Source organism: Amblyomma maculatum, chromosome 1 (assembly GCF_055883805.1).
Source record: "Amblyomma maculatum isolate TAMU_Amacu chromosome 1, ASM5588380v1, whole genome shotgun sequence".
NCBI lineage: Eukaryota > Metazoa > Arthropoda > Arachnida > Ixodida > Ixodidae > Amblyomma > Amblyomma maculatum.
Window position 1 is genome coordinate 299,586,118 of NC_139344.1, and position 288,358 is coordinate 299,874,475.

Here is a 288,358-nt window from a genome sequence, read left to right on the forward strand (position 1 = left end):
CTGCGTGATGACGTAATCCAGCCATCGAACAGCCCCTGGGCGGCACCAGTCGTTTTGGTCAAGAAGAAAGACAGCACACTTCGCTTCTGCGTTGATTATCGCCGCTTGAATAGCATAACGAAGAAGGATGTCTACCCGCTTCCCCGCATCGACGACACTCTCGACCGGCTCTGCAATGCAAGGTACTTCTCATCGATGGACCTGAAGAGCGGATATTGGCAAATTGAGGTCGACGAAAGAGATCGCGAAAAGACCGCATTCATCACACCGGACGGCCTTTACGAGTTCAAGGTGATGCCATTTGGGCTCTGCTCCGCACCAGCCACGTTTCAACGAGTAATGGACACAGTCCTGGCAGGCTTGAAGTGGCAAATTTGTTTGGTGTATTTGGACGACGTTGTTGTCTTCTCGTCAAACTTTGAAGACCACCTAAAACGACTACAGACAGTGCTGGAAGCCATCAAGTCATTGGGACTAACGCTAAAAGCAGAGAAGTGTCACTTCGCCTACGAAGAACTCCGGTTCCTAGGTCACATCGTTAGCAAGGACGGTATTCGCCCAGACCCGGAGAAAACAGCTGCAATCGCACAATTCCCACCGCCTGCCGACAAGAAAGCTGTGCGCCGATTCCTTGGGCTGTGCGCTTATTATCGACGATTTGTCAGAAACTTTTCGCGGATCGCCGAACCGTTGACGCAGCTTACAAAGGCTGACGTACCTTTTAAATGGGAAGCGCCGCAAGGAGAAGCCTTCAACGAACTTAAGCGCCGCCTGCAATGCCCTCCTGTACTTGGCCACTTTGATGAAAACGCCGAGACCGAAATTCACACCGACGCGAGCAGTGTAGGCCTAGGAGCCATTCTCGTCCAGAAGACTGCCGGACAGGAAAAAGTAATCGCCTACGCTAGCAGGTCTCTCACAAAAGCCGAAGTCAATTACTCGACGACCGAGAAGGAGTGCCTTGCGATCATCTGGGCTACTTCTAAGTTTCGTCCATACCTATACGGCCGACCATTCAAGGTGGTAAGCGACCATCACGCGCTCTGCTGGCTGGCTAATTTGAAAAATCCTTCCGGCCGCCTTGCCAGATGGAGCCTACGACTTCAAGAATTTGACATGACTGTAGTCTATAAGTCGGGCAGGAAGCATTCCGACGCAGACTGCTTATCCCGCGCTCCCGTCGATTCTCCCCCGAAGGACGATGACGCCTTTTTGGGACCGGTAAGCGCCAACAGTTTCGCAGAACAACAGCGATCAGACCCTGAGCTGATAAGCGCTAGCCGATTACTTGGAAGGAAAGACCGCTTCCCCTCCTGGTGTGTTCAGACGACATTTATCATCCTTCACGTTAAGCAATGGCCTCCTCGTGAAGAAGAACTTCGCACCTAACAAGACCGCGCAGCTTCTCGTAGTGCCTAAAACCCTTCGGCAAGAAATTCTGCAGGCGTTGCACGATGAGCCAACAGCAGGCCACCTCGGATTTGCGCGCACGGTGCGTCGAATCCAGGAGAAGTATTACTGGCCGCGACTGCCTGCCGAAGTTGCCCACTACGTGAAGACGTGTCGTGAGTGCCAACGACGCAAGACGCCGCCGAACAGACCAGCAGGACTACTAAACCCGATACCGCCCCCAATCCTGCCCTTTCAACAAATTGGGATGGATCTCCTCGGCCCCTTTCCATCTTCGTCTATGGGTAACAAGTGGATCATCGTGGCCACTGACTACCTTACCCGTTACGCCGAAGCAAGAGCACTACCAAATGGTACCGCGGCAGAAGTCGCCAAATTTTTTGTCGAACAAATTCTCTTGCGACACGGCGCCCCAGAAGTGCTCATCACGGACAGGGGAACGGCGTTTACGGCAGAGTTGACGCAAGCCATCCTGGAATACAGTCACACAAGCCATCGACGAACAACTGCGTACCATCCCCAGACCAATGGCCTTACGGAGCGCCTGAACAAAACGATCGCGGACATGATCGCTATGTACGTCGACGCTGAACACAAGACCTGGGACGCCATCTTGCCGTACGTGATCTTCGCGTATAACACGGCAGTCCAGGAGACGACCAGAGCGACCCCGTTTAAGCTTGTGTACGGCAGGGAGCCCACGACGACGCTCGACTCAATGCTGCCGCACGTAACCAGCGAGGACAACCTTGACGTCGCCGCCTACCTGCAGCGTGTAGAGGAAGCCCGACGACTCGCACGGCTGCGTATTAAAGACCAACAGCGCACCGACAGCCGACGATACAATTTACGACGACGCCACGCAGAGTACAATCCAGGAGACCACGCCCAGAAATTGTACATGTTGTACGACTGAAGCCATATTACGCGCGTTAAAGAATCTGTGGTGTTTATACTTTGCAGTGTTTATGTTTAAGTTTCTTTGTTTTGAAACATCGAGGCGATGTTTTTTTAAGGGGGGAGTAATGCCGCGAAACCTGCAAAACAGTATTTGTTGTTTTTTAACAGCCGCCGGCATACAGGCTTATCACTCTGATTCTGGACCGCGTATCAGTTCTGTAATCTTTGTTTGTTACTGCTCGATGTCGCGAGTCACACCTTTATCAGTTTTGTCGTAGCGCAAGACGCACCGAGATCTGTCTGGAAGGTTCCGGCCACTCGGGTGTCTTTCCACAATGTTCCAGCCCGTGCTGGTAGCTGTTTGCGACGTTATCTAGATTGTTCTGTGCAGCCTTTAAATTGAGCGTTGCCGAGTGTGACGAGCATTCTTTGTTCGACGATCGACGAGCACGTTTGTTTCTATCGCCGCCGCCGAGTTGCTTAGTTCTTTTGCGGGCGCAAGTCAGCCCAAATAAAGAGTTCCTTTAGTGCAATTATCGACCCCTTCATTTGTGTCGTTGACCTCGTCACCACTACGTGACACTATTATATCTTCTAGTGCTTTCACGTACTGCTAGAGCACGGCCTGATTTCGCAACGGCTGCATGACCGCCGAGGTCTCTACTGAGTCAAACGGTAACCAATGAATGCAATGTTTAAAGGATAATTATATGCCTAGCATTTTTCTATCACCTGGTTGATGGTATATATGTGATCGATAGTAAAGTACCCTTTTCGAAAACCTGCTTAATCTTTTTCCCGATTGCAGACTATGGCTGTCCTGATTCTATTAGCAATTACCAGAGTAAATACCTTATACGTAACGGACAGTATGCTGATTGGTGTGTAATTTTCAGACTCTTAGCGTCCCCTTTCTTATGAATTAAGGCAATGTTTGCGTTCTTCCATGGTTCCGGTACCGTCGATGACACCAGGTACCGCGTGTATATGGTGGCCAGTTTTCCTAGCACGATATCCCCCCTCCCCCCCCCCCTCCATCCTTCAACAAATCTACAGTTACCCCATTCTCTCTAGCTGATTTCCCCATTTTCATAGATTCTAATGCTTTCTTGACCTCGTCCTTCATCACTGCTGGAACGTCTGACTTTTTCCCTACCGCCAATCTCCTTACGGTCCTGACTTTGGCTACTGTAGAGATCTGTATAGAACTCCTCGGCTACTTTGACTATATGTCCATATTCATGATGACGTTGCCCGTATTGTCCTTTAGCGCATATATCTGATTTTTGCCTATGCCCAACTTCTTCTTCACCGCTTTAAGGCTTAGCCCCTTTCTTTACAGCATGCTCAATTTTCTCCATGTTATACTTCCTTATATCGGCCACCTTGCGCTTATTGATTAGCTTTGATATCTCGGCCAATTCTATCTGGTCTGTTGGATTGGAAGCTTTCATACTTTGGCGTTTCTTAATCATACCTTTCGTCTCCTTAGTCAGCTTACCGGTATCCTCTTTAACTATCCTACCGCCTACTTCTGCAGCACACTCAGTAATGATATCTCTGAAATTATTGTTCATTGCTTCTAGGCTAATGGCTTCATCCTCGGTTGGAGCTGAATATCTATTCTGTAGCGAGATCCTGAACTCTTTTGCCCTCCCTGTCAGCACTAATTCGTTGATGGACTTCTTTTTTACTAATCTGTTTCGTTCCCTCTCAAGATTTAGACTAATTCGAGACCTTACCAACCTGTGGTCATTGCACCGCACTTTCCCGATTACCTCGACATCTCGCATAATGGCGGGGTTAGAACACAGTATGAAGTCAATTTCATTTTTAGGCTCCCCATTAGCACTTTTTTATGTCCACTTTCGCTTATTCTATTTGCTGAAGAAGGTATTCGTGATTCTTAAAGTTATTGCGCTCTGCAAACTCAACTAGTAACCCGCCCCTGCTATTCTCAGAAGCAATTCTGTAGTCACCACTGCCTGGTCTCCTGCCTGCTTTTTCCCTACCTTGGGATTCAAGTCACCCATTAGTACCGTATACTGCGTATTTCCTTTTCGCATTATTGATTCTAAATCCTCATGCATTGCTATTACATAAATTATGCCGCTGTGTACACCCTACAATAGTGGATTAGATTAGCAATTGCTTGCCTGGGCTAACGCAGCATGTTTTGATAAACAGCGCTAAATGAACACATGCCACCATAACCTCTTATGTGCCCCAATGGTCTGTTCTGGGGCCTTTGTTATTTATAATCTTTATAAATGATATTATGCAAAATATAGAATGCAAAGTGAGGTTATATGTTGATGATTTTGTCATATACAGGAATGCAGAAAATGATTCTGATGTTAGCAGCTTGCAGAATGATCTCAAAAAACTTCATACTTTGTGCACTAAGTGGGGCATGTCATTGAACAGTGCTAAGTGTCAACTTGTGTTATTTACCTGCAAACGCTTTCCTGTGAGATCAGCTTATAATTTGAACGAACTACTTCTTGAAAAGGTGCTACATTACAAATATCTCGGGGTCTACTTTTCAGAAAATTTAACTAGGAACAGACTACCCCTTAGTCATCTCGTATGCTAAACCTCGTTCGACAAACATTTTATAAAATCCCACAGAGAGTAAAAGAACTGCTTTACATAAGACATGTTCGTCCGGTACTCGAACACACTTGCGCGGTATGGGACTCTCAGAGCTCTGGTCTAATAGAAAAGCTTAAACGCGTCTACAACCGTGCAGCAAGATTTGTTTCTAGTAATTATAACTTGCGTAGCAGTGTTACATTAAGTAAAAAAAATCCTGGTTGGAAAACACTAGCACACCGCCGATTAACCGCAAAATAATAACTTTCTCTCCGAATTTTCTGTGGTCCCATAAGAATAAATAACTAGTACAATTTGTCTCCCCACTTCATCTCTAAACAATATTGATCACGAGCAGAAAGTTCTTGAAATGCGCTGTCGAACTAACGTCTACCATAATTCATTTTTTCCGCATACTTCCGCACATTGGAATAGGCTTCCCAAGAGCATTGGGCAGTGTAAGAAGTGGTTAGAGTTCCAGTCTTTATTGTCACAGTCGGCCGTAGATTCATATCATCCCGTTAACTTCCTATATTTTGGTTAGCATTGCGCTTCGTGACATAGGGTAGCTTTTCCATTTACTATGTTGTGAAGTTTGCACCGTGGTGTCCTGAAGACCGTTTGCCGCCGAGATGACTTATCGATGTTATGTATTTTGTTACTTTCTTAGTTTTCCAACTGTGCTTAGCTGTTTTAATGTTTTTGTCACATGCTCATTAAGACATGTTTTCTTCCAATTGTCCCCTACCCCCCTGCAGTAATGCCGTTGAGGTGCTGCAGGTAGTTGTATAAATAAATAAAAATAAAAAATAAACAAACACCAATAAGAGTATTTATGATCAGCACTGATTACGCAACACTCGTAATGCAAGAGGGTGCTAGCAAAAAGCCTGCGATGGCTTGACAAAGGCTAGCACCTCGCTTACAGAGCAATACAGCAGTGGACAAAAATGCAACAAAACAAAGAAAACCTGTTATAAACATACCGATGGCTATACATATATACAAAAGTACATTTCAATGATTATTGGGTGGTACAGAAAACGATATTTTGATAATTATGCATATATAGTTTGACTTGCTAACGAAGGAATTCTTGGGGTATCATGTACCGTCGTGCACAAAAGTGGTGGTGGTGCTGCATGCCATCTAGCGACGAAATAGAGCACCATCACAATTGTCCCAGATAGCTCTTCCTAGATGGCGTTGAAATGCTGTTTTTCCAAGCTCTGCCACAAGCTGCGTGTTGTAGACCACTTTTGGTCACCACTGTACATTATCATTTGGCGGCCATAGTTGGACGGGTATAAGGAATCTTCCGAACCTGACGTGTGCCGTACGTTTTTTCAACTGGAGGCAGGTTCACAAGTATTTCAAGGAAAGGGCCATTATTTATGGGATATGCACGATAACATTTTAACAGAACTGCGTTGAACAGGTTCGGTAATGGGTTTAATCTAAGTTCATCAAATATAGGTTCTGCGTGCGCGTCATTGGGTTCATTAGAAAAGATTCTTACAGCGTTTTTCGGCAGTCGATAGATTTTGGACAGGTTTATATGTAAGTCGTTGTTCCCCATTTTGCACGTTATCATGGGTGCAAAAAGGGAGTAGTATAAAATTACTGTAATGTGCTTTGGCAGAAAGTAACGAAAGCGTGCAAGAATACCTACTATTCGCGAAAGTTTGGAGTTAACAAGGTCAGTATGCGCGCTCCATTGCATATTCTCTTGAAAAAGAACGCCTATCAATTTTATTACTGGTACGAACTTTATGACCGAAAGACCAAGTTGAAGGGCAAAAATTGAATTAACTGGCTTAATTATTTTTAGGTCGAAAAAGAACTGATTTTGTCTTCTGGACGTTTATAGTTAAAGAATTAATTTCACACTCTAAGTATCAATGCATCAAGCACCTCATTCGTTTTTTTACAAGCAGGGGTAAACTGTGATGTGAGAAAAATAAGTTTGTGTCGCCGGCATAAAAAGCAAAGTGAAATGTTTAAATCTATCTTAACAAGGTGGTCATTATATAGATTGAAAAGCAGCGGCCCGAGAATTCTTCCTTGCTGAACGCCGTGTAGCTGGTTTGAAGCTGGAGTATCAGTTATATGTACTCTATGCTGTCGGTATTGTAGGTAGCATTTAATAACAGACAGGAAACAGCCTCTGAAACCATAATATTAATTTTTTTAATAGTGTGGTCTGATTATTTGGTCGCATAAATGCTTTTGAATAGTGTATGAATACTCCAAGTGTATAGAATTCAAGCTCAAAATCATTCAGAATGATTTCTTTTTGACAAGCAAAGCGCTTTCTGTACAGCTTATTTTTCTTGTAAACCCAAACTGATAAGGTTTAATGACGTGTTGCTTGGTTAAGAATGAGCTCATTCGAACGTATATATAGTTTTTCAGCGACATTGGGGAAAACAAGGAGTATTGAAATGGGCCTGCAGTTAGATATGTTATATTCCTCACCACCTTTAAATATGGTAGTAACTTTAGCCACTTGGAACAGGCGAGGAAATTGACCGTATGAAAATATTCCATTATTGATATACTCTAAAACAGGAGCTATAATAGCAGTAACATAATTAAAGGTAAGCTGAAATGTTTTTCTCCAGAAATGAGTTCTGTGCGGCATTTTATAGCTTTTGTCCTATGAATAATACTATAATACTTAAAAATGGCAGAAATGAACGCAAATGGCCGTTTTTACAAGAAAATCAGCACCAGCGGCTCCGCCAACCGAACAAACGCCGCTGTTGTCCATAATTGGCTGTGCCCATCATGACGTCATGCTCGATGTGCCAGGCTGGCGTCGGTGGTGTTGCTGCGTGTTGTTTAAGGTCAATTGACAGCTCAATTTAAAATATTATTGAGTATTTGAACAATGTAAAGCACCTTGGACACTTACCTTACACGTTCAAAGAACCAGCAGTTCCATAAAACGACGCTACAAAAGACGCCGTCGATTTCAAAAAGCGCATGAGCTGGTCCGCTTTAACAACTGGCCTTTCCACATTAAATTACGTTTCAATAGCAACAAATGGAATAAGCATTGTATAGGGTCCACGGCGCGTGTGTAGCAAAACGGCGCAACGACAAACGCACGCTTACTGCAGCTGCCGTCTTTTCAGCTTAGTTTGCGCTGTTCAACGTATAACACCGCAGATGGTCCGGCTTTAGCCGCATCATAAAATGAGACAAGTTCACAGCACCTGCAGCGCCAGATGAAGCGAGCCTACCGGAACGGTACCGGCAGCGAGCGCGGCGGACGAGCGGACGGGCGCACTCCCTGGTCGTCACTAGGCCCATATTATTTTGCGCCGGCGCCACAGCATACGACGCTTGGGCGTTGAACTATTGAACAGCGCTGTAGTAAACAAGCTACTCATAGAACTGCCTACTGTATATCACAACGAAATGAAGATATCATAATTACAGCGCCGCCTTAGCGAAGGAGCTTATGTATAAAAGATCAGATGAGCCGCGACGCACCGGCGACTGCGGCTACACATGTGGAACTTGCTTGTGTCCCAGTTATCCTACCATCATCTCGCTACCATCAATAAGGGTTCATTTTTGACATTCCGTTATCCTTCGGCTTCATATTTAAAATAATAAGCATGCTTGAGCATGCTTTCTTGCCACTAGCGCCTCCACGGACAGCTTGCGGGAGGAGTGGCATGTGGAGGCATGTGCTGCCTTCGGACGATGCTTGAGCGCGTTGTTGCAGCGCAAGAAGCACGGCACTCAAGACACTGCGTTATAAATGACTATTGCAATGGCTCTTCGTTCTACCGATCATGCATTTCGTTTGCTGTACCTAATTGGTAATTGTTGACGTAGCCGAAAACGGTGGCGAGCTGTGTAAAAACAGTGACCCGCAAATCGCGTTTCAAATTCGGTATCCTCAGTTAAGCGTAACGATGGTGAAGCCAGCCTTGCAACAACGGTATTAACCTAATTAGATGCAGGAACAATGACAGAGCGGCGCTGATTTAATTGGAATCCCAAGTGGCCGCAATCGTTGCTAAGATTCGATTATCGTCATGGACACGAAAATCATTGCTGCAAAACTCAACTCATTGCAAAGGCACTTTTTTTTTCGTTTTCATGGCACAGACCATTGCGCCGCAAATTTCTTATCCACTGGGAATTACATGTCTCCTGGACCACCGATGTTCGCACAGCGAAAAGCCGTGCTGATAGCCACTAGTCGCTTCACGCACTCACAAGAATGTTTGTTAATGACAAGAGAAAAAAAGATTTGCGACGATTACGTTATTTTCTAATGCGAAATTCAGCGCAGCTCATCAGCTGTTTCATCTTTACGATAGACTGAGGCAAAGATTTCGAGCAAGACATGTATTCACAATTGCAGACTTTTTTTTCACACATATTCCTTCAAGAAACACTACACTAACAGTTCTTGACTGTCATGAAGGAAGCTTTGTGGTCGGAGAAATGAAGAGATCAATTAAGTTATTGGGAGGTTCGGGAGGCAGCGGGTGGGCCCATAGGAACGTTGCGCGGCGAAGACATAGCAGCGACTGACTAATGCTGCTGACGCCGCTAGCAAGTCAAGAAAACGTGGCTCTGCGTTTCGGCTGCGTTTCGGCTGATAGCAACCCAGCGCTTCGGCAACCGGAGAACTCGGAGAACCCCGCCGCTGCCACGAAGAGGGGGGGGGGGGAGGGGCGGTCACGTATCGGTGAACGGTGGTGGCAGGAGCGCACGGAGAAAGAGGGAGGGGAGAAGGGGCGCGCGCTGCCCCAGCTTCGGAGCTGGTTACGAGGGACAACGCCGACGGCGACGCCGACGACGATGCGAAACGCAGCAACGGGCGTCAAAGAGCTGCGCTCTAAAATAATTTTCGAACGTCGAACGACGTTTCTTTTACAACTGAGCAAAAGAGGTTCACTAGGCGGAGGGCGTCGAAGCGCGCGGCGCGCCACTCCGCAACTACTGCGTATCTGCTGGTTGACCTCGTCGAATCTTTGAACTCGCAGAACCTTCAAAACAGAACGTTAAAACAGAAGAAAACAAACAGCAGCAGCCGTAGATTGCACCGATCCGTCGATCACCAATGGGCGGGATGGACCGAAGCAAGCGTGCAAAACGCGCGGCGGCCTAGCCGGCCGGCCGGCATTCCAAGACTAACGTCACATCCGCCTGTTGCCCGATTTTGGGCGCCACGCTCCCGCTGCTCCCGATAGCGACGAGGGCTTGACCGCGGCGCATTTTTAATAAATGATTTCTGTTTTTTTTTGTCTTATGGGAACAATTAAGAAAAAAATTGACTCACATGATTAACAAAACGCCTTCTTTCCAATAACCGTATTTCATGCAATTTTAAAACCATTGCAGCCTCCCTTTAAATGGCGGAATCTGTAAACCATCTATATCAGTACAAATAGTATTGTTTAGGGACATGATTGTAGAAACGACTTGGTCTGAAGTTACCGGAGATAAAAATTCAGTCTCTTCTGTTCGTTGGTGCATAAAATCCGTACTGCTTGGGTCATGTTTTCTACTGATGTGAAAAAATTATTAAAAGCTACAGCTAAATTTTCTCCAGCAAGAGTGGTACCATTTACAGTTGTCTCGTAGGGGTTATCATTTCCACCAGGGTGGCGGTTTAGGAGCATATTTAATTTTTTCCAACTGATTTCTGGAGCTTGCTTCGTGTCCTGGGTGAAATGGTTTTCAAAGTACTGTTTTTTTTAGTTTTCCGTAAAAGGCTGTTCGTCCTGTTTCTGTGCTTTTTGAATTCAAATAAATCGTTTTTGATTCTGTACTTTAAAAAACTTTTGATAAAGAGCACTTTTCAGCTTTATAGTTTTGATACATTCTGCAGTAGTCCAAGGTTTGCTTGCTCTGCGTTTCTGTTTGTGGGTTGTGAAGGAAAAACAATCATTATGAACATTTATAAATTTGTGTATGAAGACGTTGTAAGCCTTCTCTGCATCAGTTCTTGAAATAACACTCTCCCAGGTTATCTTAGAAGGTAAATTAAAAAACATGCAGGTGGGGGGGTGCTTTCATTTATCTGCCGATATGTATTAACAGTCCGCGGCGGGTCCTTTAATTGGAACCTTTTATGACTAAACACAAATTATATAGGCAAATGGTCACTGGTATCCCCGGCAGCACATGACAGTGGGCCAATATTGGCAATGCGTTGGCAAACAGTGGTCCTACAGAGGCCCAACTTTGCCGCTACCAGACCCATGCCCAGCTTTCTGGATCGATGGATGGATGGATGGATGGATATATGGATGGAATATAGGAGAGTCCCCTTTGAAACGGGGTAGTAGCAGTAGCAATCATGCTCATTTTTCTACCTATATCTTAATCATTGATTTCGATTGGTTAACTAAACCATCATTCTATTTATTAAATTTTTGTTTCTACATTACTAACATTATGTCACTTCTCTGCTTTTAAGCCACCAATCTTCCAGTCGTTTTTGGCTAGTTTCCACCACCGGTTTATTCACCCGGCCACTGGTATCTCTAAACCCCACAGATTCAGGAACAGTGACTGCGCCTGCATCAACTTCCGGATGGATACCATTACATTCGAGTATATTATGGTCAATTGTTTCACTGGAGTTACCACATACAGCACATGCGTCATCTCCATTGTTAAATTTTTTTGGTAGCTGCGTGTTCTAAGGCACCCTGATCTAGCTTCAAAAAGTAGGGCACTGCCTCTTGAGTTATCAATGAAATCTTCCTTCCTGATCTGCATTTTCCACTTTCGGTATAATTCCACGCTCTGTTTCTTTTCCATTGAATTTATCCAATTTTTACCTTCTGTCTTTTTCACCTGTTGCTTAATGCTCTTTATTTCTCCGTCCTTGTGACTGGCATACTTATTAGTTAGTTTTCTAGTTCTTTTTCTCCATTGTGAGTCAGCGCTTTTTAAGTACAGGTATTTAAATACTTTAGCTGCCCATCTGTTACTGTCCAATTTCCTCAGGCGTTCCTCATATAATATTTTACTCTGAGCTTCCTGTACTTCGAAAGATGCCCAGCCCATATCTCCCTGTACCGCCTCATTTGTGGTTTTGCCTAGGGCACCTAGTGCTAATTATCCAATGGATCTCTGATTTATTTCTAATGTCTACTGTACCTCTGATTTTAGGCACAAAACCGCATTTCCGAAAGTAAGTCCGGGCACCATGATTCCTTTCCAGATACCCCTCAAAACCTCATACCTATTGTATCCCCACAATGCCCTATGCTTCATTATACCGGCATTCCTTCGCCCTTTGGCCTTAAGTGATTGCTCATGCTTTCCAATATATGCCAATCCTTCGTTTACCCATACCCCCAGATATTTATATTCTGCTACTCTGGGTGTTTCATGGCCTTGTAGTTTAAGACCCTGATCAGTTGTGCCGTTGAAAATCATCAGACCCGACTTAACTGCGCTAAAACTGAAGCCTAGAGCGTCCCCTTCGCCTCCGCAATACTTAACCAGAGTTTGCAATTCTTCCACACTCAGCTAGCAGCACAATATCGTCTGCATACATCAAACCGAGAAGGCGCCGCTCTACCGCCTTTTCACCTAATCTATATGACAGGTTAAAACCTAGGTTACTGTCTTGTATCCCCTGTTCCATGGGACATGTACTACTCACACCTAATACCGGCACGGGAACGGGTACAAAAAAATACGTAAAACGTGAATAAAAGCCCGTACGAAAAATGATGCCGGGATTTATATAATATACAGTTAGCCGAAGATTGTGCCGAAGTTTCAGCTCTGTGCTATTAATACACGAGCTTCCCAGCGCGTCTGAATATTATACATTGCTTCTTATGGCAATGCACCAAAAGTTCCCTCTTTTTCAGACTTTAAAACTGTATAGCGTCGTAACGCGGATAGATATCGAAAATGATTCCCGGTTTTAGGTACCCTAACATATGCTGATTAAAATGGTTTGTGTAGATCTGGTATAGATTTATTCATGCAGCTTCCTGGGGCCGTTTTATGTGTAACCTGATGTCGCCTCACATATGAAACACGGCGCCTGCAGTGGGCAGTTACACAGAAGAGATGGTGGGTTATTTCACATAAGATGGATGAAAGTGTGGCTGGTCGAAATGTTTATGTGATGTTTCCTGATGTTTAAATAAAATAAGAACTGCAGCTGGTTTTAATCCATTTTGGTTTTCTATAAGCACCGGGTATAATTAATGGCCAAGAGGTCTAGCGCAGCGATTCAATGCTCTGCTGTTTGCCTAAGTTGAATGAATGACACAAAATGTGAAAGTTATGTAAATGAAAACCGTCCGACTACATATCGAAATGTTTCTATTTCCGCTCAGTTATTTTTATTTTTGTTTCTTTATAGCGAAATTTTTAACAAAACGTGAGCCCAAGGAAACGTCTTTTTTTGCTATTGTGCGTATCTGAATAAAAAAATGGTTAGAACAAAACAGCAGTAATGCGCATTATGTTCCATGGAAACTTATCAAACTGCCAGCACTCCTATTTATCGTTTCCGATTAAGCTTTTATGATCGGGCTAACTTCAACAAACGCTGCGCAATGGAAAATTCGGACAACAATGACAAATACTTTATATTTCTTAAACTTTGTCCACATATTCTCCTCTACATCAGCTTTCATAATCACTAAAAACTTATTGCCTAATTTCATTGCACTAATAGCTACGACTCCTTTAATGAAGTCCCTGCGCAAGGCTCAGCGCGCAGTGCGGGTTGTAGTGTCTATGGGGTCATCCCAAGCTTACTCATCTAGACTTTGCACTCGACCATCTTCGAGAGGCCTTCGCCTTGCAGTGGGTGTAATCAGGCTGATGACGACGATGATGATGATGATCTTCGATTTCTTTGAAAAAATTATGGCCTGTTTTATTAATATGATGAATATTATCCTGGCCTTGTTTTAGCGGAAAAACATTTTCCAACGTGGCCGCCGTTTCGCAAACGAAGCAAAACCTAGCCGCACAATCAAATTTGTAAACATTAAAGTTCTTGACGCACAACTTTTAAAGTTTTCATGCAAATAAAACAAACATAATTAGAATGAGTGCACATATAGATTATTTATTATAAATAAAACGCTCATAATAATGATTTACAAACATTTCAAGCTCTGAAAGTTACATTTGGTTCTATTGTATACCCTTTACAGGAGGTACTCGAAGCAGTGGAATAGGTCTCTGTCCATACCGTCGCACTCAACCGCATCGCCCCTGTTACGCTAGCTGCAGCTTTACTAAAAAAAGGCAGTTCGTTTTGAAAAAGGCAATATGGTGCGAACATAAAATATTTTATTACACACTGTCGTACGCGACATTCAGAAACAAAATTTGTGCAGTCAGAATCACCGCGTCATTACAATGTATTGCTGTTACATATACAACCTGAACTGTCCACTACAGATGTCAATATAATATGAATGTAGCTAAAAACATTTCACAACAGACAGGACACATGAAACAAGCAATGCTTTAAGAAAAAAAAAGGAAGGCAAACTTCTCGTCGGTTAGCAAAGAAAATCAGTCCGCAAAGGTTGACGTAATTTGAATATTGTGAGACAGCACTTGCACAAAACGTCTGTTCTATTCCAGAGCCAGCTGGCACACAGCGCGCGACGCTCCGAGCAGCAGTCAGCGATGATGATGATAATGATGATGGATCTATACAGATGAAAGAGGTGAAAGTTCACGCGTTGCGCTCACACAAATCCCCCCGACAAAAGAGCGGCCACCCTGGTCGCTGATTACAGGGATGAGGGACGACGGGCATAGGGCTTCATGCGCGAGGCGTGGACGATCTCTTCGGAGCGACGACGTCGATCTGCGACGGTGTGCGAGGGAATAACGCGATAGTTCACCGGAGACGTTTGTTGGAGTACTGTATAAGGGCCAATGTAACGATGGAGAAACTTCTCACATAGGCCAGGAATGCGGATTGGTGTCCACAGGAGAACTTCATCACCGGGGTAAAAGCAGGGAGTTCGATGGCGTTGATCATACAGGGCTTTGCGTTCCTGTTGAGCATCTTCAGTGTTCAAACGGGCAAGTTGGCGACACTGGGCCATACGAGTGGCAAACTCTTCGCCCAGAGATTCAGACGTAGAGGGAGCAGAGAAGAAAGTAGTGTCCAGTACTGTCGATGGTTGACGGCCATAAACTAAAAAGAAAGGGCTATAACCAGTAGTGCGCTGAACAGCGGAATTGTAGGCGTAGGTGACGAAAGGTAAAACGTTGTCCCAGTTCCGGTGATCAGGAGCGATATACATGGATATCATGTCGGACAAAGTGCGATGAAACCGCTCGATGAGTCCGTTGGTCTGAGGGTGGTAGCTAGAAGAAGTCTTATGGACGGTGTTGGCTGCGCGCAGTACTTCCTCAAGGACTTGAGAAAGAAATGTCTTTCCACGGTCGCTAATGAGAATACGAGGAGCACCATGACGCAAAACTATCGCACGCAGGAAAAAATCGGCGACTTCAGAGGCGGCACCGGAGCGAAGAGGTGCGGTTTCAGCGTACCGCGTTAGATGGTCGATGGCAGTGACAACAAAACGGTTGCCGTCTGACGTCAAAGGGAGAGGACCAAATAAGTCAATGGCGACCGTGTCAAAAGGCACAGATGGGCAAGGTAGAGGTTGCAGTAGGCCAGCAGGAGGGGATGTTGAACGCTTGCGATGCTGGCAAGACGGACATGATGAAATGTATTTGGCGACGCTGGCAGAAAGCCCAGGCCAGAAGTAGCGGCTCTTGATACGGTCGTAAGTTTTAAAGTGGCCTAAATGTCCAGCAGTGGGGTCGTCGTGGTAAGCCTCCATAATTTTAAAACGAAGGGAGCGAGGGGCAACGGGTACCCAGCGTTGACCCGTAGGGTGATAAACGTCGCGGTAAAGTGTTCCATGGTGAAATCGGAACCGACGAAGCTGACGGCGCAAGCGACTGTTTGGGACAACTGATTCTCCACGGAGGCGAGCGATGATTGTGCGGCAGTAAGGGTCAGTCAGCTGCAGGGACGAGAAATCAGCATTGTTGTCGAGTGGAGCTATAGTGATGGGTGCAACATTCAGGTGGCCAGAAGAAGGCTGACTCGGATGGCAGCAGGGAGAGGAGACCGTATGTGGGGCCGCGTCAGTAGGTAGCAATGGGCAGCGGGAGAGGGCGTCAGCGTCGAGGTGTTTTCGCCCAGATTTATAAGTGATGGTGAAGGTGTATTCTTGAAGACGTAGTACCCAGCGACCCAGTCGACCCGATAAGTTCTTCAGCGATGACAGCCAACAGAGTGCGTGATGGTCTGTGACAATGGTGAAGTGGCGGCCATACAAATAAGGTCGAAATTTTTGAACCGACCAAACAACAGCGAGGCACTCTTGCTCGGTAATAGTATAATTACGCTCAGCTGCAGTAAGCGTACGACTGGCGTATGCGACGACTTGCTCTTCAGACACTGCGTTGCGTTGCAAGAGAACCGCGCCAATACCGTGGCCACTGGCGTCTGTGTGAAGTATGGTGGGCGCGTCAGCGTCAAAATGGCGAAGCACAGGGGTGGAAGTGAGTGCCTGCTTGAGAGCTTTGAAGGCGTCTTCACATTCAGTGGACCAGGTGTAAACCACTTGGGAAGACACGAGCTTGTGTAGCGGGGCAGCAATTGTTGCAAAGTTCCGAATAAAACGGCGGAAGTAGGAGGCTAAGCCAAGGAAGCTGCGAAGATCTTTCTGACGTTGGGGCCGAGGAAAATTAACGACAGCCGTAATTTTTTCGGGATCAGGCTGGATTCCTGCCTTACTGACGACATGGCCGAGTACTTTGATGGTCTTACTGGCAAAGTGGCACTTCTTGGTATTCAGCTGAAGCCCCGCCTGGGCAAGGGACGTGAGGACATCAGTGAGACGCTGCAAGTGCTGAGTGAAGTTTGACGAGAAGACAATGATGTCGTCGAGATAACATAGGCATGTTTTCCATTTCATGCCGCGAAGCACGGTATCAATCATGCGCTCAAAGGTGGCCGGCGCATTGCAGAGTCCGAAAGGCATCACGTTAAATTCGTAGAGACCGTCGGGGGTAGAAAAGGCAGTCTTGTCCTTGTCTGCATCGTGCATAGGAATTTGCCAGTATCCCGAGCGGAGATCGAGACTGGAGAAATACTCAGCGCCTTGAAGACAGTCTAATGCGTCATCAATACGAGGCAAAGGGTAAACATCCTTGCGCGTGATCTTGTTAAGTGCCCGGTAATCCACGCAGAAGCGGACTGAGCCATCTTTTTTGCGAACGAGGACCACAGGTGAGGACCAAGAGCTCGTGGATGGTCGGATGACATTTCGAGCAAGCATGTCAGCAACTTGCTCCTCAATGATTTTGCGTTCTGCTGCTGAAACGCGATACGGCCTTCGTCGAACAATAGCAGAGCCGTCCGTCTCTATGCGATGAGAGGTGACGGAGGTCTTCCCCAACGCTGAGGCGCACACATCAAAAGACTCTCGGTGCCGCAGGAGGACGTCTAGCAGAGCTGTGGACTGCTCGGATGTAAGGTCAGGGCTGATGGCGGCTGCGAGCGCAGAGGATGTCGGAAATTGAGGCTTGGCAGGAGGCGGTGGTGCGCTGGAAAGTGTGTTGAGGGGAACGGGATCGCAGTCAAAAATAAACCCAACTGTGGCTCCTCTGGGCAGTAAGAACGGCTGGAGAGTTGTATTAAGGGCCGCAACGACCGCGCAACCGCGGGTGAAGGAGGTGAGGCACGAGGCAAGAGCTAGGCCGTCGGAGGTCCACCGAGGAGCGGGCATAACGAAGGCTTCGCCATCGAGAGGGTAGTCCAATGCCACGATGATCAGCTGCTCGCGTCCTGGGGGCAAAACGAAATCAACTGCTGCGAACACGTGTGGTGGTGAACAATCAGAAGTCGGTAATGTATCGGGGTCCGCAAGATGAATAAGGCGCTCACGGCAAGAGATGAGGGCGGACGCCGACGATAAGAAATCCCACCCCAAGATCATGAGATGAACGCACGTGGGGAGCACAATAAATTCGATATGATGCCGCTGGTTATCAATGAGGACACGTGCTGTGCATTGGCCGGTGGGTTTCATAAGAGTTCCATTAGCTCCACGAAGTGGCGGACCGATGTATGGCGTTATAACTTTGCGCAGATGAGAACACAGAGAGAAATGCATGACGGAATAAGCGGCGCCGGTGTCGATGAGGGCCTCAACGTACAATCCTTCAACAATCACTACTAACATATTCGACGGTCGCCCAGGAGGAATTGTAGATTTCGAACTCGAAGCAGCTTTCCCTCCAAAAACTGCTTCGGTTAGTTTTCCGTTATAGGTTGGAAGGGTTGCGAGGCAGGACGAAGCGGTGACGTGCGGCGAAAAGGCGAAGGGGATCGGCGTCGGGAAGGACGCGAGGGCCGTGAAACATTGGTGGAATTCGGAGGAGAGGAAGAACGCCGGTAAAAGTCTGAGTAGGGCAGTGCAGAATCATCAGGCTGGCGCACGCGGGCACGTTCAAAGGGAGCATAACCCCGTTGCTCGTCTTGTTGGCGGCGGCGACAGACACGGGCAATGTGGCCACGTATCCCACAATAGTAGCACACAGGGCGGGAGGGGCGCCAGGCTGTAACAGGACGATGCACTGTAGGATATGGTGCCATTGCCGCGACGTGACCGCACACGGGTGCCGAACAAGTCGGGGAAGGCGGAGTGGGTTGCCGTGAAGTAATCTCGGCATAGGTTGGCAAGGAATGTTGGGGGGCGTTGGGAGGCGGCGAGGGAGGTTGGGAGGCAATGGGAGGTGGGGCAGGTGCCACAGTGCAGTTGAAATTCGTCAGTTCATCTTTGATGATGCTGCGCAAATTCACCGTTGCTGGCGGAAGAGTTGGAGATACTGCAGAGGGGTTGGTGAGGCCGTAGAGCTCCTCCCGGATCATGGTGCGGATTAGGGACCGCAAATTTCCATCTATGAGGGAGCCACCATCACTGGGGTCTTGCACGAGGCGGCAGGATTGTAGCTGGTCCAGACGTTGACATGTGGATGTGATGTCAGATACGGACGACGGGTTTTTAAACACGAAGGCATTGATAGCAGCAGTGTTGATGCCCTTAATTAAGTGGCGAACACGCTCAGATTCAGGCATAGTAGCGTCGACACGGCGACAAAGGGCCAGAACGTCCTCGATGTACGACGTATAGGACTCGCCGGGCTGCTGGAGACGAGCTTCAAGTTTTTTCTTTGCCTGCTCTGAGCGACCAGCCGGAGTGCCGAAAATTTTCTTTAGCTGGTCCGTGAATGTAGGCCAGTCAGCGATGTCATCCTCGTGATTGAGGAACCAGGTTTTGGCGACGTCAGCCAAGTAGAAGACGACGTTTAGCAGTTTATGAGCGTCATCCCAGCGGTTAAATGCACTGACCCTGTTGTAGTTGTCGAGCCAGTCGTCGACATCTTCACCGCGAAGGCCAGCAAAGATTTGGGGATCGCGCTGGCGGCTGGTGACAGTCCAGGCAGGGGCAGCCGCAGTAGGAGGAGGAGACGCCGGGGGTGAGCGAGCACCGTTGCCCTCTTCCATAGCACAGGACCGTGGACGCAAGCGAAGGCCTGAACGGAGCTCCAGGGAGAACGGTAGGCGGGTCTAAAGCGAGAGGTGGGGAATACGAATCGCACCTCCGCCACTTGTGAGACAGCACTTGCACAAAACGTCTGTTCTATTCCAGAGCCAGCTGGCACACAGCGCGCGACGCTCCGAGCAGCAGTCAGCGATGATGATGATAATGATGATGGATCTATACAGATGAAAGAGGTGAAAGTTCACGCGTTGCGCTCACAATATAAATATGCTCACTGTTTATACAGCCAATGCAGCTTATGCCAGGCAATGGAGCAATATCTTTGAGAATTTCAGATGTTGTGGCTCGAGCTCCCAGATGGTGCAGAAACAACGGCACAGAACGGCAGACACTATCACATGCAGGAATAAGCGGACAAAGACGTCAGGCCCTCTTCATACATGGCAAAATTACTTTTGAAAAGGAATTAAATTACCTTACTAATTACTTTGCTGAAGATCGCAGAAAAGTAATTAAATTACATTACTCATTACTGCTCCCCCAAAAGTAATAAAATTACATTACAATTACTTCTACTGAGTAATTCAATTACTTTTAAATTATTTTCAGTTTACATAATTGCAAAAACTAAGTAAAGCTATTAAACAAAACAACTTGTTCTCCAGAGTATTCTAGTGCTGCTGAATTCTGTCTCCTTTTGCCAATCCGTTACGCTGGCTTCGGATTGCAGCACGTCGTTCCTGCTTTCGCGCACTCTACTTTGTTGTGTACTGAAGGAGCGATGGCGCACTTTAATAAAAGTAATTTAGAGAGGAATTAATTACTTTGCTGCGAAATTACTACCAAACAGTAATTCACTACATTACTAAATTACCAAACTGGAAAAGTAAATCATTACATTACAAATTACTGAGAAAAGAAATTAAATTACAGTAATTTCATTACTGTAATTCAATTACTGCCATGCCTGGCCCTCTTAAATAACCTCGGGCGTAGTTTTGGCGCCCTTTTTGCCGGACAGGAGTGCTTTCTTCTATCTTCAGTCCTGCTGTACCGGATTGGTGTATTTTCCCTTGCCGGAGACGTCTTCGCAGTCTCCCTGACTTTAGATATTTACCTTTCGGCATCGCATGTGTGTGTGTCGCGCGGCCCTGGAGCCTAATATATGTATATGTTTATTTATCCACTGCACAGACGAGAGAGAGTTTTCTTCTTGGTCTCAAATTTAGTGCGCCACCTGTGCTACGCTATGAGCAAGGAGGGCAGGCGTGTATAGCTTAGAATGCTTCTTTAGAGGACCAAAATATACACACTGCACGTTCGCTGCTCCCAAAAGCACGATTCAGCCCCATGTCCCATTTCGTTTCTCCGTATGTGTACATGAAGCGCCCCTCTCCACCCATAAAAACTGGGCAGTAAATCGTGCCTACTTAAAGCACTCGAATGCTGCACCCTTCGTTCTCTTCGCGCATCTGTTCTGACTCTTGGTGTCATAAATCAGTATGTCATCGGGAAGGCCAAGTCAGGCAGCCATGTCAGTCACATAGAACTGACAAAACGAATGGCGATGCAGGGAATAAAAAAGCGACAGTATGGTGCTCTTTGTTCTGGTGCCTGTGACGGACGTAGCTGGGTTTTAAAGCGAAAAAAAGAGTAAACCAAGACCCGAGGATGAGCCCCTTTACCATGCGTTCAGCAGGGAATCTCAGAATGTGCGAATACGCTTCCAAGAAAAAAGCGATTCCCCTGCCCGCAGTGGCCCAAGTATTCGAACCCCACTTTGCGGAGACAGACATCTCCGTTTTTTTTGTCTTTTTTTTTTTAATATAGCCTTCGTGAAGTTAAGGAAATAAACGCGACCTCTTTCTGCAGCTGGTCGCGTGCTCGAATTCTTGGTAGCTGCAAGGGAGGAAGTTTGTACACCAGCTCTGTAGCTTCAGGTCAAGCGCAGACGTTTCGGCCCCACATTCTTTACTTGGGCTTTCGATGTTTCAAGTTCGTCAGGCGAGCAATAAGCTGGGCTTTAAATCAAGAGATGTCAGTTTTATTGCCTGTCTGGGCTGCAAATGCTTTCTTCCTTTGTAGGATACACGAAGGGCGCAGGCCAGCGGAAAGAAGTCAGTGGCGAAAGCCTGGCCCCGCACAGAGCCAACGGGCACAAAAAATACAGGCAGCGAAGCTTCTTTAGTAAGAAGACTCCCCATTTCTTTCCCTTTCTGTACCCCTCTTCACACTCAGCGGGCGACTGGGGCCCCACAAGAGCAAAGAATAGTCCGGCAGAAAGAGGGTAAGACCGCTTGGAGAGAGCGGCTGGCCTGCATCGTGGCTCTAGTGCTGAACAATGGGAGAATCTGTTTGTTCAGTAGCAGTCGCGACAATCTAAAGAGGACCGGTTCAAAAGTTCGCTTTTTACAAGCGGAAAGCAAGTACATTTTCAGTGGAAAGCTTTGCTTAGAACAGGAGCTTAATTGGTGACTGACAGTCATTGCGCCGGCAATTCACTCACGGCACTGAAAGCCTCAGGAACCGCTACAGGTTCTGAAGCGGCTGTTACACAGAAGGATAAACACGAAAAGAAAACGTGTTTGTCGACCGTAGAAGCTGCTGTTTTACTCCGTAAGCACCTGAGCTGCGGTCAATGGTAAATAAAAAGGACTGAAGAGGTTAGTAGGAGAATACCACGGAGAAAAGGAAGCGCAGAACTATATGCACTAATTACATTAGTCAAAACTATGTGCAAGAAACAAGAACAAGCGAAGAATGCCACCCGCACACTGTGTTCGCATCCCTGTTCCACGCGGATGGGGATTTCCGAGCACTGGATTACCCGAAAGCCAGAACCCGGCCCGCATCTTCAGGTAACAGCGCAAAAAACATGGATGGGACACAAGAGCAAGACCACACAACAGCGCTGTTACCTGATTCTATAGCAAGTACAATATGTTTTGGCTGTAAGAACTTTCGCCTTGAGTGGAGTGCGTGAATGTTGTTGGACGCTATCAGAGCAGATATGGAATCTGTGCGACGATAGACAGAGTGCATAAATGTCGATTTTCCAATAATTCGTTCAATTTCTACTTCGAACGTGAAATTCTGAGCTCACTAAGAGCTTATTCATGCCCTTAAAGAATGAGCTTAAGCGTCCCCAATAATGTAGCACCTTAGACTTACAGATCGTGATAGGCGAATAATGTAGCTGGCAAAAGAAGCTTCCGCCGTTGCTCTCGCAAATCAACTAGGGCTAACTAGAGCTAAACCGCAATTTTTTTTCATTGAAGCTTACTATTAGGGCGTACCGTAGATATTGTGTCCGCTAGTTAGAAGAAAGAATACAGCGGGAATTGTCAATTGCGTTGCATTTTAGTATAAACTATAATCTATCCGGTAAATGCGAAGAAAGCGATCAGCTGGTGCTGCTGACGTAAATAAACCATTGTGACTAGAAAGCAAGACATATCCAAGCCAAGAGGCCCCGCCGGGGTGGTGCAACGGTAAGACGGCCGACTACTGTCCGGAGCTCCCGGGTTCGAACCCGACCTCGGCGGCTGCGTTTCGTTGGAGGCGAAACGAGGAGGCGTCCGTGTGCTGTGCGATGTCAGCGCACGTTAAAGATCCCCAGGTGGTCGAAATTACTCCGTCTCTCTCTTTCCACTTTCACTCCCACCTTCATCCCTGCCCTTACGGCGCGGTTCAGGTGTCCACATAGCAAGTGTGATAGATACTGCGCCTTTCCCTTTCTGTGAACCAATTAAAAAAAAAAAAAGCCAAGACCAAAACAAACAACATTAGAGAAGTGGTTCTGTTCTAGCCGAAAGAAATAAACTGCTCTGATGGTATACAACCATGGTTTCAATTCCACTGAGAAATGCCTTGTTGGCTTTTTATTTATTTTTCGTCTCAGTGGCAACATTCACAAGTTTGTTACTCAAAGCCGATGTTACCTTTTGACGAAAATGCAAAACTTCCTGAGTGATTTTTCTGCTGGTGATGCTTTATAGTTCTGGCTGCTTCTAGCACCTTGGTGGTAAGTTGGCTACATTCACAATATCGTGGCGCTTTTTATTTTTTTTTTTTACTTGAGTTTGTGTAGTCTTACGAGACACAACTTTTTCCGGAGTTGGGAATCGCTAGCTCCGGTGCCACATCACATCGCTATGGCACTTTGCAATCGCTGCAAACGCAGTTTGCAAATAATATCAGAAAGTTGCGAAGCGTGTTCAGTGTGTGGTGGTCCACCAAGGAAATGCAGTATGTAAATGAAAGCGATAATAGCACTTATGCTGAAGGATATACATTTCCTTTTGGCGCATTTTACCCGTAGGATGCCTAGGTCGAAATAAGGTCTGGTTAGAAAATGAGATTGTATACCCTGCTTATAAGGGACCTCTGATATTGGAGATAAAAAAAAACTGCTCCCCAGTGCACGAATCTTACGACTACAGTTGGACCCTTTTACAAAAAGGGTTCAACTGAAGTCGTAAGATTTGCAAAAGGAGTCTCCAGATGTTTGAGAAGTGATGCACCTCGGGAAAGAAGGGCGCAGTAACACATAGTGTGCCATGTTTCTCCACGTGGGGCCGCATATTTTCGTTGTGTAGTACCAATTAGCCCAAAATGCCACCTTAGCAAACTCAGATATACACCCGTGATCAGAAGCGAAATTAAAGTTTCTAAAAAATTTACGCAGTCAATGATGCTGAAAGCCGGGATACCAGGTGTTTGGAGAAGCATCTTTGGGTGAAGGTAATGTGGAAGTCTAACGGATCAATCTCAAAAATCATTCAAGGGAGCTGCCGCTAAGATTTTATAATTGCTTTCGCCTGCCTTTGCTGCGACTGACTGACCCAGCTGTTTTATCGACGTAATGGTAGTACGTGTTTCGTGTCCGCAACGTAACTTTTCTGATATGAACCAACCATCACGCATAGTCGGCTCGTCGCGAATTTTGTGACGGGAGTGAGACACTCCGGTACAAGCTGAGGAAACAACGTTTTGTTAGACGACGTCTCTCGCTTTGTGCACGCTGACAGTTCGTGAAATGAGCTGCCAGCAGTGAGAAAAAACACTCTCGAAGGTTTTCGGAAACTTTGGCTTTAGCGAACTGTGGTAGAAACACGATCTTCCAGTTTATGTGCACAGGTCGCGGAACTGCCGACAGACCAGAGTAAGGATAATCCCCCCATAGACACCACGACCATCGCTCTCGCAAAAAGCTGCACAGAGCACGAGTAGGATTATTCCTTGGTTCTTTTACATAGTTGTCAAACAGATGCATGTACCCTTGCTTGCGTTCGATTATTCAATTTCAACGCGACAGCGTTAAGGAGCTCGTGTCGCAGAAAAGCCGGTGTCGTCGACGTTGGCGGCGTTGGCCGTGAGCGATAAATCCCGGCATGCACTTCATAAATAAAAAGCAACTTCCAAGATGGGCTGGGTGGGAATCGAACCACGGTCTCCGGAGTGTGAGAGAAGACGCTACCACTCAGCCACGAGTTCGATGCTTGAAAGCGGTACAAAAGCGCTTCTAGTGAATGCGGTGTTGCCTTAGAAACGTGCCGTAGAAAGTTATACTGCGGTGTATATCGGTAATTATGAGCACGTTACTTACAGAAGTCGCAGTTACACGAGTAGCGAAGTACGTTTCCGCTACATTTCTTCTGCGCTCTGCGCACATGCAGAGCCATCTTGCGGCAAACAGAGAAGAACCCCTCCTCGCAATGTGCGGCGCTGCCCCGACACGTGGCGCGCCACTCGCCCCTGACGCATAAGCTTCGCCTTCAAGAGTGGAACGCGATATCGTTATTGCACCTCGTTCGCACCGCCCACTCATTCGCTCGGTATGCTCGGTGCGAACGAGGTGCAATAACGCTATCGCGTTCCACTCTTGAAGGCGAAGCTTAAGCGTCCTCCAAATTTTAATTTAACGGTTCCAACGACAACACAAGCATGTAAACTTAATTCAGTATTCCCCTACGACATTGCGTTATTACTATGTTCTACTGAATCAAAGCATGTTGCGTGTATAAATGTAGGCCGCCCTTTTCATGACTGCAGTGGTATGTAGTCCTAAATTTACAATAGAAGGTTACTGTGAAGTTAACCCAAAAGCTGCGTGAGGCTAGAAGTAATTTTCCCTGTCTTCAAGCGTCGTCCGGGGGTCCCTTGTTTCTGGGAAAAGTAGGGGGAGCTACTGGGGTAAGAGTACAAAGCCCCTTCCTTGCGAGCGCTTTGTTCCTGCCGGGTCGGCCTACGGATGCTTTGTGCGCGAGAGGCATCCCTCAGAGTTGGCGAAACCTGCGAGCAGCGTTTCGGAATATGCGCTTGCTGGGAAGGGAACGCTTGTTTTCAAGCTACTGTTGGGCGTAATCCTGGTGGGCGAGGGTTGGTGTTCTCGTTATTTTACTTTTGTTCTTTTTTGTAGAGTATTGCTCTTCAGCGGGCGCACAGTAGGCGGTCAGTTGGCTGCTACTTGCAATATCTAGAGTACTGTTCGAATTTTGTTTGTTATGGCTGTCGCTGGTCTCACCTTCTTGCCCCAGGGCTTGCGCACATGCTCTTTGCATGGTGTGCAGTGCGTGCTGGATGAGGTTGGTACAATGGCTGTACTGCGTGGCCGAGAGCGATTCCGTCAGATATATAACGTAGCCCCGACGGACTTTTCTTCAAGTTGGACGCTGGTCGGCTTTCATGAGCTTCTGGTCGTGCGCGAGTCCGACACTGTCAAAGCTTGACTTCGGCTTTGCATGTAGAGTTAGAATGTTTAGTTCTCGTTTTCGATCCACGGGGTTCTATTTTGAATAATCACCTCATGTTATCAACATGTTGGCAGCTTTGTACGGCCTGAGGTGCTGGTTACGTTCAGTTCAGTTCAGTCGTGCAGTCGTGTCCGACTCTTCGTGACCCTATGGACCATATCCCGCCACGCTTTCCGGTCTCTCACTATCTTCCGAACATCACATAACTTCATCTGCAGCGCCTCGAGGATGCCATCTAACTATCGAGTTCGCTGCCTACCCCTTCTCCGGTGACCCTCAACCTTTCCCAACATCAAATCTTTCTTCAGCGACTCCTCTCTTTTCATCAGATGACCAAAGTAGCTGAGCTTTAACTTTAGAATTTGACCCTTAATGCGCAGTCAGGGTTTATGGTCGACAATATCGACTGATTTGATCTTCAGGCCGTCCAAGGAACTCTCAAGAGTCTCCGCCAGCACCACAATTCAAACGCATCAATTCTTCGGCGGTCAACCTTCTTCACAGTCCAACTCTCGCATCCATACATCACAACTGAAAATACCATAGCACGAGTTATACGGATCTTGGTTATACGGAGCTGGTTTCGTAGTGTTTTGTAAATGTTAGCACTAAGTCGAAATAAGTGTCAAGAGGGTGTTATTGAGAACGGGTAATAGGCAAGGCGGCAAGGCTCATTGCTGAATCCATGTGCAGCGACTGCAGCGAGTGTTTTGCTATCTTTAATGATCGTCGCTGTGTTTTCTAACTTGCCGAGAATTTAAAACGTGGAACATTGTCCGCTTGATTGAGAGCTTAAGTGCGCGGAGAATTGTGTGTGCCTTGAGCATGCTCCTCCCCGAAACTGCGTAAAAAGCACACCTGCGAGGCGCTCATCATCAACATCGAGCCGCTGTATTCTTAACGTATTTTGTTCTTGACCAGTGAGGTTCATGCAGTCAGAAAGTGGCGGATGGCCGTGCTACTTTCAAGAAACGGAAAAAATAATGTCGAGAAAAGGAAGAAGCAAACTTTTTAGTTCGGTGTGATGGGCAGTCGGGCCGCACAGAAAAGGCCAACTGAGCACTGCATGCCGACCTATCTTTGGCATCCAAGTGGATGTTGGCTCTCCTCGTGGATTTGTTGGCGCCCAGAGACCTCTTCAGCGGGAAGCTTTGTTTCATTTTGTTTTTCATCATTACTCGCAGCTAACCCTGCGTGACTCGCTAAAACGGTGGCCCAGCGCGTCATTTCTAAACGTTGTCTTTCCTGACAATTACCACAATGAAAAACCACGCCATATTCAAGCGTAAGCAACGTAAGCTGAAAACAAATGCCTTCATAATACAACTCATCAGAGTACTATTATTATTTACTGAGCTCTACCGATCTATACAATCTAGAAAGCATCACCAATGACGCATCACGGAGAAATGGACGCTCAATTGAAATGAATGCAAATATACTCCACTGACCAAAAAACGTAATCCTAGAAGCTCGGCATACTGTTTAAATTCCGATTTTTTTGAAAAATCTTCCGCATTTAAATGCCCTGGAGTATATATTAGAGAGGACATTTCATGGAGAACTCATATAGAATATGCAGCTAGTAAACCATACATGGTATTGAATATCTTGACGAAAATTTCACACAGCCTCACATGTAAAGTAACTGCTGCACCTAACACGTATTACATCGATTCTTGAATATGTTAGCGCCGGGTGGGGTTGACGTATGGCTACATTATCAGATATCTTAGAATGCGTAAACCGCGTAACCCGCTTTGTTCTACAATTTTCAGCAAAGCGTTTCAGAAGTTTGGCTGGGAGTTTTTTAGTAGTGCTAGTAGCAGCCTACACAGCTTTATCAATCCCAGTTTTATCAAAACAGAGCAGAGCCGCCTACTAATAGCAGTACGATAAAATTCCCAGCCAAAAAATTCCATCACTGCTGAAACGTTGTGTTTAAAATGGTAGTCATTAACAAAAAAAAAAACGGCCACACAGTTCTCTGTGCGTTCTAAGAGTCTGATAATGTTACCATACGTGGATCCTGCACTGTGCTGACATTATTAAGAATTGTGTAATAAGTGGGAGGTACAGCAGCTCTTTTACATCTCCGGCTGTGTGAAATGTTTTGCCGAGAAATTCAATATCTTGTATGCTTTGCTAGTTAAATATTCGACATGAGTTCTTCATGAAATGTTCTTTTTTAGTATGCACGCCCACTAATTTAGATTCGGAAGCTTTTTTTCAAAGGATTGGAATTTAAGTCGTATGCCGAGCTCCTTGATATATGTTTTCTAGTCACTTGAGTATATTTGCATTTATTTCAATTGGCGTCCATTTTCTCGTGACGCGTCAATTGGTGGAAGCTGTCAAGAACGTTTACTGCAAAGCGCAAATGTTGTATTCGTTGAGTTTCGGGCTGTACATGATGCAGTCTTGTGCGTACAAGCGGAATTTGCGTGAAACTTTATGAACAATAGTGTTGCTATGTATTAATAACAATAAAGATGCCAGAAGAGACCCCTGAGGTAGACTGTATCTAGCATCTTTTAAGGCGTAATGAGATATACTAGACCGGTAGAGCTCACAAGTAATAGCAGCACTCTAACGAGCTATGATCACGCAGTCAGAAGAAAATTGTTAAATTGTTTCATAAAATAGTTCTTCAGTTGATAGTAAATAAAAGTTTTCTTTTGTACGACATGCTTACCGTGCTCTATTTCATGTGATACAGTGCTCTGTGCATGACTTTTACAATGAAGTGACCTGTATTGTGAATGATTTTCGAGGTCGAAACCACTTCATTACAAAGGCACTTGATTGCACTAGCATTGCATTTACCCGAATGCATGACTACAGACATTTTTAGTTCTGGCTGCTTTTAGTAACATAACATATAAATAAGTTTATCTCTGCACTTTCATAAAGTTTTCAGCAAGATTTCAATAAAGTGACGTCCTGGCGCGGTTGCTCCGTGGTTAAAACACTCGACTGCTGAATCAGAGGACCCAGAATCAAATCCTGGCCGCTGAAGCCGCTTTTCGGCGGTGGCAATAAGCAAGGCACCCTTGTGCTGTGCGATTTCAGTGTGCGGAAAAGAACCTTAGGTGGCTGAAATTTCCAGACCCCTCAACTGTGGCGTCTCTCACAGCCAGAGTCGACATTAAACCCCACAATTGAGACTAACCAATAAAGTGATACTCATCCAGCTTGTGAATCGTACTATGAATGCTATGCATCTTTAAGAACGGTGGAACCATTCAGTCCAGACTTGAGCAGCTACTTGCAGTGTTTGTCGATCTAAAACTGCCCTTTCAATCTGCGTAGCTGGGACAGCTATTCGAAAGGGTGATTGTAGTGAGCCTTCACTTGGCACTCTCTCATGCCTGTATACTTCGTAACTGCATATGCAGATTAGAGCGTGCCATAGTAGGATGCAACTTAACAGCGGTTGTTAACTATGCTGCAACTGCTGGCGCATGTGTGAGCCATGATGATGGTGTTTTGTAGAGTAGTGTATATCATACAACACGTGGCACCCAAGGTGTTTTTTTTAAAGATTTTGGTGCCGGCTTGGCCCAAATTGCTCAAATTTCATAATGTGGCTGCATGGGGCAAGGTAAGCTTTGTGACTCAGTTTAGCATAGCACTCGCATCACTGCAGTCGACTTTCTAACATGTTGTGCAGAGCATTCGTGATTCTTAGAAAAAGTGGCTTCAGTCCAGCTGGCACCTCCATTTATCGGAGCCTGTACGGAGTCTGCACCTTTCTACCATTTGTTGAGCATTTAGATTTTCGCATTAGTATGGTCTTGGTACATCCGCCTAAAAATGTCATGTTCACTAATTTCAAATGGCTTGGAACAATATGAATTGTATTTCTTTTTTTACTGTAGTGCAGACCCCTTTTTGTTATGTTGTGCACTTGATGCATATCATTCCTTAATGACTTGGGCCATTTCCTTGAATAAATTCATGTCAAACCATGCATTTGCTAGTTTTGGTAATTACTATACTTGTACACAGCTGGTCTCGAGGGAGAGCGGATGCTCTTTCCTGTGGTCTTCTCAATCGCAGCAAAATCAATGGGAGCGGTTCTCTTTTAATTATGCTCTCAGCCGCTGTAAGTTGTGCCACCAGCTCACCGTTCGCTTTGCACCTGTTGCAGCAGCAGCGGGTGGTTTTTCCCTGCTTTCACGTTGTCATTCACTGGTTTCGTAGAATGCGCAATACCGTAGTTGCTTTAGCTGCACGTCTACGGCCACGCCCGCAGCGAGGATCTCTCCGAGATGGCACGTGCCGATGCGTCGATCGAATTGCTGAAAAATTTTAGCGGCTGCAGTTGGTTTTAAGCGTGTCCGCTGCTGCTGCCAATGTGTCAGGAATAGGGCTGCACGTCCACAGGAAAACAGCGCGCAGGGCGTTGCTCACGGTGCAACGTTGACGGCCACGACCGCAGCGAGGATCTCTCCGAGATGGCGCGTGCCGATGCGTCGATCGAATTGCTGAAAAATGATAGCGGCATCAAATGGGTCTTATCGTGTCCGCTGCTGGTGCCAAAGTGTGAGGAATAGGCTGAGCGTCCACAGGAAAACAACGGGCCAGGCTTTGCTCACGGTGCAAGGTTGTCGGCCACGCCCGTAGTGAGGATCTCTCCGAGATGGCACGTGCCGATGCGTCGATCCATTTGCCGCAAAATGATAGCGGCTTCAGTTGGTTCTAAGTGTGTCCGCTGCTGCTGCCAAACTGTCAGGAATAGGCTGCGCGTCCACGTGAAAACAACGGGCCAGGCATTGTTCACGGTGCAAGTTTGACGGCCCCGCCTGTAGCGAGGATCTCTCCGAGATGGCACGTGCCGATGCGTCGATCCAAATGCTGAAAAGTGATAGAGGCTTCAGTTGGGTCTAAGCGTGTCCGCTGCTGTTGAAAAGTGTCAGGAATAAGCTGCGCGTCCACAGGAAAACAACTGACCAGGCGTTGCTCACGGTGCAAGGTTGACGGCCACGTCCGTAGCGAGGATCTCTACGAGATGGCACGTGCCGATGCGTCGATCCAATTGCTGAAAAACGATAGCGGCTTCAGTTGGTTCCAAGCGTGTCCACTGCTGCTGCCAAAGTGTCAGGAATAGGGCTGCGTGTCCACATAAAAACCGCGGGCCATGCTTTGCTCACGGTGCAAGGTTGACGGCCACGTCCGTAGCGAGGATCTCGCCGAGATGGCACGTGCTGATGCGTCGATCGACTTGCTGAAAAATGATAGCGGCTTCAGTTGGTTCTAATCGTGTCCGCTGCTGCTGCCAAAGTGTCAGGAATAGGCTGCGCGTCCACAGGAAAACAACGGGCCAGGCGTTGCTCACGGTGCAAGATTACGGCCAAGCCTGTAGCGAGGATCTCCCCGAGCTGGCACGTGCCGATGCGTCGATCCAATTGCTGAAAAATGATAGCGGCTTCAGTTGGGTCTAAGCGTGTCCGGTGCTGCTGCCAAAGTGTCAGGATTAAGCTGCGCGTCCACAGGAAAACAACTGGCCAGGCGTTGCGCACGGTGCAAGGTTGACGGCCACGTCCGTAGCGAGGATCTCTACGAGATGGCACTTGCCGATGCGTCGATCCAATTGCTGAAAAAAGATAGTGGCTTCAGTTGGGTCTACTCGTGTCCGCTGCTGCTGCCAAAGTGTCAGGAATAGGCTGCGCGTCCACAGGAAAACAACGGGCCAGGCGTTGTTCACGGTGCAAGGTTGACGGCCAAGCCTGTAGCGAGGATCTCTCCGAGCTGGCACGTGCCGATGCGTCGATCCAATTGCTGAAAAATGATAGCGGCTTCAGTTGGGTCTAAGCGTGTACGGTGCTGCTGCCAAAGTGTCAGGATTAAGCTGCGCGTCCACAGGAAAACAACTGGCCAGGCGTTGCGCACGGTGCTAGGTTGACGGCCACGTCCGTAGCGAGGATCTCTCCGAGATGGCACGTGCCGATGCGTCGATCCAATTGCTGCAAAATGATAGCGGCTTCAGTTGGTTCTAAGCGTGTTCGCTGCTGCCAAAGTGTCAGGAATAGGCTGCGCGTCCACAGGAAAACAACGGGCCAGGCGTTGTTCACGGCGCAAGGTTGACGGCCACGCCTGTAGCGAGGATCTCTCCGAGATGGCACGTGCCGATGGGTCGATCCAAATGCTGAAAAATGATAGCGGCTTCAGTTGGTTCTAAGGGTGTCCGCTGCTGCTGCCAAAGTGTCAGGAATAGGCTGCGCGTCCACAGGAAAACAACTGGCCAGGCGTTGCTCACGGTACAAGGTTGACGGCCACGTCCGTAGCGAGGATCTCTACGAGATGGCACGTGGCGATGCGTCGATCCAATTGCTGAAAAATGATGTCCGCTGCTGCTGCCAAAGTGTAGCAATAGGGGTGCGCGTCCACAGGAAAACAGCGGGCGAGGCGTTGCTCACGGTGCAAGGTTGACGGCCACGTCAGTAGCGAGCATCTCTCCGATATGGCATGTGCAGATGCGTCGATCGATTTGCTGAAAAATGATAGCGGCTTCAGTTTGTTCTGCGCGTGTCCGCTGCTGCTGCCAAAGTGTCAGGAATAGGGCGGTGCGTCCACAGAAAAACCGCGGGCCAGGCGTTGCTCACGGTGCAAGGTTGACGGCCACGTCTGTAGCGAGGATCTCTCCGAGATGGCACGTGCCGATGCGTCGACCGAATTGCCGAAATATGATAGCGGCTTCAGTGGGTTCTAAACGTGTCCGCTGCTGCTGCCAAAGTGTCAAGGATAGGGCTGCGCGTCCACAGCGGACCAGGCGTTGCGCACGGTGCTAGGTTGACGGCCACATCCGTAGCGAGGATCTCTCCGAGATGGCACGTGCCGATGCGTCGATCCAATTGCTGCAAAATGATAGCGGCTTCAGTTGGTTCTAAGCGTGTTCGCTGCTGCTGCCAAAGTGTCAGGAATAGGCTGCGCGTCCACAGGAAAACAACGGGCCAGGCGTTGTTCACGGCGCAAGGTTGACGGCCACGCCTGTAGCGAGGATCTCTCCGAGATGGCACGTGCCGATGGGTCGATCCAAATGCTGAAAAAGGATAGCGGCTTCAGTTGGTTCTAAGGGTGTCCGCTGCTGGTGCCAAAGTGTCAGGAATAGGCTGCGCGTCCACAGGAAAACAACTGGCCAGGCGTTGCTCACGGTACAAGGTTGACGGCCACGTCCGTAGCGAGGATCTCTACGAGATGGCACGTGCCGATGCGTCGATCCAATTGCTGAAAAATGATAGCGGCTTCAGTTGGGTCTAAGCGTGTCCGGTGCTGCTGCCAAAGTGTCAGGATTAAGCTGCGCGTCCACAGGAAAACAACTGGCCAGGCGTTGCGCACGGTGCAAGGTTGACGGCCACGTCCGTAGCGAGGATCTCTACGAGATGGCACTTGCCGATGCGTCGATCCAATTGCTGAAATAAGATAGTGGCTTCAGTTGGGTCTACTCGTGTCCGCTGCTGCTGCCAAAGTGTCAGGAATAGGCTGCGCGTCCACAGGAAAACAACGGGCCAGGCGTTGTTCACGGTGCAAGGTTGACGGCCAAGCCTGTAGCGAGGATCTCTCCGAGCTGGCACGTGCCGATGCGTCGATCCAATTGCTGAAAAATGATAGCGGCTTCAGTTGGGTCTAAGCGTGTACGGTGCTGCTGCCAAAGTGTCAGGATTAAGCTGCGCGTCCACAGGAAAACAACTGGCCAGGCGTTGCGCACGGTGCTAGGTTGACGGCCACGTCCGTAGCGAGGATCTCTCCGAGATGGCACGTGCCGATGCGTCGATCCAATTGCTGCAAAATGATAGCGGCTTCAGTTGGTTCTAAGCGTGTTCGCTGCTGCCAAAGTGTCAGGAATAGGCTGCGCGTCCACAGGAAAACAACGGGCCAGGCGTTGTTCACGGCGCAAGGTTGACGGCCACGCCTGTAGCGAGGATCTCTCCGAGATGGCACGTGCCGATGGGTCGATCCAAATGCTGAAAAATGATAGCGGCTTCAGTTGGTTCTAAGGGTGTCCGCTGCTGCTGCCAAAGTGTCAGGAATAGGCTGCGCGTCCACAGGAAAACAACTGGCCAGGCGTTGCTCACGGTACAAGGTTGACGGCCACGTCCGTAGCGAGGATCTCTACGAGATGGCACGTGCCGATGCGTCGATCCAATTGCTGAAAAATGATGTCCGCTGCTGCTGCCAAAGTGTAGCAATAGGGGTGCGCGTCCACAGGAAAACAGCGGGCGAGGCGTTGCTCACGGTGCAAGGTTGACGGGCACGTCAGTAGCGAGCATCTCTCCGATATGGCATGTGCAGATGCGTCGATCGATTTGCTGAAAAATGATAGCAGCTTCAGTTTGTTCTGCGCGTGTCCGCTGCTGCTGCCAAAGTGTCAGGAATAGGGCTGTGCGTCCACAGAAAAACCGCGGGCCAGGCGTTGCTCACGGTGCAAGGTTGACGGCCACGTCTGTAGCGAGGATCTCTCCGAGATGGCACGTGCCGATGCGTCGACCGAATTGCCGAAATATGATAGCGGCTTCAGTGGGTTCTAAACGTGTCCGCTGCTGCTGCCAAAGTGTCAAGGATAGGGCTGCGCGTCCACAGCGGACCAGGCGTTGCGCACGGTGCTAGGTTGACGGCCACGTCCGTAGCGAGGATCTCTCCGAGATGGCACGTGCCGATGCGTCGATCCAATTGCTGCAAAATGATAGCGGCTTCAGTTGGTTATAAGCGTGTTCGCTGCTGCTGCCAAAGTGTCAGGAATAGGCTGCGCGTCCACAGGAAAACAACGGGCCAGGCGTTGTTCACGGCGCAAGGTTGACGGCCACGCCTGTAGCGAGGATCTCTCCGAGATGGCACGTGCCGATGGGTCGATCCAAATGCTGAAAAAGGATAGCGGCTTCAGTTGGTTCTAAGGGTGTCCGCTGCTGCTGCCAAAGTGTCAGGAATAGGCTGCGCGTCCACAGGAAAACAACTGGCCAGGCGTTGCTCACGGTACAAGGTTGACGGCCACGTCCGTAGCGAGGATCTCTACGAGATGGCACGTGCCGATGCGTCGATCCAATTGCTGAAAAATGATAGCGGCTTCAATTGGTGCTAAGCGTGTCCGCTGCTGCTGCCAAAGTGTAGCAATAGGGGTGCGCGTCCACAGGAAAACAGCGGGCGAGGCGTTGCTCACGGTGCAAGGTTGACGGCCACGTCAGTAGCGAGCATCTCTCCGATATGGCATGTGCAGATGCGTCGATCGATTTGCTGAAAAATGATAGCGGCTTCAGTTTGTTCTGCGCGTGTCCGCTGCTGCTGCCAAAGTGTCAGGAATAGGGCGGTGCGTCCACAGAAAAACCGCGGGCCAGGCGTTGCTCACGGTGCAAGGTTGACGGCCACGTCTGTAGCGAGGATCTCTCCGAGATGGCACGTGCCGATGCGTCGACCGAATTGCCGAAATATGATAGCGGCTTCAGTGGGTTCTAAACGTGTCCGCTGCTGCTGCCAAAGTGTCAAGGATAGGGCTGCGCGTCCACAGCGGACCAGGCGTTGCTCACGGTGGAAGGTTGACGGCAACGTTCGTAGCGAGGATCTCTCCGAGATGGCACGTGCCGATGCGTCGATCGAATTGCTGAAAAATGACAGCGGCTTCAGTTGGTTCTTAGCATGTCCGCTGCTGCTGCCAAAGTGTCAGGAATAGGGCTGCGCGTCCACAGGAAAAGAGCGGGCTAGGCGTTGCTCACGGTGCAAGGTTGACGGCCACGTCCGTAGTGAGGATCTCTCCGAGATGGCACGTGCCGATCCGTCGATCCAATTGCTGAAAAATAATAGCGGCTTCAGTTGGTTCTAAGCGTGTCCTCTGCTACTGCCAAAGTGTCGGGAATAGGGCTGCGCGTCCACAGGAAAACAGCGGGCCAGGCGTTGCTCACGGTGCAAGGTTGACGGCCACGTTCGTAGCGAGGATCTCTCCGATATGGCACGTGGCGATGCGTCGATCGAATTGCTGAAAAATGATAGCGGCTTCAGATGGTTCTAAGCATGTCCGCTGCTGCTGCCGATGTGTCAGGAATAGGCTGCGCGTCCACAGGAAAACAGCGGGCCAGGCGTTGCTCACGGTGCAAGGTTGACGCCCACGCCCGTAGCGAGGATCTCTCCGAGATGGCAGGTGCCGATGCGTCGATCCAATTGCTGAAAAATGATAGCGGCTTCAGTTGATTCTAAGCGTGTCCGCTGCTGCTGCCAAAGTGTCAAGGATAGGGCTGCGCGTCCACTGGAAAACAGCGGGCCAGGCGTTGTTCACGGTGCAAGGTTGACGGCCAAGCCTGTAGCGAGGATCTCTCCGAGCTGGCACGTGCCGATGCGTCGATCCAATTGCTGAAAAATGATAGCGGCTTCAGTTGGGTCTAAGCGTGTACGGTGCTGCTGCCAAAGTGTCAGGATTAAGCTGCGCGTCCACAGGAAAACAACTGGCCAGGCGTTGTTCACGGTGCAAGGTTGACGGCCAAGCCTGTAGCGAGGATCTCTCCGAGCTGGCACGTGCCGATGCGTCGATCCAATTGCTGAAAAATGATAGCGGCTTCAGTTGGGTCTAAGGGTGTCCGCTGCTGGTGCCAAAGTGTCAGGAATAGGCTGCGCGTCCACAGGAAAACAACTGGCCAGGCGTTGCTCACGGTACAAGGTTGACGGCCACGTCCGTAGCGAGGATCTCTCCGAGATGGCAGGTGCCGATGCGTCGGTCCAATTGCTGAAAAATGATAGCGGCTTCAGTTGATTCTAAGCGTGTCCGCTGCTGCTGCCAAAGTGTCAAGGATAGGGCTGCGCGTCCACTGGAAAACAGCGGGCCAGGCGTTGCGCACGGTGCAAGGTTGACGGCCACGTCCGTAGCGAGGATCTCTACGAGATGGCACTTGCCGATGCGTCGATCCAATTGCTGAAATAAGATAGTGGCTTCAGTTGGGTCTACTCGTGTCCGCTGCTGCTGCCAAAGTGTCAGGAATAGGCTGCGCGTCCACAGGAAAACAACGGGCCAGGCGTTGTTCACGGTGCAAGGTTGACGGCCAAGCCTGTAGCGAGGATCTCTCCGAGCTGGCACGTGCCGATGCGTCGATCCAATTGCTGAAAAATGATAGCGGCTTCAGTTGGGTCTAAGCGTGTACGGTGCTGCTGCCAAAGTGTCAGGATTAAGCTGCGCGTCCACAGGAAAACAACTGGCCAGGCGTTGCGCACGGTGCTAGGTTGACGGCCACGTCCGTAGCGAGGATCTCTCCGAGATGGCACGTGCCGATGCGTCGATCCAATTGCTGCAAAATGATAGCGGCTTCAGTTGGTTCTAAGCGTGTTCGCTGCTGCCAAAGTGTCAGGAATAGGCTGCGCGTCCACAGGAAAACAACGGGCCAGGCGTTGTTCACGGCGCAAGGTTGACGGCCACGCCTGTAGCGAGGATCTCTCCGAGATGGCACGTGCCGATGGGTCGATCCAAATGCTGAAAAATGATAGCGGCTTCAGTTGGTTCTAAGGGTGTCCGCTGCTGCTGCCAAAGTGTCAGGAATAGGCTGCGCGTCCACAGGAAAACAACTGGCCAGGCGTTGCTCACGGTACAAGGTTGACGGCCACGTCCGTAGCGAGGATCTCTACGAGATGGCACGTGCCGATGCGTCGATCCAATTGCTGAAAAATGATGTCCGCTGCTGCTGCCAAAGTGTAGCAATAGGGGTGCGCGTCCACAGGAAAACAGCGGGCGAGGCGTTGCTCACGGTGCAAGGTTGACGGCCACGTCAGTAGCGAGCATCTCTCCGATATGGCATGTGCAGATGCGTCGATCGATTTGCTGAAAAATGATAGCGGCTTCAGTTTGTTCTGCGCGTGTCCGCTGCTGCTGCCAAAGTGTCAGGAATAGGGCGGTGCGTCCACAGAAAAACCGCGGGCCAGGCGTTGCTCACGGTGCAAGGTTGACGGCCACGTCTGTAGCGAGGATCTCTCCGAGATGGCACGTGCCGATGCGTCGACCGAATTGCCGAAATATGATAGCGGCTTCAGTGGGTTCTAAACGTGTCCGCTGCTGCTGCCAAAGTGTCAAGGATAGGGCTGCGCGTCCACAGCGGACCAGGCGTTGCGCACGGTGCTAGGTTGACGGCCACGTCCGTAGCGAGGATCTCTCCGAGATGGCACGTGCCGATGCGTCGATCCAATTGCTGCAAAATGATAGCGGCTTCAGTTGGTTCTAAGCGTGTTCGCTGCTGCTGCCAAAGTGTCAGGAATAGGCTGCGCGTCCACAGGAAAACAACGGGCCAGGCGTTGTTCACGGCGCAAGGTTGACGGCCACGCCTGTAGCGAGGATCTCTCCGAGATGGCACGTGCCGATGGGTCGATCCAAATGCTGAAAAATTATAGCGGCTTCAGTTGGTTCTAAGGGTGTCCGCTGCTGCTGCCAAAGTGTCAGGAATAGGCTGCGCGTCCACAGGAAAACAACTGGCCAGGCGTTGCTCACGGTACAAGGTTGACGGCCACGTCCGTAGCGAGGATCTCTACGAGATGGCACGTGCCGATGCGTCGATCCAATTGCTGAAAAATGATGTCCGCTGCTGCTGCCAAAGTGTAGCAATAGGGGTGCGCGTCCACAGGAAAACAGCGGGCGAGGCGTTGCTCACGGTGCAAGGTTGACGGCCACGTCAGTAGCGAGCATCTCTCCGATATGGCATGTGCAGATGCGTCGATCGATTTGCTGAAAAATGATAGCGGCTTCAGTTTGTTCTGCGCGTGTCCGCTGCTGCTGCCAAAGTGTCAGGAATAGGGCGGTGCGTCCACAGAAAAACCGCGGGCCAGGCGTTGCTCACGGTGCAAGGTTGACGGCCACGTCTGTAGCGAGGATCTCTCCGAGATGGCACGTGCCGATGCGTCGACCGAATTGCCGAAATATGATAGCGGCTTCAGTGGGTTCTAAACGTGTCCGCTGCTGCTGCCAAAGTGTCAAGGATAGGGCTGCGCGTCCACAGCGGACCAGGCGTTGCGCACGGTGCTAGGTTGACGGCCACGTCCGTAGCGAGGATCTCTCCGAGATGGCACGTGCCGATGCGTCGATCCAATTGCTGCAAAATGATAGCGGCTTCAGTTGGTTCTAAGCGTGTTCGCTGCTGCTGCCAAAGTGTCAGGAATAGGCTGCGCGTCCACAGGAAAACAACGGGCCAGGCGTTGTTCACGGCGCAAGGTTGACGGCCACGCCTGTAGCGAGGATCTCTCCGAGATGGCACGTGCCGATGGGTCGATCCAAATGCTGAAAAAGGATAGCGGCTTCAGTTGGTTCTAAGGGTGTCCGCTGCTGCTGCCAAAGTGTCAGGAATAGGCTGCGCGTCCACAGGAAAACAACTGGCCAGGCGTTGCTCACGGTACAAGGTTGACGGCCACGTCCGTAGCGAGGATCTCTACGAGATGGCACGTGCCGATGCGTCGATCCAATTGCTGAAAAATGATAGCGGCTTCAATTGGTGCTAAGCGTGTCCGCTGCTGCTGCCAAAGTGTAGCAATAGGGGTGCGCGTCCACAGGAAAACAGCGGGCGAGGCGTTGCTCACGGTGCAAGGTTGACGGCCACGTCAGTAGCGAGCATCTCTCCGATATGGCATGTGCAGATGCGTCGATCGATTTGCTGAAAAATGATAGCGGCTTCAGTTTGTTCTGCGCGTGTCCGCTGCTGCTGCCAAAGTGTCAGGAATAGGGCGGTGCGTCCACAGAAAAACCGCGGGCCAGGCGTTGCTCACGGTGCAAGGTTGACGGCCACGTCTGTAGCGAGGATCTCTCCGAGATGGCACGTGCCGATGCGTCGACCGAATTGCCGAAATATGATAGCGGCTTCAGTGGGTTCTAAACGTGTCCGCTGCTGCTGCCAAAGTGTCAAGGATAGGGCTGCGCGTCCACAGCGGACCAGGCGTTGCTCACGGTGGAAGGTTGACGGCAACGTTCGTAGCGAGGATCTCTCCGAGATGGCACGTGCCGATGCGTCGATCGAATTGCTGAAAAATGACAGCGGCTTCAGTTGGTTCTTAGCATGTCCGCTGCTGCTGCCAAAGTGTCAGGAATAGGGCTGCGCGTCCACAGGAAAAGAGCGGGCTAGGCGTTGCTCACGGTGCAAGGTTGACGGCCACGTCCGTAGTGAGGATCTCTCCGAGATGGCACGTGCCGATCCGTCGATCCAATTGCTGAAAAATAATAGCGGCTTCAGTTGGTTCTAAGCGTGTCCTCTGCTACTGCCAAAGTGTCGGGAATAGGGCTGCGCGTCCACAGGAAAACAGCGGGCCAGGCGTTGCTCACGGTGCAAGGTTGACGGCCACGTTCGTAGCGAGGATCTCTCCGATATGGCACGTGGCGATGCGTCGATCGAATTGCTGAAAAATGCTAGCGGCTTCAGATGGTTCTAAGCATGTCCGCTGCTGCTGCCAAAGTGTCAAGGATAGGGCTGCGCGTCCACTGGAAAACAGCGGGCCAGGCGTTGCTCACGGTGCGAGGTTGACGACCACGCCCGTAGCGAGGACCTCTCCGAGATGGCACGTGCCGATGCGTCGATCCAATTGCTGAAATATGATAGCGGCTTCAGTGGGTTCTAAACGTGCCCGCTGCTGCTGCCAAAGTGTCAAGGATAGGGCTACGCGTCCACAGCGGGCCAGGCGTTGCTCAAGGTGGAAGGTTGACGGCCACGTTCGTAGCGAGGATCTCTCCGAGATGGCACGTGCCGATGCGTCGATCGAATTGCTGAAAAATGATAGCGGCTTCAGTTGGTTCTAAGCGTGTCCGCTGCTGCTGCCAAAGTGTCAGGAATAGGGCTGAGCGTCCACAGGAAAACAGCGGGCCAGTAGTTGCTCACGGTGCAAGGTTAACGGCCACCCCCGTAGCAAGGATCTCTCCGAGATGGCACGTGCCGATGCGGCGATTCAGAATACGTAGCGATACATATGGAAATTTCTCACGGGTCGACACGCGTATATTCGAATTCAAGACACGGAACATGGACCCTATACTATCGGATCCCAGGGTACACCACAAGGCGCAGTGTTGTCTCCTCTCCTCTTCAGCCTTGCAATGAAAAACCTTCCAGCAAAATTAAGCTCTATGCCTTGCATCCGATATGTCATATATGCGGATGATATCTCTATCTGGGCAACCGAAGGTAATCTTGGACACGTAGAAACATGCCTACAACAGGCAGCGGAGGTGGTGGACGCTTATGCTGTGTACTGTGGTCTGAAATGTGCCCCCACCAAATCAGAATTTGTCCACATCCGTCCCTTCCCTCGGGACGACATATCAATTCACCTTACACTTCCTTCGGATCCGATTAGAGAGAACAAGGAGATCTACATTCTTGGTCTCTTTATTCATCAACAACGCAGACCGGACACAACACTTACAAAACTTCGCATGTATGGCGACCAGGTGGGCCGTATGGTCCGCCGTGTCTCCAATAAGCGTGGGGGGTTACGAAGTAAAGATGCCTTAAGGCTGGCACATGCATTCGTTACGATAAGAATTCTCTACTCAACCCCCTACCTCAACATGCGCAAACATGACGAGGACCAACTCGAGGTCATACATCGCAAAGTTATCAAATGGGCTCTTGACCTCCCCATTGCCATATCCAACCAGCGTTTGTTGGACCTTGGGATGGTCAACGCCTATCGGAAACTCCGAGAGGCTCATCTTTTCAGCCAATACACGCGCCTACTACAAACACCATCCGGACGCTACATTCTTGACCGACTGCACATCCAATGCAGCACCACCTTTGAGGAACGGGTACGAGCGCCAGAACCCTGGAGACGCGCCCTCAGCGTCAGACCCATTCCCGGCAACATGCCCCACACTGATCATAATGGCCGTCGCCAGGCGCGTGCGGAAGCACTGGAGCGGCATTATGGTAGACAACAACATCTATACTACGTGGACATTGGCGGTCCCTACCGTGAGAGGTGGTTCACCACGGCAGTGGTGCACAACACCAACACAGTGGCAGGACTCACGTTCCAGGCCCACAACACAACATACGCGGAAGAAATCGCGATAGCGCTCGCCCTCTCCCTCCCACAAGTAAAACACATCATTACAATTTACCGACTCCAAGGGGGCATGTCGGAATTATGGACTGGGTTGGATACCTCCTCTAGCCAAGTGCATCCATGGCCGGTCTCGAGGGAGAGAGCGCTTCTCTTCTCTTACGGCCTCTCCAATGGGGTCTGTTTCCACCGCCCGCCGCGCCTCGGTGGGGTCGCCACCGGCCGACTGCTGCTCCTCCCCTACAGCCGTTCACGCGCAAGGGAAACGCGCGCTCGCTTTTAGCTTCGACCGCGTCAGTTACAACCGGCAGGTCCTGACATTTCGCCCCTTATGGTTTATGCAAAGTCCGTAATCAACATCGTACATTTATCGTGTACGAGGAATAAAATACAGTCAACAATCCACTCACGCGCGCTCCTTCGTCAGTGCGGCCGTGCACGGTCGAATGGAGCTTCGGGTACACTTCAACATTTTATACCCCTAAGTTTTGTACAAAAATAAATTTACCAGGCTATGCAATGTGCCTTTCAATGTTTTAAGCAGGTGTAGATCTACCTGTCGTGAGTGTATGGTGAACTGTTGAATGGAGATTCTGTCAACCGCTACTGTTTTCGTTTAGATCAGAAGAGGCACCGGCAAAAATTCATGGCGCGTCTCAGATTCAGAGTAAAGAACAAAAATTTACTCATATAGTAAAAATTTCACTTGTCTAGTGGAGTGGGCTGTTCTAGCTTCGTTCAAAACATATCAGTCGGTTGAAAGACCGAAGATGCATATGTAGTCTCGCGACTACTTTTAATCAAGGAAATTGGCGTAAACAGTTAAGCAGAATCGAAAAGAGCGGCAAACAATAAAAAAATTGTCCTTCAAAGTTACACATTGCATTATAATTTCCTCAATTCATCAAAATGCGACTTGCGTCTAGAAAATTCAGTCTCAAAATCTTCCTGCACGGCTTGTGCACATAAGGAGTTGGCCTCTCGGTCTTCTCTGTCACTTTCCTGGTATAATTAATTGAGAAGAAGAATTCTGAGACATTTTTCAAATACCAAAGAAGCGGACCTAATAACATGGCTGTTGTCAATTCCTTTCGGGCAACTCAGTGTCGAATTCTGAAATGCTGACTGAATCAGGATCTTAAGTACTTCGAGAACATTTGTATGTAGTAGGTGCACGGCAGCTTTCTCGAAAAAAAAAAGCTTGTCCAATAGGGCAACAAGCTCTGGTTTCGGATAATGCAGTCCACTATGATATTGTCCTTGTGGAAGAGCGTACTACATGGGGCTGCTTCTTTCGCTAGTTTCAAGAAGAATAGCGCAAGCGTCACACCCGAAGATGATTAACTAAACGATATATCCAGCAACGTAAGGTAACCCGGAATATGTGACAGTGGGAAATGGAATGGTAGAAGATGCCATCGCTTCCCTCAGTGCCTTGATTTTGCTCTCAGATGAAACGTCCGTCTTGACAATGTAGTCATGTGCCGCTAGCTGTTACGCCCTTCGCATCTAGCATATGTCATTCCCTTCCGCACATTAACCTTACTTTCCCGAAGAGACTCTCAATGGGTCGCTATATAAGGCTTGAAATGAGTCTTCAGTGAGAGTGTTCTTCTTAAACGCTTTAGAAGTTTCTTGCATACTTTCGATATAGCAGGTGAACTCATTTGTAAGTCACTGCATTGAGTATCACCTTCATCATTTATTGGCCTCTTTTTACCACTTCGAGCACAATCTCTTGTCATGAATATCAAACCATTTTTATTGTTTTCATAATAAGCTTAATATCATGTAAAAATTTCATTAACACTGTTTATTTGCCAAATTAAAATAATGTTTATAATACCACCATTGGCTAATATATGAATTGTATTAACATTTAAAACTCAACCCTACAACGTTTACTTTGACTGTTATAGTAATACTTTATATCATGCAAGCATTTTGCAATTTACATTATATTTTTTGAAATTATTTTTATCTTCGGTGCTACATGGATGGTTTCGCACCTAGCGCTGAAAGACGGTTTTGCTGTTGCAGACGAGTTGCTGTCATGTTAGCCTTGAAGAAGCTTCGTTGTGATCACTGCTCATTCAGTTTTTTTTTGTTCCTATTCTTGTACAGGCTTGGGAAAAATTCGGATTATAATAAACAAAAGTAGCTACTATGCCGCAATGTATGCCATGCTTGTTGAACGCTTGCTGAACGACAGTGTTTTTTATATCCGTTCACGTGTGTAGTACCTTGACGACATGCCGCTGCAGCATCTACCTTCTGTGTTCTTTAATTTCGGGGCTGCACTCACCACGAAACTCGCGAGCGACAGCGCGACACCAGGCAAAAGCCACCCGTCGCCGCTGAAGCAGACGCGGAGCAAACAGTGAGCAGGTCGCGCCCCTTGCGGCGGCGGAGAGCGCAACTCAAGGAGAAACGTTCCCATTGTTCCCGCGGCGATTGAGAAGGCCGTAAGAAAGAGCGCGCGCTATCCATCGAGACCGGCCGTGACGCATCCTACAAAATTGCTGTCGGTCCAGCGACCCTCAAAATTGTAATCTCATCTGGGCTCCCGGCCATCAGGGACTTCTGGGCAATGAGTTAGCCAATCAGGCGGCCCGCGCGCTCTCTCCCCGGGCACTCAAACTTGCTCGGAAAGTCTTCTCCGAGCCCACTCAATGTCTTATTGCATTCAAGAAATTACCACATATTATAAGGACAGCTATCGCCGCTTTCCGGAACCTTGTAAATGTCTCCGGAGAGCGGACGAAAGGCTCCTTCTCAAAATGTTTACAAACACAATGTTGTACCCGGCAGTCTTGAAGCACTTCAATACAGATTTTGACGGGAGCTGCAGCCTGTATGGAACGACCTTCTCGGACGTTTTCCACATGGCCTGGGCCTGTCCATCCAATCCCCATCGTTCCCAATCCTTCATTACCCACCCATTACTTCTAGGGAGGCCTGGGAGGCGGCGCTGCTCAGCTGCCATGACCTACAGTCCCAGCGGACCTTGGTCGCCAGGGCGCGAGCGGCGTTAGACGCCATTGGGGCTCCGGAATAGGAGCTCCACCTAGATTTGTGAGGGCCTGGGCCACGGTCCAAACACCTCCTTGTACAAATAAATGTTTGTCACCACCACCACCTCCTCAGTGCTGAGCCGCGCGACGCCACCTTCTCTTTCTACACTTGAAGTTCACAAAAAGAGAGAGTGAATGGCTTCGGACAGACATCGGCGAAATCCGTGGTAGCGGCTAGTAGCCCTACGCACTAAACACTCAAGGAAAGGTTGCGAGTGTCAAACGTGAATGTTCGAGCTTTAGCCAGGGTGTGAGATCAAGGAGTTTTCCAAGACATGTGTTTTTCTTCTTCTCTTGAAGGATCGCTATGTTTAAACACGCCAGTTAAAGCATGCGAACGTGAATTCCTATGGTAATGCATTTACAGGAACCACCAATTCAGGACGAATAAGCACGGAACAAGGGTTGAGAGGGAGTCTCGATTCGCAATCCGAGTCAATGTTTCGGATGTTAGAATTGATGCTTGGGCGAGTTGGTATGCCATTTTCTGAAGAACAGCGCGACTTCGACAAGGACGGAAGGAAGACAACACGGACAGGCGCTGACTTGCAACTGAAGTTTATTGCTCGGAACGTGGTAATATATATATCAGGCTCCAAACAACAAGAGAAAACACAAGCGATACACATTTGATTAAACACTTGAAAACTCGTGTGATGCCACCACGTCACTTCCCTGTAGCTAGATATCGAAGCTCCTTTGCTGACAACGCCAAGGACGGGCTGCTGACACAGGCGTCATTTGACCATGCGATTTGTGCGGCCTCAATAATTTCACGGGTTATCTTGTCCCGATGCCTATTTAACACTCGTGCTATACAAATGCCTTAAACAAATCATGCCTTCATTCCTTAAAAGAAAGTTTCAACCGTCAAACCGATCGCCTTGTGAAGGCAGGATATCCCAAGCAACTGCTCGTGTTCGTTTCTGAATCGATGCTTGCGTGTTTAGGCAAAACCAAAAAGAAGGAAACGGCCGAATCCGCCAAAGAAAAACAAAAGACGACTGTCGTTCCCTACATCCACAAATTTTCCCACAGGCTAAAGAAGATAGGCCACCGAGCTAATGTCAGAGTTGTCTTCTCGGCTCCCGAAAAGCTTGGCAAATTGTGCAAGCTTGTTAACGCTGAATCTTTACGAGAAAAGTGCACTATAAAACATGAGAATCAATTTGTTGCATGCAAAGATGGTGTTATCTACTCCATCCCACTATCTTGCGGCAAGCTGTACGTCGGCCAGACGGGCAGATGCCTTAATGAGCGCCTAAGAGAACACAATAATAATGTTTTCAACTCCGTTAAAGGGCATCTCGGCATCCATTGCAGAGATTGCGAAAGTAACGACTGCCAACCTTATTTCCAAAAAACAAAAGTGTTAAATAGGCATCGGGACAAGATAACCCGTGAAATTATTGAGGCCGCACAAATCGCATGGTCAAATGACGCCTGTGTCAGCAGCCCGTCCTTGGCGTTGTCAGCAAAGGAGCTTAGATATCTAGCTACAGGGAAGTGACGTGGTGGCATCACACGAGTTTTCAAGTGTTTAATCAAATGTGTATCGCTTCTGTGTTTTCTCTTGTTGTTTGGAGCCTGATATATATATTACCACGTTCCGAGCAATAAACTTCAGTTGCAAGTCAGCGCCTGTCCGTGTTGTCTTCCTTCCGTCCTTGTCGAAGTCGCGCTGTTCTTCAGAAAATGTTTCGGAGCAAGGCGAGTCTCTCCTCTACTCTTGTTCAGTGCTCTTTCATACTGTGTAGCCATTTTTTTTGTCCTACCCTGGATCCTTTGCAGGATGAGGTGTTTGAAACTGGGCCTGTCTCCGAAAGGGAGCTGTGGGCCTGCCTTTTCCAAGTGCGAAATCTAGGAAAGCTGGGTGACCCGCTGGGCCGGGAGACGCTTGTGCCCATTTTTACGTACCGGTGGGTGACGAGTGGTGAATCCTGAGCGAAATCACCTCCCACCCGAAAAAAAAACAATTTAACTTTAGTTCAGGACAACGCAGTGAGCTAGGGAAAAGAAAATGGTAAGAGGGCCGAGTGACTAATGGAACAAATAGTTACTGACGTTCTAGTGGAAATAAAGGAGAAATGTGTGTAGTGCGAAAAGAGAGCAACTGATGGTCACTGAGAGTAACAAATGTGATTCCAAGGGACGAGTTAGGTGCGCGGATGAGGTAGATACACATGCAGATAGAGTTAATAAGAGTGCGGGAGTCAGGCTGGCCAAATTGTGGTGAGAAGGATTTCCCTCTCTATTTTGCCAAACGACGTACGTGGGGCGCGAAACTGTCAAGAGGAAACGGTCGGAGAGTTGTACGAGATGTAACCAATTACATCTGGAGGCCGAAATTTTTAAGGGCTATTCCGAAGCAGCGTTCCAGCTGTTCAAGGGAAGGGGTATTCTGTACATGGACCTCGAATTATTGACACAACAATGGTGACTGCGTGGGGCTGAGCACGCGGCTAGGGAACAAGCAACAGAGGAGGTATCAGCAGCACAGCCATACTAGATGCGGGCGCCCATTTTGCGCTCCAGACAGCGGACACTTTTGGCAGCGGCTTCACCTATGTGTACGGGTCTACACCACAGACAGAAAACACCGGCTAAGTAAAGCTTAGTTTGGTTTAAACTCTGCAAGAACAAAAGCCAACCGTACAGTCTGTCACCCGTGAGGATATGCGTTTGCCACTTGCGGTGCACGACCGGCTGGCAACGAACTCCAGCTGGCGCTCCTACCTCTCATGTTGCTCCAGGCATGAACGCGCACAAGAAATGTCTAAGCAAGCACACAGTATTTTGAGCTCACGCCTCATATATGGGAGGTGCGGTATGCGACCGCCGACGCCAAAGGATACCCATTGATTTTCTGCGATTTCTCCAGGTCAAATATTCGGCTCCTATATATGCTTGCTAAAATGGCCTCGGACATTACCTTTGCTTTAGTGGGCCAAGATTTGTCCCGCCGTCAAACAACATAAATCAGCCTTGTGTGCTAAAGCCTACTTCTGAGTTCATGTTCAAGCCCACACTGATGGAAGGTGATGACACATACTCCTTTTCCCGAGCCCTGGAAAACCGAGGCCTGGCAATGGCTTGTGGCCAATAAGATATCCTGACGATAGCCGGCCAAAGTTATTAGTGACTCCGGTCACACTTTTCTTGGCTAATTTCCTTAGGTTGATGTTGCTCCAGCTATGAAATATGCAACATTAATAAATTACTCGGCGTCTGGAATTCATAGGCGGAACATCACGCTCTCAGACAGCACTTTTGCCGCATAGAATTCGTTATATTTGATGCAAAACTACAATGCGTTGGCTGTCATACATTTTGTGAATTTGGGCGCTCACTACGTTCGCACAAATATTGGTGCCAACACAGTAAGAGAGTTTTAGTTCACCGTGATCCGCGATCTGTTGCCGTGATCCGCAACCGTGCGTTTCACTGCGCATGCCCAGGTTACCCTTGACGCCGATAGATGGCGTCACATACTGCATGTTGGCACATAGACCTACCGCGTCGGGACCAATCAGCTTGTGCGCCCCACCCACGCGCGGTAGAGGGTCACGGTGGCGGATCGCGGTACACGGTAAACTAATTCCCTCTAATGAGGGGAAACGTATGCCGCGCACATCTCAGGATCCTGCGCTGAGCTACTGGCATGTATCGTGGGACGGCAGCAATTCACGCGGCTTTCCGGCTTCTCTGGTCGTAAGGGGGACGCCGCTGCCACTGAGGCGTCGGAAATCAGGCTTTTTGGCACCTTGTGGGATACATCCCGACGATCGTCTTTCCAAACGTGGATTAAAAGCACCGAGGGTCAAGGATTCTTGTTTTTCGCCTTCATTGCAATTGCCTGTTATTGCAAACGCGCGCTACTGCAAAAGAGATCCATGGAGACATGCCGCTTATAAATCAACAGACCCGCCCTATGAGATGGATTATCACAGACTATGCCTGGCTTTGCCATTGTTTTCCGTGTTGCTCAGCATGTCTGAAGTTTTTTTTTTCTTTTGCTGACAAAATTCGAAGTGATAGCCTAGAGCATCCGCCTCGGGAAGTGCCACGTTCAGTTACCGCTACCGCCGCGTACCCACCAGTTTCCAATGGATACAAGATTTCCCCCGGAGTGGTTCTCGGCTCTTCTGGCGTGAAATGCTTGCGAAAGGGGCCATGGACGAAAACGTTGATATGCGTGTACAAGATCACAAGAGGTAGGACGCTAATTAGTAACAAGTATATTACAAGGCCGATTGACTGGTTGTATCGGTGGGTTGGTGAGCATGGTTGCGGGTCCAATTTCAGTCACAGCTTCTGCATTTTATGGAGACGCCCGCGTGCCGAGAAGACCGTAATGAACAATTGGTGGCTACTTTAACTGGGCCACAATGTCAGAAGCAGTAGCACTTGCACAACGTTGCGAATTCCCGGCTTGGTCGCAAGCGACAGCATGCACGGCACCATCCTGGTCTTATCTGCCCCAGCGGCCGCCTGTCGTTATCTCTCGCCGCAATCGCCTCGTGGTAAATTCCTTGCGGAAGCAAGAAATGTAGAAACACTAAGCACGCAGGAGACCATGCTTGCACCAGGTGGCAGCAAGCTGCAGAGTGAGCCTCGGATGTACGCCGCATAATTTAATGGGCTGTTTATGCGCGATATATTACAGGCAGGCAGTTTACAGCCACACCTAGTCGTAGCCATTTCTCCTGCACTGCATATCTTCAAGAAAGGTCCGCAATAGTGCTCTGTGGGTCATGAGGTCACCGGAAATGAATATCAAAACCTCTCGCGACAATCATTCGCCTTCTTGAATGACGTGATAGCTCATAACTCGTAGCTTCTTGTGTTCTACACCAGTGCCTCGTATCGTCAGCCAAAATTACCAGCGCGTCTTCCAGAACTCAGCGATCACAGATTTTTAAACGATGCTGATGTCAGATTTTCCGCAAAAATGCCATGCTTAATAAACGCGGGGAGCTTCTCCCCCCCCCCCCCCCCCCCCCCGTTTATTTACAATAACAGACTAGCCGGGCCGGCTCAGTGGTCGCTCGACTGCTAAACCCAAGGACGCGTTCTTTTCGATGAAGGCAAAGACCAGTGTGCCCCTGTAGTGTGCGATGTCAGTGCACATTACAGTACTCTGGGTGGTGTAAATTTCCTGAATCCTTCCACGATGGAAGGAATCACTTTTGGAAGTTGAACCCCCCAATAACTAAAATCGAATCCACAATATGTGCTCGGTTTTTTTTTTTTTTTTTGTGGGAATTTCGTGCGCACAAAGGTGCACCGCACAAGTGGCAACAGCGCTAAATAAGGAATTCATGTGCCGTGAAGACCTTTTCTAAGCAGTAGTATTTCGAACACAAGGCAAATAAGTTGAAAATAATGCACTTAGCGCTGCCAGCTCCTACTCTCACTACGTAATAAGCCGCATCGGCCAGGCGCTCAAATCAACATACCTTTCGTGACAAGTGGTCTGATGGAGGTAGTTCTCCAAAAACATATAGGGACACTTAAGCTGTATGCAGAAAGAGCAGCGCGAAACAACAGGATCAAGGAATACACGCAAACGCACGACGGGCCCTGTCCCGTGTTTGGGTGTCCTCCTTCGTCCTCTGTTTCCGTGTACTCCTACGTATCTATTTTTTCGCGCTGCTCTTTCGTCATTACGCCATGAACCAACTAGCTCCGGCAAAAGTCGATTTTAGCTACAACATGAAGAGTATGACACGACAGAGTTAATGACTCCCCTGGCGGATACTCGCGCGATACACGCATTACAGTATGAAATGTTTATTGATATCGAAAATAAATATTGGAGGTTAATCATTTATTCCTTAATTTGTACCGGTATTATTTCGTACATACTCGTCAGCATACAGTCGTGACCCGACCTAGACTTAACGAATGTCTATGCGTTGCCCACGAGTAGTGCCGGGTTCGATTCTGTCAGCTTTTACCATGTCAACTCGGCCGTCTCCTCACCTGCCAGAGAGAGCGATTTTTCCTCTCACGACAACGCTGGGGCCACATTTTCGGCAGAACGGGGCATTTAATACTATCACACCAAATGCAGCGCCCGCGACAAAAGGGTTAGGTCTAACCCCTGCGTCCAACGAACTCGCTGTTAGTTCGTTAGAAGCAGGTGCTCGTACAGTTAGCTTACGCACTGTTACCATCATCATCAGCCAGACTATACCCGCTGTAGGGCGAAGGCCACTCCCATTTTCCTCTAATTAACCCGGTCCTGTGCTAGCTGCATCCACTTGACCCCTGCGAATTTCTTAACCTCATCCGCCCATGTAATTTTCTTGCGCCCCCTGCTACACTTGCATTCAGTTCAAATTCATTTAGTTACTCTTAGAGACCATCGGCTGTCCTCTCTTCGCGCTACATGTCCTGCCCATGCCCATTTCTCCTTAATTTCGGCTAGAATTCGGTAACGTGAGGTATTTTTCTGACCCACTCTCCACGCTTTCTATCACTTAGAGTTACTCCTACCATTTTCTTTTGCATAGCCCTCCGCGTTGTCTTCAGCTTAAGAGAACCGTTTTCATTAACCTCCATGTTTCAACCCCATAGGCGAGTACCGGTCGGATGCAACTGTTATACACTTTCCTCTTGATTGATGCTGGTGGTAAGCTGTTAGTCATAATTTTCGAGCACCTTCTAAATGCGCTCCATCCCAATCTTATTTTCCTACTTATTTCCCCTTCGTGGTCCGGATCTGCGGTCGCTACCTATTTTAAACTGCTGTTCCTTTCCCAGGCTGTTGATCACTATCTTAGTCTTCTGCACAATCATTTTAGGCCGACCTTCCTGCTTCTCCTGACAAGATCGTTAAACATTAGTTGCGACTGGTCCCCTGAGTTACTTAACCAGGCAATGCCATGAGTGCATCGCAGATTACTGAGATATTCTCCATAGACCCAGATGCGTAACTGCTCCCATTCCATGTCTTTGAATACACCCTCTAAGTAAGCTGTAAATAACCCTGTGGAGATGGTGTCTCCTTGCCTAACACCCTTCTTAACTAGAATTTTGCATCTCTCTATATGCAGAACTATGGGTGCTGTGCAGCCACTATAATGCCTTCCAGTATTTTCACATATGGCTCACCTACAACCTGATCTCGCAATGCCTGCGTGACCACTTATGTTTCGACCAAGTGAAACGCTTTCTCGTATTCAGTGAATGCTATGTATAGGCTTTTCATATATTACAGTGCGTCTTCTGCATTAAATGGCATGATATTTAGGACCTACCTGCGGTTACTACCAGTCTATTTAGGACAGGAAGCAACCGCAGATCCGGACCATGAAAAGGAAATAACAAGAAGGATTGGGATGGAGCGCATTTGCAAGCACTCGCAGATTATGACTAGCAGCTTACCGGTATCGCTCAAGAGGAAAGTATACAACAGTTGCATCTTGCCTGTACTCACCTATGGGGCTGAAACGTGGAGGCTAACCAAAAGGGTTCTACTCAAGTTGAGGACAACGCAGAGGGCTATGGAACGAAAAATGGTAGGGGTAACATTAAGAGATAGAAAGCGTGCAGAGTGGGTCAGAGAAATAACTCAAGTTACCGACATTCTAGTAGAAATTAAGCAGAAGAAATGGACATGGGCAGGACATGTAGTGCGAAGAGAGGATAACCGATGGTCGCTTAGGGTAACAAACTGGATTCCAAGGGAAGGAAAGCGTAGCAGGGGGCGGCAGAAAGTTAGGTGGGTGGATGAGGTTAAGAAGTTCGCAGGGGTCAAGTGGATGCAGCTAGCACAGAACCGGGTTAATTTTATAAATATGGGAGAGGCCTTCGCCCTGCAGTGGGTATAGTCATACTGATGATGATGATGATTATGATGATTGTGTGATATGCTGGGGCCCGGTGGACAAAAAATCTCATAGGAAAACCGGGTCAGTGAGGAACGCCGTAGCTTAAGGCTGTGGATTAGGTTAGATCTGATAGGAGGTTCTTTAACGTCCACTGACATTCCACACACGCGCCATGTACGCACATTTCGCGTTCATTGGAACGCGGTCGCCGCGGCTTGGATCGAACTATCGTCCTGGCGCTTAGCTTTCGGGCGCACCAACCACTGAGCAACTGCGACAGGGCGACGAAAGAATAAAATATAAGTGACGGAAGACCTTCCCCAGCGTGGTTATCAGAGGCTTATAGAATAAGGCTGTAGAAACTGTGCCCTTCCTCTCCGTCGACGGCTGGGGGTGCGTGTTGACGTCGTCTCCCGCTTATCGCCGAGCAGCCGGCGAACAGAGACGATGGCGAACCTCAAGGCGCGGCTCCTGCTGCTCGTCGCATACGTGGTCAGCGTTGCCGTGGTGGTCAGCGTCGAGCGCTACTGGAACTCTTCGGGTACCTTCTTGTCGGCCTCTCCCGTAGCAAGCTAAGTGGCACTATCGTGTCGGTTTACGGGGACCGCATCCAAAGACTAGAACGCACACACGCCTGCGCAGGGTTTCACCGCGGCAAACTTATTTTTGTACAGCCTGTCCTGATGGCTGCATTGCAAACAGCTGTCTGTTGCCGCTTGTAGTGCCTGTAAACCTGCGCTGATACGTGTTCATCCACGCATTCGGACACACTTCCATTCAAATTTTACTAAAAGCGCTCTACTGGCGAATCACGAACGCTTCTGAAGTTTATCACCCGCCCAGAGAATCTGTGATCAACAAGTCCTCCGCTCTCTTTTGAATCAGCTGTAACGTAATCCAGTAGCGTGTCTGGTGTTTCCTGCTTATACTTGTCCAGTGGGTGAACCCTCACAGCAGTCGATTTTGATCTGTCACGCATCGACTGAAAAGGCGCATTTCTCGAAGGGGCAGCTCACTAAAAATTAATTATCTGGCTCTACATTCTCAACCCTGTCAGGTGGCACTTCTCCGCTGGTGCTACCGCTGCAGAAGGAGCCCACGCAATAGGCCGGCAGCTTGTCCTATCCAATCTAAATAACTATGTGTTGGATTGAATGCAAACATGCCCCGCCGCTCCATAGTAAGTCGTGACACCGAAAGATGCCGGCGAATGGTGCCCTGTGATGGAATATACAGTCCCCTAAGTTTAGTCCCAGCTAACGTACAATACAAGAGGTCACATGAGTGCGCACGAGGCAACCGCCAGAGGCACGCACTCGCAACACTGTGGAAATAATTTTTGCTCATAATGTTGGGGTAATGTAGCCCGTTGTGTTGCAAAATGGTGCGGGGCGGGCAATTTATTGTATACAGCCCAAAATAACTAATGTTGGGTAATGTGTTACGAATGGCAGGATTTAGGGACTCACTAAGGGCTACATTTGGGGAGTGCAGTATATATGGACATCGTAAAATATTCCTTCTAATTTTCTAGGCTAGTACAAGTGGAAATGTTCAAGTAGGTAGGTCTTCCATGCATGAAGCATCAGAAGGCTGCGCAAACCCGAGAAGTGGGGGTCTAGTTAGGAAACGCGTCTCACAGTTTTCAGCAAAATTGGTCGGCTGCTTGCCGACGCCTGGTCGGTGGCTGTTTGTCAGCGTTTTTCGTCGGCCACAGGAACTGAAAAAAAAAAAGCTCGGCGGAGCGTCAGATGCCAAGTAGCCGACAATTTCTGCTATTGTTTTCGCCGCCTGTATCTTGAATCCGCAAGAACTGCCGGACAGTATGAGGCCCCAGTCTGGGTTTGGGAGTGGACGCTGGCATGTATACTTGTGGCTTTGGTCTTTCGTTCTGCGAACAGATCACAGTTTGCTTGTAACCTTATTGCTCAGGCATCGCTTGAAACATTACCACAGCACAAAAGAAGAAATTAGCTGCTCACACATCCCTCGTACGCCCGTTACTTGAGTACGCAGATGTAGTTTGGGATCCACACAATAAAACAGAAACTAACCGCGAAGAACGTATTCAGAAAAAAAAAAAAGACGTTGTATTCACAATTCTCCCGTAGGTCTCCGTATCAGATTTTTACAAACTGTCTCTGCACACTCAACCACGGCGAAAGTTGCACTACCTCAAAATGATATTCAACATTGTTAAAAAAATAAATAAAACTAGGTTTTCAGACATACAGGCAATTTAACACGGCATGACCTACCCGGACGAAAAACGGCATCGCACAAAAGCGCACAAGGCTTCCTTTTTCCAAAAAACCATTGTTGAACGAGCTGCCGAATGAGGTGGTGAATCCTTTTGAGCAGCCGCTGTTCCATTTACTTGCGATCACTGAGCATCCTTTTTTTGAAAGTGCCAGTTTGCTAACAAGCGTTTAATGAAAGTTTTGTTGATTGTTAATTGCACAGTTTTGTTAGGGCTTTTATTTCATTTCTTTTTTGTCGTCCTATTACGACAGTGATTTGTAACAAACAGCCCTTTCGCTTTGAAATCACGGGTATGCTGCTGGGGTTGTGTGATGTCACAGCTTCAGATGGGATTGCGTTATGTCGGTCTGTCGTAGGTTACGACTGCAAGCGATCAGTGGGTAAATGAGTTGCAAAGGGCACTGTGTCGTGGAGGTTAGGGGAACTCCCCCTAACGTGATACTGATGAGGGCCACCAGAAAAGCCGAAGCGAGAGATCACGGCGAGCGATAACTGGCATTGACTGCATCTCGCGTTCCAGCCTCAGTCGGACATGCGACGCCGCCGCAATTTAACCACTTATACAAGAAATTGGTAAAAAGCGGACACTCCCATAGGGCCGGCCCCATTGACTGTCGCACACCAAGCGGCTGGCACTGAACAAGTTCCACTCTCGGTTTAAAGCGAGTCAATTTAATGCTAGCATGCGCCACTGCTGCTCCCACCGCCTGGTGACTACCTAGGCGTTTGAATGCACTACCTTCTAGCATTATTTGCCTTCTCATATTGTTCTGCACTGCACTGTTCATATAGTGCCTGCACAGCAACCATAGTTCTGCATAAAGAAAGTAACAAAATTCCCATAAAGAAAGGTGTTACGCAAGGAGACACAATCTCCCCAGTACTATTCATAGCTTGGTTAGAGGAAGTATTCAGAGACTTGGAATGGGAGCAGTTAGGGAGTTAGGGATAAGGGTAAATGGAGAATACTTCAGTAATCTGCGATTTGCTGATGACATTGCCTTGCTAAGCAACTCGGGGGATGAACTGCAAATAATGATTGATGATATTGACAGGAAAAGTAGAAAGGTAGGCTTAAAAATCAATATGCAGAAGACTAAGGTAACGTTTAACAGCCTCGGGAAGGGACAGCAGTTTACATTAGGTAGCGAAGTTCTGGAAGTAGTAGGCGAATATGTCTACTTAGGACAGGTAGTAACCGCAGATCCGGACTATGAAAAGGAAATAACAAGAATAAGATTGGGATGGAGCGCATTTGGCAAGCACTCACAGGTTATGACTATAGCAGCTTACCGGTATCACTAAAGAGGAAAGTATACAACAGTTGCATCTTACCTGTACTCACCTATGGGGCTGAAACGTGGAGGCTAACCAAGAGGGTTCTACTTAAGTTGAGGACAACCCAGATGGCTATGGAACGAAAAATGGTAGGGGTAACATTAGGAGATAGGAATAGTGCAGAGTGGGTCAGAGAAATAACTCAAGTTACCGACATTCTAGTGGAAATTAAGAAGACGAAATGGGCACGGGCAGGACATGTAGTGCGAAGAGAGGATAACCGATGGTCGCTTAGGGTAACAAACTGGATTCCAAGGGAAGGAAAGCGTAGCAGAGGGCGGCAGAAAGTTAGGTGGGCGGATGAGGTTAAGACGTTCGCAGGGGTCAAGTGCATGCAGCTAGAACAGAACGGGTTAATTGGACAAATAGGAGAGAAATTGGAGAAATATGCAGGGCCTTCGCCCTGCAGTGGGCATAGTGAGGCTGATGATGATGATTGTTCTGCAATTTATTTTCTGCGTTGTAAAATTAAAATGAAATTGTCATCTTGACCGGCAATCGGTGCAACTATATGATAGCCTTTGTCCGGAGAAAATTCCAGGTGCTTTGTAAAACACACATTTCTTTCGCTGAACTTAAATACAAAACCGATACAATTCTGTCACCATTTTGTGTATCATAAGCAAACAGGAAAATATAGACCAAATAAAAGATTCAAATGACAAAAATACCACTCAAAGCAAGAAAGATAGGCAGATGCAAATATATTCAAGGGCGCTATCACGATGGTCACCGACTTATTTGTGGCGCAAAACGCATGGAATGTGTCAACAGATTGAACACATGGATAGATATTGGTGTAAGTTTTGGGATCGGATTTAATAATTGAGACTAACGAAAGTAATGTTAATCCTCTCGCACTTATCATTTCCAAAGTGAGAAAACGTAACGTGCACGCGAGTTTTACCTCCTGTGTCGTTCGATCCAGAATCGACGGCGCACATCAGCAATTGTAGCGGCATACAATGACCTACTGTATACGGTGTGATCTGCTCTTTGACCCTGCACTGAAAGCAAATAATGGCGGCAAAATGTCACGAAAAAACTAGAATAAGCTCGTCGAATTAGAGATAGGGTGCGGGTGAAAACTTGCTTGGTTATGCTTCGGCGTCTTTCCACGGAGGTGCGCGTTCGTCGGCACTCGAGTGCACGAAAAGCGCACAAGCTGGTCCGCTTCAGCTTCATGCTCATTTGCACACCAAATAGCGACCGGACAGCTGAACGGGTGGCGCCGCCTCTCGGCGCATCGCTCAATCACCGGAATGCGCCGGCCCTGGCCGGCGCATTGCCAGCGCATTGGAGCGTAGTGTTTGTCTTTGGTTTGTGTAGAAATTGGAAATCCTAAGGTTTAGATGACGTTGTGCGTGAATATATCCTCAAGAGAACAGAAAGTTGCGCAAGTTGTGTGAATATGTCCAGTGAAATGAAGTCTGGCCAAACAAGGCTGGCGAATCGTGGTGCGTTGTTGGCTCCACTGGCAGCTACGCAAACTCGTCGGACGTTTTTAAGTCGATTCATTTCTACGGGTTTCCACATAAGCATGAGTGGCGGGTGACCTAAGCATGGTTCTTTGAAAGGCAAAGGCACGAATCTACGTATTTGGTTACTATGTGGTCATGGAAAGTGCCGAATTTTTTAAATTCCGTTTGCTACCGGATGCTCTGTGTCTTCTGTTCCCCAGGAGTGACGGCACGAGAGACTCGGAGTCGAAGCCGCACTCCTTCATCTGTAGTCACTTTATCGACAATTGGAAATCGCAGTAACCCAACAGCGTACGTTACAACGCTAGCATTTCCCCGCCTGTGTACAAGAAAACCCCAGCACGGAAAAAGAAAAGGCAACTCCACCATCGTCGTTCGGGCTGCATTACGATCTTCAGTGATGGGCAGAGACAATGTTTGTGCAGATACCTTCGCTGACATAGTCAAAGATAATTTACTTTTTTCTCTTAACAGAAAGACCAGATAGGAGACATGAACAATTCCTATTACCATGATCTTGTCATTTTTCCTCTTTTCGTTTGTCAACCAATGAAAATGCACTGAGAGCTCTGCGTTGATACTCTTAGAATTTGTTAACATTTGTTTGTGGCATGTCCATTTCGCCTATAAAACCACTCATTTCACAGCTCAATCAATACCGCATGGTCACAAAATCTGCTATCGGCTTCATATAAAAGTCGAACAACAAAAAAAAAATACAATTTAATTTGTGGAAACAAGCATAGACGTAGCATTTTTTTAATTTCGAAGGCCGTGCAGCAGTTTTTTTTTTTCGCATTCACGTTGCACCTGACACAGCTTTACGTATTTTCTCAGCAGCGCCCATTACCTGTCTGCCTAAATGCATGTGTTTCTCATCGGCGTTTTAGTGAACGTGAGATTTCCTGATTGTGGCTTAGTATGACAAGACCGTTTTACCTCTCTCAGAAATTGTTTCTATGGCCAATGTAAACATATTTAGCAGCAGTCCGGCAAGCTGCAGTGACAAAGTTGTAAAAGGAATGGCTTTCAGTTATCCGGATTCCTTTACGTGCAAATAGAAAACTACCTACATAGTCGTATCCCCTCACACTCATCAGGTATCGAGGTCAGCTAGGTATCGGCCCCGCAAGTTCGTGGTACGCTGAGAAAGTAGACCACCTTATCGAACGAGCCATCAGAGGTATTCATTTAACAATAGAACGCTCTCTTAGTTGTCGGTGCTTATCTTACACACATCACATTGTGTGTGTGTGTTTTTTTCGATTGTATTTAGCAGTTTGACTGTATTGGACTATTGCCTTCAGATGTTCAAGGCAGGTGCGGTCAATCGCATTGAACTTCCTGCGCTGAGAGAACGCTAGCAGGAAATTTATTTTTTTTTTTCTTTTCACAACCGCCGCAGCATGTCGGAAGAAAGGCATGTATAATATTTTCTAAGTCAATTATATGTAGCAGCTCCGACATGTTCAACAAGAGCATTGTCGTATATGTGAAAATGATGCTGAGGTGGTATTACTCATTTGGCTTATATTATGATTAAGTTTGATAGTCTCAAGGCCGGGCTCAGTGAGCTATTGTAGCGTAATTGTGCAGGAAGTCCTGGAAGTATATGTGTGTTTGCTATTCCAACCATAAATAGGATCCTACTTTTGTCTTGCTTGTTTATTTTTCTCCTTTTACAGGTCTCGTTGCAAGGTCGAAACTGGAATGTCATATGCTAATATTCTACTCTGAATCGTTTGAGCCTAGCTATTAGCAAAAAGACAGGTGCAGCATCTTTTTTCATTTTACATGAACGCTGACCATTACAACTACCCCTACTACAGCGCCACGGCTACACGGCTCGGCGGTATTTGATCTTCAGGCAGGTTTCGACTAGACCTAATATAAGATGGACGCGCAGTGCAGGCGCAATTCCCGTCTTTGAAGTCGCCTTAACAAATGCCTAACGAAGGTGTTCCTAGCGCATGGTGAAATCATGCGCGCGGCATTTTCGAGTATATAACAGAAATACCATGCGCCGGGCGGTTTCATAAAAAAAAAAAACACGCACGCCCTGCCGAGAACGGCCCATTTCTTTTTCAAGATTTCCCGGTCAAAAAATACTTCTTGCGATTACTCAAAGCAGCTGAAAGCTCTCAAAGCCACACCCCAAAACGACGGGTAGGGACAGGTTCAAAAACGCCTTGCAGAACGGAAACCACTGCGCCGCTCAGCTGCCTCGGCATTCCGCTGTTTCGGCACCCCGCCGCGGGCGGCGCTGTTCCACCGAGGCGACGGTGGCGCCATATAACGGGCGCCCGGTCCCTTGGCGACGCTTTTAGAACGCTTTCGATTGCGCCGGATGACGTAGCCACTGGGTACGTAGCCTCGTTCAGTTGCTTTTGAGCATCATTAGCTCGGCATATCACTGAGCGGAAGGTCGAAAATGTCCAGCCTCAGCTTTAGCATAAGAGACAAGCTTGCCGCAGCGGTACCCACACTCCTGTGAAATTCATGAACGGCGCTGCCTATGATACCAGCCGCAGTCGCGTCCTTGGTCAGGTACATGTAGCTACATGTTCCAAGTCGCCGTAGAACTCGCCGAGGATCTAGCGATGTCGGAGTGCAGAGAGTCTCGCTTCTATCAACAGGACGTCGCAGCGTTTAGGTCTAATAATAATATGAGTTTCCTCGCTACAAAATAGTTTGCTTGTCGAAAACATTTGCAAGTGCGACTACTGCCTACTGGCAGCGTCTGACAACACACGTGACTGTCTGGCCGTGCTACACTGCTTTTCGCACATCTCTAAGCGTCAATTATGTGCCACGGCATTGTGCTTCTGTCACACAAGGTTGTCATTCGGCGGACGTAAGCTCTTGCTGACGTACCAGCTGTTCAAGCGCTGACTAACTAGAGCTCCCTAATTTTGCTCTGAAGTTGTGCGTTTCGTTCGTTTTTGCTTGTCCGCCAGGTCCTCTCTCGATTACCGTAAAAAGCGGAGGAGAAACGCTCCTGCCGTGGAATGCGCCCTGCGCATAACAGGGACGGCGAAAGCTGTCGAGCCGTATGTCACCGACGGTGGAAGAAGTGGTGCCGCCATGGATGAAGCGGGTACATACAGTTTACCTTAATGAAGCACCCTAGCTAATTCTGGCGAAGCAGTGCTGGCACACCTACTTTCCTTCTGATTTCCCACGGGCAGTATTTTGTTCTCTACGTACGTTACGTACCAAGCAAGGTGATGACGTTGGCGATACCGCACCGTAATAGGGTAGGGGACACTGTACTAAAGTCACTTTGTTCTCTTCTGGCCTTGTAGATTGTGTTTTGCTTTAGTGTATTACTTGACCATTGCGCATCCAAAAAACGCTACAAATACCCCGCGTCCTGCAACTCTCGAGTTTTAGAACTGAGCACGGTGGAAGAAAGAGAGGTGCTCCGACAGCGCCGCGAGGAGCGGCCGCTTAGTGTGACTATTACGCATGACGCGGCCGCCAGGGGCAGCACCGGTACTGGGGGCCTATCTCGTCGCTCGTTTCGCTCGCGTTTCTATGGGCGCGCCTGGGACGGGCGCTTGATTTTGACACATAAGGGCATTTGCCGGCTTGAAACAATTTTTTTTTGGTTGAAGGTATGCACCTTTATATTTCTGCCAATTTGCTGGGTTACAATTCGACTCGGGGCAGCATGAATGATTGCTTTACTGATATATGCAGCTTTGTCGTTTACGACAAACACGAGTAATAAAATATTTCCTGAAAGCACTCCTGTGAGCGGCGTGTAAAAATCAGCCAAAGGAGTACAAGACGACCATGTGAGCCTTCACAGCTGCCAACATGTGCAAAATTTCAGGTACTGTCACACCGGAAAAAAAAAAAACGAAGGAAAACAGTTACGTTCGCGCACTCCGATGTTTGAATTTCTTCTCGCCGTTCTTTTTTCCGGTTGATAACAAAAAACGCTAATGTCCTGATTTATTGCATTACGGACAATTGTAATAAGCCTTTGCTGTGACCCGAATGCAAACATGACGCAAGAAATTTGAGAAAGAAGAAATGCCTTTGCTCGCATTTCTTTTTATTACCAGCAAATTTGAGGGAGTGCCCGGACGTTCGCCTTTGCTCCTTGACGATCGGCTAAGTATTGGGTTGCTGGTCCCGGTTTTGTCTTTCCACTGTGCTTCTTTTGTTCTCTGTTGACTAACGCACGCGGTGACATTGTCAATTTAAGGTAATGTCGACGCAGTCCCCCGGCCAAGGGCGCTCCCCTTGGTCGGCTTCCCTCCTGACCGATGATCTGCCCTTGGAAGCTTTTCAGAGCTCCGGTGTCCGCAACATCCCTGTGGCACTCGTACCTAAGGATGGGGGCACCATTAAAATGAACAACCCAGGAGCTGTTCGAGCTGCCCTTCAGGAAATCATTTCCTTCTACGAAGGAATAGCCGAGGTGCGCCAATTTGGTCGCGGCGGGATTCTTTGCCGTTCGCCAGAACTATCATGCATAAAGGACCTGCTAAAATGCTCCTCTGTCGCCTCTCATCAGGTAAGCAGTTTTATCCCTTCACACCTGGCTTGCACAAGAGGTCTAGTCCGAGGTGTAGATTCCTCATTAAGTCCACAAGAAACCCTTGACCTTCTTTCCGCGGCAGGCGTTGTTGCGGTCTATCGCTGTAGCCGGGAGGTAAATAATGTTCGTGTGCCGACAGAATCGGTTATTGCTACATTTGCAGGCACAGTCTGTCCATCGGAGATTAAAGCGTGGCCTTTAATATTCAGAGTACATCACCTACCATCAAAGCCTCTGCAGTGCAACAACTGTTGGCGTTATGGCCATACTGCAGGCGGTTGCAAATCCACTTTGCGGTGTTGCAAATGCGGTGAAGCACATACAACACACTTATGCTCTGATCAAATTGTCAAATGTTGTCTTTGCGGCGGACTTCACTCAGCAAATTCTTTGGAATGTCCCTCTAGAGCGCATGAAATGAAAATTCTGGAGATTATTGACCGCAAACGTTGCTCGAGGCGTGAGGCAATTCAGGAAATTAGACAGGGCTCATGGGTATGCAGGTGTGTCGGCCCGTTCAGGAGCTCCATTAGATTCCACGATGTCTAAAACCATAATAACTGCTATGGAAGCAACCATGACCAAAATGGTGGATAGGATTGTGACAATAGTCACAGAATGCATATCCAATGTTCTAGCAGCTCATAATTCTCAGACTGTGCAAACTGCTATGGTTTCTCCTACGGCACCTGGACATTCACTATCAGTGCAGCACTCATTAACTGCAATGTCTTGTTCGCAAAATGAGTCTCTTTCCGCATCACCTATGCAAAATTCCAACAAGTCAGACGAGGCTCACGATGCAGATATGGAAGAGACAGATACGCGAATTCTAAAACGCAGTGGATCCCCGTTGTCAAACCCGTCATCACCTCGCCCATAAGCAAAATCAAAAAAGCAACAGCTAGGCTCTAAACCAAAGGAAAACATTTTGGGGCAGGCTGTTGCTGCTGCCCGGATGACATAACTATAGGAAAGTTAAAAGTTCTTCAGTGGAACTGTAGATCTCTTCTTACAGCTACTACAGATTTAGTTTATCTTTCTTTAAAACATAATCCAGTAATAATCGTTTTACAAGAAACTTGGCTTACAACTGAAAAACATTTTCACTTACAAAATTATCGATCATTCCGACAAGATCGCCAGTCAAGAGGTGGTGGGTTACTAATTCTAGTTTCTTCAAAATTTTGTCATAGGGCTAAGATTTCTTTTCAATATTGTAGTTTAGATTCAGAAATATTGGCTCTAGATTTTGAAATTCCAGGGTTCAGTCCGTTTACATTAGCGAATGTTTATTTCCGTCATGGTGTTCAGGACACCAGATCTCTAGACCACCTACTAGTTAATTGTCAAAATTCGGTTATTTTGGCTGGAGATTTTAATTCGCACCATGTATCGTGGGGTTACAAGACGGATCCCTGCGGCAAGCGTCTGTGGGATTGGTTTTCAGACAATAAACTTCACTGCATGAATTCTGGCTTACCAACTTTTGTACGTGCTCACAGTCAATCTGTGATAGATTTAACTTTTTCCAGCACTAGTGTTTCTATACTAAATTGGTCGACAATTGATGGTGGCACCTCTAGCGACCATATACCTATTGTTTTTGAGGTTAACTGCCGCTTAACTCTGCCGACATCTCAGTTGAGATCATACGTAAATTATAACCAGTTTTGATTTCGTCTCTTGAGTAAGTGGTTGAGTCTACGGAAGAGTTAAAATCGCAAACATTATGCCAGGCTATTGCATCCTGTCGTAAGAAGTGTGAATTCTTAGTACGTGCATCTAAAGGCAATGCATCACCAAAATGGTGGAATGCAGATTGTTCGCGCGATTATAGAAGAAGAAAGGCTGCATGGAAGAAGCTCCTTCACAACCAGTGCCCCAAAAATTGGCATGATTATAAATTTTTTGCAGCTGCATTTAAACGCACAGTCGCACAAGGGAAAGATAATTATGATAATGAGTATTTCAATTACCTTTCACAATCTAATAACCGACGTGCACTTTTCAGGTTTTTAAAATCGCGGAAAAAGATTCCTGTCTCAGAAAATTTACCCTCATGTGTTTCGACTCCTAAAGAAGCTCTTAGAACAGTAGAAAACATCGCTAAAGGTTTAGAAAAGCGTTTTTTGTCAACACTTCCCAAATACCCTACGTTAGTAGGCCCAGTATATACGGTTAAGGATGTTCCTAAAATTACTTTTTCTCAGCTTTCTTCGATTATAATGACGTTGCCAACTGCTGCGCCTGGCCCTGACGAAGTAACGTCAAAAATGTTAAAAATCCTCTTTGAAGTGTCTCCAAATTCCTTGTTAGAATTGGTAAATTACTCAATTATTCATTCTTGGATACCTGGTGACTGGAAACTAGCCAAAGTGATTCCTTTACGGAAACACAATGGTGGTGGCTATACTTTGGAAAATATCAGACCAATATCTTTAACATCAGACTTGGTAAAATTAATTGAAAGGGTCGTACTCAAACGTGTTACCGAGTTTGTCGAACAAAAACATATTCTTAGTCCCTGTCAAATCGGATTTCGAGCAAAATTTTCAATATGGAATGCACATACCGACCTTGAGAGTCGAATTCTTTTTGCGCGGCGCAAAAAAATGCATGCAGCATTGGTGACTCTAGATATAGAGAAGGCTTATGATATTGTAGAGCTCCGAATTTTATTGCACAGATTAGAATCGCTATGTTTTCCACAATACTTAATTGATTGGATATCTACATTCCTACAAAACAGACAATATTACTGTTCGTTGAATGGAGTACATTCTGGCAAATATCAACAAACCAGAGGTGTCCCTCAAGGGGAGTTCTCTCGCCCGTGCTCTTTAACATTTTAATGAGTTCAATTCCCACTCATCAGGAGGTTCGCACGTATGTCTATGCGGATGACATCGCATTCTTTACGGCTGCACCTGACATTCAATCCCTCAACAGGCGCCTGCAATCGTACCTAAGCTCCCTTCAAAATTGGTTAGATGACTTAAGATTTAAATTAAATGTTAAAAAGTGCGCGTTCCTTGTTTTCCAAATTCAGGATCCGGTAACTCTTGCTCTAACATTTAAGCAGGAAATGATTCCTCAAGTTAAGTCTTTGAAATATCTAGGGGTGATTTACGATGACCATCTGGCATGGAGGGATCACATTGAACATGTTGCAGCGAAGGGGGCACGTGATGTGGGTATGTTGCGCAGGTTAAGCAGTCCAAGGTCTGGGATGCGGCGAGACGCACTTTTAATGATTTATGTTATGTATGTCCGCCCAATTATAGAATTTGGATCTGTGTTATTTTCTGGTTCACCTGCTTACAAAATTCGTCCGCTTGTTCTTTTAGAGCGGGAAGCGCTTAGATTATGCCTTGGGCTCCCCAAATTCGTGGCTAATAATGTATTATACCTTGAAGCCATAATACCACCGTTATTAACTAGATTACAATTCTTGACTGTCCAGACGTATCTGAAAATATATGAATCACAATTCCACCGCTCCATATCAATTTTTTGTTGCGAGCCAGACTCCTTTTTTTGAGTGGTATGGCCTCGGTTTCATACCCCGCAGGTAATTCTAGTGCAAAATCTGTTACAACCTTTGCACGTAGTCCTTTCTAACATCCTTCCAACAAAAGTAAGTGCATCGTCGGTTCAAATTATCTATGATGACATTGTCCCAAATAATGCGAAACACTTAGCACCTCACATTTTAAATGGATTATTAGAAGATCATTTACAAAGTCTTCTCGTTAGCATAACGATAGCAACGGATGCTTCTCAATTTAATGAAAAAGCCGGCGTTGGAATATACTGTCCGCTTTTAGACTGGGCTTTTTCAGTCCGTCTTCCGGATTTTACTCCAATTTTCCAGGCGGAGTTGCTGGCGGTGGTGCTTGCTCTGAGCAAACTAGACCCAACATACTCAACAGTGGCAGTAATTACAGACTCTTATTCTTTGTGCTTGTCGCTTTCTTCGAATATGGACTCGCAAATTTTAAACACTTTTCTTTCATTGCTCCCCTCACATTTGAGCCTCATACATATAGTGTGGGTACCAGGACACAGCAATGTGACAGCCAATGAGATTGCAGACAGACTAGCCAAAGATTCTCTGAACGGCCCTGTATTGCCCGTCCTCCCGGCAACAGCGTACATAACAGCAGCACGATTTCGGCGGCGTGCCTTATTAAGCACGCAGTCTGGATCTATTTTATCCTCGGATGACTACCTGCACCTCAAGTATTCCTGGAATAGGAAATCATGTCAATCAAGGCAGACTGAGGTCTCTCTAACAAGGCTACGCTGTCGTATTCCGCCCCTAAATTTCTATATGCACAGGTCTGGTTTGGCGCTTTCTCCTGTCTGCGCATTCTGCGGGGAACCGGAAACAATAGACCATTTCTTGATATTTTGCCGCCGTTTTACCATGATGAGAAAGCGGTACTTAGAGAAGCCGTTACAACAGCTGGGTCTTAATTTGAGCAGCCAAATTTTATTATCGTTCGGTGCCACCATGCTTGGGTACAGCCACAGGTATGTTTTCAACGCCATTCAAAACTTCTTAATAGAAACAAAACGTCTACCTGGCTAATATGCTTTGAAGTTTTAATCTGTACATATAAATCTTACTATTCTCTTACTGCGTGCGTTAGTATTTACTCTTATATATTCTGGTTTATCATATTTACATTTCCTTTTCTATTCCCTAGCATTTATTATTTTTTTTTTCCGATGTAGTTATACATCTCAAAATCTAATATCTCTGCACCTCAATTCTTGGCCGATCCCCCTGTGTGGGTATGTGCCATCACATTAGAGGAGAACAACAACAACAACCATGCCCATGTGCGTGTCGTGCATTACAGCGCGATTTGAAAGTACGATGCCATAGTGCGATTCCATGTAAGATCAAACGAAGGATGGTCAGCCGACCTTATAAATTGAGTTTAAAATTTGATATCTGAAATTTGTTTTGCTGCCAATGTTTTTTTTTTTTCGGGGCACAGGAATTGAATAATAATGAAGTGGAGTGACACGGTTGTTCTCTGCTGTTTTTGAGAACTTTCGTTATTGATTACAGAAAGTATAATAAAGTTAGGTAGCTGAAGATGGTTTAAAAATATGCAAGTTTTTGTTCGTATTCATTTTTTTTTGTGTGAAGTGTAGGTTCTTTTCATTTGCATGAACAATAAAGGAGAGGTTAGTGCCGCATAGGGGTTCCGGGTACTGCTTCCCACCAAATTTATAAGAAACACCTGGCCTGTTTTTATATTATATCTTAAAGTATAATAATTGGTTCACAGGAAAGGAAAGGCGCAGTATCTTTCATAAATGTTCTGTGGACACCTGACCCGCGCCTTAAGGGAAGGGAAGAAGGTGGGAGTGAAAGCGGAAAGAGAGAAAGGGCTGCCGTATTGGAGGGCTAAGGAGTAATTTCAACTACCGGGGGATCTTTAACGTGCACTGACATTGCACAGCACACGGATGCCTCTTTTTCTCGCGTCCATCGAAACGCAGCCGCCGGCGGTCGGTTTCGAACCCTGGTACTCCGGCACAGTAGTCGGGCATCTTAATCACTGCACCACCGCGGCGGGGCGAAATCGGCCCAGGAAATGAAATTTTGTCTATTTTGCAATCCTTTGTCTCAAAAAACGTTTGTGGTAGAGCGGCAATATTTCCACACTATGTTCTCAGCATATTTATCTATCAAGCTGCGAAAGCTTATATTTATATATCTTTTTAATAAGAACGTATGATCGCACTAATTTCAAGAAAACAGCGAACAATGAAAATTTCTGAAGACAATTCATTTGTTTTATATTTTAAACTTTGTCCACCTATTCTCCTTTACTTCAGCTTTCAAATTCATTGAAAGCATATTGCATAATTTCGTAACGCCCTTGCGCAAGTCTCAGCGCACGACGCAGGTTTCAAGATTCTACGACATTTGTGAATCGCACACTATTTTCCAACTGTTGCATAATATTGCATTTAGTCATTTATGCATCCACGTTGCAAATTATCTGGCAGACACCGTAGTGAATGATTCGGAAATTTGTACGTGTGGCGTTCCTGATGCGCTTGTGGCATCGGGCAGCACAGAGATGTTTTTCGAATTTTACCTTCACCAAAACACGGATTGCGCAAAAATACGATAAAGTTCAATGAGCAAGCAACGTATTCCAAATATTATTAGTGAAATGAAGAAATTGTGAAGGTCATGAAGAACTGCCTCATTAAAACAATGTTTCTTGGCTGCGATCGTTTATTTTTATCATTCTGATGACTCACATTACCTTCATTCCTGCGCACAGTTTCTTCGTTTCTTTTATGCAGTCCAGGCTATGCGTGCAGGCATAAAGTACGAACTGCAGATCGAACGCGCGGCAAAATACACAGTCTGACCGTGTGGATGCCGTCGTCTGAGATAGACACGCGCATCCGGCTACAGATACCTTTTTTTTTTCTTTCTGTTCGATACTGCGCTTTGCCACTGGAGCGCCACGTTCATCCTGATACCATCTGGCGCAGCGCAGTTTCTCATGTGGCAACGGCTGTCGCACCCGCGAGGGTGAAGTGGGCGCTCAAGCCTCTCCAACAGCGCTTTGATCTTGCTTCCTTCACCGCCGTGTTAAAGGCGTCTGGTTGCCGTGCTAACAAGGGGCGGATAGAATAGCGCAGCTCCATGTCACATGCGTTGAGCAGCTACCAAAGAGGCATTGGACCGATCATGAAGCTGCTCTTTAATTGGCCAGACGAGGCAACAATCCGCTAGCGTGCCCGGTGCCCGCTCCGGAGCGGCGAGCGCAGCGTGTAGTCTGCTCGAGCAGACGACGCGTCTCTGTTTGCTCGGAAATGGAGTTATTTGTTTAGTCAGCGTTACGCAAGCTTCTGCCTACTCAGAAGTCGGGGTGTATATAATGAAAAATAAATATCTAAGGGTTGGGGCCTTTTAATGCTGATTTGAGTGGGAAATTATCTGGGCGCGCGTCGGTGCTCCATAAGCACGCCAGCAGAACCGGCGGAGAGGATGGCCCCCAGAATACGTGCTGCCCCTGGTGGCTGCCCTCTCTTCCGGTCACACTAAGCGGCCGCGCGCTCTCTGCAGCGCGGCTAGGGTCCGCGCGGCCGCGCCGTCGGAGCACCTCTCTTTCTTCCACCGTGGAACTGAGAGTCTGTAAGCAGGGCTAGCTGAACACGACCGGAACGCAAAGCTAGACAACACAGGCTGTTCCTTCGGGGTGAACAAAATTACTGTCTCGCCCTGGCGACATTTTCAGCTTAGAAGTTACTTATTTTTTATACTGCACTCCGATAACGAGATTTCAGCAGGGTGGGGATCTAACAACTACAAAAAAATATATTACCGCGAAACTTTCAAAACTGTGTTTTTTTTAACAGCCACCGGCATGAGGGCTTATCACTCTGATTCTGGATCGCGTCTCATTTCTGTATTCTTTGTTTGTTAATGCTCGATGTCGCGAGACGCACCTTTATCAGTTTCGTTGTAGCGAAAGATGCACCGAGATCTGTCTCGAAGATTCCGGCCACTGGTGTGTCTTTCTACAATGTTCCAGCTTGTGCTTGTAGCAGTTGCGATGTTATCTAGATTGTTCTGAGCAGCCTTTAAATTGAGCGTTGACGAGTGTGACGGGCATTCTTTGTTCGACGATCGACGAGCACGTTTGTTGCTATTTCCGCCGCCGAGTTGCTTAGTTCTTCTGCGGGCGCGAGTCAGCCCAATAAAGAGTTTCTTCAGTGCAATCATCGACTCTTCATTTGTGTCATCGATCCTGTCACCACCACGTGACGTCTGGTGGAGGTGCTGTCCTTGATCCTTCAATCGAAGACCTCAGCCTTTTTCATTCGCCCTGGAAGACCAGCCTACAGGTCACCGAGCCAGCCGCCGACTCCGAGGCCTACAACCAGAACACGGTCTGCTGCCTGATCGCGTTCGACTCCGGAAAGCATTAACTTTCGAAATGTCCCAGTCAACAGCACCAGTCGTCTTCGTGCAGCCCAGGGAGCCCCCCATCTTCCAAGAATTGCCCAGTGAAGATGCGGAAGACTGGACGGACCTTTTTAACCGTGTGGCAGAATTCAACGGCTGGAACGACGCCGCGAAACTCCGGCAAGTCTACTTTGTTCTTCAAGGACATGCCCGAGTTTGGTTCGAAAATCATGAGGAAGCTATGAAGGATTGGGAGATTTTTAAGGAAGCGTTTTTGACTGCCTTTGCAAGTTCTGTCCGAAAGGAAAGAGCTGAGGCCCTCCTCCAATCAAGAGTTACACTCCCTAACGAGCCAATCCTGGCGTATGTTGTGGAGATGAAGCGCCTCTTTCGCCGCGCCGACCCTAACATGACCGAAGGTGAGAGAGTCAAATATTTTATGCGAGGTGTTAAAGAATCGCGTTTTGCGGGTAATGTCCGAAATCCGTCAAAAACCGTGGTGGAATTTGAAACAGAAGCGTCGACCATCGAGAAGACGTTGGACACCCGGATGCGCCACTACGAGCGACCACTTCAGCCGGACTACTCAAGCTACTACCCCAGCGCATCTGCAAGCGGAGAGAACCTTCGGGACCTCATCCGGGAGATCGTGCGAAATGAGCTCTGCCGATTGATGCCATCATCGCAACAACCCCAAGTGGCAACGCTCGCGGACGTCGTCCGTGAAGAAGTCCAGCAGGCGCTGGGCGTTCCTCAAGCGACGGCTGCGACTGTTCCAGCACAAGAGGCAACAGCGATGAACCACGCTGCTGCATTACGTCGCCCTGTGCCCCGACGTGATTACTTTCCGAGCCCTCGCCGCTACCGTCCTGTTCCTGACAACCGCCCCTTGGCCCCCGCCCGCCAAGCCTAGCAACGACCCCAAGCCCCAAGAAGTGCGACGCCTGGAGGGCAGCAAACAACAGGCCATTATGCTTCCACTGCGGTGAGGCCGGCCACAGTCTGCGCCACTGCCCGTATCGACGAATCAGTCTCCGCGGATTTGCAGTCGGCGCTCCACGACCACGCCCAGGTGAACGACCGCAAGAAATCGACAACTGTCTGCGTAGAGGTGAGATTGCACCACCAAGCCGTCGGTTCAGGTCTCCATCGCCGTACAGGGCCCGCTTTGCGTCGCCAGGCTATAACTGCGATGAGAGTGTGCGCGGAAGGTCTCCAAGCCCGCACAGGGGAAACTATATAGAGCTACCTTAGGAGGTGAGGTTGCTCAACGGCGAAAAGACAAACATCCTCCGCCCACCGACGATCACTAACGACGACACAGCCATTTCACCGCCGCTCCACACGACGACATCGACGACAACACGACCAAAGTGCAAGCCGACACCGCCGCCCAGCGAATTAACAACTGTGTGCCCCGGCCATGACCTGAAGAAACGACGGAGCTGAGATCGAACACCAAGGCCCATGTGCAATGCGAGGACGAGAACAAGTGACCTTGAAGTTGATGTCGACGGTCGCAGAGTCACTTCCTTAGTAGACACCGGAGCTGACTGTTTAGTCATCAGTGGATCGTTAGCCTCCCATCTCAGGAAAGTTACAACCGCTTGGGATGTCCTGCTGATTCGCACCGCAGGTGGCAACCTGATCACTCCATCGGGATGATGTACAGCAAGAATAACCGTAAATGGGCGTACTTACCCCACCAGCTTTGTAATCTTTCAGCAGTCCTCCCGCGACGTGATTTTAGGCATGGACTTCCTAAATGAACATAGGGCTATCATCGACCTGCGATCCAAGCTCATCAAGCTCTCTGCAGACAAAGCCATTCCTGCTACGACGACTTCGACGCAACACATCGCTCTAAACGTCCTCGATGCAGAATTGACCGTGCGCCCCGATCAAGCGTCGCAGTCTGCGTAGGTAGCGCAAACATCGAACCCGCTGAAGGCATCGTCGAAAGAAATATCCAATTGCTCTTGGAACGAGATGTCGGCATCGCAAGAGGCATCATGAAATTCCAGAGAGGTCAAGCTCAAGTGCTGGTAACAAACTTCACCGAAGAATACCGGCATCTCAACAAGGGCACGACGACCGCTTTTCTCGACGAATTAGCGGACCTCAAAGATGTATTCACCCTCCACGACCAAACACTGGAAGACGCACCGGACCAATTCAGTCAGCCCACATTTGACATCAACCCGGCATTGACCCACAGCAGGAAAGACCAGATTCTCAGTCTTTTTCGAAGCTACGGGGAGAGCTTCTCGTCATCATCGAAGGTACGACAAACACCACTGGCCAAGCACCGCATTATAACGGACGAACACGCCCGACCTCTGCGCCAAAGCCCCTATAGTGTATCGCCGCGAGAACGCCAGGCCATACGCGATCAAGTTGAAGAACTGCTGCGTGATGACGTGATCCAGCCATCGAAGAGCCCCTGGGCAGCACCAGTCGTTTTGGTGAAGAAGAAAGACGGCACACTTCGCTCCTGCGTTGATTACCGCCGCTTGAATAGCATACCTAAGAAAGATGTCTACCCGCTTCCCCGCATCGACGACACTCTCGACCGGCTCTGCAATGCAAGGTATTTCTCATCGATGGACCTGAAGAGCGAATATTGGCAAATTGAGGTCGACGAAACAGATCGCGAAAAGACCGCGTTCATCACACCGGACGGCCTTTTTGAGTTTAAGGTGACGCCATTTGGCATCTGCTCCGCACCAGCCACGTTTCAACGAGTAATGGACACAGTCCTGGCAGGCTTGAAGTGGCAAATTTGTTTGGTATATTTGGACGACGCTGTTGTCTTCTCGTCAAACTTTGAAGACTACCTAAAACGACGGCAGACAGTGCTGGAAGCCATGAAGGCATCGGGACTAACGCTAAAAGCAGAGAAGTGTCACTTCGCCTACGAAGAACTCCGGTTCCTAGGTCACATCGTTAGTAAAGATGGTGTTTTCCCAGACCCGGAGAAAACAGCTGCAATCACACAATTCTCACCGCCTGTCGACAAGAAAGCTGTGCGCCGGTTCCTTGGGTTGTGCGCTTATTATCGACGATTTGTCAGAAACGTTTCGCGGATCGCCGAACCGTTGACGCAGCTTACAAAGGCTAACGCACCTTTTAAATGGGGAGCGCCGCAAGAAGAAGCCTTCGACGAACTTACGCGCCGTCTGCAGTGCCCTCCGGTACTTGACCACTTTGATGAAAACGCCTAGACCGAAATTCATACTTACGCGAGCAGTGTGGGCCTAGGAGCCGTTCTCGTCCAAAAGAGTGCCGGACAGGAGAAAGTAATCGCCTACGCTAGCAGGTCTCACACAAAAGCCGAAGTAAATTACTCGACGACCGAGAAGGAGTGCCTCGCGATCATCTGGGCCACTTGTAAGTTTCGTCCATACCTATACGGCCGACCATTCAAGGTGGTAAACGACCATCGCGCGCTTTGCTGGCTGGCTAATTTGAAAGATCCCTCCGGCCGCCTTGCCAGATAGAGCCTACGACTTCAAGAATTTGACTTGAATGTAGTCTATAAGCCGGGCCGGAAGCATTCCGACGCAGACTGCTTATCACGTGCTCCCGTCGACGCTCCCCCGAAGGACGATGACGACGACGCCTTTTTGGGACCGGTAAGCGCCAGCAGTTTCGCAGAACAACAGCGATCAGACCCTGAGCTGAAAGCGCTAGCCGATTACTTAGAAGGAAAGACCGCTTCCCCTCCTGGTGTGTTCAGGCGACATTTATCTTCGTTCGCGTTAAGCAATGGACTCCTCGTGAAGAACTTCGCACCAAACAGGACTGCGCAACTTCTTGTAGTGCCTAAAAACCTCCGGCAGAAAATTTTGCAGGCGTTGCACGACGAGCCCACAGCACGCCTTCTTGGATTTGCGCGCACGTTGCGTCGAATCCAGAAGAAGTACTACTGGCCGCGACTGCCTGCCGAAGTTGCCCACTACGTGAAGACGTGTCGTGAGTGCCAATGACGCAAGACGCCGCCGATCAGACCAGCACGACTACTAAACCCGATTCTGCTTCCAATCCGGCCCTTTCAACAAATTGGGATGGATCTTCTCGGCCCCTTTCCAGCTTCGTCCATGGGTAACAAGTGGATCATTGTGGCCACTGACTGCCTTACCCGTTACGCTAAAGCAAAAGCACTGCCCATTGGTACCGCGGCAGAAGTCGCCAAATATTTGGTCGAACAAATTCTCTTGCGGCACGGTGCCCCAGAAGTGCTCATCACGGACAGGGGAACGGCGTTTACGGCAGAGTTGACGCAAGCCATCCTGGAATACAGTCCTAAAAGCCATCGTCGAACAACTGCGTACCATCCCCATACCAATGGCCTTACGGAGCGCCTGAACAAAACGATCGCGGACATGATCGCGATGTACGTCGACGCTGAACACAAGACCTGGGACGCCATCTTGCTGTACGTGATCTTCGCGTATAACACGGCACTCCAGGAGACGACCAGAGCGACCCCGTTCAATCTTGTGTACGGCAGGGTACCTACGAGAACGCTCGCCGCAATGCTGCCGCACGTAACCAACGAGGACAACATTGACGTCGCCGCCTACCTGCAGCGTGCAGAGGAAGCCCGACGACTCGCACGGCTGCGTATTAAAGACCAACAGCGCACCGACAGCCGACAATACAATTTACGACGACGTCACGCAGAGTACAATCCAGGAGACCAAATGTGGGTTTGGACACCAATTCGCCGTCGCGGATTAAGTGCAAAAATGTTGCGTCGATACTTTGGGCCGTACAAAATCATTCGCCTCGTCGGACCTGGACTATGCAGTCATTCCCGACGGAACGTCAGCATCACAACGGCGACGCGCAAACCCAGAAATTGTACATGTACTATCATGAGCAATATGAGCAAGAACACACGAACGCGTGGCAGATAGCCTCGAAACCCACTTGGGGTGATACGGTGCGGCCGCTGTGGGAAGCAGTGGAAAGGGAGCCGTTAACTGTTCTCACTCCCGCCTTACTAGCATTACTGCGAAACGGCAGCTTATTGCAAGACACCCTGTCGGAAGTGATGAGGCATTTTTACGTTCTTCGCAGATTTGAACGTTTGCGTGTGACTGGCCATATCATAGGCCATTAAAAAAACGTCGACCAGAAAAAGCTCATTGCAGCATGCTTGCCACACACCCAGAAAGAAAAAGTAAGAAACGAAAAGGTAAACAGCGGTATCTGGCGCAGAACTACAGATACCACGGTTCACAATCTGCGCTTCAAAACCACCTTATCATCGCTAGCGGCCGGTGCCTCGCAATCAGCTGCCGTTTCGCAGTAATGCTAGTAAGGCGGGAGTGACAACAATTAACGGGACCGCAGCGCCCTTTCCCTTTTGTTTCCCACAGCGGCCGCACCGTATCGCCCCAAGTGGGTTTCGAGGCTACCTGCCTCGCGCTCGTGTGTTCTTGCTCATATTGCTCATGATAGTACGACTTAAAGCCATATTACGCGCGTTACGAAATCTGTGGTGTTTAAGCTTTGCGTTTTTTAAGTTCCTTTGCTTTGGAACATCGAGGCGATGTTTTTTTAAGGGGGGCGTAATGCCGCGAAACCTTCAAAACTGTATTTGTTGTTTTTTGCCAGCCGCCGGCATGCGGCCTTATCACTCTGATTCTGGATCGCGTATCAGTTCTGTATTTTTTGTTTGTTAATGCTCGATGTCGCGAGACGCACCCTTATCAGTTTCGCTGTAGCGCAAGATGCACCGAGATCGGTCTCGAAGGTTCCGGCCACTCGTGTGTCTTTTTACAATGTTCCAGGTTGTGCTTGTAGCAGTTGCGACGTTATCTAGATTGTTCTGAGCAGCCTTTAAATTGAGCGTTGACGAGTGTGACGGGCATTCTTTGTTCGACGATCGACGAGCACGTTTGTTGCTATCGTCGCCGCCGAGTTGCTTAGTTCTTTTGCGGGCGCAAGCCAGCCCAATAAAGTTTCTTCAGTGCAATCATCGACTCTTCATTTGTGTCATCGACCTTGTTCACCACCACGTGACAATATTCATCACCACCATCATCATCATCAGCCGAAATATACCCACTGCAGGGCGAAGGCGTCTCCCATGTTCCTCCAATTAACCCGGTCCTGTGCTAGCTACATCCACTTGAGCACTGCGAACATCTAGACCTCATCCGTCCATCTAACTTTTTGCCACCCCCTGCTACGCTTTCCTTCCATTTGAATGCATTTTACTACCACAAACGACTATCGGTTGTCCTCTCTTCGCTCTACATGCCCTGTCCATGCCCATTTCTTATTCATGATTTCAAATATTGTACAAATGGAGGTAAAAGAAACAAAGCGACAACGTGCAGCAATATAGAGCTGAGAGAAAAAGCAGCACCACGCGAAACAGAACATAACATGCCAGAAACAGACAGATGTAAAGCAAAATGACATGAACACACTATTTACATTGTAATCTTGTTAAAAAGCACTCTGTAAAACGCAACCCACAAATTAGATTTGAAGTGCGTGAATAGATGTAACACTGCAGTATTTGTAACTTTCCTTTAAGCAGTAACAGTTGTAAAAAGAAAAAAAGAGAGCACTTAAAGGTTTTATTGTTCGTGCGAAAAAGGGGAATTGCCTGTTTGGGACGATTTCTTGAGGCATACCCGGAAGAAAACGATGTTCGCTGTATAATATCCGTTAATTACTCGCAGAAAACTTTCAGATGCAGTTCATGAGCTGTTTCAGCTTTTAGTCCTAAGCCAGCTCCAGTTAATGCGCTTAATGCGCGTTGCACAAATACATGCGCGCTGTAAAATGCTTCTCCCACCTAAACCACTGAATCATTACAGCTTAAATTTCACACAGATATGCCATTTGGCCAAAGTTTTTCAGTACCAAATTTTTTAGGGGTACTTATATGATTCTACCAGAAAGATTTGGATGTTCACATTTTTTTGCGGCAGCGGGGAAGCTAAAGAAGCCACTGTCCCGGCGATGGCACTAGTGGCGCCATCTGGTTCTTTTCGGCGAAGGAATTCTTTTTGGTGGGCGGAGTGGTTTTTGCGGAAGATTTCAAGAGGTTTATCAAATGGTTTAGACTAATAATCAGCATGCGTCCAGAACTGTACTTAATTTGATGAGTTTTTGTTTTGTGCATCGTGATAAATCCATGGTAGAAGAACAAATGGTAGCGTAACTCCCATAGAAGCCTGCGTGTCGACTCTGAGCGAGGCTTTAGTTTCCCAGTGCCCCCTGCGAACTGTGAGGCACAACAAACACGTGACGTTGCTTGTGACGTAACAGGGACGTACTTTTGGCGGGGAATTTGATCGCCTTTCTACTTATGAACGGAAAACAAGGCCAACAACGACGGAGGCAGAACGATGCTCGGATAAGGCAGAAAAATGGACACCGTAACTGTTCAGCCAACTTTACTTGACATGGATTTCTACTGTCAAGATTTACGTTAACTGAAATGTTACGGCATCTTTAACCACCTTATCATAGCATCGTTCTGCCTCCGTCGTCGTTAGCCTAGTCTTTCGTCGCGCGTCATGTAAACGCATTCTGGGGCTTATTTCTTCGGGCACGTTTGTGAACAAGGGCCTTCAAGTGAATTCGGCAAGCACATGGATAGAACCACATGGCTTGAGGCATTTCACTAAGGGCATAAATGAGTGAAGCTGTGTTTCATAGAAAGCCAGGATTTATTCATTCACGATTACTTACATAGACGCTTCACGACAATGAAATCTTTAAGTGTAGGAGAGCGACCACCGCTCATTCGTCACGGTCTTCATGAAATCCTCGTGATAAAATTTCCTGAGCGTAGGTCTCCAAACGGTGAGATTATAAAAGGGTAAAAGATCTTGCTAACAAACAAAGTACATATCAGCGTCAAAGAACAACAAAAACTAACGAACGGAATAACTAACGCTAGCGCTAGAACGCCAACCTGTAAGAGCTTAGGTAAGCAATTCAAATTGGGATTGCTAGTATTTAGAAGTTAATGCGTCTGAGAAGTGAAAATATCTAGATATAGCTTCGCTCCAATAAATCTCGCCCTGTTCATGACTCCCATATTTTACTCGCGCTTCATTTGCCACTAAAAGGAGTCAATGTGAGGTTACAAATTTACAACTTAAGCATTTGCCATGCTAAGCATCCCATTGACAATAGGAACATCACTGTAATAACAGCTAAAGCACGTTCAGCGAACGTTGATGCGGTAATACGACGCAGTAATCAAAACACGCAGCAAAGGGAGCGGAAGGCTTTGAGCAATGCGACACGCGTCTTGGGGGCAATAAAATCTCACCTTCACCGTTCAATTAAAACATGCAGCGATACGCCGCTCATTCAGACGTGTATCCGTAAAACAAGCCACCACTTTTGCGACGTGCCTGGGAGGCCGAGCCGAGCCGCCGAGCTGTGACGCAGCATTGTCCCATCGTCCGGAAATGCGCACATGCAGCGGCAATCAGTTTCTCATCGAGAACAGACAGTCTTCGCCTTGCTGTAAAGCTCTACCACAACTAGCAGAATGAAATACTGACTGTTTGTTAGAGATAACCCACTCTGTACGCAGCACGCAACGATGAACGTTGAACCGGGGCCGACGACGCACCCATTCCGCGGATGAAAAACGCTTTGGTCTGAGCCATATCTGAGCTTTGGGCAACCATAGAGAAAGAGATTGGTAAAGAGCGGACACTCCCATAGGGCCCAGCGGCCCATTTGACTGTAGTGCACCAAGCGGCCGGCGGCAACTACATCCGGTCTTGCTGAAGGGCGCGCGATTTGAATGCTAGCCATGCGCTGCGCCCTTCCCGGCCCTTTTGGCACATTATTTTGGTTTTAAATGGTCTGCTAGTGTTTTTATTTATTTTCAGCATGCATAACAACAGGAAAAATAGATTCCCAGTTCTCTAAACTGCCCATCAACGCAGCTGCGCCACAGCCTTTGCAATACAATATTGCAGAAAAGACGCCAAGTGCTTCGTGAAATGAATTTATTTTGCTGCATATAAAACACGAGATGCAACAGATGTAGACGGATGCATTGACAATACTTGACACACATTAGGCGATGTGCACAATACAGAAAAATAAAAATACACAAGGTGAGAAACAGCACTTAGGTAGAGACAAAAAATAGCATAAGTTATTTCCGAATTATTGCAAATGATATGTAACAAAACAGGCATTATACATAAACTACACAGTCCCAGTCGCGGCTACCTTAGCAAGGGTAACTTGTATTGTCCAGGGCAGAGAGGAGTACTGACGCTTGAGAAAAGGCCCCACCATTCACTCGTCGCATCTGCCGTGCTTCGGCTGCAGTCCGTAGGTCCATGCAGTGCTGTTGGAAAAGGAATGAACATGATGCAGAAGGTTGCAATGAAATGTAAGGCCACTGCACCGAGCGCACATCTGTGCATGTGGGTGGGTACTGAAAACTTTCTGAGCAGCAGTTACGGTCCAGAACAGAAAAGCTGTCATTAGTAAAATTGATACAAAAGCTACTCTTGCAACGTAGAGGTCAGGAAATGCAGGCTAACCGAACCTATCTGAAAATACATTTCTACAGAGCGTGAAATAGCAGCCACTAAACTAAGAATATTCTTCAAGAGCACTGAACAGCTGAAGCAATGAAGCTTGCCGCATAATAAAACATTTTTCACTTTAACGTTGTCCTGTTAAATGTAACGCGACACCACGCAAAACTAGCCGTTCGCAAAACCGCGGCCTGGCCTCACCGCGGCCGGCGAGCACGCCATGTTGGCTTGCCTTTCATACGCGACTTTGTGAAGCGCAGACCACCGCGCTGAGCTTAACAGCCCGAAATGCCTCGCAGTTTTACAAGAATGCAACATTTCTCACCTTGCGGTTGCCCTGTTAAACGCGACACCACGCAAAACTAGCCGTTCGCAAAACCTCGCGCCATGTCACATCTGCACAACTTTGCATGTCACATGTCATCGCGGCCGGCGAGCCATATTGGCGAGCGCTTGGTCATGCCTGTTGGCTGCCCTTCATGTGCGACTTTGTGAAGCGCAGACCGCCGTACTGAGCTAAACTGCCTGAAATACTGCGTAGTTTGACAAGAAAGTCAAGAATGAAACGTTTCTCACTTTACCGTTGCTCTGCTAAACGCGACACTTAGCAAAACTAGCCGTTCGGCAAACTGCGTCACCATGGCCGCACCGGCCGACGAACACGCCATTTTGGCGCAACGGCGTGCCTTGATGCCTTCACATGCCACTTTGTCAAGCGTTACGAGCTAAACTGTTCGAAATGAAGCTATTTCCCGAGAACACAACATATTACACCTCGCCGTGGTGGGAACCGCCAGAGTTACGGCGTAACGAACTGCGCCTGAACAGCTGGCGCGCCTGTTCACGAGCTGCGAAACTTATTGGCACCGGCCGGCATGGTCAGCGTAAACTGCTTGAAATGCAGCGTAGTTAAGCAAAAAACGTTGCTCACCTTGCCGTCGTTTCAAACCGCTGTCGTTCCGCGCAGCAGCCCACGAGAGGTCTGTGCCGCACAAGCGCGGCGAGTCACGAGCACACAGCTTCCTTCGACAACTTCTTGTCGTCTGCTAGTGCTCCGGCGGGCTGCCGCTGCAGCGACTGCCGTCGCGCGCGCGTCCGCGCATGCGCACAATTGGTGCCGCCATCCATCAACCGGCGGCAGCGCAAAAAGTCGCGCGTCATTTCCTGGGGCCGGTTTTCGCCGAGTGACCGCTCTTTACCAATCTCTTTCTCTATGGGGCAACTACGCAGCGGATAATAGGTGGCCGAGAGAGGCCGTTAGAAACAAGTTAAAATATTATTAAAAATGTGACACGTTTTTTCTTACGCTAGAAACAAAAACTGCATTCATTCTTGAGCGCGAATATTATGTTTACTTTCTAGTTCTTTGGAGTTCTGGCAGATCTTATTTTCTGTAAGCTAGTAATTTGCCTCACAGTTCGCAGGAGCCCTCATCATCGAGTTGATGCCGCTGGCAGTAGGCAGCTGCACGCGTTTTCTTCCAAGTTGCGCGACCAGTTGTACATTGACCTTGATAAATCTTTTCGAGCTAGGAACTCAACGAGGTGGCGCCACCAGAGCCATTACTGGGAAAGCGGCTTGTGCTTCGCCGCCGCCACAGGCCATGCAAACATCGACTTTTTCTGATCGAATTAGGTGCTTCCTCGAAACGAATTTGGTATAAAAAATACGGATGACCAAATGTTACTTCTCAAAATTTGATCTACAAGTGTTCTACGGCGCGCATGTATTTGCGCAAAACGCTGTATTTAGGTACTCATTCTGCATGTTATTTTAGAAATGCATTTTAGAGTTTCTTCAGGTCTGGAATAATGATTAATATCCACGTTTGCAAAAAGCTCTTTAGCTTCCCTGCTACAGCAAACAATGTGAACATCCAAATCTTTCTGGTATGCTCTGACGAGACATTCAGCCCCTGGTCATCTCCTGTCGTCTTGGTAAAAAAAAAAGGATGGGTCCGTGTGTTTTAGTGTTGATTACCGCGCACTTAACAAAGTCACTCGTAAAGATATTTATCTTATGCCGCGAATTTACTCCCTCGACTGTCTTCAGGGCGCCGTATATTTCTCCACTTTAGATTTGCGTTCTGGTTACTGGCAGATTCCGATGCACGAAACCGGCAAAGAAAAAACCGCATTCGCTACTCCCGATGGGCTTTACGAATACAATGTCATGCATTTTGGACTTTGTAATGCCCCCGCTAAGTTTGAGCACATGATTTACACTGTTCTTAGAGGACGTAAATGGAAAATGCGGGCACCGCTATTTCTGTCATACACTGACTTGTGTTCTCGCTTGCGAAAAGTGACAACGCCTTACGATGGACCTGAACTCTGTGGAGCTAATGGTGCAATCATTCGGCCTTCTGCTAAGTGTACTGTGCGAGTTTTTGTTTCCGGTGTACAATCATGTACAATTTGCCGTGATGTCAACGTGCGCTCACCCAATTATGCTACCTAGACGACATAGTTATCTTCTCTGCCACGTTTTCTGATCATTTATGCCGCCTTGATCAAGTATTAACGCGCCTGGCATTCGCCGGTCTCCAGCTGAACACAAAAAAGTGTAATTTCGTCAAGAAAGAAATCAAGATCTTGGGCCACCTCGTCAGTCGCGATGGCGTTCGACCCGACGCTGACAAGCTTGTCAGTTTTGATCTTAGCACGCCCTCAGCGGACTAAAGATCTACACAGTTTCCTTGGCCTATCTTCATAATTTCGCCGTTTCATTGGCAATATCGCTACCATTGCTGCACCACTACACCACCTTCTTACCGACCGTACTACTTTCAATTGGTCCGAAAAATGCGAGAGAGCTTTTCAAACCCTGAAGAATGCCCTCACTTCGGACCCTGTTCCCGCTCACTTCGACGACACTTCTGCCTCCATTCTCCACACCGATGCCAGCAGCCTTATTATCGGCGCCGTACTTCTTCAGCGTGATACCGCTTCTCGGGAAAAGGTAATTGCTTTGCCAGTCCAACTCTAACACCAGCGAAACGCAACTACACCATCACTGCGCCAGAGTGCCTCGCCGTCGTTTGGGCAGTTCAGAAATTTCGTCCCTACCTCTACGGCCGCCATTCACGATCGTTATCGATCACCACGCTCTTTGTTGGTTATCCATTCTCAAAAATTTGACTGGACGCCTGGGCCGTTGAACTCTCCGTTTGCAGGAGTACTCCTTCGATGTCACATACAGATCGGGTCGCAAATATCAAGACGCCGATGCTCTTTCCCGTTGCCCGCTACCAGAATCACCACCTAGTGCTTCCTCGCGCCTTTCTGCGTGCATCCTCGACGTCAAAATGTTGTCCAGGGCTCCAAACATCACGAGTGCTTCTCCTGCCGCTGCTCCAGATCGCTACGCCATTATTTCAAACTAGCGAGAAGATCCCTACTGCCGTTCTCTAATCAACCTTCTCACCGGTGCTTCTCACCCTCCTACCGCTAGGTTGCGCAGGTAACTTCAAAAGTTCAAACTTCACAATGGCGTTCTCTCCCGTTATATTTATTGCTCTGAAGGCACCCATTGGGTCCCCGTTCTCCCGAAAGCGCTTCGTACCCATATCCTGACGGCTCTCCAGGATGATGCTACAGCCGTTCACTTAGGCTTTCACAAAACTTACCACCGCATGAAAAGCCATTTCTTCTGGCCAGGCCTCGCGTCAAACGCGGCAAAATACGTCGCCTCTTTTCTGCCATGCCAGCGCCGCAAACGGTCGACTTCATCTCCTGGTGGCCTACTACAGCCTCGACCTTTCTCTGCTACTCCTTTCGCCGTTGTCGGCGTAGACTTATACGGGCCGCTTCCATTGTCCGCACGAGGTAATCGCTGGATCGTCACTGCCGTCGACAATCTAACACGCTACACTGAGACCGCTGCCCTGCCTAATGGCTCAGAACCTGAGGTCGCGACCTTCTTTTTGGAATCCCTGGTACTGCGCCATGGGGCTCCTCAAGTGCATCTCAGTGATCGCGGTCGGACATTTCTGTCGACGCTTGTAGCCGAAGTTCTTGAGGCCTCAACCACACATCACAAATTGACCTCCAGCTATCATCTGCAGACCAATGGGTTGACTGAGTGGTTCCACCCCACCATTTCTGATATGCTGTCTATGTACGTCGACCTGGATCGCCGAAACAGAGACGTAGTACTTCCTTTTGTTATGTTCGCCTACAATACGGCTGTACAGCTGACCACAGGTTACACCCCGTTTTTCCTCGTTTACGGCCGTTCTCCCGCTACCCTTCTTGATGCCTCTATCTTTTCTACACAGGCCAGTTCCTCATCATATCTTCATGACCAGTTCATTTCCCGAGTGGCCAGATCTCGCCGGCTTGCTCGCTTCAACACTGAAGCCAGCCGAGCCAGCCAGGAAGATCGTAAGTTCCGCTATGATGCGACCCACCGCCAAGTTTTGTTCCGTCCCGGCTACGAGGTGTAACTTTGGACTTCATTACACACTCCTGGCCTCTGTGACAAGTTCCAGCGTTGTTACATTCGTCCTTGCTCAGTTCTTGCAAAAACCTCTCCAGTCAACTATCGCATCTCCCCTATTTACCCTCCTCCGGACAGTCGTTACTGTGGCACTGAAGTTGTCCACGTTTCACGCGTGAAGCCTTTTATTCGGCGCAATGCTGCGGACTAATTGCGGCCAGGCTGGCTTCTTCAACTGCGCTGGCGAAACGGTGTGAGCACTGTATGGCGCTTCATCTTTCAAACTAGTGAACGTGCTGCTTCATCTTAATCCTGCTCCCTCTTGTAAATACCCATCGTCATCGCTGAGTGTGGTTCGCTACAGTGTGCGACCAGGGCTTCAGGTCTGCAATATACCTGATTCGCCAAGCCCGACCTTAATATATATATATATATATATATATATATATATATATATATATATATATACATATATATATATATATAAGATGAGGTAGGGGCGCACAAACGAAAACAAAGGTTTATTTCCGACGTTTCGGCCGGGGCCCGGCCTTCGTCAAGGAATGCGCAGAGCAGCCTATGCTTTCCGCTTAAATACATGCGCTATCGAAGGACATGTGACAAGTAGTGACACTGTAATGACAATAGAATAAAATGCGCGTAAAACCACAAATAATACATTGTCAAAGAGGCTATATCATTTCATAATGGCGCGTGTGGCGCTCATGCAGTACATGTTCGGCGTGGCATGCAGATACATAACAATTCGACACACAATGTCCGCTCACATGCGCACAAGGTAATGATTAATGCGTATTGCATCTTTTAAGATATTACCAGAAATCATACATAAGATATGTAATCATTTTTTGCACACAAAATAAATGCAAAATCCAACACACGAGGAGCAGTCGCTAGTGAAACATACAGAGAAAGATATTTTATATGCTGACATGTAGAAAGTTCAATTCAAGTTTACTGGAGCACTCTTTTGTATTAAAAGCAAATACATGTAAAAACGTAAACATAGCATGTCATGCACCTTCACTTCAATACTAATCACGCGTCTTGGGAAAAAAAGATATTTTCCCTAGGTTTTCATTGAGACCAGAAGTAACTGCATTGAATTTGTAGATTAAAAAGGATTCTCGGACCTCTCTTTCATGATGAGATATAAATCCAGATTCCAGTATTGTGGCTGTAATGTTGTCAAAAGAATGGCCCGAAATCGCGACATGTTTGGAAAGCGGAAGGTTAGGCAAGCTTTTAGCATGTGATCTGTGGTTGTTGAATCGTAACCGGAACGGCAGTTCCGTCTGTCCAATGTATTGGAGTCCGCACACAGAACACTGGAGCAGATAAATGACATTGCTACTGTCGCAAGTGAAATTACCCTTTATTTTACAGTAAAAGTCTGATGCTGTGCTTTTTACTACTGTAGTAGTGGTCATGTGATCGCACACCTTACAACGTGGCTTTTGGCAAGGACGGCAGCCAGTTGAAAGAGGGTTAGTCATTTTAGATGAAGTTAGCAAGTCGTGCAAATTTCGCGACCTTCGGTATGCGACACGAGGTGGTTGTGGGAAGATTTGGGTCAGGCGAGTGCTCTGCATAAGAATATTGTGATGTTTTCGGAGAATGCCGTTAACATTTGGGGCTGACGCGCAATGGGTTAGCACTAAAGTGGGGTTCGGTGATTGTCGAGTACGTTCATGTGAGCTAAGAAGATCTTTGCGGTCCATTACATCGGCGCGTTTTATTGCGTCGTCAATAATTTGCGTTGGATACCTTTGTCTTGTTAGGGCCTCACGCAGTTTCCCGCAGTTGTCAACGAAGTCGGAATCTTTTGAACAAATTTTTTTAAAACGAAGTGCTTGGCTGTATGGTATACTTGTCTTACAGTGCCTTGCATGGCTGCTCTGGAAATGGAGGTATTGATGCCTGTCAGTCGGTTTCCTATAAAGTTTAGTCACAAGTTTAGTGCCAGACAAGGACACTGTTACGTCCAAAAAATTTGTCGACAGCATAATCAACATCATTCCGCCCACATTTTCGTCATACCTAAAAGACACCAACCACTTCTTAACAGATATTATCGACCTTGACGTTCCTCATGACTCCCTACTGGTGACGATGGATGTAGCTTCTTTGTACACTAATATTCCCCATGTAGATGGTATCCGTGCGGTGCTCGACGCATACGACGATTTATCATTTACAAAACCGGTCGACTCCTCCACTCTTGCAGTCCTGCTCAAGCTCATTCTACAGTTTAATAATTTCGAATTCAATGGGGATCATTTTGTACAGGTGAGCGGTACCTCGATGGGAACCAAGATAGGCCCAAATTACGCCAACATTTTCATGGGACTACTTGAGGACAAATTCATTGGTAGATGTAGCTTAAAACCCTTTTATTACAAGCGCTACATAGATGATATTTTTTTCATCTGGCACCACGGTGAATCAGAACTTATGTCCTTTATAGCAGGATTCAACAGCGTGCACCCATCCATTTCTTTTACAGAATCATATTCGGCATCGTCGATAAATTTTTTGGACGTAACAGTGTCCTTGTCTGGCACTAAACTTGTGACTAAACTTTATAGGAAACCGACTGACAGGCATCAATACCTCCATTTCCAGAGCAGCCATGCAAGGCACTGTAAGACAAGTATACCATACAGCCAAGCACTTCGTTTTAAAAAAATTTGTTCAAAAGATTCCGACTTCGTTGACAACTGCGGGAAACTGCGTGAGGCCCTAACAAGACAAAGGTATCCAACGCAAATTATTGACGACGCAATAAAACGCGCCGATGTAATGGACCGCAAAGATCTTCTTAGCTCACATGAACGTACTCGACAATCACCGAACCCCACTTTAGTGCTAACCCATTGCGCGTCAGCCCCAAATGTTAACGGCATTCTCCGAAAACATCACAATATTCTTATGCAGAGCACTCGCCTGACCCAAATCTTCCCACAACCACCTCGTGTCGCATACCGAAGGTCGCGAAATTTGCACGACTTGCTAACTTCATCTAAAATGACTAACCCTCTTTCAACTGGCTGCCGTCCTTGCCAAAAGCCACGTTGTAAGGTGTGCGATCACATGACCACTACTACAGTAGTAAAAAGCACAGCATCAGACTTTTACTGTAAAATAAAGGGTAATTTCACTTGCGACAGTAGCAATGTCATTTATCTGCTCCAGTGTTCTGTGTGCGGACTCCAATACATTGGACAGACGGAACTGCCGTTCCGGTTACGATTCAACAACCACAGATCACATGCTAAAAGCTTGCCTAACCTTCCGCTTTCCAAACATGTCGCGATTTCGGGCCATTCTTTTGACAACATTACAGCCACAATACTGGAATCTGGATTTATATCTCATCATGAAAGAGAGGTCCGAGAATCCTTTTTAATCTACAAATTCAATGCAGTTACTTCTGGTCTCAATGAAAACCTAGGGAAAATATCTTTTTTTCCCAAGACGCGTGATTAGTATTGAAGTGAAGGTGCATGACATGCTATGTTTACGTTTTTACATGTATTTGCTTTTAATACAAAAGAGTGCTCCAGTAAACTTGAATTGAACTTTCTACATGTCAGCATATAAAATATCTTTCTCTGTATGTTTCACTAGCGACTGCTCCTCGTGTGTTGGATTTTGCATTTATTTTGTGTGCAAAAAATGATTACATATCTTATGTATGATTTCTGGTAATATCTTAAAAGATGCAATACGCATTAATCATTACCTTGTGCGCATGTGAGCGGACATTGTGTGTCGAATTGTTATGTATCTGCATGCCACGCCGAACATGTACTGCATGAGCGCCACACGCGCCATTATGAAATGATATAGCCTCTTTGACAATGTATTATTTGTGGTTTTACGCGCATTTTATTCTATTGTCATTACAGTGTCACTACTTGTCACATGTCCTTCGATAGCGCATGTATTTAAGCGGAAAGCATAGGCTGCTCTGCGCATTCCTTGACGAAGGCCGGGCCCCGGCCGAAACGTCGGAAATAAACCTTTGTTTTCGTTTGTGCGCCCCTACCTCATCTTATACATATTTCTGGATCCTGGAAGACTTTTATGAAACATATATATATATATATATATATATATTGTCACGCACTTCCCGCGGTCCTTATTGAAGGAAGATGAGGTTTGGCGGAATAAGGAGAAGAGGACGAGGAAGCTGGGTCTTTCCGCTGTGGTGTGCTAATCTCCAGCGTATCCTACCATCTGTGTAAATAAACGTCGTAACAAGTGTGGTGGAGTTTGCGGGCTACAGATCACAACGGAACCTCTCCTACTTCGCCGGAGCAGAAGAATTGCTGGGCTACCCCCCCTTCGGACGGAGATGGCGCAAGCAGATGGTTCAACGCAGCACACGCCAGCAGCTCATCCGACCACCGCACAGCCTTATCGGGAACCCCGGCACTTCTATGGCAAGCCCGGGGAAGACGTGGATGACTGGCTCACCCACTACAATCGGGTGAGCAAATACAACCGCTGGGATGCGACTACCAAGTTGGCGAATGCGGTATTTTTTCTTGAAGAAACTGCGCTAACATGGTTTGACAATCATGAAGCATCTCTTACCACCTGGGATTGCTTCATGGAAGAAATGAGAGCGGGATTTGGTGATGCCGATGCTCGAAATAAAAGCGCCGAGCAGACTCTGGCTCAACGAGCGCAAGTACCGGGGGAGACCTGCACAACTTACAGAGAAGAAGTCCTCAAGCTGTGCAGAATAGTTGATGTTCGGATGACTGAGGAAGACAGAGTGGGTCATCTCCTGAAAGGAATAGCGCAAGACGTGTACAACTTTCTTATCTGCAAGGACGATTTGAATACCACCGCTGATGTAAGACGACACTGCCGCACGTTTGAATCTTTGAAGCGACGCCGTATCATTCCGAAGTTTGGTCGGCTGCCTAATGTGACAACTGTCGCTAGTGTGAATGTGTCTGAAACGACAAGCCTGGCAGATACAATTCGCCAGATCGTCCGCGAAGAGCTTCGGAGGCATCAAGGTATTGGGGGCCACATCACACCCGTCTACAGGAGCACCTCTTCGTCTGACAGCCCATCTTCTACCTGTTATGATCCCTCTGCTACGTCTCCTTCGGACACCCGATGCTCTGCTGCTCATCGCCCGAACACCCAGCCTCTCAACATCAACGCCTACAACAGCGAGCACTCTCGTCCTCCTCGTTGACCACATCCAGAGCATGAAACGTTTAATACAAGCGACGACGAACCTTATTCATCGAATGAACGTGAGCCGCCAATGTGTTATGCCTGTGGGATGATCGGCCACATTTCCCGCTTTTGCCGCAACTGTCGTCCGTACCAGCAGTATCGCCGACAGTGGGTGAACTCCCGTACAAGGCTTCCTGCTGAAAATGATGATTCATATAGAAGAACACCTGGCCGGAATGAGTACAGATCAACAGCTAGCCGACAAGAACGCAGAATGGTGCTGAACCGAAACGAATCACCGGCCTCTGACCGTAGCCTGACACCACCATCTCGGCGCCTACGACAATCCCCTTCTCCCCGACGACGTTCGCCACCTCCGGGAAACTAGTGAGTGCGGCCGATGGAGGTGAGGTCGCAAATAATTCTAGCTTACCCATACCTCTGCCCGTTTCGATGTTAAAGAACCGAATTGAAGTGTTTGTGGACGGTGTACGTGCTATGGCGTTGTTGGACACAGGTGCAACTATTTCTATTATAAGTCTCGCTTTAAAAACTGCCTTGGTCGTAAAATTATGTTTGCTTGGGATAGTACGACAACATTATGTGGTGTTGGTGGCGAACCGCTTAACCCACTTGGAGTCTGTTTCGTGAATCTTGTTATCGCCGGCCACACATTCCGAACTGAATTCGGAGTACTTACTCGATCAACGCATGACGTAATTCTTGGACTCGATTTTCTGGAGCAATGTGGGGCCACTCTCGACTTTCGCAATGGAGACATTTCTGTGAGCACTCGAATTGAATCTGCTTTGCGTGAAAATTCGCGGACCCATCCTAGCACGCTTTCGGTTTCGGAAGACATAGTCATTCCTACAATGTCAGCAGAGTTTATACGAGTTGTTAGTTCCAGCTGTGCCAGTGATGCGTTCGACGCTGTGGTTGAACCACTCACCCTCAACTGCGCGAAGAAAAGTATTCTGATTCCCCGCTGCATCATCTCAGTCATGAATGGCCATTCTTCTTTGTGGACGACTAACTGCTCTAACGAACCTGTTGTATTACCACGTGGTCTAAAACTTGCCAACTTTGACGAAGACACTTTTAAATCAGTGGCCGTGCTCAGCACAGACAATTCCCAGCCTACCGCATGCTCAGAAGAAGATGAGACAAAATTTCTTGCCATGATTAACAAATCCCTGCCAACAAGTGACCGTCACAGTTTAGTGGAAGTTCTGGCGAAACATACTGCGGCTTTCGATTTCTCTCAGGACTCGCCACCACGGATTCCCATGTCCCGTACTCAGCACCGAATCAATACAGGAAATGCTGATCCAATCCTCCAGAAGCCTTATCGTGTATCCCCATCAGAGCGCCAAACAATCGAAGAACAAGTTCGTGACATGCTGCATAAGGGCATCATTCAGGAATCGTCTAGTCCGTGGGCTGCCCCTGTGATTCTAGTCAAAAAGAAAGATGGCACATGGCGATTTTGTGTTGATTATCGACGTTTGAATACTGTTACCAAGAAGGACGTGTATCCCCTGCCACGTATTGATGACGCCATTGATTGCTTACATTCCGCCTCCTATTTTTCCTCAGTTGACCTGCGATCAGGCTATTGGCAGATCCCCATGCACCCGGAAGATAAAGAAAAGACGGCATTCATCACCCCAGACGGGCTGTATGAATTTAATGTGATGCCGTTTGGATTATGTAACGCTCCAGCCACGTTCGAAAGATTCATGGATACAGTTTTGCGCGGGCTGAAGTGGCACATTTGTATGTGTTATTTGGACGATGTAGTGATATTCGGGACAACTTTTCATGAACACAACAGTCGATTAGAGATTGTCTTGGAGTGTATCGAGAAAGCTGGTCTGGTACTCAATTCCAAGAAATGTCGTTTTGGAGAACGCCAGACTGTGGTACTTGGACATCTTATAGACAAGGATGGAATCAGGCCTGATCCGAAAAAGATCGAAGCTGTCACTTGTTTTAAACCGCCGAAATCGTTAAAACAGCTCAGGAGTTTTTTGGGGCTTTGCTCCTATTTTCGGCGTTTTATTCCGAAGTTTGCTGATCTAGCATATCCCCTTACTTGTCTTCTGCAAAAAAATGTGCCTTTCAAGCGGATTGCCGATTGTGACTCCGCCTTTGGTCAGTTAAAGTTTATTTTGACATCAGGACCAGTACTACGCCACTTCTGTCCATCAGCTCCAACAGAACTTCACACTGACGCCAGCGCAGTTGGAATTGGTGCTGTGCTCATACAGCGCCACAATGGCGATGAACATGTCGTTGCGTATGCAAGCCGTTCTTTGAGCAAGGCTGAGCGTAATTACACTGTAACTGAACAGGAAGGCTTAGCTGTTGTATTCGGTGTGCAACGGTTTAGGTCATATCTTTATGGATGTGCATTTAAATTGTGACGGACCATCATTCCTTATGTTGGCTTGTAAACCTTCGTGACCCCTGTGGACGCCTTGCGCGGTGGGCTTTGCGCCTTCAAGAATTCAATTTTACTGTGTCTTTTAAGAGTGGTCGTAAGCACGGTGATGCTGACTGCTTGTCACGGTTGCCACTTGAAACTACTGATTGCGACAATGAGGTCTTGGATGAATATATAGCTGCTATCTCTACAAGTTTCCCTGATGTTGGTGAATTCAAGATTGCGCAGCGGCACGACAACGAGTTGGCGCCGCTTTTTGAGGCAGCAAGTTCCCGGAACCCTACGACCTCATTCTGCATTCGTGACGGTGTACTATACAGGAAGAACTACTCGTCAGTAGGTGCGCGGCTTCTTCTGGTAGTTCCTACAAGTCTTAGATGTCAGGTTCTTCGGGTAATGCACGACGATGCCACAGCTGGACACTTGGGTTTCGCAAGAACATTGCACAGCACTAAGGAACGTTTTTATTGGCCGAAGATGCGTCAAACTACTCAACGTTATGTGGCCAGCTGCCTCCAGTGCCAGCGTTTCAAGCACCCAACCTGCTCACCGCCGGGTCATCTTCAGCCTATAACGCCACCACGAACCCCATTCGAACAGGCGGGAATTGATCTTCTAGGACCGTTTCCCCGTTCCTCCAACGGAAACCGCTGGGTCATAGTGTGTGTAGACTATCTTACGCGGTACTGTGAAACTGCTGCTATACCGTCAGCCACTGCTTCTGATGTCTCGGCGTTCCTCCTACGGTCCATCATTCTTCGTCATGGGCCTCCTCGTGTGTTAATAAGCGATCGTGGCCGACAGTTTACGGCAGAAGTTGTAGAACTTCTTCGCCTCTGCTCATCCCATTTTCGCCATTCAACTCCTTACCACCCACAAACAAACGGTCTTACCGAACGCACCAATCGGACGCTTAGCAACATGCTCGTAATGTATGTCGACTCCCGCCACAAAAACTGGGATGAAGTCCTTCCGTTTATAACATATGCATTTGACACTGCTAAGCACGAAACGACAGGCTACAGTCCGTTTTTTCTTCTCTATGCACGACCTCCACGAAGCACTTTGGACACGTTTCTGCCTTTCTCACTCCCTGCTGAAACTTCACTAGCGCATACTCTCTCTTTGGCTGAAGAAGCTCGTCGACTCGCTAGACTTCGCACTCTAGCCTCCCAGGAACGCTACAAGCAACGCTACGAGAAGCGTCATCAAGATGTTAATTATGTCCCTGGTGACTTGGTGTGGCTTTGGACGCCGTTGCGTAAGCGCGGCTTGTGCCAGAAACTGTTGCACCACTATACTGGCCCTTTCGTTGTATTGGAACGCCTCAGCGCAGTAAACTTTGTAGTCTCTCGCGTGACAACCCAAGGACGTCGTTCTCGGAAGACTCAAGTAGTCCACGTGGCCCGCATGAAGCCCTTCTATCAACGTGACGAACCTTGACTCGCCCGGCGGGCATCGTCTGCGAAGGGGGCAGTGTCACGCACTTCCCGCGGTCCTTATTGAAGGAAGATGAGGTTTGGCGGAATAAGGAGAAGAGGACGAGGAAGCTGGGTCTTTCCGCTGTGGTGTGCTAATCTCCAGCGTATCCTACCACCTGTGTAAATAAACGTCGTAACAATATATATATATATATATATATATATATATATATATATATATATATTTATTTATATCAGTAATCACAGGACCTCGTAGGATTAATCTGTACATCATCGGCATCACACGATCTGCTTTTTTTTTCACGCATAAAAACTGAGACCATTTCATTGCATGTAGTTGGGTTCAAAAAACAGACAAACACATAGGGAGACGACTATGTATGTGACGACAAAGCTATATACGTACATTTCGTACATGTCATAAACCAGTTGGTAGTTGACACTTCGTCTTGTCGTCTGCCTACGTTTGCTTTTTGCGCCGTTATATTTATTTAACTATGAACCGAAACCAACTAGCCCAGCAGCTAGTACTCTTAGACATGTATGTACATTAACTGTAAGATATTAGAAAGCATGTGAAATACTTTGCTCGTCTCGGCACACGAATGCAGCATTGATACGCTTCCACCATCTCTGCCGGAAAAGAAAGATGGCCTTTGCGCAGTATAAGAGTGTCTGATTTTTCCCATGTCTCATGACAAGATTCCAACTCTATTTAATAAAAGCGATTCCTGGCTACTCTTATTTGCTTACTCACTTTGTTTATATAAGCTTTCGACGTTGTAAATAGATCCAGCGCACGTGTTTGAAAAATGGCTTGAACACTTTGTTCTTGTTTTCGATCTTGCGAAATAAATGCGGTGTTATCAATTCTTTTCGAGCTTTCTTTGCACTAGCACGTTTTTTATTTGTTAAGCGTGCTTTGTAAATGCGGAAGAACTTGTCAGAAAATGAATTGTATGCCGTTTCTGCATCATCAACTCCACATCATGCCAGTTCACTTCAGCAAGGGCTTCCTTGAAAGCCGCTAGAATTTGGCTAGGGATGTTTTGGAATACATGATGGCACTCTGGTACGTTATTCACACGTTCTTTGCGGTAGGTGGTCACGAATCTCGTAGCAAAAAAACTGTTGAAAGGAAACTGTCAAAATCTGTTGTGAAAAGATCAAAGACAGGGAACTGGATGTGTTTCTTGTCGGTTTGTCAGTGTTGGTTGTGCATCACTTAGCAGAAATAAGAGAAATAAAATTTTTGGATACCCCATCATCAGCCAGCAGGTTTAAGTGAAAGTCGCCACGTAACACTATATCATAATTATTCCTGATAGTGAAGTCTAAAAACCAGTCGAAAAAGTAAAAAAAAAATTGATCGAGACAACTATCAGGCGGAGTATAACAGGCGGCAAGCGCAGTGCTACCATACATGGCGAAGTTTCATAGTCAGGTGTTACTAAAGAAAATGTGGGCATTAGGTCACACTGCACATTCCTCCTCACTAAAATGTAGACACCACCACCGCGCTTGCGAGCACTGGTTACAAATTACGAATTGTAATTTTGTATCCCGATCAAATGTTCTTCAATAATACACCATGTTTCTGTGAGTATACAAGCTTCCATCATATTTAGCTCTGCAATGCTCGTGAGCAGCAGCTTTTTTCACAGCCGATCTAACATTCAGGTGAAAGAAACAAAGCAAGCATTTCCTAACTCTCTTATAGTTCGGTATCTTTCTGTGGCCACAGAACCTGCAAACATTGTCACGCCCAGGCATAATCGAAAACGGGTTCACCTGCGATTCCCGACATTCGACCACTTCTGTGCAATGCGGCTCAGCAGCCCAGGCGTTAAGGCAAAAGCCTTTCTGGCTCACCAGGCTGTCCGTTCGCGAGATTGTAATGCCATTACCGATCTGCTAACATATAATAAGCGGAAGTAACGTCATCATGACGTCACATACTCTCATGACCGATGACATCAGAAATTGAAGCCGACCTCGCCAGGCGTCCGATTCAGGCATTCGTGCTGCTCCCACACTTGAATCAGCACTGTAACGAACGCGTTCGAAGGAACGCCAACGCGGAAGCCTTTATACGTTCACGAGTGTGCGTCCATGCATGCGTGCATCCGTCCATAGAAAGTGTCACATACATGAGTAAACGTTTTAAACCTCTAATGTCGACTTTGTTAAGTCATTTAGCAGGCACTAAAGAGTCACTAAGCAGCCATCCACAGTTCCGTAAAGATCGCGCAAAAGACTATCACCAACCATTTCACTATAAAAGCTTTCGCCTCACCCCACTTTAGAGGTCCAAAGTTCTTCAATTTTTTTGGCTACTGACAACAGTTCACTGGTAATCTCGCCATAATATCGCCAAAAACAGCTTCGATCCGTGTCCACTCAGATTGTTTCGGTTCTTTAGTCAATTGTCTCGAGCTACCTGGTTGACGAACCTGGGGTCCCATTCTATAGAATTCGCCATTTTGTTCAAATTGTAGCGTACGCGTGACATGTGCACTAGGACGGTGTCGGCTTGCGTAAGCACACAACTGGCTTACGCATACATAAGAAAAATAGAAAAAAATGATAGAAAGAAGCGCTATCGTCTGCTACTAGATATTGGCGCCAAGTGTGAAAAACAGCGACGCTCCAGGAACCTAGCCGCTGCGGTGCATTCCGGACGGCTCGGGTTGTAGTGAGAGCGAGTGAAATATCTTTGCGGTCTTAGCGTATGATGATATACTTGCAGGTCGGACATTCGGCAGCAGCTACGCATGGAGAAGCAGCACGAGTTTCAGCTGAAGAGCAAGAATGGCAACTGAATATTCGCAATGACTTTGAGCAGAATGAGGCGGAAAGTGGCATTGCTCCTCATAAGCTTGAAGACCTCTTACATTCACTGATCAGCGGCATTGTAATGCAAGAAATAAAACGTTTAAGGACCTCGCCGTAAACAGAAGGAATACAGATTGGCAAAGTAGCTACAGCACTGGCGAAGAGGTGCCCTCAGAACAGGCATGGTTGGTGTCCAAGAACAACGTTCGCAGTCTCAAATTGTCAATTAGTGTTAGCTACTGGCTGTGCTGCCGACCTTTTTCGAACAGCCGTGTTATGATCAGCTATCGTCAGGACAGCAAGTCTGCTTAATGTTCTAGGATCTTAGGTTAACTTCAGTTGTGTGGAGCGTGGAAACAGCGTGTGTGCCTGTGCGTGCGTTTGTGTGTACGTGTGTGTGCGTGTGCGTGTGCATGTGTGTGTGTGTGTGTCCACACAATCGACTAAGTGGAAGGCACACGCTGGGACTTGCACTTTGCCGATTGAATTTTCATGTACGGCGCGCGAAAGGCTCCTGCGGAACGCGAAAGATATCTGAGAAAGAGAGGAACAGAAGAACCAATGTAGGGAGGTTAACTAGGCTACCGTACACGGGCAGAGGGGGACAAATAGAGAAAAAGGAAGGAAAGCGAAACTTGAGTGAGGAAATCGTGACATGAATCTGGGGCGACGCCGCTCGCGCGGATTCCATGCTGTCGAACCAGTAAAATGCAATCAATAAAAGAAGATTGTTTTCTGGCCGTATTAAAAAAAGCAACCAGCGCCAAAACTCAACTAAACACATCATATGATTAGAGCGCATCATCATAACATGCTCTGGAGAACTTATTTTTGCTTTCTGAGAAAAAATGGCGAGCCCGCATGCATACCTGATCAAAATTTTACATAAACAATATTACGTAATGTGACAAGCAAATCTGTGGCATGTACATGACACATACTTCGCTTTATTTAAAAAGCAGCTGTATGTATTTTGCTTGCATTTTCCCCCCATCGCCGACAACAGTCTCTTCAATTCATTAACGTTGCAGTGAGTGCAAGTAGTAAACAAAAAAGGCAATGTTTAGGACCGACGTTCAAGGCAGTCCTTGGTGATCTCTGGCTGCTTGTCGCCGCGAAGTTCCTTGCACAGCCACCGCACCAAATGACTCCTTAAGTTGTACTCACAAACCGTCCAGTCAGATAATTAGAAAGCATCGAAGTGCTCTCTGAAATGCCTCGTCTCGCGCAGATCAACCGCTTGAATAAGCAGACCGCCATTGATTAGCTCGGTAACAACCGGGCGGAGCGATGTTTTCCCTGAGAGCAAAGCGCTTGCAACGGGAGAACAGCTAGTGCCCTCGCGCGGCTGTAAATTGGCGTCTGCATTATTATTCCTCTAAAAGGTTGCGCAGCTGAAAAGTACATCATGACGCTGTTCCTGTGCTTTCTGCATTACTCCAAAATATCCTAGCTTACTTCATCACCTAGAGTAATTGTCTACCAAACTGCGGTGAGTTACCAGCCGCGTATACTCCACGTCGAATTCGCTGTTTTTATGAGCTCGCCTCAATGTGCTTCCAAACGTGGCTCCAAACTTTTGTCGTTTATGCCAATGGCAGCATATTCTTTACGTCTTGAAACATCATTTTGACATGAATATGTAGTGTGTATGCATGACGTATTTACCGGCGTACAACGTCAGCGAAACAGATTTCAGGAAGCCCCCCTTGAGAGCAAGCAGTACATTTCATCCCATTCGTTATGCATGCACAAATGATTTCCTCCCTACTATCTATAGCTTCTTTTACCCTCTACAATTGCCATATTTACCATCCGGGCAGCATCAATAGCTCTGATAAAAATCGGTTTGCAAGGTCGCGTCATTTTGACGTCACCGCAAAAAGACATTTCAGTCCCTCAAAATTTTGCGCCAGAAATTATAAACACGTGACTGTTCTGAGAGGCAATCAGAGAAGCAATATGGCCCCAACAGTGGTCATGCGTGCCAATATTAGGGCCCCTGACAGTCGTGCCATGAGGCGCTCCCTGCTATGGGGAAGGCGGTGCACCAACACACCTGTAGTTAAGAAATGCCTAACTTGAATGCACTTTCTCAAAGAGATTTTCGCTTTCCGTTTCTGCCGTATCTTCCAAGATTTTGCTCGTGGTTCTGCCGTTCAAGTTCTTTCAATACAAATTTTAGCTTCCTTACAGAGACAGACAGCTTTATCAACGACCTTTAGGCGTTTTTGTTTTTCATATCATAGCTCTGTGTGTCATGTCTAGAGAGCTGCTTCAGGACATGATCATGTTAGCTAGATAATAGCTCAGTTGATTCTTCTATGCTACCAACAGTCTCCACCAGACGCACAAGCTTTTCATTAGTTGCAGCCAGCACTGAGAGGACGTCGCCGTTCACGTCAGGCTGTTTTGAGATGCGTTTGGTGCAGTCTCTTCACAAGATGAAGCTTTCTACCAGTCTTCTTTTTTAGATCGAAGCTGTACCAGTATTTGCCAATGACCACGTTTAGTAAAACCTATCAGCTGATCACCATCTCTGAGCAGATTCATTCTGACCACTCATAGCGACACAAACGGTATTCCGTAGAGAGCACAGAAATGCACAAGTTTGAGGCAGTGGCAGGAAGTAAAATAGCAGATGTGTACACCAACCTGCAAGGCGTGAAGCATAAAAACGGTCCATTGGCAGGCCCTTTTCAACCTGCCGCGCTTTGAAGACTTGATGCCATCAGTCTTACGAAGCACAAACACGTTCAAGGTGCATACATGCGTAGACGAAGCGGCTTTCCTGCAAGCGTAAAACTCAAAAAACGTGAGGCCAGTCCGTTCTAGCGACCTTTGTCAAAGTGCAAAAAAGGAAAATCTTTAGTGGCCTTTGGGCAGCGATTCCGTGCCGCGTTTTGATGGACGTGGTTCGATTCCCAGCCTATCAAAATTAATCGCGTTTTCTTTTAAGGTTCTGATTACAGGAAGCTTACTGTGAAATTCGGCGGCCATTAGAATATTTTGGCCTGCCCTCCTGCCCTTCTATATATCCTATTTATGTATAGCGTGTAGTTCCATATCTATATGATTTTTTTGCGCGCTGTATTTAACACAAAACTGACAACAAAAGGCATGGACACGGTACAGGTGACGAGCACAACAGTTTATTCTTTTGGTTGCTTAGCTTATATATGCTCATAAGAAAGAACAAATGCATGAAAGGTAAGGAACATGTAAGACAAGTAGAACATATTCGTGGACCGTAAACCTCTCTCACCGCTTCCAGAGAACAACTCAGTCTCGAGTTTCACGACTGCTCGATGCTTCCATGGAGATGTTTTTTGAGTATGAGGGCGCCGTGTGCACTCAACGCAACGAATTATGCTCGTGCATTGCGCCTTTGATTTCCAACATTACATGGCAAAAGGTGTCCAATCACTGAGAAACTGCCAAGCACTTGGGTTTTTAACGTGCTTTCGGTACGTTGACGATTTTCTACTTTGTGGCTCCAACGATAAAGTCAGGTCGATTTACGTTGAACTTCTTTTACAGCATTTTATAATAGTCTCAGCTTGTTTGACATTCAAATACACATTCAGATCGGCTGCACGTACAGGTCCAAAGTGGGAAAGCCTATAAAGCGATATGACACATGCCAGTCTAAGTTGGCTAAAAGAAATGTGGGGTACTCATACCTTCAACATGAAGGGGATTCTTCTGCCCACGGAAGACAGAGAGAGGCCAAGAAGGGACGTGAGAACAAAGGGGTTCTATTCCTTACACGGCCTCCGTGGCTGGGGTCAGGGGGGCCGCGGCCGGCAGCAGGCAGGGGACCAGAGGCCGAATCGATGAAATAGTTTGCTTTGAAACGCGTTCGCTTTGCTATGACGCCAATTTGACGTAGCCACGGAGGGGGGGGGGGGGGGGAAGCAGGGAACGCAAACTGCGGGAGGACGAGGGGGCAGACAACAGCTAACCGGCTTTGATAGGCGGTTCCATCTCGGTTTCTTGTATTTTTAAGGGACCATATGCTACTTTCAGCACGCCTTTAAGCCGTAAATGAATGTACTTGGCTACAGTACTGCAAATGCACTAATTAGAACTTATAAAATGAACATACAATTTATTTTAGAGTGATTTTTCTCGCGGCGTGCAGAGTAGTTTCTGCTCGTGTGCGTTCTTGTCCTTGTTTGGCCACGGTACGTTTTTAGCTCTTCGATAGCCTGAAGTGCCATCGGAAAGCATCGGAAGGCATGTCAAAAGGATTATCACGTTGCTGCGACTGCCGAAGCCGCCGGTCATATTCACTGAGCACCCCTAACAACCACAAAAGGGCGACCGGAGGGACCGGCATGTTTCTCGCGCTGAAGCGAACGCCAATTCCGCGGTTCCGCACGCAGCAACCGAATGAGTTCGCTTCCATTTCATTGACGTCTTTTGACGTCTACAAAATCCGACTCCGTGACGGCGTCGCCACAAGCGGTTGCGACACATGGCCAATGGAGCAAGGAGGCGAGAGAGAAAGCGAACGCCTTCCAAACCGAATTTTTTTTGCGGATTCGAAGAAGACGACGCACGAAGACCGCAAGGCTGGCTGGTTGGAGTGGATGAGATAAAGATGAGGAAAAAGAAGGTGCACGGGCCTGCAAATTTGTGCGCTACACTATACTCAGACACACAATTAAGGAAGCAGGAAAACACGTACTACCTTGTTTGTCTGAGTATAGAGTAGCGCGCCAATTTTTCAAATGTTTCCCAGCTAGCCCCAATTGCTACTTTGCTTAAGGGGCTGTGTACTGCTGGCAGAACCGACATAGCCATTGCTGGCGTGCAGATAGGAGAAGGAGGGGGGGAGGGGACAGAAAATCGGGTTTCCCCGCCCGCGCAGTAGAGGGAAGGGGTAAAAGGGGGACCGTGATCGGCTGCGGAGGAAAGACGCAGGGTGTGTATAGAAGTGCCCCCCCCCCCCCCCCCAAAAAAAAGTGTTAAAAATGTGTGGTAAGAAGATGTGAGGAGGTTTACAACTGCAACCTGTTGACAGGCTGGTCACAAGCCGATATTCAGATAATCAGGTTGGCTCAATTGCACACAAGATGGATTAAGAGGTTACTACATATCGAGAGGGGATGGCGAAAGAAAAAGAAAAGGTGGCGAGACCTATTGCACCTTATCTACATAAGTTTTCGCATCGGTTTAAGAAGGTTGAAAGCATAGGATAAAGCATCCGTCGTCTTTTCATCCCCACAAAAGCAAGACAGTGAACTTCGGAATAAGAGGGTAAGTACAAATCGACGGAAGTTCATGAAGTGTTATAATGGTGTGTTCAGACACAACTATGTGTAAACATAAAACTCAGAAAGCATCGACGAAACCACGGTAACATCAACAGCAATCTCGCCAAGCATGTATCCCGTTGCAAGGATGGCGAGCCATGTTTCGAGGAAACCACTATAATAGGGCGGTTCACACCGGAATACAAGATTAATATTCGAAGCATATGCAATGGCACGAGGCGGTCCTGCGGAACACCTTAGTGACACATCGATAGTGCTGACGAAGAGTGAGATTGAGTTGTTGGCCAGCAGCGCGTTAGGAAGAGGTGATATCGGGGCTTATGGGGCATGAATAGCTCCCGTTTTTCTTACGTGTTTCTTACATTTTGTGTATTTGTTCTTTGTTATGTGCATATATAGGCTTAGCAGCAAAACGAATAAACAGTTGAAAGTTCGCACACGTTACCTATATTATGTACCGATCCTTTGAAGTTAGGTTTGTTTTAAATACACCGCACTAGTAGATTAGCACGGAAAACCAACTCTTTGCACATTACCAAGTCTTGATTTCCAACCCACCGCAGTGGCTCAGCGGTTAGGGCGCTGATCACGGTGGCCTATTTTAGAGAGAGGCAAGGCGCCCTTGTGTCAGGGAACGTTAAAGAACACCAGGTGGTCAAAATATCCGGAGCCCAACGCTACAGTGTCTCACATTGCCTGAGTTGCTTTGGAACGCTAAACTATAAAACCTAAACAAGTCTCGAGTTCCTTATTTTAGAGCTGCAGTCAGATAATCTATAAGAACCAAGCGGCCAACACTCCCAAATTGAGGACCACCAGCCAGTGGTCCCCCTAACTCTTCACCCGTATCACCATGAGAGTAATCACTATTCATATTTTTTCTGTGCTTGCTTATATTTAAGCGACCGAAGCACGCGTCCATGTTGAGCACAAAAATTCAAGCCCCATTCTCTGCTCTCACTAAAACACGCACCGAATATAATCTTAAAATGTCCAGTCGAGAAGGTTTGTCTGCATTCTTCACAGCGGAAAGCAAAGTGTCTAATTCTGCTATACCAGGGGTGAATTTAAGCTTGCTGAGATGTAATGCATTGCGACTTCTTTCATGCCGTGTGGTGGAATTTTTGACACTACGCTAGCGGACCTCGGCTACAGTCGGCCTGGTGGCGTATGTTGGTTGGTTGGAGACTGGGATATTCTCGGGGGGAGGGGGGGGGGCTGGATACCGGACACGGGTTATGCCGGCCTAATGTCGCGGCGGCACTCTTGGTGTCCGGGGGATGGGGAAGTGGGACGTGGGGAGGGGTGGGGAGGAAAGATCACCTTGGCCCGCACCATGCAAACAGCCAGGTGAACATCGGCAGGTCGGCGTGGAGGCCCCGGTGCAGCAGCGCTTATGGGTATTCCAGGCGAAGCCTGGTAATGCGCCTCTGCGAGGCACAGGAAGGACTGCTGGTGACAGCAGGACGCCACGGCGATTGGGACAACCGCCGCAGCAGGAGGGGACCGCGATAGACTGCTGCCAAGGCAGCAGCGCGGCGGGTGGCGCCGAGGAGACCGTTCGTAGACAGCGCGCCGAGGCCCGCGAGCAAGGAGCCCACGGGAAGCTGCGTCGCCGGAGAATCCGGGCGGCAGCAGGGAGGACCGCTGATATACCTCTACCGTGGCAGAGGTGCGGCGGGTGACGCTGGAGAAGCCGCTGGGAAGGTGGCGCGTCGAGGGCCGTGAGCACAAGGCCCACGGGAGTGCCGGCGAAGCAGCGGGGGGACCGAAGGAGCGGCAGGGGACGCGGGTGCGTCAGGGCCCGCGGACTGGCAGTGGCCAGCAGGGCTGCGCCCACGGAGGAGCTGCAGTGGGCCGCCGCAGTTGCCGTGAGCCCGGTCCAACGCAGGGGCGTGCCGCAAACGTGGAGGCGACGAGCCGGGTGCCGCGGGGAAATCCAGGTCACCGGCACAGCACTGGGTCGACGCCTCGAGGGCGGAAGGGGCGTACTGTGAAGGTCCGGTGATCCTGGAGTCGGTTGAAGCACTGGGTCGCACCTCGCACGCTGCAGCTACGAGGTACGCAAAGGAAGTCACGGGTCAACGGCACCACAGCAGCAGGAGGGCTGGCAGAAGCCAGCGAGATGGGACGATGGCCCAGGGAATAAGCGCCAGCAGACTGGAGTAGAGAGGACTGAACCCCCGAAGTGGGGCGAGCAGGACGCGCGAATACGTGAGGGACGGTCAAGGCTGACGAGAGCGCGGCGAGAGCGGGAACGCACGAGCTCGCCGGAGCGAGCGCCGCACACACCCGCTCTCGCCGAGCTCTGAGAGGCGACCTGGCGTATGTGTATGGCGCACTTTAGGGTGCCTCGATGCGCACGCCCTCTCCTAAGGTGGGTATGGCGTATGTGTATGGCGCACTTTAGGGGGCCTCGATGCGCACGCCCTCTCCTAAGGTGGGTATGGCGTATGTGTATGGCGCACTTAAGGGTGCCTCGATGCGCGCGCCCTCTCCTAAGGTGGGTATGGCGTATGTGTGTGGCGCAATTTAGGGGCCTCGATGCGCATGCCCTCTCCTAAGGTGGCTGCTATCGCGCCGTCTGCTACGGCATCCACCATATTTGAGCCCACTCCACCATTCGCGTTACCGTGTATGGGATAGAGCTAGCTGCTTCTCTAAATAATATTTATCTCGGCCACCGCAACAGATTGGTAAATTTCAAATGCTGGAGTTGACAGGTGGTTTAAGTGAATACTTTACCCCTGCAGAGTTCAACAGGCCCAATCTGTAAGCTTTCGAACACTCCTAGTATTTCATTCCTGGACGTCAATCATTTATTGCGTACCATTACTTTTTCATGCGTGGCGTGTGCACAATTTTTCCACCATGGATCTGTAGCTTATGCCGAGTATAATATGCACAATTAGGTGCCATATTGTCTGTTAGCTGTTCCTGTATATTTGCCCTGTAGTGTTTGTAGTTATAATCGTTAACTAATTAATCGTGAAAAAATGCTATACTTCACGCCTCAACATAAAGTCATTTATTGTTAGATAGATTATATCTAGCATAACTGGAATGAAGTATTGGGAAGTTCTAATTCATTACCGTCAATCAATTAATTGCAATTAAAATTTGAAGTTTGGTTTGGTTTTTGGGGTTTAACGTCCCAAAGCGACTCAGGCTATGAGAGACGCCGTAGTGTAGGACACCGGAAATTTCAACCACGTGGGGTTCTTTAACGTGCACTGACATCGCACAGCACACGGGCATCTTGCTTTTCGCTTCCATAGAAAAGCGACCGCCGAGGCCGTGATTCGATCCCGCATCCTTGGGAACAGTAGTCTAGCGCCGTAACCACTGCGCCACCCCAGCGGAGCAAAATGTGGAGTTTATATTATGGTGTCCTCACATGTTTTTGGATATGGATAGCTTATGTTGAGTATGGTTATACTACACTAGTTATAGGTGTTAGTTATTAACTGTTAAATATACAATTGTTATTATTACCAATCGAACTTTAGGCTAGAAGGTCAACTCATATATTGAAAAGGTCATGACGAGTGTAATCGAAAATTAACTGCCAAGCAATGCAAAGCCATATAATAACAAACTAAAGCGCTTCTAACTAGGCTTGAAAAACACGAAACAGACAGGAAACAGATTGAAACCAGCGAAAAGACACAGACAGAGAGAGAGGCACACAACACAACGCTGGTTTGTATGCCTGCAAGGCATACAACACAACAAAAGCGTTGTGTTGTGTGCCTCTCTCTCTCTGTCTGCGTCTTTGCGCTGGTTTCAATATTTACCAACATGTACCAACTGGCCAAGCTCTCCACTCTATTGAGACACGAAACAGTAGCACTTAACGCTCAAGCACTTACATCACGTAAGAAAGGCTATGTGCACCCTGCAGTTTTTTGTGATCCACTGTCAAATTCCACAGGTTAAAAAAGAAATGGTGCTGCTGTGCGCACGTTACCTATAACATGGACTGCAGCTGCATAATTCGTGCTGCCATTTTTCTGTAAGGCGGGCACTATAACAAAGTATCATAAGGTTCTGGCGCTTTCATATACCGTCACCGACAACTAGACTCAAAAATGAGTAAAAAAATATTACCATAAAAACAAAAAAGAACATCTGTCAATGGAGCCTGGTTCGGCAAAATGCAGGCCCCATTGACTGGAAATTTTTTAATTATAGGGGTGAATAGTAAATGGGGAGCATAAACGAAAACATTCACATAGTTTCGAGTTGTAATTATGCACTGTAAGTTACATTGAATATTGTCACGTCGCGATAGAACGCCAAGGAGGGCCTAAAGATCTTAACGGTCGACCAGAACGAGTCTTGCGTTCAAGCTTCCTTCCCTTCCAGGCTTGCGCTTGAGGTCCCAGTCGTCATCTTTGGCGTCGTCTTCTATGCCGCATTTGCTCGCTCCTCAGAAAGCATCGTCCCGATGAGAACAAAAGGAAGTACGAGGTCAAGGTCACTCCGAGTTGTACGGCTTCATACGTACAACGTGGACGACGTCGGCTTGTTGCTGGCGTCGATTTGATGTCGACACCCCATCTGGCACCACCTCATGTTTGTACTATAAAATGTTTTACAATTTTCCTAATAACTATCCTATTCAGCCTGCTCATTGTCTCTTCAGCCCGCACAAACAACCATAAGGCCGTTTACTCTCCTCCTGCTTGCAGCGTCACCCATCTTCACTCCTTGCTTGTCCAAACAGCTCGTGACTGGAGCAATCTTCCCACAAGTACCATCCTTCATACTGCCGCGAAACCTTCAAAACAGTATTTGTTGTTTTTAAACAGCCGCCGGCATACAGGCTTATCCCTCTGATTCTGGACCGCGTATCAGTTCCGTAATCTTTGTTTGTTAATGCTCGATGTCGCGAGTCACACCTTTATCAGTTTTGTTGTAGCGCAGGATGCACCGAGATCTGTCTCGAAGGTTCCGGCCACTTGGGTGTCTTTCCACAATGTTCCAGCCCGTGCTGGTAGCCGTTTGCGACGTTATCTAGATTGTTCTGTGCAGCCTTTAAATTGAGCGTTGCCGAGTGTGACGGGCATTCTTTCTTCGACGATCGACGAGCGCGTTTGCTTCAATCGCCGCCGCCGAGTTGCTTAGTTCTTTTGCGGGCGCAAGTCAGCCCAAATAAAGGGTTTCTTTAGTGCAGTCATCGACCCTTCATTTGTGTCGTCGACCTCGTCACCACTACGTGACATCTGGTGGAGGTGCTGCCTTTGATCCTTCAAGCGAAGACCCAAGCCGTGTTCCTGTCACCCTGGAAGACCAGCCTACAGGTCACCGAGCCAGCCGCCGACTCCAAGGCCTACAACCCGAACACGGTCTGCTGCCTGACCCCATTCGATCTCGGAAGGCATCGACGCTGAAAATGGCCCAGCCTACAGCACCGGTTGTTTTCGTCCAACCCCGTGAGCCCCCCTGCTTCCATGGACGACCGGATGAAGATGCGGGGGATTGGATGGACCTTTTCGACCGTGTGGCAGATTTCAACGGCTGGAACGACGCTGCGAAACTCAGGCAGGTCTACTTTGTTCTTCAAGGACATGCCCGAATTTGGTTTGAAAATCACGAGACTTCTCTCAAGGATTGGGAGATATTCAAAGCACAGTTCTTGATGGCCTTTACAAGTTCTGTCCGAAAGGAAAAAGCTCAGGCCCTCCTTCAATCAAGAAATCAACTACCAAACGAGCCCGTCCTGGTCTACGTAGAGGAGATGAAACGCCTGTTTCGCCGTGCCGACCCTAACATGACCGAAGGTGAGAGAGTGAAATTCCTAATGCGAGGAGTTAAAGAGTCGCTTTTTGCGGGGCTTGTCCGGAACCCGCCGAAAACTGTGGAAGAATTTGAAAGTGAAGCATCGACCATCGAGAAGACGTTGGACACTCGGATGCGCCACTACGAGCGACCACTTCAACCGGACTACTCAAGCCCCTACTCAAGCCCCTACTCCAGCGCATCTACAAGCGGAGAGAACCTTCGGGACCTCATCCGGGAGATCGTGCGAGAGGAGCTCCGCCGACTGATGCCATCATCGCAACAACCGCAGGTGGCGACACTCGCGGACGTCGTCCGTGAAGAAGTTCAGCAGGCGCTGGGCGTTCCTGCAGCGACGGCTGCGACTGTTCCAGCACAAGAAGCAACAGCGATGAACTACGCTTGTGCATTACGTCGCCCTCCGCCCCGACGTGATGACTTTCCCAGCCCTCGCCGCTACCGTCCTGCTCCTGAAAACCGCCCCTTGGCCCCCGCCCGCCAAGCCTACCAACGACCCCCAAACCCCAGGAAGTGCGACGCCTGGAGAACTGCAAACAACCGGCCATTATGCTTCCACTGCGGTGAGGCCGGCCACATTCTGCGCCACTGCCCGTACCGACGAATCGGTCTCCGCGGATTTGCAGTCGACGCTCCACGACCACGCCCAGGTGAACGACCACAAGAAATTGACAACTATCTGCGTAGCGGTGAGATTGCGCCACCAAGCCGTCGGTTCAGATCTCCATCGCCGTACAGGGCCCGCTTTGCGTCACCAGGCCGTACCTATGATGAGAGTATGCGCGGAAGGTCCCCAAGCCCGCGCAGGGGAAACTAAACAGAGCAACCTTTGGAGGTGAGGTTGCTCAACGGCGAAAAGACGAAGATCCTCCGCCGCCGACGACCACTAACGACGACGCAACCATTTCATCGCCACTCCACGCGACGACATCGACGACAACACGACCAGAGTGCAAGCAGACACCGCCGCCCCGCGAAGTAACAACGGTATGCCCCGGCCATGACCTGAAGAAACGACGGAGCCGAGATCGGACACCAAGGCCCACGTGCAATGCGAGGACGCGAACAAGTGACCTTGAAGTTGATATCGACGGTCGCAGAGTCACTGCCCTAGTAGACACCGGAGCTGACTATTCAGTCATTAGTGGACCGTTAGCCTCTCAGCTCAGAAAGGTTACCACCACTTGGGACGGCCCGCTGATTCGCACCGCAGGTGGCAACCTGATTACTCCATCGGGACGATGCACTGCAAGAATAACCGTAAATGGGCGTACTTACCCCACCAGCTTTGTGGTCTTGCAGCAGTGCTCCCGCGACGTGATTTTAGGCATGGACTTCCTAAATGAACATAGGGCTATCATCGACCTGCGATCCAAGCTCATCAAGCTCTCTGCAGACAAAGCCATTTCTGCTACGACGACGTCGATGCAACACATCCCTCTAAACGTCCTCGACGAAGAATTGAATGTCCCGCCCCGATCAAGTATCGCAGTCTGCGTAGGCAGCGCCAACATCGAAACCGCTGAAGGCATCGTCGAAGGAAATCTCCAATTGCTCTTAGAACGAGGTGTCGGCATCGCAAGAGGCATCACGAAATTCCGGAGAGGCCAAGCTCAGGTTCTGGTAACAAACTTCACCGAAGAATACCGGCATCTCAACAAGGGCACAACGATCGCCTTTCTCGACGAATTAGCGGACCTCGAAGATGTATTCGCCCTCCACGACCAAACGCTGGAAGACGCACCGGACCAATTCCGTCAGCCCAAATTTGACATCAACCAGGCATTGACCCACAGCAGGAAAGACCAGATTCTCAGTCTTCTTCGAAGATACGGGGAGTGCTTCTCGTCATCATCGAAGGTACGACAAACACCACTGGCCAAGCACCGCATTATAACGGACGAACACGCCCGACCTTTGCGCCAAAGCCCTTATCGTGTATCGCCGCGAGAACGCCAGGCCATTCGCGATCAAGTTGAGGAAATGCTGCGTGATGACGTAATCCAGCCATCGAACTGCCCCTGGGCGGCACCAGTCGTTTTGGTGAAGAAGAAAGACTGTACACTTCGCTTCTGCGTTGACTACCGCCGCTTGAATAGCATAACGAAGAAGGATGTCTACCCGCTTCCCCGCATCGACGACACTCTCGATCGGCTTTGCAATGCAAGGTACTTCTCATCTACGGACCTGAAGAGCGGATATTGGCAAATTGAGGTCGACGAAAGAGATCGCGAGAAGACCGCTTTCATCACACCAGACGGTCTTTTTGAGTTCAAGGTGATGCCATTTGGCCTCTGCTCCGCACCAGCCACATTTCAACGAGTAATGGACACAGTCCTGGCAGGCTTGAAGTGGCAAATTTGTTTGGTATATTTAGACGACGTTGTTGTCTTCTCGTCAAACTTTGAAGACCACCTAAAACGACTGCAGACAGTGCTGGAAGCCATCAAGTCATCGGGACTAACGCTAAAAGCAGAGAAGTGTCACTTCGCCTACGAAGAACTGCGTTTCCTAGGTCACATCGTTAGCAAGGATGGTATTCGCCCAGACCCGGAGAAAACAGCTGCAATCGCACAATTCCCACCGCCTGCCGACAAGAAAGCTGTGCGCCGATTCCTTGGGCTGTGCGCTTATTATCGACGATTTGTCAGAAACTTTTCGCGGATCGCCGAACCGTTGACGCAGCTTACAAAAGCTGACGTACCTTTTAAATGGGAAGCGCCGCAAGGAGAAGCCTTCGACGAACTTAAGCGCCGCCTGCAATGCCCTCCTGTACTTGGCCACTTTGATGAAAACGCCGAGACCGAAATTCACACCGACGCGAGCAGTGTAGGCCTAGGAGCCATTCTCGTCCAGAAGACTGCCGGACAGGAAAAAGTAATCGCCTACGCTAGCAGGTCTCTCACAAAAGCCGAAGTCAATTACTCGACGACCGAGAAGGAGTGCCTTGCGATCATCTGGGCTACTTCCAAGTTTCGTCCATACCTATACGGCCGACCATTCAAGGTGGTAAGCGACCATCACGCGCTCTGCTGGCTGGCTAATTTGAAAGATCCTTCCGGCCGCCTTGCCAGATGGAGCCTACGACTTCAAGAATTTGACATGACTGTAGTCTATAAGTCGGGCAGGAAGCATTCCGACGCAGACTGCTTATCCCGCGCTCCCGTCGATTCTCCCCCGAAGGACGATGACGACGACGCCTTTTTGGGACCGGTAAGCGCCAGAAGTTTCGCAGAACAACAGCGATCAGACCCTGAGCTGAAAGCGCTAGCCGATTACTTGGAAGGAAAGACCGCTTCCCCTCCTGGTGTGTTCAGGCGACATTTATCATCCTTCACGTTAAGCAATGGCCTCCTCGTGAAGAAGAACTTTGCACCCAACAAGACCGCGCAGCTTCTCGTAGTGCCTAAAACCCTTCGGCAAGAAATTCTGCAGGCGTTGCACGATGAGCCCACAGCAGGCCACCTCGGATTTGCGCGCACGTTGCGTCGAATCCAGGAGAAGTATTACTGGCCGCGACTGCCTGCCGAAGTTTCCCACTACGTGAAGACGTGTCGTGAGTGCCAACGACGCAAGACGCCGCCGATCAGACCAGCGGGACTACTAAACCCGATTCCGCCCCCAATCCTGCCCTTTCAAAAAATTGGGATGGATCTCCTCGGCCCCTTTCCATCTTCGTCTATGGGTAACAAGTGGATCATCGTGGCCACTGACTACCTTACCCGTTCCGCCGAAGCAAGAGCACTACCAAATGGTACCGCGGCAGAAGTCGCCAAATTTTTTGTCGAACAAATTCTCTTGCGACACGGCGCCCCAGAAGTGCTCATCACTGACAGGGGAACGGCGTTTACGGCAGAGTTGACGCAAGCCATCCTGGAATACAGTCACACAAGCCATCGACGAACAACTGCGTACCATCCCCAGACCAATGGCCTTACGGAGCGCCTGAACAAAACGATCGCGGACATGATCGCTATGTACGTCGACGCTGAACACAAGACCTGGGACGCCATCTTGCCGTACGTGATCTTCGCGTATAACACGGCAGTCCAGGAGACGACCAGAGCGACCCCGTTTAAGCTTGTGTACGGCAGGGAGCCCACGACGACGCTCGACGCAATGCTACCGCACGTAACCAGCGAAGACAACCTTGGCGTCGCCGCCTACCTGCAGCGTGCAGAGGAAGCCCGACGACTCGCACGGCTGCGTATTAAAGACCAACAGCGCACGGACAGCCGACGATACAACCCAGACGGCCATAGACGTCCGACGGTCGACCGACGGACGTCCGTTTTCGGACCTTCGGACATCCGACGGAAGTCCGGTTATGTTCGATATACGTACAGCGGACGTCCGTCGGACTATCGTTCGTGGATCCGGATCGCGTCCCACGGACGTCCGACGGGCAGCCGGAGGCGGACATTCGGACGTTTCCCGGAACATGCTTGCAGGGCCCGCTATTGGTGTAAAAACTTGCCAATAACATTCGTGTAAAGCTCAGCAAGCATGTGCCATGGAAATTTCAGTCACATACTAGTGCTCAATGCCTTTGTCGTGAGAGTAAAGCAGACAATAGAATATGCAACAGGTTCAAGTTTCCTGTTGTCTGCTTTACTTTCACATACAAAGCACTGAACAGCAGTGTGCAATTAAAATTTCCATCAAAGAGGCACATATGCTAGCTGAGCTTTACACAAATGCACCATTCCTGAAAACATGCGAAGTACATAGGCATACCAGCATGCGAGGTTGTAAAAAAAGCATTTTTTTTTGCTTTATTGCAAAAACTGCATGCATAAATAGTCTACACTAAAAAAATATCGATGTTAAGGAATGGCATGGTAAAATGCAGGTCAAATGGAGTATTAAGAATCTACTTGAATAATTTTTTTTTAATTATCCTTGGCCGTGACAGCTCTTCCCTTGTGGAGAAACAGGTATTTATTGAAACCTAATATTTCGGAATTAGCGAAGAGATGACAGAGTTCTCTGTGGGCGGCCTCCGCAGGCTGGGATTCCAGGAGCAGTTACTATCCTGTGCATTTGCTCGATCAGCTGTTGCTGGTCTTTCAGGCCTAAGATGGAAAGAGCAGGTTGGGTTCCTCCTGCAATAGAAGGGAAAATGAAATTCAAGTTATCTGTGCTGAACTTTGATTACACATCTCCAAGGGCAACTGCCAGTTTCTCTCAATTGCTTTTTCCAGACGGCACTTTACGCATGCATCTCCATTCAGAACTGTCACATACTATATAGAAAGGTCATATAACTGCAGCAAAACCCATGCAGAATAACAAAAGATACAAACGTAGTTTGACCAGAACCTGCCATTCAGTATTTTAATGTTTTTATGTCGTCTCTTTGAACATGCCACTCTGACCAAACATGGCATGTTATGCTTGCTGCTATGCGCCCTCAGCAATGCCCAAGACATGGAGTGCACATGCAGAGAAACTAAGCATAAAGGATGCTGTATATGAGTATAAAGCACAGCCAGAGCATTGCAGTATTACACAGGTACGCACTGGTGGCAGAAACCTGCATTTTGAGCGGTTTAACAGGCAGATTTCTAAAGTCATTGTTCCTGCTCTGAAAAGAAGTGATCAATAATAACATCATTTAAAATTGTTACCTTTTTGTTCTGTAAACTGCACATTTCGCTGGTTTCCATGTACCCTCTACCGAAGACATTCCCTGGGCGTGTCAGGGGTATATCGACATCAACATCTAGGCTACAAGCGTCTAGAAAGCGTCTCCTTAGAGCAGCTGCGACGAAGTAACTTATCTGATAACATGCAAGCTGCTGCAGCAGAATAAAGATAGACATTTGACATGTGGCTAAAGCCCAATGTGGAAGCATAGCCTGCCGCAGTGATTGCGCAGTGTTCATGCTTCTACAAGAGTTAAAAGTAAAGTTATTTGTTAACCCACAGCGCTATATGTGACATTACAATAGCAAGGCTTATAGTTACACAGAACACAAAAAGCTGACAACCACAAGCTCCTGATGTATTACCGGCAGTATGCAGCATGGATGTTAGTTACTGAAATATGGTTGCATAATTCTGGCAACCAGCTGTGCATGTATGTCATGGATTTCTCAACTACGCACAACAAATTACAAAAATAATAATGGTATTTATAAATGTAGCCAGCTGTTCACAAGAAACACTGTAGCTTTTTTATGGGGAAGGTAGTGGGCGCCAAAGAAACTGCCCCTGTAAAGGCGCCTAATTTGCCCCTATGTAATATCGGGGACAAAAGTGTGTGGACTACACAAACTGCAATCAAAGCACGTAACTTTCACATCGACCAGGAAACTCTGACCATACTTGTCTATGTGAAAGTTGAACGTTAGTTCTTTCATGTGTGCAAGAGAAGTAAGGTCACAATTCGTTTACATCGCGATTCTAGTCCAAAATCTCCAGACATACTGTCCAGAGACTTTTGCCCCCACAGTATAAGCCACCACTTGGGTAAGAGATTAGTAAAAGGAGTGTACAAAAGACATTAGTGCTGTTGGACAGCCATAGCTATAAAAATGGTATTGACATTGGAGTACTGCCTTAAGGCGGGGCCTAGGGCATTACAAAAGCAAGAGTTAGTGTCCGCTGGTCCTCGTTTGAACGAACAAAAAGAGGGGGGGGGAAGAAATCTACCTCAACTACATGTTTTGAGTGACACCAAGCCGCAGTTAGCATTAAAGGTATCACGCAGTTTTGTGGAAGATTTGGGAGTGCTTTGCTGCTTTCTTACAGGATTGGACAAAAGAGCTCACCATCTTCAGAAAGGCATGTTATATAGAAATGAAAATAGTGTATTTACTGCATCTGGCCACAACAACTTGCACACGGAGAGGAAGATGAACTGAAAACTTTATACATGAATGTACGTATTTACAACAGGTGAAACAATGACCATGATCTATGCCGAAGATGAAAGAGATCAAAATCTAGCTCAGAACGAGTTCTAGGCCGCGGGGCCGTTTCATTAACTTCGGAACTTCGCCCAAGTTTCTCATCCCCAATGACAATGAACTCACACATGACTGGCTAACAAACATTTTGGCATGTCTTTCCACTTTCATAAGGTTCTTCACCCTCTCCCTAATACAAGCAATGTAAAAGGGACAACAAATTCGTTTCACAACAAACGGAATTTAGAGTATGGACCTCGAAATGATTGGCTCACTAGGTCACATGCCAAACTCTCTCCCCTAGGAAATAAAGAAAGAAAAAAAAATCAGAACCCATCAAAACGGTGTCCCACGTGCGCAACCATTGCCCAAAGCTTGCACCCTTGGCGGCTCCTTTTACAGGGCAATTATTGCAATTATTGGCGTCCGAGTCAGCACCATTGCGGACCCCTTTAGAAGAGCCAACCCACATCCTCCCGCTCCGCATCATACCGTCACTGTTACACACTTGCCCTTTTTCAACGCTGCCATCTCCCACCATTGTTGACATCCAGGGTTGGAATCCTCAACGAGACCCCACTCAGCGCGCCTGCACTGAATAATTGTCACTTTTATGGACTCCCCAACAAGGAAGAGGGCCTTACACCCTTCAACCTGACAGTGTTTTTTCTTTGAACGATAAGCAGTTCTTCCAAAAGAGGTGCTCATTTCAAAGCTGTGCTGCCTCCGGGTGATGGGTCCAGTCAGCATACTAAGGACCCCTTAGTTGTATACTGTTCGTAAAGCTCCTTAAATAAAAATGAGCCCCCTACATAACACAGCAACGAGAACAAACTGCCTGTCCCCGCGTCTTCGAGTGCGACAGCAAAGTCCTCGGAAGAGGGGACTTCTTTCCCTCTCTGCCTACGTTTCCGTTAAGCACGTTAGCACTGTAGCTGCTGTAGCTGCCTCTCTGTGCGCGTCTCTCTGCCTCCTGTCCGAGGGCAAGTGGGAGACGGCCGCAGCTGGGCATTGAACAGGTGACCCAAAAAGAGCAGACTAATAATGGTGCCTAGCACACCCACCGATCCCTTACAGAAATCATCAAAGAAATGAAAGCAACACATCAGATAACGCTACAATGTTTCTAAGTGCAAAGTCGACAACTCCAAGTAATATAAATATATGTACATCTCCGCACATTAACTAGACAGAAACAGTGCAGAGTAAACTAATAATTCAGTGTCTAGCAACACTATTAAAAGGGGATAAAGGCCACGGGGGGCTACGATTATTAGTACCGTTGTGCCTTTAAACTACAATAACATACTTGTTGCAAGCTTAAAATCAAAGATTCACACCTGTCCCACCCACAGCAATGGAACACATATCTGACTCAAGTCTGCAGAGAAAGAGCAAGCTAGACTATTACAGACGCACCCTTGGTTGTTTTTCTGGCATTTCTGAGGGTGAAGAATCTGACTTGTCAGTAGTATGTATATGAATAAGAATCCAATGACAGTAAATGCATCAGATTTTCTTGAGTGGCTTTTCTTTGCTGACCACATATGAGGTGAGCTATAATTTATCCAACTTTGCCTAGGTTTATTCTATGAATAACAAAGCTATAGCAGGTACACAGTCGTCCACTCAGGCTGAACATGCGAGTGCGTGGCATGCACTTTTTGAGATGCCACTGCATCCATCGCAGCCGCACACCGTAGCGAAGAGGCAGACAGCGTGAAGTACCAGCCTCTAGTCCCTCTACCACCACTGGGGTCCCAAGCTAGGGATCCCTTGTTTTTGTCAGGACAGGCCCCCTCAGGGTCAGCTAGTGAGTAACCTCCTGTATTTGTATCTGATGGAAATGTTTTCCACCACCACCCACAATACGCAGCTGCGCATCATAGCAGATGTGAAGCAACAGCTCCTAGTCCTTCTACGCATCAGCCACTTTGCCTTGATGCATGCCTGCGCACCATAGTAAAGAGGCAGACGACATGACGCAGCAGCTCATGGTACCTTTACACATGAGCCCCCCCCCCCACTGTACTTCGATACGCACCATAGCAAATATACAGACTACGCCACACAGCAGCTCCTGGTCCCTCTATGCATAAGCCATTTTGCCTCAATACGCACCTGCGTACCTGAGCGAAGAGGCAGACGTGAAGCTGCAGCTCCTGGGCCCTCCATGCACAAGCCACTTAGCATCAATGCACGGCTGTGCACTGTAGTCAAGAGGCGAAGGACGTTAAGCAGCAGCTCCTGGTCCCTCTACACATCAGCCATTTTGCCTCGATGCGCATCTGCACACCGTAACAAACAGCCAGATGTGACAAAGAAGCTCCTGGTTTCTCTACACATAAACCACTTTGCCTCAATGCACGTCTGCACACCGGAGCAAAGAGGCAGATGACGTGAAGCTGGAGCGGCTGGTCCCTCTACGCACAAGCCACTTAGCCTTGATGCATGGCTGTGACGGATGCATTGTTATTTTGCAAACTGCATGCCACACATTCCCATTCAAGCTAAGAGTGGACGACTGTGTAAACGTAAAATACTGGTTATTTACTTCAATTGACAATGACAAAAAGTAACATGGTGGACAATGTAAAAAGAATTTGCTGCATAAAGTTTGTTGAAACCAGTTCTACATCCTACATGTAAACAAGCTAAAACCTTAATGTCGAAGGGATGTCCTGTGTGTTTAAAATCATCACGCTCAAACAACTTCAACACTGACAATCATGATTCAATATTAATGTAGATAATGATACAATGCTCACTTTTAGCCATACCAAAGAAATGAGAATGCAAAGGGATGTTGCTGTTTTTTCCCCGTAAATGACAGTTTTCCATGCTCAAAGTGCTGCTTCCTGTTGGCCTACGAAATCGGCTACAGCAAATGGCATCTGAAAAATTTTTGGAAGCCTCATGCTAGTCTTCAACGAGAAAGGCATTGCCATACAGAAGCAGAACACAAATACTTTTACAACACACTAAAAGCACCAACTGCGGTGCTGTTTTTAGGATGACTAGGTACAGGTTTTGCTGTACCAAGCCAAATGTTAGCCTTCAATAAGGAAAGCATTCCCATACAGAAACAGAACACAAAAACTTTTACAACACATTAAAAGCATCAATTGCACAAATGCTTCTAAGATGACCAGGTACAGGTTTCTGCTATAGCCCACATCATGTGACCAGCGGTTATCAGAAGCCTTGTATGTGAGCATGATGCCCTAGATTCAATTTATGGCTATCACTGTATTAACAAGCATGGGTTTAAAGCTACTTTAATACGATAATCTAAGAACATGGTAAGAGCTTTCAGTGCGAGACATAAGCTCAGTATCATGCACTATAAGGTACTGCATGGCTCTAATGTAGCTTTGGCATTATCTCGCTGTCAATAATGCAGCGAAGTTCTGAGGAGCCTTTGAATATCTGTAAGGACAAAGCAACAATTTTGTTTTCATCTCACTTTTGCCCAGCTCGTGTTTTTTTATTATTTGTTTTTTTAGAGCCCGCGGCTTGCATGGCCTCCCAGTATGGCTGTTTTGCATAAAAGAAGGCGTTGCAGGCACCAGAGCTCACAGCCCAACTCTATCGCGGCGGCGGTATGTCAAATTCGTGCCAGAACAGCGCAGAACAACGGGCCAAGAAAAAGTCAAGTGCTGACTTTTTTTTTTCTCTCATCTCCTTGTCCGGTTGTTCTGCGCGGTTCGGTCCCACATGCATAACCAACATGCGCAAGGTGCTGTCCTGGTTTGTCAAAGCTGAAGGAGAGTACTAAACCTTTAGTTATTTAGTAGCTACAGCCGTTCCTTCTAGAAACTGTAGTTGCCGTAAAGCTCAAGAGAGAAAGATCAGCGGCTGTCCATTATTAAAAAAAAAAAAAAAAAAAAAAAAAAAACCCGTGAAGTTTTTACAAGTGTAGGCTTGTCGCACGATAGGCTCGAGTGCATAAGTTTTCTCGTATAGTTTTTACAACTCAGCACGTTGCGCATGGTTAACAAATTAACTCCTTTAAAGCTCGGGCAGGCACTCCTTTATCAGAGACAGAGAAGTTGCGCGGCTTACTGGCGCAGCGTCCAGTAATGCCGAGAAAGATGGCCCTCAGACTTGAGGCTGCACTTTCGTTAGTCGGCGCGGAGCCATCCTGTCAGTCTCGCCTAAAACACTCGACCGTTCGGCTGCTCTACAGAGCTGTTTCCTTACCTAAAAGCTCAGCACCATCGGTGCATCGAAAAGTTCCACTAAAGAAACAAAAGTTCGGTGAAATACTTACTTTGGAATCGGCGGGTGAACAAAGTGTGCCAGCCGCACCAAGCCACAGCAAAAACAATGCTAGCAGTGCATTACAGCCGTAGGTATTTGTAACTGCGCAGAAAATGCAGAACACGGAAACGTGAAGCCATCTTCCATGACTAAACTTCAACTTGTCATGTGGATTGGATTGGCTCATTTCAGATTGTTTTGAGGATAGGTTCGGTTTCGTTCTTTTTGAGCTTGCTGCTTGCTGCGTCTATTCAGCCACTGATTAAAATTTCACCGAAGCATCATGATAGAAAATTGTTTAATGGTCATTTCACTTTTAATCAAAAAATTTTGATGCAGGAATTCAACGATGAAACATGCGAAAAATAAAAAAACTGTTTAATAGAAACGCTTTCTATCGCATCGATTCGCTCTGGCATCATATAATGCAGACTTGACGGCATTGCTGATTTATACGCAGTTCAGACGAGCACGACGACTATAAACTATATCATAGCTGTGTAAAAGCAAATCCAGTGGCGGACGTACGGCGGCTGTCCGCTGGGCGAACGGATTCGACCATCCGCTTTCGTACGTACGCCGGAATTCCGGCGGACGTCCGAAATCGGCCGCCGAGTTGCGGCCGAGTTCGATTGTCCGTCGGACGTCAGTGGCCGTCTGGGAATCTACGACGACGCCACGCAGAGTACAACCCAGGAGACCAAGTGTGGGTTTGGACACCAATTCGCCGTCGCGGATTAAGTGAAATGTTGTTGCGTCGATACTTTGGGCCATACAAAATCCTTCGCCGCGTCGGACCACTGGACTATGAAGTCATTCCCGAAGGAACGTCAGCATCACAACGGCGACGCGCACGCCCAGAAATTGTACATGTTGTGCGACTGAAGCCATATTACGCGCGTTAAAGAATCTGTGGTGCTTAAACTTTGCAGTGTTTATGTTTAAGTTTCTTTGTTTTGGAACATCGAGGCGATGTTTTTTTAAGGGGGGAGTAATGCCGCGAAACCTTCAAAACAGTATTTGTTGTTTTTAAACAGCCGCCGGCATACAGGCTTATCCCTCTGATTCTGGACCGCGTATCAGTTCCGTAATCTTTGTTTGTTAATGCTCGATGTCGCGAGTCACACCTTTATCAGTTTTGTTGTAGCGCAGGATGCACCGAGATCTGTCTCGAAGGTTCCGGCCACTTGGGTGTCTTTCCACAATGTTCCAGCCCGTGCTGGTAGCCGTTTGCGACGTTATCTAGATTGTTCTGTGCAGCCTTTAAATTGAGCGTTGCCGAGTGTGACGGGCATTCTTTCTTCGACGATCGACGAGCGCGTTTGTTTCAATCGCCGCCGCCGAGTTGCTTAGTTCTTTTGCGGGCGCAAGTCAGCCCAAATAAAGGGTTTCTTTAGTGCAGTCATCGACCCTTCATTTGTGTCGTCGACCTCGTCACCACTACGTGACAATACAAGCCCGGATAATTTCAAGAAAGCCATAGAAGCATTGTTTTATTAACACCAGGTTGTTTGCCCATCCCTCATGCAAAGCCCTCACCCAAGGGCCCTTAGGTATCTGTAATAAATAAATAAGTGACGTCGGTTAAACGTCGCTGAACAACGTAGGGCCCGAAGCATCGCTGCAATAGTTTTTTCGGAGAGTCCACGGCAGCGAATAGGCGTCCAGACCCACACTTTGTCGCCGGGTTCGTACATGACATGTTGGTGTCTTTGATCGCAGCGTCGTGCATCATGCTCTTGCTGATTTTTTATCCGCACACGCGCTAGTTGTCGAGCTTCCTCTGCACGATGAGCGAATTTCTAGGCGTCCTGATCGAGATCATCGGTGTCGGCATTCGGGAGCAATATTGCATCCAGCATAGTTGTTACTGGTCGCCCGTGAAGCAGGCTGAATGGTATCATGCGAGTGGTGTCTTGGCGTGCCGTATTGTAGGTGAACGGGACCGGACGTTGGGAAGAATTTCTGTGCAATTTTGGGGGTTCGCACCGACTTACATGCAAAGCATGTCTGCGATGGTCATTTTGAAGCTTTCCGTCAACCCATTGGTTTGAGGGTGATATGTCGTAGTTTTACGTTGACTGGTACCACTGAGGCGGAGAACGGTCTCCAAAAGTTCAGCCGTAAATTCAGTTCCTCAGTCAGTTATGATTGCCGGAGCGCCATGCCTTAGGGCAATGTTCTCAACGAAGAACCAAGCTGCTTTGGCGCCGGTACCCCTTGGCAGGGCCTTGATCACTTAGCGGGTAAGATAATCGGTGACAACAATTATTCATTTATTCCCGGCTGTGGACGTCGGAAATGGTCCCTGGAGGTCTATGCCAATTTACTTAAAAGGTATCCTTGGCAATTGAAGAGGGTGGAGTAGGCCGGCTGGTTTTAGAGGGGTGATTTACGGCGCTGGCAGTCTATGCACGTACGTACATAGTGTTTCACTGCCGCCGGCAGTTTTGGCCAGTAGTATCCGTGCTACACTCTAGCCAACGTGCAGGTGTAGCCTAGGTGATCGGCGGTTGGCTCGTCCTGGCACGCTTGCAAAACTTTAGTGCGTAGAGCCGATGAGACGACGAGTAGATGACTGTTTCCCCAGGACGGAAGTTCTTGTAAATTACGCTGTTGCAATAAAGAATGAAGGGATTACTCGGGCTAAAACCTTAGGCACAACCGTAGTTCGCTTCTTCAAGACGTCACTAAGAGGGAGCAATTCCTGGCCCTCTCGCTGCTGTTGGGAAAGCGTTCTGTCATCTATGACACCTAAAAACGCAGTGTCTTCATCGGTAATAGTGCAAGGTTCGACCGACGCTCGCGAAAGACAATCTGCATTCCGTGTGCTTCTTTCCAGATTTGTAAATAACTGCCATGTCGAATTCTTGTAATCGAAGGCTCGAACACGCGAGTCTCCCTGAAAGGTCATTTAAGTTCGTCAGCCAACCGAGAGAGTGAGGGTCGCTGACGACTTGAAAGGGGCGAGCGTACAAATAAGGGCGGAACTTCATAATCGCCCATACCACTGCAAGGCATTCTTTTTCGGCTGCCGGGTAGTTCGCTTCTGCTTTAGATAGGGTCCTGCTGGCTTAAGCAATTACTTTTTTCACACCATCCTGGCGATGCACCAACACAGCACCTAAGCCCACGTTGCTGGCATCCATTTGAAGCAGTCTAGGGGCGTTGTCATCAAAGTGAGCCAGGACAGATGGTGTCTGTAGACGCCTGCGCAGCTCATTGAAAGCGTGTTGCTGTTCTTCACCCCAGCGAAAGTCAGCGTTGTCACGCATCAGTGAAGTTAATAACCAGGCAATTCGTGAGAATTAAGCCAGCAATAAACCGACGGTAATAGGCGCAAAGACACAGGAAGCGCCACAATGTCTTTTTGTCGGTAGGTGTTGGGAACTTGGCGACTGCGGAGAGCTTTTTCAGGATCAGGCCGGACACCTTCTAGGCTAGCGAAGTGACCTAAGAACAGCAGCTCCTCGTAACCGAAGTGGCACTTCTCGGGTTCTAGTGTCAGGCCCGCAGATCGTATGGCCTGAAACACAGCTAGCAAATGGACCCAGACGGCCACTGACGTCCGACGGACAACCGAACTCGGCCGCAACTCGGCGGCCGATTTCGGACGTCCGACGGAATTCCGGCGTACGTACGAAAGCGGATGGTCGAATCCGTTCGCCCAGCGGACAGCCGCCGTACGTCCGCCACTGGATTTGCTTTTACACAGCTATGATATAGTTTGTAGTCGTCGTGCTCGTCTGAACTGCGTATAAATCAGTAATGCCGTCAAGTCTGCATTATATGATGCCAGAGCGAATCGATGCGATAGAAAGCGTTTCCATTAAACAGTTTTTTTTATTTTCCCCATGTTTCATCGTTGAATTCTTCCATCAAAAATTTTTGATTAAAAGTTAAATGACCATTAATCATGTTTCTATCATGATGCTTCGGTGAAATTTTAATCAGTGGCTGAATAGACGCAGCAAGCAGCAAGCTCAAGAAGAACGAAACCGAACCTATCCTCTGAAATGAGCCAATCCAATCCATCTGACAAGTTGAAGTTTAGTCATGGAAGATGGCTTCACGTTTCCGTGTTCTGCATTTTCTGCGCAGTTACAAATACCTACGGCTGTAATGCACTGCTAGCATTGTTTTTGCTGTGGCTTGGTGCGGCTGGCACACTTTGTTCACCCGCTGATTCCAAAGTAAGTATTTCACCGAACTTTTGTTTCTTTAGTTGAACTTTTCGATGCACCGATAGTGGTGAGCTTTTGCGTAAGGAAACAGCTCCAGCCGAACGGTCGAGTGTTTTAGGCGAGACTGACAGGATGGCTCCGCGCCGACTAACTAAAGTGCAGCCTCAAGTCTGAGGGCCATCTTTTCGGCATTACTGGACGCTGCGCCAGTAAGCAGCGCAACTTCCCTGTCTCTGATAAAGGAGTGCCTGCCCGAGCTTTAAAGGAGTTAATTTGTTAACCATGCGCAACGTGCTGAGTTGTAAAAACTATACGAGAAAACTTTCGCACTCCTCGAGCCTATCGTGCGACATGCCTACACTTGTAAAAACGTCGAGTTTTTTTTTTTTTTTTTTTTTTTTTTTAATGGACAGCCGCTGATCTTACTCTCTCGAGCTTTACGGCAACTACAGTTTCTAGAAGGAACGGCTGTAGCTACTAAATAACTAAATGTTTAGTACTCTCCTTCAGCTTTGACAAACGGACAACACCTTGCGCATGTTGGTTATGCATGTGGGACCGAACCGCGCAGAACAACCGGACAAGGAGAGGAGAGAAAAAAAAAAAGAAAAAAGTCAGCACTTGTCTTTTTCTTGACCCGTTGTTCTGCGCTGTTCTGGCACGAATTTGACATACCGCCGCCGCGATACAGTTGGGCTGTGAGCTCTGGTGCCTGCAACGCCTTCTTTTATGCAAAACAGGCGTACTGGGAGGCCATGCAAGCCGCGGGCTCAAAAAAAAAAAAAAAAAAAAAGAGTTGAGCAAAAGTGAGATGAAAACAAAATTGTTGTTGCTTTGTCCTTACAGATATTCAAAGGCTCCTCAGAACTTCACTATTATTGACAGCGAGATAATGCCAAAGCTACACTAGAGCCATGCAGCACCTTATAGTGCATGATACTGAGCTTATGTCTCGCACTGAAAGCTCTTACCATGTTCTTAGATTATCATATTAAAGTAGGTTTAAACCCATGCTTGTTAATACAGTGATAGCCATAAATTGAATCTAGGGCATCATGCTCACATACAAGGCTTCTGATAACCGCTGGTCATATGATGTGGGCTATAGCAGAAACCTGTACATGGTCATCTTACAAGCATTTGTGCAATTGAAGCTTTTAATGTGTTGTAAAAGATTTTGTGTTCTGTTTCTGTATGGGAATGCTTTCCTTATTGAAGACTAACATTTGGCTTGCTACAGCAAAACCTCTACCTAGTCATCCTAAAAACAGCACCGCAGTTGGTGCTTTTAGTGTATTGTAAAAGTATTTGTGTTCTGCTTCTGTATGGGAATGCTTTTCTCGTTGAAGACTAGCATGAGGCTTCCAAAAATTTTTCAGATGCCATTTGCTGTAGCCGATTTCGTAGGCCAACAGGAAGCAGCACTTTGAACATGGAAAACTGTCATCCACGGGGGAAAAACAGCAACATCCCTTTGCATTCTCATTTCTTTGGTATGGCTAAAAGTGAGTATTGTATCATTATCTATATTATTAATATTGAATCATGATTGTCAGTGTTGAAGTTGTTTGAGTGTGATGATTTTAAACACATAGGACATCCCTTCGACATTAAGGTTTTAGCTTGTTTACATGTAGGATGTAGAACTGGTTTCAACAAACTTAATGCAGCAAATTCTTTTTACATTGTCCACCATGTTACTTTTTGTCATTGGACACAGTCGTCCACTCTTAGCTTGAATGGGAATGTGTGGCATGCAGTTTGCAAAATAGCAATGCATCCGTCACAGCCATGCATCAAGGCTAAGTGGCTTGTGCGTAGAGGGATCACCCGCTCCAGCTTCACGTCATCTGCCTCTTTGCTCCGGTGTGCAGACATGCATTGAGGCAAAGTGGTTTATGTGTAGAGAAACCAGGAGCTTCTTTGTTACATCTGGCTGTTTGTTACGGTGTGCAGATGCGCATTGAGGCAAAATGGCTGATGTGTAGAGGGACCAGGAGCTGCTGCTTAACGTCCTTCGCCTCTTTACTACAGTGCACAGCCGTGCATTGATGCTAAGTGGCTTGTGCATGGAGGGCCCAGGAGCTGCAGCTTTACGTCTGCCTCTTCGCTCAGGTACGCAGGTGCGTATTGAGGCAAAATGGCTTATGCATAGAGGGACCAGGAGCAGCTGTGTGGCGTAGTGTGTATATTTGCTATGGTGCGTATCGAAGTACAATGGGGGGCTCATGTGTAAACGTACCATGAGCTGCTGCGTCATGTTGTCTGCCTCTTTACTATGGTGCGCAGGCATGCATCAAGGCAAAGTGGCTTATGCATAGAAGGACCAGGAGCTGTTGCTTCACATCTGCTATGATGCGCAGCTGCGTATTGTGGGTGGTTGTGGAAAACATTGCCATCAGATACAAATACAGGAGGTTACTAGCTGACCCTGAGGGGGCCTGTCCTGACAAAAACAAGGGGTCCCTAGTTTGGGACCCCAGTGGTGGTAGAGGGACTAGAGGCTGGTACTTCACGCTGTCTGCCTCTTCGCTACGGTGTGCAGCTGCGATGGATGCAGTGGCATCTCAAAAAGTGCATGCCACGCACTCGCATGTTCAGCCTGAGTGGACGACTGTGTACCTGCTATAGCTTTGTTATTCATAGAATAAACCTAGGCCAAGTTGGATAAATTATAGCTCACCTCATATGTGGTCAGCAAAGAAAAGCCACTCCAGAAAATCTGATGCATTTACTGTCATAGGGTTCTTATTCATATACATGCTACTGACAAGTTAGATTCTTCACCCTCAGAAATGCCAGAAAAATAACCAAGGGTGCGTCTGCAATAGTCTAGCTTGCTCTTTCTCTGCAGACTTGAGTCAGATGTGTGTTCCATTGCTGTGGGTGGGACAGGTGTGAATCTTTGATTTTAGGCTTGCAACAAGTATGTTATTGTAGTTTAAAGGCAGAACGGTACTAATAATCGTAGCCCCCCGTGGCCTTTATCCCCTTTTAATAGTGTTGCTGGACACTGAATTATTAGTTTACTCTGCACTGTTTTTGTCTAGTTAATGTGCGGAGATGTACATATATTTATATGACTTGGAGTTGTCGACTTTGTACTTAGAAACATTGTAGCATTATCTGATGTGTTGCTTTCATTTCTTTAATGATTTCTGTAAGGGATCAGTGGGTATGCTAGGCACCATTATTAGTCTGCTCTTTTTGGGTCACCTGTTCAATGCCCAGCTGCGGCCGTCTCCCACTTGCCCTCGGACAGGAGGCGGAGAGACGCGCACAGAGGCAGCTACAGCAGCTACAGTGCTTAACGGAAACGTAGGCAGAGAGGGAAAGAAGTCCCCTCTTCCGAGGACTTTGCTGTCGCACTCGAAGACGCGGGGACAGGCAGTTTGTTCTCGTTGCTGTGTCATGTAGGGGGCTCATTTTTATTTAAGGAGCTTTACGAACAGTATACAACTAAGGGGTCCTTAGTACTAAGCGTACTAAGGGATCCTTAGTACGCTGACTGGACCCATTACCCGGAGGCAGCACAGCTTTGAAACGAGCACGTCTTTTGGAAGAACTGCTTATCGTTCAAAGAAAAAACACTGTCAGGTTGAAGGGTGTAAGGCCCTCTTCCTTGTTGGGGAGCCCATAAAAGTGACAATTATTCAGTGCAGGCGCGCTGAGTGGGGTCTCGTTGAGGATTCCAACCCTGGATGTCAACAATGGTGGGAGATAGCGGCGTTGAAAAAGGGCAAGTGTGTAACAGTGACGGTGTGATGTGGGTTGGCTCTTCTGATGTGGTCCGCAATGGTGCTGACTCGGACGCCAATAATTGCAATAATTGCCCTGTAAAAGGAGCCGCCAAGGATGCAAGCTTTGGGCAATGGTTGCGCATGTGAGACACCGTTTTGATGGGTTCTAATTATTTATTTTCTTTTTTTTTTTCCTAGGGGAGAGAGTTTGGCATGTGACCTAGTGAGCCAATCATTTCGAGGTCCATTCTCTAAATTCCGTTGTGAAACGAATTTGTTGTCCCTTTTGCATTGCTTGTATTAGGGAGAGGGTGAAGAACTTATGAAAGTGGAAAGACATGCCAAAATGTTTGTTAGCCAGTCATATGTGAGTTCGTTGTCATCGGGGAGAAGAAATGTGGGCGGAGTCCTGAAGTTAATGAAACGGCCCCGCGGCCTGGAGAACTCGTTCTGAGCTAGATTTTGATCTCTTTACTCTTCGGCATATATCATGGTCATTGTTTCACCTGTTGTAAATACGTACATTCATGTATAAAATTTTCAGTTCATCTTCCTCTCCGTGTGCAAGTTGTTGTGGCCAGATGCAGTAAATTCACTATTTTCATTTCTATATAACGTGCTTTTCTGAAGATGGTGAGCTCTTTTGTCCAATCCTGTAAGAAAGCTGCAAAGCGCTCCCAAGTCTTCCACAAAACTGTGTGATATCTTTAATACTAACTGCGGCTTGGTGTCACTCAAGACATGTAATTAAGGTAGATTTCTTCCCCCCCCCCCCCTCTTTTTGTTTGTTCAAATGAGGATCAGCGGACACTAACTCTTGCTTTTGTAATACCCTAGGCCCCACCTTAAGGTAGTACTCCAATGTCAATACCATTTTTATAGCTATGGCTGTCCAACAGCACTAATGTCTTTTATACACTTCTTTTACTAATCTCTTACCCAAGTGGTGGCTTATACTGCGGGGGCGAAAGTCTGGACAGTATGTCTGTAGATTTTGGACTAGAATCGCGATGTAAACGAATTGTGACCTTATTTCTCTTGCACACATGAAAGACCTAACGTTCAACTTTCACATCGACAAGTATGGTCCGAGTTTCCTGGTCGATGTGAAAGTTATGTGCTTTGATTGCAGTTTGTGTAGTCCACACACTTGTCCCCGATATTACATAGGGGCAAATTAGGCGCCTTTACAGGGACAGTTTCTTTGGCGCCCACTACCTTCCCCATAAAAAAGCTACAGTGTTTCTTGTGAACAGCTGGCTGCATTTATAAATACTATTATTTTTTTTGTAATTTGTTGTGCGTAGTTGAGAAATCCATGACATACATGCACAGCTGGTTGCCAGAATTATGCAACCATATTTCAGTAACTAACATCCATGCTGCATGCTGCCGGTAATACATCAGGAGCTTGTGGTTGTCAGCTTTTTGTTTCGTGTAACTATAAGCCTTGCTATTGTAATGTCACATATAGAGCTGTGGGTAAACAAATAACTTTACTTTTAACTCTTGTAGAAGCATGAACACTGCGCAATCACTGCGGCGGGCTATGCTTCCACATTGGGCTTTAGCCACATGTCAAATGTCTATCTTTATTCTGCTGCAGCAGCTTGCATGTTATCAGATAAGTTACTTCGTCGTAGCTGCTCTAAGGAGACGCTTTCTAGACACTTGTAGCCTAGATGTTGATGTCGATATACCCCCGACACGCCCAGGGAATGTCTTCAGTAGAGGGTACATGGAAACCAGCGAAATGTGCAGTTTACAGAACAAAAAGGTAACAATTTTAAATGATGTTATTATTGATCACTTCTTTTCAGAGCAGGAACAATGACTTTAGAAATCTGCCTGTTAAACCGCTCAAAATGCAGGTTTCTGCCGCCAATGCGTACCTGTGTAATACTGCAATGCTCTGGCTGTGCTTTATGTTCATATACAGCATCCTTTATGCTTAGTTTCTCTGCATGTGCACTCCATGTCTTGGGCATTGCTGAGGGCGCATAGCAGCAAGCATAACATGCCATGTTTGTTCAGAGTGGCATGTTCAAAGAGACGACATAAAAACATTAAAATACTGAATGCCAGGTTCTGGTCAAACTACGTTTGTATCTTTTGTTATTCTGCATGGGTTTTGCTGCAGTTATATGACCTTTCTATATAGTATGTGACAGTTCTGAATGGAGATGCATGCGTACAGTGCCATCTGGAAAAAGCAATTGAGAGAAACTGGCAGTTGCCCTTGGAGATGTGTAATCAAAGTTCAGCACAGATAACTTGAATTTCATTTTCCCTTCTATTGCAGGAGGAGCCCAGCCTGCTCTTTCCATCTTAGGCCTGAAAGACTAGCAACAGCTGATCGAGCAAATGCACAGGATAGTAACTGCTCCTGGAATCCCGGCCTGCGGAGGCCGCCCACACAGAACTCGATCATCTCGCTAATTCCGAAATATTAGGTTTCAATAAATACCTTTTCCGCCACCACCTCCCCAAGGGAAGAGCTGTCACGGCCAAGGATAATTTAAAAAAATGATTCAAGTAGATTCTTAATACTCCAGTTGGCCTGCATTTTACCATGCCATTCCTTAACATCGATATTTTTTTAGTGTAGACTATTTATGCATGCAGTTTTTGCAATAAAGCCAAAAAAATGCTTTTTTACAACCTCTTATGCTGGTATGCCTATGCACTTCGCATGTTTTCAGGAATGGTGCATTTGTGTAAAGCTCAGCTAGCATATGTGCCTCTTTGATGGAAGTTTTAATTGCGCACTACTGTTCAGTGCTTTGTGTGTGAAAGTAAAGCAGACAACAGGAAACTTGAACCTGTTGCATATTCTATTGTCTGCTTTACTCTCACGACAAAGGCATTGAGCACTAGTATGTGACTGAAATTTCCATGGCACATGCTTGCTGAGCTTTACACGAATGTTATTGGCAAGTTTTTACACGAATAGCGGGCCCTGCAAGCATGTTCCGGGAAACGTCCGAATGTCCGCCTCCGGCTGCCCGTCGGACGTCCGTGGGACGCGATCCGGATCCACGAACGATAGTCCGACGGACGTCCGCTGTACGTATATCGAACATAACCGGACTTCCGTCGGATGTCCGAACGTCCGAGAACGGACGTCCGTCGGTCGACCGTCGGACGTCTATGGCCGTCTGGGGAGTGATGCTCTTAAAATGTAGCCGAAAACACGATCATGTCGTCAAGATACACCAGGCATGTTTGCCACTTAATCCCCGAAAGCACAGTGCCCATCAGCCTCTGAAATGTTGCTGGCGCCGAGCATAGACCAAGCGGAAGGACCTTGAACTCATACATCCGTCGAGAGTGACGAATGCTGTCTTCTCCCGATCCCTCTCATCCACTTCGATTTGCCAATATCCACTTTTCAAGTCCATCGAGGAGACGTAACGTGCATTTCGTAGGCGATCAAGGGAATCGTCAATGCGAGGGAGAGGGTGCACGTCTTTTTTGGTCACTTGGTTGAGCTTGCGATAGTCTGCAAAATCATAAGCTGCCGTCGTTCTTTTTAACAAGTACCACGGGGGAAGCCCAGGGACTCGTGACGGGCTGGATAACGTCGTCTCTAAGCATTTCGGCCACTTGGTACTGAATGGCTTCACGTTCTTTCGGAGCCACACGGTAAGGATTTCGTCGAATCGGGCGAATCGAGTCATCCGTGATAAGCCGATGTTTTGTCAAAGGCGTTTGGCCGGTCCGCGATTCTGAAGCAAAACAGTCTCGAAACTGATCGATGAGATCAAGGCGGTCCCGTTCTGAAGAATACAAATTTGGGCTCACATCGATGATGGTTAAGGGTGTATTGCGCAGTCATCATTTCTGTTGCAGTAAGCAGCAGTGCTGCGCATTTGGGAGGCTGTCGAAAAAGGCCGCAGTTGTGCCTTTCGGAATTTGCTGACGCTCGTTACTGAAGTTTGTCAGCAGCACTTCGGTATGCCCATTGGTCAAGTTGACCAGCCCTCGAGCTAGAGAAACACCTCGGCTGAGTACCAGGGTAACTGCCCGTTCAGCGACGCCATCGCCTGTATGCGCCATGTCACATTTGACTTCAACAAGAGAGCATGATCGCGGAGGTAGTGGCACCGTCTCATTGGCGACGTGTAAGGGCAATAGTGGTACTTGCGCATTACCAAGGTCTTCGTGGCTATTGGTGAAGGTAACGACGTTATCACGAATGCTGATTACAGCCCGATGAAGAGGCAGAAAGTCCATGCCCAAGATGAGGTCTTTCCAGCAGTCAGGAGAATAACGATGCTGCCAACAAACACTGCGTTTCCTATTCCTATCCGGGCAGTGCATTCCCCGGTCGGTGCCAGTAGCTGACCCCTGCACTTCTTATTACTGGCCTAGTCCAATCAGTTTTTACTTTGCGCAGCGTGTCGGCCAGTTTCTGGCTAATAATTAAAAAAATCCTCCCCGGTATCCAGCAGAGCATGTGCCTCCAGCCCATCAATGGAAACGGCGAGGTCACCGCTAACAAAGTTGTCTGGTTTGCTCGTCTCTTTCGGCATTTGCGGCGGAAGTGCGGCAAGGTCGGCGCTGCCAGCTTCTTTGTCATGGCTGATCATCTGGTGCGGCATTTTCGGCGGTAATGTAGGCGGCATTTTCGGCGGTAGTGCGGCAATGTCAATGTTAACGGCGGCGTCAGAAGCACGAGTTGTCAACAATTGCGGCGGTGGTGAGAGGTTTGACACTTTTCGACTGGTTGCAACCTCCCCTCGCAAGGTTGGTTGTTAGTTTCACCGGCGAGGGCTAAGGGACCGCCGTCCGCTAACATCAGCAGTGCTGCGACGCATCGGCGAATTACATCGCTGTGGCGATGGGAAGGAGCGGCAACGGAAGACCGGGGATTCGGTTTCCTTGCTGACCGGTGGGTTGTCCTCGATTTGGACAGAGTCAGCGTCGAAGCGGCGGCGAGCAGAAGCAGGCAGAAAGGCCTGCCCCTCTTCGCGATAGCGGCAGTACCGATATACATGGTCAGTTTGTCCACAGTAGAAACAGAGTGGTCGGCTGTCATAACTGCGCCACCTGTCAGTTCGGCGCAGTTGAGAGCGCCTGGATGGCGCCCACTGAGTCCCATGGAAGAACCGCGTCTCCTGACGGCTCGATGAGCTCGGTGGGGCGTGGTGAGCTCGTTGGCGGGCGACGAGGGACCGCGGCATAGCCCTCGGGTTGCGGCTCGTGGTAAGGTGCAGGAATGTAGGCCGTGTAGCTGACCAATTGGGGAGCGTGGTATGGTTCGGAAAGGGCTACCGCGTTGTCGACTGGATGAGACTCGTTGCATGGTGCAGACGGTGATAGGGCGTACCGAATTTCATTCCTCACAGCTTCCATGGGGACCTCTGAGGACTGAGCCTTCGCAGCCATAATTCGTTGCAACTCCTCAAGGACAATTTCTCGAATGATGTCTCGAAGAGTGGTGTTATCTGTTGCAGTCAGCGCCGCCGTAGTCGTCGCGGCACCGTTGACAGGTCGGTTGTACTGGCGGCACCGGGCTTGGAGGGCTCGCTCTATAGTCGTAGCGTCCTTAATGAACTCACTCATGGTTTTGGGTGGGATGCGTACCAAGCCGACAAACACCTGTTCTTTGACACCAACCATGAGATGCCTTAGCTTTCTTGGCTCACTCATATCAGGGTCGTCACGGCGAAAAAGACGAGCCATGTCTTCCGCAAACATAGCCACGCTGTCATTCGGCTTCTGGGCGCGCACTTCAAACAGGCGCAGCGCATTGTCTTGTCGATCAGTTCTCGCAAAAGTGTCTAGCAGCTGGCGGCGGAAGTCATTCTATGTGGATAAGCTGGCCGCGTGATTTTCAAACCACGTCGTTTTAGCATTATCTTGAAGGGCAAAATCAACATTGCAAAGCTTCTGGTCTGCGCTCCATTGATTGATCTTAGCCACTCACTCAAAATGGTCGATCCGATCCTGCACATTTTGAAACGCGTCCCCGCGAAAGGATTGGGCCCTTGGTGTTCTGCATATTCACCGCCGTAGGGCAGGGATGTGCCATGGCTTGGGAGACTTGTCGCTCGGCAGATGGCTGGACTCCGGGGCTAGGCCTAGAAGACGGCGGTTAGCGCAATCACAGTCGTGTCGATGTCTGGGATCCGCTGTGGACTGCCGGAAGGAGTCTTATGCATGCTTAGCACGCTCTACCAGTGTCACGTCTCGATAGAACGCCAAGTAGGGCCTGAAGATTGGATGGTTTGAATGGTCGACCAGCACGAGTCTTGCGTTCAAGCTGTTGTTGTTTTTGTTCTCTACTTTTGTGGCACATACCCGCGCAGGGGGATCGGCCAGGAATTGGGGTGCAGAGATATTAGATTTTGAGATGTATAACTACTTGGCAAAAATACTAAATAGAAATTTACTTCTCTATTCACTAGCGTTCAAGCTTTATTCTCTTCCAGGCTCGAGCTTGAGGTCCCAGTCGTCATCTTCGGCATCGTCTTCTATGCGGAAATATTATTGATGCTACTGCCAAAAAGAAAGAATTACCGAACTATATCGCGACATTGACACATATGCGCAATATTTACTTATGCATTCACGGTAAAATTACCTCAGCTCATGTTTTACTTGCATCTCCATTGCCTTCGTTTTTAGTTCTCACAGGTGCATCCGCAGCCTCATGCGAAAGATGGATATAACAGCTTCCGAATAACTTGGTCGTAAACTAGGCGTGCTTCGACATTAAGCTGCACCCTTTTTCTTAGATATGTTATCACAGCCTGCACAGGGCCTCTTATGGTGCGAAAAATTTTTGTCGATTCTGTAATTCTCTTGAAATATTCTTCGCACGAAGCAAGGTACATCGTTAGCGCGTTTGATTTTGGGACGTTTCGAATAGTAACAGAGACGTTCGGCTCTAAGCAAGCAGATTTCAAGCAGCATTCTGTTATTTTATTAAATGCAGCGCAGTGTAACGCTTTTATAAATTCAATGGTACCGTCAGTTGTGATCATTAGTTTCTGTAGAAAAATAAATCCACGTTGACAGGTGCGATTTAAGAAAATGTTTCTCCTCCGCAGACCTGCTGCATCCCTAAATGTATTCACGGCAGCATGCGTGGCCACAGCCTCTCTGTAAATATTAGCGCAACTTCTCGCACACTTACTGCATGAATGACTCGCAACGACAAACTATAGCTAGGAAAACACTGAATGAATGACTGTGCTCATACACAATGCAGATCCGAGAAGAATTTGCAGGCTGTCGTCTCACTTCACCGTCCAAAGTTGGGAACGAAAACATACTCCAGCCATTTCTTAATTGGTTTGTGCACAATGTGCATCACGGCCGAATAATAAAATTCTCACAAACGCCTTTGCTTCTCCGCCTACAGGGGTACCAACTCTCGGTGGATCAATACATCCGGCAATCTTTCCTAGTGGCCTCGCTTACGAGAGGTGTTTGATCCCTAGTGCCTTTCCAATGGGTGCAAGATGGTCGGCTATTTCGGGATGCAATGTTTGGGGGTGCCTCGTTGATTAGCTTTGGCTTACTGTTTACAACTAACTGTAACGGGATTCTAAAGAAAACTTTGCCACAATTCCGGCGAGAATTGTGCATACAGGTGTTCACAAACATAAACGGAGCGCGCTATTGCCTTTTAATGTTTTCCATGCGTTGCCTAACTGGGATATAGGCAACTTGGTAGTCCTGCAGTGTCTCATAGTCGAATAGCGTTCCTTCCCCTCTGATGGGGAAGAGGAGCTCTGTTTACCTACGTCTGCACCTAGGTATACATAACTTGAAGACAAGTAGTACCTGCTAGCCTTAATGCATCAGAAAAAACCTAGACCGCCCTTTGCTTGATTGTAACGCTGGCTTCCATTAGCAGCGTGTCTGTTTAGGTTGCCGCGCTTTCAAACCTGCGCTGCCGTCTAACCGATTCTGGAGAGGTGCCAGTTTCGTTGTGCTGTCAAGAGTCATACTAATGCGGTAGAGATATTTGAAAGGAGCGCTTCCGATTCCCGCAGGGTACCGGCTGTCAGACCTGGTGAGCCCCAACAACGAATTAGCCGCCGCGGTGCTGCTCTTCGCTGTCATTGGACTTCTCTTCACAGGAGTGGTCTTCGCTGCGGGACTCACAAGTCTTGCTTCCAGGTGTGGACTTGTTTCACTTAATACACTCTCTTAATGCGAAATAATTTTTTGCGTCATCATAGGAGTGAACATGAAGGGTGAGCATAAAATATTACTAGAGACCATCGCCGGGAAAAGTTGTTCTAATTGGCACCTAAAAGAATTAACCGTCATCCTTCAGCCGAGCACATAAACCACTACCTTTTTTTTCTGTTTATTGTATGGGAAAACGTCTGAAGAGCAGGAACACCTCATGCCTCAAATCTGCATAATGCAAGCTCGCTAAAATTAATTGATTTCGCACCATAACAAACGCCAAACTTAAGGGAGGCAGACACAAGCATCAATGTGCGCTAGCCAACTAGATGGCTCTTCCAGGGCAGCATACACTCCCTGCACCTAAGCACGCTGCTCTCGGAATTATTAATTCGTTGATCGTGGTGGTTCAGTATGACGATCCATCATTCGGCTTTTTATTCCGCATAGTTCTTCCGAACGGGCAAAAAGCGAGTACTGTATGGTGTGATTTCGATGCCCTTCTTTAGTGTCCGCAGGAATCTGTCCTAGAAGAACAGAGCATCTCGGCACTGAATAAAGCAGTGGTCAATGGTCTCTGGCGTGTTACACAGGTGGCAATTCACCGGCCAATGCGAAAACGTCTGCTTGACGTGAAGCAATGCTTTAACTGGGAGCTTTGATGTGTGCAGTTTAAAAAGGCATGCTTTTGCAGCAGACCTAATGCACATGCGCTTAACACACCTTAATACACTAGTGTCCAAGAACTCCTGATAAAGTTGCCGATGCAAAAGCTACGGGGAACAAAGACTCAGTAAGAACCTCGTTCGTCTGCCTTCTGTATAGGCTTACATAAGGTAATTTAAATAAAAGCGCGCAGTGAGGAAATTGAAGGTGTGCGCAACCTCCTTAAGAAATCCCTATAAATTCACTTCATGCGCCTGTCCAGTCGATGTCCAGAATTGCGCGCGAGCAAACAGCGAAAGTTCCCGGCCCAGCCACGCTTGAATTTGTCGCCTAACAACTACGATTTCTGAATCTCAATATACCCCCCTGTTGCGAATCTGATTCAGAGGAGCTCCTAAGTAGTGTAGGGGCCACAATCCCAACCTATGCCTTCAAAAAGACTGGGCCTCGTTCCCCACTGACCCAACCAGAATCCTTTAGATTTGTCTAAGTCAAGCGCCGCACCAGATAGCTAAACTGTTCAATTAAATGCAAGCCTCTAGAACACTCTTTTTATCAGAACAAAAACGAGCGGCGTCATCAACATAGACTCAAATCTTAATTTCACATTCAGCCAGAGAGAAACCTCAAATAGCAGCACTGCTGATAATGCTGAGACAAAGGGGTTTAGGGCATAGAGCGGACAGCAAAGGCGGCGATGGACACCCGTGGCGAACAGATTATTTCAGTGGAATAGAACAATTTCGTCATTCTTGCACAACTTCGCCAGTAAGAAAAACACTAACTTAAATGAACAAAATTTCAAAACGTTTCGAACCTTGCACATACCCAATTATTTAAAAAATCAGACAATTAACCTACCGTTACGCAGACATATATGGCGCCACCTAGCGTAGCCCGGTTGACATAAAACAGCACAGCAGCCTCGTACAGGTCGCTTCAAGAAGCGGTGTATGAAGCGCAAACCGCGTTAGAAACTGGTAATGTTCTTCCAATAGAACTGTACTGCCCAATAGGACGAGCGGTGAAGTATTTGAAAGAACATTCGCTTTCATTGCTTACTTCGGACAAGGAGAGGTGCTTTGCTGTGTTGCCTATTGACTTGTGCAAAGCCAAGGCGCTAGATGCCATTAGTTCTGTTTTTAATAGACACGAAATGTCGGTGCTAAGAAAAGCGAAGTCAAATGCTAAGAAGCTATGCAAAAACCTTAAACTTGACCACCTAGTGCCCAGCATTGAGACCAGTAAAAAATCGCCTCTTGACATGTTTTTCACTGTGAAAAACGCACAAACCTGACTGGCCCCTAAGGGTTATAGTTTCTGAGAATGGGACCTGGCAAAAAATGATCGCCCAGTTCTTACTGAGAAAACTAAAATTACTAGGCTGTGACGACCCTTTCCAGGTGAAATCATCAGACGATTTAATAATGTTTTTAAATGACAATTCTAGCACTGACTTTGCAGCATGCTCGGTGGATGTAAAAGGTCTGTACTATTCGATTCCCCAAGATGATCTCCTCGAATGTGTGGAAACGTGCATAGATACGTACGGTGCAATCACTTTCCAAAATGCCTGAGGTGTGTCGACAGGTGGGTTCTTGGAGCTGCTTGCTGTCTATTTGAAGTCTACCCATGTCCTCTGGGAGGGTAACGTGCACCTCCAAAAAAGCGGCGTGTGCATAGGTTCATGTTGTACACCAATCCTCAGTGACTTGTACCTCGCGCAGAAAGACAGAATCCTTCTGAACGCCATCACCGGCACAAACGTCCGCATGGTGTTTAGGTACATCGATGACTTCATAATGTGTTCAACCCCCGCCATTATGCAAGATGTAGAGGTAATCGGGAAAGTGCGATGCAGTGACCACAGGATGGTGAGGTCCCGAATTAGCCTAAATCTGAAGAAGGAACGCAACAGATTAGTAAGAAAGAAACCCATCAACGAATTAGCGGTGAGGGGGAGGGCAGAGGAGTTCAGGATCTCGCTACAGAATAGGTATTCAGCTCTAACCGAGGATGGCGATATTACCCTAGAAGCAAGGAACAATAATTTCAGAGATATCATTACTGAGTGCGCGGTAGAATTAGGCGGTAGGACAGTTAGAGAGGATACCGGTAAGCTGTCTAAGGAGACGGAAGATTTGATTAAGAAACGCTAGAGAATGAAAGCTTCCAATCCAACAGACCGGATCGAATTGGCCGAGATATCAAAGCTAATCAATAAGCGCAAGGTGGCCGATATAAGGAAGTATAACATGGAGAAAATTGAGCATGCTGTAAAGAACGGGGGGAGCCTTAAAGCGGTAAAGAAGAAATTGGGCATGCAAAACCCAGATGTATGCGATAAGGGACAAGGCGGGCAACGTCATCACGAATATAGATAAGATAGTCAAAGTATCCGAGCAGTTCTATACAAATCTCTACAGTAGCCAAAGTAGTCAGCACCGTAATGAGATTGGCGGTAGGGACAAACATTCAGACGTTCCACTAGTGACGAAGGACGAGGTCAAGAAATCATTAGAATCTATGAAAAGGGGGAAATCAGCTGGAGAGGATCAGATAACTACGGATTTGCTGAAGGATGGGGGGGATATCGTGTTAGAAAACTGGCCACCTTGTATACGCAGTGCCTGATGTCATCGACGGTACCGGAACCATGGAAGAATGCAAACATTATCCTCATTCATACGAAAGGGGACTCTAAGGACCTTAAAAATTACAGACCAATCAGCTTACTGTCTGTTACGTATAAGGTATTTACTAAGGTAATCGCTAATAGAATCATGACAACCTTAAACTTCAATCAAGCAAAGGATCAAGCAGGGTTTCGGAAACGGTACTCTACTATCGATCATATCCATACCATCAATCAGGCGATAGAAAAATGCTCGGAATATAACCAGCCCTCATACATAGCATTCATTGATTACGAAAAAGCATTTGACTCAGTTGAAACCTCGGCGGTGATGCAGGCATTGCGAAATCAGGGGGTAGACGAGCCGTACGTGAAAGTGCTGGAAGATATATACAGTGGCTGCACAGCAACCATAGTTCTGCATAAAGAAAGTAACAAAATTCCCATAAAGAAAGGTGTTAGGCAAGGAGACACAATCTCCCTAGTAGTATTCACAGCTTGCTAAGAGGAAGTATTCAGAGACTTGGAATAGGAGCAGTTAGGGATAAGGGTAGATGGAGAATACCTCAGTAATCTGCGATTTGTTGATAACATTGCCTTGCTGAGCAACTCGGGAGATGAACTACAAATAATGATTGATGCCCTAGACAGGAAAAGTAGAAAGGTAGGCTTGAAAATCAATATGCAGAAGACTAAGGTAATGTTCAACAGCCTCGGAAAGGAACAGCAGTTTATATTAGGTAGCGAAGTACTGGAAATAGTAGGCGAATATGTCTACCTAGGACAGGTAGTAACCGCAGATCCGGACCATGAAAAGGAAATAACAAGAAGAATAAGATTGGGATGGAGCGCATTTGGCAAGCACTCGCAGATTATGTCTAGCAGCTTACCGGTATCACTAAAGAGGAAAGTATATAACAGTTGCATCTTACCTGTACTCACCTATGGCGCTGAAACGTGGAGGCTAAGCAAGAGAGTTCTACTTAAGTTGAGGACAACCCAGAGGGCTATGGTACGAAAAATGGTAGGGGTAACATTAAGAGATAGGAAGCGTGCAGAGTGGGTCAGAGAAATAACTCAAGTTACCGACATTCTAGTGGAAATTAAGAAGGAGAAATGGACATGGGCAGGACATGTAGTGCGAAGAGAGGATAACCGATGGTCGCTTAGGGTAACAAACTGGATTCCAAGGGAAGAAAGCGTAGCAGGGGGCGGCAGAAAGTTTGGTGGGCGGATGAGATTAAGAAGTTCGCAGCGGTCAAGTGGATGCAGGTAGCACAGAACCGGGTTAAGTGGAGAAATATGGGAGAGGCCTTCGCCCTGCAGTGGGTATAGTCAGGCTGATGATGATGATGGCGATGATGACGTCGATGACTACCTTGTGCTCTGGGATGGCCGCGGCACGAACACCCAAGACGTAGCTCAGAAAGTAGTGGCGTGCTTTAACCATGCTCTTCAGCCGCTCACGATTACCCACGAAGTCCCGGTACAGGGGTCCATGAGATTTCTAGATCTCATGGATGAAGTCTGAGATCTAGAGATCTCAGACTTGATTTCGGTTTGGGGAAGGTCTGCTGAGCTTATGAACCCAGAGTTGACAAGGCGCCACTCCCTTTCCACTCGGCTCATTCCAAACTTGTGAAAAGAGCAATTGCAAACCTTTGTTTGACAAATGATCTAAAGAAGTCATGTACTCACGCCATGGAGGCCAATTTTCATCGCCTGGTTGACCGCCTTACAGGGGCTGGGTACCCATCACATTTGCTTGTTTCTGGTGCGGAACGTTTGAATAAGAAGTTAAGACTAGAGCGTGTCGGTGCCCAACTAGGTCACGAGGACAGGGAGACAACAAACAAGCGCAGAATTGTGGCCATACCGTATGTGCACAACATTTCCCGTCACTTAAAAAAGAACGGTCGCAGAGCAGGTGTTAATGTTGTGCTTACTGCTCCTGAATAATTGAAAAGCCTTTGCCGACGTGTAAACGCTGATGGATCGCAAAAGCAGAGGGGGTGCGCAACAAACCACCAGAGTCGATTTGTGGAGTGCGCGGAAGGCTTTGTTTATTCAATAGCCTTGAAATGCGGGAAGGAATACTTAGGACAGACTGGGAGATGCACAAATGACAGGCTTAAAGAACACAAAAACAACGTCGAACAAAAAAGCAGGCATTTGGGGATCCATGTAACAGACTGCGCGTCAAAAAATTGCTCCGTGCAATTCACAGAATGTAAAGTGCTAGCAAAACATAATGAGCAGCTGGTTCGTGAGATAATTGAAGCCGCTGAGATAGCCAGACTGCGGGAACGATGTGTAAGCAAACCGTCCCTACTGCTAACACAAAAAGAAATCATGCTTCTAAATGCGCAATCTTTTCCGTGAGTGTTCAGAAGTGAGTGTACCACGCTGTGTGCAAGAGAAGGTTATGCGGCACGGTTTTGTTTTATTAAAACTATGCTGAGATGTGCAAGTCACTTGTACGTGATGTGTGGCGTAAGGGTATAAGAAGTTGTGGGTTTTCCAAAATAAACGTTGTTGAAAGTCAGTGCTCGTTGTGTCGTCTTCTAATCTTGTGCTCCCGTCCACGTTCCGCGCTGTTACCTCAAGATGCTTTTTTGGGCCGCCGAGTCTGCTTGATGGCATCGGACCGCAGACCAGTGAGCGATGATATCCGAAGACATGCGCAGCCCGCATATCGACCGTTCCTCGTGTAAATTAGCCCTAGCAGTACAACATCGTCCGCATACATTAGAAGGGAGGGAGGGCGCTGCTGTACGAGTTTTCCGCTGCTCTACGACTCGAGAGGCAGTGCCCTACTTTTTGAAGCTAAACAGGGTGCCTTAGAACCTGCAGCTACAAAAAGAAATTTAGCCAAGAAGGTGACGCATGTGCAGTATGTGTTAAATGCATAGAAACAATTGAACATCTTATACTCAAATGTGATGGTATCAATGCGGATGTCGATGTAGGCACAGTCACTATTCTTGAGGCCCTGGTGTTTAGAGATACCAGTGGTCGGGTGAATGAACCTGCGGTGGAAGCTAGCAAAAAGCGATTGGAAGATTGTTGGCTTAAAAGCAGAAAAGTGAAATAATGTTTGTAATGTAGAAATAAAAAATTAATAAATGGTTTGATGGTATAGTTAGTCGATCTAAAAAGATATTCAAGATATAGGGAAAAAACGAGCATGATAGCAACTGCTACCACCCTGTTTTAGAGGGGACGCTCCTATATTACATCCATTCATTCACTAACCCACCCACCCATCGATCCATCCATCCATTCATCCCCCCTATTCGTCCATCCATCCACCCGCCCACCCACCTACTCATCCATCCATCCATCTACCCACCCACCCATCTATTCATCCATCCAACCAACCACCCATCCGTCCATCCACCCACCCACCCACCCACCCACCTATCCGTTCATTATTCCACCCACCCATCCATTCATCCAACCACCCACCAACGAACCAACCTATCCATCCATCCACCCACGCACCCATCCAACCATCCATCCACCAACCCACCCACCTACCCATCCATCCATCCATCCATCCATCCATCCATCCATCCATCCATCCATCCATCCATCCATCCATCCATCCATCCATCCATCCATCCATCCATCCATCCATCCATCCATCCATCCATCCGTCCATCCATCCATCCATCCATTCATCCATCCATCCATCCATCCATCCATCCATCCATCCATCCGTCCATCCGTCCATCCATCCATCCACCCACGCACCCATCCAACCATCCATCCACCACCCACCCACCCACCCACCTACCCACCCATCCATCCATCCATCCATCCATCCATCCATCCATCCATCCATCCATCCATCCATCCATCCATCCATCCATCCATCCATCCATCCATCCATCCATCCATCCATCCATCCATCCATCCATCCATCCATCCATCCATCCATCCATCCATCCATCCATCCATCCATCTATCCATCCATCCATCCATCCGCCTAATTTATACGTCGACAGCTTCCGTACTTGTTATCCTTTGCCGTGTAATTTCTACTCTTTTATTCTGGTATATTTCCTGTAGGAAACCTGTTACCTCAAGATTTATAGCTTCATCTTTCAGTATGTTCCACGGAAGTTCCCAGTTAACCTTGTCGTATGCCGCTCTGATTTCCAGGAAGGCTAAATTTTGCTGAAGGACGGGGGGGGGGGGGGGGGGGGGGATATCGTGCTAGAAAAACTGGCCACCCTGTATACGCTGTGCCTGGTGTCATCGACGGTACCGGAACCATGGAAGAATGCAAACATTATCCTCATTCACAAGAAAGGGGACTCTAAGGACCTTAAAAATTACAGACCAATCAGCTTACTGTCTCTTACCTACAAGGTATTTACTAAGGTAATCGCTAATAGAATCAGGACAACCTTAGACTGCAATCAAGCAAAGGATCAAGCAGGGCTTCGGAAACGGTACTCTACTATCGATCATATTCATACCATCAATCAGGTGATGGAAAAATGCTCGGAATATAACCAGCCCTTATACATAGCATTCGTTGATTACGAAAAAGCATTTGACTCAGTTGAAACCTCGGCGGTGATGCAGGCATTGCGAAATCAGGGGGTAGACGACACGTACGTGAAAGTGCTGGAAAATATATATAGTGGCTGCACAGCAACCATAGTTCTGCATAAAGACAGTAACAAAATTCCCATAAAGAAAGGTGTTAGGCAAGGAGACACAATCTCCCCAGTACTATTCAGAACTTGTTTAGAGGAAGTATTCAGACACTTGGAATGGGAGCAGTTAGGGATAAGGGTAGATGGAGAATACCTCAGTAATCTGCGATTTGCTGATGACATTGTCTTGCTAAGCAACTCGGGGGATGAACTGCAAATAATGATTGATGACCTAGACAGGAAAAGTAGAAAGGTAGGCTTGAAAATCAATATGCAGAAGACTAAGGTAATGTTCAACAGCCTCGGGAAGGAACAGCAGTTTACATTAGGTAGCGAAATACTGGAAGTAGTAGGCAAATATGTCTACTTAGGACAGGTAGTAACCGCAGATCCGGACCACGAAAAGGAAATAACAAGAAGAATACGATTGGGATGGAGCTCATTTGGCAAGCACTCGAATATTATGACTAGCAGCTTACCGGTATCGCTCAAGAGGAAAGTATACAACAGTTGCATCTTGCCTGTACTCACCTATGGGGCTGAAACGTGGAGGCTAACCAAGAGAGTTCTACTTAAGTTGAGGACAACCCAGAGGGCTATGGAACGAAAAATGGTAGGGATAACATTAAGAGATAGAAAGCGTGCAGTGTGGGTCAGAGAAATAACTCAGGTTACCGACATTCTAGTAGAAATCAAGAAGAAATGGACATGGGCAGGACATGTAGTGCGGAAAGAGGATAACCAATGGTCGCTGAGGGTAACAAAGTGGATTCCAAGGGAAGGAAAGCGTAGCAGGGGGCGGCAGAAAGTTAGGTGGGCGGATGAGATTAAGAAGTTCGCAGGGGTCAAGTGGATGCAGCTAGCACAGAACCGGGTTAAGTGGAGAAATATGGGAGAGGCCTTCGCCCTGGAGTGGGTATAATCAGGCTGATGATGATGATGATGATGATGATGATGATGATGATGATACGTCTATAGTTCGAGCCCTCCAAGATCGGTACCGCCTGTTCAGCCGACCTGTTAGCTGTGCCGCGACTACTGCGGCAGCGCTGACTGCAACAGATCAGACCACTCTTCGAGTCATGATTACAGAAATTGTCCTTGAGGAGCTGCAGCGAATTACGGCTGCGAAAGCTAAGTAGTCAGAGGCCCTCGTGGAAGCTGTGAAGAATGAAATTCGCTACTCCCTATCACCGTCTGCACCGTGCAACGAGTTTCCTCCAGTCGACAACGCGGCAGCCACTTCCGAACCATACCGCGTTCCACAACCGGTCAACTACACGGCCGACATTCCTGCACCTTATCACGAGCCGCAATCCGAGAGCTATGTTACTGTCCTACGTCGTCCGCCTCCAGACCATGCCCCACCGAGCTCACCGAGCCGTCAGGAGCCTCGATTCTTCCAGTAGCCTCCTCAGTGGGCGCCTTCCAGGCGCTTGTTACCGCGCCGAATGGACAGGTGGCGCAGATATTACAGTCGACCACTCTGTTTGTACTGCAGACAACCTGGCCACGTGTATCGGTACTGCCGCTAATGCGAAGAGGAGCATGCCGTTCCGCCTGCGTCTGTTAGCCGCAGCTTCAACGCTAACACTGGCCAAGCCGAGGATGGCCTTCCGGTCAGCAGGCAAACAGAATCCCCGGGTTTCCGTCGCCGCTCCTCCCCATCGCTACAGCGTTATTCTTCGCCGATGCGTCATGGCATTGCTGACGTTAGCTGACGGCGGTCCCCTAGCCCTCGCCGGGGAAACTAACAGCCGCAACCTCGCGAGGGGAGATTGCAACAAGTCGAAAAGTGTCAGAACCCTCACCACCGCCGCAACTGTCGATAACCCGTGCTTCGGACGCTGCCGTTAGCATTGACACTGCCGCACTACCGCCGAAAATTCTGCACTAGATGGGCGTCCCCGATGATCTATCTATCTATCTATCTATCTATCTATCTATCTATCTATCTATCTATCTATCTATCTATCTATCTATCTATCTATCTATCTATCTATCTATCTATCTATCTATCTATCTATCTATCTATCTATCTATCTATCTATCTATCTATCTATCTATCTATCTATCTATCTATCTATCTATCTATCTATCTATCTATCTATCTATCTATCTATCTATCTATCTATCTATCTATCTATCTATCTATCTATCTATCTATCTATCTATCTATCTATCTATCTATCTATCTATCTATCTATCTATCTATCTATCTATCTATCTATCTATCTATCTATCTATCTATCTATCTATCTATCTATCTATCTATCTATCTATCTATCTATCTATCTATCTATCTATCTATCTATCTATCTATCTATCTATCTATCTATCTATCTATCTATCTATCTATCTATCTATCTATCTATCTATCTATCTATCTATCTATCTATCTATCTATCTATCTATCTATCTATCTATCTATCTATCTATCTATCTATCTATCTATCTATCTATCTATCTATCTATCTATCTATCTATCTATCTATCTATCTATCTATCTATCTATCTATCTATCTATCTATCTATCTATCTATCTATCTATCTATCTATCTATCTATCTATCTATCTATCTATCTATCTATCTATCTATCTATCTATCTATCTATCTATCTATCTATCTATCTATCTATCTATCTATCTATCTATCTATCTATCTATCTATCTATCTATCTATCTATCTATCTATCTATCTATCTATCTATCTATCTGTCTGTCTGTCTGTCTGTCTGTCTGTCTGTCTGTCTGTCTGTCTGTCTGTCTGTCTGTCTGTCTGTCTGTCTGTCTGTCTGTCTGTCTGTCTGTCTGTCTGTCTGTCTGTCTGTCTGTCTGTCTGTCTGTCTGTCTGTCTGTCTGTCTGTCTATCTATCTATCTATCTATCTATCTATCTATCTATCTATCTATCTATCTATCTATCTATCTATCTATCTATCTATCTATCTATCTATCTATCTATATTGTCAATTCTCGATAGCACCCCAAGGAGGGCCGAAAGATAAGACGGTTTTAATAGCCGACTGGAGCCAGTCTTGCGCTCAAGCTTCCTCTTTCTTCTTTCAGGCTCGCGCTTTTGTTTCCAGTCGTCGTTTGCGTCGTCTTCTATTCGGCATTTGCCCCCCTCGTCAGGAAGCATCGTCCCGGTGAAAACAAAAGGAAGTAGGAGCTTCAGGTCAGCCCGAGTGATACGGCTTCATACGTACGACGTGGACGACGTCAGCTAGGTGCTGGCGTCGCTTTGATGTCGACACCCCGTCTGGCACCACCTCATAATTGACGTCGGTTAAACGTCGCTGAACAATATAGGGTCCGAAGTATCGCCCCATTAGTTTTTCGGAGGGTCCACGGCGGTGAATAGTCGTCGAGACCCACACTTTGTAGCCAGGTTCCTACATTACATGTCTGTGTCTATGATTGTAGTGTCGTGCATCATGCTCCTGCGGATTTTTTATCCGCACACGCGCTAGTTGGCGAGCTTCCTCTGCATGCTGAGCGAATTCCTCGGCGTCCTGATCGAGATTATCGGTGTCGGCATTCGGGAGCAACATTGCATCCAGCATAGTTGTTACTGGTCGCCCGTGATGGAGGCTGAATGGTGTCATGCGAGTGGTCGTGCCATATTTTAGGCGAACGTGACGTAGGGAAGTATTTCGTCCCAATTCTTGTGGTTTATGTCGACGTACATGCAAAGCTTGTCTGCGAGGGTCTTATTGAGGCGTTCTGTTTACCCATTGGTTTGAGGGTGATAGGCTGTAGTTTTACGGTGACCAGTACCACTGAAGCTAAGAACGCTCTCCAAAAGTTCATCCGCAAAATGAAGTTCCTCGGTCAGTTATAATACGTGCCGGAGCGCCATGCCTCTGGACGATGTTCTCAACGAAGAACCTAGCTGCTTCGGTGGCGGTACCCCTTGGCAGAGCCTTGGTTTCCGCGTACCGGGTCAGGTAATCGGTGGCGGCAATTATCCATTTATTTCCGGCTATAGACGTCTTAAATGGTCCCAGGAGGTCCATGCCAATTTGCTTAAAAGGTGTCGTTGGCACTTGAAGAGGGTGGAGTAGGTCGGCTGGTTTTACAGGGGGTGATTATGGCGCTGGCAGTCTATGCACGTACGTACATAGTGTTTCACTGGCGCCGGCAGTTTTGGCTAGTAGTGTCCGTTCTGTACTCTAGCCAACGTGCGGGTAGCCTAAATGACCGGCGGTTGGCTCGTGGTGGCACGCTTGCAAAACTTCTGTGCGGAGAGCCGACGGAACGACGAGTAGATGACTGTTTCCCCCAGGATGGAAGTTCTTGTAAAGTACGTTTTTGCGATAAAGAATGAAGGGATTACTTGGGCGCAAAATCTTAGGCACAACCGTAGTTCGCTTCTCCAAGAAGTGAATAAGAGGAAGCAATTCCTGGTTCTCTCGCTGCTGTTGGGAAAGCGTTGCGTCATCTATGACACTTAAAAACGCATTGTCTTCATCGGTCATAGTGGAAGGTTCGACCGGTGCTCGCGAAAAGCAATCTGCATCCGTGTGCTTTCCAGATTTGTAAATAACTGCCATGTCCAATTCTTGTAATCGAAGACTCCAACGAGCGAGCCTCCTTGAAAGGTCCTTTAAGTTCGTCAGCCATCAGAGACAGTGATGGTCGCTGAAGACTTGAAAGAGGCGAGCGTACAAATAAGGGCGGAACTTCATAACCGCCCATACCACTGCAAGGCATTCTTTTTCGCTTGCCGAGTAGTTCGCTTCTGCTTTAGATAGGGTCCTGTTGGCTTAAGCAATTAATTTTTTACACCATTTTAGTGCCAGGCCCGCAGATCGTATGGCCTAAAACACAGCCAGCAAACGGAGTAGATGCTCTTCAAATGGGGCCGAAAACACGATCACGTCGTCAAGATACACCAGGCATGTTTGCTACTTAAGCCCCGAAAGCACAGTGCCCATCAACCTCTGAAATGTTGCTGGCGCCGAGCATAAACCCAACGTAAGGACCTTAAACTCATACAATCCGTCCCTGTCATACATTTCGATTCGCCAATATGCACTTTTCAAGTCCATCGATGAGAAGTAACGTGCATTTCGTAGGCGATAAAGGCAATCATCGATGCGAGGGAGAGGGTACATATCTTTTTTGGTCACTTGGTTGAGCTTGAGATAGTCTATACAAAATCGTAAGCTGCCATCCTTCTTTTTAACAAGTACCACGGGGGAAGCCCAGATACTCTGTGACGGCTGGATAACGTCGTCTCTAAGCATTTCGGCCACCTGGCACTGAATGGCTTCACGTTCTTCCGGAGCCATACGGTAAGGATTTTGCCGCATAGGGCGAATCGAGTCATCCGTGATAATCTGATGTTTTGTCAAAGGCATTTGGCCGGTCCACGATTCTGAAGCAAAACAGTCCCGAAATTGATCGATGAGATCCAAAACACGGTCCCGTTCTGAAGAATACAAATTTGGGCTCACATCGACGATGGTTACGGGTGTATTGCGCACTGATTATTCCTGTTGCAGTAAGCAGCAGTCCTGCGCTTTTGGGAGGCTGTCGAAAAAGGCCACAGTTGTGCCTTTCGGAATTTGCTAACGCTCGTCGCTGAAGTTTGTCAGCAGCACTTCGTTATGCCCATTGGTCAAGTGCCAGCCATCGAGCTATAGAAACACCTCGGCTGAGTAAAATGGTAACTGCCCGTTCGGCCACATCATCGCCTGTACGTGCCATATCGCATTGCACTTCAACAAGAGAGCATGATCGCGGAGGTAATGTCACCGTCTCATTGGCGACGCGTAAGAGCAACAGTGGTATTTACGCATAACCAAAGTCTTCGTGGTTTTTGGTGAAGGCAACGAGGCTGCCACGACCGCTAATTACAGCCCCATGAAGACTCAGAAAGTCCATGCCCAAGATGGCATCGTTCCAGCAGTCAGGGAGAACAACGATGCTGCCAACAAACACCGCGTTTCCTATCCCTATCCGGACAGTGCCTTTCCCTGTCGGTGCCAGTAGCTTACCCCCAGCAATTCTTATTACTGCCCAGTCCATTCAGCTTTTATTTTGCGCATCGTGTCGGCCAGTTTCCGGCTAAGAATTTAAAATTCCGCCCTGGTATCCACCAGAGCATGTACATCCAGCCCATCAATGGAAACGACGAGGTCAGCGCTAACAAAGTTATCTGGGTTGCTGATCTCTTTTGGCATCTGCGGCGGAAGTGCGGCAATTGCGGCAAGGTCGGCGCTGTCAGCTTCATCGTCATGGCTGATCATCTGGTGCGGCATTTTCGGCGGTAGTGTAGGCGGCATTTTCGGCAAGTAGTGCGGGAATGTCAATGGTAACGGCGGCGTCAGAGGCCCGGGTTATTGGCAATTGCGGCGGTGGTGAGGGTTTTGACACTTTCGACTGGTTGCAACCTCCCCTCGCTAGGCTGCGGCTGTTAGATTCCCCGGCGAGGGCTAGGGGACCGCCGTCCGCTAACATTAGCAGTGCTGTGACGCATCGGCGAATTATAACGCGGTGGCGATGGGGAGGAGCGGCGGCGGAAGCCGGCGATTCAGTTTCCTTGCTGACCGGAGGGTCGTCCTCGATTTGGACAGAGTCAGCGTCTAAGCGGCGGCGAGCAGAAGCAGCCGGAAAGGCCTGCCCCTCTTTGCGGTAGCAGCAGTACCGATATACATAGCCAGGCTGTCCGCAGTAGAAACAGAGTGGTCGGCTGTCATAACTGTGCCACCTGTCAGTTCGGCGCAGTTGAGAGCACCTGGAAGGCGCCCACGGAGGCCCCTGGAAGAACCGCGTCTCTTGACGGCTCGGTGAGCTCGCTGGGCGTGGTCTAGAGGCGGGCGACGAAGGACCGCGGCATAGCTCTCGAGTTGCGGCTCATGGCAAGGTGCAGGAATGTCGGCTATCTACCTATCTATCTATCTATCTATCTATCTATCTATCTATCTATCTATCTATCTATCTATCTATCTATCTATCTATCTATCTATCTATCTATCTATCTATCTATCTATCTATCTATCTATCTATCTATCTATCTATCTATCTATCTATCTATCTATCTATCTATCTATCTATCTATCTATCTATCTATCTATCTATCTATCTATCTATCTATCTATCTATCTATCTATCTATCTATCTATCTATCTATCTATCTATCTATCTATCTATCTATCTATCTATCTATCTATCTATCTATCTATCTATCTATCTATCTATCTATCTATCTATCTATCTATCTATCTATCTATCTATCTATCTATCTATCTATCTATCTATCTATCTATCTATCTATCTATCTATCTATCTATCTATCTATCTATCTATCTATCTATCTATCTATCTATCTATCTATCTATCTGTCTGTCTGTCTGTCTGTCTGTCTGTCTGTCTGTCTGTCTGTCTGTCTGTCTGTCTGTCTGTCTGTCTGTCTGTCTGTCTGTCTGTCTGTCTGTCTGTCTGTCTGTCTGTCTGTCTGTCTGTCTGTCTGTCTGTCTGTCTGTCTGTCTGTCTGTCTGTCTGTCTGTCTGTCTGTCTGTCTGTCTGTCTGTCTGTCTGTCTGTCTGTCTGTCTATCTATCTATCTATCTATCTATCTATCTATCTATCTATCTATCTATCTATCTATCTATCTATCTATCTATCTATCTATCTATCTATCTATCTATCTATCTATCTATCTATCTATCTATCTATCTATCTATCTATATTGTCAATTCTCGATAGCACCCCAAGGAGGGCCGAAAGATAAGACGGTTTTAATAGCCGACTGGAGCCAGTCTTGCGCTCAAGCTTCCTCTTTCTTCTTTCAGGCTCGCGCTTTTGTTTCCAGTCGTCGTTTGCGTCGTCTTCTATTCGGCATTTGCCCCCCTCGTCAGGAAGCATCGTCCCGGTGAAAACAAAAGGAAGTAGGAGCTTCAGGTCAGCCCGAGTGATACGGCTTCATACGTACGACGTGGACGACGTCAGCTAGGTGCTGGCGTCGCTTTGATGTCGACACCCCGTCTGGCACCACCTCATAATTGACGTCGGTTAAACGTCGCTGAACAATATAGGGTCCGAAGTATCGCCCCATTAGTTTTTCGGAGGGTCCACGGCGGTGAATAGTCGTCGAGACCCACACTTTGTAGCCAGGTTCCTACATTACATGTCTGTGTCTATGATTGTAGTGTCGTGCATCATGCTCCTGCGGATTTTTTATCCGCACACGCGCTAGTTGGCGAGCTTCCTCTGCATGCTGAGCGAATTCCTCGGCGTCCTGATCGAGATTATCGGTGTCGGCATTCGGGAGCAACATTGCATCCAGCATAGTTGTTACTGGTCGCCCGTGATGGAGGCTGAATGGTGTCATGCGAGTGGTCGTGCCATATTTTAGGCGAACGTGACGTAGGGAAGTATTTCGTCCCAATTCTTGTGGTTTATGTCGACGTACATGCAAAGCTTGTCTGCGAGGGTCTTATTGAGGCGTTCTGTTTACCCATTGGTTTGAGGGTGATAGGCTGTAGTTTTACGGTGACCAGTACCACTGAAGCTAAGAACGCTCTCCAAAAGTTCATCCGCAAAATGAAGTTCCTCGGTCAGTTATAATACGTGCCGGAGCGCCATGCCTCTGGACGATGTTCTCAACGAAGAACCTAGCTGCTTCGGTGGCGGTACCCCTTGGCAGAGCCTTGGTTTCCGCGTACCGGGTCAGGTAATCGGTGGCGGCAATTATCCATTTATTTCCGGCTATAGACGTCTTAAATGGTCCCAGGAGGTCCATGCCAATTTGCTTAAAAGGTGTCGTTGGCACTTGAAGAGGGTGGAGTAGGTCGGCTGGTTTTACAGGGGGTGATTATGGCGCTGGCAGTCTATGCACGTACGTACATAGTGTTTCACTGGCGCCGGCAGTTTTGGCTAGTAGTGTCCGTTCTGTACTCTAGCCAACGTGCGGGTAGCCTAAATGACCGGCGGTTGGCTCGTGGTGGCACGCTTGCAAAACTTCTGTGCGGAGAGCCGACGGAACGACGAGTAGATGACTGTTTCCCCCAGGATGGAAGTTCTTGTAAAGTACGTTTTTGCGATAAAGAATGAAGGGATTACTTGGGCGCAAAATCTTAGGCACAACCGTAGTTCGCTTCTCCAAGAAGTGAATAAGAGGAAGCAATTCCTGGTTCTCTCGCTGCTGTTGGGAAAGCGTTGCGTCATCTATGACACTTAAAAACGCATTGTCTTCATCGGTCATAGTGGAAGGTTCGACCGGTGCTCGCGAAAAGCAATCTGCATCCGTGTGCTTTCCAGATTTGTAAATAACTGCCATGTCCAATTCTTGTAATCGAAGACTCCAACGAGCGAGCCTCCTTGAAAGGTCCTTTAAGTTCGTCAGCCATCAGAGACAGTGATGGTCGCTGAAGACTTGAAAGAGGCGAGCGTACAAATAAGGGCGGAACTTCATAACCGCCCATACCACTGCAAGGCATTCTTTTTCGCTTGCCGAGTAGTTCGCTTCTGCTTTAGATAGGGTCCTGTTGGCTTAAGCAATTAATTTTTTACACCATTTTAGTGCCAGGCCCGCAGATCGTATGGCCTAAAACACAGCCAGCAAACGGAGTAGATGCTCTTCAAATGGGGCCGAAAACACGATCACGTCGTCAAGATACACCAGGCATGTTTGCTACTTAAGCCCCGAAAGCACAGTGCCCATCAACCTCTGAAATGTTGCTGGCGCCGAGCATAAACCCAACGTAAGGACCTTAAACTCATACAATCCGTCCCTGTCATACATTTCGATTCGCCAATATGCACTTTTCAAGTCCATCGATGAGAAGTAACGTGCATTTCGTAGGCGATAAAGGCAATCATCGATGCGAGGGAGAGGGTACATATCTTTTTTGGTCACTTGGTTGAGCTTGAGATAGTCTATACAAAATCGTAAGCTGCCATCCTTCTTTTTAACAAGTACCACGGGGGAAGCCCAGATACTCTGTGACGGCTGGATAACGTCGTCTCTAAGCATTTCGGCCACCTGGCACTGAATGGCTTCACGTTCTTCCGGAGCCATACGGTAAGGATTTTGCCGCATAGGGCGAATCGAGTCATCCGTGATAATCTGATGTTTTGTCAAAGGCATTTGGCCGGTCCACGATTCTGAAGCAAAACAGTCCCGAAATTGATCGATGAGATCCAAAACACGGTCCCGTTCTGAAGAATACAAATTTGGGCTCACATCGACGATGGTTACGGGTGTATTGCGCACTGATTATTCCTGTTGCAGTAAGCAGCAGTCCTGCGCTTTTGGGAGGCTGTCGAAAAAGGCCACAGTTGTGCCTTTCGGAATTTGCTAACGCTCGTCGCTGAAGTTTGTCAGCAGCACTTCGTTATGCCCATTGGTCAAGTGCCAGCCATCGAGCTATAGAAACACCTCGGCTGAGTAAAATGGTAACTGCCCGTTCGGCCACATCATCGCCTGTACGTGCCATATCGCATTGCACTTCAACAAGAGAGCATGATCGCGGAGGTAATGTCACCGTCTCATTGGCGACGCGTAAGAGCAACAGTGGTATTTACGCATAACCAAAGTCTTCGTGGTTTTTGGTGAAGGCAACGAGGCTGCCACGACCGCTAATTACAGCCCCATGAAGACTCAGAAAGTCCATGCCCAAGATGGCATCGTTCCAGCAGTCAGGGAGAACAACGATGCTGCCAACAAACACCGCGTTTCCTATCCCTATCCGGACAGTGCCTTTCCCTGTCGGTGCCAGTAGCTTACCCCCAGCAATTCTTATTACTGCCCAGTCCATTCAGCTTTTATTTTGCGCATCGTGTCGGCCAGTTTCCGGCTAAGAATTTAAAATTCCGCCCTGGTATCCACCAGAGCATGTACATCCAGCCCATCAATGGAAACGACGAGGTCAGCGCTAACAAAGTTATCTGGGTTGCTGATCTCTTTTGGCATCTGCGGCGGAAGTGCGGCAATTGCGGCAAGGTCGGCGCTGTCAGCTTCATCGTCATGGCTGATCATCTGGTGCGGCATTTTCGGCGGTAGTGTAGGCGGCATTTTCGGCAAGTAGTGCGGGAATGTCAATGGTAACGGCGGCGTCAGAGGCCCGGGTTATTGGCAATTGCGGCGGTGGTGAGGGTTTTGACACTTTCGACTGGTTGCAACCTCCCCTCGCTAGGCTGCGGCTGTTAGATTCCCCGGCGAGGGCTAGGGGACCGCCGTCCGCTAACATTAGCAGTGCTGTGACGCATCGGCGAATTATAACGCGGTGGCGATGGGGAGGAGCGGCGGCGGAAGCCGGCGATTCAGTTTCCTTGCTGACCGGAGGGTCGTCCTCGATTTGGACAGAGTCAGCGTCTAAGCGGCGGCGAGCAGAAGCAGCCGGAAAGGCCTGCCCCTCTTTGCGGTAGCAGCAGTACCGATATACATAGCCAGGCTGTCCGCAGTAGAAACAGAGTGGTCGGCTGTCATAACTGTGCCACCTGTCAGTTCGGCGCAGTTGAGAGCACCTGGAAGGCGCCCACGGAGGCCCCTGGAAGAACCGCGTCTCTTGACGGCTCGGTGAGCTCGCTGGGCGTGGTCTAGAGGCGGGCGACGAAGGACCGCGGCATAGCTCTCGAGTTGCGGCTCATGGCAAGGTGCAGGAATGTCGGCTATCTACCTATCTATCTATCTATCTATCTATCTATCTATCTATCTATCTATCTATCTATCTATCTATCTATCTATCTATCTATCTATCTATCTATCTATCTATCTATCTATCTATCTATCTATCTATCTATCTATCTATCTATCTATCTATCTATCTATCTATCTATCTATCTATCTATCTATCTATCTATCTATCTATCTATCTATCTATCTATCTATCTATCTATCTATCTATCTATCTATCTATCTATCTATCTATCTATCTATCTATCTATCTATCTATCTATCTATCTATCTATCTATCTATCTATCTATCTATCTATCTATCTATCTATCTATCTATCTATCTATCTATCTATCTATCTATCTATCTATCTATCTATCTATCTATCTATCTATCTATCTATCTATCTATCTATCTATCTGTCTGTCTGTCTGTCTGTCTGTCTGTCTGTCTGTCTGTCTGTCTGTCTGTCTGTCTGTCTGTCTGTCTGTCTGTCTGTCTGTCTGTCTGTCTGTCTGTCTGTCTGTCTGTCTGTCTGTCTGTCTGTCTGTCTGTCTGTCTGTCTGTCTGTCTGTCTGTCTGTCTGTCTGTCTGTCTGTCTGTCTGTCTGTCTGTCTGTCTGTCTGTCTATCTATCTATCTATCTATCTATCTATCTATCTATCTATCTATCTATCTATCTATCTATCTATCTATCTATCTATCTATCTATCTATCTATCTATCTATCTATCTATCTATCTATCTATCTATCTATCTATATTGTCAATTCTCGATAGCACCCCAAGGAGGGCCGAAAGATAAGACGGTTTTAATAGCCGACTGGAGCCAGTCTTGCGCTCAAGCTTCCTCTTTCTTCTTTCAGGCTCGCGCTTTTGTTTCCAGTCGTCGTTTGCGTCGTCTTCTATTCGGCATTTGCCCCCCTCGTCAGGAAGCATCGTCCCGGTGAAAACAAAAGGAAGTAGGAGCTTCAGGTCAGCCCGAGTGATACGGCTTCATACGTACGACGTGGACGACGTCAGCTAGGTGCTGGCGTCGCTTTGATGTCGACACCCCGTCTGGCACCACCTCATAATTGACGTCGGTTAAACGTCGCTGAACAATATAGGGTCCGAAGTATCGCCCCATTAGTTTTTCGGAGGGTCCACGGCGGTGAATAGTCGTCGAGACCCACACTTTGTAGCCAGGTTCCTACATTACATGTCTGTGTCTATGATTGTAGTGTCGTGCATCATGCTCCTGCGGATTTTTTATCCGCACACGCGCTAGTTGGCGAGCTTCCTCTGCATGCTGAGCGAATTCCTCGGCGTCCTGATCGAGATTATCGGTGTCGGCATTCGGGAGCAACATTGCATCCAGCATAGTTGTTACTGGTCGCCCGTGATGGAGGCTGAATGGTGTCATGCGAGTGGTCGTGCCATATTTTAGGCGAACGTGACGTAGGGAAGTATTTCGTCCCAATTCTTGTGGTTTATGTCGACGTACATGCAAAGCTTGTCTGCGAGGGTCTTATTGAGGCGTTCTGTTTACCCATTGGTTTGAGGGTGATAGGCTGTAGTTTTACGGTGACCAGTACCACTGAAGCTAAGAACGCTCTCCAAAAGTTCATCCGCAAAATGAAGTTCCTCGGTCAGTTATAATACGTGCCGGAGCGCCATGCCTCTGGACGATGTTCTCAACGAAGAACCTAGCTGCTTCGGTGGCGGTACCCCTTGGCAGAGCCTTGGTTTCCGCGTACCGGGTCAGGTAATCGGTGGCGGCAATTATCCATTTATTTCCGGCTATAGACGTCTTAAATGGTCCCAGGAGGTCCATGCCAATTTGCTTAAAAGGTGTCGTTGGCACTTGAAGAGGGTGGAGTAGGTCGGCTGGTTTTACAGGGGGTGATTATGGCGCTGGCAGTCTATGCACGTACGTACATAGTGTTTCACTGGCGCCGGCAGTTTTGGCTAGTAGTGTCCGTTCTGTACTCTAGCCAACGTGCGGGTAGCCTAAATGACCGGCGGTTGGCTCGTGGTGGCACGCTTGCAAAACTTCTGTGCGGAGAGCCGACGGAACGACGAGTAGATGACTGTTTCCCCCAGGATGGAAGTTCTTGTAAAGTACGTTTTTGCGATAAAGAATGAAGGGATTACTTGGGCGCAAAATCTTAGGCACAACCGTAGTTCGCTTCTCCAAGAAGTGAATAAGAGGAAGCAATTCCTGGTTCTCTCGCTGCTGTTGGGAAAGCGTTGCGTCATCTATGACACTTAAAAACGCATTGTCTTCATCGGTCATAGTGGAAGGTTCGACCGGTGCTCGCGAAAAGCAATCTGCATCCGTGTGCTTTCCAGATTTGTAAATAACTGCCATGTCCAATTCTTGTAATCGAAGACTCCAACGAGCGAGCCTCCTTGAAAGGTCCTTTAAGTTCGTCAGCCATCAGAGACAGTGATGGTCGCTGAAGACTTGAAAGAGGCGAGCGTACAAATAAGGGCGGAACTTCATAACCGCCCATACCACTGCAAGGCATTCTTTTTCGCTTGCCGAGTAGTTCGCTTCTGCTTTAGATAGGGTCCTGTTGGCTTAAGCAATTAATTTTTTACACCATTTTAGTGCCAGGCCCGCAGATCGTATGGCCTAAAACACAGCCAGCAAACGGAGTAGATGCTCTTCAAATGGGGCCGAAAACACGATCACGTCGTCAAGATACACCAGGCATGTTTGCTACTTAAGCCCCGAAAGCACAGTGCCCATCAACCTCTGAAATGTTGCTGGCGCCGAGCATAAACCCAACGTAAGGACCTTAAACTCATACAATCCGTCCCTGTCATACATTTCGATTCGCCAATATGCACTTTTCAAGTCCATCGATGAGAAGTAACGTGCATTTCGTAGGCGATAAAGGCAATCATCGATGCGAGGGAGAGGGTACATATCTTTTTTGGTCACTTGGTTGAGCTTGAGATAGTCTATACAAAATCGTAAGCTGCCATCCTTCTTTTTAACAAGTACCACGGGGGAAGCCCAGATACTCTGTGACGGCTGGATAACGTCGTCTCTAAGCATTTCGGCCACCTGGCACTGAATGGCTTCACGTTCTTCCGGAGCCATACGGTAAGGATTTTGCCGCATAGGGCGAATCGAGTCATCCGTGATAATCTGATGTTTTGTCAAAGGCATTTGGCCGGTCCACGATTCTGAAGCAAAACAGTCCCGAAATTGATCGATGAGATCCAAAACACGGTCCCGTTCTGAAGAATACAAATTTGGGCTCACATCGACGATGGTTACGGGTGTATTGCGCACTGATTATTCCTGTTGCAGTAAGCAGCAGTCCTGCGCTTTTGGGAGGCTGTCGAAAAAGGCCACAGTTGTGCCTTTCGGAATTTGCTAACGCTCGTCGCTGAAGTTTGTCAGCAGCACTTCGTTATGCCCATTGGTCAAGTGCCAGCCATCGAGCTATAGAAACACCTCGGCTGAGTAAAATGGTAACTGCCCGTTCGGCCACATCATCGCCTGTACGTGCCATATCGCATTGCACTTCAACAAGAGAGCATGATCGCGGAGGTAATGTCACCGTCTCATTGGCGACGCGTAAGAGCAACAGTGGTATTTACGCATAACCAAAGTCTTCGTGGTTTTTGGTGAAGGCAACGAGGCTGCCACGACCGCTAATTACAGCCCCATGAAGACTCAGAAAGTCCATGCCCAAGATGGCATCGTTCCAGCAGTCAGGGAGAACAACGATGCTGCCAACAAACACCGCGTTTCCTATCCCTATCCGGACAGTGCCTTTCCCTGTCGGTGCCAGTAGCTTACCCCCAGCAATTCTTATTACTGCCCAGTCCATTCAGCTTTTATTTTGCGCATCGTGTCGGCCAGTTTCCGGCTAAGAATTTAAAATTCCGCCCTGGTATCCACCAGAGCATGTACATCCAGCCCATCAATGGAAACGACGAGGTCAGCGCTAACAAAGTTATCTGGGTTGCTGATCTCTTTTGGCATCTGCGGCGGAAGTGCGGCAATTGCGGCAAGGTCGGCGCTGTCAGCTTCATCGTCATGGCTGATCATCTGGTGCGGCATTTTCGGCGGTAGTGTAGGCGGCATTTTCGGCAAGTAGTGCGGGAATGTCAATGGTAACGGCGGCGTCAGAGGCCCGGGTTATTGGCAATTGCGGCGGTGGTGAGGGTTTTGACACTTTCGACTGGTTGCAACCTCCCCTCGCTAGGCTGCGGCTGTTAGATTCCCCGGCGAGGGCTAGGGGACCGCCGTCCGCTAACATTAGCAGTGCTGTGACGCATCGGCGAATTATAACGCGGTGGCGATGGGGAGGAGCGGCGGCGGAAGCCGGCGATTCAGTTTCCTTGCTGACCGGAGGGTCGTCCTCGATTTGGACAGAGTCAGCGTCTAAGCGGCGGCGAGCAGAAGCAGCCGGAAAGGCCTGCCCCTCTTTGCGGTAGCAGCAGTACCGATATACATAGCCAGGCTGTCCGCAGTAGAAACAGAGTGGTCGGCTGTCATAACTGTGCCACCTGTCAGTTCGGCGCAGTTGAGAGCACCTGGAAGGCGCCCACGGAGGCCCCTGGAAGAACCGCGTCTCTTGACGGCTCGGTGAGCTCGCTGGGCGTGGTCTAGAGGCGGGCGACGAAGGACCGCGGCATAGCTCTCGAGTTGCGGCTCATGGCAAGGTGCAGGAATGTCGGCTATCTACCTATCTATCTATCTATCTATCTATCTATCTATCTATCTATCTATCTATCTATCTATCTATCTATCTATCTATCTATCTATCTATCTATCTATCTATCTATCTATCTATCTATCTATCTATCTATCTATCTATCTATCTATCTATCTATCTATCTATCTATCTATCTATCTATCTATCTATCTATCTATCTATCTATCTATCTATCTATCTATCTATCTATCTATCTATCTATCTATCTATCTATCTATCTATCTATCTATCTATCTATCTATCTATCTATCTATCTATCTATCTATCTATCTATCTATCTATCTATCTATCTATCTATCTATCTATCTATCTATCTATCTATCTATCTATCTATCTATCTATCTATCTATCTATCTATCTATCTATCTATCTATCTATCTATCTATCTATCTATCTATCTGTCTGTCTGTCTGTCTGTCTGTCTGTCTGTCTGTCTGTCTGTCTGTCTGTCTGTCTGTCTGTCTGTCTGTCTGTCTGTCTGTCTGTCTGTCTGTCTGTCTGTCTGTCTGTCTGTCTGTCTGTCTGTCTGTCTGTCTGTCTGTCTGTCTGTCTGTCTGTCTGTCTGTCTGTCTGTCTGTCTATCTATCTATCTATCTATCTATCTATCTATCTATCTATCTATCTATCTATCTATCTATCTATCTATCTATCTATCTATCTATCTATCTATCTATCTATCTATCTATCTATCTATCTATCTATCTATCTATATTGTCAATTCTCGATAGCACCCCAAGGAGGGCCGAAAGATAAGACGGTTTTAATAGCCGACTGGAGCCAGTCTTGCGCTCAAGCTTCCTCTTTCTTCTTTCAGGCTCGCGCTTTTGTTTCCAGTCGTCGTTTGCGTCGTCTTCTATTCGGCATTTGCCCCCCTCGTCAGGAAGCATCGTCCCGGTGAAAACAAAAGGAAGTAGGAGCTTCAGGTCAGCCCGAGTGATACGGCTTCATACGTACGACGTGGACGACGTCAGCTAGGTGCTGGCGTCGCTTTGATGTCGACACCCCGTCTGGCACCACCTCATAATTGACGTCGGTTAAACGTCGCTGAACAATATAGGGTCCGAAGTATCGCCCCATTAGTTTTTCGGAGGGTCCACGGCGGTGAATAGTCGTCGAGACCCACACTTTGTAGCCAGGTTCCTACATTACATGTCTGTGTCTATGATTGTAGTGTCGTGCATCATGCTCCTGCGGATTTTTTATCCGCACACGCGCTAGTTGGCGAGCTTCCTCTGCATGCTGAGCGAATTCCTCGGCGTCCTGATCGAGATTATCGGTGTCGGCATTCGGGAGCAACATTGCATCCAGCATAGTTGTTACTGGTCGCCCGTGATGGAGGCTGAATGGTGTCATGCGAGTGGTCGTGCCATATTTTAGGCGAACGTGACGTAGGGAAGTATTTCGTCCCAATTCTTGTGGTTTATGTCGACGTACATGCAAAGCTTGTCTGCGAGGGTCTTATTGAGGCGTTCTGTTTACCCATTGGTTTGAGGGTGATAGGCTGTAGTTTTACGGTGACCAGTACCACTGAAGCTAAGAACGCTCTCCAAAAGTTCATCCGCAAAATGAAGTTCCTCGGTCAGTTATAATACGTGCCGGAGCGCCATGCCTCTGGACGATGTTCTCAACGAAGAACCTAGCTGCTTCGGTGGCGGTACCCCTTGGCAGAGCCTTGGTTTCCGCGTACCGGGTCAGGTAATCGGTGGCGGCAATTATCCATTTATTTCCGGCTATAGACGTCTTAAATGGTCCCAGGAGGTCCATGCCAATTTGCTTAAAAGGTGTCGTTGGCACTTGAAGAGGGTGGAGTAGGTCGGCTGGTTTTACAGGGGGTGATTATGGCGCTGGCAGTCTATGCACGTACGTACATAGTGTTTCACTGGCGCCGGCAGTTTTGGCTAGTAGTGTCCGTTCTGTACTCTAGCCAACGTGCGGGTAGCCTAAATGACCGGCGGTTGGCTCGTGGTGGCACGCTTGCAAAACTTCTGTGCGGAGAGCCGACGGAACGACGAGTAGATGACTGTTTCCCCCAGGATGGAAGTTCTTGTAAAGTACGTTTTTGCGATAAAGAATGAAGGGATTACTTGGGCGCAAAATCTTAGGCACAACCGTAGTTCGCTTCTCCAAGAAGTGAATAAGAGGAAGCAATTCCTGGTTCTCTCGCTGCTGTTGGGAAAGCGTTGCGTCATCTATGACACTTAAAAACGCATTGTCTTCATCGGTCATAGTGGAAGGTTCGACCGGTGCTCGCGAAAAGCAATCTGCATCCGTGTGCTTTCCAGATTTGTAAATAACTGCCATGTCCAATTCTTGTAATCGAAGACTCCAACGAGCGAGCCTCCTTGAAAGGTCCTTTAAGTTCGTCAGCCATCAGAGACAGTGATGGTCGCTGAAGACTTGAAAGAGGCGAGCGTACAAATAAGGGCGGAACTTCATAACCGCCCATACCACTGCAAGGCATTCTTTTTCGCTTGCCGAGTAGTTCGCTTCTGCTTTAGATAGGGTCCTGTTGGCTTAAGCAATTAATTTTTTACACCATTTTAGTGCCAGGCCCGCAGATCGTATGGCCTAAAACACAGCCAGCAAACGGAGTAGATGCTCTTCAAATGGGGCCGAAAACACGATCACGTCGTCAAGATACACCAGGCATGTTTGCTACTTAAGCCCCGAAAGCACAGTGCCCATCAACCTCTGAAATGTTGCTGGCGCCGAGCATAAACCCAACGTAAGGACCTTAAACTCATACAATCCGTCCCTGTCATACATTTCGATTCGCCAATATGCACTTTTCAAGTCCATCGATGAGAAGTAACGTGCATTTCGTAGGCGATAAAGGCAATCATCGATGCGAGGGAGAGGGTACATATCTTTTTTGGTCACTTGGTTGAGCTTGAGATAGTCTATACAAAATCGTAAGCTGCCATCCTTCTTTTTAACAAGTACCACGGGGGAAGCCCAGATACTCTGTGACGGCTGGATAACGTCGTCTCTAAGCATTTCGGCCACCTGGCACTGAATGGCTTCACGTTCTTCCGGAGCCATACGGTAAGGATTTTGCCGCATAGGGCGAATCGAGTCATCCGTGATAATCTGATGTTTTGTCAAAGGCATTTGGCCGGTCCACGATTCTGAAGCAAAACAGTCCCGAAATTGATCGATGAGATCCAAAACACGGTCCCGTTCTGAAGAATACAAATTTGGGCTCACATCGACGATGGTTACGGGTGTATTGCGCACTGATTATTCCTGTTGCAGTAAGCAGCAGTCCTGCGCTTTTGGGAGGCTGTCGAAAAAGGCCACAGTTGTGCCTTTCGGAATTTGCTAACGCTCGTCGCTGAAGTTTGTCAGCAGCACTTCGTTATGCCCATTGGTCAAGTGCCAGCCATCGAGCTATAGAAACACCTCGGCTGAGTAAAATGGTAACTGCCCGTTCGGCCACATCATCGCCTGTACGTGCCATATCGCATTGCACTTCAACAAGAGAGCATGATCGCGGAGGTAATGTCACCGTCTCATTGGCGACGCGTAAGAGCAACAGTGGTATTTACGCATAACCAAAGTCTTCGTGGTTTTTGGTGAAGGCAACGAGGCTGCCACGACCGCTAATTACAGCCCCATGAAGACTCAGAAAGTCCATGCCCAAGATGGCATCGTTCCAGCAGTCAGGGAGAACAACGATGCTGCCAACAAACACCGCGTTTCCTATCCCTATCCGGACAGTGCCTTTCCCTGTCGGTGCCAGTAGCTTACCCCCAGCAATTCTTATTACTGCCCAGTCCATTCAGCTTTTATTTTGCGCATCGTGTCGGCCAGTTTCCGGCTAAGAATTTAAAATTCCGCCCTGGTATCCACCAGAGCATGTACATCCAGCCCATCAATGGAAACGACGAGGTCAGCGCTAACAAAGTTATCTGGGTTGCTGATCTCTTTTGGCATCTGCGGCGGAAGTGCGGCAATTGCGGCAAGGTCGGCGCTGTCAGCTTCATCGTCATGGCTGATCATCTGGTGCGGCATTTTCGGCGGTAGTGTAGGCGGCATTTTCGGCAAGTAGTGCGGGAATGTCAATGGTAACGGCGGCGTCAGAGGCCCGGGTTATTGGCAATTGCGGCGGTGGTGAGGGTTTTGACACTTTCGACTGGTTGCAACCTCCCCTCGCTAGGCTGCGGCTGTTAGATTCCCCGGCGAGGGCTAGGGGACCGCCGTCCGCTAACATTAGCAGTGCTGTGACGCATCGGCGAATTATAACGCGGTGGCGATGGGGAGGAGCGGCGGCGGAAGCCGGCGATTCAGTTTCCTTGCTGACCGGAGGGTCGTCCTCGATTTGGACAGAGTCAGCGTCTAAGCGGCGGCGAGCAGAAGCAGCCGGAAAGGCCTGCCCCTCTTTGCGGTAGCAGCAGTACCGATATACATAGCCAGGCTGTCCGCAGTAGAAACAGAGTGGTCGGCTGTCATAACTGTGCCACCTGTCAGTTCGGCGCAGTTGAGAGCACCTGGAAGGCGCCCACGGAGGCCCCTGGAAGAACCGCGTCTCTTGACGGCTCGGTGAGCTCGCTGGGCGTGGTCTAGAGGCGGGCGACGAAGGACCGCGGCATAGCTCTCGAGTTGCGGCTCATGGCAAGGTGCAGGAATGTCGGCTATCTACCTATCTATCTATCTATCTATCTATCTATCTATCTATCTATCTATCTATCTATCTATCTATCTATCTATCTATCTATCTATCTATCTATCTATCTATCTATCTATCTATCTATCTATCTATCTATCTATCTATCTATCTATCTATCTATCTATCTATCTATCTATCTATCTATCTATCTATCTATCTATCTATCTATCTATCTATCTATCTATCTATCTATCTATCTATCTATCTATCTATCTATCTATCTATCTATCTATCTATCTATCTATCTATCTATCTATCTATCTATCTATCTATCTATCTATCTATCTATCTATCTATCTATCTATCTATCTATCTATCTATCTATCTATCTATCTATCTATCTATCTATCTATCTATCTATCTATCTATCTATCTATCTATCTATCTATCTATCTATCTGTCTGTCTGTCTGTCTGTCTGTCTGTCTGTCTGTCTGTCTGTCTGTCTGTCTGTCTATCTATCTATCTATCTATCTATCTATCTATCTATCTATCTATCTATCTATCTATCTATCTATCTATCTATCTATCTATCTATCTATCTATCTATCTATCTGTCTATCTGTCTATCTGTCTGTCTGTCTGTCTGTCCGTCCGTCCGTCCGTCCGTCCGTCCGTCCGTCCGTCCGTCCGTCCGTCCGTCCGTCCGTCCGTCTGTCTGTCTGTCTATCTATCTATCTATCTATCTATCTATCTATCTATCTATCTATCTATCTATCTATCTATCTATCTATCTATCTATCTATCTATCTATCTATCTATCTATCTATCTATCTATCTATCTATCTATCTATCTATCTATCTATCTATCTATCTATCTATCTATCTATCTATCTATCTATCTATCTATCTATCTATCTATCTATCTATCTATCTATCTATCTATCTATCTATATATCTATCTATCTATCTATCTATCTATCTATCTATCTATCTATCTATCTATCTATCTATCTATCTATCTATCTATCTATCTATCTATCTATCTATCTATCTATCTATCTATCTATCTATCTATCTATCTATCTATCTATCTATCTATCTATCTATCTATCTATCTATCTATCTATCTATCTATCTATCTATCTATCTATCTATCTATCTATCTCTGTGTCTGTCTGTCTTTCTGTCTGTCTATATATCTATTTACCTGTTGAAGAAAAATAATTTGACCACAGTTTTCCAATGCATACGCCTGTAAAAGGCACACATGCGTCGCAATAATAGAAACCATTACTTTCGCTCCTGTACTCAATGGAACTACATCTTACTCGGCTACAGAGTTCTCCCTAAGAAATCAAGTGCAACCACCGCAGATGCTCTCTTCCAATCATCAATGAAACCGGCATCACCCGCTTTCAAACCCATAAAAGCGATGACAGTTGCTATTCCACTCTTTTTTCTGTTTCGATCACAATACGGCACGAATATTGCACGAAGCATTCAAGAGGAGGAGGAAGAGGAGGAGGAGGGGGGTACGTGGTGACTTTCGTTACCGTTAATTCGTTGGAAACAAGAACGCTCGGGATAAATATCCTTGAAAGTATTAAACTATGTTGTTCAAACAACAATGTATTCAAGCAATGTTATTCAAAACATTGCATGCTCCGTATTTACTGGGACAACATTGAAATAAAACACCTGATTTGCTCCACTGGTAAGTCCAAATGCATTTATTTTGTGCCTCGGAATAAGCACTGCATTGCGACTTCTTAATTGTAAAGTGAAAAACTTTCGTTACAAAAATTGGCAGAAAAACGATTTTCGTCGGCTCCGGCTGAAGGGTAGGAGAAAGTAGACCCCAAAGGTCGCCTCGCGAATCATTTGATGCTGTCTGCCATACGATTGCTCTTTAAATCCAACATAGAATTACGAGAGGTACCACGGCGGTGTTTTGTAGTGCAGTGGCAGTGCAGAGCGACCATACCTGAAGTTTTGGCGCTGAAATTTATGTTTTTTTCTTGCTTCAAACAAAGAGTAAAGCCTTGAGCAAAATTTCAATAAGGCTAGCTATGAATTGAGGTATAATTTATATTCTTACTAGAAACGCCTCTGCCCACAATTTATACCCGAAAACGCGGCACAAGTTTGACCTTTTTTCAAATATATTGCTTTGTATTATAGGTTATGCCATTTAATGCAATTGAACATATTGTGACGTACCTAGCGCCGCTCGACTGCCATGTTTGGTGCCGACGAGGACGAAGGCTCGAGAGGCGCGTTGGTGCTGGACTCTGTTATCGGAACTAGAAGCCGACCTTACTCTCGGAGGACCGGAGAGCAGAAGACAGTGTGATGCTCGATGACAGTGAGATGACGTTTAATGAAAATGTTGCCGGGCCTAGCGCGAGCGCTCCTGTCCGCGCCACTGCCCGCTTCTTCTTCCTTGATATCGTCCGTAACATGACCCAGGGCCACCGAGCGATCGTCCCGATCGTGGACGAGGAAGTGTACCATGTTGATGATTCCATGGCATGATGATGGGCATTTCTGGATGCTTGAAGAAGAAGAGTAAGAAGAAAGAATAGAACGGCTTGCCGGCACGATGATTCCCGATGAACCTTGCTCAGGACACTCTCGATGGCGGAGGCCAAGGCACGCACCGCATGGCATAGGCAGGGGAGGATGTCTTGAAGTTTAGCGCTGTCTTGGGTCATGGGGTCTTTGGTCGGCACATGTGGTCAGTTGGGTCGCATATGGTCGCTCGGGTCTCTTCTTGTGTCTTGTGGTCATGTGTGGCGTCTCGGGTCAGTCTCTCCTTCGTCGTGTCTTGTGGTCGGGTGGGGAGACGGGGTGGAGGACCGGCAAGGTCTTGCTGGGTCCGGTAGGCTGGGGAACAGCCATGCGATGCCTCCTAATCTTTCGCCAACGGCGCAGAAGTCGCAGGGCGCCGAAGCTCCGGGCCAAGATGAGAGGGTGATGATGAAGTACCCAGCACCTCCACGAAATATTACGATGCGGCAAGCCGATGAAAACAGGAGAACAGAGGACAGAGCGAGGCTCGATGACAGTGAGATAACGTTTAATGAAAATGTTACCGGGCCTAGCGCTAGCGCTCCTGTCCGCGCCACTGCCCGCTTCTTCTTCCTTGATATCGTCCGAACGATATTATAGAGAAGCGGCGTAACACGTAGTGCTGCTCGCCAATATCGCGGAAGAGTACTAAAGTACTAGAAAAGAATGAAATAAAACAAAGCAACAATTTGCGCTACAAATTTGTTTGCTAAAAGCCGGAATGCATTTCAATATTTGTAAAGAAATGTCAATCGCAAAGTAAACTATTTACATTTTCTCAAGTTCTTTTACTGAGAACGACATTTGGAGTTCTCTGAGAAATTTGGAGGGGTGTCATATGAGCAGGAAAATTTAATCGCCTCCGTTAATAAGGCTACTTACTTCAGCCGGCTCAATAAAGCGCCACAAATTTTGTCGAGAACATCGGAAGGTGTCGAGCGTAAACTCTGGTACGTTTGACATGGAATGACCCATGCATCCTATTTCCTTTTCTTTTATAAATCAAATTCATGTTACTCTGCCACCAGCAGTCAGGAATTCTCTTATTCGTTAGGACGGTTTCAAAACCTTTTGACAAAGTTTCCTGTAGTTTCTTGGACTTAGTTCATTAATGAGCTTGTTTGGAATCTTGTCTATTCCTTGTGACGTGAGTTTAGGAATATTTTCTTAAGCCTTTTTCCAGTTCCAATTGGTAATTCTATGCTGCTTTCTATCTTATTGTCCATAGTGTTGCGCCTTGATGTGGAGATATTCTCTTCGCTCCTGAAAGACTAACCTGATTTAATGTAGTTCGAAGCGTCGTCTCCTTCCACACGGATGATGGATGGAAATAAGATGGTGGCAGTTTCCACCGTGCTCGGCTTTTTTTCCGCGTCTTGAATACTATCATCAACGCCTCAACAGTTTCGTCTTTTGAGCAATTAAATTGTTATTTCTACATTACTAATATTATTTCACTTTTCTGTTTTAAACCTCCAATCTTATATTCGCTTATTGCTATCTTGCATCGCAAGTTCATTCACCCGACCACTGATGTCTGTAAACTTTTAAGGCCTCGGGGAGAGTGACTGCACCTGCATCGATATCCGGATGAATGCCACTGCATTTAAGTATAAGCTGTTCACTTGTTTCTACGGATTTACCCACACTCACATGTGTCATCCATCTTCTTGGTTCAGTTTCTTTTTGTGATTGCGTGTTCTAAGACAGTCAGCTCTAGCTACAAAATGTAGGGCACTGCCTATCGAATTATCAAAAATAAAATCCGTTCCTGATCTTCCCTTTCCCGTTTTTATATTGTCACGACTCAAGTCACAGGGAGCCGTGAAGGTATACGTAGCCGAGGACCCGAGAATAAGGTCGGCTTCTAGGTCCGATCACAGAGTCCAGCACCAGCGCGCCTCTCGAGCCAACAAACACTTCGTCGTCGTCGGCACCAAGCACGGCAGTCGCGCGGCGCTAGGCACGTGGCAGTATTCCCCCCCGTGAAAGAAAAACATCGTCCCGATGACAAGGTGAGAGGAGAAAAAAAAATTAGGTGTGAGGTGAGCTGTACAATAACCCAAGGTCTCCCTTGCAGGAAGCGCTCAGTCACGCGGAAAGTACGGCTTTAAGCGCACCACATGCACAATTTCAGGCCGCTGACGCCGAACACTGACGGTCACAGTTCCATCTGGAATAACTTCATAATTAACGCTGTTTAAGCGGCGCAGGACTTTATAGACCGTTTTCGCGGCGAAGAGAATAGCCTCGAACCGGAACGCGCTGCGCGGCTCCTCCTGTCTGGTATGTGGGGACGCGGGGATAGCAGCGGGGGCGGCAGGGCATTCTACGGAGAAAGGGCACACGTTGCAGTCTTTTGCACAAGAAATGTCTTGAATAGCCGCAAAGTATCTAAGCCGATTAGCTGATGTGAGCGATGTGCTTTCTTTCCCTGTTCTTTCTTCTTTCGCCCCTTTCTTTCCTTCATTTCCTTGATCGTCTCATTTCCGCCGGCCGCAGTTTAGCTGCTAAGAGCTGCCGTGGTTAACGCACTAATTTTTTTACTTGCGTTTTTTTTTTTACTTTTTTGTTTGCGTTAACAAAAAAAATAACAACCAAAAGGAGATGACAGAAGATAAAAGATTAACAGCGGTGGGATGCGCGTGTGTTGCTCTACACTGTTCCACTTGCAACTCACTCAATTGGGCGAAGACGAGCAGCTTCTGAATTTCAAGCCCCAACCGAAAATGTTTCGCTTCGGCAGCCTTTCTTGCGAGTTCCAAACTCTGTGTTTGTAGAGTAGGGACCGGAAAAACTTAATATCCGTGCAACAGCGGCAGACTTTGGGCAACAAGCGGATGATATTCCTTGCGGCAAATATTTAAGAGATGCCGCCAGGTAAAGAAGAACTATTTCGATTCAGTCACCTGAGGTTAATGCAAGTATGAAAGAACCGGTCCCACTTGAAGACAACGATATACTAATAAATTGGTTGCTAACTTATTTAGTGAAACAGCGCTAAAATATTTTTTTTGAAAACACGCATCTCGTAAGATTTTGCTGCCGATAATAAATGGGAATAGGATCATAGGAATAGCAGCGATTGCTTGCAGTAAGGAAACCTTGCGACGAAAAATGGACTATAGAATTGTTGACCAAAGCAACTTTCGATGATGTCATTATGGGACATAATTTAAGGTCCCTATTCCTTAGGTATCATTTGTCCATTTTATCTTGTATTTTAATGTCAGCATGACGGCAGCGTCAGACAAGCGCAACTTAAGCCCATTCAGAGAAATTGCAGGATAGCAGCTTCCGCTGTTGACAAGTCATCGCCATTCCCCGCACATACCAGCAAACAGGTGGTCGAGTCATGTAGGCAATGCTGAAATCCGATTGCCTAGTAGTGGATTCTTGAACACCCTGCCTGATTGTCACCCAACAAAAGTAGCCAGGGTAGAGTAAATGGATCCGAAATGGATAATGGATACTTAAGAATAGAACCCCAGTAGAGGTGTGGAAACTTCCGCAATAGCCGCTCAAGCAGTAAAGAGTATATGAAGGATCGGTTGACATAACAAATCTAGCGCGATTAGCATTGCTCCTAAATGTGACATGAAACGGCTACATTCGCTTTCTTTCTTTCCTCAAATTGTTACGGTAAGCCGTCTCTAGAAATCATTTAAGAATAAAAAGTAGATCGAAAGCTGCCATCACTGCCAGTGGTGCGCCGCCACCTCTCTGTGCCACACAAAGTTACACACTAATTGTAATCAGGCTTGTAGCCTTCAGCCGACCTGATCAGGATCATAATTTTTTGTCATTTCTGACCGAATGGCTTCGCTGCTACTGAAAACTTTTTTCTTTCAGCTAGGTACTTTCAGAAAGCAAAAATTTGAACGCGAAAGCTCCAAAATGCCGATTTCCGCTACTTGTCGCCTGTTCCGCGAATGGGACCCCACATACCAGCATGGCGGTTGTTCACAACTCAGCCGCTAGATGGCGCCACATACACAAAATGGCAGCGCCCATGATAAAACGGTGTATAGGGTCCAAAATACCGGTGGAGCAGTTTTTCGCACGAGCCTTTGTGGCGCACGGGGGTCGACACCCACACTTGGTCCCCTGGTTCGTAGTGAACTTCCCTGTGCCGAAGGTTATAGTGTCGAGCGTCGGTGGCATGCTGCTCCTCGATGTGCAAGCCGGCCAGTTGACTGCTTGCTCGACCTGTTCTGCGAAATGGGCGGCATCGGGTTCGACCGCTTCATCCCCGCACGGGAGCATCGCGTCCAACATCGTGTGGGCCTCCCTGCCATATACGAGACGGAACGGCGTAAACTTCGTGGTTTCCTGCGGCGCCGTATTGCAGGCGAAGGTGACATACGGCAGGATCTCGTCCCACATTTTATGTTCAACGTCGATGTACATTGAGATCATGTCCGCCAAGGTTTTGTTGAGTCGTTCCGTTAGGCCATTTGTCTGAGGGTGATACGCTGTTGTTGTGCGATGCTCGGTATGGCTGAGAGTTAAGGTGTCCCGCAGTAGCCGTGCTGTAAACGCCTTTCCTCAATCAGTAATGATGGTCGATGGTGCACCGTGTCTGAGCACAATGTCGTTCATAAATAATCGAGCAACTTCGCCGGCAGTACCTCGGGCAAGGGCCTTCGTTTCAGCGTAGCGTGTTAAGTAGTCTGTGGCGACTACGATCCACTTGTGTCCGTTCGAGGATAAAGGAAATGGGCCTAAAAGGTCCATGCCCACTTGTTCAAAGGGTATGAGGGGTGGTTCGATAGATTGTAACATGCCGGATGGCTTGAGCGCGGGTTTTTTTCGCCGCTGGCATTGTCGACAAGTCTGTACGTAACGTCTAACGCTCGGAGAAAGATGTGGCCAGTAGTAGTTCTGCCGGACTCGGTTTAGGGTGCTTGTAAAGCCAAGATGACCTGAAGTTGGTTCGTCGTGGCAGGGCAGGAGGATTTCGTGCCTTAGATCAGCCGGTATGACTAGCAGGTATGTTTTTGCACTCGACGTAGAATTCTTTTAAGCACCCCATTGCGGAGGCAATACGATAACAACCTCCGAGCAAGATACCGGGGTATTGTAGGATGCCAATCTTCAAGATGGTCAATAATCAGTCGCAGCTCGGCGTCGGCACACTGTTTGGAAATAAGGTCGGACGTAGTGACTGCTCCGAGAAAGCTATCGTCTTCGGTGGCATCTGACGAAGAAGGGCCGACGGGCGCGCGGTACAGGCTATCAGCATCGGTGCGCTTCCGGCCAGACTTATAAATAACATCGAAATCGAACTCCTGCAGGCGCAATGCCCAACGTGCTAAGCGGCCACAAGGATCCTTTAAGTTTTTCAGCCAACACAACGTGTGATGATCAGCGATGACACGAAACGGTCGGCCATAAAGGTACGGGAGGAACTTGGCAGCGGCCCATACTACCACCAAACATTCTTTTTCAGTGGTGGAATAGTTGCACTCAGCACGGGAAAGTGCACGGCTGGCGTAGGCAATTACTTTCTCGACCCCGTCTTGGTGCGGAACTAGAACGGCACCAAGGCCGACGTTGCTCGCATCCATGTGTAACCCTGTGTCGGCATCATCGTCGAAATGTTCCAGGATCGGGGGTTACTGGAGCCGGCGTCGTAACTCGTCGAAAGCCATCTGCTGCTCGGCGCTCCAGGAAAATGATGCGTCATCTCGAGTCAGGAGAATCAGAGGGCTGGCCATCTTGGCAAAGTTTTTGATAAAGCGACGATAATAGGAGTACAGCCCCAAAAATCGTCGAACTGCATTTTTGTGGGCGGGGACGGGAAAGGCAGCAACGGCAGCAAGTTTCTCAGGATCAGCTGGAATGCCATCAGCACTCACGATGTGCCCAAGAAATTTCAATTCGGTGAACCCGAAGTGGCACTTTTGAGATTTGAGAGAAAGGTTGGCAGACCGGACGGCTTCGAGAACAGTTATCAGGCGGCGCAGGTGTTTCGTGAACGTCGGTGAAAAAATTATCACGTCGTCGAGATAAACAAGGCATGTCTGCCACTTAAGATCTGTGAGCACAGTGTCCATCATTCGGTGGAAGGTGGCAGGAGCACAACAGAGCCCGAATAAGAGGAAGCGGAATTCATAGAGTCCATCTGGTGTTACGAAGGCAGTTTTCTCACGGTCCCTTTCATCAACTTCAATTTGCCAATAACCACTCCTGAGGTCAATGGAGGAGAAGTACTTGGCTCGGCGAAGTCGGTCGAGAGAGTCGTCAATCCGTGGCAGCGGACAAACGTCCTCCTTTGTCATACTGTTAAGTTTCCGATAGTCAACGCAGAAACGAAGTGTTCCGTCTTTCTTTTTAACGAGGACTACAGGCGACGACCATGGGCTGCTTGAAGGTTGAATGACGCCATCGGCGAGCATCTCCTTGACTTGCTGTTGGATAGCGTCTCTCTCCCGAGGAGACACACGATAAGGCTGCTGATGGATGGGTCGAGTGCCTTCATGCGTGATAATCCGGTGTTTAATGACCGACGTTTGCTGCACTTTAGATGAAGACGAGAAGCACACACGAAACTCCAGCAGTAGATCCTGGAGTTGCCTCTTTTCAGCGGAGGAAAGGATAGAATTGATGTCGACAGCGTGTACGGCATCATCCGGTTCAGTGCTAGACATAGCTTCCACGGAAGCAAAACATTCGGCGACTTCCTGCAGATGGTCGACGTAAGCAATGTCAGTGCCACGGAACAGATGTCGATGCTCATTGGAGAAATTGGTGACAAGCACCTCCGTCTCTCTGCCACGAAGGAAACAAAGACCTCTTGCCACAGAAACTCCCAAGGCGAGTGAGAGGGAGACACTAGGCTCAACAACCCGGAGGCCGTGATGTGGCTAGTCACAGGTAACTCTGGCGAGGATGCTGGCGCGTGGTGGCACTGTAAGGCTATCATCGGCGACTCGCAGCGTGGAGTGGAACCCACGGTATTCATGCTTTTCAGTGGCCAGTTAGGCGGAAAACGTCACCAAGCGGTTCGATAGATCTATAGTGGCACCGTGCCACTATAACTATAACATGGCACCGATGCCAAGAATAACATCACGAGAGCATTCGCGTAGAACAAGAAAAGTCGCAACAAATGTGCAGCCTCATACCGTACCCCGGGCTGTACACATACCCAGTGGTGCAACCACATGTCCGCCTGCCGTACGTATGTCTGGTCCGTTTCATGGCGTCATCACTTTTTTCAGGGTCCTTGTAAGCCGCCCGCCAAGGATAGAATAATCGGCTCCCGTATCAACTAAAGCGCCGACCTCCTTCGTGTCGACGATAACAGGGATGTGCAGGGAGACCCGGCCAAGACCAGGGCATGTCGACGTCGGTTCGGAGTGAAGTGAACGGTGCGGCGACGGAAGCTGGACCGCAGTTGGGTGGTCGGCGTCGGGACAATTCAATGTCGACGGCAGGTCGGAGTGAAGCGAGCGGTACGGCGGCGGAAGCTGGGCGGCAGTTGTGTGGCCTGCGTCGGGGCGATTTAAGCGACACGGCGGTGATAACTGGTCGGCGATGCGGATGACGTCGGGGCGATCTGGTCTGTGCGGCGAAAACTGGACAGGAATTCGGCGTTCGACGTCGGGGCGAATCGAGCGGTGCGGCGGTGGAAGCTTTGCGGCGAATCGGTGTGCGGCGGCCTCGCCCCTAAAGGTCGCCGGAGCTAGTTTTCCCGATTAGGGCTCGAGGAACCATGGAGCCCAGTGGTATACCGTGGCCCAGAGGGCGAAGAGCGACGAGGCGAAGGCGAGCGCAACTCGCGACGAAGATAATGGGGTAGACTACGCTAGCGGGTGACGTACTCGGCGATATCCTGAGGCTGCTGACCAGGCCGTGGACGAGGGCTGTCGGGGGAAAATCCTCTAAGGCCCATCCGGCGACATGGGCACTGCCGGTAGAGGTGACCTGCCCCGCCACAGTGGTAGCCGAGAGGGCGGTTATCTGGAGCGCGCAAGAGATCAGTCTTCCGGAGCGCCTGGCGCCGATCTGCCCAAAGGGGCAGCGGTTCCGCAGTGTGCACAGTGACCTGAGATGGCGTGTAAGGCGAAGGGGTAGGTAGCAGGGCTGGGCGTCGTGTGACATCAGCATAAGTCATCCGCTGGGTGTGGCCCGGGAGTGGTGGTGGAACGACTGCACTTGTCGGTGGCGTGAGTGCGTTCTGGACCTCCTCACGGATGATGCTGGCCAGGGAAGCCGCGGCAGGAGTAAATGATCCATGAAGTTGCTGGAGCTCCTCACGAACCACGGTGCGAATGAGGTCGCAAAGGGAGCTCAGATCTGCCCCGGGATTGTAGTCGGTTCGGTCAGACGTCGGTAGTGTGGAGATGGAATTCAGTGGCCGTGCATACTGGCTGCATCGCTGCTGTAGCAGTTTTTCCATAATCACAGCTTCAGCCAGAAACGCCGCGACGGTGGTGGGCGGGTTCCGCACGAGGCCGGAAAAAAGCTGGTCTTTAACTCCGTGCATCAGGTGCCGCACCTTCTCCTCACTCATGGATGGGTCGGCGCGATGGCAGAGACGCATGACGTCTTCAACGTACATTGCGACCCCTTCGTTCGGACTCTGAACTCGAGAGGTCAGGGCACGCTCGGCATTTTCTCGGCAGTCACTGTCGGCGTACGTACCGAGCAGCTGGCTTCGGAAGGCCAGCCACGTAGAGAATGTGGCCTCGCGGTTCTCGAACCATGTCCGAGCAGCGTTTGAAAGGCTGAAGTAGACGTTTCGCATTTTCGCAGCGTCGTCCCAGCCATTAAACGTCGCGACCCTTTCGTAGTGGGCTAGCCAGTCATCGGCGTCTTCGAACAGCTCACCGTGAAATGGCCTAGGGGTACGTGGGGGCTGACGAATGAGACAAGACGAAGGGGTGGAAGGGACTGTCGTGGTACGGGCGGGCGATATCGTTGCCATAGCTAGGGTCTCTTCGTCAAGAGGGAAGGCCTCGATGGGCAAGCCTCGGAGCCGTCGGCTGGTACGATGAACAGGAGTGGTCACGAGAGGCGGCCGCGTAGGGTCGTCCACAGGAGAAGGGATCATCGATGGCACCTCCACCAGTGTCACGACTCAAGCCACAGGGAGCCGTGAAGGTACACGTAGCCGAGGACCCGAGAATAAGGTCGGCTTCTAGTTCCGATCACCGAGTCCAGCATCAGCGCGCCTCTCGAGGCAACAAACACTTCGTCGTCGTCGGCACCAAGCGCGGCAGTCGCGCGGCTCTAAGCACGTGGCAATATACTTCTGCGCGCTGCTTCTTATCCATAGAATGTATCAAATATTTACTTTCATTGTAATAAGGGAGTAATTACTCATTCAATCCACCCTAGCGCAGCCATACGGCTACAAAGGAAAGCTATACAGCTTTCTCAGAAACTTCGTAGTTAAAGAAAATTCGTCCTGATCCTTGAATCGAACCCGGCACCACCGCCTTTCCGGGCAGTCGCTCTACCGACTGAGCTAACCAGGACGGTCAGCGGATCAGATGGTAGGGCGAGAGTGAATTGATCTATAACTCGAAGTGGGAATAGTGTTGGTCAAATATTTAGGGGAATCTCCTAAGGTGGAGTCGATTTGTAATAAGGGAGTAATTACTCATTGTATCCACCCAAGCGCAGCCATTCGGCTATAAAGGAAAGCTATACAGCTTTCTCAAAAACTTCGTAGTTAAAGAAAAATTCGTCCTGATCCGGGAATCGAACCCGGCACCACCGCCTTTCCGGGGCAGTCGCTCTACCGACTGAGCTAACCAGGACGGTCAGCGAATCAGATGGTAGGGCGAGAGCGAATTGATCTATAGCTCGAAGTGGGAATAGTGTTGGTGAAATATTTAGGGGAATTACAAATCGACCCTTATTACAAATCGACTCCACCTTGGGGGATTCCCCTAAATATTTGACCAACACCATTCCCACTTCGAGTTATAGATCAATTCGCTCTCGCCCTACCATCTGATCCGCTGACCGTCCTGGTTAGCTCAGTCGGTAGAGCGACTGCCCCGGAAAGGCGGTGGTGCCGGGTTCGATTCCCGGATCAGGACGAATTTCTCTTTAACTACGAAGTTTCTGAGAAAGCTGTATAGCTTTCCTTTGTAGCCGTATGGCGGCGCTTGGGTGGATGCAATGAGTAATTACTCCCTTATTACAAATCGACTCCACCTTGGGGGATTCCCCTGAATATTTGACCATTTACTTTCTTTGTCTTTGACCTGTTGCTTAATGCTCTTTATTACTTCGAATTTGTTCACTGTGTAATTAATAGTTCGTTCCCTAGTTCTTTTCTTCCATTTTGACTGAATGCTTTTTTAAGTATAGGTGTTTCGATCATTTAGCTGTTCACCTGTTACTGTCCATTTTCATCAGTCCTTCCTCATGTAATGTTTTGCTCTGAGCTTCCCGCGCGTCCAAAGTGCCCTCCCTATATCAGCCTGTTTCGCATCGTTTGCAGTATTGCCGTATGCAGGTAGTGTTAATCGCCCAACAGCTCTCTGATTTATTTCTAATTTCGACTGTACCTCTGTCTTTAGACCCAAAACCGCATTCCAGAAAGTAAGTCCTGGCACCGTAATTCCTTTCCAAATACCCCTCAGCACCCCACACCAGTTGTATTCGCTCAATGCCCTATGTTTCACTATCGCGGCATGTCTTCGTCCTTTCGTGATAGCACACTGTTCATACTTTTCCAGGTATGCCAGTCCTTCGTTTAACCATTCCCCGATATATTTATATTCTGCTGCTCTAGCTATTTCACAGAAGTCTACTTTAAGCACCTGATCGGTTGAACGATTGCATATTATCGGATCCGACTTTATAGCGCTAAAACTGAAGCTTAGACTGTCCCCTTCATCGCCACAAGAATTAACTAGAGTTTGCAAGTCTTCCTTGCTATCTGCTAACAGTACAGTATCGTCCACATACATTAAACCTGCCAGTCGCTGCTCTACGACTTTTGCGCCTAATATATACGACTGATTAAAACACGATAACTTTCTTATAGTATTCTGTCCATATTTACCATGAACTTTAACAGTAGTAGTGATAGAGGGCAACCGCAGCTGTGGCGTAGAGGTAGAACATCCGCCTCGTGTGCAAGAGAACTGTGGTCCGAATCCTGATTCCACGCAATTCCCCGCCATGTTTAAGAAAAATGAAAAAATAATCTGCGTGTCGCTCGAATTGCATAAACAGATTTGGGGTGTACCCTGATGCCGGCGAGGACCTCCGGAAACTCACTCCCTCACCAGAACAGGAGTTGGCCGCCCTTCTGCAAAATTAGACCTCCCATGATTAGTCCTATAAACTCCGACCCTTATACACCAGCGGCTGCGGAGCAACTGATCACGGCGGCGGTGAGACCTGTGACGCAGCGGGGGTGCTAAGAATCTCTGGCTCCGCTGGACAGGCCGCCATTGGAAACTGACCCTGGCAACGTTTAACGCCAGAACACTAGCTTGTGAGGCTAGTTTAACTGTGATCTCCGAGGAACTAACGAGCATGAAATGGGATGTCATAGGGCTTAGCGAGGTGAGGAGGCCGAATGAGGCATATACTGTACTGAAAGGCGGACAGGTATTCCGTTATGTAGGGTAGGTTTACCGAAAAAACGAGAACTACAATTAGGGTTCCTTGTCAATATGCATATAACCGGTAACAAAACATTATATGGCATTAATTAAATAATTAATTAATAAGAGGGTGGCAGGCGTCGCAATTAGGCCGAATAAGCGGTATAAACGGAAGGTTGTACAGGCCTACGCAACTACATGTAGTCATGATGACCAGGCAGTCGAAAGCTTCTACGAAAATGTAGAATTGGCAATGGGGAAAGTAAAGACGCAGTGTACTGAACTAATGGGTAACTTCAATGCCAAGGTAGGGAAAAAGCAGGCTGGTCACTAGGTAGTGGGTAACTATGGCATTGGTTCTGGGAATAGCACGGGTATGTTACAAGTGAAGTTTACAGAGCGCAGTAACTTAAGAATCATGAATACCTTCTTCAGCAAACGGGAGAACCGGAAGTTGACACGAAAAAGCACTTACGGGGATACTAAAAATGAAATTGACGTCATACTCTTCTCTAACGCCGCCATTATGCAGGATGTAGAGGTAAATGGAAAGGTGCGATGCAGTGACTACAACAAGGTGGTACAGTTCAGTACAAGTTCAGTCGTTCAGTCGTGTCTGACCCTTCGTGACCCTATAGACCATGTCACGCCACGCTTTCCGGTCTCTCACTATCTTCCTAACATCACATAACTTCATCTGCAGTGCCTCGAGGATGCCATCTAACCATCGCGTTCGCTGCCTACCCCTTCTCCGGCGACACTCAACCTTTCCCAACATCAAATCTTTCTCTAGCAACTCCTCTCTTCTCATCAGATGACCAAAGTAGCTGAGCTTTAACTTTAGAATTTGACCCTCCAATGAGCAGTCAGGGTTTATGGTCGACAATATCGACTGATTTGATCTTTTGGCAGTCCAAGGAACTCTCAAGAGTCTTCGCCAGCACCACAATTCAAACGCGTCAATCCTTCGGCGGTCAGCCTTTTTCACAGTCCAACTCTCGCATCCATACATCACAACTGGAAAGACCATAGCACGAGTTATACGGATCTTGGTTGGCAGACTAATGTCTCTGCTCTTTACTAGGCGGTCAAGGCTAACCATTGCTCTCTTTCGCAGAAGAAGGCGTCTCCTAATTTCATGGCTGCAGTCTCCTTCAGAGGTAATCTTGGAGCCCAAGAAGAGAAAAATCTGTCACCGCTTCCACTTCTTGTCCCTTGATGCTCCAGGACTTGATAGGGCAAGACGCCATGATCTTTGTCTTTTTAATGTTCAGTTTAAGCCCAAACTTCTCACTCTCTTCTTGTACGCGCATCAGAAGTCTCTTGAGTTCCAATTCACTTTCTGCCAGTAAAGTGGTATCATCCGCATATCTAAGGTTGTTGATACGTTTTCCAGCAATCTTCACTCCAGCTGAAGACTCGTCGAGACCGCCCTTCCTCATGATGCACTCTGCATATAGGTTAAATAGGCAGGGCGACAGTATGCAGTCTTGCCTCACTCCTTTCTCAATCGGAAACCAATCAGTAAGACCATGCCCAGTTCTGACTGTGGCCTCTTGCCCTTCATACAGGTTCCTGAGGAGACAAATGAGTTGAATTGGAACTCCCATCTCTTGGAGAGCTTGCCACAATCTGCTGTGATCTACGCAGTCAAACGCTTTCGCATAATCAATAAAGCAGAAGTAGATGGGTTTCTGGAACTCTCTTGCTTTTTCCATGATCCAGCGAAGGTTGGCAATTTGGTCTCTAGTTCCTCTGCCCTTGCGAAACCCAGCTTGCACGTCCGGAAGCTCCCGATCCACATACTGCTGCAGCCTACCTTGGAGGATTTTCAACATCACCTTGCTAGCATGCGAAATAAGCGCGATCGTGCGGTAGTTGGAACAATCTTTGGCACTGCCTTTCTTTGAAATGGGGATGTAAACTGATCTCCAATCCGGTGACCACTGCAGGGTTGTCCAAATCTTCTGACATAATGTATGCAGAGTGTTACCAGCGTCACGGTTGAGATTTTGAAGCAACTCAGCTGGAGTGCCATCAATTCCGCTAGTTTTTTCTTAGCAAGGCTGGCTAAGGCCCATTCAACTTCACTCTTGAGGACGCTCGGCTCGAGATCAGTAATCACAACAGTCTTATGTTGGGTTTGCACATTCGGGTCCTTCTTGTACAGTTATGTGTATTCCTGCCACCTTTTCTTTATCTCTGAGGCTTCAGTGAGGTCCTTGCCTTGTTTGTCCTTTATCACGCCCAGCTTAGCACAGAAGCTTCCTTTGATATCTTTGATTGTCTTATACAGAGCTCTTGTGTTCCTTAATTGGCTGTTGTCCTTAACTGATAACTGATTGGCACTGTATGTTCAGGAAGGCATTCTTATCTCTTCTTGCTATTTGCTGAAAATCCGCATTGAGAAACTTGTATTTTTCTCTTTCCCCCATAACTTTTGCCATCCTCCTTTCCTCAGCTATTTGCAAAGCCTCTTCAGATAACCAGTTTGCTTTCATGCATTTCTTTGGCTTTGGAACTACCTTAGTAGCAACTTCTTGTATTATATCACGAACATCAGTCCACATGTCTTCGGGCTCTTTGTCTTCTAGATCTAATTCTTGAAATCGATTCCTCACTTCCACAGCATATTCTAACGGAATATGATCCAGATCATACCTGAAAGGCCTTCTAGTTTTCTGTGTTATCCTCAATCGAAGCTTAATTTTGGCAACAAGAAGCTGATGATTGGTGCCACAATCGGCCCCAGGCCTTGTTTTTACTGCTTGTATAGCACTTCCCCATCTCTGCCGGCAAAGAATATAATCGATCTGATTCCTGTACAGACCGTCGGGTGAAGTCCATGTGTACGCACACATGGTACGGTCTTGAATTAGTCTAAATATGAAGAGGGAACGAAACAGATCCGTACGAAAGAAGTCTAACAAATTAGCGGTGAGGGGGAGGGCAGAAGACTGCAGGATTTGGGTATCAAATAGATATTAAGCTTTAACTGAGGATGGCGGACCTTAGTCTAGATGCAATGAACACTAATTTCAGAGATATTTCAGGCGGTAGGATAGTAGAGATGATACCGGCAAACCATCTATGGAGACAAAATATTTGAATAAAAAACTCAAATTATGAAAGCTTCCAACCCAACAGAGCTAGCTAGCTAGCTACAGAGATAGCTGTAACTACGATCACGTGATTTCGATACCATCTTGAGTCTGAGAGCGAGAGAGAGACGGATGAGAAACCAGCAAATGCAGGTTGTAAGAGCTCACGCTCTTCAGGTGTTACCCGACGTGCTTTTTTGTCGTGGCGGATGTTCTCAAGCGTATTGTTGTGGCTTTTAAGCAAAAACTGTCATAGCCAAGGGTGGACAGAAATTCATATAGCTTTTATTCACTATAGTTTGAAGTTTACACGTCACTGTCGGGGGCGAAAATTATGAATGGCTTGCTTATCTGTCTAAAAATGCTGCTGTGCCTCTGCTTCACGAGTTCTCCTTTTCCGTGTTGACTCATTGTATTTGGGCGTCTCTGAAGTGCAAGTCTATTGGGAAACGCGCTTCATCTTTCAAAGAGTTGTTACATCGAGCCAAAATTACGAATCAATTCATATATTTGTTACCTGGTGCTTTTGCGCATGAAACAAGGAACCGTCATCTTTTCTTTACGATGTGTGTCAGAAAGTTTCAAGGGCCGAAGCACGCTGCCTAAAATTCTCGCCACACATTTTGATGTTTGCTTGGGCTTTTAATCTTCTTTTTACTTCAGTTTGCATATTCTAATTTTTGTCCTCTTTTGTTGTGAATGCTGCACCTTATATTTAATATAGACCACTCGGAATGAGTCGCAAATGTTTCTGTTCCCAGGGACGTTATGCTGAACATGTAATTATTCTTGTTTTAAAGTTTGTTAAAAATATTAAAATAAAAGCCCTTTTTACACTGCTATGGTTTGTGCAATTCTTACAGCCGTACAGGAACGCCGGTTAATATGAGAGCTTTTGACGGCAGCCATTCACTGCCGCCATGGGTCGATTTTCGTGTGTGTGCATTGCACCCTGATGTCGCAAAGACACCAATCCGACGCGCTTTTCATTTGGCGTTTTCGCCCTGCTCCTTACAGCACTATACAAAGATGCAAGTGGAATAATCCAACTGATATATCACATCTTCTACAAGCTGTGAAAAAATTACCCGTTATAAGGATGCATTTTAACATAACATTGCCTTTTTGAAGGTTGTAAGGGTGTTATAGACGCTGATATCCACCCTTAAGGGTGCATTTCGGTTTACAGAGCACTTACATTGCACCGCAAGGTAGGAATCGGCTCCATCGGGGTGTTTCTAACTTGGCTAATCATTGAAAACTTGCATGGGGCCATAAATGCTACTGGTGCATCCGAACGCCCGTTTTTAGTTAATGGGTACGTAGGCAGGAAATAACTATTTTTCTGCTTGTTGGAGTTAATAGCGGCCTTGTCCACATGATTAGTTGCGGGCATATTTAAAACATTACTTCACTCTCTTAACCCGTTTGCAATGCGCCGAGTTTGTGTTAGTGGCTTTTTGGACAGTGGTTCATACGCCCAACACGCGTTGTTGTCAGCAAAACCAATGTTTCAGTCTCAATAGCGAATTGCTCCATCTTCGTGAAGTTCGTGCGTCAATGTTAGTGGATTAAAAGAGTCACAAAAAATTGTTCAGTTTTTTTTTTAAACATTATTCTCGTAAAATCCACAGCTGGTGTCCGAGTCTAAAATTGATCAAAAATCATCTACACATCTAAGAACTTTGGAAAAAATAAATCACTCAACCTTGTCTCGTAGTAGCATGTCGTATGTAGCTAAAAGTAAATCACTAAGGATAAGAGCAATTCATGAGCCAATGCAAATGCCGTCTTTTCGGAGGTAAAACCTGTCTTTGCATTTGGCAAAGGTTGAGTGCAGATAAAAAGCTAGCAGGTGTAAAAGCCAAGTTTTATGATCCGCAGATGAGTTTTATTGATTTTAGACATCAGCCCCGGATTTAACTTACGATATTTTTAAACCAAGTTTTCTTGACACTAAAGTCGACACACGACCTTTTGGAATATGCAGCTACCCTGTTTTTAGACTTAATGATTGTTTACTCTGACAACTTGTGCACAGGGTTAATTAACCCCGGTCCAAGAAGCCGCTACGACTGGTACAGCCACACTGATTTTTAATAATATAGCGCGAGCGTCGACCAAACTGGTGATTAGCGCCTTATAACGGCGATAAGCGTGCAACACGGCGAGGGTTCGCACACACGCAAGAATGTAGGGTGTCGTCTAGTAAGCTGTTCCGATCACCACGACACACGACCTGCCACATACATCATCAGCCTGACTATACCCACTGCAGGGCGAAGGCCTCTCCCATATTTCTCCAATTAACCCGGTTCTGTGCTAGCTACACCCACTTGACCCCTGCGAACTTCTTAACGTCATGCGCCCACCTAACCTTTGGCCGCCCCCTGCTACGCTTTCCTTCCCTTGGAATCCAGTTTGTTACCCTAAGCGACCATCGGTTATGCTCTCTTCACACTACATGTCCTGTCCATGCCCATTTCTTCTTCTTGATTTCCACTAGAATGTCAGTAACTTGAGTTATTTCTCTGACCCACTCTCCACGCTTCTTATCTCTTCATGTTACCCCTACCATTTTTCGTTCCATAGCCCTCTGAGTTGTCCTCTTCTTAAATAGAACCCTCTTGGTTAGCCTCCACGTTTCAGCCCCATAGGTAAGATGCAACTGTTGTATACTTTCCTCTTGAGCGATACCGGTACGCTGCTAGTCATACTTTGCGAGTTCCTGCCTAATGCACTTCATCCCAATCTTATTCTTCTTGTTATTCCTTTTCAATGGTCCGGATCTGCAGTTACTACCTGTCCTAATTCGCCTACTACTTCCAGTGCTTCGCTACCTAACGTAAATTGCTGTTCCTTCACGAGGCTGTTGAACATTATCTTAGTCTTCTGCATATTGATTTTTAAGCCTACCTTTATACTTTTCCTGTCTAGGTGCAGTTCATCCCCGGAGTTACTTAGCAAGGCAATGTCATCAGCAAATCGCCGATTACTGAGGTATTCTCCATCTACCCTTATCCCTAACTGCTCCCATTCCAAGTCTCTGCATATTTCCTCTAAGCAAGCTGTGAATAGTACTGGGGAGATGGTGTCTCCTTGCCTAACACCTTTCTTCATGGACATTTTTTTTACTTTCTTTATGCAGAATTATAGAACTATGGTTGCTTTGCAGCCATAGTTCTAGGAAGATATATATATATATATATATATATATATATATATATATATATATATATATATATATATATATATATATATATATGTATATTCCAGCACTTACACGAACGGCTCGTCTAACCCCTGATTTCGCAATGCCTGCATCACCGCCGAGGTTTCAACTGAGTCAAATGCCTTTTCGTAATCAATGAATGCTATGTATAATGTCTGGTTATATTCCGTGCATTTTTCTATCACCTGGTTGATGGAATGGATATGATCGATAGTAGAGTACCGTCTCCGAAAACCTGCTTGATCCTTTGCTTGATTGCAGTCTAAAATTGTCCTGATTCTATTAGCGATTACCTTAGTAAATACCTTGTACGTAACAGACAGTGAGCTGATTGGTCTGTAATTTTTAAGGTCCTTAGAGTCCCCTTTCTTATGAATGAGGATAATGTTTGCATGCCTGCCACAATGGCTGTTCGCAAAAATAGAAAGAAAGAGTCGTGCAGTAGAGCACACATGCTTTGCTGGTGCCTCATTTACCATGTTTCCACCATACAGAGGGCTGCTCAAATCAGAAGGTTCCAATTTTAGGCAATGCTTTCCACGTGCTGCTGTATTTCCTTTCTTTTATTTTTCTTAACTCTGCTTCTCGTAATAACAAAAAGTAGGAAATCACGTCTAAGTGTCACGTGTTATTCTTGCACATGTGCTCTACTGCCCTTCGGGTTTTCGCGAAAAGATAATATGGCAGGGCGTGTGTTCTCGTGATCGGAACAGCACAACAGAGGACGCTCAACCTTTGTGCGCGTGCGCGAACTCTATCTGTGTTGCACGTTTATCGCCGTTATAAGGCCCTGACCAGCATTTTGGTCCACGCTCGCTCTATATTGTTAAAATTCAGGTTACCTGTACATTCGGCGTATTCCAAACTGGTTAAGAGAGCCATAATGAGTTCATGTTTCTTTAGGTTATGTGACATACCTTGTCACATAACCTGAAAAAACGCCACATACGGATGTACAAGTAGCCTTTTGCTGCTCCATGCAAGCTGTAAGTGCTAAGCCGTGTTTGTAACCCCATGACGGAGCCGATTCCCGGATGCAATACAAAGCGTAAAACCGATTTTTTATTGCACTGGGGGACTGGTTCCAGAGATTCCACTTTTCTGCGTTCAAATGTATGTGGGACAAACCGGATGGTGTCTGAGTAAGACGTAACTAGAACACAAAAAGATTTAGCTAACTGCAAGCGCCTTAATTTGCCGCTTCACTTACCTGTATGCACAAAAGAACATAAAAAAGAATGGAAACCTTTGTTTGAAAAGTGAATTGGACTTACAAAAATATAGATGCATCGCGAGGGAAATGACTGAAGCAAAAATAATTATGGAATTTGCGAGTAGTTGAGTCAGTACCCCTTCTCGGCAAGGCATAGAAAAGATAACCAGCTTCGGTTTTAACCATAACCCTTGATTCCTTTCGTCATACATCCACACACACACACACACACACACACACACACACACACACACACACACACACACACACACACACACACACACACACACACACACACACACACACACACACACACACACACACACACACACACACACACACACACACACACACACACACACACACACACACACACACACACACACACACACACACACACACACACACACACACACACACACACACACACACACACACACACACACACACACACACACACACACACACACACACACACACACACACACACACACACACACACACACACACACACACACACACACACACACACACACACACACACACACACACACACACACACACACACACACACACACACACACACACACACACACACACACACACACACACACACACACACACACACACACACACACACACACACACACACACACACACACACACACACACACACACACACACACACACACACACACACACACACACACACACACACACACACACACACACACACACACACACACACACACACACACACACACACACACACACACACACACACACACACACACACACACACACACACACACACACACACACACACACACACACACACACACACACACACACACACACACACACACACACACACACACACACACACACACACACACACACACACAACACACACACACACACATATATATATATATATTGTAAGCATCGCCGTGACGAAGAACGAGGCGATGCAGAATGAACAAAGCAACATCCCGTGAGGTGGCAGACTGCAAGGCCGATGTTTCCACATAACGGGTTAGGTGGTCAACGGCGACGATGACCCAGCGGTTGTTAGCCGCAGTGGTCGGAAGCGGGCCATACAGATCGATACCGACACGGTCAAAAGGGCGGCTGGGGCAAGGCAATGGCTGAAACGGAGCGGCTGGCTGAGGGGGTGGATTCTTGCGACATTGGCAGGCGGTACAGGGTCGGATGTATGGACGAATGAAGCGGTACATGCCGCGCCAGTAATATCTCATACGCAGTCGAGAATAGGTTTTCATGACACCTGCATGGCCGCATTGGGGATCGGCCTGGAAATAGGCGCAGATTTCAGCACGGAGATGTCGCGGAATCACGAGAAGCCACTTTCGCCCTGTAGGATGATAATTGCGGCGGTATAAAAGTCCATCACGAGTGGCGAAGTGGTGGGCCTGACGACGAAGTGCACGTGACGGAGACAGGTCTGCGGGCGTAGACAGAAATGTTAAGAGGGAGGATATCCATGGATCCTTCTGCTGCTCAGATTTCATGTTGGTAATGTTGAGCGGCGACATATCGTAGGCACAAACGAAGCCAGCCGTCGAGTCGTTAGGAAGCGGTGAACGGGAAAGGGCATCAGCGTCGGTGTGCTTGCGTCCAGATTGATAGATGACGTGGATATCGTACTCCTGAAGACGTAACGCCCAGCGGGCGAGGAGGCCGGAGGGGTCTTTGAGGGAGGATAGCCAACAGAGCGCGTGGTGGTCGGTAACAACGTAGAATGGGCGACCGTAAATATAAGGACGAAACTTGGTAATGGCCCATATGATGGCCAGACACTCACAGAATAGTTCGATTACGCTTTCGTGAGGGTACGACTAGCGTACGCGACGACATACTCGGAGTATCCAGGTTTCCGTTGAGCAAGAACAGCGCCCAGACCAACGCCGCTTGCATCAGTGTGTATTTCGGTCGAGCAGGCAGGGTCAAAATGGCGGAGTATAGGGGGAGAGACCAGTAGACGGCGTAGTGTAGTGAACGCAGCATCACAGGCTGGTGACCAAGAGGAGAGGTTCGGGCCTCCGGCGAGAAGTTGCGTTAAAGGGGCGATGATACTGGCGAAGTTGCGGATAAAACGGCGGAAATACGAACATAGACCGACTAAACTGCGAAGTTCTTTCAAGGTTGTGGGCTTGGGGAAGTCTGCGACGGCACGAAGTTTGGTAGGATCCGGTAGAACGCCATCCTTGGATATGACATGACCAAGTATTGTGAGCTTGGTAGCGGCAAAGTGACATTTTTTCAAGTTGAGCTCTAGGCCGGCTTCAGTAAGGCACGTAAGGACACGCTGAAGGCGCAGAAGATGGGAAGGGAAATCTTTCGAGAAAACGACAATGTCATCTAGATAACAAAGACACGTTTCCCATTTGAGCCCAATGAGACTCGAAGGTGGCGGGGGCGTTGCACAGTCCGAACGGCATCACATTGAATTCATACAAGCCATCGGGAGTGGTGAAGGCTGTTTTCGGGCGGTCAGCGGAAGCCATCGGTACTTGCCAATAGCCAGAGCGCAAATCTAGCGACGAAAAGAACTCCGCTCCTTGCAAACAATCTAGCGCGTCGTCAATTCGTGGTAGTGGGTAAACATCTTTGCGGGTTATCTTATTCAGACGCCGGTAGTCCACACAGAAGCGGATCGTGCCATCTTTCTTCGTCACCAACACTACGAGGGAGGCCCAAGGGCTATGAGATGGTCGTATGATGCCCCGTTGAAGCATATCGGCGACATTGTCACGAATGACGCGGCGCTCAGAGGGCGACACGCTATTTGGTCGCTGCCGCAGGGGAGCATGAGGACCAGTGTCGATTGCATGAGAAACGGTCAAGGCGCGGCCCAAGGAAGGCTGGGACACGTCAAAAGATGCAATGAAGCGCTGAAGGAGGGCGACTATTTGATCCCGTTGGGCGGACGGAAGGTCGGTCGCGATAGCTCGATGAAGGGCGTCGACAGGAAGCTCATCACTCGTAGCAGCACAAGACGTCAGGGCAGCGACGTGAGGAAAAACTTCAGGTTCGGAGAACATGTAAGTGCGATCAGGGTCCAGCTCTTCAATGTAGCCGAGGCACTCCCCGCGAAGAACAACCACCGGGCAGGGAAAACGGTTGGAAGCATAGATGACACAGCTGCCATCAGAAATCGTTAGAACGGCGAAAGGAAGAAGGAGGCGGTTATGGTGGGCGGAGGAGAGTTTGGGCATAAAGAGAACAGGACTAGGCAGGGCAGATGTCGAAATAAGGGGAACGAGAACAGAAGAAAAGGGAGGAATGTCGGTGTCTACAGCTACAAGGAGTTTAGCAGGGCGCACAGGCGGGTTACACAGGGAAATATTACACACAGGGGAAAGCTCAACTTCAGCACGGGCCCAATCAATCACAGCACTGTGAGTCGACAGAAAGTCGTAGCCGAGGATGATGTCGTGGGAGCAGGCGTAAAGCACCACCATCTCGACGAGATACGTAATGTCTTTGATGCAAACTCGTACCGTGCACGCTGCCACACGGGTGATGCGCTCTGAACTGGCCGTACGAAGCGAAAAGGCAGAAAGCGGCGTCGTGACCCTGCGAATTTTGCGGCGGAGGGCATCACTAATTACGGAAACCGCAGCACCTGTATCCACCAGCGCAAGAACGGGAAAACCTTCTACGAACACTTCAATGATGTTGGCGGGAGAAGGCGGAGGACTTAACGAGTTCGTCAAACGCGCAGTTCTTGCCTCCGGAACTGCGGCATTTAGTTTTCCCCTTGCGTAGGGCCCTGTCGCCGGAGCATCGGCGAAATGGAACGTCGGCGAGGCGAGGGCGAACGGCGTGTCGAGTACTGAGCCCGAGGTGGAGACGATCCAGAAGAGACGTTGCTCAAGGGCGGCTCGGGATCGTAGTGGTACTGACGGACTGTGTTCTCAGGATGTAGCGGGCGCTGACGGCAAAGGCGAGCGACATGACCCGGGAGCCCGCAAGCATAGCAAATTGGGCGATTGTCGGCGGTTCGCCATGGGTTCGTAATGCGGCGTCGTGGTCGAGGGATCGGAGACTGAGGGACCATGAAACGAGGTGGAGCATAAAATGTAGGGCCGTTCTGGTAAGACGATGTAGGAAGCGGACCGCGCGTTCCAGCGGTTACTTGAGCATAAGTGAGTGGGGCTTGCACAGGAGCGATGGGAACAGTAGAAGGTAGCGCTTCGACGACTTTCTCCTCGATAACTTGGCGGATAGCCGGCGATATGGATGGCGCGTTGGCCGGTGCTAATTGCGAAGTGCAGACGGTCAGCTGAACTGGATGGAGGAGGGACAGCTGGCGTGCAACTTCTTCGCGGATGAAGTCTTGGATATTCTGCATAAATTGAGACTGTTCCGCCGACGACGTAGCCAGTGCCAAGCCAGCATGCCGACAGGTGCGGCAGCCCACCGCGTAGAAGCGCGTTGCTTTCGTAGCTCGTCAAACCTCTGGCACAGGGTTATAATGTCGGATACGGAAGTAGGCTCCCTAGCCGACATCATATAGTACGCATCATCAGTGAGACCTTTTAGAACATGTGTGACTGTTTCGGGCTCGGGCATGGACGGATTGAGCCGCTTGCAGAGGTCAACCACGTCCTCAATGTAGCTGGTAAACGTTTCCTCGGGAAGTTGAAGCCGTGCTTTGAGGCGTTGTTCGGCGCGGAGTTTGCGTACCGCAGGACGGCCGAAGACATCCGCGAAGTTCTTGAAGACAGACCACGTCGAAAGATCGGCTTTGTGGTTTCGAAACCAGATTTGCCACGTCCGTGAGGTAGAAGAGGACGTTGCTCAGTTTTATGGAATCGTCCCAGCGGTTGTAAGTGCTGACGCGCTCGAAAGAGGCCAGCCAGTCGTCAACGACATGGTCGTCGGTACCACTGAAGAAAAGTGGGTCAGGGGGCGTTGTGCCCTGGGACAGAAGATGGTGGCAGGAGTGGCAGGGATTGGCGCCGATGGTTGGCTGGGAGCGTACTGCATGGTTGTGACCGAAGGCGGTAGCGTGCGGTTCGGAAGTTCCAGGGTGAAATTTTCGAGGAGGACGGGGCGACGACCGAGATTCCTCCACCAAGTGTAAGGTGTTTATTGGAGCACCAAGATCGTAGGCAACGTCCGCAAACCAAAGCGATGGGGGTAGCGTTCGAACCAACAGCTTGCCAACAGTGCAGTGCCAACAAGGCTGCGGCTCTACTTCGTCTACCTCTTCGTGTTGGCACGCGAGCTGATGGCGATCGGGATTATTACAATATATATATATATATATATATATATATATATATATATATATATATATATATATATATATATATATATATATATATATGTGTGTGTGTGTGTGTGTGTGTGTGTGTGTGTGTGTGTGTGTGTGTGTGTGTGTGTGTGTGTGTGTGTGTGTGTGTGTGTGTGTGTGTGTGTTGTGAGCCTTCCAAGGATCTTCTTCTTTCACGTGTACATACCATCAGCATCTTCATCTTCCCGCGGCGCTACTAGTGGCACGCGCCTCGGTTGCCCATCGGAATAAACGCCAGACACGGCATCCCTTGCCTTGCCGTCTCGACCTGGCCTTCTTCCACAATATTGTTACGGGGTAGTTCAGCTTGTAGCAGAGGGCGCACACCGAAGACAAGGCTTTCCAACGGACGTTCTCTGTAGGCACCAGCCGACGCTGTTGAACGTCGTCTTCTCTCCAAAATCTCACGAGAGTCTTCTTCTTTCCTTATGCGTATGCGTTCTTCTTTCCTTATGCGTTGCACCGCCTAATGTGACACTACCCCGGCGGCTGAAAAGCACCGTCCCGGTGCGTACTAGCGTCCAAACCAGGGTCCATGTAATACGGTTTTAGGCGTGCAACATGGACCGTCTCGGTGCGTGGTGTAGAGGCATGGCGGACGGGATGCAAGGGCACAATTTCGTATGTCACTGGTGTCACTTGTCGTAAAATACGGTAGGGTCCTGTATACCGGGGCAAAAGTTTTTCCGAGAGGCCAACGCGGCGAGCTGGAGTCCAGAGCAGCACGAGAGAGCCGCAAGAATACTCGGTGTTGCGATGACAGGAATCATAGCGACGTTTCTGGGAGTGCTGAGAGGCTGCGATTCGGTTGCGAGCCAAAACGCGAGCAGCATCAGCTCGGGCTATGGCGTCACGAGCATATGAGCTGGCAGTGGTGACAGACGGGAGCAGGCTGTCAAAAGGAAGCAGAGGTTCACGGCCGTATAAAAGATAGAAGGGGGAGTAGCAGGTAGTGTCGTGACGCGACGAATTGTAAGCGAATGTCACAAATGGCAGCGTTATGTCCCAGTCGCTGTGGTCATCAGAAACGTACATAGACAACATGTCAGTCAGTGTCCGGTTAAGGCGTTCGGTAAGCCCGTTCGTCTGTGGATGGTAGGCGGTCGTGAAAGAATGACGAACGTTGCACAGCCGTAGGATCTCGTCGACTATACGAGCCAGAAAGCAACGGCCACGGTCGGTGAGCAGTTGGCGGGGAGCTCCATGGACGAGTATAACGTCGTTGAGGAGGAAAGCAGCGACATCAGTTGCACAACTGGTTGGTATTGCTCGTGTGACCGCGTAGCGTGTTGTGTAATCAGTGGCCACCGCAATCCATTTGTTCCCCGATGCAGACAGTGGAAAAGGCCCTAGAAGATCCAGACCCACTCGAGAAAATGGGTCTATAGGGATGTCGATTGGCTGCAGAAGTCCAGCTGGTAAAAGTGATGGCTTTTTCCGGCGTTGACAGCGGTCACAAGCAGCTACGTAACGGCGGACTGCGCGATATAGGCCTGGCCAAAAGAACCGACGACGCACACTGTCGTATGTGCGAGAGACGCCTAAATGACCCGCTGTAGGAACGTCGTGAAGCTGTTGAAGGACGGCTGAGCGTAGGTGCTGAGGGACTACTAGTGGAAGGTCGGGGCCATCAGGTCGCATATTGTGCCGGTATAAGGTGCCGTCGTGGAGCACAAACAAACGAAGAGAAGGGTCATCGCGATCGGCGCTGAGGCGATTGATAATTTCGCGAAGCTGAGGGTCCTGGCGTTGCTCATGGCGAATGTTGGAGAAATCAGAAATAGAGAGCACGCAAGCGTCATTGTCACATTCAGGTTGGCTTGGCGGGTCGACTGGATGACGGGACAGGCAATCGGCGTCTCGATGCAACTGGCCAGACTTATAAATTACTGAAAAATTGTACTCCTGAAGGCGCAAGGCCCAACGTCCAAGGCGGCCAGTAGGGTCTTTGAGTGTAGAAAGCCAACACAGTGCGTGGTGGTCAGTGACTACTGTGAATGGCCGCCCATACAAGTAAGGGCGGAACTTTGTAATGGCCCAAACTAGGGCTAAGCACTCACGTTCAGTGATGGAATAATTTTGTTCGGCCGCAGAGAGGAGTCGGCTGGCATAGGCGATGACGCGGGGTAACCCGAGCTGACGTTGTGCGAGAACGGCACCAATTCCATGACCACTTGCGTCGGTGCGCACTTCTGTGGGCGCTGACGGATTGAAGTGAGCCAACACTGGCGGACCGGTGAGGTGGGCAATAAGAGCGACGAAGGCGGCCGATTGTTCGTGGCCCCAGGTAAAGGAGACCTCTTTTTTGAGAAGCTGCGTGAGCGGACGGGCTATTTCTGCGAAGTTTGGTACAAATCGCCGGAAATATGAGCAAAGACCGAGGAAGCTACGCACGTCGCTGCTAGATTTCGGTTTAGGGAAATCCCTTACAGCACGAATTTTGTCGGGATCCGGTTGGATGCCATGGGTGTTGACTAAATGCCCTAGGACCTTGAGTTCCCGCGACCAAAGGTACATATATATATATATATATATATATATATATATATATATATATATATATATATATATATATATATATATATATATATATATATATATATATATATATACCCAAATTTTATATACCCGAATTTTACCCTAAGTAGCATTTCTGGGGCCGTTTAATGCGTAGGGTCCCGTTCCTGAACCGGCCGATCGGGTCCTAGAGCGAAGAAGCAACTCAAGATGTGGTGGCAAAGGATTGAAGAGAAGGGATGCTGAAATAGGTAGGGGAGGAATTTGGTCCCTTCCGAAACCAAGGCTAGCCACTTCCTTACAAAATAGTTACGCTTTCTGGCGCGGGTTTGAAACCCACCACTCTGCTGGCACAACTCATGAGACAAGAAATGCATTCGAATGGCGTAGAAAAAGATTACAGTGTCGTAAAAACAGAATAGAAACCTTTACAAGAAGCATTAACGAAATGCAAAAAACATTCAGCACAGTAGACATACTATAGGTGCGAAAGAAATGCGATAGGGCTAAAATATAAAGCAAAACCGTACCTGCGAAATAAATAGAAAGCCACTTTTACTTACTCAGCAAGGTGGCACTGGTAACCTGCGTTATTCAGAGGAGACACCAGTAAAATATATATACCATGAGCCAACTTGTAACTGTGTCGTTATTTCCGATTTAGGGGCAGTTGGAGGCGCCACAGAGAGGAAGATCAGTGGAGAGTTTCTGGAAAGCACCGCACGGTATTTGTGTTGTGCCATTGCGCAGGGCACTGGCGAGCCACCGGCCTTGCTGCGAGGGTGGTGCGCACTGCGCCTCACGGCATCAAGAAAGCCCCAACAGTATTGACGTGAGCGTTCACCCGACGGACACCACAGTCGCCGGTGAGTCAGTACTGCTGTGGGCGCCGTCCTAATATTTATGAGCGTCAACTAAGGGCCGTGTGGCAGAAAGCGCTGCATATGACGATGTGCGGCGGACGAAACAAGTGGAAATGCATTCCTTCTTTTGCTTGAATTTCCTCAGCATTGCGAAACGTACTTGTTGCGCATTGCCCAAATAGTATTCTAGGATATCTGCCTAGGTCTAGTGTGTTCACGCTGAGAAATGTTTATCTGTGGATAGTATTGATGCTACCTCGGAGCGGTTTTATCTTGACCGTGATGCATTAATGAAGATGGCAGCTTGAGTTGACCTCTACATTAGAAATGAAGATTGTTGAGACACTTTACTTGGCGACAAATTAAGCGTCTTTCTGGCTGTCGCACCTGAGCAGCGTCCAGGAGGGATAGACACATCAAAAAACCGGGCCGACAGTCGTTTATTTGGTCAAAAAGGCGATTAAAACAGGGAAAATGTGTTGGTCCTATTCTCTGTGTCATGCGAAAATAAGGCTAAATACAGTTGTGACCAACTCAGCTCTCACTTGTCGGGACCTTTCCTTTGGCCTCCGCCACCACCGTCGTTACTTGAATAGTGAATGCCAAAGGCGGGCAGGCAGATGAAGAGAAAGGAATCAACGCATTCGGTGGATGCTGACCTGACCGAAGCCTTTACGCACAAGTCGCTTGTTTCGAGATGTGATGTTTTCTTACATGCAGTCTTTTAAGTAACAGCGCAAGGTGCGCAAGGGGCACCTTAATGTGGTTGGCAGAGAGACATGATCCGTCTTCACTCTCTGTGTCAACCATTGTGCGCTCATGATTGCCACACCCGCGTCATCCCCGGCCGCTTACTTTCTCGACGTCTCGGAGAGCACCAAGGAATGCACGCACTGGAAATAAAGTGGCCTGACATTCCTACTTTCCTGGGTATGCGGTATATTTTCTACACCTGAAAGTGGCCATCTTGTGAGGCGGGACGTTTAATAACCCCGGCGTTATCAAAATGCAGCCCCCCCCCCCTCCTTCAGTGTACAGGTCAAGGCCGCTGATGAGAACAACGATAGGAAACTTACGGTGGAATGCCCACAAGCTGCGCTGTCAGACGATGTGCTGAGCAGTGTTAGTGGTGTCCGCACACGAGTCAATGTTCCAAGTTTGTTTTGACCAAGTGCCTTTCTAGAGCCGGCACAGCATATGAAAAACGAGCGCGGCTTCGTTTTGTGCAATGTTGTGGTGTTTTCTCACCGAAATAGACAAGACGCCAAACATAGCGGATATTTAGTGCGATAAACTTCAGGCCTTTATTTGCGCATAGACACACTGGATCAGTGCTTCTTGGTCATATGAGGAGTTTAGTTGAAGGATAAAGCGCCCTTGTGGGACGATCCATCCATCATGGGGAAATTCTGTGCATCAGACATTGCAGTAAATGAAATGGCTGTAATTACTGTTTGTAGTGAATGGGATTCACTAATAATTTAGTAATGTATAGAATTACTTTGTGGCAGCTATTTGCCAGGAAAACTGTAGAATCAATCCTTTTTAATATGCATCACTGGTCTTTACGTCAGAAATTTCTTCTGTCTGTAAAAAGCAATATGAAAAAGTTTCCAATTCTATTGCAATGTGCTTATCAGGACCCTGTTAATGCATTGTCAGAGCGGCATTGCAGCCTGGCACGCCTTGTTACGGTTTCGCGCATGAAGCACAATACACGATCAGTCAGTCATCCTTGCGGCCCGGAAAATATCTAATGCAACCCGTGCACATTACAGATAATACGTAACCGATTACAATTTCTCCTTGTACTGAAGATTACGGGGGCACGCCTCAGCATCTCAAATCGTCAGCGAGACGACCTTCTTTCTTATGTATGACTATATAATCATGCCAATGCATCCTCTCTTATATAATGTCCCTTTAAGTGATCAATAATTGAATATGGCGACAAGTAATCGATAACTATTGCATTGCGTTCTTCGAATATTATTGCCATTATACCAACTCGCTCTAACGGCAATCAACTAGTACCGCTTGCTTGATATTTTTTAAACGTTGTTAATTTTCATCAATTATTTCCCAAGGTGGTCGTCGCTAATTTAGCAACGTTGCCTCGTGCAGGCACCAGCCGCTGCACTGAGCATTCTTTCAATGTAATTTTACAAAAATAACGTTGGTTACATTTTCGAAGACGTATACTCCTCCGTGGAACTGCTACTAAACCGAAAAAAGATATGTAGAGCGCCATATAAAACCCAATAATAGGCCAATCTTGACTGGGGATTTTAATTTACCAGACACAGAATGGACTCGCTTCTCGTGTTCTACTTACATCATTGAACAAATTATGCTTGTACTCCCATTGTCTTTGACCTGCTCAAGGTAATTAAGCATTTTACAGTCACTTGGGGACAATAATTTATATATTTTTGTGTAAATGGCGCTCTCAAACTAAACGCCCAACGCTATGTAACAGCCGGTATTTCTGATCACAAAGCTGTTGCACAGATATTGATCAATGCAAACATTGATCGACGAGGTACTCTCAGGTTAGTTTCTAAATGTTTTCTCCTGCCCATAATGAAGCAAATGTTGACACGCTTGACATTCATTATGACCACTTATGCCTATTTTTAAAATGTTTCCTCTTTCAGTGCATCGTATGCTCTGTTCGTAAAATTGCTATCAAGTTTTCTAAATATAACCCGAAGATCACACGAGGCACATTATACTCGCAACAAAGATTAAAAATAATTGAAAAAAAGGTTCAGAGTCGGAAACTGCTCCAAAGCAATCATTGACGAAAAATGAGCAAAACTGAAACATGTGCCCACGACCCGGAAAGATACTTTTCTACTCAGCTGCACTCTGGCATTAAAGCATCCGGTGAAAACTTCTGGAGGCACAAAACTCATGTGACACATTTAAATTAAATACCATTCGTAAGCGTTACTATAGATGCTTTGGTGTGGACGGCTTTCAGCGATTACTTTAAATCGGTATTCAGGATTCTTATTCCACGCATTTGCCCGCAATTCCAAATGTTGTAATTTTGGAGGCAGATGTTTTCAATTTACTGTAGAAACTTGACGTAAAAAGGATCCCTTGCCAGATAAGATTCCCAATGCTTTTATGAAGCGTTATGCCGATTGGTGTGCTAAGAATTTATGCATCTCGTTTAACAAATTACGGGATGAGTGGAGAATGGTCAGAATTAAACTAATTAATAAAACTGGCGACAGCATATCTATTCTGAATTATCATCCGAAATAATTAATGCTTAAGCTTTAGAATACATTTTTATAACAAATGTAGCGGATTTTCTTGAACAAAGCGCGTTTCTGTCTTCAAAGTCGAGCATTTCCCACTGCTATTGAGCCAGTACAAACTAGACAATTTTACGCAGGCAATCAATAAAAGAAAGCAGACTGACGCAAATTATTCGCATGGTTGCAACTTACTTATGAAACCGCCATTAGTTTGTGCTAGTAAATCATCCTTCTCTTCTAGTTCCTGTTGATTCGGACGTTTCCCAGTGGCCTGTACTTGGGCCGTTCCTTTACTGGATTTTATTAATATTGCAGCATGCTCTGATGTCACAAAAGCGGCGGCATTTATATTTGATAATATTGCAATTAATCGTATGCAGTATTCTAGAAGAGTTGATTGAGATATTTATTCTGTGTGCCTCTGCCTTGTCGGTAATGTCAAGAGCACGCGTACGTGCGCGTTCTCGTCGCGGGGTAGTTCCCGTGCAGTTAGACAAACCCCCTCGCAGTGCGCGAGCGGGGGCATCCTCCCAGCTTGCTTTGCAAAGTGACCCCTAGCAGGGCCGAAGTTGTTGGCGTACGTGCATTCTCTTTTGGTTGTTTTGGTTGTGACTTACGTTTTTTCATCCGCAACATGGCGGCCATGCAGTGTGGAAGTTGCGGGGCCTACGTGCCCTTTCCTGCGTGTGCACTTGTGCGTGTTTGTTTCTACTGACCCTGACTTGGGGAGGGAACTTTTGCGTGGGCGTGTCTTACGCGTTGTCAATCGAAGGCTAGAAAAGAAGCCGACTCGGACCCAACGGCAGTGCGCCTCTCGCCTCCAAGCACTCCGGGCTCCCCGAACCGCCGCCGCATCGCACCACGAAGACTTCGCCCCAGGGCTCCGGAAGCTCCGAGAGCTCCCCATCTGCGTCGTCTTTGTGAGTGGAGTGCCGCCGCGCTCGTCGGACAACAGGGAACCAAAGCTGGAGCACAGCCGGTCTCGAGGGAGAGCGCGTTTCTCTCTTCTCTTACGGCCTCTCCAATGGGGTCTGTTTCCACCGCCCGCCGCGCCTCGGTGGGGTCGCCACCGCCCCACTGCTGCTCCTCCGCTACAGCCGTTCACGCGCAAGGGAAACGCGCGCTCGCTCTTCGCTCCGCCCGCATCGGTTGCAACTGGCAGGTCCTGATATTTCACCCCTTATGGCTTATAGGAAGAAGCCGTAATCAGCGTCTGATTTATCGTGTATGAGCAATAAAATAGTCAATAATGCGCGTGCGCGCGAGAGCGCGCGCGCCTTCGTCAGTGCTGTCGCGCACGGTCGAATGAAGTTTCGGGTGCACTTACATCAACACTTTTTGCCCCTAAATTTTTCACAAAACTATATGTACCATTTTATGCAGTGTGCCTTTGAAAGCTGTAAGCAGGTATAGCGCGACCTGACGCTAGTCTGCATGGCAAACTGTTCGGTGGATATTCAAAGTATTCTGTCAACCGCTGCCGTTTTCGTTTAGAGCAAAACAGGCACTGACGAAAATTCATAGCACGTCTCAGATTCACAGTAAGGAACAAAAATTTACGCATACAGTTGAAATTTCAGTTGTCTAGTGGAGTGAGCTGTTCTAGCTTCGCTTAAAATAAATCAGTAGGTTGAAAGACAGCAGATGTATACGCAGTCTCGCTACTGACGCACACGTAGACAGTCGTAGTCAGTTTAATACCAGTAATAAAAAAACATTTAATCGAGGAAATATGGGCATAAACAGATATGCATAATTGAAAAGAGCAGCAAGCAATAAAAAAAAATATCCTTCAAAGTTAACACACTCATTCATCAAAACGGTGCATGCGGCTAGAAAATTAGACTCAAATTTTTTTGGACGGTTTGTGCACATAAGGAGCTGGCCTTTCGTTCCTGTCTGTCACCTTCTTAGCATAATTGACAAGAAGGAGTCTGAGAAATTTCTTACATATTAAAGAAGCGGACCTTGGCTATTGTCAATGCCTTCCGGGCAACTCAGCAAAGGTGAGTTCTCAAGTGCTGGCTGGATTAAGATTTAAAGGACTTCAAGGACATTTGTGTGTGCTAGGTGCACGACAGCTTTTTTTAAAAAAAGACACAACCTTGTCCAAGAGGGCTACAAATTCTGGTTTTGGATAATGCAGTCCGCTCTTGCTAGCATGCGAAATAAGCGCGATCGTGCGGCAGTTGGAACAATTTTTGGCACTGCCTTTCTTTGGAATAGGGATGTAAACTGACCACCTGCAATCCTGTGGCCACTGCAGGGTTGTCCAAATCGTCTGACATAATGTATGCAGAATGTTAACTGCGTCATGGTTGAGGTTTTGAAGCAACTCAGCTGGAATGCCATCAATTCCGCTAGCTTTGTTCTTAGCATGGCTGGCTAAGGCCCATTCAACTTCACTCTTCAGGATGCCCGGCTCGAGATCAGTAATTACAACCGTCTTATGTTGGGTTTCCACATTCGGGTCCTTCTTGTACAGTTCTTCTGTGTATTCCTGCCACCTCTTCTTTATCTCTGAGCTTCAGTGAGGTCCTTGCCTCGTTTGTTCTTTATCACGCCCAGCTTAGCACAGAAGCTTCCTTTGATATCTTTGATTGTCTTATACAGAGCTCTTGTGTTCCTTATTTGGCAGTTGTCCTCAATTGTTTGGCACTGTATGTTCAGGAAGGCATTCTTATCTCTCCTTGCTAATTTCTGAAAATACGCATTGAGAACCTTGTATCTTTCTCTTTCCGCCATAACTTTTGCCATCCTCCTTTCCTCAGCTATTTGCAAAGCCTCTTCAGATAACCAGTTTGCTTTCTTGCATTTCTTTTGCTTTGGAACTACCTTAGTAGCAACTTCTTGTATTATATCACGAACATTGGTCCACATCTCTTCGGGCTCTCTGTCTTCTAGATCTAATTCTTGAAATCGATTCCTCACTTCCACAGCATATTCTAATGGAATTTGATCCAGATCATACCTGAAAGGCCTTCTAGTTTTCTGCGTTTTCCTCAATCGAAGCTTCAATGTGGCAACAACAAGCTGATCGGTGCCACACTTGGCCCCAGGCCTTGTTTTTACTGCTTGTATAGCGCTTCTCCATCTCTGCCGGCAAAGAATATAATCGATCTGATTCCTGTACAGACCGTCCGGTGAAGTCCATGTGTACAGGCGCCTCTAGTGCTGTTGAAAATGAGTGTTCGCTATGGTCAGGTTGTTTTCTTGACAAAACTCTACTAGCCTCAGCCCAGCTTCATTTGGCTCACCAAGACCAAACTTGCCTGTAATTCCGGATATTTCTTCACTCCCCACCTTAGAATTCCAGTCTCCTATGAGAAAAAGGACGTCTGATGATGGAGTGCGGTCTAAAAGCATTGCAGGTCAGCATAAAATCTCTCAACGTCAGCTTTTTCAGCAGTAGTGGTTGGTGCATAGACTTGGATAACTCTTATGTTTAAAGAGTGATCTTGGATCCGAAGTGAAATCATTCGGTCGTTTTTGGGGTTGTACCCTAGCACTGCTTTGCCCATTCTTCTGTTTACTATGAGAGCGACCCCATTCCTTCTCTTGGATTCGTGCCCACAATAAAAGACATAATGGTCGCCGGAGTTAAATTCTCCCATTCCGGTCCACTTGAGCTCCCTGATACCCAAGATATCAATGTTCAATCTGTCCATTTCTCGCTTGACGACATCCAGTTTACCTTGCGTCATAGATCTTACATTCCATGTTGCTATGTGATATATCTCCTTGCAACATCGGACTTTCCGGTCGCTTCCCGACACATCCACAACTGAGCGTCCTTTTGGCTTTAGCCCAGCCGCTTCATTCGTCCTGGAGCTACTAGGAATCGCCTCTGTGCAAATATTGTGAAACATGTGTCTTCAGGTTGATTGTATTGTATCATATCCTTCTTTTCCTTGTCTTGTTCTACACTGCCATATAGAGTTTATAAAAATTAGACAAGTGTGAATCGTTAATATTGCTGTCGTTTTCTGCTGCCATTTTAAGCCCCAAACGTGCAACTGCCTCCGCAAGGAGGCTAGCAGCATATATCAAATAAATAAAATAAAAAATAATGTTTTTCACTTTCGAAGTTTTGTTGTTTCTTTTTTTTATTTTTGTTTTTATTGCTGTTTATACAACTGCTATTCTCAGGATCAGCAAACATTGTTTTGCCCTTCTAACCGGTTTGCCACATTTGAACGAATTTTTCATTTTATTCATTTATTTCAATGTATAATACACACTCGAAATTTTCTTCATTAGCACCTTGAAGCATTTACTTTTCATTCTCAACTTTTCGAGACCTGTGAACCTTCTTTCTGTATTTTTATTTTTCAACTCGTTCAAATCATTATTTTGTGAATAGCTAGATCCCGAATAGCTAGATAAGCACTTCCCATCGCCACGTCTTACCTGACTACCATCTTTTCACTACGAAAGCCGCACTTCAGAACATAGAAACGACACCTCTTTATCAATTCTTTACACTAACATTAGAAGTGTTCTATTGAAGCAAGCCGATATCAACCCAGTAATCCAATCTTCCGAATCCGACATCAGTCGGTGAACTGAAACATGGCTCACGACCGCCGTCAAAGACTCAGAAATCTTTACTTGTTCGCCAGAATTCACAGTATATCGGCAAGATAGTTCACTTGGTAGAAGCGTCGTGGTCGCAATAAAGAAACACATCTGTCACTCCAAAGTGCTCATTGACACTCCCTGGAAATGCTTTGGGTCACCTCCAACAGCCTGTACGGGCTTATCGTGATAGGCTGAACATAGACTTGATTAAACACTACAACGACGCCTCCCAGCCTTTCCTCCTCATCTTCCTCCTCCTCCTCAACGACGCCCTAAACTACACATATACGAAGTACCCACGTGCAAAATTCTTTCTTTTTGGTGATTTTAACTACCCCAGCATAGACTGGTTACAAAATATCGGTTCAATTTGGAAAGAATGCACCGATTTTGTTAACTGCTTATTAGATTTCCAATTAACGCAGGTAATCATTCCGGCTACTATGCAAACGAGTTCCACAGAAAATATACTGGATCTTCTGCTAACGTCTGACCCTTCTAGTCTGTTTTTCCATCATTACCTTAAAGAAATAAGCGATCATAAAGTTACCTTCGCTAACTTTATATTCTTGTGCCATAAAGAAAATCCTACTAAGAAGCATATACGCCTGTACGACCGCGGTGATTACCATTCGATAAACAGTGAGCTTGAAAACTTGTATGCCCGATACAAAAGTTGATTCCACGCGCGTTCTACTGAAGAAAACTGGTGTGTTCTTCAAAAGAACCTGGACGACCTATTTAAGAAGTTATCACCACCACTATTAAAAACAAAGAATCAGCACCGTGTTCAAATAACACAATTAAAAAGTAATGGCTCTACAGGAAGGCAGAATTAATAAATAATTCAACTGTGTGGGATGCATATAACAAAGCTAATAAATAAGCCGCGATGAGTGTACGCAAGCGACAACTAGGAGTAGGTTTCCTTGTCAATAAGTATATAGCGGGTAATATAGATGAATTCTATAGTATTAATGAGAGGGTGGCAGTCATCGTAATTAGGCTTAATAAGCGGTATAAACTGAAGGTTGTACAGTCCTATGCACCTACATGTAGCTATGATGACCAGACAGTTGAAAGCTTCTACGAAGATGTAGAATCGGCAATGCGAAAAGTAAAGACGCAGTATAGTGTACTAATGGGCGATTTCAATGCCAAGGTAGGGAAAAAGCAGGCAGGAGACCAGGCAGTAGGTGACTACGGCATTGGTTCTAGGAATAGCAGGGGGGAGTTACTAATTAAGTTTGCAGAACGCAATAACTTACGAATCATGAATACCTTCTTCAGCAAACGCAAGAACCGGAAATGGACATGGAAACGTCCTAACGGGGAGACTAAAAATGAAATTGACTTCATAATATGTTCAACCCCCGCCATTCTGCAAGATGTAGAGGTAATTGGAAAAGTGCGATGCAATGACCACAGGATGGTGAGGTCCCAAATTAGCCTAGATCTGAAGAAGGAACGCAACAGATTAGTAAGAAAGAAACCCATCAACGAATTAGCGGTGAGGGGGAGGGCAGAAGAGTTCAGGATCTCGCTACAGAATAGATATTCGGCTCTAACCGAGGATGGTGGCATTACCCTGGAAGCAATGAACAATAATTTCAGACATATCATTACGGAGGGTGCGGTAGAAGTAGGCGGTAGGATAGTTAGAGAGGATACCGGTAAGCTGTCTAAGGAGACGAAAGATTTGATTAAAAACGCCAGAATATGAAAGCTTCCAATCCAACAGACCAGATCGAATTCGCCGAGATATCAAAGCTAATCAATAAGCGCAAGGTGGCTGATATAAGGAAGTATAACATGGAGGAAATCGAGCATGCTGTAAAGAACGGGGGAAGCCTTAAAGCGGTAAAGAAGAAATTGGGTATAGGCAAAAACCAGATGTATGCTATGAGGGACAAGGCGGGCAACGTCATCACCAATATGGACAAGATAGTCAAAGTAGCCGAGGAGTTCTATACTGATCTCTACAGCAGCCAAAGTAGTCAGGACGGTAACAAGATTGGCGGCAGGGAAAAACAGTCAGACGTTCCACCAGTGACGAAGGGCGAGGTCAAGAAAGCACTGGAAACTATGAAAAGGGGGAAATCAGCTGGAGAGTATCAGATAACTACAGATTTGCTGAAGGACGGGGGGGGATATCGTGCTAGAAAAACTGGCCACCTTGTATACGCAGTGCCTGGTGTCATCGACGGTACCGGAACCATGGAAGAATGCAAACATTACCCTCATTCATAAGAAAGGGGATTCTAAGGACCTTAAAAATTACAGACCAATCAGCTTACTGTCTGTTACGTATAAGGTATTTACTAAGGTAATCACTAATAGAATCAGGACAACCTTAGACTGCCACCAAGCAAAGGATCAAGCAGGTTTTCGGAAACGGTACTCTACACTCGATCATATCCATACCATCAATCAGGTGATAGAAAAATGCTCGGAATATAACCAGCCCTTATACATAGCATTCATTGATTAGGAAAAAGCATTTCACTATGTTGAAATGAAAGTTCTGGAATATATATATAGTGGCTGCACAGCAAACATAGTTCTGCATAAAGAAAGTAACAAAATTCCCATAAGGAAAGGTGTTAGGCAAGGAGACACAATCTCCCCAGTAGTATTTACAGCTTGCTAAGAGGAAGTATTCAGAGACTTGGAATGGGAGCAGTTAGGGATAAGGGTAGATGGAGAATACCTCAGTAATCTGCGATTTGTTGATAACATTGCCTTGCTAAGCAACTCGGGAGATGAACTACAAATAATGATTGATGCCCTAGACAGGAAAAGTAGAAAGGTAGGCTTGAAAATCAATATGCAGACGACTAAGGTAATGTTCAACAGCCTCGGAAAGGAACAGCAGTTTACATTAGGTAGCGAAGTACTGGAAGTAGTAGGCGAATATGTCTACTTAAGACAGGTAGTAACCGCAGATCCGGACCATGAAAAGGAAATAACAAGAAGAATAAGATTGGGATGGAGCGCATTTGCCAAGCACTCGCAGATTATGACTAGCAGCTTACCGGTATCCCTCAAGAGGAAAGTATACAACAGTTTCATCTTACCTGTACTCACCTATGGGGCTGAAACGTGGAGGCTAACCAAGAAAGTTCTACATAAGTTGAGGACAACCCAGAGGGCTATGGAACGCAAAATGGTAGGGGTAACATTAAGAGATATATAGGAAGCGTGCAGAGTGGGTCAGAGAAATAACTCAAGTTACCGACATTCTAGTGGAAATTAAGAAGAAGAAATGGGCATGGGCGGGGCATGTAGTGTGAAGAGAGGATAACCGATGGTCGCTTAGGGTAACAAACTGGATTCCAAGAGAAGGAAAGCGTAGCAGGGGGCGGCAGAAAGTTAGGTGGGCGGATGAGGTTAAGAAGGTCGCGGGGGTGAAGTGGATGCAGCTAGCACAGAACATGGTTAAGTGGAGAAATATGGGAGAAGCCTTCGCCCTGCAGTGGGTATAGTCAGGCTGATGATGATGATGATGAGTGTACGCAAGCCGAACATAATATTACCAAATATGACAAACCCCCAACAGTTTTCGAAAACAACACTGAGGCTACCATCAGTGACAGCTGTGGTAAATCGCTTAAGGACAGGGATTCAGCAAAAGCCTTCAATCGGTTCTTTTTCTCAAACTTCACACAGGAACACAGCCTGAACAACTCAAACCCATCGTGCACTCTAATCAGTGAGGCTATGCCACCAATAGTATTTACGCCTACTAGTATTGTTAACGTAATAAACAATTTAAAACTATCATGAGCTGCCGGTACAGATAATATAAATTCCAAAGTATTGAACAACACGAAGCTAATAATAAGCGAGTTCCTTACATTGATATTCATGCAGTTCCTTTACTCCGGCTGTGTACCTAGTGAATGGAAGGTGGTGCCAATCTTTAAATCAGGAAGTAAGTCATCGATTTCCAATTATAGGCCGATTTCGTTAACTAGTGTACCATCTGAACTCCTGTAGAATTATTTTCTCAAATATTATTAAGCACAGTTGAGCGCCATAATTTTATTCACCCGTCTCAACATGGATTTCGTAAAGCCCTTTCCTATGAAACACAGCTGAATTTCTTCATGACTTACACGTAAACTTAGATAAAAACCTAGTAACCGAGGCTATCTTTCTTGACTTCGAAAAAGCTTTTGGCAGAGTTCCGCATGGCCGGCTATTCTACAAATTATCACGTTTAAATCTCGACACATTTGTCCTTGCATGAACAGAAACTTTTCTTAACATTAAAAAGCAGTTTGTAGTAATTAATAGCACATCGTCTAGACCTGCCCATGTTCTTTACGGATTTCCCCAGTAAACGCTGCTCGGACCCCTCCTCTTTCTTATTTTCATAAACGATCTCCCTCAGTGCATAAACAATAACAATCGACTTTTTGCAGATGACTGTGCTATTTATACTCAAATAACTAATATTAACTATCCATACCATCAACCAGGTGATAGACAAATACTCGGAATATAACCAGCCCTTATACATAGCATTCATTGATTACGAAAAAGCGTTTGACTCAGTAGAAACCTCGGCGGTGATGAAGGCATTGCGAAATCAGGGGGTAGACGAGCCGTATGTGAAAGTTCTGGAAGATATATATAGTGGCTGCAAGCAAACATAGTTCTGCATAAAGAAAGTAACAAAATTCCCATAAAGAAAAGTGTTAGGCAAGGAGACACGATCGCCCCAGTACTATTCACAGCTTGCTTAGAGGAAGTATTCAGAAACTCGGAATTGGAGCAGTTAGGGGCAAGGGTAGATGGAGAATACCTCAGTAATCTGCGATTTACTGATGATATTGCCTTGCTAAGTAACTCGGGGGATGAACTGCAAATAATCATTGAGGTCCTAGACAGGAAAAGTAGAAAGGTAGGATTGAAAATCAATATGCAGAAGAATAAGGTAATGTTCAACAGCCTCGGGAAGGAACAGCAGTTCACGTTAGGTAACGAGCCACTGGAAGTAGTAGGCGAATATGTGTACTTAGGACAGGTGGTAACTGCAGATCCGGACCATGAAAAGGAAATAACAAAAAGAATAAGATTGGGATGGAGCGCATTTGGCAAGCACTCGACGATTATGACTGGCAGCTTACCGGTATCGCTCAAGAGGAAAATATACAACAGTTGCATCTTAACTGTACTCCCCTCTAGGGCTGAAACGTGGAGGCTAACCGAGGAAAATGCAGAGGCTATGGAACGAAAAATTGTAGGGGTAACATGAAGAGATAGGAAGCGTGCAGAGTGGGTCAGAGAAATATCTCAAGTTACCGACATTCTAGTGGAAATCAAAAAGAAGAAATGGGCATGGGCAGGTCATGTAGTGCGAAGAGAGGACAACCGATGGTCGCTTAGGGTAACAAACTGGATTCCAAGGGAGGGAAAGCGTAGCAGAAAGTTAGGTGGGCGGATGAGGTTAAGAAGTTCGCAGGGGCCAAGTAGATGCAGCTAGGACAGAATTGGAGAAATATGGGCCCTGCAGTGAGTATAGTCAGGCTGATGATGATGATGAAATAACTAATTCTTCTTAGCTTGCAACGCGACATATTAGCTATAGAAAATTGGTGCAAAAAATGCCGTATGTCCTTAAACACTGCTAAATGTAAAGCGATGCACTTTCATAGGCGGTTAAATTTAAACGAACAAAGCTACATTCTCCGTGGATCTCAGTTACAGGATACTAAAACATATCTAGGATTGCACCTTTCTAAAGATCTTGAGTGGTAGACCCACATTAAGCATATCACTACAGCAGTGAGCCGGTGGCTGGGCTACCCTCAACGTCCTATGAAGCTCGCTGCAGCACACGTAAAAATATTAGCCTGCACCACATTATTACGCCCTAAATTAAAATATGCCGCCGCCGTTCGGAACCTGCATAAAGAACACCTTTCCGGTGGTATTAAAACTATCCAAAATCGCGCCGTTAGATTTGTATATTCCGATTTTTTATCGTGCACTACAGCGACCTAAAAAAGCATCCTGACAGCTTACCGCTGTTTAAGTACCACCGATATTTAGCCAGTTTAGCTGTTTTTCATAGATACTACTATTAACTTCAACCAAGCATCTACATCGATAAACAATCCCCATTTTCAGCTAGTCATAAAAGCAGTCAATGGGTGTCCTTGTCCAAAAACCAAAACATTTGAGCTGTCTTTCTTGATATGAACAGCAAAGAATTGGAACGGCCTTCCCAACATCGCTGTAACCATCGCAGATCTGACTAAATTCAAAGACACGTTAAAATAATTTATCCACCTTAGTCTCCGGTATCTGTCTGCTAAAGCACTGTTCCATTGTACTTGTTCTAGTTTTCAGTTTTTCTTTGCTTTCCAACGCTTAACCCAGTTTTACAACCACCGTTCGTTGCCTGTTTATTGTTTTCTGTTATCGCTTTTGAATCCCTTGAAGCTGTGTACCTATATCATCATATATTTATGTAGTCCCTCTTTATAGGCATTGCACAGAATATGTACCACGTTTTGTTGTTGTTTTGGTTGTGTATGCCCACCCCTCATGTATGCCCCTTCTGGGGCCTTTGAGGTTACAAAATAAATACACGCACTAACGTCTCTTAATTAGCATCATCAAGCAATGGGTTTTCGTTCAGAGCATTCTGACACCTATAAACCCCTTATTACCATTTTTACTTTTTATTATTTCAATTAACTGATTGCATATTGTTACATGGTGGCATGACAAGCGATGGAACACGGCGACACAACAGAAACAGAACGACGTGACGGCATGACCACGAAATATGCTTTAATGGCCAGCGGGCCTGGCACGAGCGCTCCGCCTCGCGCCACTGCCCGCTTCGTCATCTTCGTAGCATTACCCGGGGCCACCGAGCGATCGTCCCGATCAATTGCTAAAATTCAATGCATGGCGTGACGATGAACACAGACACAGGATTGGGACATGAAACGCTGGACACCACAATGAATGCGAAGATGGGAAGAATGCTTGCACCGGAGCATCAAGTTCAATCTTCACCGTTTGCCGAGGCCACGTCTCATGGACACGCCGAACGGCTTGGGCGGGGGTGCTGTCTTCGCTCGAGTGGTCGTGTGGTCGCTTCGTCGTGGGGTCGGTAGGGTCTGCTTTGGGCTCTTCCTGGTCGTCGTGTGTTGTGGTCAGGGCTGGGGACGAGGCTGGTGACAGCGGCTGGTCAAGTCTGAGCAAAAAGGGCTGGGGCAGAGCTGGGCGGCGATCACCACGGGCTTTCGGCAGATGGACCCGGCGTACGGTTGGCTTCGACGGTGCAAGGCGAGGATGGGGATGAACCGCACCTCCAACCAAATGTTACGTGGTGGCATGACAAGCGATGGAACAAGGCGACACAACAGAAACAGAACGACGTGATGACATGACAATGAAATATGCTTTAATGGCCAGCGGGCCTGGCGCGAGCGCTCCGCCTCGCGCCACTGCCCGCTTCGTCATCTTCGTAGCAATATTTATACAGTAAATTTACATAACTAGCATCATCAAGCATTGCCTTTTCATTTTAAGCTTCTTGACACCTTTGAACCTCCTTTCCACTTTATAATTTTTCAAGTTTTTCAATTATTAATTATTCATTTACAACTACATTTTCTTAATTGCATCATTAAGCATTATATCTTTATTCCGGGTTATATGACATCTTTGAAGCCCCGTTTACGCAATTTTTATTTTCTCAATTATTTCAGTTATTTGATGAATTACGCACTCCAGATTTTCCTAATTAGCATTAACAAGCATTGCCTTTCTTTCTCAGCATTTTAACACCTTTGAACTCCTTTTTCCAACTCCGCATTTTTTATTTCTTTGAAATAATTATTTGGTCAATTGCAGACTCTTAATGTTCTTACATAGCCTAATCAAGCATTGCCTTTTTGTTCTGAACCCATCCTCTTCTCTGATCTCTCAATAAATTATTTGTGTCTGTCAGTGGGTCAGACAAACTGAGCGTTTTGACACCTTTGAACCCTCTTTTTCCAATTATTAGTTTTTCAGTTACTTGAATAATTTATTAGTTACACACTAAGAATTTTCTTAATGAGTATCACCAAGCATTGGATTTCCATTATGAGCATTTTGGCACCTTTATTCTCCCTTTTACCAAATATTTATATCAATTTTCATTCTTTAATTCATCAAATATTCAGATAATTACAATAATTTTTAACTCGTCATAGCCTATCACACATCAATCAGTGATAAATCCCTACCATCAAAATTCGCCATATTTTTTTTACTCAGTCCCCGATTATTTGCGACATGTGGTGTCGACTACGCCGACGGCTTTTCGAGCAAAGAAGGTGTATAAGTACAGTGTTCAAAAAGTCTTTGTAGTGGTAAGGGCGAGGCGCGTTTCCATGGGGGGCGCTGAGGCAAAAAAATCGGTTGGCCGCGCGCGGCACTGCCGTCGAATACTGGAGGAGAAAACTTGGCCGTCTGCTTTCAGGCGCGCCCGCCCAGCGAAGCTGCGACGCGCATCGCAACATGAGCGAGCTTGAGAGCTGCCCTTGGAAAAACGCGACGGCTTCAGATGGCCATCGCAGGTCGAGTGAAAAAAAAAAGAAGGAATAGATAAGAATATGACCGGGGGCCAAAACAATGGGTACTCCCTCCCACATGTGGCACCACTCCACGAGAGAAGGGCCGCGAATGAGCAGCCTGAAACTGTACGGCGTGTTGGAAACATTGTTAGCCAAAGGCGTAGAGAGTTTAAAACCATCCGGAGCAGAGGAACTGCACGACAGAGCGTTTTTTTTTGCATCCGCTTTTACTTTCTTTTTTTCTTGCTTCGTTTCAATGTACAAAGAACGAACAGGAGGCCCTTTAGGCTATGGTCCCCGCTTCTCGGGCTTCACTATTTTGAAATAAATGTTCAGTTGAAGCCCAGTGCTCGGCCGTGTGACTTGTCTTGTGTCTGTTTTTTCTGCGCTGTTTTTCCATTGTTGGGACAAGACGTGCTTTACATATAGTGTGCTGGGCTTCGGAATGTTTTTATTAGTTCACATTAGCGCTTTCTGAGATGGAAAAGAAGAAAAAAGCAGATACTCACTGTTTTGCACCGGGATGCAAGACCGGATATCCCGGACATCGCGTGGAAAATGGACGCAAGCTCTCTGTATTTGCAGCACTGAACGTCGAAAGATTTGGGAGCGAAATTTGAAGCGCGACGACAAGCCCCTTGCTGAAACGAGGCACTTCGAGGAACGTTTCATCCTTGTGGTCGATGGCAAAGAAGTGAGGCTTCCTCGAGGGAAGCCCGCTCCGGATGCTGTGCCGACGCTGCTACCTGATTAGCCTAAGTACCTTTCCAAGCCTCGACCAAGGGCAGAAAGAAAGCGTCACGAGTTCGCTACAGCGAGACGAAGCAAGAAATCTCGGCTCTCTCGTCGTGATGAGCAAGGATTCGCCTCTAACGAAAACACTGAGGCGAGCTCAAACTCAATCGTCGACTTCAACCGAACTGAACAAGTCGTAAAATCAGGTGACCTTCATGTAATCGCCGAGAGTCTAACAGTACCGAAGCTGTGGACAAGGCTCAGTATACCAGATTCTGATAGCCTGGTATACATAACATCACACGTCACAAAGAAACCGTTCTCTGTCTTTCATGAAAAAGTAGTGTGGTTCAGCTCCGGCGGCACGAACGACATCGTAGCCCATTGCTATTTCAATGGGAACGAAAAAGAACGTAGAGAGATCAACTACCTTCACGAGGCAGAGACCATACTAAGAGAAGCTGAAACTGCATGGTTTTGCACAAGTGCAATGAGTGGGGAAGCTTATCAAGAATTGAATGAGAAGCTGACGTTCAAGATGCAACGTACGCTAAACCTTGTCAACGGCAAAGTCTTCAGCAAGTCCTGCCTTGGAGCAGTCGCTCGCAAGTGAAGGTAAGCCCTTCTTGCCTCGTAAAAAGCGCCTTTCAATTGTTCTGTTGGGTATATCGATGTCCTGGGTCGGTTCAGGAGGAGGAGGAGGAAACTTTATTGAGGAGAATTGGGAGTTCGCTTCTTTGTTCGTGGGAGTTCGCTTCTCCTCAAGCCGCCCCAGGGGTGGTCATCGCTCGATGGCGCTCGACGACCTCCTTGGTCCAAGCCGTGATGGCGTGTTGCCGGCTTGGATCAGAGCTAAGTAATGCGGCCTCCCACTGTTCCGAATTGGTAATCTGCAGGTCCTCCGGCGGATGCATGCTTTCACATTTAAACATGATGTGTTCGAGATCTGCCCTCTGGTCACCGCAAAGTGAACATGAGGGGCTGTATTCGCCTGGATACCATTGTGCTAGCTTATATGGGTTGGTTAAATATATCAAATATGATTTCATTTTTGACTTTCCCGCCCTTCGCTATTGTCCTAAACGGCGCCACGCCCCGCAATCGTTTTTCGCTATTGGCTAAAGCGCAAAGCTTGGCGTAACTTAAGAAAAACAGAGCGGGAAATTCAAAAAGGGGATAAAATATACGAACGTATACTATATTATACCGACTCATTTTCTGTATTTAATGCATCAGCGACAAATTTTTCGTACTTGGCTTTTCTGCAGGAGCTATCTGTATTAGCTGCAGATACCTGAGGAAGGCACTCATCACCAGAAAGTCGAAGTTAAAGACCAAGAATGTGAAAAAAAAAATTGTCCCAGCGGCTCAAAATAACCAATCAGAAAACGAAGCGGCTCAGTCAGCGCTTATGCAACCTTGTCAGCCAGATATCAGCAATGAAGGAAGCGAACTCAAAAACAAGCGAAGATACATTCCAGCAGAGAATTGGATCCCTAACCATGAAGCAGCAAGAAGCAGCTCTGCGCATGTTTAAAGCATCGAAAAGAAAAGGCAGAAGAGGGATCATGTATTCAAAAGGGTGGGTCCTCGAATGCATTATCATAAGAATGAAAGGCCCCAGCTGACTCTATGACCACATGCGCAGGCAAAATATACTCGTTTTGCCAAGCAAAGTGACCTTGCAGAAATATATGAAGTCGTACAGGACAGGATTCGGCTTTAACGAAAAAGTATTGAACATTCTCGAAAAAAAGGCACCAACCATGGATGTCTTCAAGAAGCATGGTGGGCTCATCGTCGATGAGATGAAATTGTCAGAAAATCTTCGCGTCTCCTCCTCAGGACACATTCAAGGCTTTGTAGACATGGCTAAATTCACTCCAAGAAGTGATAAACACAATGTGGCTGACCACGGCATGGTGATAATGTTCTTACTGGCAAGTGGAAGCAGATAATTGCTTCTTTTGCTACTCGGGGAACATGAAAGGAGACCTTTTGACGAAGGTGATGCTGGAAGTAGCAATGCTGGCAGAGAAAGCTGGGTTATTCGTGGACTTCTGACGGTGCTACTTGCAACCGCAAGATGTGCAATGTTATGGGAATTCATGCATCGGCATCCGGTTGACCAGAAGAGGTTTCTTCATTTCGACTTTCCACATCTTGTTAAATGTGTCAGGAATGGACTCCTCCATCAAGACTTCAATACACCAGCCGGACATATAAGTTTTGAAGCATTTTTCCAATTATTTTTTCAAGACCGCTACAGTTTAGTAAATATGTGATACTACCACTGTGGATATGAAGGAGCACTGTAGATGAAATAAAGTACATGTTATTTAACTGTTTGGAAATCCTAAACATTTCACGTCACTATACCACGCTCTGCACGCTGTCACTTCGTTCTAGAACAGAGTGACCAAGAATAATTATAGTTTTTGTCATGTGATTGGTTGCAGATTTCTATCTACCAAGTCCGGGAGGCCTTAAAGCTGGATGGCTCCAACGTGACTCTTCAGGTGATGCCAGACATCACTGCACGCCACACACAGCCGGACAACTTCGAAAAAATGCGAGTGACATACGCTTTTCAACTCTTCGGTGACAACGTGCTGAATGTTCTCCGGCTCTACCAGAGCGAGATTGAACAGCGCTGTGGAAGCATTCAGCCTGTGCTTGTTTTTTTTTTTTTTCGGGTAAGAAAAGTTGCGACGGCTTCTACTTTGCCTCATTTTACATCGTGTTCATTATATGTTCTGCCTTTTTCAGAATGATGAGTGACCTCATCGAGATTATGACGTCAAGATTTCCCGCTGAAGCTCTGCGTCCAGATTCAGCTGCTGAGGAGAAGCTCATTTCATTTTTGGCGTACACTTCCGAGTGGGAACTTCATGCACGCAAACGTGGTGGTTTCCTATCAAATTCCACAGCAGTCGGACTTTGGGTAACTATTGGTAGCACATTGTATCTAGCGAACTACCTGGCAAGCGTTGGGTACAAATTTCTTATGACTTTGCGCCTGAGCCAAGAACCTGTAGAAAACTTTTTTGGCATCGCAAGGCTGCAACACGCACCCAACACCCGAGCAGTTTTTGGTCATGGTGTCCTGCCTTAGTTTTTACAATTTAGCGAAGTCTGTTACTGAGCGTCGTTCGAGAGGCAACACACACCAAACATTCACCGATTGATTGCCGATGGTGATCTCTGCAATGCTGTAAAACAACTGCAAGAGCCAACTTCCGACCACATAACATGTGTATCCGCTAGGAGTGACCAGCGTGTCAATTTTCATGTTGCTGGATACGTAGCACGAAAGTTCTTGGCTAAATCACCATGCGAGGCATGTAGAAATTTCTCCTGCTCGCTGAGAAAAAGGACATACGGAACCTTCACGCAGCGGAGTTTACACGCCTTAAAGATAATGGAGGCCTTTTATATCCGTCTGGCTTCCTTTTTAGATTTCTTTGGAAGCTAGAAAACGTTTTTACCAGCTATTTCAGTACGCAAGAGCTTCATCATGAAAGCGTCATGGATATCATCACACTCTTTCGTTCCAAGCAGAAGGATAGTATTGGCTGTGCTTATCACTCACAATTACTGATGTAACAACAAGGTTGCACTTTTTTATGAAGTCGCTGAACCGTGCCATAGTCGCTCTACGTAGGTCGCACATGACAGATGTGTACGATTTGGTGCTTTAAATCAAGTGCTATTTGCTTGTGTTCATTTGCTTCAATGTGTTTTGTGCGAACTGTCCTGTATAGGACTATACAGTACATGTCTGCGCTAATCGTACTTTTATTTCACATTTGTGCATTAATTATGGCGTGTGAGATGTAATATTTGATTCTGTATATATTCATTGTTGCTGTAAATAAATGTCTGTGAAAACTTTCTTCGCACTTAATGTTTTCATGTTTTTCTAGAAATACTGTATTGAGCAAAGTTCCATCCTGTTAGAATCCACATAGCCCTTTCTTTGCCACTGCAGTGTGCTTGGACTTCTCTATGCCACAGAAACCAGCATTTGTCGATCATGTCTCAGGAGCGTGTCAATTACTCATTTTAACTTCATTCCGTTTCCCAAAGGTGTGATAATTAAATTTGCAGTTACGCCATGCAGCCATATTAATCTTGGTATTGCTCCCTTGTTTCGCCAAAATTAGAAGCCACTTTTTGTACGCTGTAAACTTTATTAGAGCGCAAACAAATTAAATAATACTGACAAAAATATTGTAATGGCGTATGTTAGTAATCTTAACGCATATCGAGAAGCCGTGCACTCATCGGTAAGGTGTAAGATATTCCATCTGATCATATTGAATAAAATTTAAAACATCCCTGAATAGGGCCGGGGATATAGTTGCCTTTTACTACTGCACGCCACTAATTTCTTTAAATAACCTAGAAAGCAAAGATCCATTCGCTTTATACATTTTCATTGCCCGCGAAGCATTACGCACAACAACAACAAAAAAAAAAGAACGCCGCAATTGTTCCGTCGTAGCCGCGTGCGGTGAGTGAGGGCGGGGCCTGCGGAGCGGCATTTCTGCTCCAGGACTCGACGCCAGCGCCCACGCCGCGGAAACCGCTTAAAAAGCCTCACGGAGCGGGCGCCGCTTTTGCCATTACAAAGCCTTCTAGAACACTGCAGTATAAGCTTCGCTTGAAAGAACAAAGTGACCGTTAGAACATTTGCCTTGCACGTAACACTCAGCGCAATTTTCTAACATGATCACATGACGACTTTTTCTCGTCGGCGAAGTCTGAGTAATGTGCGATGAGTTCGTGTTGAGCGGAAATTTAGTGGTGCTGTTGCATGTGCGCGTGCTGATCATCCGAATACAACTAACATGGCGGCGGAGAAACTTCCGGAAAATCGGCGCATGCGCAGGTCGGTCGGTGGGACCAATCTATTGCATACATGTACTGTAGCGCGTTTGCTTTATTGGGATATTTAAACTGTTGTCTCATGTTATGCTTTTTTCATGCGCGAATGTATAGAGAGAAGAAATATTACCTAAATATGTAAATGTGCTCACTGAAAATTCATTTTCTTATTAATAATATGCACCATCTAGCAACCAAAGAAGAAAACAAATTTCTTGCCGTTGTTAGAAATGGCCGTTCCCTCTCGAGCCAAATTTGGAAATCTGTAAAAGCTAAGTACATAAAAGCCCACTGAAAACATACTTCGCTTTGAAATTGGCTGGAGTAATGTCTGCCATATTACAAAAGGATTTATTTTGCTGACCGGGTGAGCTTCCATGAGGATCCCCAAGAGGGATTCATTACTTTGTCCCGCAGAACCAATTCTTATCAGCGGAGGCCGAATGCTGCGTTGCAAATGCAGCTTGTTCTATCGATTGATCGCATCAGTTGGTTAATTGCAACAATCACTAGTTTTCGTAATTGAAAACGGTGACAGCCTGTTTGGCAACGCCTAACCATTGTTCGCGTTAACGGCAGTTCTATAACAACTGCTGAATATACGCGTGGCTAGGCTGCGTATGTATAAAGGGGTAGTCTCCTCCCGGGCCCGCCTCTTAAATTATTGTCTGCCGGCGCATGCTCCGACTCTTTTTACCTTCTCTTTGTATGCTTTCAAGCCAGCAATAAAGTTGAGCCGCTTTTCCTTGTGGTACTGTGTCAATTGTGCAGAACACAAGAGGCGCGTCTCTGGCTAGCAGTTTGTAGCAGTGCGAAAAAATGATGTCTAAGAATCGTTAAAAAGCTTAGTTTTTTTCACTTCCCCGAAATTATGTGTTAATATTGAAATGCCAGGAGGATATCAGAATTCTCTTTACGCAATAGAAACCTTGCATGTTGGTTCATATAGAATTTCATTGTGGGAGTGTGCAGAGCTTTTTATTACGCTCATTCCGGAGGACAGTTCAAGACGGATGAAGAATTTTTTCCCTTCATCACCAGCTCTGATGAAACGCCAACAGGCGTGCATTGTCTAGGCGTCATTGCGTTTTTTCTTCTCGCAGCGGGAGGACCGGCTCTTGTGGCGCCCCGCTACAACGTGTCACTGGTGCACTTGGCCGAGCCTCGGCCACTGGCCCCCAGCTGCCCGCAGCAAGAACCCTACGTAAGCCAAATCCGACTAAGCTCAAGAGACTGCTAACTTGCAACCGATATATTCGGGAGAAGAAAAGCAGGCGACGTACACACATTGAAAAAATCGGATACGATGACACATTCAAGGGTGATAGAGAAAGTGCACAGGTTCAACATATGTGGGTCGGTGTTACAAATCTAGTATACCTTGGGGCCTCCACTAAAATGTCCTTAATCCATGTTGTCACATACACTCACTAATATAGCATACACCACAACCAACAGCCACGTAAGCTTGTCAGCATTGAAGCCTTTGCTTTTTAGCTGTCTGTTTAGCAATATGTTATTCGGCGCGTTTATAAATGCATGCCGGAATGTCCTCTACCTTTCCTCAATGATAAATTTTGCTTCGCAATCATTCATTAATACCTAATGGCCAATGTGCACCTTCTCAGGACTGAAGAGAATTTTATACGCAGTTCTCAAATTGATTTCCCTGTTTAATTGTGCGAGTGGTGGCAATTATCGTGTGAAACCAAGCAAAATAGTCAAGAGAGCTTTTTGGGGACCTTGTACTTAAACGCTGGAGGCTTTTTGCTACGCCCTGCTGGGGTGACTCAGCTATGGTTCTCCACATACAATTCCTGGCGCCCGTGTGGTGCACATCTTCATGAGCAACACAATTCGTGAAACGAAACGTAAACAATCCAAAAGAGGATCTTTGTTCAAAGCTGACAACAAGCTTTTCTCAGGGCTGAATTAAGCGGTTTTGGTCGTGGAAAAAAAAAAAAAACATGCAAGCTTTTAAATGAGCAATTATAATACTGCTGGCTAGATTCTGCAAATCATAAAAAAAAGTATTTCATTCGGGCGCATAATCAGTGCATGATCAGCCTGTATAGCCTACCTAACCAGTTTCTTTATCCCCCTATTTACAGATGACGCTTTTGTTGTAAAGAAGAGTGTTGGAAGGATTGGATTCTGAGCAGGGCCCATGTTTTTCTATAGACGTTGTCGACATATTTTAATATATTCAAATAATCAAACTTTAGCGGTTACAAGGCATGGTGTATAATTAATGTACCATACGATTGCTTTTCCAAAACAGTGGTGCTATTTCTATTTATAGCTTTATGGTACAAGTTTTATTTGTGTTCCGCCACTGCGATGAATATAATACAGTCTGCATCGGGTTCTCCGTAGCCGCAGCATTGCGCAAAATTTTTCTCGGGACATTATGTGACGCATTACTCTTGCGACTTTTAGATATGCAGACGAATTTTTTTCATAAAAAATCTCACCTTCGGCCAATCCGAAAATTTGGGGGAACGTCCTTAGTAGCTACAAACAATTATCCAAAATAATATTTTTTACATTTTAAGGACAGTTTTAAACCTACAGAGTCAAAGAAGGGGAAACGTGCAGCCTGTGACAAGGAAGCGATCAGCGGAATGAATGAGCCGCTGAATGCAGTCTTTTGGTGCATTTAATCGCGCTTTTACTAAGTATGTCCTGAACTGTGTCATCATCGGCCGCTTCAAATAAGCTTCAATTCAATTTCAGAGGATATCTTCCCCAAAACTGTCGCCGCTCTGACAGCAGTTATCGTCTTTTTCTCCCCAGAGTTACCCGTCGTCAATCAGCCAGACAGGTCCTTCGATCAAAGTGGAACCCAAATACTACACGCGAGACTAGAGCTCGGTTTGGCCTTGTGGTGCTCCACGACGGTTTTCAACATCGAAGACTTCTGTCCGGCGCATTCCAGCTTTTGCCTTTGACGCTATTATTGATGTAAATAAAGCGTCACATTTGTACCCAACGGCGCTTGCTTTTCAGGTATCATCCACGTCTATCAGGGATGACGGAAGAACTTGCAGCCGAGTTTGTGCTGTCTTCCTCGCATGTAGTCACAATTCGGTTGTTAGCCGAGGGGGATTTACACCGTTAAGCGGTAACTGCATGAGGCGACAATCGACTGCGGAGCGAATGGCGACAGAGAGGAGCGTTTTCAGCGTTGCTTTGTTACCCTCGCCTCGTCGTTCGGTCAGCGGGAGTACAGTTACGCTATATCCCGCTTTTAGCCCTAAACAGCAGCAAGTACGATAAAACACTGATGAAATTTCTTGTCACGCCTCGCGTTTTAAAGAGACACAGCCACAACACTGCGATGCAGGCTGGCATTGCAAGCGCTGACTTTATCCCGCTCCTTTCAAAAATTAACAATACATAGTCATACTAACATTTTTTTCTTCTTTACTATCCTGTCAAGCGTTTACTGAATTGTCTCGATGCGCTGATATATGCCCAGACCAGAAGAAGTGAATGTCTGCAGCACATTCTTCGCTCAAACCAGACTATGAAAACAAACTTCGGTCACAAAAGAAATATTAAAAACCAGGACGGAAGTTGAGTACCCCAAAGCCTTCTGAAATTGGCTGCCTCACGAGCTGTTTCCGGGCGACACGCGAAATTTTCTATAAACCCAGAACCTGAGCTACAGCGACGAGCGGCAATGATTTGGCGCCCCCCAGCCCGCCGCGCGACGTATTTTCGCCTCATGCGGTGAGCGCTTTACATAACGGAAGCAAAAAAGAAAAACAACACGAATAAATGCGTGGTAACATACACAAGAAAAAATTAACCACAATATCAGGACGCAAGAGCAAAACAAAAAGATAGAAGGAAGAAGCAGGTACAAGATAGCGGTACAAAACCGCAACATTATTAACATTACATAACAGCAGATTGCAACAAACTCATTCCGAATGGCATTGAGTTGATCCTCGCAACATTCGAGTTACGTCGTCGCTCCGAGAGAGCGCGCTTTGAGCAGATCAAGGCGAGACAACGAAGCATTTCGCGTCTGCTTCTGACTTTTGGTAATGTCCACGGGAAATGAAGGACGAGGAAACTGAATTTGGCAGCAAAAAAAAAAAAAAAAAAAAAAAAATTGAAATCTGAGTACGTATCTTGAAAAGAGAACTGTGCTCTGGTAGTACTTTCTTTGAATCCCCGCCGGGGTGGCGCAGTGGTTACGGCGCTCGACTACTGTTCCCCAGGACGTGGGATCGCATCTCGGCCTCGGCGGCAGCTTTTCGATGGAGGTGAAAAGCAAGACGCCCGTGTGCTGTGCGTTGTCAGTGCACGTTAAAGAACCCCAGGTGGCCGAAATTTCCGGAGTCCTCCACTACGGCGTCTCTCATAGCCTGAGTTGCTTTAGGACGTTCAACTCTACACACCAACCAATACTTTCTTTGAAACAGTTTTTGCAACAGTGTACAAGTTAAAGGGCGTGACGCTTAGTTCAGTGGACCAATTGTGTTTGAATGTCCCTGCGCACACCGCATTTTAAAACAAAATTCGGGGATTCTTTTCGAGTGTTAACTATAAGGAAATAGTTATTTACACTGTCCAAGTTAAAGAGGGCAGAGTCAGTTTTACGTTTGCTCTGACTTTACGACACAGAGTGTGGGCCGAATTTGAGGCATTCACATTTGACCCGGGAGCCTGATCCGGCGTTTTGGCTTGCGGTTCATTACTGCTTCCCTCTTGAGAAGAAACTGTCAGTTTGAGAACTTGACGCGTGATGTCTAACAGGTGCAAGCAGAGCTATGATGATTGTTTTGTGAGGAGGATTAGCCAGCTTTTCAGCTCACTCATGAAGTAAAAAGTTAATGTCTGGTCGCAACTGTAAAGTGCTGCGTCTAAAACAAAGGCTTAGAAGAGCGCAAAAGGGATCTATTGAATGCAGCTTCCATAGCAAGTCTCGACCTCATCTAACCATAGTTTCCTAACACTCGACCCTGCAACGGCGTGCCCCACATTTCTGCTGCGTCAAAACTTCCTGCTCCAAAAGCTGACTGGCTTGTCCACTTGCAGTTCGGATCATCGTCAGCTTAACCGCAAAGCGTGTTTCGAGATCAGCTGGCTTCTTGTTGCGACACAACTAGCAAGTACAGACAGCAGCAAGATATTTTCCAAAGTGACCCAACTATGACCCCGCCACGGTGGAGTAGTGGTTAAGGCGTTCGAATTTTGTGCCCAAGGATGCGGGATCGAATACCGGCCGTGGCGACCGCTTTTCGATGGAGGCGAAAAACAAGGTGTGCTGTGCGATGTCAGTGCACGATAAAGATCTCCAAGTGGTCGAAATTACTCCGTAGCCCTCCACTATGGCGTATCTTATAGCTTGAGTTACTTTGGCACCTAAAACCCCAGAAATCAAAGCGAACTAAGTGTCTGATTACTGACAGCTTAAGGGTGAGTGCATTGAGAAAGGCTCATTGTATTTTCGAGGCAAGAAACAATTTCTTTCTTCAAAAAGAGAATACAAAAATCACTATTGCTATACGTCCTGAAAATGAGGAAAGATATGAGTATTCGACATCCAAAGGCTCCGTTTACTGTTTAATGTGTTTCGATTCAGAGCAGTCCGAGTGCTTTCACCACGTATGAGTATTCTCTTTTTTGGGGAGAAGGTTTGCCTGCATGAAAATGGTGTTGAACATCGCAACTGCGTGGCAACATGACTAGCCCGTTCTAACTAGAGGAACACAATTGATAAGGAGCTCGTCAAGCATCTCGTCACTCAGACCGCTTACTGGACAGAGGTGCTAAAGCATGTTGTAATAGTTTAACCTTTAGCTGAGCGCAGTTCAGTGTTCACGAGCAGTGAGGAAGTTTTTGACTCTCCGAAAAATGGCAATTATATTGGAGTGCTTGAAGCCAATATCCACTTTGATCCTTTCTGGAAGAGCACATGAAACGCCAGTAAACAAGAGAAAAGGTCATACCATCATATCTGTCAAAAGCCATTTATGATAAATTTGTCGAGCTAAATGCAAAGGCTGTCAAGTACCGTCTTGTTGACAAAGTGAAACGGGTATAGTTGGTACTGCATAATTTAGAAGTTAGCGCCAACACTTCGACGAAGGCAAGAGACACGTGAGATTAAAGACAAGCGCTACTACCAATTGTTCGTGGTAGTGTGACATAGTGACTATAAAAACAACTATGCGCATGCACAAGGATGCCGGCCACCTCTAGCAACACGCATCACTATACCGCTATTCAATTATGATAACAACAATGCACAAAAAAAACACGCGAATAATCATAAATCTCCAGAGAAGCGTCACTCGCACAGCGATCTGATAGCTTTTTAAAGTAGGCCTCAACTATGAGCCGAAATTTTACATTGGCGCTCCTGACTGAAGCCTTATCGTCCACAAACCGTGCCCTACACGTGCCATAGCCTCCTTTACACTCTCTGTGCCTGGCAGCTCCGCGGTCCATGGCCGTCGCTCCTCCTCCGTTGACAAGTTACCCCGCTGGCTGCCGAGAGATGGCGACAGCGACGTAGGGTCGCCCTCACCAGGCGAGTGCCGGGTGCGCCGTGTCGCAAACCAGTCCGGATAGCCACGCGCTGCCGCTTTCTCGCTATTTCACGGACTGTTCCGCAGTATGCAAGGTCATGCTTCTACTTTAATCGGCCTTCGGTTGCTGCAGGCATACAGCATTGCATCAACTCGTAAGTGCCAGCTTTGCTTTATCCTTCCGGCGATCGTTGCGTAGTGTTCATCTGATTTGAGGCTTGTGAAAAATAGTGACTGCACCAAAAACTGTATTTAATAAGCGTCAATACTGCAATAGCTATGTTAGATGTGCACGTGTGCTTTCTGGACTGAAATGCTCACTGCTTCCTTGCGTAGTGTGTTGGACGTGCTCCCGCGCAGTTTTGTTTTTCGCAGATACGCTAATTACAAAGTTTTGTGATAAAATAGACACACACGCTTTGCCTATTGTGAAGATGACTACTTTAAAGTGAGTTAAACCGAATGATGCAAAGCCTATATTAGTTTCCCTTGTCAAATCGATCGCTGTGTCCCTCTCTTGCATCAGAAACCGCAAAACACGTACTCAACGCATTGAGGTCTGTGAAAAATAATGACAGCACCAGAAAACGTGTTTATTACAAGTCAGTAATGTAATAAAAATATTAAATATGCATGAGTATTTCCTGGTCTATGGTGCTAACTTCCTCCCTGGTTAGCTCGTCTGTGTGGTATTTTACATTTTTTACAGAATATTTTGTTTCGCTAACTGCACAGTTGTGTGATAAAATAAAAACACAAGCTTTACGTAATGTGACGGTTACTTTGGAGTGAGCGAAACAGAAAGAGGCAAAGTGTATATTTGTCTTCCTTGTTTTTCAAGTTAAAAAAATGTTTGTAAGACGCGCTGAATCATTGAACGTAACAGCTGATACAGAAATCGTTCTCCTTACAGATCTCAATGGCAAACTGCGATGCAGTTGTTCTAATCATCTGCAAATCAAGCTAGCTTCTGAAGTGCCCTATTAGTGACAGCAGTCACCGTGAACATTTTTCCTTACTTGTGGCAACAATTATTACATCACTTCTGGTTCTCTTGTAGGACAATTTCTGTTGTGAAATGTGTAAATAAATGTTGGTGCCTTTCTTAAATTTTGTTTTACCGCAGCGTCAACTAGCATTGTAATTTTTTTATTACCACTGGCGCTAGTGCAGCAGTCATGCAGTTTTTCGAGCCATGCGCAATTTCTTGAAACTGCCTCACATAAAATTTCACAGCGTTGGTGTCACTGCCTAACAAGTATCATGATTACTTGTTATGCTTAGAAGATGTCGGCCTTACAACTAAATCTGCTCAATATGCACAATTCTTGCTTAGAGACAGTTATCCCGAGAGCGAATAACAGCGCTCCCGCCCTCGCGCCGACGTTCGTACCCATGCGCCCAGATGGATGGATGGGTGGAATTTAGGAGCTTCCCTTCTGCAACGAGGTGGTAGCAGTAGCTATCACGCTCATTTTTCTCCCTATATCTTCATTATTGTTTTGGTTAACTATACCATCATTCTATTTATTGAATATTTGTTTCTACATTATTAACATTATGTCACTTTTCTGCTTTTAAGCCACCAATCTTCCAGTCGTTTTTTGCTAGCTTCCACCACCGGTTTAGTCACCCGGCCACTGGTATCTCAAAATCCCAGAGCTTCAGGAAGAGTGACTGCGCCTGCATCGACTTCCGGATGGATACCATTACATTCGAGTATAACATGGCCAATTGTTTCACTGGAGTTTCCACATACAGCACCTGCGTCATCTTCATTGTTAAATTTTTGTTTTGTAGCTGCGTGTTCTAAGGCACCCTGATTTAGCTTCAAAAAGTAGGGCACTGCCTCTTCAGTTATCAAACAAAGCTTCCTTCCTGATCTACCTTTTCCAGTTTCGGTATAATTCCACACTCTGTTTCTTTTCCATCGAATTTATCCAATTTTTAACCTTCTGTGTTCTTCACCTGTTGCTTAACGCTCTTTATTTCTTCGTCCTTGTGACCGTCCTTGGGACACCTACGTCAGTGGCGCCCTCAGCGATGGGAGCGCAGCGCCGAACAACTTTACCCGATGACGCCGCTGTATTTTTCGTGCGGCGCGTTGACAGGCACAGAGAGTATAAAGGAAGCTATGGACGTGCTGACAGAAGCGGAAACATGCCGCACAAGATTCAATGTTTTCTCTTTATACTTAGTTTTTTTTATTTTTTTTTGCGTGCTCGCATAGCCGGTCGTGCGTGCTCACGTAGCCGGTTTGTGAACTTTATTCAGAGCTCTGGGTACCAACACACGACTTCCCGGGGAATTATGATGTTGCTGCTCAAAAGAAAACTTATTGATTTATTTCCAAACGTTTCATAGTTTCGCAAATGTGTCTAAGCATACCATTGAAAAACTGTGAGAGCGAGCGATCGTTTTCCAAATAGGTGGCTGTGAAAAATCGTTTGCTTTCAAACCTTCTGGACGACGACTTGAACTCGATTACTATCATGTTCATTGAATCGGACCTTCTGCACAATCTGCCTTCCGAACAGATGATATTTGATGTCACCAAAGCGAAGGCGCGAAAGGTGCCATTTTAAAAAAAGAATTGTTTGCGCTACACAAAATTTTCTAATGAGCTTGTTTCACATGTCTCATCTCCCAGCCTGCAAGCCCTCAATTAGATAACAAAAAAAGAAATGTCAGTGGTCATTGCTTGCCTTTTATCCCTGTCATATTAAGCCTGTCTGCTGTGTTTTTGTTTTTGCAACTTATAACAAAGTGCGCCTGGCCTTTCTCATTTGGTGTCATCCTTGCGTGTCTTGAATATCATGCAGGCATTTTTAAATATGTTTTGTAGTTGGTGTTGGTAATCATCTGTTGTCTAGTGCTCGGATTCGATGCGCTGATAGCGGGTGCGCTTACATCCGTGAAGCACCTTTTTTTTCGCCTTTATTTTCTTTATTTGCTCTAAAAAACTGTACACGAACAATTGGTTGGACCCATAGCCTTTACGGCTAGTAAAGACTTTGGGTCACTTGAAAGACTACAACGTGTGGCCGAATATGCAGTTTCGGAACATGCAGTCTCTTCGGGTCTGCAGGGGAACCATGCACTGCATTTGTCAACGTCACAAATGAGAATGAAAAAACTACGCTTTTCTTGAATCGTGAATGAAGGCTTATGTCATCCTCCGCGTGCATATTTCGAACTGAGCTTGCAGTGGTTGACATATCTCCGCGCAGTGGCGCTCCTCAGCAGCTGTCTGAGTATGGAGGAGAGAGAAATGCCATTCTGTAGTGGTCGCTTCTGGCCGAGCGCCGCGCCTGCGCCAGGAAGCGGCGTGTCGAATGGCGAACAGAAAGCCTCGGGACAACGCAGCCGCTCCGATGCAGCCCGCCATGGGCTTCCTCTTGCTGCTTCTCCTGTGGCCGGCTGCCTGGGCGCGCAACGCATGTAAGTTGATCTCGCACAATGCCTGATTTTATTACTTTAAATACTCCTGTTTTAGAAAGCATCTACTACAACTATGTCTTATCCAGGTGGCGTGCCCAAATAGTGCCTATATACCCGTCCTGGCTATGCGGGAGTTAGCCCTGTTTTTGTTAATGCTTTGCAGTGACACTGAACCTAACACTGGACTGTTTCCAGGGAATTGACGCCAGTGTAAGCAAGGAGGAAAAAGGTATCGGACGCTTGGAAGCACCCAAGAAATAGCAATGCTAGTTTAGACGTAACTGAGAAAGACAACGAGACAGACGATGACTTCATTGAAAGCGTATTCAAGGCATATTTGGAAACAGGCTTGGTGTCCGCGTTTCTTCAGCTGAAAGAATACTCAGATGTGGTCAAAAACAGCCACCAATGAGGTGATAGAAAAGTGCGTAAAGTATACTCATAGTTCATCAATTAACAACGCCCAATAAGTAGCCTCCGTACACCTAGTTGAAGCCTCTGCAACTGTGCAAATATTGCGGAATCAGGGTGTAGAAGAGTGCCACTTGTTAGAAATGTAACGTTGGTGCGTGCACTCGCAACACTCCCAGAGCGTGTGCCAGTAGCTGTTTCTGTCATGCCCACGACCTTTTGTTTCTTTTTTTCAAACTTATATCATAAGGCACCGTGTCAGCATTTTCTTGCCGGAAGGGGAGAAAGCGCCTGGTCTTATTGTTGTCGACGAACAACATTGAAAAATCCCCTTTCCTTTGTTGCCACTTCTTGTAGAATCTATTTCCTTGGCGCCCTTATCCGTGCACAAACGGCTGCCAGCTGAATGGAAGATCGCCAAGGTTATTCCAATACATCAAACCGAATAAGCATTCAATTGATAATTATCGTTCAATTTCATTAACTTCTATATACCTAGGATCTCATTTTTTTTTTAAACAATCTATGCTCAAAGATACAGATATGTAAATAAGTGGGGACTTTAGTCCGGTAACCTGCCACGCTTTAGTCCGGTAACCTGCCACGCTAGGAAAAAAAAACTTATCGAGCATAGCAAAGCACTTGATGCAAGTTTTAAGCTCCGTCACAATAAACTAGCCATTGACAGCAAGTGCTATCGCTTCAACGCAGACGAAAACATGGTTTATGAAATTGGCTTCTCAACAAGCGATAATGCTGAAAACGTCGTCCGCGATCCTTAAAACTACGCTTTCCATTATTTTCACGAACATTCGTAGTATTGCACCAAAGAGAGATGAATAACCGATGCCGATGCACTTAGAGAAACTTGGCTATGAGCAGTTTCACTGCAATAAGAAATGCCGCAATGATGGTACTAACGCAATGGGTGCTTTGTGTTCCCGTTAGCGCCGCCATTGAATCAGTGTGCCTTGCAGTGCATTAAAATATCATTATAGGTGTTCATGCCGAGTAACTTTCGGCGACACTTGCATGACACACTGAAATAGATAACGGTTTCCGTCCACGCCGGTACTATTGATGGGAGATTTTAACTTTCCTAACATTTCTTGGTCCAACGCGTGCCCTTCTGCTTCTTCTAGCGAGTCAAATCTCTTTATCAACACCTGCGCAGACTTTGGCCCCTCCCAAATTGTAATATCACCTGCTACAGATCCCTCGTCATCCTTCTTAGATCTTATTTTATCTTCATCGCCAGCGACTGTATCGGCCGTAACACTTTTGCCTCAGTTGAGCGGTCATGATGTCTTGCAATATAACCTACTCTTCCCGCTTTCATCATCACGTAACCGGTTAAAATTCATTAGACATTAGAGCAAAAGTAACTTCATGAGCATCAACAAAGAATTGGCGTTATTTATTGAAACTTACATCCCAGCATTTTATCTAGGGACAGTGCGCGAAAACTGGGCCCTCTTTAAAGATTCAGTTGCTTAGTTGATCAAAAACTATATCCCCATTTGCCGTGTTTTTCATAACCATAATGCCCCATGGTACATGAGGCCTCTGAATAGACTCACAAACAAAAAGAAACGACCGTTTCTTGCTGCTAATTGCAATAAAAACCCTGTCCATTAGTCAGCGTACAAAGCCGCGTTCTCATGTTACACATCGGCACTAAGAATTGCCATGTTTTCATTTTTTTCCAAACAGGCTAGAAAACTAACCACTAAAGTTTCTGGAACACATTTAAAAAGCAAAAAAACAGAAAATATACCTTTGAAATCTACATCTGGTGGTTCGGCAGCAATCTGCCTCACTGCTCGATAACGCCTTCATTGACTCGTGTTCACAGAACTCGCCAAGCAATCAGTTTACGGCCCATTCACATAACTATAACGCAATGAACCCCATTATATTTGATTCCGCTGGAATGAAATCTGTCATCACCAAACTAAACTAAAGATTTCCTGTGGGGTTGAGCTTATGAATACGAAATTTTAAATTGCCGGTTAAATTCACTCATGTTATCGTGGCAACGCAACTTCTTCTCTCTTCGCCAAAATGTCAACAACGTTTAATCATCGCTTACTTATGTCACATCAGGCGTACCGCAAGTTAGTGTTCCACGGTCCTTACTTTTTCATATATATATATATATATATATATATATATATATATATATATATATATATATATATATATATATATATATATACACACACACACAAGTGAAAAATTGCTTCATACTGTTTCCAAGTTGATTGGAGTCGACGTTTCGGCAAGAGCCCTGCCGAAACGTCGACTCCAACTAAACTTGGAAACAGTATGAAGCAATTTTTCACTTGTGTATAACCTCTAGCAACCGAGTACGTCTATTTACTTATGCTACACACACACACACACACACACACACACACACACACACACACACACACACACACACACATATATATATATATATATATATATATATATATATATATATATATATATATATATATATATATATATATATATATATATATATATATATATATTGTTGCGCCGCGTAGCGGCTTACTGAGAAGCAGAGGAAGCGAGGCGCGCAGACTGATCCGGGTTTCTGAGCCGTGTGCGTCCGTCCTTGATTCGACGTTCATCTGTATTAAAACCATTTCATCCATCACATTGGTGCTAGGCACTGGGTACAAACGTTCTGGATCCGCCAGTACCTCGTCGCAGCCGTCGTGTAGCAGGTTTGCCACCGTTATCTTCTCAACAGTACCATTCAATGGCAACCACCCTCCGACCCAGACTCATGAACCCAGACTCAGACTCTTGAAGACACGACGAACTTTCTCCACGAGCAAGTGTCGCGTACGTTCCACGGTGAGCCCGAAGATGACGTTGAAGAATGGCTCCGACATTACGAAAGACGCAGCAAGTACAACCGCTGGAACCTGATCGCACGTCTGTACAATGTTGTTTTCTTCCTCGCTGGCACGGCTCTGACTTGGTTTGATAACCATGAAGAAATCCTGACGACCTGGGACCGATTCGTTGAAGAAATTACGAAGTCCTTTGGGGATACCCTTGCGAAGAAGGAACGCGCTGAGCGTCAGCTTTCCCAGAGAGCCCAGCTGCCCGGTGAGACATGCACACGTTACATTGAGGAAATATTGAAACTTTGTCGCATTGTAAACCCGCAGATGTCAGAAGAGGACAAGGTAGGGCACCTTTTCAAGGGGATTGCTGAGGATGTGTACAACTTCCTTATTTTGCGGGACACCCTTACCACAGTAACAGATGTCATCAAACAGTGCCGGGCATTTGAGGCGTTAAATGCACATCGGATAGCCCCCAAATTTGGCCGTCTTTCTAATGTGACAACTGTATCCAGTATCGACATTCCGGAGGCTGAAGACATTGCTTCTATGGTCAGGAGGCTTATACGCGAGGAGCTGGATATTGAGCGGCAACGTATAAATTTCGATGTATCTTACCACCCGACATCGAGGTCCGTATCATCATGAGAACAGCGCACGCCATGGGCTGCACAAAATAACAGTGAACCATCTTACAACGGCGTGGAGCGGAGCCTGCTACCAACGTCGCACCCTTATTTCCTGCAGCGTCCATCCCATCCGGATGAAGTGCCTCGTGGTGCTCCTCGTCACGCTTCTGTCCCCCCATCGCTGCCTCCAAGGGATCCTGAAGTGAACTACCAGAGCCGCCAACCACCCGTATGTTATGGTCGTGGGGGCAGCGGACACATCTTCCGCTTTTGCTTGCGTCGTCAAATTACCCGACCCCATGTCCAACAAGCACCGTGCTTCACGAAGGGTGCCCAGTGGGAGCAGCAACCTCCCGCTACCTTCTATCGGTCCCCTTCCCCTCAACGCCACGCACGGAATGACTCCCCTGTGTCCGATCGCAGCATCACTCCCCCGCCGCAGCGACAACCCCGTTCGCCATCCCCACGTCGCCGCTTTGTTTCTCCACCACTGGGAAACTAGGTGGTGCGACCGATGAAGGTAAGGTTGCCGGACGGTCAATTTCACGCATACCTCTACCTATCGTCATGTGAAAAAACAAAGTGTCAGTGCGTGTAGACAATGTTAAAACGGATGCTTTGGTTGACACTGGTGCCGCTGTGTCAGTTATGAGCCTTTCATTTAAGAACCGCCTTCGACAGAAAGTTATGTTTGTGTGGGATAAAAACATTACGTTTCGTGGAGTTGGGGGTGAAACTTTAGTTCCGGTTGGCCTGTGTTCAGTTTCAGTTGTAATTGGTAATGAGTGCTATAGGACAGAATTCGCTGTATTGAGACGGGCCACGCATGACGTGATCTTGGACGTGTTGACTTTTTGCGCGAGTGTGGTGCGACTTTATACTTTAGTGCCGGTGAAATTTGTTAGCAGCCGAACATTTTCCCCGCATTAGTAGATAACATGTCTCAGATTCATCAAAGAGTTCTCGCCCTGAAGGAAGATGTGCTGCTGCCTGCGATGATGGCGACGTTTCTCACCGTGAACTCATCTGAATCCTTCATCGGTAAACATTCAATAGTCGTCGAGCCAGATGTCTCGAATGAAGCGAAAAAAAATATTTGGTGCCACACTCTGTCGTGAAGGCGGAGGATGGTCGCGCATACCTCTGGGTTGTGAACGTATCAGAAGAGCCTGTTCGTCTTCCTTCTGGTTTGACACTCGCGAGATTTGAGAATTGTGTGACTCATACCATTGGAATTATTTGCGATTGCAGAAGAGCCGCGAAAGACAAGTCTGAATATTGTGCTGCTTTTGAGGGCATGGTCAACAAATCGCTCCCATCTAGTCAACGTCGTATTCTGCCAGACATTTTGACAACTCATGAACACGTATTAGACTTCGCCTCAAACGGATCGGGTAGCCATTTCCCAGCTTCTCGGCTACAGCATAACATTAACAGAGGAAACGCACCCCCTGTTCGTCAAAAACCTTACAGAGTCTTCCCGGCAGAGCCCAAGATAATTCAAGAACAGATGGACGAGATGCTGCAGAAAGGAATCATCCGAGAATCTTCCAGTCCATGGGCCGCACCTGTAAACCTAGTGCGAAAAAAAAGACAATTCTTGGCGATTTTGTGTAGACTACCATCGTTTGAATGCGGTAACAAAGAAAGATATACCCGTTACCTCGCATTGATGACGCTGTCGATTGTATGCATTCGGCGTCATATTTCTCCTCTGTTGATTTGCGATCTGGCTATTGGAAAATTCCTCTACATCCATCCGACCGTGAGAAGACTTCTTTTGTAAGAAGTCCATCCACCCACCAGAACTCCATCCATCCACCAGAAGTCAATCCATCCACCAGATAAACCATCCGCCAGATGGTTTATACGAATTTATTGTAATGTCCTTAGGATCATGCAACGCTCTCGCGACGTTCGAGTGATTTATGGACACTATCCTTTGTGGCTTCAAATGGGAAATATGCATGTGTTACCTTGATGACGTTATCATTTTTGGAAAGACCTTCTAAGAGCACAATGAGAGGCTCCATAAAGTTCTTGAATGCATTGGCAAATCGGGCCTCATTTTGAATTCGATGAAGTGCCATTTTGGAGAGCGACAAACTTTAGTTCTTGGGTTCGTTGTCAACGAGGATGGTATCCGGCCGGATCCGCAGAAGATTGCTGCAGTACGCGACTTAAAAACTTCCTCCTCCTCATCATCATCATCATCAGCTTAACTATACCCACTGCAGGGCGAAGGCATCTCCCATATTTCTCCACTTAACCCGGTTCTGTGCTAGCTGCATCCACTTCACCCCTGCGAACTTCTTAACCTCATCCGCCCACCTAACTTTCTGCCGCCCCCTGCTACGCTTTCCTACCCTTGGAATCCAGTTTGTTACCCTAAGCGACCATCGGTTATCCTCTCTTGCACTACATGTCCTGCCCATGCCCATTTCTTTTTCTTAATTTCCACTAGAATCTCGGTAACCTGAGTTATTTCTCTGACCCACTCTGCACGCTTCCTATCTCTTAATGTTACCCCTACCATTCTTCGTTCCATAGCCCTCTGGGTTGTCCTCAACTTAAGTAGAACTCTCTTGGTAAGCCTCCACGTTTCACCCCATAGGTGAGTACAGGTAAGATGCAACTGTTATATACTTTCCTCATTAGCGATACCGGTAAGCTGCTAGTCATAATCTGTGAGTGCTTGCCAAATGCGCTCCATCCCAATCTTATTCTTCTTGTTATTTCCTTTTCATGGTCCGGATCTGCGGTTACTACCAGTCCTAAGTAGACATATTCGCCTACTACTGCCAGTACTTCGCTACCTAATGTAAACTGCTGCTCCCTTCCGAGGCTGTTGAACATTACCTTAGTCTTCTGCATATTGATTTTCAAGCCTACCTTTCTACTTTTCCTGTCTCGGTCACCAATCATTATTTGCAGTTCATCCCCCAAGTTGCTTAGCAAGACAATGTCATCAGCAAATCGCAGAATACTGAGGTATTCTCCATCTACCCTTATTCCTAACTGCTCCCATTCGAAGTCTTTGAATACTTCCTCTAAGCAAGCTGAGAATAGTACTGGGGAGATTGTGTCTTCTTGCTTAACACCTTTCTTTATGGGAATTTTGTTACTTTCTTTATGCAGAACTATGGTTGCTTTGCAGCCACTATATCTTCCAGCACTTTCAGGTACGGCTCGTCTACCCCCTGATTTCGCAATGCCTGCATCACCGCCGAGGTTTCAACTGAGTCAAATGCTTTTTCGTAATCAATGAATGCGATATATAAGGGCTGGTTATATTCCGAGCATTTTTCTATCACCTGATTGATGGTATGGATATGATCGATAGTAGAGTACCGTTTCCGAAACCCTGCTTGATTCTTTGCTTGATTGAAGTCTAAGGTTGTCCTGATTCTATTAGCGATTGCCTCAGTAAATACCTTATACGTAACAGACAGTAAGCTATTTGGTCTGTAATTTTTAAGGTCCTTAGAGTCCCCTTTCTTATGAATGAGGATAATGTTTGCATTCTTCCATGGTTCCGGTACCGTCGATGACACTAGGCACTGCGTATACAAGGTGGCCAGTTTTTCTAACACGATATCCCCCCCGTCCTTCAGCAAATACGTAGTTATCTGATCCTCTCCAGCTGATTTCCCCCTTTTCATAGTTTTAATGCTTTCTTGACCTCGTCCTTCGTCACTGGTGGAACGTCTGAATGTTTTTCCCTACTGCCAATCTCATTACGGTCCTGACTACTTTGGCTACTGTAAAGATTTGTATAGAACTCCTCGGCTACTTTGACTATCTTATCCATATTCGTGAGGACGTTGCCCGCCTTGTCCCTTATCGCATACATCTGGTTTTTGCCTATGCCCAATTTCTTCTTTACCGCTTTAAGGCTTCCCCCGTCCTTTACAGCATGCTTAATTTTCTTCATGTTATACTTCCTTATATCGGCCACCTTGCGCTTATTGATTAGCTTTGATATCTCGGCCAATTCAATCTGGTGTGTTGGATTGGAAGCTTTCATACTCTGGCGTTTCTTAATCAACTCTTTCGTCTCCTTAGACAGCTTACCGGTATCCTCTCTAACTATCCTACCGCCTACTTCTACTGCACATTCAATAACGATATCTCTGAAATTATTGTTCCTTGCCTCTAGGGTAATGTCGCCATCCTCAGTTAGAGCTGAAAACCTATTCTGTAGCGAGATCCTGAACTCTTCTGCCCTCCCCCTCACCGCTAATTCGTTGATGGGTTTCTTTCTTACTAATCTGTTGCGCTCCTTCTTCAGATTTAGGCTAATTCGGGACCTCGCCATCTAGTGGTCACTGCATCGCACTTTCCCGATTACCTCAACATCTTGCACAATGGCGGGGGTTGAACACATTATGAAGTAAATTTCATTTTTAGTCTCCCCGTTAGGACTTTTCCATGTCCATTTCCGGTTCTTCCGTTTGCTGAAGAAGGTATTCATGATTCTTAAGTTATTGCGCTTTGCAAACTCAACTAGTAACTCCCCCCTGATATTCCTAGAACCAATGCCATAGTCACTCTACCTTCCATAGTTTTCCCTACCTTGGCGTTGAAGTCGCCCATTAGTACAGTATACTGCGTCTTTACTTTTCGCATTGCCGATTCTACATCTACGTAGAAGCTTTCAACGGCCTGGTCTTCATAACTTCATGTAGGTGCATAGACTTGTACAACCTTCAGTTTATATCGCTTATTAAGCCTAATAACGATGCCTGCCACCTTCTTATTAATACTATAGAATTCATCTATATTACCCGCTATATACTTATTGACAAGGAAACCTACTCCTAGTTGTCGCTTCTCTGGTAAACCTCGATAACACAGTACATGCCCATCCTTCAGTACAATATGCCTCATTCGACCTCCTAACCTCACTAAGCCCTATGACATCCCATTTCATACCTTCTAGTTCCTGTAAGAGCACTGCTAAACTAGCTTCACTAGCTAGGGTTCTAGCGTTAAACTTTGCCAGGGTCAGTTTCCAATCGTGGCCTGTCCAGCGGAGCCATGTATTCTTAGCACCCCCTGCTGCGTCACAGAATACCTGGCTCCACGCACCCTGAAAAGTCTTCGGAGGTTTCTTGGCCTCTCTTCTTATTTTCGTCGCTTCATTGCTGGTTTTGCGCAACTTGCCCACCCTCTTACTTCTCTACTGCACAAGGATTCGCAATTTGTTTGGAACCCAGAGTGCGAATCCTCTTTCAATCTGCCAAAGTCTTCTCTAACTTCAGCACCACTGCTGCGCCACTTCGACCCTTCTGCTGTGACAGAGGTTCACACTGACACCAGCGGCGTCGATCTTGGGGCGGTGCTTGTGCAGCTGCATAGTGGGGCTGAGCACGTTGTTGCATATGCCAGCCGCACGTTGACAAAATGTGAACGGAACTACACAGTTACCGAATTGAAGTGCCTCGCAGTTGTGTTCGCTGTGCACAAGTTCCGACCATACCTATATGGACGCTACTTCACCATAACTACTGACCACCATTCACTATGCTGGCTCATCGGACTTCGCGATCCATCTGGTCGTCTGGCGCACTGGGAATTACACCTACAAGAATACAACTTTGGTGTCGCGTACAAGAGTGGACGACATCACAGTGATGCAGACTGCTTGTAATGGCACCCATTGCCGACTTCTGTTAACGATGAAGACGGCTTCGACGGGTGTTTAGCCTCAATCGCGTCTACGTTTCCTATTATGGCGACCTTTAGGCAAGAACAACGCAACGACCGGTCACTACAGCCTCTTATACAAGAGGCAGGAGGAAGAGCAGAGTCAACGCAGTTTACTATCGACGACGGTGTTTTGTTCAAGAACTACTCAGTTGACGGTGCTGCCCTCCTTTTGGTCGTCCCAAAAAGTCTCCGTGCACACGTTTTGCATGCCATGCACGATGACATTACCACTCCGTGTTATTATAACTGATCGTGGTCGCCAAATCACTGTTGATGTCGTGGAAGAAATGCTCCGACTTTGTGGTTCACACTACCGACACTCGACAGCGTACCATCCGCAGACCAATCGTCTCACCGAGCGCACCAACCGCACCTTGACAACCATGCTGTCCATGTACGTCTCGTCTGACCATCGCAACTGGGATGCAGTGCTACCGTATGTGACGTACGCTTATTACATTGCAAATCATGAAGTATACCGGCTATTCTAATTTCTGTTTACTCTATGCAAGAACTCCCCACGTTTTCCTAGACACCATCTTCCCATTTTCTCCCAGCGACGTTGCGTCTGTTTCCCAGATACTATGCCGTGCCGAAGAAGCCCGTCGTATAGCCCGCTTACGCACACTAGCTCCTCAAAGCCGCTCAAAAGAACACTACGATCTGCATCATCGTGGCGTTGCTTACTCCCCTGGAAACTACGTCTGGCTTTGGACGCCTATTCGCAACCGAGGATTATATGAGAAGTTTTTCTGCAAGTACGATGGCCCCTTCGTAGTGTTTGACCGACTGAATGACGTGAATTACGTCATCGCCAAAGCCACGACGGATAACCGCCGATCCCGCAAGGCACAAGTTGTTCACGTGACTCTCCTGAAGCGCTGCCATCTTCGATCTGCCTAATTTTCTCGAGGACGGGAATCGTTTGCCCGGGGGGAATGGTTACGCCGCGTAGCGGCGCACTGAGAAGCAGCAGAAGCAGAAGAAGCAGAAGAAGCAGAGGAAGCGAGGAGCGCGCAGACTGATCCGGGTTTCTGAGCAGTGTGCATCTGTCCTTCATTCGACGTTCACCTGTATTAAAACTATTTAATTCGTTACAATATATATATATATATATATATATATATATATATATATAGAGAGAGAGAGAGAGAGAGAGAGAGCGAAGTGTACGCTTCATTTAAAGAAACATTTTATTTACTCGATGTTTCGACCAAAAGCTGACCTTCATCAGGAGTGCGAATGTAAACGATGCGGGTAGGTTATAAAGGCCGCTGTACGTTCGCTTTTTGACCGGTTCCGCAAGGGGTGTTGTACGGTCGTTTTTCTGACTTTCGTTCAGCCGGACGGTTCCAGCGTCCCGTTTGGCGCGCCCGGGCATCGCCTTCTGTCCAATAGCATGCTCTCTCAAATGACATTCAAAGCTGGCTTTCCTTCCCTTGGAATCTAGTTTGTTACCCTAAGCGACCATCGGCTATCCTCTCTTCACCCAAATATTCATAAGGGCGCTTAAATGATTTCAGTAAAAACAATTTTCGCTTGGGACACGATAGCTTTTGAACGAGCTATATAACAATTCCGTCAAGGGATGCTATTGTACTTCTGCAATCATGCCGCTGGCATGAACTTGGGAGCCGGTTGGTGAGAGAGCTAGCTCCTTCAACATGGCCTACTGAACTGGAATAAATTTAAGGCCGAGCAAGAATCTCTAAAAGCGCTGCAATCGATCGCGTGCCGCTCGGGCCTTGTAGAGCGCGATAGGGCAGCATTCAGCACGATTCGTTCGGAAGGGCGTTAAAGCAAACTAATAAGTGCTTGTTCTTTTTCCCAGAATTACGCGAACGCACTTGTATAGCCGAAAAATATGCTTACGATCGAGAACAATGTAGGGGCCTGCTGGCGCACGACGTTTGTCGCTTGGCTCTTTGCACAGCTGAAAAATACATTCGCATCGCGTATAGAACGGAAGAAACATGTAGTTGGTCATCTGCGATCGAATATCGCATCACACCACGCGGAATCTTGACCGCGTTGCGAAAAACCCAGAACGTTGTCACCAGACGAGACCAAATCCTCCGCACCATGCCACCAGCAGGGGAATGTTTTGCCCACCAAGGGGCGGGCGCCCCCTTTGCCTCTCCTCCGAAACGTAGTGACGCAAGCCAGGAAAGATCTATTGGGCGGATCGTGAAGCTCAACCAGAATGACCACATCGGAACATGCCTGCGCGCTAAGTAAGCATGAAACCACATTAATATACATTACATCTTTTCTGTATATATAGAGTATGCGTTGTTTCACAAATACCTGAAGATATTATGGGGTCACAACTACGCGCAGCCTGCGGGGTAGGCGAGCTCCCGTGCAACTGCACGCAGGCGTTACTCGTACGCGACACGTGTCCCCAACCCGTGGCGCAAAGTCACAGCCACGGCAGGTCCGGACGAAATAGGCAATGAACTGAGCACGCTATGTAACGATTTATTAACCCTAACGCAAGGCAAAAACACGCACTGCGGAAGAATGTTCTATCCGGTAACATAAGAGTTCGGGTGGCTCACCGGGTCGTCGTAGTCGTCGGCCGGTAGGGAAGGTCAAAGTTATCCGTCCAGGGTCTCCGGGTGCAGGCGAGGCAAAAGAGGTTTCACCCTTGCGGGTACCGCGGTTTTATCCCTCTCGGTATTGCATGCCGAGAAGTAATCGGTTGCTTCTCGGGACCAGACGAAAGAAGGAATCCATTCCTCCTCGCGTTTGGAATGTTAACCCTTCCCTAGGTTACCAGCGCGATACTTTGGTGTCGTAGCATTGTATAGGGAGCGAGGGAAACGCTTAGTGCCTTCTCCCCCACCCTCTCCTGGCGAGCGCGTGCCGTCTCGTGACTCGGCCGCGCTCGTCGCTGGTTAGAAAGGACAGTGGGACGTGCATCCCCACATCCTCCTCTCCTTAGGAAGCCTCCCGAACGTAGACGCCGGCACAACGGGAATTTTCTCCAGCAGTCGAGTTTCCCCTTCAGGTGGTCAGGGGAGGAAACACTTGATGATAACGATGCTCTTGATAACTTGAAGATTCAGACTCGCAACAATCACGTTACTTGATGGCAAAACAGAAGGATTAACTATTTATTTACATATAAATAAAACAAGCAGACACAAGCAATTAGAGAACTATTTACATGACTGACCCGTTGGTCGGACGAAAAGAGCCCTGGTTTAATCCAGAGCGCTTACTTTTAGACCATCTGTCATCTGGACAGCAACCAATAAGCAATAAGACAATCTTCTCGCCAATCAAGGACTGGGGAAAGGATATTAACTACACAAACACTTGGGAAAGGAGAGGTCGCAAGCAAACATATGAACGGGACTGACGTCACCACATTCCGAACCTCTGCTTTCCCTTGTTTTCTTTTCGCACACGTGCATGCGGGACGAACGTATGCAGCGTGAATAACAGCTGAAGTTCTTTATAAAAAAGAACAGAAAGCTGTCACTGAGGGCTCAAACGCCACCTGGAAACTCCCAATTGAGCAAGCGCTTCTTCTGCGCACCTGTGGCTCAATGACCCATTGCGCCTCATCGCACGCTGCTCAGCCACCGCGCACCTCGTGTGTGTGGTGGCTGACCACAAGTCTTCGAGCCTGTAAACGAGCGAAGAAATCTTTTCTCGCACGTGCAGCGGCCCGATCCATTTCGGCGCAAACGAGGCCGGAAACTCTTTTCTAGAATCGCTAAGGAAATGTTGGCGCCGAAGCACCAGGTCGCCCACTTCGTAGTGAACTTCCTGATGCGAGCGTTCGAACACCTTTCGACCAAATGGATCTTTCTGCTGAGCCTTATGTAGCTCCCTTCTGCAGAACACGATCCCCATGGAACTCGCGTAGTCCACGTGGTTCACGCTCTCGCCCGGGATCAACGGTTGGTCCGTGTTCCTTGCATGGGCTACGGTTCAGGTCTGTCCCTCACACTCGCTCGCTGTTGGATGGTCGGTCGCATGACCTTCCTTTTTCTGAACTGGCGCTCGTGAGAGTGCATCGGTCACGGCGTTGTTTTTCCTTTTCCTATAGCGCACGGTGAAGTCGTCACGTTGCAGTAACATGGCCCAACGCGCCAGGCGGCCGCTCGGCTCGCTGAGTCGTCTCAGCCAGGTGAGCGCCATGTGATCGCTCTCGATCACAAATGCCACCCCGTCGACGTAGTAGTCAAACTTCCGCAGAGCAAAAACTATCGCGAGACATTCCTTCTCTGTCACCGAGTAGTTCCTCTCTGCCGGCGTCAACGAACGGCTCGCAAATATTACCGGACGAAGAACGCCCTCGTGCTCCTGAAGCAACACTGCTCCTAAGCCCAGGTCGCTTGGGTCTGTTTGAATCACAAACTCCCTGTTTAAGTCAATTAGCTGCGTCCGAGAGCACCTTAATGAGGTTTCGCAATGCAGCCTCTTGCTCGGGACCCCAACTCCAACGCTCGGCATTCTTCAAAAGCTTTGTCAAAGGCGCCTACAGCGTTGCGCGATCCGGGATGAACTGACGAGAAAAGTTCGCCATCCGTGAAAACATCTAAGACTGGCTCAATCTGTCGGCGACGGAAATTTAAGCAAGGCTTCCAGCTTAACCTCACACGGCAGAACGCAGCCTTTGTCGATCGTGAACCCCAATAGTGTTATTCGGGTAGTGGCGATCGGTGCATTTTTCCGGGTTGAAAGTGATTCCGCGGACATCCGCCTCTCTAGGACGTCGTTCAAGTGACGCAGGTGTTCCTCGAACGTTTTTGAGTACACCGCGCAGTGGCGTCGCTAGGGTCACCTGCACACGGTGCGGAGGCGCGGCAGTGCACCGCCCCCCCCCCCCCCCTCTGTCACCGAATCGCAACTTACTTTCTACCTCCTCTGTGCTCCTGGTTTGCGTTGAAGTACACTAAAAAAAATTCGGTCAAAATGACGGAAAATTTTTGGCAGCTCTATTTCCAAGCATTATCCGTCATTTGAACTGACGGTGCTTTTGGTCATTTTGATGTTTACTTGTCAAACTAGAATACATTTAAGCCATCAATATGACAGTTGACCATCATTTCTAAATGACGGTGCATTTGCTCATTTTCATATAATGTACTTAAGTTGTAAATATGACAGCTGATTGTCATTTTCAAATGACGGTTCATTTCATTATTTTGTATAATACACTTAGGCCGTCAGTATGATGGCTGGCTGTCATTTTCATATGATGGTGTTGTTAATCACTTTGATGTACTGCTTGTAAACCAAGAATACAACTGAGTTATCAATGTGCCGTCATATTGACGGTTGTTGAGTTAGTTTGAAATACATTTAAAGCGTCAATATGACAACTTGACATATTTTCACTTCACTGTCCAATGACATTAAGCACATTTTTGTACAGTACAGCATCAGTTAAACATCTTATCATTCAACATAAAGCATATTTAAGCCATAAATATAATGCTGTAAGAATCCATCAATATCATTTAAACTATGTGAATATGAAACACATTTATTTAGAATTTCCTACAGCCTAGGTTGTAAGACGCTGAGCAAAATTTAAGTTAAACTTTGTGCCGCTCTGAAATCGAGCCTCAAGAGCAAAGTTCAACTGCTTCTCTTTGTCATTTGGATTTGCTCCTTTTTATTTTTAATCAAGGACTTTCACTGCTGCTGCTGTCAAGCTGCAGCCTGACTCGCAGAATATCTTTAAAGAAGTCACCAAAATTAGTACTTTTAAAAAGGTCTTTATTGTTATAAATGCGCTAAAATGTAATGTAAAAATACACTTTGAACTTGCAGCTTGCTGCTCGCAGATTCTTCCCAAAATCATGCATGGTGTATCTAGAAAACAGAATATGACATATACTCATACTAGATACACGATCATATTAAGGGTATTTAAACAGAACAATATGGGGCAATAAGAAAAGCATCAAAATAGGCTGAAACTAACTTCGGATGTAAAAAATACAAACATTCAAGACGTGGGCAACTTCTTCTACCATCATTGCATACTAGTAATTTCTATAAAATGAGACAACAGAAATCTGTCCAACTCGTATTTATGAACTTTGAGTCATTTTGTCCAGCGTCTTCCCTGACTCTGCGAGAGAGGGATTTTGTCAAGCTAGCCTGACATTACAGTTTCCAAGTCCACTTTTCCCAGCTGTTATTTCTCAAAGCTTTAGAAAGTAAACAATTTCAACAGAGGTGAATCACAAAAGTTGAGATGACAGTAAAATTCTTTATAGTACCGTAGTTCAGGCAAATATTTTACACTGTCGGGAGGAATGGCTTCATTTTCTCACTTCATAACCATTTCATCTGTAAACCATTGAGATTATATTCATGCAGTTACATTTATGTTTCCCATGCGAAGGCAACTATATTGGGCAGTTTTCTTCTTTTGCCTGATTCTCGTAAAGAACACAAACGCTTAAAGTCATCTTCAATCCTAATAAGAATTCATAAAGGTCAAACTCACTCATGGGGCACGTCATATGCTGCAATTTAGGCACAGTCTTAGCTGAATGCATCGGTATGCGTCACTTTGGCAGCCAGAAACACATTGCGGACTGTAGCACGCGCGAATATAGACAAGTCGCCATCACCTAGGTCTCTCATTTCATCCGCCTTGCTGGCCCATACAGACCCGCTTTCACGATAGCTGCCGAGTGGCACACCAAGGTATATGTTCGGCGCAGTGAACCAGTGTACATTCTCGAGAAAAGCTGGTCTAGTGTTCCACCAACCATGCCAGAAACCAACACTTTTGTCCAAGTTTAATAAACTTCCACTTTGAGCACAAAACTCCTGCGTTATTTTCAGGCGCTCACACTTTCGCAATCAGATACAAAAAAGACAAAACCGTCTGCACTCTAAGGACTGGAACTCCAATTTCAAGAGTCAAACAGCCTAATTACTCCTGCAGATCTCAGTCTACTCCTGCAGATCTCACGCCAACTCCTGCCATGTCCGAGGAAGAGTGAAATGACTTTTCACTCTTCCACGAAAAAAATGAGTAGTGACCATTTTACTCCTGCAAACTTTGATAGAGTTAAATGTTGTTTTACTCCAGCGATAAACAAATTATAACTTTCCGTACCACACACGTTTCGATCGTTGCTCGGGCAGCACAAGCGCCCGCATTGGACACTGAAGCAGGCGGCCATGCACATTTTGTCTGGCTGCGCAAGTATCATATAAGCTTCGTCACACTTCTAAACAAGCGCATTCGACTGTATGGGCTCGAACATCCGATGGTTGCAGTGCTACTTTTGATGTTCCTATCGGCCCCAAGTTTACAGCTCAATTTCAGAGTGGAAAGCTGAATTGTCATATATTTTCGTGCAGCTGAGGAGCAATTATAAGCTCGTCACACGCACAGAAACAATTAGGTCCTATAACCGTGGTTCTTCATAGGTCGCACCGCGCTCAGGCTCCTCCAGAGCGCGACCCCATCAAAAGTCAAACACAACATCTACTGGGTGCCAGGACACACCGACATAGCGGGGAACGAACGCGCCGATCAGGTAGCTCGAGGGTACACGAGCCGAGCTTCCTCCCAATCGAACGTCTACCCGAGCCAGTCGGCCCTACGTACTCAGACATTCTGAACTACTATAAGGGGCTGCGGATCCGCTATCCGCCGCCTCATCGGGATCTAAAACAACAAGAGGCAGTGTGCTGGCGAAGACTGAAGACAGGAACATTCCCTAACCTGCATATCCTAAGCAAAATTTACCCGTCACAATATCGGGACACCTGCCCATGGTGCGGTAGCAAGCCTTCGTTATATCGCATCACGTGGCACTGTAGAAATAACGATAGCTTTCGTAAAGACCCCAGTGCGGAACAGTGGGAGAGCCAGCTCTCCGGCGGCGATTTGGATTGCCAACTAGGTCTAATCCAGCACGCCCAGCGAAAGCTCAGCGGAGCCCTGGAAAAGGGGCACCGAGCCTGTGAGAAGAGGGAAGGTGGACTTCTGCTACTAGAACAAGACCTTCCTAGAGAAACTAATGTATTTCCTATCCTATCCTATGCCAATTTCGACTAAGCGAATTTGGACTCTCCATTTGAAGCATGCAAAATTATGAAACATATTATTATAATATCCACAACTGTAGTATTTTCTTGAAGATAAATTGTTCACAGCTGCGCAGCATGGATTCTGTAAACATCTCACTTGTGACACCCAGCTCATTGCATTCACTAATGATTTGCATGCCAATTTGGACTCTGCATTTGGAATATGCAAAATTATGTAAAAAACTATTATAATATTCACAACTGCAGTTTTTTTCCTGAAGATAAGTTTTTCACAGCTGTGCAGCATGGATTCCGTAAACATCTCTCATATGACACACAGCTCACTCATTCACTAATGACTTGCATAGCAATTTGGACTCGCTATTTTGGACTATGCATTTGGAGCATATGAAATTATGGAACATATTATTATAATATTCACAAATCCAGTTATTTTCTTGAAGATAAGTATTTCATGGCTTTTCGTAGCTGCGCAGCATGGATTCCGTAAACATCTCATGTGACACCCAGCTCACCTCATTCACTAATGGCTTGCATGCCAATTTGGACTCTGCATTTGGAGTCCTGGTGTCATCGACACCAGGTACGCAGTGCCTGGTGTCATCGACGGTACCGGAACCATGGAAGAATGCAAACATTATCCTCATTCACAAGAAAGGGGACTCTAAGGACCTTAAAAATTACAGACCACATGCAGAATTGACCACATGCAATTGACCTCACATGCAGAATTGAGGACAATGAGCAGAAACTGCAAATCATTACACATCTAAAACAAGAATAGAAATGTTCTAGCCAAGAGGGTTTAAAGAAGTCTACTAGCATAGCTATAGCAGAGCTACAGGTAGAAGCAATGTCTAGAACAAGTATAAAAATTTTCCAGGCGAGAAGTTTTCAAGACTTCTACTAGCGTAGCGTTAGCAGTGCTAAACCGGAGCTACAGGAAGGCTTGTAGCTCTTGGGTCTACAGAACGTCTCAAATGAGACTTCTTTTAGAAGTGCCCATTTCTTGGCCTAGACATATTCTAGATGTCAATTAGCTCTTTTTATGTTTCGTTGGGAGTCAAGTACCAAGAGATCAACACCCTGTGCGGTGTATGCGTGGAGGATGAGGAAACGGCTGAACACCTAATAATTTCCTGTAAAGGGCTCCGCGGTATAGTTAAAGGCAATTGGGCAGATTTATTCAAAGCATTGGGGTTTAAGGATTATGAAGTAAAAATAGACTTTAAAAGCGTAGAAATAACAAAACGAAGATTAGCTGATTGGTGGCTGAAATCAAGGCAAGAATAGGTACAAATTCTATTACTATTCATGGCTAGCCGGCCTGCGACGCCGGCCCCCGATTCAAAGGGTTCAGCCTTATCCATCCATCATCCACCCACCCACCCACTCATCCATCCATCCATCCATCCATTCATCCATCCATTCATCCATCCATTCATCCATCCATCCATCATCCATCCATCCCTTCATCCATTCATCCATCCATCCATCCTTTCATCCATCCATCCATCCATCCGCCCGTCCGGAAGAAAATAAAGAAAAAAAGCAAAATGGCTCGCAAGCTGTGTGAGCACGGCGTTCATGTGACTGCAAAGAAAACAATGCGAACGTGGGACACATTGCACAAAATAGTGATTGCCTGTGTGAGGCGACCGTATCGTCCGAAATATAACACTCGCGAAGCGCTCGATCACGGCGCGAACTTTCTCGCGAAATGGGACAGGACGTCAGGTCCGCCTGTTCGGCATATAGCTCCTTGTGCCTCACGTACCGTATGCATGAAGTGCACGTCACAGCCATCGTAGAAATGCTAAAACCGAAGCAGTGATCGATGTATTCTCATTATATAGGAAATTGTTTGGGAGCTGAAAACAGATCCTTAATCAGATGTGCATGGTTCTTTAATGAACAATACATGTATAAATAAATGGTTGTATAGTTACAGTAATAGAGTGTTATGCTAGAATTATTTACGGCCGTGACCGCAATAAAAATTATTGATATTGGTCTTACTTTTAAGCTCTGCCATTGACAACCCCATCCGAACACCGACTGGCAGTGACAGGTTATTTACAGCTGCTGATGAAAAGGTAGGCCATCATGCTATTGATGCAGGCGTATTTGCTCCTTTTTGTACCTCTGTTTCTTGCATCATCATCATCATCACCATAATCATCAGCCTGACTATACCCACTGCAGGGCGAAAGCCTCTCCCATATTTCTCCAATTAAGCTGGTTCTGTGCTAGCTGCATCCACTTGACTCCTGCGAACTTCTTAACCTCATCCGCCCACCTAACTTTCTGCCGCCCCCTGCTACGCTCTCCTTCCCTTGGAATCCAGTTTGTTACCTTAAGCGACCATCGGTTACCCTCTCTTCGCACTACATGTCCTGCCCATGCCCATTTCTTCTTCTTGATTTCCACTAGAATGTCAGTAACTTGAGTTATTTCTCTGACCAACACTGCACGCTTCCTATCAGGTAATGTTACCCCAACCATTTTTCGTTCCATAGCCCTCTGGGTTGTCCTCAACTTAAGTAGGACTCTCTTGGTTAGCCTCCACGCTTCAGCCCCGTAGGTGAGTACAGGTAAGATGCAACTGTTGTATACTTTCCTCTTGAGCGAAACCGGTAAGCTGCTAGTCATAATCTGCGAGTGCTTGCCAAATGCACTCCATCCCAATCTTATTCTTCTTGTTTATTCCTTTTCATGGTCCGGATCTGCGGTTACTACCTGTCCTAAGTAGAAATATTCGCCTACTACTTCCAGTACTTCGCTACCTAACGTAAACTGCTGTTCCTTCCCGAGGCTATTGAACAGTACCTTAGTCTTCTTCTTATTCATTTTTAAGCCTGCCTTTCTATTTTTCCTGTCTAGGTCATTATTTGCAGTTCATCCCCCGAGTTACTTAGCAAGGCAATGTCATCAGCAAATCGCATATTACAGAGGTAGTCTCCATTTACTCTCTAGCACGATATTTTTCTAGCACCATATCCCCCCCCCCCCTGTCCTTCAACAAATCTGTAGTTATCTGATCCTCTCCAGCTGATTTCCCCCTTTTCATAGTTTCTAATGTTTTCTTGACCTCGTCCGTCGTCACGGGTGGAACATCTGACTGTTTTTCCCTACCACCAATCTCATTACGGTCCTGACCACTTTGGCTACTGTAGAGATCTGATTACAACTCCTCGGCTACTTTGACTATCTTGTCCGTATTCGTGGCGACGTTGCCTGCCTTGTCCTTTAGCGCATACATCTGATTTTTGCCTATGCCCAGTTTGTTCTTCACCACTCTTGGACTTCAACAAGGTTGACGTCTGGGCACGTTGGTATAGGTTCATACTTAACCAGCCAAAAGACGGGACACAGCAAAGAGGAGGACAGGACAAGGCTGGACTATCAACTGAATGTTTATTGATCGGAAGAAAACGAAAAGCTCGCGCGCAACCCAACCAGTGGATTGGCAAGACAATGGGAGGAAGATGAAGACGAAAATTCAAAGCAATTCAAAGTCAAGGTCTAACTAACGACTTTTCTAGTAGATCAAATTCCTTACAATGCAGGCTAACCGACGCCTTAGCCACACACTTGTCCTTGGCTTTAGCAATATAAAATGCTTCGACCAACTCCCTGCAGAGTTGATTACCATTTCTATAAACCACATCCGTATTATTGAAGTCAGGCGCACAAAGAGACGGGTCATGCTTCGACTTGCACTCTCGGGATTGCACATGTAGCGCAAGATTGGAACTCGCCTTTCCTCCCAGAGAATTGGAGTGTTCCGTCAGGCGCACGTTTAGACATCTGCCTGTCTGTCCGTAGTAGCACCGGCCACAATTCAGCGGAATGCGGTAGACCACATTCTTTCTGCAGGAGGTGAACTTTTTCTTATGTGTCACTGCACATCGAAAACTGTCACGAGGTACACTGTCGAGCCCCTTTCTAACTCTAGCGCATAAGCCTCCTATCTTGTTTCTCGCTGTAAATACAACGTCAACGTCGTACCTTGACGCCAGTTTCTTTAGTCGGTGAGAAACGCCGTGGAGGTAAGGTATGGCAGCCACCTTCTTTTGTCGCGTCACCACACCAACATCACCCTGCATCGTTTTACTCTTCCTCGATCGCATTAAAACACGTTCTGACAAGCGAGCGAGATGGATAGTTGGATAGCCTGCCGCCAACAACTTCGAAATTTGTTTTGAAAAAGCATCTTCGACACGGTGATGGCATGATTTACGTAATGCGGACTTGATGCATGCAACCGCCAAACCATCCTTTACCAACCTCGAGTGGTTCGATTCAAAGCTAAGTAGAGGCTTCCCTGACCTGGGGCTGTAGCTCCAACACACGTGATTGTCTTCAAAGCACAAGTCCAATTCCAGAAACTGTATATGGTGATCTTTAGGAACCTCATACGTAAAAGACAGACCCTGACCTTGCTCCTTGAACATCCGTAACACATCTTGCGCCAAACTATCGAAACCATCCTTATCCAAGAAAATAAGGTAGTCATCAACGTAGCGAAACGCTACTATACCTATGGCGTCCAAACCTGGCTTCAATGCGGTGTCAACTTTAGACAGGAAAATGTCGCTGAGCACAGGAGCGACTTGCGAGCCAATGCAAACACCTGACTTCTGGATGTACGTGCTGCCTTGCCAACAGACGAAAGTGGAACTAAGGTAAAAGGATAACAGCTCCAAGAAACTAGCAACCGATATACCGCACGCATTAATGACCGCAGCCGATATACCGCAGCCGTGGCCTAGTGGTTAGAGCGCCCGTCTCGGCTGCGGGAGGTGGTTAGTTCGAAACCCACCGCCGGACACCCACCGGTAAAAATGGGTACAAGCGTCCCCCGGCCTGGCGCTCGGCTTTTCCAGGGGTGTGCGTTTGGGAGAAGCTCCGTAAACCCCGCTGCGCGCCCCTCCTCCGCAGTGGGCCCAAACCCAGTTTCGAACCTCGTAGCCTGCAAAGGTGGTTCTGTTTGTCTTTCAAAGGTACTTCCTTTGACCCTCACCTGAAGTGCTCCCTTAGAGCCTCAGCTGCAGCAGTCCTAAAAAAACGAAAAAAAAAGGGCCACATAATGGGCTGTTGCCGCGCAAGGCGGACTTATTGTTGTCCGATGGCGGAACGAATCACTGCCACATCGGCGCAACTATTTGGGCCGTGACCCCTTTTCCCAAGCATTTCACCCCAGAAGAGCCGAGCACCAGGCCGGGGGAAAGCTTGTACCCATTTAAAAACCGGTGGGTAACCGGCGGCACCAGGGATCGAACCCGGTACCTCCCGAATGCGAGGCGGATGCTCTACCACAAGGCCACCGCTTCGGTGGCCTTGTGGTAGAGCATCCGGTTCGCATCCCTCCAGTTGGGTGTCCGGGGTCTGGTACTACCCAGCACTTCGCCATCCGGCGAACAGCTTGCGGAGGCAGCTCGACCGCTCCATCGGGCCTGGCCGCCGCACTTGTGCTGCCGCACTGGTGCCGCACTTTGCAGTACCGGCGGCGGGTTTCGAACGAACCCACTAACCCACCGCCGGACACCCACCGGTAAAAATGGGTACAAGCGTCCCCCGGCCTGGCGCTCGGCTTTTCCAGGGGTGTGCGTTTGGGAGAAGCTCCGTAAACCCCGCTGCGCGCCCCTCCTCCGCAGTGGGCCCAAACCCAATTTCGAACCTCGTAGCCTGCAAAGGTGGTTCTGTTTGTCTTTCAAAGGTACTTCCTTTGACCCTCACCTGAAGTGCTCCCTCAGAGCACTTCAGGTGAGGCTCTAAGGGAGCACTTCAGGTGAGGGTCAAAGGAAGTACCTTTGAAAGACAAACAGAACCACCTTTGCAGGCTACGAGGTTCGAAACTGGGTTTGGGCCCACTGCGGAGGAGGGGCGCGCAGCGGGGTTTACGGAGCTTCTCCCAAACGCACACCCCTGGAAAAGCCGAGCGCCAGGCCGGGGGACGCTTGTACCCATTTTTACCGGTGGGTGTCCGGCGGTGGGTTTCGAACTAACCACCTCCCGCAGCCGAGACGGGCGCTCTAACCACTAGGGTTACCGAAGCGGTGGCCTTGTGGTAGAGCATCCGCCTCGTATTCGGGAGGTACCGGGTTCGATCCCTGGTGCCGCCGGTTACCCACCGGTTTTTAATGGGTACAAGCTTTCCCCCGGCCTGGTGCTCGGCTCTTCTGGGGTGAAATGCTTGGGAAAAGGGGTCACGGCCCAAATAGTTGCGCCGATGTGGCAGTGATTCGTTCCGCCATCGGACAACAATAAGTCCGCCTTGCGCGGCAACAGCCCATTATGTGGCCCTTTTTTTTGTTTTTTGTTTTTAGGACTGCTGCAGCTGAGGCTCTAGGGGAGCACTTCAGGTGAGGGTCAAAGGGAGTACCTTTGAAAGACAAACAGAACCACCTTTGCAGGCTGCGAGGTTCGAAACTGGGTTTGGGCCCACTGCGGAGGAGGGGCGCGCAGCGGGGTTTACGGAGCTTCTCCCAAACGCACACCCCTGGAAAAGCCGAGCGCCAGGCCGGGGGACGCTTGTACCCATTTTTACCGGTGGGTGTCCGGCGGTGGGTTTCGAACTAACCCACCGCCGGACACCCACCGGTAAAAATGGGTACAAGCGTCCCCCGGCCTGGCGCTCGGCTTTTCCAAGGGTGTGCGTTTGGGAGAAGCTCCGTAAACCCCGCTGCGCGCCCCTCCTCCGCAGTGGGCCCAAACCCAGTTTCGAACCTCGTAGCCTGCAAAGGTGGTTCTGTTTGTCTTTCAAAGGTACTTCCTTTGACCCTCACCTGAAGTGCTCCCTTAGAGCCTCAGCTGATAGTCCATGGTATGTAGCCATGGACTATCAACTGGTGGACTTCAGTTGATAGTCCAGCCTTGTCCTGTCCTCCTCTTTGCTGTATCCCGTCTTTTGGCTGGTTAAGTATGACTCTTGGACTTCCCCCGTTCTTTACAGCACACTCAATTTTCTCTATGTTATACTTCCTTATATCGGCCACTGTGTGCTTAATGATTAGCTTTGATATCTCTGCCAACTCTATCTGGTCTGTTGGACTGCAAGCTTTCATACTTTCATGCTGCAAACTCAACTAGTAACTCCCCCCCTGCTATTCCTAGAATCAATGCCATAATCACCTACTGCCTGGTCTCCTGCCTGCTTTTTCCCTACCTTGGCATTGAAGTCGCCCATTAGTACAGTATACTGCGTCTTTACTTTTCGCATTGCCGATTCTGCATATTCGTAGAAGCTTTCAACTGCCTGGTAATCATGACTACATGTAGGTGCATAGGCCTGTACAACCTTCAGTTTATACCGCTCATTAGGCCTCATTACGATGCCTGCCACCCTCTCATTAATACTATAGAATTCATCCATATTACGCGCTATATACTTATTGACAAGGAAACCTACTCCTAGTTCTCGCCTCTCTGGTAAACCTCGATAACACAGTACATGCCCATCCTTCAGTACAGTATATGCCTCATTCGGCCTCCTAACCTCACTAAACACAATGACATGCCATTTCATGCCATCAGGTTCCTCTAACAGCACTGCTAAACTAGCTTCACTAGCAAGGGTTCTAGCGTTAAACGTTGCCAAGGTCAGTTTGCAATGGCGGCCTGTCCAGCGGAGTCAGGAATTCTTAGCACCCCCTGCTGTGTCACAGGTCTGACCGCCGCCGTGGTCAGTTGTTCCGCATTCGCTGGTGACTGACGGCCGGTGTTTTATGGAACTAATCATGAGAGATTGCGGCCAATTACTGCACCAGGGTGGCCAACTCCTGTACTGGTGAGGGAGTGCGTTTCTGGAGGTGTTCACCGCCATCAGGTCGCATCCCAAACCTGTTTATGCAATTCCATCAACAGGCGGATTTGTTTTTTTTTTTTTAATCCGGTGAAGAGTGGCGCGGCACTGGCATTTGAACCCCGGTTCTCTTGCATGCTAGGCGGATGTTCTACCGCTATGCCACCGCAAAACTTAATTCTGCTCCCTATTCCTAGGGACGCTGCCCCTCTTACAACGACTATTCAGTCGCTTTCAGTCAAGGTGCAAACAGGAGGAAATTCGGAGGCACTTAAAGGACAGTCTGTCTCTCCTTTAACAGCTGAAAATAACACGACACTGCTGCTCGGTTTCTTGGATGGGGTTGCCAATGGGGGTACCTGAGATGCCGAACAAATGCCGTAATATTTATACCAACCACTGCAGTGAAAACAAAAGGTAACACTTCATCACTTTAACTTCTGCATGCCCATTTAAATAGGCCTTAATTTTATTGCCTATTCTTTAGAAGCTGGGCCGCTTGCTATTGGCTTTATTCAGTAACCAACCGCCTTTCATTGCTTCAATTCCTATCTCTCCACCACTTCCGTGTTGCTCCGAGTGTGATTATTTGATTTATTGTTCAAATCTTATTATTTTATCACGTGTGAATAATTTCGCCTGTATATCCATGCTTTCATTTTTTTTAGATGCGCATCGAGAGTCTTTTCTACGCAGAAATGGATCGATTGAGTTGTATCACCGGTTCGAAAACCAACAGTTCTGTACCCCCAGAAAATTTGTGTCCTGTGGTTGGAAGGGGAATAAATAAGAGGATAATCAGTGGAAACGCCTGCCTAAAAAACTACAAAGGTGACGCAAAGGCGAAATGCAGATCATGGTGAGTGTTTCACTTTTATCCCACTTCACTTGCTAGGTGATGTGACTATATAAGAAGCACCTTAGTATATTTTGTTGTATACTCGCTGAAAATTGTGTAGACACTAAATTTTTCCTCGTTCATTTATTTTGAGTGATGCACGAATCGGAATAGCATGAAGTCATCCACACATCTAATGCCCATAGGCATTAGATGCGTGGATGACCTCAATAATTTTGTTCCTATGTGGACATGCAATAGTTTGTCAAATATATTAAGATGTTAAAAATCGATTTTTACTGTTAAGCGGAGCAATGCACACGCTCCATATCATAGCATTATTTGCCTTTAGTTAGCAACTGCTCTTTTTTACTACTCTTTTTTAAATTGTATTTTACTGTAGTATACGTGTGTCATCTCGTACGTCTATTTAACTTGTGAACAATTTGCAATCGAATTCCTTTTGTGATGTTTCAGCTACAAATAACGGATGACAGCTGTGAAAATATAGGTGGCTTTAGGTATAACATAAAGCTCGAAAGAACTTTAATATATGCAATGGTATTTTTTTCACCGCATTGCCTAAACCAGCCTGTTTGAAGAGACGAAATGAAAATAAATATGAATGTCTTCGGACAGGACCAGTAATCGAGGTGCCACGACCATTTGTTTTCAATTAAATTTAATATGTCGTGGGCTAATATCTCGACACAAAGGAAGTACCCTTAGGTTCACGAGGTGTGGCGTACTTTTCTAAAAAAAAAAACCTATATTACTAAAGATGAAAAACGCCGTTTTTGTCATTTCAAAAAGTTGAAAGTTCGGAGACCTGCTGCTTTCGCACTAAAATTTTGTCATCCATTGTTTTTTGCTCAGCACGTTTACGCAACCTTTACTTGTATAAAAAGTATCAAAAGCTTGTTTTATTCAGTTCATTTAGTAAAAAATCGCAAAACATTGCTTCAGGAGCAACGCGCTACAAAAATGTTAATTTTCAACCTTACATACTGGCATGGGCCCCGCCGGGGTGGCGCAGTGGTAAGACGCCCGACTACTGTGCCGGAGTTCCCGAGTTCGAACCCGACCTCGGCGGCTGCGTTTCGTTGGAGGCGAAACGAAGTGGCGTCCGCGTGCTGTGCGATGTCAGCGCACGTTAAAGATCCCCAGGTGGTCGACATTACTCCGTAGCCCTCCACTACGGCTCCCCTTTCTCTCTTTCCACTTTCACTCCCAACTTCCTCCCTTCCCTTACGGCGCGGTTCAGGTGTCCACAGAGCAAGTGTGACAGATACTGCGCCTTTCCCTTCCTGTGAACCAACCAACCAACCAACCAACCATACTGGCATGTCCGTTGTCCGCACTACGTTGTCCGCACTAAAACATTTTGTGTTTATTTCGCAGGTTATACTGTTAAATTAAGGGAGAATCTGGAGCTCTAAGCCGCTAGGTGTGTTCTGCGCAACGCCACCATAACGACCATGCTGCAAAGCAATTTGCTTATGATTGTACTTGAAAAAACATTTTACACATTAAAAAATCATATTCAAAGAAATAGTATTGTTATTTATGGTCAAAGCTGAGAAATGGAATAATACTATCAAGAAACTAGACCACTTCACCTAGCGATAAAAAGAATGCTCAGGACAGAGAAAAAGTTCAGCCTTCACTTACGTTCTGCCATGAAGTTGACAGAAATAATGAAAAAATAACAATTTTGGCTATTATAAAACATTGCCAACAAGCAGAAAAAGGCTTTATAAACACTGAGAAGGCTTTAAATATTACTTAAGATAAAATGTATAGCTAAATTCAGCAAATACTAAATCGAAGTTTTGATGCCTACTCCATAAGCGGAAGTCATATAAGCACATCGATAGAATAAAAACAGGTATTCTTATATTTCGAATATTATTTTTCAGAATTCAATATATTTACTGACTCATATTAACAAAGTACTTAGTATTGTTTTCATAGATATCGATAAAAATCCAAGTTCCGGTAGTTCCTTAAATTCTAATCAGTTTTCCTTCTTTTGCCATTTTTTGAATTTTGGCCGAATTCAAAATATTATTTGGTTTGGTTTGTTTGGTTTGTGGGGTTTAACGTCCCAAAGCAACTCAGGCTATGAGAGACGCCGCAGTGGAGGACTCCGGAAATTTCGACTACGTGGGGTTCTTTAACGTGCATTGACATCGCATAGCACACGGGCGTCATGCTTTTCACCTCCATGGAAAAGCGGCCGCCGAGGCCGGGATTCGATCCCACAACCTTGGGAACAGTAATCGAGCGCCGTAACCACTGCGCCACCCCGGCGGGGTTCAAAATATTATGCAGAAAAAACAGACAAATCTAGAGCTTCAAATTTTTCCAGGAATAAGGAACGGAACCTGGACAATGTAGAGGAATAGTTTCCGTGACAACATATTATTGAATCTTGCTAGAATGCAGGATGAAGTTGGCCATTATCAGGACAAGCACTCTGTTGTATATTTATTGTTATATATTTTTAGCCATATAATGCAACACTTTTTAGTCCGTGATATTTTTGAGGTACTGAAGATTCTTGAGGTGGATTTGAATGAAAATCGAAGGTGATATTTCTTTTTAATGGTAGCAAATTTCCCTTTATTGCTGTTTTCTCATTTTGGGTGATATTGATGCGTTGTGGAGAACACACCAGCGGTCTGGAGCTGCAAATATTGCCTGGAATTAAGAACATGCCTAAGGAAGCGAAAAAAGATTTAGTGCGACCAACGTAACGCCTCATATGCCACTATGTAAGGTTAAAAATGGATACATTTGCAGCGCCTCGCTCCTGAAGAAAAGTTTACGATTTTTTATAACTCGACTGCAAAAACAAAACGGGTTTCAAATAGCATTTGTAAATGTAAAACCTGCTTACATTTAGTGAGTAAAAAATAGTAGATGACAAAATCAAACTTGCAACTTTTTCAAATGGCAAAAAGAGCGTTTTCTATTTCTTTTTCCGAGGAAACTACGCCGTATCTTGAAAAATCATTCCTTTGTGTCGAGATATTTCCCCATCATTTATAAAAATTTCATTAGAAACTCAGTTACGTTTTTATTTGAGCTCACCCAGATATACGCTGTGGGAAAGCCAATATCAAGGGCGTATATTTGAAATTCGATATTTCGAATGGCTGTCCCATCGAAGAAAATTTGAAATCTCGGCATACCTTCGGTGCCCATCACTTTCTCTTGAGTGCTTTATTTTAGCCTCGAATATACGTACGCAATCTTCCAGAGATGCCGATTCTCGCAGTATTTGTAAGTGAAATCTGTAAAGGCCCATATATATGATCTCATGTAGCGTTTATTCGCATTACACCTGCTGTGCCCGATAGTTTGAGCTAAGGGTTAAAAATTAGAAAGAGACGATGGAAACCGGTGGTATAAGCTGGCAGCTCCTTTGGAAAGCGCACTACATTTTTAATTTGTAAGTAGGGAATTGAGGTTATTCACTCCAAATACTAAATGTTCACTTTAGACAATAAATGGCACAGAGTCGGTGAGCACCTTTAGAAACCCTTGTTTCAATATTTGCGGTAAGAAACCTCAAGTGTACCTTTTTTCCCCCATCTGCAGAGAAATTCCGCGTAATGTAGATACCGAAACTGTTACCAGCCCATTCACGCACCGCAATTGTGGTCCTCTAAACATGATTTTAAGCGGACGAAACAACCTGCCGCCATGATGGGTGGCCTCATGCAGAGTAAGGGTGGTATGCTGGCCATGGTTGCTTCGCGTCAGCCCTTTGGCACACATGAAGGCGCGAGTTACAGTGAGCGCACAGCACTTTGCAATGCGGATAAAGGCTACAAGGCTACAAAGCGGTAAGGATATAAACAAGTCGAACATTATTTTTCAGCTGTAAAAAACAAATACAGTTTTGTTGAAGAGTTGTGCGGGCGCGGACGGAAGACCATCGGCAACTATAAGGTCTACCGCTGCATTGGGCTGTCGAGCCAACCCAAGGCCGCAATTGTATTCTCCGGCCATCTAATTTTTGTATTTTTGGGACTTACTACTTTATTTGGAACAAATCAAATTGCACACGTGAGGGATCTTAATCGCAAATAATGAAGCGTGGTTTGGTTCGGTGCCCTTCAATGTAGCAAATATCATTTAATGTGTAAGTCAATAATCAGTAATTTAGGTAAATAATGCCAATTACAAATTACAAAGAAAGCCTTTTCTGTGGCGCTCAAGGTACCTGCCAGCAATATGTAACTGGTTTCCTTCGCCTGCTTTTCTAGCCCTTGGATCAAATTATCTTGGACAAGCAGTATATGTGTAAAAAGGGTGCACCTCCTATTTCGATTGACTTCAGATATCATCCGATGACTATATCACCGATGCTCACCCCTGATCCCACTGAAGGTTCTTATTATAATTGCCTGAGGGACAGCCTTTTATCACTTTAACAGGTTAGAAAAACATTCATGAATTTGGACTGAATGTTGATATTTTCTTTCGTATATTTTCTAGGATGCCTGAGGAGGGAAACCGTGTACCTGAGTGACGTCCTGTACGGGAAGGCCGCGGCAGCAGTCAAGCGATGGCTTATAACAGTGAAGTCATGGGACAGCGGGCACAACGAGCAGGGAAACGGCGCTTCTTCAACTAAGCCTAGAAGCTGAAAGCCTGAAAATATTGCTGTGCAGCTTCACAAACATAATAAGGTGTATGAAATGTGCCACATTTTTATTAGGAGAATTTTGAGCCTGCTTCGATTATTTAAGAGAAACCAATAAAAAGTGTTTTTCTAACCTACCTTTGTCGATGCGCAGGCTTTTTTAAGCTACATACGTATGGGTTGTTTTTCATCTACACGGAAAACATCACCATTGCTGATGCCACAAAGTTAGGCCCGCTTGGTGGAAAAGATGCGCATCTAAAAATACTGCCACAGAACTAATTTCCATGCACTATCGAACGGCAGACGTTTTAATGGGTATACCATAGGCCATGAATGAGTAGACCAGTAATTATGCATGGATAAACGACTGGGCTATGTGTGGGTAAGCCATGGCCCATGGGTGACCTTAGCGCGGCAGTAGGCTGGCCAAGTCGGCCATACTTATAGGCCCGAGGTCGATCCGCTGTTCTTGGGCCATTGCCTATCCCCGACCTCGGGCCGAGGTGGGTGGCAAGATCGGCCCGATGAGTTTTAGTCGGCCATATTGACAAGGGCCGAGCGCGGGCCGACCATAGGCTTGCTGCTTGGACGGAACGATCCAAACTTAGTGTCGCTTCGCTTCGTGGAGCTTATTTGGGGACGTGATACTCTATCAGGCCAGTGAAAATGTCTGCGACCCAGAAACCCAGCGACTGCAACTTAGCAATTCATTTGTGATTATATAAAGTCGCGAATAGAAAGAACGAACGACGAATGCGACCCACGCGCAGCAGATCCGCCGCGTCTCCGCGGCGCGGCCGGGCGCACCGAACACTACAAAAATGTCCATCCTGCCCCGAGGGGCGCTCGCATCGCGAGTTACTCCTTCATGGTGACCATATCATCACTGACACATTTAACGAAATACTTGTTTTCCTGCCTGCATTGGTATCCAGTCCCTAAATAAACTATCCCTGGCCATGCCTTATGCCGGACATTGTTCCTGATAGCCAGATATGTTCACTGCAAGATTTTTACTCTTTTCCAATTTGTTCCTTGGTGCATCAATATACCTACCCCTCCCTCCTTTTTCTCTGTGGTCGTTCTGTTGCACCCTTCCCAGAAGTAGCCTTCAAGAAACGGTGGATCTTCTAGATTCCTCAGATGAGTCTCGCATAGAGAGTACAGCCGCCCTGATTTTTAACAATATAGAGCGAGCGCCGATAAAACTGCTGGTTAGCGCCTTAAAACGGCGATAAGCGTGTAACACGGCGAGAGTTCGCGAATGCGCACTAGTGTGGAGCGTCATCTGCTACGCTATTCCGATCACGAAGACACACGCTCGGCCACAATATCTGTTAGCAAAAAAAAAAAAAAGCAGCAGGCAGTAGAGCACAATTACTTTGCTCAGTGCCTCTTTTCGCACCTCACTGAGGGCAGCTAATATCAGAAGGTTCTCATTACAAGCAATGCTTTCCACATGCTGGTTAATTAAGGCGAAAGCCTTTAATGGCTCATACACTGTCATGGACAAAGTGTGTCTCGCTTTTGCGGCGGCTGTCGCGTGGCGTTCCTTCGCGCGTTCAAGTGTGGAAGTGCAGATTGCAGGAACGCTAGACAAAATGAGACTTCTCAGGCTTTCGCCTTTCACTACTTTAGTAACATAAGTTCCTCGTAATTTTTTTGCTTTCTTTTACATTTTTCCTATCTTAACTCTGCTTCGCCAACGCGGCCTTTCGTAATAGGAAAAAAAAAGAGGCAAATTACGTCTAAGCGTCACATTTCATGCGCATTTGCTCTACAGCCCTTCGGCTTTTCGTAAAGGATATTGTGGCAGGGCGTGTGTCCTCTTATCGGAACAGCGTAGCAGAAACTGCTCTCTCTTCGCGCGCGTGCGCGAACTCTCGCCGTGTTCCACACTATAGCCGTTATAAGGCGCTGACTAGCAGTTTGGTCGACGGTCGCTCTGTTAAAACTCAGAGCGACCGTACACGCCGTCCTTCATCTGCTGGTGTATTTCTAGCCATTTCGCTTTTCTTCTACCCCCTTGCACGTTTATGTAGCTGATCGTAGTGTTAAATTTCTTGTTTCCAGTTTTCTTTCTAGACCTCCTATTTGCCATTTTGTTGAGCTCAGCCTCCAATATTACTCTTTCTTCCGCTTCGCTTCCAACTACCCCTACGCACGGAGTCCTCGCAGACCCCCTAACAAAGCTACAGCCCTGGCCGCGAAGCGTCGGCTGAACTCTGCTCCCACCATCCTGTTAAAATGGATGCCATTTCATTGCAAAGCTTTCCCAAAACCAGCTCTATGCGCCTCCCTGTTTACTTCAACCACTTCGAAACGCTTCTCCAGGTTTAACTTTCTTATCAGATGATGAACTTTCACCACTTCCTTTTCAAGCTTTCCGTTCGTTCCTAGCACCTCCGGTACCGTGCACACAACGATCTGCGCTTGCTGTGCTGTAGCCCTGATATTGTAAACTCTGAGCTAAACTTTCCACCTCTCCTGCAGCGGGCACTATTAAGGACATCGTTCAGTCCCGCTGCTACTATCCCCATATTACGCCCTGCGGAATTTTTTGACAGCCTATTCTTTGTCTCTTTCAGCACTCCGTTCATTGTCCTCCCTGCGAAGCTTCCGACTAATACTCGCTTATCGCCGTTTACACATTCCGTGGTAGCTCGACTGTACCTGCTCATGTTGGAATTTCCGGCGTTAAGCACACGGGCATTCTCTCGCCCTCGCAACTGCTGACTCCCTCTTCTGGTTATCTGTGTCCTTATCTCTGGGAATTTCAGTGTTCCTTACTTCTTCCTCCTTTTCCGACTTCTTAGTAGCAACTTCTGAATAGCTCTGTCGGTTCGGCCCTGCCTGACCAACTTTGCCTTCGCTGTTCATGCCAGTGCGGGCCCTAGCCACGTGGCCCGCACTGGAATGTCCGTCCTTATTGCTTCCAAGGACAGTGCCGGGCATGATTTTTTCCTTTTCCATTTGAGAAAGCTGTCCCAGCAGTTTCTCATTTTAGGCCCTTACAATGCCTAGTTCTTTTTCTAAGGCTTCCACACGCGACACTATAGACCGACCTTTTCTTGTTCAAACCTGTCCAGGGGCGCACTCAGCACGCAACTCCGGCACAAAAAGTCAGCGCCTTCCGCTTCCTCTACTGAGTCGAAACGCGTTTCCTTCCGATTACCCGGCGCCTCACACTACGTGCACTTACGTTTCCTTTGGTTGCACATCTTAAGCCTATATCAACTCAACTATTTCTACTACGAGTTCTCAGAATATACAGACTCCGAAGGATAGACACAAAAACGACCAGCAAACACGTGTTCAAATAGATTCCGCGAATGGCAATCACCTTGAAAAAAGAATAACAATCTAATAAAAACTAATGATCTAGAGAAATCGCCGAAAAGCCTAGGTGCTCGCACGAAAACCAGGCCGCTAGTACAAAGAGCTACAATCTATTCTTTAGCCTGCACCTAACCTAACTAGCTCAAAACTAAATAAAATTATTAAAACAAAGAACTTCCGTTAAAATAAAAGAACGGAAGGGATGAGAAGTACGCACGCTGTCAAAGCATACAAAGGATTAAGACAAGGTTGTCCCCTTTCCCCGTTGCTGTTCATGCTTTTATTCAATACGGCGCCAGGTTTCGCGCCGTCGCGTGGTCCCGGCGGAGGCCACGCTTGACCTTGAACAGCCCAGGAGGAGGAGGAGCAAAAGAAGCTTCCGCCGTTGCTGTCGCAATTTAACTACGGTTAACCAAAGTTAAACCGCAATTAATTGTTTAACCTAGGTTTTAACCTGTTATAATGATTAGGCGGAAAGGTCGTAGAGGAGCTCCCCTCCGGTTTAATGTATTGTAAGGACGGGCTCGGTGGACCAGGTTTATTAGAGACCTGAAGCCCGGGTCACACCCCAAAGCTAATCACACAATGAGCAATGACGATGGATTGCCTCAAGAGAGAAAGATGAAGCAGAATGTGCCCCGCGTGAAAGATGACGAGTCATACAGCGCTCACACTATTTCCCCTGCGGCAGTTGAAGGGGCCAGCATAGCCACATTTAGTCCGCCGTATTGCACCGAATATTGTCAATAAGTATATAAGAGGTAATATAGGTAGGTTGTACAGGCCTACGCAGCTGCATGTAGTCATGATGACCAGACAGTTGAAAATGTTTACGAAGATGCAGAATTGGCAACACGGGGAGGAAAGACGCAGTATACTGTATTAATGGGCGACTTCAATGCCAAGGTAGGGAAAAAGCAGACAGGTGACCAGGCAGTGGGTACTATGGCATTAGTTCTAGTAATATTAGGGGAGTTACAAGTTGAGTTTGCAGAGCGCAATAACTTATGAATAATGGACACCTTCTTCAGCAAACGGAAGAACAGGAAGTGGACATGGAAAAGTCCTAACGGGCAGACTTCATTGACTTCGTAATGTGTTCTAACCCCGCCATTATGCAGGACGTAGAGGTAATCGGGAAGGTGCGATGCAGTGACCCCATGATGGCAAGGTCTCGAATTAGTCTAAATCTGGAAAGGGAACGAAACACATAAGAAAGGAGTTCATCAACGAATTAGGGGTGAAGGGGGGGGGGGGGGGGCAGAAGAGTATGGGATCTCGCTACAGAATAGATATTTAGCTCGAACAAGGATGACGAACTTAGCCTAGAAGCAATGAACAATAATTTCAAGATATCACGAGATATTATTACTGAGTGCGCTGTAGAAGAAGGCGGTAGGATAGTTAGAGAGGATACCCGTGAGCTGTCTTAGGAGACGAAATATTTCATTAAGAAACGCCAAAGTATGAAAGCTTCCAGTCCAACAGACCAGATAGAGTTGGCTGAGATATCAAAGCTAATCATAAAGCACACAGTGGCCGATATAAGGAAGTATAACATAGAGAAAATTGAGCATGCTGTAAAGACTCGGGGCAGCGTTAAAGCGATGAAGAAGAAATTGGGCATAGGAAAAAAAATCAGATGTATGCGCTAAGGGACAAGGTGCGCAATGTCATCGTGAATATGTACAAGATAGTCAAAGTAGCTGATGAGTTCTATACTGATCTCTACAGTAGCCAAAGAAGTCAGGACAAAAGTGAGATTGGCGGTAGGGAAATGCAGTCAGACGTTTCGCCAGTGACGAAGGACGAATTAAGAAAGCATTATAAACTATGAAAAGGGGGAAAGCGGCTGGAGAGGATCAGATAACTATAGATTTGTTGAAGGACGGGGGGGGGGGGGGGATATCGTGCTAGAGGAAACTGGCCACCCTGTATACGCAGTGCCTGGTGTCATCGACGGTACCGGAACCATGCAAGAACGCAAACAGTATCTTGATTCATAAGAAAGGGGATGCTAAGGACTTTACAAATTACAGACCAATCAGCTTACCGTCTGTTACGAATAAGATATTTATCGAGGTAACGCAAATAGCATCAGGACAACTTTAGACTGCAACCAAGCAAAATATCAAGCAGGCTTTCGGAACGGGTACTCTACTATCGATCATATCCATGCTATCAGCCGGGTAATAGAAAAATGCTCGGCATTTAACCAGCCCTTACACATAGCATTGATTCATGACGAAAAAGCATTTGACTCAGTAGAAACCTCGGCGATCATGCAGACAATGCGTCGAGACGACCCGTACGTAAATGTGCTGGAAGATATATATACTGGCTGCACAGCTGCCATAGTTCTGCATTAAGAAAGTTGCAAAATTCCAATAAAGAAAGGTGTTAGGCAAGGAGACACGATCTCTCCATTACTATGCACAGCTTGCTTAGAGGAAGTATTCAGACTTGGAATGCGAGCAGTTAGGGATGAGGGTAGATGGAGAATACCTCAGTAATCTGCGATTTGCTGATGACATTGCCTCGCTACGTAACTCAGGGGATGAAATGTAAATAATGATTGATACCCTAGACAGGAAAAGTAGAAAGGTAGGCTTGAAAATCAATATGCAGAAGACTAAGGTAATGTTCAACATCCTAGGAAAGGAATAGCAGTTTACGTTAGGTAGCGAAGCACTGTAAGTAGTAGTCGCATATGTCTACTCAGGACAGGTATAGTAACCGCAGATCAGGACCATGAATGGGAAATAACAAGGAGAATAAGACTCGGATGGAGCGCATTTGGCAAGCACTCCCAGATTATGACTAACAGTTTCCGGTATCGCTCAAGAGGAATTTATACAACAGTTGCATCTTACCTATGGGGGTGAAATGTGGAGGCTAAGAAATAGGGTTCTGCTTAGGTATAGGACAACGCAGAGGGCTATGGAAAGAAAAATTGTAGGGATAACTAAGAAATAGGAAAAGTGCAGAGTGAGTCGGAGAAATAAATCAAGTCACTGACATTCTAGTGTAAATCAAGAAGAAATTGGCACGGGCAGGACATGTAGTGCGAAGAAAGGATAACCGATGGTCGCTCAGGGTAACAAATTGAATTCCAATGGAAGGAAAGCATAGCAGGGGGCGACAGAAAGTTAGGTAGGCTGATGAGATAAAAAGTGTGCAGGAGTCAAGTGGATGCAGCTATTACAGGAGCGGGTTAATTGCAGGAATATGGGAGAAGCCTTCGCCCGGCATTTGGTATAGTCAGGCTGATGCTGATGATAATGATTGCGCCGATTAAAAGGCTTCATACGCGAAACGTGTATAACTTCAGTTCCACGGTAACGGCTGTCCGGAGGATGACAAACTGGGGAGACACAATAATTGACAGGAGAGGTTCGTCGTCCAAGAACTGCATACGGACCGATGAAATGGCGCTGGAACTTATTACAGTGACCAGGAGTGCGTAATGGTTTCTAAATTAATACCTTGTCAGCGGGACGGAAGAAAACTTGACGGTGAGTCGCATGGTAGCGACACTCGTGGTCTTCCTGATTGGCTTCAGGGTTGAGGCGAGCAAGCCGGCGACATTTGACCACTCGCGAAATGAACTGATCAGAAAGAGACGATGAGGAGCTGACAGGTGTAGAAAGGAAAGAAGCATCAAGAAGTGTAGCGGGAGAACGGCAGTAAACGAGGAAAAACGGGGTGTAACCTGTGGTCCGCTGTACAGCCATGTTGCATGCGAACGTCACAAAAGGAAGAATTACGTCCCGATTTCGGGGGTCCTGATCGACGTACATAGACAGCATGTCCGAAAGCATGCGGTGGGATCGCTCAGTCAAGCCATTTATTTGCGGGCGATAGCTGGAGGTGATGTTGTGAAGTGTGGGAGAGGCTTCAAGAACGTCAGCTACAATCGCAACGTCCTACCGCGGTCACTGAGAAGGACTTGAGGGGCGCCGTGGCGCAGTACGAGGGCTGGTAAAAAGATCAGAGCTCAGAGGCTGAACCATTAGGCAGAGCAGCGTAGCGTGCTGAATGGTCGACGGCGGTGACGATCCAGCGATTGCCTCGTGTGGGCCATGGAAGCGGCCCGTATAAGCTGATGCCGACAACGGCGAAATGAGTGGCAGAGCAAGGTAGAGGCTGTAAAAGGCTGCCGCTTTAACGGGGCCGAGACACGGCCGCCGCTAATTTCGTTCGCTCAAACCACGACTGAGAGCACCACAATCGCGGCGCACAAATGCGCTAGTCACGTGGTATTGTTTGTATTTCGCGGGCTTTCTTTTGAGCCCGGAAAAAAAGATACACGTGAGACTTTCTTTATCGCAATTAATGGAATGGGGGTTTCTGAAGGTGCTCTACAAGTTTCCAATTCACATGTTTGGTCTAAAGTCGATATTTAAGAAATTAGAAAAATTAACATAATTAGCTAATTAAGTCATTGCAAAACAAAAAAATTGCCTGTAGTGCACAAGGAGGCTGGCAGTTGAATGCAATTGGTTTCACTGACCTACCTCAAATGTATTATTTTGTATCCCTTGGTTCAAGTTAGCTGGGGCACCAGGTATATTGTCACGAAGACAGGGATTTATGGGAATCGGCCACAGGGGCAGATACACACAGTCAAGACAGAGGTACACGGGAAACGGTAACACAAAGACACAAGCTCAAGAGTCCACAGTCCTAGCTAGGCGAAGCGCGCGAGAGTCTCCAACTTCTTCGTCTTTCAAGCGCTACCTCGAACCGTCAGGTGGCATTATTCCCCCCCCCCCCCTCCCCCCATCGAAAAAAAAAAAAACCGCAAGCTCACAGAAAAAAACTGATCCGGATGGCAAATACGACTTTCAGCGGGTAATATACGGCTTCATGCGAAGCACATGCACTAGATCAGACGAGCACTGACGACTAGAACTCGGTACAGTTCCGTCTGGAATAACCTCGTACGTAACTTCTGAGAGGCGACGCAACACTCTGTAGGGTCCGAAGTAACGATTGAGAAGTTTTTCTGACAGGCCTGGGCGCCGGAGAGGTGTCCACACCCAGACTTTGTCACCAGGCTGGAACACGACATAGCGATGGCGGTCGTTATATCGGCGTGCATCTGTTGCTTGCTGTTTTGTAATGTGATTACGGGCGAGTTGGCGAGCTTCCTCAGCGTAGTTGGTGAACTCTTCTGCGTCAGCGGTAAGCAGCTGGTCGTCAGCCGCACATGGCAGCATAGCGCCGAGCATGGTATGTACATCGCGTCCGTATACTAGGCGAAACGGAGTGAATCGAGTTGTTTCTTGGAAGGCCGTGTTATATGCAAATGTGAAATAAGGCAATATCTCGTCCCATGTTTTATGCCGGACATCCACATACATGGCGAGCATGTCCGCTATTGTTTTGTTTAGCTGCTCAGTAAGGCCATTAGACTGAGGATGGTAAGCAGTAGTCTTTCGGTGATGTGTCTGGCTTAGTTGGAAAACTTCTTCAAGAAGACGCGCTCTAAATGCCTTGCCACGATCAGTGATGACGTATGAAGCGGCGCCATGGCGGAGGACAATCTGAGTCATGAAAAATTGTGCCACTTCGGAGGATGTTACACGTGGCACCGCCATAGTTTCCGCGTAACGTGTCAGATAATCTGTAGCCACGATAATCCACTTATTGCCAGGTGACGATAGAGGAAAAGGGCCAAGAAAGTCCATACCAATTTGGTCGAATGGTACTAGCGGTGGGGGAATAGGCTGCAGGAAACCCGCTGGCTTCAATGGCAGCGTCTTACGTCGCTGGCACTCGCGGCAACCTCCAACATATCGATGAACGGTGGCGGTAAGTTTGGGACAGTAGTAGGCCTGGCGCACTCTGGTAAGAGTGCGTGCAAAGCCCAAGTGTCCAGCGGTGGGTTCATCATGGCAAGCATGAAGGATTTCATCGCGGAGATCTACAGGGATGACTAGAAGATAGGCTCGGTCACTGTTGCCGGCGCTTTTCTTGTAGAGGATTCCGTCGCGCGTACAGAAGGATGACAAGTCCTTTGCAAACAGTCGAGATACTGTAGAATCGAAACCCTCCAGATGATCGACCACAGTTTTGAGGTCTGGATCAGCCCGTTGCCGGGCCTTTAAATCAGAGGAACTGATAATGCCAAGAAAATGGGCGTCTTCATCCGTACTGTCATGGGCCAACTCCACGGGTGATCGAGACAGTGTGTCAGCATCTTCATTTTTACGTCCGGATTTATAAACGATAGAGTAATCAAATTCCTGCATACGAAGACTCCACCGTGCAAGACGTCCTGATGGATCTCGAAGACTAGCCAGCCAACACAAAGCATGATGGTCTGTCACAACTTTAAATTTACGGCCGTAGAGGTAAGGTCGGAATTTCATTGTGGCCCAAACGACGGCGAGACACTCCTTTTCAGAAGTTGAATAGTTTAATTCTGCCCGAGAAAGGGTGCGGCTGGCATAAGCGATCACTTTTTCCTCGCCTTGCTGGTGCTGGACCAGAACAGCACCCAGACCGACGTTGCTGGCGTCGGTGTGAATTTCGGTGGCAGCGTCCTCATCGAAGTGTGCAAGAACGGGAGGGTTGTGCAGCCGTTGGCGCAGCTCGGTGAATGCCTCCTGCTGCTCGGAAGACCAGACACACGGGACGTCATCACGTGTCAGGCGCGTCAAAGGTTCTGCAATCTTGGCAAAATCAGCAATGAAACGGCGATAGTACGCGCACAGGCCCAAGAAACGTCGGACTGCTTTCTTCGTGGTAGGGATGGGAAAATTGGCTACAGCGGCTGTTTTATCAGGATCAGGCCGGACACCGTCAGCGCTAACCACATGACCGAGAAATTTCAGCTGCTGATATCCAAAGTGACATTTTTCCGGTTTGAGTGTCAAATCGGCCGAGCGAAGAGCGTCCAAAACCGTTCGCAGCCGCTTAAGATATTGGTCAAACGTTTCTGAAAACACGACGACGTCGTCCAAATAAACCAAACAGGTTTGCCATTTAAGACCAGCAAGTACGGTGTCCATCATTCTCTGGAACGTCGCTGGCGCTGAACACAGACCGAAAGGCAATACTTTAAATTCATATAAGCCATCGGGTGTCACAAAGGCAGTCTTTTCCCGATCGCGCTCATCCACTTCTATCTGCCAATAGCCACTTTTTAAATCAATGGAGGAAAAGAACTTGGCGTTGCGAAGTCGATCGAGTGAATCGTCGATACGGGGCAACGGATATACATCTTTTTTTGTGATGTCATTCAGTTTCCTGTAATCAACGCAAAAACGCAGCGTGCCATCCTTTTTCTTAACCAACACGACTGGCGACGACCACGGACTTTTAGACGGCTGAATAACATCATCATTAAGCATTTCCTGGACTTGTGTTCGAATTGCCTCACGTTCTTTGGCCGAAATACGGTACGGCTGCTGTCGAATAGGTCAGGCATCGTCAGACGTTAAGATGCGATGCTTGGTGATAGAAGTTTGCCGCACTTTAGATGATGAGGCAAAGCACGGGGCGTACTCCAGCAGTAAGGCACGCAGGTCGCGTTGTTGACAAACAGAAAGGTCACTGCTAACATCGATGTGGTCTAGAACACTAGGAGTATCAATAATGTCAGACGCAAAACATTCATAAACTTCCTTTGACAGTTCGCCGAAAGCGATGGCAGTAGAGCGATAGAGGTGGCGAGATTCATTCGTGAAGTTCGTGACGAGAAGCTCAGAGTGACCATTGCTGAGAATAATTAAGCTTCGAGCTGCACAGATGCCATGAGAAAATAAAAGCGAATGGTTGCCTTCAGCTATTATCGGCCCGTCACGAAGCCCGTCGCACACAACACATGGAGTGGGGAGGCACTGAAACACACTCGGCTGAAACTCGTAGGGCGCACGTACGTTGACCATCGGTGGGGCTGGCAGCCGCTTTCTGCGTTGAGAACGAGACCGTTCGCTGTCGGAGATCGATCACGGTGCCATATTCCCGCAGGAAATCCACACCGAGAATCAAATCACGAGAAGATTCCCGGAGAACGACGCAGCTGACAACGAACGTTGACGTACGAATCTGGATTCTAGCCGTGCACTGTCCAATAGGAGTAATTACATGCCCCCCAGCCGTGCGTATCTGCGTGCTACACGATGGTGTTATAACCTTACTAAGGTGCGCTGCCAGTTTCCCACTCAAAATCGAAAAGTCTGCTCCGGTATTCATTAAAGCGCTGACGTTATGACCATCGATGCACACAGGGATGTCCAGCGATAGCCGGTCTCGTGAACCAAATTCTGTCGTTTCTGCTCCAAAATCCATATCTGTTCTAATTGGGGGGACTTATTTGTGGTGACATTTAGCGGCCCCGCCCCCGGAGGTCGCTCTACTCAGTTTTCCCGGTGGGGGCTTGGTGAGCGACCAGGCGGTGCTTGCGGGAAGTCAGCAGTTGTTGAAGGGGATTGCCGACGTGGGGATGGAGACCTGGATTGTCGGCGCGCCATCCGGAGGCTCTCTTGTGCGAGGTTGTCTCCAATGTCCCGAGGTAGTTGACCGAACGTGCGTCTAGGTGCGTTGGTGTAAAAACCCTCCGGTCCGAGTTCCCGATAAGGGCACCACCGGAAAATGTGACCAGGTTCCCCACAGTGGTAGCAAAGGCGGTGGCTCCGAGGGGCCCGCCAGACGTTCATTCGTCGAATGTTTGGCCGCGGTGGCTGCACGTACCGCGTTGGCTGCTGGACGGGCCTGCACTGGGTTGGTGGTAACGTAGACAACTTAGCTTGGACGGGAACTGGGCGTTGGAGAATGTCAGCGTAAGTCGGACGAGAATGATCAGGAACAGGGGCACTTTGAGCTTCAGCAACATGCAGAGATGGCTGCGTGACTTGCTGAATCTCTTCGCGGATCATATGTGCGAGAGAATCACCCCTGGGTTGGAACGTGCTACAAACCTTCTGCAGTTCCTCGTGTACAATTGCACAAATAAGATCTCGGAGGTGTTCAGTATTGCTTACAGCAGCTGTAACGAGGATCGTAGCGAGGATTGGGCTGTCGTAGACCGCCGAGCGGCGCTGGTGTAGGATCTTTTCCACGGTGACCGCCTCTGTTAAAAATGAGGTAACTGTAGTTGGTGGGGTGCGTACAAGACCAGCAAAAAGCTGTTCTTTAACCCCATGCATCAGGTGGCGCAGCTTTCTGTCTTCAGACATGTTGGGATCCGCACGTCGAAATAGTTTCGTCCTGTCCTCAACATACATCATGACGGACTCGTTTTGCATCTGTTTCCGAGATTGTAGAGCACGTTCTGTTCCTTCGCGCCTATCCAGGCTGGCATACGCCTCTATGATAAGTCGGCGGAACTGAGTCCATGATGTCAATGGGCCTTCTCGGTTCTCATACCATGTCAAAGCATGGTCTTCCAGGCAGAAAATGGCGTTCCGTAGCTTTAAGTTGTCGTCCCACTGATTAAAGGATGCGACTCGTTCGAACTGAGTTAGCCAATCCTCAACGTCTTCATGCGCAGTGCCATGGAACGATTTCGGCACTCGGGGGTTTTGAAAGTAAACAGGAGTACCTTGCATGACCGACGTAGTGCTTTGCGTGGCTGGCCGGAGGCTCGTTGTTGAAGTGGACTCCAAGGGCCCGTGTTCAGGAGGAAGGCCCAGGTTCCTCCGGCTGACGCGATGAACTGGCGTGTCCGCAGGCAAAAGCTCGGTGTCGTTGGTTCGCGGAGGGGTGTGAGACATTGAGAGGACAATTACCCAGCACCTCCACCAAAACTGTCACGAAGACGGGGATTTATGGGAATCGGCAACAGGGGCAGATACACACAGTCAAGACAGAGGTTCCCGGGAAACGGTAACACAAAGACACAAGCTCAAGAGTCCACAGTCCTAGCTAGCCGAAGCGCGCGAGAGTCTCCAACTACTTCGTCTTTCAAGCGCTACCTCGAACCGTCAGGTGGCAATATATATATATATATATATATATATATATATATATATATATATATATATATATATATATATATATATATATTTAACGTACTTGGCCGCTTAAAAAATAATAGAGCGAAGAGTACGCTTCATTTAAAGAAACATTTTATTAGACTCGACGTTTCGATCGGAGACCGATCTTTCTCAAGAGTGAATCTTCTTGGATAGTGTTGCGGCTTTTTAAGCATTTGGACATAGACCACACCTGGGTAGGAAAACAAAACGTGGGAGACAGAGGAAAGAGACAGATACAGTAGGGAAGGATGATGTCCAGGTGTGCCATCGCAGGTGCATCGCAGGTGCTGGACGGGCCTGTCGAACTGCGCTGACACAGGTGCCTGGATGCATAGTCTCTGCTGCGAAAGAATGCGGGCTATTTTCACTCTTCCTGGCCACGACGGCCGAAGAGTGGGAGTAGAAAAAAAAAATGAATAAATAAATAAAAAAAAAGAAAAAAAGAAAAAAGGGGGGGGATGGAGGTGGATAAGGAAAGGTGTTAGCTTAGAAAAAAAAAAGTGTCGGAAGCAAGCGAAAGAAAAGGGGGGAGGGCGGTAGGAGGTAAGTGGCTCTGACAAGACCAGAACACACCAACACTTTGGTATTCAAAAAAGGTGATGACCTCAGACGACTTGGCCAGGTGTGCACATTTCCTGTGTTCGTGACATCGGAAGAGAGGACAGGACCCCGTGCGAACACAGGAAATGTGCACACCTGGCCAAGTCGTCTGAGGTCATCACCTTTTTTGAATACCAAAGTGTTGGTGTGTTCTGGTCTTGTCAGAGCCACTTACCTCCTACCGCCCTCCCCCCTTTTCTTTCGCTTGCTTCCGACACTTTTTTTTTCTAAGCTAACACCTTTCCTTATCCACCTCCATCCCCCCCCCCTTTTTTCCTTTTTTCTTTTTTTTTATTTATTTATTCATTTTTTTTCCTACTCCCACTCTTCGGCCGTCGTGGCCAGGAAGAGTGAAAATAGCCCGCATTCTTTCGCAGCAGAGACTATGCATCCAGGCACCTGTGTCAGCGCAGTTCGACAGGCCCGTCCAGCACCTGCGATGCACCTGCGATGGCACACCTGGACATCATCCTTCCCTACTGTATCTGTCTCTTTCCTCTGTCTCCCACGTTTTGTTTTCCTACCCAGGTGTGGTCTATGTCCAAATGCTTAAAAAGCCGCAACACTATCCAAGAAGATTCACTCTTGAGAAAGATCGGTCTCCGATCGAAACGTCGAGTCTAATAAAATGTTTCTTTAAATGAAGCGTACCCTTCGCTCTATTATATATATATATATATATATATATATATATATATATATATAGAGAGAGAGAGAGAGAGAGAGAAAAAGAAAACAACATAGGCACATAGGTAACCTTTGAGAGGAGATATGTAGAAAAATAAACCCTGTGGCATATAATTTAAAGAATGCGAAATAGCAAGCAAATAGTTCACATAAGAGAAGAATGTCAGCTACAATAGGTATAGTGCTGCTTATGTTTTGAACCATTAAAATTGCACAAGCGACGGGATTCCGAAGCAGCGTCGGGTATTGAGACGTTGTAATATCTGATGAGCAAAATGACTTTAGGCGAGAAACAAAAGGAACAGTCTTCGAAGTAGCGACGGACGTCATTACACGTCTTGCCACAGGAACAAAGTGAAGGGGAGGATAGACGTATCTTTTTAAAATAAAAAGGAAATTTGTCATGCCCTGTAATTAGAGTTGTAATCGCATTACGAAGCGGACAAATGCGTGGTATATTGAGGGTATCAGGTTTCCAGTTAAATAATTCTGTGCCGCCATTATTTTCGCGCCAATATGGGCTCCACAAAACAAGGGAAGAAGGATGTAAGCGTGAACGGACATACCGTCTTCAAATGTTAGAAGGATGTAAACGGCCGTACTGGCCTGCGCTACCAGCTGCTTGGTCGGCCAACTCATTGCCATAAATGCCGGAGTGGCCCAACGTTATGACGTCTCCACAGGGTTGTCTTAACCGCCGCCTGCTAAACCTGATAGTGAATAGGGTCTATAGAAATGAATAGGCGTAACGGGAGGGTTGTTAAGTGCATAATCAACTGCAGAATTAAAGGCTATAAGTTCCGCTTCATACGCACTCGAAGGTGGCTGCAAAGAAAGACGATAAACAAATAATATGATTTGGACTGAGTTAAAGGTCCCCTGAAAGGGGTCACAAAGAAGGGTAAAAAACGCCATAACACTGATAGTTATTGAACCACCCATCATTCTCCCGCAAAAATTTTCGATCTAGCTTCTGCAACACCAGAGATATCGGCGATTAAAAATGACCCTTTCAATTTTCCGTCTCAACTCGTACGCCAAAGGGAGCCATAAAAAAAACAAAAAATACAAGCAAGTGCAAAGCTCCGCCCAGACATACGTCACTTCGACGAACTTCCGGTTCGCCAGTTCGCGCAGCGACGGTTAGTGTAACCGCGAACCCGTGGTTATCCTATGTTTCACGGCGGACCAAACCATGGTTGCACCACGAACCGCGCTTACCGCAAGCCCAGCTTGACGACCTCGGTTTGCGTTATTAACCGAGGTTATGACGGCGTCTGTTGACGGAAGCTATTCGTCGGCGCCCGAGTGCGCGAAACGTACGAGCGGGTCTGCTTCACAAAGTTATTGATTTGCCCACTGTATCACGTTTAAAGATCGGTGTATAGATTATGGTGCCGCCCGACGTCTTCGATTACGGCCGACAGCGCAGCGACTGCGTACTGAAGCCTTGTCTTGCCTACAGTATCGTTTGAACGGCTTGTTGCTGAGCAGAACGTGAAAACATACGCGGCCTTAGCTATGAAAGTACACGAGTTTGCAACGCTTGCAGCACGGGATGCCGGGAGCAGGCTGAGGTACGTTACACAATTACCGCGGGGGTGGAACGTGCGAGCGCGGCGAACGACGGCGCTGAGCGTGCCCGTCCCTAGTCGTCGCTAGGCCTAAATTGTTTCGCTTCGAAGCCGCGGCGGTCGACGCTTTGGAACATGATCAACGCTGTCGTAAATCATCTACTTATGCAACTGCCTTATAGTGATTCCTATCCTGCCATAGTAAAATAATTATAGGATTAACTCTGCCGACGCATTAATCGCAGAGCTAGTAGGAGCAGATCGGATCAGACGAAATGCACCAGCGGCAGCTGGCTTGAGCAGAAACTAGCTTGTATCACGGCTATCGCTCTTACCAGCAATTTGCTGCTGGTCAGCGATCCTCACGAGGGCTTCATACTTGATATTCGGCTCAGTACTCCAGACGCCAACAACAAATTTTAGCACGCTTTATTTCGAACATCGGTGCTAACGAACCGCCGTGTCGTTCGCGAACGGTATGCGGGAGGAGGGGCCACAGCGGCGGTGTTTACTGCGGTCGAGGAGGTGCTGCCATCGTGCGGTCCTTGACCGTGCTGTTGACGCCTCGTCGGACGACACTCCGATACCACGTTATATAAATAAGATATTTGTAAATGCAGCTTCGTTCTGCCGATCCCTGCGTCGCTTCGGTTGTTGCACTTAATGGGCAATGGCCACCTAACCGATAAGGGCGGCGAGCTGTGTAACCGCCCGCACAGAGTTCGAGCAGTGCACGAGCAGACGACTTTCGCAGCTACCGGAAGTGTGTCCGTGACGTCATGGTTGCAGTGACCGCAGCGAATGGCAGCTTCTAGCAAGCCTTGCCAGTCAACTGACCCGCGACGTCACGGGTCAAGGAAATAGTTCCATGCGACACCGCCAAGCGACATTCTCTCTGCCCGCGAATTTCAAAAAACGCTGTTTTTAAAAATTAATAATAAATCGCTGGCTTTGTTCCAAGGAGTTACACTTTGCTTTAATGCTCAAAAGGATGTGTTCTACACACTGCACACGTTTATCAGTGGCTTCTTGGGGGCCGTTTCCGTGGACCTTTAAGCACTACAAAAGCTGCGCCCGCGGATTGAAGTGTGAACGACCCATCAGTATAGATATGCAGTGCGCGTTGGGAAGAACAAAACATGGCTTCCTGGTAGGTGAGTTTAATAAAATGAAATTTAAACTTCATTGAGGGATGATCAGTCCAGGGATTGAACAATGGCTGTGTTTCAGAAGGGTTGTATGTAACATTGCCATATACTATAAGTTTCCGGAGTGTAAAAAGCTTGAACTCGGCACATAACTGGTCTAGATGAATAGGCAATAGAACCACACAAGTTTGCAAGAACACTAAGTGCAGCTGTTCGCGTGGTTGCGTAGGCGCCAGTAAGAGCGAGGAATGGTATTCGATGTAGTGATAGGACGCGATCTCTTAGTCGAGAAAGAGGACAGTGATATCACCATGCAGGGGCAGCATATGTAATCGAGGGGAGAATGACTTGGTGATAAATTTGACGCAAATGAGAAGGTGAAACGCGAAAGTGTAAATTAACCCAATTAAGGAGCTTAGTGATAAAGGCCAAAGTTTGTTTGCAAGGGATTTACATGGGGAATAAAGGTAAGGTACGAATCAAAAACAACCCCTAATAATTTGATAGTTGGCTCGCACTTAAGGCTGTGAGATTCAAGACGTATGGTGGGTTTACGCTTATGTAATGCTGGTAGTCCATTATGAAATAAAACATAAGAACATTTTTGTGCGTTTAACTGAACACGAGTTTCGGTGCACCATTGCTAGACTAAAGTTAGGACGCTGGTTGCCCTTGTCGATAACTCGCGACTTGTCTTACCAGGTACAAGGATAATGGTGTCGTCGGCATATGCCTGAATGTGAATTGGGGAAGGGAGCGATATATTTAGGAGGTCATAAAGGACAATGTTCCAATGTAATGGGGAAAGAGACGAACCTTGGGGACTACCATGATAAGAAGGAGCCGAAAGAGAACAAGAAGGAGATTGATATGTTAAATGCCGGCTATCCAAGAAGGAAGCTAAAAGGGAATATATATATTTTGGACATCGATGCTACCTTAGAAAACGCAAAATTAAAGGGTGCCAAACACTATCAAATGCACCCTTAAAATCAAGAGAAATTAAAACGACAGGATGCTTCTGTTGTTTGTAATCCTGTAATAATTCACGTAATTTATACAGGGCCTGGACAGAATTCCGGCCGTGAATGAAACCATACTGATTCCTGTGAAGCAAGTTATTTTTTGATAAAAATTAGTACAGTCGACCATAAAGTAGGCGCTCGAGTACTTTACCAAATGAAGAATTAATACAAATCGGGCGGTATGAACTCGGAAGGTCCGGTGATCTGTTGGGTTTGGGAATAAAAATAACTGCCTATTTTCCATGGTTGAGGGAAATGACCCAAAAACAGAGATGAATTGAAAATACAGGAAAAGAAGAAGGGATGAGCATTAAACAAGAAAACGACAAAACGAGGAGAGATAAGATCAGGGTCAGCAGAAGACCTTAAATCCATTGAAGTTATAACAGCCTCAATTTCTTCAAGAGTGAAAGGTGGATCCTAGATTGAGTTATTATAAGGCTGCTTAATAATATCCCTAACCTTAATATGTAAAGATAGATCTAAAGAAGAATCGTGCACAGCAACATGCGTATTCAGCAGAAGCTTTATAGTGTCTTGAAACGACTCTGTATAGGTACCGTCAGGGTATCTCAGCATAGGAATTATTGAGGGAGTCCTGAGCTTTCCAAAAGCATACTTCTATGCCTTGCCAAAAGGGAATTTTCTTGTAGCATTTGAGCAAAGTTCCTTTACATGATTGTCATGTGTGCGTCTGATGTTAGCTCTATAGAGACAGCAAGAGCTTTATAATAAATTGAGCGGTGGTAAATTCTCTGTGTAGGATCGGAAATACGTTGAAATCGACATCGAAGAGCCCGAACATGTGAGCGCTCCATGCTGAAATCAACCGACCACCAAACAGACCCCTCAGGAAATGTATATTTAACAGAACGTAAGTTTTCGTTGTAGAATTTGATAAAGATCTGATTATATTTTGGAAGGACGCTATCAAGGGCAGGCGCTGAATACATCTGATGATTGTAAAAATGCTGAAACCATTTCAGAGATGCTAACTGGGAAATTAGGCGACATGAACTGACTCTAGTAAGCCTCTTAAACTGTGATGAAGGTTGAGAAATGAAAGAAAAAGAAATAAATCTGTGCTCAGAAAGGGATGAATCTGGCATAATTTCCCAAGAATAAGCCTCGTTAAGTAAGTTTGGGGAAGCCAATGTGATGTCAATCCAACTTGAAGCGTACGGAGTTTCACATGTTGGCAAGGAATTTGGATTATTAATAACAACCAAGTTATTGGATGCGGTAAATGCTTGAACGTGAGTTCCTCTTAGGTCCGTAACACTTCCACCCGAAAGAATGGTTATTGCGTTAACGTCGCCACAAATGATAATATTATTTGTAGGTGAAGTCTGTAGACAAGTTGCCAGCAAAGCAAGACAGCTTTCGATATCTGCGCGAGGTGGTATATATACTGCTATGAAAAGGAATTGATAAGTCGATGTCGAACACAAAATGGCAACAAGCTCAGGAGAAATTAAAGTAGGAAAGACATCAAAATTAGGTTTATGGAACAATAAAACGCAGCGGGGAATTTCTGTACTATAAATTTTATGAAATGAAGGGGGAATTCCTGCAAATTCTCTTTTAGGGGTAATGTATAAATCGCAGAGAGCAGTTACTGTGATGCCATTATCTTGAATGCATTTAACCATCGGGGCAGTCGCACGACGTGTGTGATCCAAATTTACTTGTAAGAACTTAACATTAACAAGCGTTAACAACCCCTCGTCCCCACCATTAAGGTGGGGACGAGGGGTTGCTGTGGTCCTAAAAGCCATAGTTGGTTCTTGCCCGTATTCAAGCCATTCGTTGATTCTGCAAGATAGTGGAGGAGACGACACCAGCAGGATGGGCACAAGGGCGGCCTGCCGTTGCGCATGAGGTGCATTTTACGTTTGGGTGCTTAATCTGTCTGGGACACTGCGCAAGGGGGTGCGAACCGGCGCATCGAGTACAACACGCCTTATCCGGGGAAGATTTTTGTGTACAAGCTCGAACCCGATACCCATCGGGAACCCCTGCGCGGGCGCTTTAGACGGCACCACGCAAGAATATTTAGGTGGGAACACAGCACGGGCGAGGAACTGGACGCAAGTTTCCAGATAAAGTACCAGCCACGCTCGTTGATAGCAACGTCAGCGTCGATTTAGCGATGAATCCTCGCTGGAAGAAAAAAAAAAGCACATACATCGACGGCGCCGATATCGCACGGCGCGTTTCGCCAGCGTGACTCATTTGCGTGGCCCGAACTGTTTCTCCGTCGTCGCCAGAAGCACCACCGTATCACTTAATTATTAAGCCGTGCCGATTGCATCACTGCCGAAGCGAAGTCCAGAATAATTTATTGGCTTGTCAATACTATTGACGTAATTTAAATCCTAACAACGAAGCGAAGAAAAGGTCGAAGTTGCACTTTAAGTTGAAATATGGGGGAGTGAGTACTAAATTATTCAGCCGTTAAGTCATGGTTATTCAATCGAAGGCGCATTGGAAGCAGTTTTCTCACTTTGAATAATGTAAACAGAGCAAGAAAAGCGAATCCTGCGTTCGAATGGGAGAAAAATATAAAAATTCATAGGCTATTCTTAACCACTTAATGAAGGAAATGCAACAGCGCCCCGTACCACTTCCGCACAAATCCCTAACGTGCAAACGACTGAGTAGAATAATGGTATAAGCAAGCGAAGTACGGACGAATTACGTGCACGAAAACCGGAATAAATGCTGCCGTGGTTTAAGGCTTTCTTTGCATGCCTAACTGCCTTCAATATTGGCACGAGCCCCGACTGCGCGACCCCCGAAACGCGTAGCGCACGCCATGCCCCTTTACAAATCTTGTCCGGGTTGTAGACACGCAGGTAGTGACGAAGCGAGTTGGCACGCTGCTAAGTTCACCGGGCGGGCTGCGGCCTCTGTAACGAGCCGTCAGCGCACAGAATTCTGGCCCACGCCGACGGCGAGAAAGTGACCAACTAGTTAGGTAATAAAAAGTTTGCGCTCTAAAATAGGTTTCAATGAGCTAGGCCCTCTGCATTGTCTGTATGCGCAGCAACCACCACACTTCTTTTTCTGTCGTCGTAACCATGAAGTCTCAGTGCGCCATCGCAATACGGTGACATGTGCAGAATCATAGTTTTCAAAAAAACATGTAATTAATGGAATTTCTTGCCCGCATTTTTAACCAGCATCATTCATCCCATCCAACTCAAAAAGTTTCATACAACACTGGGTATTCTATTTGTGTTCATCAACTGATTTATATGCTGGTTTGGCGCACAACATCAGATTTCTGTTCGTCAATCTGTAATGTAGATTCAAGAAAGCTGTCAACCATAATTTTACCTCTATTGTTTTGTATTTAATAAATCGTACTTGCTGTTCTTTTTCCATTGTTGTGAAATTCTCTTCCCCTCTGCACTGTACCCTGAGGATAAAAGAAAGAGAGAAAGGAGAAAAGAAGCGAAGAGAAGGAAGTGAGAGGGGGGGGGGGAGGTTCAGTGGGAGCTAGCACAACCCAGTTATAGAGGACCTCTAATTAAGGAAGGATTGAAGTAAGGAGCAAACTAAGGATCAAACAAGTGCGCGTCGAGAGGGCGAAAAGATGAGCGGGCACACTGATGGGCGAACTAAAGATGTAAAGACAAAGAACAAATGAAACGACCGATGGTTAATGGTTTGTTGCCAAAGTGCCGCCGCTTATTCGAGCAGCAGGTTTAAACTCCCAGCGAAAAATGCTTCCACTTCTCCGCTTTTATCTAAGCATTCATGAAGACACAGGTTCACAAAGCTGCGGTTAATAATGGACCTAGACAAAATCAACACGGCAAAAATATTTTTCTCATCATCGGCCACAGTTTACGAGGGAATGGCCCTCCAAAAGCGTGTATTCACCATAGAAAAGCATTGCCTCCCACTACGTCACTGGCCGCTTAGCGAACTGCCAACTCGTACGGCTTAGACAAACTAGGGGACTTTATCTGGAACCCGCACTGCCTGCTGTGTCTCCACCTATATATCTTGCACCGTGGAGGACACCCGGGCGGCTGCGCCGCCGCATCGCCTATTCTTGCTTATGTGCACCTCACTCTCTTTTCCGAAGCTAGGACCGCTGGCAGCATCTCTCCAGCAGTCTATTGTATTTTGACTTGTTCATTTATCTCCTGTACCTTTCTCGCTCCTCGGTCTAGTCACACATCCGCCTCACACTTTCAAAACGCCGAAAGGCACGGAATGCCTGTTGCTCAAAGGGATGGCAAGTCGGACCACAACGCGCTGAGTAGAATAAAAAAAGGAGAAAAAAAGGAGGGCACCTGTGTTATTTGCACCTGTGGTGTTCATTTCTTGACGGTCAATGCTGCGTAACTGTATTTGCAGACAAAACGACTATCCCTTAACGAAGTAGTATAAAGTTGTTGGAGGTCCTAAAGCTTTTTCTCGAAAAGAAACGTTGTCGCCTAGTGGAAAATGCTGTTGAGTAGGCGCTCATAAAGCGCAATGAACTTGGAATTGCAGTTGAGAGGCGTGTCAGGTTGAGGAAAAGGTTGGCAGGTGAACAAGCCAGAGAATCGAACCTTTCACGATCACTTTATTCTGCATTCCTCCTGGTACAGAAAAAAATGCGAGGACAAGGACTAAAAGCTGCTATCTAAGCAGCTTGACGAAGGCCCCCTTTGATGGCAGCGTCCAGCGGCAACAACCATACAGTAGTTAAACGTTCACAAAACTGCTTTGTGAAACTGCGGCACCTAGCTTTCATCTTGAGAATTCTGTCCAGGCCGCATTGGGGAGATGGAGTGCCGTCGCGGCGAAGGGAAAGCACTCACGCTATTGAGGGCAGTATCTGGACGCTTGGCCAGGTGATTCTAGCACTGTGTGGCATTGACAGCAATAGCGGGTAATATGGCCAGAAAATACTAAAACATTTTAGAGGGCACTTTTGACCACTAAAATGCGATGAAGCGAAAGCCATTACGTATAGCGCGGTGGATCATTGCGCTCCACTACGGCACCTCTATCTCTCTCTTTCACTCCCTCCTTCCTCCGTTTCTCTAGGGCGTGGTACATGTGTCCGCGGAGAATTGTGAAAAATACGGCGCCTTTTCCATCCTATAAATCAATTTCAAACGCCGCTAATGCCTGCTGTACTAACGCCTCCTAGACATCTGGGTCTGCTTCTGTTTGCTGTGTGGTGCGGCGTTCGAGGAAGCGGCAAATGAAAGGCGCCGCACGGACGCCAGGATCGGACGCCCGGCAGGGTCAGCTTCGTATATGCATGAATGACCTGGTGACGTCATGACCTGTCGTGACGGTACATCGTGCATCCCTTGTCGAACACAACCAGCATTTCATTGAAGGCATCAAAGTTCACCGGCGTTGTATAGTTCGTTTAAAGGAAAGGAAAGGCGCAGTATCTGTTTCTCGCGAAATCGCGGTATCATCCTTACGATAGACAAGGGGAATTATGAAGATTCATAATGAAACATTTCGCAAAAATTACACGGACAAGCGCTGAAGAGCGCTTCACTATCCGGGGCATGGCGCAGTTGGTAAAGCGCTGGGCTGGGTATCCAAGGGTTGGAGGTTTGATTCCCGGTGGAGACGAGGTTTATAATTTATTTTAACTCTCGCTCTAGAAAGCATGACACCTCTGCTGACAACCTTCTGTCGACAACAATCAGGTATTAAAGGCTTTTTCCTTAAAAGTAGCAAATAGGATGGTTATCATTTGTGCGCATTGGGTTGCATTCTCGTGGAGTCGGTCTATGATATGATGATGCCGGCGCGTGTTAAGGCACTAAGATCCCAGGGTAGGTAGGCGGTCGAGGTCTTGTGACGATCTCAGCGTAAGTCGGTGGAATGGCGGGAAGTCTTGGGGCGACGTCGCCGAAAGTCACGGGAGTGGTAACAAGTCGCGGGACGTCGACGTAAGTCAGCGGAGCGGCGACAGGTGATGGCGGATGGACGGACGGGACTGCCTCAGTAACCTCCTCTTGAATGGTTTGACGGAGAGCAGGGGCGAAAATACGTTCGCGGTTTGTTGGGGCGAAGTGAGAGCTGACGCGCCACCTCTTCACGGACGAAGCCTTTTATCTGCTGCAGCAAGGAGGAGTTGTTAGCTGCAGGCTTCAGTGCGGCAAGCGATTCCACTTGCGTTTGGTGCTGAAGAGTCAGCGCGCTTTGCTTGCGCAGCTCTTTGATGCTATGACCGATCGTGAAGACTTCGGAAACAGTACGCAAGTCACGGGCAAATAACATCTGAAAATCGACTCGTCTATGCCTTTCAAGACGCGCTTTATCTTGGCAGCTTCCAACATGTTCGATTTCACCCGCTTGCATAAGTCGACCACATCCTCTATGCAGCCTATAAAGCTTTCACCCATCAGCTGCGACCGTTCACGCAAGCGCTGTTCAGCGCGGCGTTTTATGACTTCCGGGCGTCCAAACACTACTGAGAAAGTCGTTTTGACGGCGGTCCAACTTGGGATATCGCTTCATGGTTCCGGTACCGCAAGTTAGCCACACCGGTAATAAAATATGACGTTGTTCAGCTTTGTGTCGTCGTCCCACTTGTCCTTTGTTCAGCTTTGTGGCGCTGACCACTTTCAAGGACATTCTCAAGGCCCATGGACTCGGCTGCCTGGCCGAGGGCGGGCAGTAGCCAAGCCAAGCCCTTGTTGCCTCCTCTCTACTTTCTGCTTCTCTTTTTCTTTTTTTTTTTTTAATTCTTCGAGGGCTAGCTCGTGTACATTGTAAAAATTCAGCACTGTTCGAACTGTTTTTGCAAGACAAGGCTGCAAGAAGAAATCACTTGAACAACCTTGAGCTCCCTTCGTAGAAGCTGACCCAATCTTCTATGTCATGATCATCAGTCAGTCCCGGTGAAGATAGCTCGGTCTTGCTGGCGAAGGGAGCCGGTACAGATGAATGCCGGGCCCGCCTGCACGGCTTGGTGTCTAGGTGCTCAGGCATTGTGGGTGTCAGGAGAGTGCTCTGCGGAGCTCCAGAATCGATGTTCTTAGCCAGCGACTCCACCAAATGTAAGATGGGGGTTTATTTAAATGTACTGGGACTGGGAACATCCGCGGCGAACACAGCCCGTAGGCAGTCACGTCGAACACGTGCAGCGATAGCAGTGACACCGACTGAAATGTTCACACATGAAAAAGGCCAGAATTCAAGAATGAATAAAAGGCTGCGCGAGCAAGCTAATTTTCAAAATGCCACTACCGATTCTAACGTAGTGAATCACCGCACTAAATGCAAATGCTCTCCCCTGCTTGACAAAACCCGCATCATCAAGAAATGTTCCAGCCAACATGCACGAGAAATTTAAGAAGGCTTTTATCATCAACAAGAAAGATCACAGTTGTGTTAGTGCGCCGTCTAGCACATTGCTTCCAAAAGAAATCGCCTTTCCTGGGCATCAGTCATGATATTCGCAAGACGCCTCTCTGATGTACCTTTACCCCTGTTGTTGCTGTTGTTTTTGTTTGTTTTCACTGGATCATTCCCTTTTTAGTAGTCGTTTTATCTTCCCTACTTTCTTTTTCCTAACACAGTGAGCATGTGCCATTCCTCTCGTCACTTTAATTTCATCCTTGGCAAGTTAAAATTTCCTTTACATTTGTCATCATTTTTTCTTGTTTTCATCCGGTCACCCTTGTTGTTACTCCCGTTGACTTGTTTGCCGGTTCATCTCTAGATTAAGTTCCATTTTTCATGAGCTGAGCCCTTTTCTTCGATATCTCTCGGCGCAGTAACTTCATTCTGTTTGTCTTGATTATATATCTGTATTTATGAAATAAACGCCATTTGCTAGTCAGCGCCTGTGTTGTGTTCTTGCTCCGTCCTGTGTTAGCGCTGTTTCCACCATGATCGTAAACCAACAATCCCAACTCTCCACTCTTCTGAGAATTCGTAGTTCGAATCTGATTTTACAACAAAGGATGGAATGTGGTCATTTTTTCAAGGTTAGCAAAGTGGTCTTAAGTTCCCAGTTAGCATTCGCCGAACGATCTTGACAAGATTCCGGGAAATAGCTGTGAAATTGTGATTGGGCATAATTGCTGGCACCGAAATCAACCCTGTTGTAGTCCGTTAGAACCTTATTCGGTCACTTTTTAATGGGTAACAAGAGCTGGATGTGAAATAGTTATAGTAGGCCTGGTAAAGTGGTAATTCCTTCGCAGGAGGTTGTAAAAGTAGTTCGATAATATTGCTGCCTCTTGTGCGTGTAGTGACATGCTGTAGGTTGAAGTCCAGTGTTAGATCAATGAATTGGTCTGAATCGTTGGAAGATGATATACTGAGAACTGAGATTGATTTCCAGCTGATTTTTGTGAAGTTAAAATGGCCAAATGAATAAATGAGGGAGCTTAGAATTTGTCTTTGATCTCGAAAAAACGCCTCACAAAATGGTGAATAACTATTTGCAGGCCTGTAGCAGATCCCAAAAACATATTTACGAACCTTATCATTCTCGCATGCCCACGTGAAGTCGAAAACGCTGTCACTGCTAATTTGAGATGATGATCCGCCTTTTTTACTTTTTCTGTCATGCCGGTATTTCGTAAAATTAGAGGAAAATATTTCGCAGTCTCTGATATCGGCTTTCAATGACCAGCAGTGAATATCTCAAGAATTACACTCCGGATGTTGGTGAAAGCAATATTTAGACTGTATGGCGATAACACAGACTTTAAGGCCCGTCATGTACTACTTCCCGAGGGTGGTCCTGTGCTGCTTTGCAGACTATTAGGAGCGAGGTCATAAAAAATCATTCACGCTCACATGAAGCTTTCAAAGCTCAGCTTAAAGGCATCCTTTTGCGGTAGAACGAATTATAGCAGTTTAGAACATGATTTCCCGTCAGAAATTCAGACTTCTATGATAGTGCAGATGGTTCCTGAAGTTTTCGCCAACCCCAGGACGGAATTGTCTATTTTGTTTTGAACGAATTTAAATATGATAGGCAGTTTTTTGTTGTCACACTAATTTTGGATGTAGTTGGCACGTTAAATTTTATTGCGGTCCAAATTGAGATCGATGGGATCTGCACAAAGTTGCGCAATATCGTTTTCTGAATCCGCTTATTATTCGGCGCTTATGTAATCAAGGCCTAAAAAAATCGCATTATTGCGGCGCATACTCGGTTCCTGGTGTAAATGTTGGCAGACTGCAATTTAGCGTTGAATGTCCTTGAAATCCGCTCCATGCCTAGTGTTTATGAAAAACACCTGGACAACACTTTTCAAAATGTCTGTTAAGCTTGCTGTGCCCGTTTCGAGGAACCAGTGGGCAGCCGCGATCTGTGATCTTCACAAGTACCCGGGTGAAGCAGCTGCTCTTGATCTGTTAAAACGTGTTTTCTATGCCATAAAGGTGGAAGTAGTCTTCAAATTTCACACATGTTAACAGGAGCAAATGGAGCCCATTTGAAATTCTAGACATAAGCGACTTGCATAATATAACTTTGGAGAGAATGCATGATATAATTATTGCTGGTAGTCTCTCTCTTGAACGCAAACTGGTTTACAATGTTGACTATAGACCGAAAATCCCGAGCCCCGGAGCACCCGCTGTGGGAGGCAGTCCTGTGAGGATCGGGACTGATTTCTGCATGATGCATAAAATAACTAGCACAAATAGATGGGAGTCGTAACGGTACAGGCATGGCCTCTTTATGAAAGCTACCACTTTGCGGTATCCATATTTTATTGAAAATACCATTTGTGCGTTTGGTTTTTAGAAACAATAGATGTACATGCGGCTCGACGTAGCCAGCCAGGACGCAAGAACTGTGACAACAAAGTGCAGCGAACTGATGACGCAGTCTCGGTGCTGACGTGGCTCTAAGAGCTGCAGGTGATGTTTTGTGCAGAACCAGGCAGCACACAATGGCAAACATATCTTCAATCTGCCTCAGTGGCAATTCTGCTGCTTGAAATGAAGCTGTAGGATGAAATCCTGACTGTGCCGTTATTGGTACTCTGGAGCAGCTCACTACGCCATAGGTCAGGTGCACCTTAGGGGTCTTACTGCTAATAATATAGTCATGTTCTACTTTGTCTGCCGGCAAATGTACTAATTGAACAGCTTAAGCCTGCTCACGTGCTGTGTTTTGGTAATGCTCTCAACCATAGCGGGCGGTTACTGTGAGTAATGTACATACATCTCAACATAGCTTGGGTAAATGTGTACGTGTATTTGTACAAATATATAGTAACAGTGACTACATTCGTACAGAGCAAGTAAAGCCAAGCCAACAGTCTCTGACCTGCTTCACGAAATTCGTAGTGAGATTGTAGGCTTGAATATATTTTTTACGTACTCGCCCACTATTCGTCCCATCTCTTTTGCTTCACCATTTTTCCCTTATCCCTTTTATTTCACGCCGACCGCAGCTTAGATGCCTAACATAGCAGGTGCTGCGGTTGGCACCCACTTTGTTCTGCCCTCTTGCTTTATTTTGTCAAAGAACCTGTATATACACGCAGTGTCATGTAAGCGTTGAACAAACTGCTAGAATTAACTGCACTTGATGGAGGCCACATTTTTTGCCTCAGATATTACACATTCCAATAGTTCCATCTAGACATGCAATCGAGATGAAATGCACCCAAACAATAAACTTATTACAATGTGGACATTACGAAATTAATCCGTAATGAAAAGCAACCAGCTATGTAAACTTGGACTGCTTGAAAGAGATCTCCAGATTGCTTAATCAGTTAATGCTTTGAAGAGCGATGTTATTTTTTTTTGTCTTTAAAACCACAAAAATATCGGAGAATGCCAGCCTCGCATAACGCCTAGCAATTCCCAGCTAGGAAATGAATTGCATCAAAAGACGCAAAAAGGCTTATGATAAGAAATTATACAGAAACGATGGCTACTAAACCCAAAATAAAACAGCTAGTACAAATAAATAGAGAAATGGTACACAGATGCTCACAGAATACAATTGTTCGCCTCTTGCGGTCTTCAGAGGCACCGTATTAGGCTTTCAGGTCCGTTGTTGACAAGTTCCGACGATAAAATGAAACTGCCCTTATGTTCTGTGAACGTGTTCCGCCTGCCTCCGTTGCCATCGTTATCACTCTTTTTGGCCATGCTGGCACCCCAGCAGCACGATTTCGAATTACGCCATGGCGTTTAGACCTTTACACTTGCCTCAAAGGTTTGACGCACGCACACAAAGTTACTAGGAGCAAAAGATATTTGACAAACGCGACAATCAGCGACAGCACACGCTGCATGTAGACTTTACACATGGTTTCAAGGATCGCTACAACACGAAAACCATTCAAGTTGTGCATTCGTTGTTGTGAACTTGTTACAACTTCCACATAAAAGTCTGGCCACAATTAAATGGTTAATGCGAAATCGTAGAAAATGCATTTCAGTTGTATTAAGCAATACATATTATATTAACAAAGCGGCATGCATTCACTGAGCGCCGCCGGGTCACGATCTTAGCTCGCATGCAACTTATCACACAGCGCACTAAAGCACTGAACATTTTATGCTGGGACACCAGACAAAACGTGCACCTTCTTGGGAAAGATGAATTATGACGCCGGCATCTAACACTGGGACATGTACAACCCCGTACCTCTTCTTTGCGTACAGGGGCTCCATGACCAAAAACGACGTCCTTTTTAGCAGAAGCGCTGAACCGTATGCATCAACGTGAATGGTATGGCGTTAATTGCCAAAATCGCGAGAAAGACCCTAAAATCACAGTGCTAAAATAAGGAAAAACTAAAACATTGCAGATTCAGGAACGTGAGAAGCAATAGGCTTGGCCCAACCAACCCAACAAACGTAAACAAAACAAGCAGAAGGATCACGGTGGATAGCAAAAGTAGCGCCTACTCAGGTGCACTGCTGTGAGAGAACGCAATCATATATGTTTTTTTTTTATATAAATGAAGCGTTATGCCTCTCCACGAAATCTGCCCAACTAAAACATTTTTAAATTACTTTTACAGTAGGACTTTTATTATTATGAACATTTTAGAGTTTTGTTGGTTTTGTCTCCTGAACGTTACTGGAATAAAAGTTTGTACTAGCAACACTGTGTCCACCCTTTTAGTGATGTCGCCGGCACTTTGTTCTAGACTGCTATCGGGCTCTACCTTCACGACTCAGGTACCGGTTCCACAGAGGTATGCAGAATTACACACCCTCTCATAGTCAGTATGCGCCTGTTGTATTCACTTTGCACCTGCAACCGTTTCCTTTGCGCAGCGTGCGGAGGGTTCCTGACTCAGTTCCGAGGCCAATTCCAGTCTCCCAACTATCCGGACCACTACGACGACTCGGCCGTGTGTCGCTGGTACATATTTGCGCCCAAGGAGTTCGCCATCTTGATCGAGAAGCACGCCATAGACATTGAGGACGACGCCAGCCGCTCGGATTGCCCGTACGACTTTCTCAGGGTGCGCACTTTCACTGCTTCCTCTATGCATTCTGTGCAGCAGTGAGTTTTATGCGGCACAGGTATGCCGTTTTTGAAGCCTTTTCGGTTTCGCGCCTCAGAGTAGCAAGTAGTTGGGACGCTATGCTGCTGTTTGATAGCCTTGTTTGCCCCATGGGCACCTATCTGTTTGCCACTCAGG

At 47.1% G+C, this 288,358-nt stretch overlaps 5 protein-coding genes, 2 long non-coding RNA genes, 1 other non-coding gene and 1 pseudogene across 10 annotated transcripts in view; 6 read left to right on the plus strand and 3 right to left on the minus strand.

Moving 5' to 3' along the window:
* Positions 1-53,526: 53,526 nt before the first annotated feature.
* Positions 53,527-219,401, plus strand: LOC146206893 (uncharacterized). Of its 3 annotated transcripts, XM_084591649.1 has the most exons (6): positions 53,527-53,688; positions 134,875-135,001; positions 184,135-184,197; positions 194,236-194,351; positions 217,518-217,618; positions 219,211-219,401. In XM_084591649.1, the coding sequence occupies exons 1-6, from the start codon at positions 53,595-53,597 to the stop codon at positions 219,280-219,282; spliced, it is 573 nt and encodes a 190-aa protein (XP_084447775.1). In that variant the 5' UTR covers positions 53,527-53,594; the 3' UTR covers positions 219,283-219,401. The 3 variants fall into 3 exon arrangements, with proteins under 3 accessions (XP_084447775.1, XP_084447777.1, XP_084447778.1); XM_084591651.1 differs by lacking the exon at positions 184,135-184,197; XM_084591652.1 differs by lacking the exons at positions 184,135-184,197; positions 194,236-194,351.
* LOC146206894 (uncharacterized) lies at positions 85,613-86,764 on the minus strand. Its single transcript, XM_084587571.1, has one exon. The coding sequence runs from the start codon at positions 86,762-86,764 to the stop codon at positions 85,784-85,786; it is 981 nt and encodes a 326-aa protein (XP_084443697.1). The 3' UTR covers positions 85,613-85,783.
* LOC146206895 (uncharacterized) lies at positions 87,031-88,409 on the plus strand. The gene has a single exon (XM_084587073.1). The coding sequence runs from the start codon at positions 87,054-87,056 to the stop codon at positions 88,236-88,238; it is 1,185 nt and encodes a 394-aa protein (XP_084443199.1). The 5' UTR covers positions 87,031-87,053; the 3' UTR covers positions 88,239-88,409.
* Positions 116,703-119,102, minus strand: LOC146206896 (uncharacterized). The gene is made up of 3 exons (XR_014703297.1): positions 118,952-119,102; positions 117,447-117,572; positions 116,703-116,966 (listed from the first exon to the last, which is right to left on the minus strand). It is a non-coding gene; the product is annotated as an uncharacterized LOC146206896 (long non-coding RNA).
* Positions 122,993-129,526, plus strand: LOC146206897 (uncharacterized). The gene is made up of 3 exons (XR_014704559.1): positions 122,993-123,134; positions 124,505-124,630; positions 129,168-129,526. It is a non-coding gene; the product is annotated as an uncharacterized LOC146206897 (long non-coding RNA).
* TRNAS-GGA (transfer RNA serine (anticodon GGA)) lies at positions 176,214-176,287 on the minus strand. The gene has a single exon. It is a non-coding gene; the product is annotated as a tRNA-Ser (tRNA).
* On the plus strand, positions 211,244-215,225 carry LOC146206899 (uncharacterized; annotated as a pseudogene).
* A 6,947-nt stretch (positions 219,402-226,348) lies between the features above and the next one.
* Positions 226,349-230,329, plus strand: LOC146206900 (uncharacterized). Its single transcript, XM_084575880.1, has 3 exons — positions 226,349-226,403; positions 226,567-226,613; positions 229,625-230,329. The coding sequence occupies exons 1-3, from the start codon at positions 226,349-226,351 to the stop codon at positions 230,327-230,329; spliced, it is 807 nt and encodes a 268-aa protein (XP_084432006.1).
* A 50,940-nt stretch (positions 230,330-281,269) lies between these two features.
* Positions 281,270-288,358, plus strand: part of LOC146206901 (cubilin-like) — a 324,785-nt gene continuing 317,696 nt past the window's right edge. The window contains exons 1-2 of the mRNA XM_084575889.1: positions 281,270-281,315; positions 287,988-288,178. Of these exons, the coding sequence (XP_084432015.1) occupies positions 281,270-281,315; positions 287,988-288,178 (237 nt within the window). The remainder of the gene's footprint in view (positions 281,316-287,987; positions 288,179-288,358) is intronic.

What these genes read in the sequence shown, in the direction of transcription:
- LOC146206893 (XM_084591649.1), top strand. Translation starts at nt 53,595, where the DNA reads ATGGCGAACCTCAAGGCGCGGCTCCTGCTGCTCGTCGCATACGTGGTC. An exon ending in CTCACAAGTCTTGCTTCCAG is followed by an intron (nt 135,002 to 184,134) that starts GTGTGGACTTGT and finishes TTTCCTGTCTAG; the next exon opens with GTGCAGTTCATCCCCGGAGT. An exon ending in GCAAATCGCCGATTACTGAG is followed by an intron (nt 184,198 to 194,235) that starts GTATTCTCCATC and finishes GCCATTGCGCAG; the next exon opens with GGCACTGGCGAGCCACCGGC.
- LOC146206894 (XM_084587571.1), bottom strand. Translation starts at nt 86,764, where the DNA reads ATGTTGATTATGCTGTCGACAAATTTTTTGGACGTAACAGTGTCCTTG.
- LOC146206895 (XM_084587073.1), top strand. Translation starts at nt 87,054, where the DNA reads ATGGGAACCAAGATAGGCCCAAATTACGCCAACATTTTCATGGGACTA.
- LOC146206900 (XM_084575880.1), top strand. Translation starts at nt 226,349, where the DNA reads ATGGGCTTCCTCTTGCTGCTTCTCCTGTGGCCGGCTGCCTGGGCGCGC. An exon ending in TGCCTGGGCGCGCAACGCAT is followed by an intron (nt 226,404 to 226,566) that starts GTAAGTTGATCT and finishes AATGCTTTGCAG; the next exon opens with TGACACTGAACCTAACACTG. An exon ending in TCCAGGGAATTGACGCCAGT is followed by an intron (nt 226,614 to 229,624) that starts GTAAGCAAGGAG and finishes TCATGAACCCAG; the next exon opens with ACTCAGACTCTTGAAGACAC.